The following is a 288358-nucleotide window of genomic DNA, read 5'->3' on the forward strand; positions in this document are numbered from 1 at the left end:
TCTCTGTTTTCTCTTCAGTGATCAGCTGTGACAAATTATGGATTGTCTGATAGAAAATTTAATTGTTAGTATTTCAGACAACTCTCTTTTTCCTTACCTCATACCCTTAGGCTCCTTCTAAAGGAATCAGTCTACTGTCAAGACAGGTATCTGGAATCACAGTGATCAGTGAATCAATTTTTGTGACAACTTTTGTATTTTAAAACAAGTATTTAAAGTAGCCTGGACTTTTCTCTCATTGTGAAGGAATTTCTTTCTGTTTGTGATTTCCTGCCATAAGAGATTTCATGCAGATAATGGTTTTCAAAGAATGTAATTGCTTGCACAATTTGAGACGATAACTTACTAGTTTTTGTTTCCTGTCCCAGCCAAGAACAATAACGAAAGCTTAACAGAAACCAAGCAAATTTTGGACTGCTTTATCCTTCTGCTGCTGCGAAACAAAAATGTTAGCATAGTATAACTTACATCGACTCAGTCAAAATAACGTTATTAGTCACTGACATGCTTTCTTTATCTTGCGCGTTACATGTTCTCAGAACACTTGAGATCACAGGGTGGAGCTTCATGTCGTGATGGGACTTCTAGGACAATGCTTCTGGTCAGACCAACACACAGAGCCATATGCCAGGTGTCAGGCTTCAAGACAGGCTTCTGGTTGACACTATATTTCTGTCAGTCCCAGACAATGGAATCAAATTTTTAACTGCATCGTCCACTTTATATAATATACTATTTTTTCATACAGGTTAACCCTAATGTGCTTTTGTATTCAAAGCCTGTGTTGCTCTCAGTCTGAGATATTGCTGTTCAGTGAATAGTTTCACACATCTATTCCTGGAAAATCAAAGAGAATTATGAAAAGGAATTGCTCACGGATTTCAGTTCTGCATTAGGGTTTCATGTGAGTTGTTTGTCAATCCTTCAATGCTTCATTAATATTCAAGAACATTTATACAATAAATTATGGCCTCTAAACATTTTTTATATTAAATGTTAATATAATCAAACATCTACACTTTCCCCCCTGGTACTACCCTGCAAATATACTGTTATACTTAGTGGAGTGTTTTATTATGATGATAGTAATTTCCTAAAGGTATGCTGGCATTATTAATATGCCTTTTTATTCCAGACATATAAAGAAGATCTTAGTTGGTTAATAATAAGGAATTAATATTAAACTCACCAAGACTCAATTTTTATTTTCAAAGCTGTCTTAGTCTAGGGAATAACAAATTATTCAAGTAGAAAAACAGAAGTGATGTTAATAGCAGCAACTATAAGACAAATTGAAGGAACAAATTAACAGACAAAATAGCAGAGAGAATCACATATTCTTGTAAGCTTTGTTTTGTTATGGTTATGTACTTTGTATCAGCAATCCTGAGTAGCAGAGGCTGGTGAAATGTACACATTAACAGTAGGGTTTCACACTTACCCATCTTTCTGGTACAAATTCTCTTAGAAATACAAACAGCAAAGAGATTTATACACAATTTTAGCTTTTGAAGCAGTCTTTTTATGTTCTTGTTATAGGAAAAAGGTCTTATGGGTGTGAGAACTACATATCAGCCAGTGCTTGACTTCCAGTGGGTTTACAGTTTGGTAATATGGAGCGTCTATGATGTTTTCTTCTCAGTGGAAAGCATGTAAGATGTGAGGAAGGAAATCTTTCCTTCTCCATTTTTGTTTCTGGTTTTGAGTAGTTTATTTCCTTCCCAAATTACTTCCTCCTCTTTCTCACAAAAACATTTTCTATAAATATCCTTTCCCACTAGACATGTGGCAGAGAATCTGATGTCATTAGCTCATCAGCTTTTTCTTTCTGCTGGACTTCACAGTCTCCTGTCCCCAGGTCATTTCACTGCTGTCTCTACACACTCACTAAAGAGAGAAGCTGTGAGGGAAAACGGGGATTTTCCACTCCCTGCATAGTCCTGAAGGAGGCAGAACACCACATGGAACTGCAATACCAGCCAGAAGGGGATCCTGTTTGAGCCCCAAAATTTTGTACCCAAGGAGAGAAGGCACCAAGAAACTTGAGTCATTTGTTGCAGGGCAAAGCCACCTCAGCAGGGGAAATAGCTGCCTTTGGCTGGCTTTCCAGAGGGTACAGCAGAAACAGGGAAGATGTCAACCAGGAGTTTGTCCAAGTCCTAACAGATTTATTGATGGGTGTGAAAGTTCAGAATTATGAGACAATCCCAGTGGACCCGGACTAATTGTAGCCTGGGTTTATACCAATTACCATACCTGCAACAGAGGCAGGCATGATGTGCATCCTGCATACTGGGAGCTAACAGCTGCCTGCATTCATATTAGGGTTCTTCCCAAGATGATTATCCCATCCATCTGTTCAAAAAGACAGTAATATGTTATACTCATTATAGGTGAAAAATTTGCTGGTAAGCATAATACAGTGCATGAATCACTGAATATAAAACAAGTTTGCAAACAACGTTTCAAAAAAATTTCTACATTGTAACATTGTATTCCAAACCCACAACTTCATCTTTGAGATCATCCATGTTTCTCAAAGAAAATGGTAGGGTTGGAATCTTTTCCATTTGTGTTGACTCTGTTACACTGAGGGAATTCAATGGCCCACATTTAAATGATCTGTATGGAGTGAAGCTTTCAGAAGTGTTACTTCTGCTCACTGCCCTGCCTATGGCATTGTATTCGGTTTGTGTGCCAGGGTTTTGGTAGCTGGGGAGGGCTACTCAGAAGGGGTAGCTTCTTTGAGAAGTTGCCACAAACTTCCCCTATGTCCTACAGAGCCTATGCCAGGATAGACCTGCCACTGGCGAAGGCTGAGCACACCAGTGATGGTGGAAGCACCTCTGGGATAATATACCTAAAAAGGGAGAAAAACTCCTGTGCTGGAACAGCTGGAGAGACAAGTGAGAATATGTGAGAGAAACAGCCCCGCAGACACCCAGGTCAGTGCAGAAGGAGGGGAGGAGGTGTTCCAGGCACTGGAGCAGAGAATCCCCTGCAGCCTGTGGTGCTGACCATGGTGAGGCAGCTGTGCCCCTGCAGCTCGTGGAGGTCTGTGGAGGGCCAGTGACCAACCTGCAGCCAATTGAGGACCCCACATTAGAGCAAGTGGGTGCCCGAGGGAGGGTGTGAGCCCATGAGAAGCCCATACTGGAGCTGGCTCCTAGTAGGACCTGTGGACCTCTGGAGAAGGGACCCCACACTGGAGCTGGTTTGCTGACCTGATTTGTGACTCTATGGGGGACCCACACTGGAGCAGCCTGTTCCTGAAGGACTGTACCCTGGGGAATGGATTCTATGCTGGAGCTGGTTTTGAGGAACTGCAGCCCATGGGAAGAAAGCACATTGGAGAAGTTTGTGGATGACTGTCTCCTGCCAGGGACTCGTTCCAGAGCTGTGGAGGAGTGTGAGGAGTCCTAGCCCTGAGGAGAAAGGAGCAGCAGAGGCAATACGTGATGAATGACCTCAGCCCCATTCCCTGTCCCCTTGTGCCAATGATAAAAGGAGGCAAAGAAATGAGGAGCAAAGTGAAGCCTGGGAAGAAGGAGGGAAGGTGCTTTTAATTTGGTTTTATTTTTATTATTTTATTTCTAACAAAATTATTCCCTCCAGTCAAGTCCATTTTGCCTGCAATCGTAACTTGTGAGTGATTTCTCCCTGTTCTTATCTTGACCAATGAGCCTTTGGTTGTTATTTTTCCTCCCCTGCCCAGCTGAGGAGAGAAGCGATAGTGTGACTTTGATGGACACCTGATGTCCAGGCAGTGCCATCTGCAGATCATAGTCTCTGTGGCTGGCACTCTCTGATGGTGGCTACGGCCTCCTGAGGGACCAGTGAAGATGTAACTTCTGAATCAGGAGGTGCAGAGAGCATTTTGTAGCAGAAGGGATTTTGTGTCATCATGGTCAGAAAAAAGGAGCATAGTACAAACTGGCTTGCACTGCACACAAAAAAACATTGCAGCCACTGCTGCAGATTAGAGACTCTATTAATTTTACAATGTGCTAATCCAAAATATGTTAATCCAAACTGTAATTCTGAGCCTGCTGAGACAAGAACTGAATTCCAATTCCATAGCTAGACAAGTGAAGTTGGGAACTGTAGGAAAAGTTTATGATCACAAACTACACATTCAAATTCAAATTAATGCTGCCTACTTTGTAGTTTAGTGTCCTGATTCCCTCAATATTACAGAATCTCTCTGGGATAGGAATCTTCAGCAACAGCGTCTTGGTGACCTCTATCCTGTTGTGCAAGACAGAAAGCTGATTCCTCTTGAGTCTTTTGTAGATTTCTAATGTTTGTGGTAACCAAAAGTCATGCTAACCCCTTTCCCAAGGACTCTTGGAAGCTGTCTCGGAGGCGAGCTGCATGCCTTCCAGGGCCATCAGAGGCAGGGCAGCATTCCTCTGCTCCCAGCCCTCACCCATCTGTCCCCCATCAGCTGGAGGATACTAAAATAAATCGGGAGTGGGCTGATGCACAAGCTGTATTACAGAAGGTATGTCCTCCCCAGAAAATGTGTAAACAAATATTTGAAAGATCTAAAAATATGAACAAAGATGTCTCTGTGGCAAACAATGTACCTTCAAAAGTCTGCGGCACATGTTTTACATACAGTTGTTAGGTAGTGAAGTTAAATTGCTACATAAAATTTGTTTTAAATAGCCAAAGCTATAGAATCTTCAGCCTGAATGTAGCATCCTTAATAATAAGTTTTTAGTTTAACATCTTGCTCAGTTTTGGTGTGGCCTCATCTGTGTAATATATTAGATATATGAAAAATAAATAGGATTGCAAAGCATCTACTTACTCCCACATAATGTTCTCCTTCAGTCTGGCCTTTGCTACTGAAAAAAAAAAAAATCAGGCTTACATCTGTAATATTGTTCAAAAAGTTGGAAGTGCTGCTGAAGATGACTGTATCTGCCCTGAGTTCTGTCTAGAGCTGAGCACTTGAAAACTTCCTGCTTCAGCACCAGCAGTTCTCCTCTCTCACTGTACTTGGTCAGTAAAAAGTCAGTGAGAAGCACAGTGTCAGGGCAGTGCTATAACGTTTTCATTTGGCTGGTCTCTAATAACAATGTTTCTCCCAATTCAAGCTTGCTAACTCATATCCTGTCTCTCTTGCTCTGTCCAAGACCTTCTGATGTTTATGACTCTTTTCCCTTGCGCTGAACCTCTGCCCAGTTATGTGTCATGAACAGCCTCTGCTCCCTTACAGTTATATTTCCTCCCCCTGGCCAGAGATCGGCATATAAGGAATGAAGTCACTCCCAGCCATTACTGGTCTCTGTGGCACACAGCTCTTCATGTTTCTCTAGCCCAAATTCTTATTTTACACTAGTGCTCTCTGCCTTTGCTCTCCAAGTTAGTCCTTTATCTGCAATTAATATGGCCCTACAATATTTAATTACCTACTTTGTAAAGAGATCTTTAGCAAGCTTTTTAAAGGGGTTGTAAGGCAAAAGGCCTCCAAAAGACCAGGCAAAAAAGGAGCACAGTTGCTCAGCTATATTTTTTCAAAAGCAGTCTGATTTATCAAAGATGAATGCCTTTCTGTGACTTTCTGTGAATTATCTCCATTTAAAATCTAACTTTCTGGGGGCTTCTTGAGTTTTGCTCTAACCGGTACTTTGTCCTCTTTGTTCTCATATGACCTTCCTTAGCAACAAAGAACTGAGATTTTAATGATGTTTTAGGGTTTTGTTTGCATGGTCACAACCATGTCAATGCATAAATACTACTTTTTTCTGTTAAAATTTGATATGTTTCATTTTTTGAGGTTTCCTTTAGCAACTGGAAAGCAATTGCATGCAAACGCTTATATAATATAACCTCAGTCATTCCAGCCACCAGTTTTCCCAATTAAAAGGATCTCCACCCCTCATGAACAATAGTGTTTGATTTCAGGGCTTCCTCTCATCTTTCTCAGCATGGACAATTCTGGATCAGTTCTCCTCTGCTGTTCCCATTGCTCTACTGCATCTCCTTTTCTCAGCTCTTTGTACCTTCTTTGCAGAGAACCCGTGAGGAGGGACAGGAGAATGTGTTCTCACAGCACTGCTGCCTCTCTAAATTTTTATTAATGCTTTGCACTCCTACAACATCCCATTTACTCAGCATAGCCCACACCACCACCAAAGGGCATGGGAAAACCAGACACTTGATCTCTTGCCTTCAGAAAACCAAATAGAGTTTTCATTTGTTACTTTTTAAAAAGAGGTCAGATTGATAATTACAACAACAGCTTAGTTTCTCTTTCTCTTCTCTAAAGTATGTTCCATGAGTTATTTATCTCCCTGTGAGACAAACTTCATTCATGGAAAAATTCCCGTTTCTGTGGTTGACCATTACACCTTCTATTTCCAGTTGCCAATTCTTGACCTTTTGATCTATATCACAATTATAATATTTCTTTTTTATTACTGTTTAGACCTCCTGTCTTGGTGTATCATTTTTCTCAATATTGATTTTTCCTCTTCTGAGAAATGAATGCACCCCCGAGGGAATACATTTTTATAATGCACTTTTATATCTATATGTATGTATTTTTTTAATAAGATTAATCCCTCTGTAAAGTACTGGTTTATAACCAGGCAGAACATAGGATAGTTTTGACTGCTTAAATCACCCAGGCGAAAGTCACAGAGAACCAATTACTACTCAATTTTTGGTTCTGCCTGACTGCTCATGAGGGATGCTAAAAGAAACTAAACCTTCTTTTATTTCTTCACATTGGTTATAATTGCTGTTGTGGTGGATAATCAATCTCTGCAGGCCTGCCCCTCTTCTTCCCCTCTGTAACTGACGGGAGAAGCAAGTGAGATCAGGGAATTCCTGGAGCTCTTACATGGACGTACAGGCCCGTGCTGGGACACATCTTCCTTGGTTTTACTTGACAGATTACCTTTTCAGAACTATAATAACATACTGTCTCACATCAGCCTCACAAATTTGCCTAACAAGTCACAATAAAATACAAAGCAATTCCCCCATAATCAAGTGTCACCGTGGCTGCCACAGATGAAGATTTTATCTTAGCTGTTTTGTGTTTGACAATGTTTAACCATGTTTATTATATCATAGATGTGGATAATTACTGTGTTCCTCTCCTATGGAGAATCATAGGTCTTGATTGCTTTGTGATACAACAAAGTTTAAGTCTTCCTTACCTCGACTCCATGGGCTACTAACAGCTAGAGACACTGATCTGAGTGGAGGTGGAGCAGTCAGGACTGTCACTATGACCCTAACAAATCACTGGGAATTTATTTTATGCTTACAATAGATAGTACAGATTGTTTTGTTTATAAATTGACATTTGCTGAAAGTGTCATAACCTAACTGCTTGAATATGTAACATATATTCTTATTGTCTCAATAAGGGTATTTGTGTTTGAGCACAACATGCCAGAGTTTTGCGATCTGTTAGAATTAGTGAGTCGAAGATTGCTGAAGTTACTATGAATTTAAGGTTCCTTAAAGGAAAATTGCTGAACCAGAATTAGTGAGTCGAAGATTGCTGAAGTTACTATGAATTTAAGGTTCCTTAAAGGAAAATTGCTGAACCCTAGAGTCCCAAAATTAAATCACCCTGACTCAGAAATTGTAATTTAAAAATGATCTGTTAATTACTAAATGAATGGACAGAGCCTTCCTTCTAAGGAAAGGCCTTAGCTCTGGCAAAGTACTCCTGATTCACCTGCTGGGCCTAATAAAAAATAGTAACCTAACAAATAATTCAATATGATTCATTGTAGCTGAATACTTGTACTGGAAAAAAAAAAATTAGATGTTGCGGTCATGGTGATAGAAAGTAGATTCAAATAGATTATGCCAGCTAGGATTAGAAGTACTCAAGTGTTTGGGATTATCTCCCCCTCTAGTGGCTGTTTTATGCAAAAATATGAAAACTGGGATTATCTAGATATACTTTATTTTTTGAAGGGTTCATAGAAACTTCTAGGTCAGATAAAACTGACCAAAGTGTACTGTTTATTTTTACTGTGCTCGATTTGAGTGAAAGGGTGCTAGTACAAACCAGATTTATTTTTTTTTTTAAACCTTGACAGTGATTTGGATATCATGGAATCACAGAATTGATTAGATTGAAAAATAGTGCTGAGCTCAATGAATCCAACCTTTGAATTAAATGCATCACAGGCTAACCCATAAATATATGAAATTTTGGGTTTGGATGTGTACAATAATGTATTTCTTTTGTCTCGCTGTGATCTTATACTTTTTCTATTTGGTGCTGCTCAAAATTTGTCCTCAATGCTTTATAATTTCATGGTAGGTGTTGCGGGTTTTGTTCATGCTGAGTGAACAATTATTACTGCTGGTGGTATTGCTAAGGGGAAGCTGAATGCATTTCAATACTGCCAAGTGAGGCAGTATTGTTACTGTACTTTTTGTTATCATGTCAGAAGTCTTATCTGCTCTCCAACATCAGTTCTTAAAAATATTTAAAACTAAACTGGTCCTAAAACATTATCACTGACCCTGCAGTTATAATAAAGAACTACACAAAACCCTCCACTTAGTAATCAGTGGCAGTAAGAAAAACAAAGAACACACTACAAATTTTCAGGAAGGAAATAGAGAGCAAAACGGAACATGTAATTACACCACTGTATAAATTGTTTGCCCACATCTTTAATATCCTGTGCAGTTACAGTTCTTCCATCTCAAAAACAATATGTAAGAGCTGGGAAAAGGAAGAGTAGGGCAACAGGGTGACCAAAGGACTAGAATGGCTTCCATAAGGAGGATGGCTGAATTGGCTGGAGAAGAAGTGTTCCTGCAGGACAAGATACATCAGAAGACTACAAAAATAAGAGTGGCATGGAGAAAATGGATAGAGATAGAATGTTCACAGTGTTTTTCTAATGCAAATAGGGAATGATAGAATGGGAACCAGGTTCAAAGCAAATAGTTGAAAGATAGTCTTCATGCAACAGGCAGAGAACCTGTGGATCTCTTTGCTGAACAATGCAGTGGATTCAACAACTTTGTACGGGGTTAGTGGGAGGCTAGAGGAGGATCTGAAAGGGCTTCCACTGTGATTTCCCAAGCAGACAAAACCTGGCCTTGGCCTATCCCTGTCCCCAGAGAGGTGCCCAGTGCCACGACTGGGGCTGCCTCAGGGCTCCTTGGCTGCCAGGCTCCTGGCTGAAGCAGCAGGATAGGGTTTGGCTGCCAGGAACTGCTATCACCCACCCACCCACCCACAGGGCCCCTGGTGCCCTGGCTGGTGTGTCATGGTGGCACCATGACAATAGGCTCTAAAAATTGCCTAAACTAAAGATGATCAGAGCCTGGGAAAATGTTATGCAAAAATATCATGTAGCTTGCTCTTTTCTCTCCCAAGGTGTCTTGTGATCACTTTTGGAACCAGAATATCAAACTCTGGAAATATTCCCAAAAGCATTCTCCTAAATTTATTTAGACACACAAATAAGAGCATGACATATGAATAATCCCTTCATTCCACGCTGAATTAGTCAAGCAACAACTGGAATGTTGTTTTTGCTGTAACTTAAGTTGCAAACAGAAAACACTTCTATGCTTAAACCAACATATAGAAATTACCTGTAAAAATGTACTTTAACCTTCAGTTACAGAAACTTGCATTTGTGACTGTTTCAGTGAGATGTCTTTCTATTTTTAACTATCAATTTTTTTTTTTACAATCTGAAATTCAAAAGAAGCTTGTGTACAAATCACTTTGGACAACTGTTCTGTCATTCTGACATTAGTGGAGCTGAGGAAGATGCTGGGGGACAGTAGGTAACTGCCCAGCAGGTCCACCTGAAGGAGCTGACTAACTTGGGAGTTGTCAGAAGTGAAGTGGCTGATAAAATGAGCTGAGAGGAGCTGATGGAGTGACAGGCAGGCTTGGGTGAGTGACTGAGGTGAGTAGTGTCAAATTAGTGTCACATAAATAACTGATGTGATTGAAGTCTAAAGTGACACAAGAAAATTGAGGGACCAAGGTGACTTTTGTGACTCAGGTGTGATGCAAACTGAGGCTTTCTATGTTTGGACATACCTATATAACCCTCTATACACACCAAATATAAGCACAGATTGCATTGCTGAGAAAGGGTTACCTCATGGCATGACTATCAGTTCTGAAAATCTAAAAATTTTGTGTCTTTGTCATGTTTCAGCATGGATTTAAGAAGGGGAAGTCGTGCTTAACCAGCTTGACAGGTTGGACGTAAACTGAAACACATGAAATTCCACTAAAGCATATGGAAAATAGAATTATCTTGAGGGTGTTTAAGTAGTGGAAAATTTGAAAAAAATTATGTTGGAACCATTAGTAGAAAACTTCCTTTTCTGCTCTGTGACTTCTAAGGTCACTGAAAGAGTTTTATGTCCAGTTTTACATGACAAATTTTGGCAACAGTACTGACAAACTGGAAAATCATAAAAAACAGAACCTATGAATTCCAAGGCAATGATGGAATAAACAGCTTTTATCTGAAACAATGATCTTATTTCTAGGAGAGAAAAAATTGACCAAGAAAACATTTCCCACTGGGGGGCAGTGAGCAAGAGGCTGTGTGGGCTTTAGCTGTCTACCAGAGTTAATCCACAACAAACACATTAAAAGTATTATTATAAAAGTCACTTTTTCTGCCTAGTCTCTGAAGGATAGATGAGAAAAAAGTGTACTTTGAAGCAATAATTGATACTAGTAAAAAAAAAATCAAATGGGCAAATGAGAACTGGACCGTGCCTCTTGGGAAGTTTGTGTATGCTTTGCCTTCCAGAGAGTTTAAAGAATAGGTGGAAAATCCTGTTAGGGGATGATGAGGAATTCTTGGGCTGAGACATGGGGTTTCTGCGGGTTTTTTTGCAGTGCTGTCTATGTAGGTTTCCATAAAAGATGAGCAGGAGGCTCCCTCATCCAGAGTTCAAATTACATCAAAAGGACCCAAAGAGAAACACATTCCAAGGTGAAATACCTGCCTCAAGTCTGGGCATTGAGTTTTTTACGCTATTCTGCAAAGAATGTCAGGTTTTCTGCTCCTGAATAATCTGTGTTTTACTCTTAGTATTTAGTTTTCACATTCCCGAGGATGGGTTGCCATAGGTTGTGGGTGAACAAAAGCTGTTGATGCCTCAGTGTCAGGCTGTACATATTTAGTCCGTCCTTCATGTATATTTAATCTTAGACAGCTTTCAGTACTTTTGTGATGCATTGTAACCATTGCCTGTAGCGCAATTACCACCCTGATATTTGTATCCATCTTTTGTCAGAAGTTAGGGACGAAGAGATTTTCTTGGGAGCGGGTGCATTTATGAACACCTTTGGAATTTGATTTATGCATGAATGATCAGCATGTCTAACAGAGTGTCAGCAAGCTCTTTATTTTCACTGCTACCTTCTGGGAGCAAGGAGTGCAGGAAACCTGATAACCAGGACTTTCTCTGGTCATTTAAGAGGGCAACCCTCATTGCGTTATCCAATTAGTAGAAAGATGTGCACCTGTAGCATCCAGCTATATTAAATTTCATTGCTCTTTTGTCAAGCAGTTAAAATAGCGGCGTTGGACCCTTTTAACTTTCCTGCCTCCCTCAGACATACCAGGCACGAGGGCTGCACAAACGCGAACATTTGGGGGATCCTGAGAACGAGATGTTAAAGGTGGGATCATCTCACAGTGTCTGAAGTATTAATGCTGTACCTGGTACAAGTTTTCCGCTTTTAGGGCGGTGACAAGGTGTGACACCCTGGGCAGTCGGAGGGTGTTTTCGCCGGGGGCTCCCTGAGGCGGCGGGCGGGCGGGCGGCTGGGAGCGGGCAGTTCCGCGTCGCTGCAGCCTCTGGCGTCGGTCCCGCTGTGCGCGGAACCTCCCAGCCACCGGCAGCCCGTTTCCATGGGAAGCGGGACTGACCTCGGGCTGGGAGGGGAAGTTCAAAAAGCGCCCACCGGCCGGCGGGGGGCGGCGGCGGGAGCCCCTCGCCATGATAACTGCGGCGGGCGATGGAGGCGGCGGCGGGGCAGCCTCAGGGCCCGGCCGTCGCCGCTGCCGCCCGCCCGGGGGCCCGGGCACAGCCCCCCGAGCCGGCGGAGCGCGGCGCGGACTCGCTGCAGGTGCGGGCGCGGCGGGGCCGCCCGGGGCTGCGGGAACTGCGCGCAGGGAGGGAGGGAGGGAGCGAGGGAGGGAGCGCGCCGGGAGCCCCGGGACAGGCGGTCCGCGGGGTGCGGAAAGTCCCGCGTTCGCAGCCTGCGTGGGAAAGGGAGCTGTGGAGCGGCTGCGCCGGTACCTTTTGTTCCCAAGGTGTGCGAGGAGAAGGCGCCCCGCGAGGGTGCGGACCCGCCGTGCGCTTCTCCCTCTGCTCTGCTGAGGGGTGCGCTCAGAACCGGAGATAACCAGGCGTAGTTTGGCTCCTCCTCGCAGGCATTTCTATCTGTGATGAAATTAAAACTTTTACTGCTCGTAAACAAACTACGGATTGCTGTATTTTGAAGAGGGCAGGTGTTTCTAATGGCCATTATTCGTCTTGTGACAAGACTTCACATATAAAAACAGTGAGGCAGTGTGTTTTGGCGAGTACCAGCGTCATAGAGTGTTCTTAAGTCCTCCGGTAAAGAAGAGGAATAGTGCAAATTCCCGCTTCATGCATCACGCTGGAAGTCTGCTCCTTTCAGCTCCACTCTGATAGTTACTTTATTACTAGCTTTGTTGAGTAGAAACACTCATCAACATTATTTGAAGGATTAACACAGTTAATAAAATTGTTTCTTGTAAACTATTTGTTTTCCCTTTGTTTTGGCTGAGTCCTCGATGTATCTAAAAGCAGAGAAATTTCCAGTATCGTCATTCACTGTTGCCGGGAGCTAACTTGATTGCCTTTTCCTGGAGGGGGTGTGTGGCTCATAGATGCTAGGGATAGTTGGATTCCATACAGATTTCTATAATGCTAAAGCAATACAAGTGCCCCTCATTCTTAAATTTTGCAATAGTTACCAGGACATGTTTAGATGCATTTGGACTGCTATTTCTGTACAATTGCATACTTTAAAAGTAGTTGTGCTTATCTCTTACAAGAATAACTTGTTTACCAGGAAGGCTGTCCTGCCAAAACTTAAAACTTTCAAGTAAAGAGAGTCAGTTCAATGCTGTGTTAATATAATCTAGAGTAAATTAAACTTTCATAAAAATATATTATTTGGTTTACAAAAGGTTAATTAAAATGTAATTAATTAGGTATTTGATATGTGAAGCTAGGGTTAAAAATGAAGCCACTCTTTTTTATTAACATTCATTTAAATTTTAATCATAGTATTATTCAATTGAGAATTTGACTCCTACTTTTTCCTTTAGTTTTTGTGGATATGAGAAGAGGTATATAGAACTTTTAAAAAAATGTACAGTTTGATTACATGTATCATTTTACACCTTCATGTGCTAGAAACTTGTGCAGCTTGGGAATGGAATCTATATTAGTAAGAAATCTGTGCCTTGTTTTTTTTTTTTCTCTTTTATAGAATGTGGCTTGGTAATGTATCTTTTCAATAACCAAAAGTGCCCAAATGTTGTCCTACATTTTAGCTAGCAGCCTATGTTTTGCAGGGAATGGAGGAAGACAGAGATAAAAGAGAACTTGTTCTACACTTGAGCAATTCACAGTTCAACCACTAAGGACAAAAAAGTAGCTCTGTTACTTTTGTGTAGTATAACTTGCCTTAATAGGACTTTTTAATAATCAGACCATTAGAATTGTAAACCTTTTAAATTCTGCCTTGAGTCTTGGGATGTTCAGGTGCAGTAGCCCATGTGGAAAAGCAGATCCCCTTTCCACTGCCTCCCCAGTGGATATATATTGGATTTTTAAAATAATAATGGGAAGTATGTAACAAACACCTCTCAGGTATTGGCAATTTCCCAGGGAAACAAAATTAGGACACTAATAATTGCTCAATACCAGAACTGCAAACAGGGAAAAACATTTGATTTGTCAGTGAAAATATGTGAAAGAGTTTAAGACTGTGACAGCTGTTTGGCAATAACTTTACTGAAAGAAATAAAATGCTTTCCTTGCCAATAAAAGATACAATTTCAGCCTAATTCTATATGCCATGATTTTGGTATTGCCCTGATGGAAAACAATTCTTCAATTTTATTAGTGTTTCTTTTCTGAAACAATATATAGAAGAGGCCCTGTGTTCAACTTCTGCCAAAGGCAGTTTGTTATAGGTTGTTGAATTCGTGTACACACACTGCAGCAGTTATAACCCTGCAAGTCATTGCTAAGAAAAATCTTGCACTCAGCAACATACATCAAAATGAACAGGAGCTGGAAGCTACATGATGAGTATTTTTCTGAGGATGCATGCAAAGTTGCAAGGAGAGGTGGTTAAGGTGTGGGAACTGGAAAGAAAAAGTGGATGAAAAGAAGGAACTGCTTCTTCAATGTCCAGTGAAGAGATAAATGTTCTGACTTTTGAGCCTGTAATTTTTAAAGCAATGATTGGCCATATTTAATCAGATTTAAAATTGCTTGCTGCTGGCAGAAACCACTGAATATTGATTCTGAACGTCACAGCATGTAGCAATGCTGCATGAAACAGGCTGTTACTGTACTGTAAGGTGGCTGAAGTAAGCTTAGCAAAGGCTGATGGTTAACCTGCTGGAAGATGGAAAAAACTGTCTTTTGTTTTCATCACCAGTAGGATACTACCAGAAATTAAAGAATATGCAGCAATGGAGAGAGGAATTGATGTAGTAGCATGAGAACTAGGTGTAGAGTTAATGAATTCTCTAGCAAGCCTTTCTAACCAAAAGAAAACAGAAGCCAAATGATGCTGGTTTGTTTGGAATACAGGGATGAATGAGCAATAAATAGATATGGATTCCAATTCGCCAAATATATTTGGATAAAATGTGACATCATATGTTCAAAAGGGAAAGAAGGATTTTTTTTAGGCACAATTAGGCTGTGACTGGTTAAAAGAATGTCATGGGTCTTAACTGATTTCAGTTTTCAGTAGCCAAATAATATTTCAAACTGCTTGACAGACACAAGGAACATTTCCAAGGAACTGTGATTGGTAATGAAGGGGTATTTCACTGTTAACATTAATATTCAGAAGATCTACAAATAAGGAAGACCTCTGTCACTTAACCTAGATCAGATAATGTGTTGTACTCCAAGCACATCAAGAATGATGACACTTCATGACAAATAAGAATCGTGTGCCAGAGAAGCAGAGAGAGGTTTAATAGCCAGCAGCCACAGGGCATTGTGTCCAACCCCCTCCACTCTGAATGTGCAGCGAGAGATGGTAAGCTGGGGACACAGCAATAGCACAGCTCTGGTTGCTCAGCAACAAATGCAGCTTTTTACTGTGAGTGTGTGTTAAGCAGGCACTAGCAGTCGTTCTTTTTCCAGAAAGGTTTGATTTAGCACCAAGGAGCCAATTCCTCTCTGACATGGTTGGAAGGCATAGGCAGCTCATGTATAGCCCAGAAAGCCCAAGATAACTGTATAACTTTGCATTATTGCCACTTCAGTGGAATTGAATAGGTTTTGGCATTTGCTTCTGCAATGTGGAATTTTGCAATCTATACTTCCTGTATTGCTGAATGATGTAAAGGGAAATGCTTGGTCATTGGCAAATAATTGGTTTTGCTTTAGGCTTCTGAGTAGATATTTAAAATACCTCAAGTGCGTGTTGGGGTGGGGACCTGGGGTTGAATCACAGTGAAAGAGATAACAATGAACATCTTCTGCCTCTGTGCAGTGGAACTGCTAATGATGAAACACTGCAGCTGGTCCAGTTTAACTGCACAACAGAAGAGGACAGAACACCAACAGTTCAGTGAAATAACAACAGCATGCCTTCTGTGTTGCTGTGTTCCTGTGGTACCCAGCAGATTGCAGGGTGTTATGGTTTAACCCAGCTGGCAAATAAGGCTCATACAACAGTTCACTTACATCTCTCCTTGCACTGGGATGGGGGAAGAGTATTAGACTAAAAGTGAAGATGGGTTGAGATAAAAACAGTTTAATAAGGAAAATAAAGTCCTGCATGCAAGCAAAGAAGGTAGTACATTCAACACTTCCTATAGGCTCCATCACCTATAATGTCACTTGGGAAGGCAAACACCATTTCTCTGAATGTCCCCCCTTTCTCCTTCTCCCCCTGCTTTACAAACTGAGGATGATGCCACTTAGTCTGGAATACCCCTTAGGTCAGCTGTTATGGCTGGTCTCCCTCACAACTTCTGGTGCTCCCTGAGCCTTTTGTTGGTGGGGTAAGAAAGCCTTGGTACTGGCTAAACACTGCTCAGCAGTGACTAAAACATCCCTAAATTATCAGCATTACTTCCTGGACAAATCCAAAACATGGCCCTGTACCAGTTACTAGGGAGAAAATTACCTCATGCAAACCCAGCACACAGGGGAACTGGATTACAAGTGAACAAAAAGGCTGAGTGCAGAGAGTGGCACTTGACATTCCTTATATTGTCTAAGATTAAGGAAGGGCAGACTGAGTTACAGAAGACTTTTTGGACACTATTGCAGGACAAAAAACTTCAACCCTCTTAATTTACTATTTTGAGTACAGTTTGCCTTCAAGTATCTATTCTATTTGTACTCAAATCAGGTGTCTTTCCTGCTTGGCTGAAGGAACAGAAAGCATCCTCTGTGAGGGTGCTGGAAGCATTCAGAACTCCTAGAAAAGCTGAAGACACTGCTAAAGTATTATGACCAAAAAAAAAATAAATTTGTATGTTGTATGAAAAATAGTAGAAACTTCAGATTCTTGCAGCAATAAATCCTTCATGTTGCTGATTTTGGAGCTGTGTCTTGTAATCTGTGCACTAAATCATATTTTCCTGTTCCTGTTTGTGATTCTCATATTGTTGTTGTGACTAGCACCTATGAAAGTAATTGTTGCTACAGAAGGTTGAAGAATGGTCTAATTGCAAATTTTAGACTAACTTAAATGACTTCACTTCTGTTATCAGAATGAAGAAGAAGCTGGGACTTTTTGACTGAAATGTATGACTTAAGCCTTTGTATTTTAGATAATAGTTTACAAAAGAAAAAATACTAGTTTTTTCCACAGCACGGAACACACAGTGTTCCACAAACACTAACAATTTTAAGAAAAATCAGATTTTTACTATGGAAAAGAAGTGTTTTCTTTAGCAGATAATAGAGGGTGGAGTATTTAAGCTCCAACTGCTATGGGATTATGAGATCATAACTTGGATGTGTGATCAGGTGCCAGAAGTTTGAGTCAGTACTTTCTCCTGATTTACCATTTTATTCCTAAAATATATATATACCAAAAGCATTCTAAATGTCTAGCATGGAGAAAATAACATGCATTCTGCCTCTCATGAACTTCATTTGACATGTTTTAAGGTGCAAAAATGAAAAATGTGGAAATTGAGATTTCTCAAATCCATTTCTAATGATCTCTAAGAAGGAATTAAAACTTCCCTTCTTCCTGCTCTGAATTGTTTTCTCTTTTCAAAGTTTTTGACCTCTTCAGGAAGAATGCTTCTTGTATGTGGTGAACTGTTTATTAATATAAATCAGGTCAAGAAACACAGAACTCCTTTGTATGAAATAATTTCTTTTACTCTTGGTTTTCTATGAAATGTGTGTGCACATTTTTGAGGGAAATGTAAAATCCAGCAGAATGGTGGGGGAGAGAGTGAGAGTGCTCTCCACCAGTGTGGCCAGGTGATGTGTGCCTGCTGAGCACCCTCTTACACTGGTCTGTCTATGCCTCCAGTGCAGCACGTGGTAGTGATAAGGATTAGGAATGATACTAAGCCCTGTCTTTTCCTTGGGACTTGTCCAAACTCCCTATTATTGCTTCTTATTGGAGTATGCCAATCAAATGTAAATTTTGCTTACTGGTTTTTAGATCTCTCTGCACCCATGTTATCCAGTAATAGTTATCAAGCATCTCTAGGACCATTTTCTACTCTGTTGTGCATTATGTTTGTTTTTTTCTAATGTAAACTAAAATCTTCAAAGACAAAAAGCAAAGAAAGGAGGAAGTAAGAAAGAGTGATCCTTTTGCCAGAGGGAATGACTTCCTATAAACATGGCAACAGCACTTTAGGAGTTTGCAGGTGCAGGCCATAGGGAATAACAACACAAGAATATTAGCACCAGAACAGCAAACAGAAAAAGAACCTACCCACAGAGGCTCTGGAAAACAGCTTGGGTGCAAGACTACAGAACTGTAAGCCTCTGGTGTTATTGAGGTGAAAGCACCATGCCATAAGATGTTTTCAGATTTGTTGGAATTTAAAAGATGAAGTTCAAATCTACTGAAATACATGAGGGGACTGTAACAGTCTCAACAAAACAGCGAGCTTAACTTTCACCTGTGTTGGGGTTATTTTATATCCCTCCCAGATGATAGGAGCAGGCCTCTGGACAGTTGTTTAACTGTAGGGAAGAGGGAATTCCTGCTAAAAGCTGAGAAGCAGACTTTTCAAGAGTGTTGGTTTAGCCACATGCAGACAATGCAGTAACTTTCAGGAAAAGCTTTTGAAATCTTACTTTGATTTCTCAGGAGCACTGTTACAACAGTATTCAATTAAAAATAACCTTAAATCTTAAGAAAAATGTGAATAAAGGGGTTTGGATATTACTTTCCCCCTGTCCCAGCTTGCTATATTGCAGCCATGGGATCATGGCTGGAGAAAAAGGCACTGGAAGTACTAAGTGAAAGAAAAGTCTCAATACAATGGTCTGTTAGGGGAGAGCCTCCAGAGGTCCATTAAAGGTAGTAATCTAAATCTTAGGTTAATCAATAAATAAAAGAAGTCTCTAGATGCTTAGAGCATAGAAGTGCCCTGTTAGAAGATGACTTGTTTCAGAAAGAATGAAAGACTAAAAAGAGAGGGAAAAAAAATTATGGTATGAAAGCCAACACTACTACATTGGCTGTTTGGCAAACAGTATGTTTTTCATGACATAGCTGCTACTATTAAAAATTGACAAGTGGGTTTTTTTTGTTATTAGTCAAAGAATTTGGTATCATGAATTAAATGTACTTGGTTGCTGCAGCTCTGTTTAATTAAATTTTTATCAAACTTAAATTTTAAGGAAATGAGTAGGTAAAAGTTGCATTAAATAGAATCTGGTTTGGTGGTAAATAAGCCAAATAGACTGAAAAATGAGTAAGGCATTCTTAAAGACTACTTGGAAGTAAATATTAATTTAAAATGTCATAACCTTACAAAATAAAAACACTTCCCCCATCACTTTCTACATTTTGAAATCTAGGTGTGGAAGAATTTTATTTCCTTTAGTTGTGCCTGTATTAGTAAATTAGAGGAGGGGGAGAAAACAAACAAGACATTTTACTTTCAGTGTTTTCAAACTGAAGACTTCTTATATGAGCTAGAAACACAGCTGGACAAATATCTCTTCCTGAGTTACTGTGGAAGAAGTGCCATGCAACTTGTATTTTTATCTAATGCATCTAGCTCCTTTCAAAGATGGTCTGGTAGGCACACCTCAAACTAAGACTGGTAGGAATGGTGCAAAGGACAGCTGGAGGTCTAAATAACTCTAAGTGACTGGAAAAAAACCCCAGCAAGCTCAGCATAGCTACTGAACTGTTTTAATGAATATACTGTGCATAACAGGGTGATACAGTACAATGGAAATACCTTTTTATTAAAATCTGTAATGGCATAGATATATAGTGCACAAGTTACTTACATCCTGTTTGCTATATGGTCAAACTTTTATGATTGGACTGTATCTTAAAGTTTTTTTCACCCTAAATGATTCTATCACTTACTCAGTATGAGTACATCATGTCCCAGCTGCAGAGGTGGCTTCTGTCTCAGGAGCATAGGAAGTGCTTTTCTTGTGACCTGTAGGTCAGAGGAGTTACTCCTGTGAGCTCAGTGCACCTGTGAATGGAGATTTAAAAAGCTGTAGAGCAGTTTAGTTCAGCTGTGTCTGAACAACTCTAAAAAACTGTAAATGATTGTGGTGAAAAAGCCTAAATTCAGCACAGCAATAGAACCCTTCAAATGTTAATATTACTAAAAGGGAAAAAAAGATTTTTTTTATGTGTTTAGTTGCTTCTGTGTGGATCCAGGTGCTCTTTTGGTGCTGGCAACTATGGTTAGGATAGTTTTAGGATATTGAACAACTCACAGGGCCTGAATCAAAGGACTCGTCTGATATCTAACCAGAAAAAAATGTGAACTTTTAACTGACAAATTTTTTTTGGTTGTTCCATGGAAAACAAATTATCCAAATGGAAATTTTGTTATTAGTGCTAAGCTACACAGAAACATCTCTGGTACAACCAAGCTTTTAGTTTATTGATTTACTTGTGAGGTGTGTATAGCAGAAAAAAAAATCAGGCATGTGTCTTTAAGGCCTGCGCTACTGAATCCCCTTCCAACTAAAGTAAATAAAGGGCAGTGGAACAGAAAATACAAACAATTATAAACATCACTACCTTCACTTAAAAGGATAACAAAACAGCTTGTAGAAAGTAGTTGATATATGTAAAAGTATTTACCACCTTAAAAAGTGATAAATGACATAAATAATGAGTTTGCCCAGCCTCCCATGCTGATATAGAAAAAGTACAAATAATTTTTTGATCTTTACAGTGATAAAAGAAGTTGCATTATACACAAATTTCTGTTTCATCCTCTAATATGCCTAAAATGGAAATGTTAAAAACTTGTCTCCAGTAATCTTTTGTATTTTTTAGACTGTGCATTTGTCTTAGGCTTAATGAAAAAGGGAAATTTTAACCAGTAGTGATCATGACCCCTTAAATTAGGATGACTACTAATTTCTGTATGTTAGCCAGCTACTCACAAAAGTAGAAATAGGCTTCATGGTAGTAATAATCAATTCAGAGACTATAATTTTGATGTGAATTTTGGTTTAGATTTGTTATTTTCCCATTTGCTTACACTGAATTTTCATTTGCCATTCTAACACATCCTGGTTGCTCAGTCTTGGAAGTTCCTGTAATTCACTGTGCTCCTCCTTATTACTTTGAATAACATACTTTTGTCTGCAGATGTCACTCTTGTAGCTTTTCCTTTTTTCGCCTGACTGCGCAGATATCTGGAGCACTGCACTTACACCTTAAAACTGTCGCTGTAAGGTCCAACTATTAATTTTTTTCCTATCCTCTCTCCATTCCAACGTTTAATCAAGTCTCTATCTTTGAAGGTCATTTCCTTTATGCCTTTCCTAAAAGCACTTGACAATTGATCTTTTTGAAAGCTTTATTTGCAAATCCATATAATTTAGCTCAATCTTCTTCACACCAATGCTTATTAACTTCTTTAGTGAACCTCAGCAGTTCATGATGAGTGTTCCTCTCTTTCACAAAAATCTTTTTGGGTTTTCCTTTGGAAATTAAATAATTTGAGCTGCCTCTTAATTATATGCTTTAATATAATGCCTGTTACTTTACTTACCAAGGCTTCCTCATCAGGTGTTTCTCATTCAACTAGCCCTGACGGTGTGCATTTATTTTAATAGCCAGAGCCCAGTCCTCTGATAGTGCTACAGAAAACATGTCACATTAAGAAGTTTTACTCCTTTGTCTTTGAGTTCCTTCACAATTTTTGGGCATCTAGCCATCTGAGGCATTACTTTCCATTCATTTAGAAAAAAAGTTTTTTTGTCTTTTTTAGCTTATAAAATCATAATCTGGCCCTAAAATATTGCCTCCTTAATGGGAGGTTTCTGTGAAGAAAATATTGAATTCTGCAGCAAAAATATATAAAAATTTAGTACTCTTCTATTGCTTTTTTATAGAATCATAGAATGGTTTGGATTAGAAGGGATCTTAAAGAATATCTAGTTCCAACAGACTAAGCTGCTCAAAGCCCCCTTGAGCCTGGCCTTGAACACCTTCAAGGATGGGGCACACACAGCCTCTCTGGGCAATCTGTTCTGTTGTCTCACCATTCTCACAGTAAAAATTTTCTTCGTAATATCTAATATAAACCTACCCTCTTTCAGTTTGAACTTATTTCCCCGTGCTCTTATAAAAAGGCCCTCTTTGTCTTTCTTGTGAACTCCCTTCAGGTGCTGCTGGAAGGCCACAATTAAGTCACCCCAAAGAATTTTCTCTTTCAGGCTGACCAAACCCAAATTTCTCAGCCTTTCACCTTAGGACAGGTGCTCCCTCCCTCTAATAATCTTGTTGGCTCTTCTCTGGACTCACTCCAACAGGTCCATGTCTTTCCTGGGCTGGTTGCAGCACTGCAGGTAGGATCTCACCAGAGAAGAGTAGGGAGGCAGAATTCCCTCCCACCCCTGCTGCCCATACTGCTTTGGATGCAGCCTGGGACACATTTGGCTTTCTGGGCTGCAAGAGCACATTGCTGGGTCATGTCCAGCCTCTCATCCACTAGCGCTCCCAAGTCTTGCAATGCCATGGTTTTTGAAGACATTGTGGGAAGTTTCCTATTATCGTGGTGCACCATGGCAGGGACCTCATTATCACCACTTTGTATTTCTTATCAGCTGTTATTCAGTCTGCTTCATTTTGCCTTATTGCATCTTTGTCTAAGCTGTCAGGTTTTAATTTATCTGGATTTTTTCCATGTCTTTGTTGTTCCAGCTTTTTGGAGGATACCTGCTGGCTTTTGCTCTACTTTTTAGCTATGCTGACTGGCTTATGCTTTTTCTCAAGTTTGTCCATGGTAGGAGCTGTGCAATTGCACTCTGTTTTCAGTATGGTGTTCTCGAATAGTTTGCATGAATGTTGTCTGCAAAGAATTAATTATTTTGACTGGTTATTTCTATCTTCTTACTTTTAGTGGTTCCCCAGTTTGAAGATGCATTGTCTTTTCTAAAGCTTTTGTTAGTGCTGTTGTGATGACCTACCCTTAAGGGGAAGGAAGCACCTGATATTTGTAAATGCTCTTTGGTCAACAGGAACAAAAAAAAATGTACGAGTGTCTGCAAACAATTAGAAACTTTTATTACTAAATTACACACTTGGATGCAAATTGGTGTGTAAGTCTCTGACCTACTATATTAACACCCAACAGGGGTTTGGATGAAAGAGTGTGGCGGAAAGAATGGAAAAATTTAAAGAGGGAGAGATTAATTAAAGAAAAAAATTAGAAAGTAGAGGAAAAGCAAGAGAGAGAGTGAGAGATGAATTAAATAAAGAAAGTAACAGAGAAGAAGAGAGAAAATGATCATCACTTCTGGTTCCAGCATCAACCCAACAGATAAGAATTGATTTAGCTGTGTCAGTCCACCAGTGAGACACCCAGGGTCCTGGGGGCCACTGCCCAGGCTTGGGAAAGTACTTTTTTTATGGACAAATTTCTCTCTTTCTATGTAAGTTAGTTGTCATGTGCAGGCCTTTCTGGAAAGGCATTGGAGGGCTTTGGGGATGTCTTCTTGGTGTCTCAATCCCGTGTTACAGTTCATGCCCACTTCCTGACACTCATTCCTGCAGTTGTGCTGTACTGTGTCGCGGTTTCTTCCCAGGGAAAAGTGCTGCTCTATCTCCAGCCTGGCCTTCCTTCTCCAGCAAAGTCTTGTTCTTTCTCATGATGTGTTAGCACCACTCAGGTTGTTGTGTGGCCTGGGAGGAGTGTGGGGATGCATCACCACAAGACATCTTGTCACCAGTCAGGTTCTCTGGGCCTCTAGAGCTGTGAGGTTGTTAAATTTAGTGTTTTATTTGAACTCTAATATTTTGAACCTGATGTTGGGCCTTTTTAGGCACTGAGGCCTCGTGTTTTTGAATTATGAACCTTCTATTATTGATGTCTCAAAAAATTAGTATCAGCATCACAATCTGAAATGGTATTTCCCAGGTGTATATGAATACAGCTGAAGTTACTTACTGATTCTGTTCCCTGCCATGGACTTCTCCCTTGTTCCTGTCAGCATGTCACAGGCAATACTTCCAGGCTAATTAGGCAGACAGCAATATCATATGCTGTGTCTATCTTGTTTGTGACTGAAACTTTATGCTGTTGGGCTCTGGTTGACTCTCTAACTTGTTTGAACAATGAACTCTTTTAAACCAGTGTGTATTTTTCCACATTTCCTATGTATCAAATACCTTGATGTATGGCACAAGGTACCAATGGATACCCTCCTTATGCTATTTTGGTAGTTTCTAGTGCTATTGTTACAGCCATTTCTTAGTTTGAAGACAGTATCCCAGATGCCCCAGCTTAGTTCCTAGGACTTTTCCTGCTTAGGCAAAAGCAGTTATACACTTGTTCTAGTTTTCTGTTTTCTCCCACCTTGTTCAAAAGGACAATCTTTTCCTGTCTGACCTTTTGCTATGATTTGCAGTGTGACAGGTAGAACCTTCTGCTTTATCACATCATTAGCTCCCTGTATTTCACACAAGTGGATATGTATTTTGGGAACAAATGATCTTTAGGGCCTGATAACATTTCTTCAGGCTGGGTTTAAAACTTCCCCTCTAATATTTAAGAGTAAAAGCCCCAAAGTTTATCTGAATTGTTTCTTCCAAAACCATTTCTTTAATGTCAGGAGTGTTCTCATCTTCCAGTGAATCTGGGCCTTGTTTTTTTCCTGGTCTTCAGTTGCATGCTGAGAATTCATCATTCTCTTTAGTCTGCACTTCTAGGGATATTGTAATATCTGAGTGGTGCTAGGGATGCTTGAAGATCCTGAGGTAGGGTATTTTTGTCTTTGATCGTTGTGCTGGCTAAGTTGATGGGTACAATGTCCACATAATTTGAAATAGGAAAGAGTGTGTGTAGGTTTGAGGTGTGAGCTTTCACAGTTCCTTAAAAAATTGAAATATGTATCACTTCCATTGTTACCTGAATGGCAGTTTTCTGTCCTTGCAATAATGTCTCTTCATTTGGTAAGACCCACACATCCTGTTTGTCCTGGTAAACAGAAGGCTAATTATTTATCTGTCAACTATATAAATGTTTTATCTTTAAATTTAATTTTTTTATTGGTGGATCAAATAGGCAGGCATAGCCTGGAGAACAAATGTTTTGCCTAAAGCAGAAGAAGGAATTACACTAGGACTTCCTACATGGTAGGCTAGTTCTTTAAACAGTACTGTCTTTCACATAAACTCCTTGTTGAATAGCAATGTAACTTGGTTAAAGTCGTAGTCATATCTGTTACCTCATCAAGCAAGTAAGAAGTATAGTTTTCAGCTATGATAGGTTTTCTTTTTCTCTTTTTTTTTCTTTTTTTTAATATCTTTGAGCTGAAGAGATTAGGTGGCTGACAAATTGTACACTTGTTAGATATTTTAAGACAAAAAGCATTTTTTGGATGGACAAGCAATCCATGTGCCTACTAGTGCAGGAAATCACTAAATAGGTTGAAGTTTATTTTTTCTTAGCAAAGCAGGTAAGAATACTTGCCTTCAAGGTATTAAAGCCTCAGTGTTATTTGACTTTGAAAGCAGCTCAAGGTAATGTCTTCCTTTAGTTCTGGTTATTTGCATTGTAGCTGTATCAAGAGAATGCAGCAGAGTCGAATATCCTTTAGGTTCCTCCAGTTACATTCAGTGTAGATTTTCATCTGTGATTTGCCAGTGGTCATCTCTGTAAAGAATAGTTCAATTGCCAAATTTTATATAGACTATTTTATGAAAAAAACCATGAAAGTCATTTACAATTTCAGCTTTTAACCACTAGATGGTAGCTAACTGCTATCTACTACTCCTAATTTCCCATAGTAAAAGAACCCTAGTTGCCAAAACTGTGCAATGTAACACCAACAAAAAACCCCATAGAATCATAGAATATACTGAGTTGGAAGGGACCTATCAGGATAATCGAATCCAGCTCCTGGCCCTACTCAGAACACAGAACACCTCAGGAGTCACACCATTTGCCTGAGAGCCTTGTCCAAGTGCTTCTTGAACTCTGTCAGGCTGGTGCTGCGACCTGGGGAGCCTGTTGCAGTGTTTAGTCACCCTCTGGGTGAAAAACCTTTTCCTGATATTTAACCTAATCTTCTTCTTACTCAGCTTCAGGCAATTCCCTTGGGTCCTGTCACTTGCTACCACAGAGGAGAGAGCAATATCTGCCACTCCTCTTCCCATCACACTCTGGGGATGGAGCCTGCAGAACCCCACTAGTGAGTGATCTCCAGCCTGATGTTACCCCATGTATGAATTTTGGTACTGAAACACGAACAAAGTATTTTGACATTGTGAAATGAACTTTCATAATTCCTAAAATAGTATGACTTTTTGTTTTTCATTATTTTAGTTTGAAAAATGTTTCTCTGGCACAGTTGTTTGTGTGCTTCATAGTTTTTTACTCATCTGCACAGCAGTAATTTACCACAAATCTGACTTAATGCTTTGCTGGGTGCGGAGCAGAGCCAAGGCTAGCCAGAGACATATGACAGACTAAAATTATTCTTAGAATTCTCAGTCATAATACAAAATCCTCATTAATGTATAAATTAATTTATTAAAAATAATCCAATTTCACCATGGATCTTGCACTCCTGAAGCATCTGGAGAGGAAATGTGTTCTTCAAATTAGAGATCTGATGGTGTATCACCAATAAAATAAAGGTAAAAGGTTGGTTTAACCAACTTTTTTAAAAAGTTGGTTAAAATCTGCAAGAAGACTTTTTTTCCCCCAAATTATAAAAATGTTTCTATAAGTCAAATCTGGTACTGGGATAGAACAAGGAGCTCTGCCTCAGCAAGAACTGTTCTGGTCAAAAATCTGAAAAAGCCAACCTAGATTATTTGATCTGTTTACATAGCCAGTATACGCTATCCAATCTAATGCTCTAGTGGATATAAAGCAAATTCCTTAAGCAGTATTTTTATAGCAGTTTAAGCCAAAATCAGCTAAACTATATTTAAGGCTGAACATTATTATTTTGGTGGCTTATAAGCCAAAGAAGAGGTAGAGGTTATAAGAGTCTGGCATGTAATTGTTGACCAAAAGGTTTCTTCTCAGCCATCTGGGTTGGTTGCATTAATTAAACTGGCTCTGCTGGAAGTCTGATTTTTGACCTGAGGACAGCAGTGACCTGATGATGGCAGTTAAGCACTGTCTCAACCACTTCATTATTTTCCGTTTTCTTTTTTATAACTTAATGAGATGGAAGATCACAGGAAGTTAAATTCCATAAACATCAATTATCTTTGAATGACTCTAACCAATATCAGTGTATAATCTAGTACTGTGAATGCAGGCTGGGCTAAGGGTTCTGAGGATATATTACAGCTGCAACGAGAATTCCTGTGTAAGGTAATGATTTGTGATTATTTGATATCAACACAAATATGGATTCCTTTCATGGGTTAGATTAATCCTTGTCATGATTGACAGCCATTTTAATTCTAAAAATGTTACGTTCCAAGTTGCTTAAATGACTGAGATTTCTGGGGTTCGAAGACTGTTTCTTTTTGCAAATGATAAATGAGCTGACAGAGATGCTCACTTAGGCTTGGCATTTACAAACAAGAAAACTGGTTGAAGATGGGCAAGTTGAGAGAAGATTTAACTTCAGGGATCATGAGATTGTGGAATTTAAAACGCTAAAAGAACCTTAGACTTTAGAACATCAGATTTTTGACTTCTTGAGGGAATCTTCTTGGCAGAAACCCATTAAGGACTTTTCTAGAAGGAAACAAGGCTGAAGAAAGCTTTGTGACCTGCAAGTATAACATCATTGGAACACACAAGACAGGCCATTCAATGTGCAGAAGGAACAGGAGACCTTGTAGGAGGCCAGAATGGATGAACACAGAGGGAATGAATGTAAACATGCAAGCTGCCTTAGAAGCTTGGGATGAAATAGCATCAGGGCCACCCAAGAAGGACATAGACACAATGAGTTCACAGAGATAGAGTTAAGAAGCTCTCCTGGAGTTCAGACTTGTGAGGAGGTCAAAGAGAAATGACAATATCATTTTTAAGTACACTGACAGCACAAGAAAATGTAGGCCCACTGCTCAGGGGAACAAGAGATTAAGGAGCAAAGAACAAGGGAAGGCTGAAGTTTTCAGTGACTTTTAAAATGAGTTTTAATGAGCTGGCTTTGCCCTCTGGCTCTTTTAGACGTTGAAGACTCCTTGCATAGTGAACAAAAATGAGGGATTATCCATGGTAGGCAAAGGAAGTGTTATAGAGCACTTAAGTCAATTGCTTCCATAGAAGTCCATGGGGGCAGATAATATACACCTGAAGGTCGTGAGAGAGGAAACCAATGTCATTTTGAGGCCCATCTCCCTTAGAAAGGCCATGATGATCTGGGGAGGTTCCTGATAACTAGAAAAAGACAAATGCTACACCTGTCACAGAATCAATTGTATTGGAAAAGACCTTTGAGATCATTAAGTCCAACCTGTGACTGAAGACCACTGTGTCAACTAGATTATGGCACTGAGTGCCCACTTAAACACCTCCAGGGACAGTGACTCCATCACCTCCCTGGCCAGCCCTGCCCAATGTCTAGGCACCCTTTCTGTGAAGAAACTCTTCCTAATATCCAACCTAACCCCCCCCACAGTGCAGTTTAAGACTATGTCCTCTTATCTGTAGAAGAGGAGAAAAAGGAGGATCCTGGGAATGACACACCAATCAGCAGCTCCTGGTAAGATTGTGGGGCAAACAGTTTTGGAAGCCATTTCATGGCACATGAAGCACCAAGAAGCTGATTGTGAGCAGCCATCATGGATTTACAAGTGTCACATTCTTCATGATCATCCTGATTGCCCTCTGTGGTGAGATGGATGATGTGTAGAAAAACGGGAAGCAGCAGTGGTGGGTACTAAAAGAGCTCTGCTCGTTTAGCCACAGGAAGAAAAGGCTAAGGGGTGATCTTATTGCAGCCTGTAATTGTCTAATGAGAGGGTAGAGACAACAGAGCTGAAGCTTTGATTAATGCTTCGTTAAGGTTTGCGGTAATAAGAGCCAACATACACAAACTGGAACGTGGCAGATTTCAGCTAGATGGGAACAGTCTTTATGCTTGGTGGTCAAGTTATGTTGGGCACAGTTATATAGCCCCAGAGGGTGCAGAATTTCCACCCTTGGAGATATTAAATCTGCAAACATCTCTGAACAACCCACTCTAATTGGACCTGCTCTGAGCAAAATACTGGTCTAGATAACTTTTGGAAATTTAAAAAAATTCTTATAACTTTGTGATTCTGTAAGTGATTTGCTATGACTTTATAGCATTTTAGGAAAAAGATCCATGATTTTTAGCTGGTTTTTCAAGGGATTAAGTAAGTAAGGGTTTTTTTTCTCCTTATTTTTTTTAAAAGATCTTTTATTGCTGCATGGTGAAGTTGAGCCTGTTGGGCTGACCTTTTACTTTAGAAATCACATACAGCATGCAAATAAGTATAGAATCAGAGAATGGTTTTGGTTGGAAGGAACCTCAAAGATCTACTGGTTCCAACCCCTCTGCCATGGGCAGGGACACCTTCCACTAGACCAGATTGTTCAGAGACCCATCCAGCCAGCCTTGAACACATCCAGGATTGGGGCATCCACAGCTTCCCTGGGCAACCTGTGCCAGTTCCTCACCACCCTCACAGTGAAGAGCCTGCTGTCCTGCAGTTTAAGGCCATTCCCTCTAGTCCTATCACTACTATGCCGTTGTGAAAAGTCCCTCCAGCCTTCTTTCAGGTCCCCCTTTAGGAAATGATAGGTGTTGGAAGGTGTCCCCAGTGCCTGCTCTTGTCCAGGCAGAACAGCTCTGGCCCTCTCAGCCTGTCTTCACAAGAGAGCTGCTCCAGTCCTGTGATCAACTTCGTGGCTCTCCTCTGGACGCCTTCCAACAGAATGTAAATAATTAATTCCTCAGTGGTTTAAATATGTCCATAGGAATTTACTTTATATGTAATATTTAATAGCATGTTTAATTTGAAACAATAACTCCGTAAAGGGTTCAGAGAAATCTATGGATGTTTACTTTTACCCTAAATGCAATTTTTTAGTCTTTCTCTTTCAAACATGTATGCACAACTGAATTTGACTACAGTAGGTGGGGAAAATGTAGATAATGCAGGGAAAATGGTTTGTACTCATGTGATTTTTGTCAATGCTAAGGTTGTCAAGTGCTTTTACACATTACTCACATTGATATGAGTGGAAGCAGAAATATTTAGGGACATTTTAAGCCAGAAATAGCTGTAAAATATCTGTTTTCTTGTTACTAATACTGGATAATTAGGTTGTTTTTCTTGGCATTTTCAAGAGGACATTGGATTATGTTCAGTCACTGAAGTGGAAAAAAATTAAAGCTCTTTTAGGAAGAAAAAAACCTAACATTTGCTGAAGAAAAATTTCTGTATTAAGCAACCATTGTACGACTGAAAAATAAGTGTAACTGAACGTACTTGTATAGAAGCATGAATAGAAAACTCAGTAATTTACAAGTCTGTAGGTAAAAGACATTTGAAAGTTGCTTGACTGTTGCTGTATATTTAAACAGTCACCTGTGACAAGGAAACAAAGATGCCTGTTGACACAAGGATTTCTTCAGAAGGCTAAACACAAATCAGAGAAGCAGTTATAAAATCGACTTCTGCAAATACTTATGGTGCCCTTGAGTATGATGAATTGTATCCAGCCGTGTTTGTATGTAAACAGTATCACCTTAACAACACTGTGGTTGGTAGCAGTAACTTTCAAGGCCTAATCTATAGGCAGTAAATTCTGGTGGCTAGAGACCTCTTGTTTCTGTGGTAGTGCAATTTAATTTTCTAGCAATTTGTATGCACACTAGAACTGAATTTTAAATACAGAGATAAGGTTAATAGGTGCTGGGTTTTTTATGTCCTTACTATATTTTCCAGAGTTATTTTAGCATTCCTAGTGAAAGGAAAGAAACAAGTGCAAACAAAAGGTTGGGGGGAGTACAAAATTATGAATGTAGAAGCTTTCCCCATGGATTAGGGATTGCTCCTGAAAACCAGTGCTTGATGCTTATATTGAATAGTACAATGTTTAGAGCCGGAAGAAAGCAACTTTGGAAACGAAGCATTGGCAGAGTGATAAAGGTAAGGAAAACTGAATTTTGAACTAGGTTTAGACTAATAAATACACAATTTATTAGTCTAAACCTAAATAAAGGTGTGTATTGAGGGGAGAGAGCATGGAAAAAAGTGTTTTAAAATAGGCGTAAGTGGATGATGTTAGTTGCACAATTTGTTTTGAAAGGCAAATTTGCACTGGGAGGTGTTTATGCATTTGGCTAGTGGTGCTTGTATCTTGCCCAGATTGTTGCAATGGTCTGGTAATGGTATAATTTCACAAATGCTAAATTAGTACTCTAAAGGGTTTGATGTTAGACATGGCAACAAAACATGGGTTGACTCTGCCATGAAGGAAAATAGAAATGTAACTTCACTTTCCCCATACTTCTAAGATGGGAATAGAATTTTGAAGGCAATACTTAGCATTGAGAAACCACAACAGACTATAGAAGTCATTAAGATACTTAGACTAATTTTAAAAGCTGGTTATTTAAGCAAACTGTTCCTGAGTTAATGCAATGTGGTAACACATATGCAGAGCTCTGATTTTTGAGATTTAAGAGTTAGATAAAGAAGGGAACTACCCTAATTCTTTGGGGTTTGTATTTTCTTGGAAAGAAGAAATAAAGACATTGAAACTTGAAAATTGAAAACTCAGGGTGCTTTAAAATATGTGAAATGGTGTGCAGTTTACTTTTGAAGGGAAATTCATGAGCAAGGCTTATGTAATATAAAAAAAATCTTAGCAAGTTAAAGGAGAGACAAAGGAATTCCACACTGCTTAAATAAATTTTTGATAAGTCAGTAAATTAACAATAAAACATTGTTACTTTTTGATTCTTTCACAATTGAATTTCCCTGTAAAATCTCGCTCATCCATAAGACTTTGATTTCAGCATGTCTAAATTCAGTGATGCACAGTATTCTGACAAGAAAATGCATTATTTGCTGGATAAAGAGTGTTCAGAACAAGTTTTATTTTGCGTGCATTTGACTTGCATACTAAACAACATTCTTGCTAACTCTATTCAGGGTGTCTGCATCAGCAGCTACAGTCTGTAATGGAGAAGCTGGCAATAGTCAATAGCTGGTTTCTAAGCCTCGTGTTTCAAAAAATGCACCCCTTGAATCTCTGACTTGTGCTCTTTTAGTACCTGCTGCTTAAATATATATACTTTTTAGCAGCTAGCAAACTTTTTGAAAATTTTAATTTAATCTCAAATTATTTCTTCAGATTGATGGTGAGATGTTTATGGGTTTAGGTATATGAAAGATCAATTTAGGAATCTCTCCCTTTTCTTGCTTCAGGAAAAGATGTCTATTGAAATTAGTTTCCTGTGCGAAATTTTTAGTATTTAGGTATTAGGAATTTTAAGGTTTTATGTAACATAAATCAAGCTACATGTTGTTACTGGACTAATCATCAGAAAAGGACTTTTCAGTTGATGAGTTTAGCTTTGGACCTTGATTTGTTATGGGACTGTGTCATATAACCATTCTTACCTTCGTAACCAAAAGTGGTAAAAGGAACCCAAAACTAAACTTGGCCGTGTTACCTGTGTTGTTCTTTACATGAAAAACTGAGCTGAAGCTGTACCATAAAAAACTTGGACAATCTTTCCAGATATCTAAGTGAGACAGTGTTTATCTCTTGTAAATACTGCATCCTCCTACATTATGGGACACTAGGAAGAGGTGTTGATGTATGACCCTGATCAGAGTTGCTGCTGATACTTTTCAGGATTTGCATGTTGGTATTACTGCATGTAACAGCAATTTCTCTTTTATCTACATAAATGATCCTCTGTGAGTTTCAGCTTCCTTCCATCTTCAAATCTTAGTCTTTCAGTGTTCTATGAAATTCTGAATTACATAGAGCTGCCTATTCTTGGGTAATATTTTTTTGGTATAGGTTCTGTTTAGGCCTCTGTACTACTGTAGTGAATACTGCAGGATATAAAATTACAAAAACATGTAGGCCATGACCACAATGCTGATTTGAAGTGAGATGTGAGGGTAGCTAAAGGGGAAAGGGAAGAATGAGAGGTAGAAATCTCAGCATTTTCTTCTAACAATTATCTGAGATTCTTAATCCTACGTAAAGAATACCTTAAAAATTCATTATTTTAGTAGTATGCAAATGGAAGCTCACAAGATAGACTGGGAGACAGTTTCCAGCATAGCCTCTTAGTGTTTTTAAATACATAAAAATAAATAAATTAGTGACTTGCTATTGAAAGTACTGAAGTTAGGTTTCCTCTACTTTTCTGTGTACAACCTAATCCTAAAAGTGAGGCAGAAAATTAGTCTCTTCTAATGACTGCAACAACAAATGTGCAAGTTTGTGATAAAGCAACATTTCATTTGGGAAGGAGGTTTGTAGAAATGGTAACTCATCAAAATAAAGAAGCATGACAGCTTGAATTGTATTGAGTGTTCTTGCATTGCATTGTAGCAACTCTCAGGGAAAAATGCGTGGAACTTGCATTAGTAATAGAGTTATCCAACATATCAAAACAAATGCCTTCCAGTGGTGACATGTGATAAATACAAGTCAAAGTCTTAATCTCCATAAAACTATAGCTTTACCATTTAGTTAATAGTTTCCTTTTTCTCTAGGTATGGTTCATTAAGTAATTTAAGTTAATTGCACTTATTAAATTTTGTGATATCTTAATGAACATTCTTGTTATTGGAATTAGACATCAAATATTGCCCAGTGCTGTATGAACAGCTATGCACAACAGCTTATATATTTCTTATAGGGCTTGAGACACAGCCATTTAAAAAGTTTTTAAAACTGGAAACAAACATTGGGGCATGATTGCTCAATTTGAGAAGAAGGTGCTCATGATTTCAGCCTACACAAACAGCAACTTGTAGAAGAAATGGAGGTTTTGAACATGTCAAGAGCATCTGTATAGGTGGAGGTGGTGACTTAAAAACCAGTGTAACGTAGTCCTCTATAGTAATATATCTGGAGCTCTGTATTGGAAGCACAAGCAGAGTACAAAAGTAGTCTCTCTGTAGTTTAGGTAAAACAAAAGGCTTCTTCTGTATTAAATAGAAAATAATTGATAGAGTATTGGATTGTATTACTATTTTTTAAAAGACGCCCTATCAGTTGTGTTCAAGTTACTGTAACAAAAGTTTTGAATATTCTGTTATTATAATCTAGTGTGAATGAAGCTGATTCAGACAAAATGGTTGCTTTTTGCATGTCTAATGAGGAGGAAAATTTCTGCTGATGTTTAAAAACCTGCAGGAAAAGCCAATCCTGTGATGACACTTCACTTTCAGGAAACTGAATACTATGTTAGGGTATGGGAGGGGTAAAATAGTACAAAGCACAAGTATGAATTAATCTGCTACTGTGTTCTTCAGACATATCTGTGTAAAGAATAGGATTTGTATGTTTGTCTTTTATATGGAAAAATATTTCAAATGCATTCAGCATTTATGAAGGCATAGTAGTTACAAGTTTACCAGGTATTTGAAAATTCCTTCAGAAAGTAGGAAAGATATTTACATAAGGGTATAAAGTATATTATGCAAGTCCTTTTGGCTCTGCAAAAGCTTGTGGATAAATCACTCATGCATACTTTATAAAGTTACTAGTTTTCTCCTAATCACCAGGGAAATAAGGATTGAATTTACCACCAATGAAACATCATTCTAAATTTCTTTGGAAAATGAAATTATATTGAATCTTGTAACCCGCAAGTACAATAATACCAGTAACTATTCCAGAAGGCTATTTTGTCTATAATGTAATGAGGTGTGTTACATACGGGATTTCAATTTAATTAGAAGAGTAGGCTTACTGCTTGAAGAATGGTATAATAGCTATAGTTAAGCACATTTGTAAACACTTGTGTACCTTGAGGCTTGTGGTTTGTTTTGCTTCTCATTATATTAAAGAGATAATGTATAAAACCCTAGCTTCCTCCAGCAGCATCTGTCTTTATTAGAGAGTGCTTACAATATCTTCCACGAATAACAAAGATCAGTCAGAATCCTGTCTTGACTTGATGGTCCTATGTGACTAGACTGAAAAGCTGAGACGAAGGACTTAGGGTGTTGAAGGTAACTTGCAGAATCATGGGGCTGTACATATAAAATATTTTTTTTTCCAACAAAGCCTTTCAACAAATAAGCTTTCTGTACAACATTATTTATGATAGAAATATTGTGATAAATCTGAAAATGGAACAACCAGCAACAAACTGTAAAATTGTAACAAAGGCTGCTTCTAAAATTTTCACTTGAGCGCCATAGAAACATAAATCACAAATGTGGATTGAATGTAATAGCCGTTACTTTAAAAAATAAATTTTAAAGCTTTCTTTATTTTTGTCTTCAAATAAGATAGTGAATTTTTCATTATCCACTTTGTATTTAATAACAGCAAAAGCTCAAGGATGAGAGGGAGGCTAAACGTGCTTGTCTGGACAGCAGACATGATTACTTACTGGATATTGTTGCCTCTTGCGTCAATCTGGACAAAGCAGAAGTAGAAGATGCTATTCTTGATGGAAACCAGGTAACCTGATGAATTTGAAAGTGAAGCTCGTAATATACTTTGGAACTAATATTACCATTAAATTCTTGGTGAGATAGTTTTCAGACTTCACACCTGAGATCAGTTAAGTCTTCTGCTTGAAAAAATATTTTTCAGCATTTTAAATTAATTTGAACAAAAGTGTCCTTAATTCCAGGACCTATTGTAATGATATTGATTTTTAAATTGGTTAGAATTTCTCCTTTCCAGTGGTGATAGTTAATATGCTAAAACCTCTGACTGTATTTCATAGTGAAACCACAGTGTGAAGTCTCCCAGTCCTTGAGTACACAGTAGAAAGAGGTTCAAGAGCCCTTTCCACAGCAGGTTATGTGTTGTTGTTTCCGTAAGGCTGCCAGCAGCATTTGTGAGACTGTATTGCGGTCTAGTTTAGCAAATTAAAATAAGTAGAAGGTATTTGACAAAATACAATGGCATATGTGATCTAACTGTGACTGCATGACGGCTAATACAAATTCATATATTGAGACATTAAAAAATATCACTTAAAAAAAAGCACTAGGTAGATGGAAGTAGATATTTTACTTCCTGACACTAAAGTAAACATGACCATGGTTTGGGTTTTTATGGTTTGTTTTCTCTTGTATTTTTTTTTCCATCTGCATGCCTTCAATCTATGCATTCCCATTTCAGGGCTAATACTGTTGAGAAATTGAAGAAAGTCCAGTAAGAAAAAGAGGGGACACAGGGCACATGAAGTATGAGATGAGGGAGAAGAAGAGGTTCAATCACAGCGAAGTAGTAGCCTGCAGCTGCTTGAAGAGTGGTTGCAAAGATGACAGAGCTGAACTATTCTCAGTGGGTGCAGATAATAACTCCAAAGATAAAGCCACATCTTGTAAAATGGCCACCAAGAGACCCTTCTTCACCAGGAGGGTAATGTGGCATGGGAATAGGTTATTTAGTTGTGGAATTTCTGTCCTTGTGGTTTTTGAGACTCAGCCAAGGCAAAAGCTCTAGATGATTGGAGCTGTTGTTGGTGACACAGGAAGCTGGCCTCAAGACCTCCCAGAGGTCCCTTCTAGCATTTCTATAAGTTCATGAGATAGCAAATGAGCAGTGCAGAACGTCATGCACATTAAAAAGCAGAATTTGTGTCAGCCTTTGTGCATTCTATCTCTAAATGGATTTCCTGGCAAACTATAGTGCCTGAGAATAGCTGTCAGTTGAGGAAAATATTGGCAGTTTCTAGACTTGGAAAGAGAGAAGTGTAATAGTTGTTTTGACCTCATCTTGGAGGGCTCAGCCAAGACTTTCTGGAATAGCAGTTCATTATCTTGGTGCAACTGAGGCTTGTTATTAATGGAAGAGGGATAATTGTGGCTTTCTTCCAGCTTCTGGTGATCTTTTAGCCTTTTTTCTGCACTAGAAAGCACAAATGGTACCACCTCATGTTGCTGAAGATGAACTTGAATGAGACTTTTCTCCTAAAGATAGCTATGTAGTTAGGGGCTACATAGAAGAGTAACTCCGATCTAGAAAAATAGTGGATGAGGCCAGACTTTCACGTGCTGAGACATGCATATTAGCATAAAGCAACTCAGTTTCTTCCTCAGCTTGTATGGCCTATACATGAGATTTGTGGACTGCATTACCAATACCTGCTTCAGTGATGCTTGATGGCAGCCTTGAATTGATGAAGAACTGAGAAATTGTCCTGATGCTTGTAAATAAGTAAATAAGCAAAGTCTTCCTGTGTTGCTGTGATATGAATCAAATCAATGACATATAATGATCTCAACATGATTTCCAACAGATAGAGCGCATGAACAGGTTCCTGGCCCCTGGAGGTCTGCGTCATCTGATGTTCTACTGTCAAGACGTGGAAGTAATGGATACAGGTAAAGCAACTTATATTCTCCTGCAATGTGTTACACTTGTGCTGAGCAAATGTGCAAGGAAAACGAAAAGAGTCAAGTTCTTATAAACTGGGACTTAAGGCAAGACAGGTTTGGTCATAACAAGGCATTGATCCCTGTTCATGAAATGACGATTGATGAAATTATTGAAGCTTATTAGTGCACTTCTGCATGTTGCTACTATGAAGCAGCAAAGTACTTCTTAGTGAGCTCAGCAGCTCTTGCCTGTGGGAATTTGTTTTTGATAATTAAAAGGTAACTTTCGCACAAGGTGAGCAGTGACAGATGCCATTCCTCTCCCCTTCAATCATGACACCTGCTGGCCCTAGAAGCCATCCACATTTCTTGGCATGTGACCATCCATCTAGGTGGTCCTGTTACATGACAAATGCCTTCATGAGAACCACATTATGGGTAGAAGGGTGTTACCCCAGAATTCCCTTCTGCACATACCCCTTTAATGAGTGCCCCCATATTCCACATTTCTGGGGGAAGCCTTCTTCTCCCTCACCGTGAAGGTAGCTCAGGATCCCTGTGATAAGGACATCTGCCTTTTGCCCATGGCCTCTCTCCCAGAGGCTCTAATGCTGCTGCTATTGGGACTAGCCAGGTGCTCTGTGACCTCTCAGAGCCTGTTACTGGCTGGTGGGAGCTCACACCACTTGGTTACCCTGGATGAGGAGCCCTGTAAACATCTATGCTTAGCTGTATAAATGTGTTTATACATAGGTAAACATGTACCTAGATGAATGTACAAAGATGGATTTATATTTCATGCATTCTCAGTATATATGTATGTATCCATTTTCTTCAGTATATCTGTATACATCTAAAAGGGATAAAAGACTATTTAATATGATATAAGCAACTTTAATAAAAAAAAATCAGTGCGCATAGAAACACAGTTAAATGAAAACACAAATACAACCACTAATTTAGAAATCTGATGAGCAAGTTTTAACATGCCTGAGATGAAGTGGTGAAAGTATGACAAAGAGAGTGTGAGACAAGGGTCAAAGACTAGGAATCTAATGAGTGTTGCCCATGCCCACCAACAAACCAATCAGATCACACTACAGTATGGTATGATTTTGGTAACCTTTTGGGGTTTGGTGCTAAATATAGGCAATATGGAAAGCAGTAGAAAAAACACATAAGCAAAACCCAAATGAATTCATAGCAAGGCATGCATTGGGTGAATAAGCAAAAGTACCTAGAACATCATGCAGAGGTGGAAAAAAAGTTAAAAAAAAAGGTAGTGATGGAGAAGACAGTGGGGATTAAGTGAGTGGGCTGGAGACTGACTGCCCACAGCTGTAAGTGCAGTCACTTGTAATACTGTCAGACAATAAAATTTCTGCTGTATGTTTTCCCTTTGTAGGTGGAGCAGAGTTTGTGAAAGAATTATCTGTGTTGATTGTTTAGGGCTGTGGTTCACAGGCTGTCAAAGCAAAAATCTCAGTTGTGGTGGTAGCTACTAACTGGTAAAGCTAAGTAAATTTTTGTGGCATTACATGCATTCTCTTGGCAAGGGCACTTACTATGGCAACCTCACACACAAGCTGGTTTTCTGATCCTGATGTGGATCAACCAAAATTTGTAGTATGGCAGAAGATGATCCCATGAAGGGAATGTACAAGGAATTTTGTGTTTCTGCAGAGCAGGAGACTGTATCTCTGAGTTCAGAAAGATCTACTTTAGAGTCCTTAAGTGTCATTTAAAAGTTTGATTTCTTGCAGTGTTTTGAAGATCACTATTCATGTGAATTTTAAAAACTTCTAGCACCCTTTTCAGTAAGAGTACATATTTTCTAAAGAGAATGCAGGTTATACTACCTACTTCACCTCCACAGATTGTGGGAAAACTCTGATTGCATTTGCTGGTCTTGCTTCTGTAATTACTTGTGGCACTTTCACCCTGGCTGGATGCCAGGCACCCATGAAAGCTGCTCACTCACCTTCCCCTGCTACAGTTGGACAGTGGAGAGAGAATTTATCTAAGGTTTCATGAATTAAGATAAGGACTGGGAGAAAACACTTCAAGGGCAAAACAGGCTTGACTTAAAGGTACAAAGTGAATTTATTACCAACTAAATGAGAGCAGGATAATGAGAAGTAAAATAAGGCCTTAGAACCACCTTCTCTTCCCCCAACCCCTCCCTCCTTCCCACCAACAAGGCAGGGAGACAGTGGCGTGAGGGTTTTGGTCAGTTATCACCCATGGTTTTCTTTCACATCTCAGGGAGAGGAGTCCTTCCCCTGTGAGACTGTGGGGTCGCTCCCATAGGAGACAGTTCTCTGTGAACTTCTCCATTGTGGTTCCAATCTCATGAGCAGCAGTCCTCCCAAAACTGCTGTGTTGTGGGTCACTCTTCCACATGGTGCAGTCCTCCAAGGACAGGCTGCTCCAGCCTGCAAGCAAGGCACCCCTCTCTCCTCCGTGTTTCCTGCTGGATCACAGCCTCCTCCAGGCATCCACCCACTCCAGCATGGGCTCCTTCCCATGTTCTTACCTCCTCCTTTTCTCTGTCTGGATATAAAACTGTGCCCCAAACTTTGTTTTGATTTTCCTCTCAAATACGTTATCACAGAGGCATTACCACCATCTCTAATTGGCCCAGCCCTGGCCAGCAGCATGTCCATCAGGGATTGGCTCTGCCGGACATGGTGGATGCCTCCAGCAACTTCTAACAGAAGCACATCTCTGGCCCCTTCACTAACAAGAACCATGAAAAACTGAAACATTACTGCAGTGTAAAGATAGCACAAGTTTATTAGCAGGCAATACATCAAATTAATAACATTTACAGAGTCAGGTCTTTTGCTGGTGACAGAGCCTTGCTGTAATTCTCAGGTATATGAAAAGGAGACTTCTTCTGAGCTGCAGTGAAAAAAGGGAGAAAGAAAGATTATGCAAGCAGAAGGATGGGGAAGGAACTTATGGTGGCCACCTGATCCAAAATAGGGATCCCTTGTGCAGATGGTCATGTACCTGAAAGAAATAAATATGCAGAGGAGTCTATCACTTTTTGGATGTTATCCTTTACCTGCTGGTATTAACAACTTACTTTTTCGTCTTCTTATTGTAGTGGTACCTCACTGAGAGGTGTATGCATGCAATTTTACTCTGAGCTAATACTGAAAAGCTAGTAACAAGGTAGCGTGAGGTATTGTGACCAAAAACATATAAGAAATATTTTACCCCCAAAGACACTGCATCTTCTTAGTGACCCTTTACAAGTGTTGCCAGCAGCCTGAACATGGGAGCAGTATATTCATGTTGGGGGAAGAAGAAAGGACAAGGAAGTCCCTTGTAGCTCCCTTATTGGTTTTTGTTTGTTTGCTTTCACCCTAAAGAATCTGCTATGGCTTCTTTCTCCTTGTTTTCAGAAGCACCCTATTTCTTTTTTTTTTTCTTTATGTTTACATATTTTTAGGGAAGGACAGTTGATAATAGGTCCTCTAAGGTAAAATACATCACTACATTTTCGATTAGTGATTTTGATTTTCGATTTTTTATTTTTCTTTTTCAAGCAAGAGAGCATTATCTCCAACTGATAGAGCCTATAAAAGGACCTTGAGCCTGAACCATTATTTAGAAGGATTAGAAAAAACAAATAAATGAATAGAAATGAAAGGCTTTTGATGCAAGGATGGCAAAACTAGATGAAATATTTCTTACTGTGCCATGAAGACTCTGAATGCTGCATACTTTCTGTGGATACTTCCATGAGATGCCTCCAGGAGACTGGGACTCAGTGAGGCACAAATAATGACTGAACTGTTTGTGTAGAAAACTTTTCTTTGAATTAAGGATCAATGGGTCTTAATTGTTTTTTTGTTTGAATCTCTAGAGTACTTTGGCCTTCCAGGAATAGGAATGGATTCTCATTTGACCAAGAAGACGAAACTGAAAGTATTTGTGACAGAGGGAAAAGAAGTTGCTTTAACTGGTGTATGCATTTTCTTCATTAGATCTAGTTTTTCTAAACCAGTCACAACTGAGAATATCTATCAAGTAAGTTAGTGACTGCTCATCTCTGTACATAATCTTGTTTAAAATTTTTTTTTACTATGAGGTATTTGCTCTCAGCATATAATTTGACAGCTCTTGACATGAAGGAATGAGTAAAAGGACCCACATGGGTTAAATGAAACAGGACAAAAGGAGAGGGGAATGGAAATAAAGATATTATTTTGTGGCAGCAACTTGATTTATATCATTGACATGAAAAAAGGATACTGTGGAAGAAAATTTAGGACAATCCATAATGACAGAGTAATTAATCAATACCTAAATACTAAGGTGTTAAATTTCAAAAAAATTCTAGCAAATTAATTTGAAATACAAAAATTATTTTACTTTTGAGAGTGTATATGTAAATTGTATGTAACTAAGTTTTTACTGGTGAAAGACCCCTTGTGTTGTGTCTCTTTTACAGGAAGTAAATTTTAATATGATGGATATAGGTCGAGATGGCTTATTAAAAAGTGTTGAGCACTTGATATCAGAAATATTCATTCCAGCCTTACAGAATATGGACCGTGGCTGGGTTGAACCTCAGCAAGTTCCCAGTATTAAGCAGGACTTCCTTCGTGCCCTTGAAGCATTTGTTAGTGTCCTGTCAGGAACTCAGCAAAGTCTGTTGGAAAAGGTAGTATGTTCATGTGGGAAATAGAAAGTGAGCTAGCTGAAGAAAATCTCTAGCTCTGGACGTTTTGAATTAACTGCTGTTGTAGATTACTCATAAAATTGCTTCTGTTAAATTGGAGAATAACCCAACACTTCTGTTTATTGTCATCAGTAACACATTATACTTCGATCTGTGTTTTTAATAGTTCTGTAGGTGCTGCTGTTCTTGTTTATTCTGGGGCCAGTTCTTTAGAGCTATTAACTTCTTGAATTCCCACTGGCTGTGGGAATGAAACTTGATTTTCCAACTCTTGAATGTTCACTGAGTATTGTATGACAAACTGTTGTTGGTTTCTACTCAGCTTTTGGGAAGGAAAGGGCATGAGAGCACAGCTGCCTGATTGGTGAATTCTTCAAATTCTGCATTCTAGAATTTTCCACTTCTGGCTCAAGCCAGTTTAATTTAGACTGAGCTGGGAATAAGAAGTGAGATACCCCAAGTAGGCCAATGAGTCAGTCTTTAAAGTTCCTAGGTTATTTGTCATGAATATTCAGCATTTAATTTTTTTTTTTAAACTTATATTTTAGGTCAGCCTGAAGAAATGTGAAACATATGACCTGAAAACTCTAAGAGGACCTTCAGATTACTTGATGGTTGCTAATAGCATAGAGGCTCTTGAAAAAATAGAAGTCTGCATGAGAGAATGGACCAAACAAATTGAACAGGTGATACATGGGACAAAGGTGAAATATAACATCTACGTCTTGGCAGATGAGTTTAATCCTGTTGGTGTTATAGCTGCCTTTCTATAAATTTGGATGAGTTCAGTCTCTTTATTTTAAAGTACTCTTGGTATATTTTTTGTGCTTTTACTTTTTCAATGGAAATATTACTGAGAGCTTTTTCCATTTGCTTGTTGATATGGGATACACAGTTTGGGAAGCTTAGTCCCCTGTCTTTGATAATTACCTGTTATTAAACTACAAAACAGTTAGTAGTTCCCAGTGGTTTTAATGAAAACAAAAAGAACACAGTAATTGAGTGAACACTGTTCTCAGTGGTCACATTTGTACTTTGAAACATGCTTTGCAGGTTATTTGCAGAAAATGTAATTGTCTGTAACAGTGCTCTTGGAACAGAAGGAACAGAATCTCTTTAACTTGGAAATAAAAGGACCAAGGAAAATCAAGTTTCATATATGAGGTGGAGGCTAAGTTAGGTAATTTATCAGGGAAGGTTAATACCATTCGATAAAAGAGGAGTCAATTCATGCTACCTCTGCAGATAAAAAATATGAGCATGACTCACATTACTGTATGATAAAAGGTTCTTGCAGAAAATGACCAGTTGAGAAAAGAAGCAGATGACCTTGGACCACGAGCAGAGCTTGATTATTGGAAAAAGAAATTGTCAAAATTCCACTACCTTATGGAGCAGCTGAAGAGCCCGGATGTGAAGGCTGTGCTTGGAGTACTCACTGCTGCTAAATCCAAACTGCTGAAGGTTTTTATTTTAAATTATGACAGATATAAGTACTAGAAATGCTCTTTATACCCTAGCTCATTTTGCTAATGCTGGTGGGGGAAACATCGAAACATCTCTGGCTTTTGTTTTCCTTCTCTATTCCTTAGCTTGAGTAGATAAAATTTAAATCTAGTTCAATTTATTGAAAAAGACTAGGAATCCCCTCAGTCTAAAGGCTGATAATGTACTTCATCCACATGGCTCAACAAAAATAAATAATTAAAAATATTTGAAAACTTGATTATTAAATCAGAATATTGAATTAAAGAACTGGATATTTAATGACAAAAAAATGAATCGCTCAATTTTTTAAGCCTCCTTTTTATGTTTTTACAGTGCCTGTCAAAATTGTTTGTAGAATCACAACTTCTTACATTGACATAACAAATTTAAAGTCCCATCTCCAACAGAAAATAAGTAAATAAAACAAAAAAATCTTGTCTCATCAAAATGATATATAGAACAAATACATAATTATATATCCATAACTCATCTATTTTACAGCAGCTTGACTGCACACTACCACTGTCTATTTAGCTGAAGGGTCTAAACCAACTGTCTGATCACAGTCAAGTTACTGAAACAAGACAAGGACCCCATCTTGGGTGAACAAGTATAATTCTGAAGTAAAAGATCTGTGCTTTCAAATGTGTTTAGAAGCTAATGACAAACCAAAATGATCTCAAAACATTTTTTTTTAAATGCATACTTTTATTTGTTTTTTCAACTTTCTGTTTTTAGAAGTGGCGAGCATTGGATATTCGCATCACAGACGCAGCAAATGAAGCTAAAGATAATGTGAAGTATCTGTATTCTCTGGAAAAATATTATGACCCATTATACAATAGTGATCCTGTAAGCAGTACTTTTAAATTCTCAACATAAATGTATTGAGACAAGCAACATAAATATATTCTGTAGGATGGGTTTGAAAATGAAACAAAACATTTTACATATGCAACTCTAGTTTGAGATTTTGTGCAGTTGTGGTAAAAGTGGATTAAAGGGAATTTCTGGCTACAAAGTAAAGTACTTGTTATTTTCACACCATAGAATCTGTAAAGCTTTAGTTCTGATGAACAGACTGGATTCTGTGCTATGGGAGAAAGTGAATTCCGTAAGATTAAAAAAAAAAAAAGTAAACGTAATGCTTTATTAAAGGAAAAGTTTGATCTTTTGTCTTTGTGTTGGTGGCCAAGTAATGGTTAGACTAACATTTATAGGGCAATTTTTAGCTTCTTGGCTTGGGAAAAGATAAATTGGATTATGTAAATATTAAGACAAAATTATAATCAGCTTCTCATGCTATAGTATGAGAATGCATAGGATGATGCAAGCATAACATGCAATAAACAAAACCAGACTAAAGTACAGGACTGGAGGAGTCCTCCTGTCCCATTATCGGCTAAAATAGGTGGCAAATAATTGCTTTTGTTAAAACTGGTTTTGAAACTGACTGTATGTGTCTTGCTAGTCAAAGAAACACCACTGTTAGCCATGAAGACTCAAAACTTTGACCCGTCCTAGCTTCCTCTCTCTCCTTTGAAACTTCTTCCAAAACCAAATTGTTTCCAAAGAGTGCTCTGGGAAACCATGTTTGTTTCCGTTTACTGAGTGATATTAGAACAGTGTGTTCTTTCAGTGTTTGCAATCTGCTATTTGAGTTTCTCTCTTGAAAGGTTATTGGGTTATGATAGCCATAAAAACAGAATAAAAGCTTGGTGAAGGGATTATCTTTACATGCAAGCTTACATCAGGTTTAGCAACTGAGCATATAAACTTTTTTTTTCTTTGTGAAAAAAATGGTTCTTTTGAAGAGGCCTTTACTTCTACCAAATTTCACTGGCTGATGTGAATTTTTCCAGCCAAGACTCCAGTGAAAATTTTTCCCCAAAATTAAATTGTAAAGCTTGGGGAATGAGGACAGGCAGCTCTGTAGGAGAAGCCCAGGTAGACAGGGACAGAACCATTCCAAAGATCATGTTCATAATTCTCCTGCATTCAGTAATGAGGGGTTGTGATAATGTGGGGTAAGAGAGGTACAGAGCAGAGTTCAAACTGTGTGTTTCTTTCCAGGTGTCCATGCTGGATGCTATTCCAGGACTCATAAATGCAATTAAAATGATTCAGAGTATCTCTCATTATTACAACACTTCTGTAAAGATCTCCTCACTGTTTGTGAAGGTTGGTGCTCAGCAGAAAAAGAAATATCCCCAGATTGTTTTCTGTGTTGTTACTTGAGTGCAAGAGAAAACACAATGGAACCAAGCAACTGGGGAGGCAGCACTTCAGTCACTTTAATGCTGCTTTTTGAACATATAAAAAATTGGAAATAGTGATAAACTACTTCAAATTTAGGACTTATTTACTGCCTGTAATTTGGAGTTATAAGAACATCTTCAGACTTAAATCTCACCTCTGATGTACACAGAGGAACCTTTTGTTACAAGTTTTGGGGTTTTTTGTTACAAGAATGGGTTTTTTTCTAGAACCAAATATGTTAAGTTCATATTGCCCTTAAACATCCACATGTTTGCATAAAGAAAGAAATGGATTGAAAGGACAACCTATTCTTTACCATTTATACTCTCACGGACGCTTGATTTTACCTTTGCTTTCAGACGAGACAAAGTCTTATGACTTTGTAGCCTTCAATGCTATTTCAAGGTCGGTACAAGATGTGTAGGTTTAGGAGAAGCATAATTAACCAACAACATTTTTGTTATGTCACATTCTGGAGGCTGGGTGTTGCAAGGAAGACAGTCTATCGATGTGGCTGGTATTTGGTATTGCTGTTTGTCAGGCTTTAGGTCAGTGGAGTCAGAGGAATGGGATGAGACTGAGAGAATGGCAAGACCTGCATTGTCTTGGAATGCTGTTTTTTTTAATAAACAAAGTTAAAACTACTTTTAGGTGACCAATCAGATGATCACAGCGTGTAAATCTTACATAGCAAACAATGGCACAGCCACCATCTGGAATCAGCCACAGGAGACAGTTGTGGAAAAGCTACAAGCAGCTATTAGACTTAAACAGGTAGGTGGGAAGAACATATTGAAAACAGATTATAGGATGATATTTAGGACAGCAGGAATAGGAAAATTTTACGTGAGAAAGCACTGTTATAGTGAAGAAAAAGGAGTTAACTGAAAAATATCCACTGGAACTGGAATGTTTATGCTAGAGCTAACAAGGAATTTAGTCTGTTGTCTGTTGATCTTCTGGAAACAGAATTTTGATGCTTAGTCTATTTTAACTATGCCTATAAGAGAATTGCTTGGATTTTCATGCCTGTGTTTCTCTATATAGTGTCTTCTCACTTGATGTGGAGAGTTATGAAATAGAAATTAAAACAAGGAGAGTTACTGAACTGAATATATTCCAAAGACGTGTGGACAAGCTATACATTTAGAAAGGGCAATTTAGTGAACTGAGAAGAATCCAGCTCTTCAGTTGACCTAGACTTGTTAGAAAGATAGCCTTTGGGTTTTTTTTTTTATTTTTTATTTTTTTAATACATTTCTGTGATAATTTTCAAATTTTATTTTTCTTTGTTCTTTTTTTCCCCTTAAAGCATAGTATTATAGGATAATTCAGCTTGGAAGGGTCCTCAGCAGGTATCTAGTTCAACCTTCTGCTCAAAGCCAAAGAAGGGGCAGTATGAGATCAAACTTGGTTTCCCAATCCTCTATCCAGTTGTCTTGAAGTTCTCCAAGCATGGAGAGATGGCACAGCCTTTTTGGGCATCCTCTTTCACTGTTTGACTGTCCTTGGGATGAAAGATTCTCTCCTTATATCCAGTCAGAACCTCATCCATTTCAATTTATGCCCTTTGCTTCTTGGCTTTCTGTCCAGGTGTTACTGTAAAGAAAAGCCTGGCTCTTTCTTTTGTAATTTCTCTGTGCATATTGGGAGCTTCATATAGGCTTTCTGCACTAATTGTTTTTCATTCCTAATATGTACTTGCAAGACTAGAGCTTTATCCTGAAGCAAAAAATCTTGCCTAGTTCTAGCATAAATTAGTGTAAATTTGCATGACCTCTTACCATCAGCAATGAGCACTAAACTTGTCTTTTTCTATCAAATTGTCCGGTTGCTGCATGAAAATATGTAGAAAAATTAGGAATTCATGTGAGTCTTATTAGTTCCAGAAACATTCAGAATTTCAACAGATTGAAACTCGTTTGAATCATGAACAACATAGCAAAATCTAGACCCTTTGTATTGATATCTCCAAGTGGGGTTAGGAAAACCTGGACCTTTTGTACTGATATCTCTGAGTGAGGTTATTCATACATAAATGTGATAAAAAGAATGAACATTTTATTAGAAAGAGAGGCACTATTGAAAGAAACCATTTTAAGCAAATCTTTTGACTATGTACTTTGGGAAGAATTCAGCAAGTTTGGAGTAAGGTTTGTCAGGTTTGAATTCAGAATGAAAAGCAGACGCTGCTATGGAGCAGCATTAGAGCTTCAGGAAGTTATTAGTTCTTGAAAGTGATTTTTGAACCTTGATTACTCAGTAAAACTGCTCAGCATGCAAACATTTTCAATCTCTGGAAACTGGGTTGTCATCTTGGTTATTCAGTAAACACATCAAACCCTGCTATGAAATGGAGGGAACAGAATTTCATGGTAGCTAAGGATATGTACAAATACATATATGTGCAGTTTGGTCATTTGATGAAGTGTGTAATCCTGTAATGGCATTGATGGGTTAGTTTTCAGAGGCAAATTCTGTTACTCTCTTTATAGTATTCATGATTGTTTGTTGATGAAACTTCTACTTGCAGTCAGGTTAGCATAATACCCATCTGTGTAAATTTTGTTCCAGCTAAAGCCGGTGCCTTTTGTTATATGATTGACATTCTTTAAAATTGTTTGTTTTAAGGAGTATCAAAATTGCTTCCACAAGATAAAAGAGAATTTGGAACAAAATCCAGCTGAAAGACAATTTGATTTTAGTGAGATGTATATATTTGGAAAATTTGAAGCCTTTCATCGTCGTCTGGTAAAGATAATAGATGTTTTCAATACTATGAGAACCTACTCAGTTCTACATGAATCTAAAATAGAGGGATTGGAAGGAATGATCACCAAATATCAGGTACACATTGGATTTTATATATTGGGTCAGCCTAACTTGAACCTTTAGAAGAAAATTATGAAAATTAGGGAACAGTTTATTGAGAGAAAAATAATTTAATTATGGTAAATAATTAAATTATGCTAAAATTACTGGGTAATAGCAATGTAAATATGTGATTACTGGGGAAATGAGCAGACAAGATGAAAGAAAAGGTGCCAGTGGACATCTGAAAGGAGTATGCTAAAATCAAAGCTGATTTAAAAAAGCAACAAAGGGGGGTGACTTTGTAACAAGAGTAATGGGAGCATGGTTTTGTGCTATGATCACGAGAAAAAGTGAGAAGTGCTACATTTTCATCTCTTCAAATGTTGAGCTAGCTGTGGGTGGCCCTTTTCTTCATTTGTACTACTTGTACTACTATGCAGTTTTTCTTTTTTTTTTTTTTTTTTAAGAGAAATGTGACTTGAGCAACGAGGAGATCTTTGAAGAATATAAATATATTGTCATGCTCTTTTCCTTCCTTCTTTCTCAGATGGCTTTCTTTTCTACCAAATGGAGTCTTTCCTGCTTTTACTGAGCCTGAGTTACCTTACTTTCTTGTGTAACTTTATTAGTGCAGTATCATAATTATGGTGCCTGTAAATATTAAAATATATCAGAAGGTTTCAATGTGTGGACTTTGTAGACAGATTTTTGGGATCACATATGAGTCAGTGGCTGTGCAGGCAAATATGTCATTCTAGTTTGCTTTACTCTGTCCTTTGCCTTTTTGTTATGGTCAGGAATCAATCAGTTTACTTTAGTGAATTAACTGTAATGTAAAATGTGTCCCTTCTGTGGTCCTTCCTGGTTTGTTTTACTCCCTCTGTATTGTGGGGTTTTGATTCCTTGAATACATCATTCACAGTAGCCAGTCTTCTGCTTTGTTCTGTTCTATAGTCTTCTGAGAGTTAGCCAGAGCACAGCTGTAAGAATAGCTTAGTCCAAGACTTTCCATGTGGGCAGGACAGGTGTGGACTGCTCTAAATTTTGTTTCCAAGACCTGCTCTCCAAAGCTGTACCACCAGGCTTCTCAACAACCCAGATTGCTGAGAATTTTCAGATCATGCCAATGAAGGTAGTCTTTTGGTAGGCTGGAACACAGGAATCCAATTTGTTTGGGGCATTTGTGTCTGAAAAGCTGCCACCAGTGACCATCAGCCCAGGCTGTGGTGCAAACTTTATATAGATACACCTCATTATCCATTGCATTACCCAAGTCCTTAAACAAGAACTTTGTGTGAGACCCAGCTGCTGCAAAGTCAATTGTGTTTCAGGATGAAGAATGCTTAGGTAAAAAATGCTATGTGGAAGGTTCTGCATAGGTTGTATAAAGGGCAGAAAAGTGATCACACTTTTTTTTAAAGTGACCAAATTGAGTATTGAAGTATTTGGCATGGACCATACCTATAGTTAGTATGAGACTTACTATATGTCTTAAAAATCTTTTACAATAGGAGTTAACTATTTTGCTGCTCTTTATGCTTAATCCCTTAGTGCCTGTCTAGGATTTGCTTGTTGTTCAAGGAAAAGATGGAATTTTTTTTTCACAGCAATGCAATGAAACTGAATTTCAGTTGACTTACCATAAAATGATGAAAGTCAGCTGAGCTGGAAATATGCTGAGTTTCATAATTATACTGTGGTAAACTACTAGGATGTTGAACAGTAGTTTATCATTAGAAATCCTTTGTCTGTGTGTATACCTCAAGGGAGATGCTGATTAAGATATACTTACATGTATGTAGACAGCCGCTGTGTAACAGAAGCCCGGAACACTAGGTTGTGGGCTGGTGATGTGCTGCATCCCACTGTGTTTTTTGAGTAGTCTATTTATATATGGAATCAGTTGTTTAAAGGACATGGAAAATAATGATGTGAAAATATTTTCCTCTGTTGAACTTTAGGTTTTTAATAGAAATGTACTTCTGCATGACAGAATGTTTAATGAGTAAAAAATGTCTTTGGTGAAAAGCAAGTCTGAATTTTCTGTCAGTTCTAATTGACTTAAAGCAGAAATAAATAATACAAATGAAATTTGAATGGACATTACATCAACTTGATTCCTGCAAATATTTCTTTTAAAGGGTTTGCTTATATTGCTCAGTAAATACTGGGAACTATTAGCAAAGGTAAAATGTGAATGTGCACAGCCTGTTGTGCTAAACGTTTGGTGTGGTAAGTCTTTTTCATAAGTCTTTTTTGGTAATAGTTTTTTTATCGGTGAAATTCTTTAGAGCATTGTTGACAACATGAAGAATAAGCATTACGATTTCTTGGATCAGCGGAAGACTGATTTTGACCAAGACTATGAAGAGTTTTGCAGAGACATAAATGATCTTCATGTAGGTTTTATGATACAATTATACAAAATAATTTAATTTATTGAGGAATACTTCTTATCCTCTCTGATTTACAAAATATGCAAATGTCAAAGTTTGTATTCTGAAATTGAAAAGTTATTCCAATATAGTTCCACTTTGAAACTTCCATTTGCTATCTTTCAGACTAGTTTAATGGTATGGGCCATTGAGGGCCTCCAACAAAAGGATTTTCATTACTGTATGCTGCCAAGAATAACAAAAAAGGGTGATTTCATTGAGTGAATAGGAGTGTAGTACAAATAAGTCAGATAATTGACTTTCCAGTAGTTCTGAAATCACAAGCTGGGGTAAGGAAAGGGCATCTGCAGAAGAAAAAATAAATAAATGCTTGTCTTCCTTTGGCTGCCAGAGAGGTAAGCAAGCATTCTTTGAGGCCTCTCAACATGGTGAAACATTGGAGGGTAGAGCTTTTGCTGGTTGCAGAGCTACATAGAAGACTTGGAAAGTTTGCTATGTTTTGTTTAATTATTGTGGGAAGAAAGAAAGGGAAAAATAGTACTTATTGAGATTAGTTTCACGTAAAAAAAAAATCTTCTAATATATTGCATGTTAAACCCTGTCAAATAATACTTGGTGTATTTGATGTGTGTTTTAGGGACTTATCTGATGTAGAATTATTTACTCTTCTTCAGGATCAATTAAGGAGATTCATGGACATCACCTTTGAAAGTATTCTGAACACTGAAAGGGCACTGAGTATGTTGCAGAAATTTGAAAGGTAATATGTCCTATTTAGATTGCTAAAACTCTGCCAGGCAATGGAAATAATACATTGAGGATGGTGGAAAGGGCAGGGGGGAGGGAGGGAGAGCAGAGCAGGAGGCATTTTCTTAAGTACAAACAAAACCAACTCAACCTCTTTACTCTCAGCTGTTCAGCCCTGTTAAGAGTTGTCGTAGCAGCTTGAATGAATAAAAGCCATATTTTTTGTATAAGAAACCACAAAATATAAGTGGACTTTGAATTTCATCTTTCAAAATCAGCTTAAGTACAGGAAAACTTTGTCTGTTAGCATATTTGCCTTAGCTTTGTGCTTGAACAGTGGCATTAATTTGTTTCCACAATGCAGTTAGAAGAGAGCAAAATGCTTTTATTAAGAAAGTGAAATTTGTCTTTATAAATTAACATTGTTACAAAACGGCCTCACTCTTTATTCTGTCAGTTTTTGTATTATAATCTGTTTGATAGAACAGACAGCTAGTGTGAATTGGTTACAGTTTGCTGCACATAATTTCAGCCCAGTGTTTGAAAACAGTGACAAAACAGAAAATGTGTAGGCTTACTTGGAAACTTTTATCATCTGGTCTAAATCTTTGTTGCTTGGAATCAGGTTGTGACAGCATTTGTTCAAGCTGAAATCTCTGCTGCCAAAGTAGTTATTTTCTAAAGCATGCAAGGAAATCTGGAACAACTGTTTTCCAACAATGCATTAGAAGGATTCCAGAAGCGTTGAAGGACTTTTAAAATTTTTTTTCTAAGCAGATTGCAAATCCCGAATCTTGGCATTGATGAAAAGTATCAGAAAATATTTCAAAACTATGGCCATGACATAGAAACCATTTGTAAGATCTACACTAGGCACAAGAAGGACCCTCCACTGGCTCGTAATCTGCCTCCAATAGCTGGCAAGATCTTGTGGGCGCGTCACCTATTCCGTAGGATCAAGGAGCCCATGGAGAATTTCCAGAGACATCCAGCAGTTCTACAAACACCAGATGGCAAGAGCGTAATCCGCAATTACAATAAAGTAGCAAAAGTTCTTATGAAATTTGAGGTGATCTACCACAGGGAATGGCTTCAGCAGGTAAGCCAGCTGATTTTGTTGAAGATATTCCCTAAAGAAAAAAAATTAAAACTTATGTTATCACTGGTTAGTAGCAATAGTCAGGTATGCTTAACCTGACTTATGATGACTCTTGAGTGAGGGATAGAATAAGAAAAGTTATTTTACAAGAAAGTTTTCCTGTTAAAAAATAGGGCCTGTAGTACCTGCAGCTGATTTTAGGAACAACTGAAAGACCTTCATTATAAATAAGAAGTTAGAAAGAAAACATATAATGAATATCCAGTGGTAGGCTTCGCTGCCCCTCTGTCTCTGCTACATTCTTCTGAGGAGTTTTCTCAGCTGGTTGGCCAAAAGTAAAAGCAGACACAGAGGTTTCCTCTGCTCTGGACAAAATGAATTTTGAGTCATAATCCATGGGTACACTCTGGAAACATACATGTAAAAAGCATCCAGTCTGAACAGATAATAGCCTACTCAGTGCACAGATGGGCTTTGAGCCACTTGTTGGTTAATCCCAATAGGCAGCTAAGCGCCACACAAATGCTCATTCACTTTCCCCCCATGCACCCCCAGTGAGATGGGGAAGAGGAAAGGAAAAGCAAAAGCAAGAAAACTTGTGGGTCAAGATAAGTTGTTTAGTTAGTGAAGGAGTAATGGAGAAAGAAGGGGATAAAAAAGAGCTGCAGAGGCAATTTCTCACGATCTCCCATGGGTCAAACAATGTCTAACCAACTCCACAACAGAGGATGGCTCACCCTTCAGCCCCTGCCTTTCCCTTTTTATTGCTGAGCATGATGTTATATGGCAAGGAATATCCCTCTGCTTATTTTGTAACATCCTTTTGTTATTTCATGACATCTGCCTGGTTTTGTCCCCTCACAGCCTCTTTTGAACCCTTCACCCCCACTCCCAACCCCCAATCTATTCACTGTGTGGACAGAGTGGGAACAAGAGAAGGCCTTGATGCTGTGCAAGCACTACTCAACTAAAACATCAGTGTGTTATCAGCTTTGTTTTGATAACAAATCTGATGACACCACATAAGCTGCTATGAAGGAAATTAAATGCCGGCAGAGAAAATTAACCCAATCAGAACTAGTAAAAAGTAATTTCATTTCCTACTGATAATTTTGGGACACATGTGCGTGGGGGAAGGGGCAAGTGGAGCCTTGTCCTGGAGACGCAGTGCACTGTCCCACACCCCACCACTAGAGCCTGTATCCCAGCCCTGCAGTGGCTGCCAATCCCTGGCACACCAGAGGCACTGATCCACACCCACCTCTGGAGCCCCTAATCCAGCTCCTGAGTGGCCAAATGACTGGAAGGCCCACCCAGGAAAAGGGCCTAGGAAGGCCAAGGGATATTTAAAGCTGAATATGAAGCTATCTGATGTCTTGACTCTACCTTCTCTTGGAATTTCTATCTGAACACTGCTGGAGCCCAGGAATTGATGGCTATATGTGTGCTGTTCTATATATTTTCTGTCTTTCTTTAGCTTTGTTCTTCTAATTCCCTCTTGGAATTTTTGCAGTGGGCTTAGAGTTTGTGAAGTTAGATGAGCCAAGTAATGCTTTGAGAAGTGTTTTATGTTGACTGAGTATGGTACTAAAACTTTTGCCAAATTTCTATGATTTTCCAAAGTTGCCAGTAAAGTCTTTTTTGCTATTTTGATCTCTTGAGAATATCTGGTTAGTGTTTCTCCCATGATGTAACTCTGGGTACATGAACAACCATGAGGCCTTTTTACGTGTCTTGTTGAAGGAGTTGTTTGGGGCCTTACAGGCAGAACACTTTGTAGCCTGAATATTCTTCAGAGAGCATGGTTTACCTTAAATTCTAAATCTCATTTGACTCATTTTACCCTCTTGTGTTTTGTACACAGAACCTCTGACTACCTTTATATTATCAGATGGCTTCTGCAGGGGCTACTTTAAAGCCTTGAAATCTCTGCAAGTTTCTACTATTGTTTTGGCATATTTTAACCTTAGTTTCTTTGTTGCCTTGTCAAAAAGCATCTTATAGAAAAATTGGCCTCAGCCTGGCAAAGCTGAAAAAGAAGGATCAGAATCTCCAGATTGTGTTTTGAAGGCAGTGTGACATCTGTCAATGCATTTGCTTGTTGTTTTTGGAACTCAGACCCAGCTTTTGTACACTGGAAATTTCTGGTGCTGATGAACATGAGTCTTCTCAAAGGTAGTCTTAGACCAGATCTGGGACCAGAGGGACCAGCTGCCTTTTCTCCAGTCTGAATATATAAGGTTTTCCTGATCCTTCCTTTTTCACACTTGCATTTGACATGTGGTGTGAAGCGTCACGGATTTGTGACATAGAGTTACCAGATTTGATTGTCTGATACTGTAGGTGGGAAATTTTTGTGACAATATGGTATAGTAAGCCAGGAGAAACGATTGCAATATTAGAGTACATAAAATATGCCCTACTCAGACTTAGTGCTGAATATATATTAATGATGATTAATCTGAAGTTGAGTGCAAGTTGGGAATCAAGGAACCTGAACAGTAGTACCTCAATTGTTGTTTTGTTATACATTATGGTTCAGGAACATCATATCCAAAATTTTCACCGTTAACTTGCATATAGTTGGTCCTGCTTCCAGGCAGTAATGAAAACTGCTATTGTACTTAGGAATCTCTTAAACTTTAAGGCTGATTCTGCTAGCATAGGCAGTTCATATGTTTTCCTGTGCTCTTCACAGAGAGCTGGTGCATATCCCTCATATTTTATGGAATGAATTGTAATGCTTCAAGAAACCCTCTGCATTTGTTTAGTGTTTCTATCTTGGACTCAGTTTCTTTTTTGATTCCAGTACTGAGCTGGATACCTGCATCATTCAGAGTTTATTGATGATAGTTTTCACTGCTTAGTCTCGTCTATAAAGACTAAGGAGAATGTATGATTCTTGTGGGGCTGCATCTTTGGCTAGATGATCTAGTGATCAGATTTTCTGACTTGTACTGTGCCTTGATGGAGCAGTCAAGTACATTTGCCTTTCATCTTTTGTAAAATAACTATTACATTCCAGGCATCTCCCCTGAAGTGGCGCCTTCCTTTATGAGATCCGAATAATCTGAGTTCTGATTCTGATCTGTACTAATCTGAACTGATCTGTACTGAACTGTTGTTACCTGTTTTCTCCTATAGCAGTCAAATCACACTTGGCAGCCATATAAACTTCCTGAGCCCACTACAACTTTATGCTCATTAGGTGGGAACAAAGAGAGGTGGATTTAAAAACAAAATTTCAAGTTTGAAACATGCACACATGAATTGAAAATACATGAAAAGTATATTCACTTTAACATACATGAACTAGTCTACCACGTATGGCAAAAAAATGTGACTGCTGCTCCGTAGTCTCTTCTCTGGAGGCAAGAAGAGTGCACACGGGTGTGGATGTGAGTGTCACAGAACACAAGGTGGAGCTCCTGCTCTACTCGAACAAACAGAAAACGCGAGAGAGACAAGAGTCCTGTGGGGAATACAAATGGAACACAAATAGGGCTGTAGCTCCTACTAGTTTTTATTCTTCTGTACAATGTAAATGTTAAGCTTAGTGTCACTTTCTGAGATTTCTGAACATTTTTGCCCCTTTTTTCCTACTTGTTACTGGATGGTTAACATCTTTTTAATCCAGGTTGGTTATTTTTTAAATAGCAAAATATTTAATTTTTTTTTTTTGCTATAGCACATGATGCTCAACTTGGACATATTAAAATAATAAATTACTTGGAATTAAAAAAGTTACTACCATTATTTGGCAGTGTAAGATTTGTGCCTTCAATGTACCCCTTATTTCCATTGCCATTTTCTGTTACCTTAACAATGAAAACTGCATGAAAAGAAAACATAAACGGGAGAGGAAGACTTGAGAATGAGAATTATGAGTATGAAGTTCAAAAATGAGTGCAGTAACATTTGCTATTGAACTTTACATGAAAAAAAGCTTCTCTTTAAAGCTGTTGAGGTTTTTTTTTTGGTTTGGTTTTTTTTTTTTTTTCTGGAGACTGATGGTAGTGGATAGAGCATGACATCTTCATTGACAAAAATTGATTAGATTATTTCTTGAAAAATGCTGTGCAAAATGTCTTGATAGCGCATGATATTCCTGAAGCAAGCAGTATACTCCACTATATTTTAGACATTGAAAGGTGGTGCAAATTTTCTGTGTTTCAAGAAAAAAGAAAAAAGTTCACTCAGAAAGATATCAATGGGGTCTGAAACTATGGCATAGAAATAAGCTCCATCTCAATGTAATGTGATACATGAAATTTGAGGAGTGAATGAAGAACAATAAAGTTATGTCAAACAAGGACAACTGGAAAATAAGAATAGCGGCAAATTTTTTAATGTTTTGTGAAAATTTGCCTTCCCAAGGCAGGATTGCTTTTTGGTGTCAGCCAAATTTTCAGTGTGTGGTGGTCTAGGGAATGCTGTCCTTTGTAATCAAAAGAGAACAAACGGTCTTCTAATATTTAAATAAGGCAGTTAAACCAATTGTGTGATTATGCTTTGCTTTTAAGAATTAAAAAAATAAAACCTATAATAAGCATTAATTTTAGTATTTTAAAAGATTTGCCCAGATGTTGGATATAATTGACAGTGCCATTAAGATCGGGATATCTACTAGCTATTGGAAAAAAAAGTCAAAGAAGAAATGGGGATAAGTTTATTCAAAAGACATGTGAAGAGGTTATCCAAGAATACTTTAGTTCATTAAGGAGGTTATGTGCAGCCTTATTGCAGAATATGCAATGAGTTCTAAGGAGATGAGAGTTAAGATTTAAGAGGGTTGAAGTTAAGGTTTAAGAGGGTGGAAGCAAGAAAATCTATGGCTCTGATTTGATCTTGGACTGTGGAATGCAGCTTATAAAATCCAGTACTCAACAGAAGAGTGTCTGTTAAATAAACAGAAGCTTGATTATTAAGCATTTGAGTCCATACACATTGTGTTAATAAATTTTGGTTTTGGATTCACATACCATATCAATCTCTGTCAGCAGTACTTGATTTTAGTATCCACAAAAGTGATATTTATGTGCAAACCAATGTATTTTGTTGTAGTGGCTTGTCTGATCAGGAATGATGACTTTATTTCCTGCAGATTGAATTAACTAAAAGAGGACTTCAAGCAACTCTCTTGGTAAAAGCTCCAGAAACAGGAGAATTATTTGTGAATTTTGACCCTCAAATATTAACTTTAATCAGAGAAACAGACTGCATGGCTCACATGTGCCTTGAAATTCCACCATTTGCAAGTGCTATTCAACAGCAGAGAGACTGGTACAAGAAGATTGTCCACAATTTGCATGTGGGTTTGCATTAGTTATTTTATATATGTGTACTGTACACTAAGATGCCTGGGCTCAATACATATGGAAGAGGATAAATGAAGATCAATGGTTATGCACTAAGAAAACATTTGCAAATCTATTTTCTTATTTGTATGACTGTCTTAAGACACTTAAAACTTTTTTTGGCTTTATATTTTCTGTGACATTACTTTGCAGATGCATGGGTTTGAGGAAGCTCTACAGGGGCAGAGATGAGAGTGGTGAGGAAAGGAGGCTTACAAAATGCCTTGTGCCATTGCTTGCTTTCTAAATGATGAACAATTTATTTCTCATTCAATAATGAAGTCAACAATGGGCAGCATTTGTTTTGAGAGGATACCTGAGAGGGAGGAACAAGTAGTCTGCTTTTAAAAAGTGTAAAGCATGCAGCAAGTAGCAGCTTTTTTTATTTTTTCTGGCAGTGGTGTTTTACACAGATATCTGTGGAACAGTTTAAAAAGAGAAGGTGAAACTTCTCTTTCTCTTGTCTTTTAAATCCTTCAGAGCATTTTATCTGCCTATGAAGAGACAAGATTCTCAGTGACTCAAGATGGGAATTCAAAAATAGATGTCCAGAAACCTATGGCTTTATAGGTTCATAGTAGTCAAATGACTTTATAGTAGTCAAAGGACTTCTTTGAAATGAAAAAAAAAACCCAGAAGTCATCAAGTCCTTATGACTTTGAGTTGTACTGTTATTGCCAAACATGTGAAACTAGATCAGTGGGTTAAAGAGGCATTAGAAAGAAAATAGTATAATATAGTCTGCTAAGGCGTATCTTATTAGAATTGCTGGAAAGTTCACCTAGATGGGCTTCCTTGGGCTTTTTTGTCTTCTGTAACGCTCATTTACCAACTGAAATTTGCAAGATTTTTCTGTTATGTGGTTTAAACGCAGTAGGCAACCAAGTGTCACACAGTTGCTTCCTTACTCCCCTCCTTGGGATGGGAGAGAGAATCTGAAGGTTAAAATATAAAACATGTGAGTTGACATAAAGACAGTTTAATAGGGAAGGCAATAGGTGCATGCACAAGGGAAAAAAGTAAGGAATTAATCTGGTAAAACTAGGCAGTATCACAGCTACTTAGGAAGACAAACACCATAGCTCTGAGTGTCCGCCTCCCTCCTTCTTCTCCCAACTTTCATTTTTAAGCATGATGTCACAGGTATGGGATCCTATTAATCAGTTGGGGTCCTGGCTAGGTTCCTTCTCAGCATCTTGTGTATCCCCAGTCACCAGCAGAGTAGTGTGAGAAGCAGAAAAGGACTAAATCCTAAATCCTAAACGAGCACAGTTTAGCAATTCTCAGAATATCAGTGTGTTAGTAACACAGTTGTGGTCACAAATCTAAAACATGGCATCATGTGAGCCATTGAGAAAGAAATTAACTTTATCACAGCACCAGGGCAATCAAAGATTGATTTCTTTGTGAAGTAGTGCTTCACACAGAGCAACAAATATATATAGAGATATAAAGGGCAACAAATAGTGAACTTCTGCCAAAAATAATGAAAACCTTTCCCAAGCAATTAATTATGACTTAAGAATTTCAGTAATGTGCATGCAGATGAATTTTCTTAGTTTAAGTAATAAATGTGTGTACATGAAGAGGTTCAAATCCGTGTATATTAACTAATATTTTCATTATTTATTTCAGGTGATGTTGGCAGAATACAAAAGAATTAAACTGAAAATACAACACCCTTTTGAACAACTGATGGCTCCTCGATTAGTAAATGTAGATGATGCTATCCAGCCAGGTCTAATGTTACTGAACTGGACATCCTTGAATATTGAGAAATACATTAATACAGTTTTTTCTAAGCTAGGTAGGTTACTTGCCTCCTTCCATTAACTTCTGGTTATTTGTTCTATATATATGCAAGTTATAATATAAAATTACAGTTCTTTTCATGATTTACACTTAATTGATTTATATATAAAAGATATCAGAATTTTCACCTGTCCTGTATTTCATGAAACATTTGCTTTATTACACCACCTTCTTTTTGTGTTTTATGTTCATCAAATTTTTACTAATGTATATGTTAGGCAGTTGGGATTACACCAGACATAAAGTACGGTGGAAAAGGCCCAGTGTATTCTGAATTTAAAGAATGATGGCTACTTTTTAAAGGAGCTCCTAGGTTTCAGACTTTTCCTAGTCCTGCTTTTTTGTTTCTATAATGTACAAAACAACTTCTCAAGGAGTAAAACCATGACTCAGTTGGCACTATCATTGCTCAACAGCGTTTCATATTAATTTTTTTTAAACATCAATCTCTTTAAAATTAATGCACGCACATCTTGGACAACAGCTTTAGAAAACAGATGAGCTTGTAGTGTTTTCAAAAGCTTATCACAAGGTTGCACTGACATGTGGTTTTTTTCTGAAGATACCAAATTCCTTTTTCTTCAGCTTAATTAATACAGCAAACAGATTTTGTTTCTTGAAATTGCATAAGTAGTTATAGTGGAAATTTTCTTCAGTTGAAATGGTAGACTAAAGTGCACTTTGGATGCTAGCCTGACATTATGCTTAATTTAATTTTGAATAATAAAAGTAATTTGAGTCTGAATCAGGCACCTTGCTGCTATTTCAGCTTCAGCATTGAGAGCAGATTGCTATTAAACTTTGAAAATTCTAGTGATTGTTTTCTGTTAACTCTAACTTTTGTTTGAAGCACAGGGATTTTATTTGCTGAAAGTTACTGTTTGTAGTAGATTCTCTAAGTTGTAACTTGTTCAAGCTATAGGAGAAGATGAAACATTGTTAGCACTCAATTAAATGTTAATGTCTTAGTGTTTGAAATACATGTCCTTTAAGTTAATCTTATATATATTTATAATAGATACTGTATTTTAAATAAAAAGCTATTCAATATATATTTGTACAATATTATAGTGATCTTTTGGCATATAGATAGCATATGCTAGGTAAATATCTGTTATGCAAGAAGTTAATTATGATTCTTGTGGTGAAGCTTGCCATAAAAGTTTAGATGTTTGGAGTAAATTAGTTAAAGTGCAGAATTCATATACAGTTGAATATGATAGTTTGCTGAGGTAAAATGACACTCTGGGTTGTTTGGTAACACTGGTTTGTTGAGGTAAAATAGCACTGAGGGATCTGCAAAGGCTATTAATTCAAACTTTTAAGCTTGTCCTGAATCTTCTGTTTTCTTCAAAAGCTGGGCTGGAGTTACTGCTTGATCGGGTGAATGACTTGGTTGAATTTCGTATTGATGCTGTCCTTCAAGAAATGAATAGAGTGCCACTCTGTATGTTGCCAGAAGATGAACCGCAGAGCTGTGAGGAATTTCTTCAAAAGACTAAGGTTAGTAGATAAAAGTTTCATGAGGAAGAGATTGATGACTTTGAGTTTAGATATTTTTCTTTTTTATGAGATAAAAATTCTGAATGCAGAATTAATGAAGCCTGCATGGGATACGATGGAAATCCCCACTTGCTTGGCTGGGATCTTAAAAAGGAACAAAAGTACCAAATGCAAACAGATCTGAGCTGAGACGTTCTTTTCTATTCATTATTAATGTCAAGCCAGATAGTGTAGGATATTTCTTTTATGCTTTCATATCACTCAAAATTTTTACCTCTATGATAGTGTATATATATTTTTTTTTGGTCATTATTCATGTTCAAATAAGAGAATTCTCCAGCAATTGCCTGAGGAGAGTATCTCAAACTCTTCTGAGTTGGTATTGGGATGTGGAAAATATACACAGGAGTACCTGAGTGAAGGTGTTTTGGGAGAACACCCTTCCTTCACCCCATCAGAATACTCTTATGTTGAGGGCGATTAACTATAAACATGTAAATTATTGGTTAGAAAGCTGATTAAGGTCATAATTATGTCAGAATAATTTAGTGAGGCAATAGTAAGGTATTGCATTTAAGTTGTAATGTCTAATGTGTTTTCTCATGAAATAAAATTTGGTTTGATGGAGACTGTAGAAAATCAAGTAGATAATCCCCATTCATTTTCTCTTGTAGGAATAACTATTAAAAATGAAAGTTTTGATTATCTTAGTTTTTTAAACTCTTTTGGCCATTGTAACAACTCACCTTGTTGTTAAATACAGAGTATAATTTAAAATCATATTATATGAAATGAGTAGTAGTTTGTGAGCCTCCCAATCCATAGCTGTTTTTCTTGATCCTGCTGCTACCTTCCTGATTGGGCAGGTACGAAAAGGGATATTCACCAAGGTAAAAATGTGTGAGAGTGAGCACAAAATCTTCTCTGCACGCTATAGTAACTAGAAAATTTGAACTGCTACATAGCAATTACACACACAGCAGTTACAATGGCCAATTGAGTTGAGTCAGCAGAGTAAGTGGTGTAAGAACCCCAGTTATGGGTACAATAAAAATAATAACAGTTTGTAAGCTTATTGTAATTTTTAATTAGAGGGGACTAGAAATAACTTCTGTCACCTAACAGGTGTCTTAAAGTTTCTAAAGAAATTGCTGCAACAAAAATAATTACCCAGTGGAAAAATCCCAGTGTATTTTATTTCGTGTTGCTGTGATGTTACAAGTCACATCTGCCTTTTCTCTCAACTCAACCATTAGGAAGGCCAAAGATTTTCTTAAAATTTCGAAATGGCTGAATATTTCCAATTATTGATTTTTAATTAAAAAAAGGTAGTCATGTTTGTTTAAGCTGAGTGAAGTATAAGATACCAAAGAAGTAAAAAATTAAAAGGCCTTTATAGATAAAAATTATGATTAGCTGAAGCATACTTGATTGATTTTATTATAAGTATTGGACAAAAAAAATGAACAGTACTGTAATATATTTTTGAATTTTATTCAGTCTCATTCTTTGATTTCTTCTCTCTCCAGCTAATAATTTTAGTGTTTAATATTAAATACACTTTGTGTAGCTTTTATCTTCTTTTTATCTGTAAATGGGAAATATGGTCGGCTAATACTCATTATGGCACAGCCACTTAATGTAAACTGGCAATGATTAAAAGAAGTGTTGAATCTCCCATGTCTATGTTGGAAAGTTAAGAAAATTAAGAAGCCTTGCTTTTGGGAGCCTTTTAGTGAAACTAGGCATTATAAACATTGATTAATGTTATCAACTAACGAATCATGTGATTTGAGGAAGAAGCCAAAACAATGCTGAAAGACATCTATGATGCCTCATTGATCTGTTGTTGATCTGTTGTGGATCTTGTGTTTTGGAACAAACCAATTTAAAATTAATGTTGTATATAGATCTGGTTTTTCACAAATCTTAGGCCTTGACATTGTGTTAATAAAGGCTGTTAATAAAGGCTGAAATTGACATGGGAATTGTGATAATAAGAGCATATTGTTTTGGTTTGATAACAGGAGCTCTGTATAAAAGGTTCTCAGACTTTACACTTAAAAAGCTCACTGGTGGAAGCTGCTGTTAATGATCTGATAAACATATTACTTGACACTGAGGAACAGGTCAGTAAAGAAGATGACAAGTTAATTGTACCCAGTGGTGAAAAAAGGGACAAAAATACAGGTAAGATGATTGTATTGTATTCCTTGGTGTTTGTTTCTTTCTCATGCTGATGATTTGTGTTGGGGGACAATGTAGCTTAGGTGACTGAAGTACTGAATAGCATCTAATATCTAAAGACTTTTCTTTAAATTTGCCTGGATAATGAATAATCTAACAATCATTTATCATCTACAGAATAGGTCAGTATTATTTATCTAACTTGGACGTTGAAAGGTTCATGCCATAGAACTACTTAGCAGCCTTGGTTAATTGCTGGACTTCCTAGAGAAAGAGAATAAGAAATAATATTTAAATTTTGATGATAATCATACCAGTTTGTACTGAATAAGAAGGCAGATAGGAATAGGCCTGTTACACTAAGTGTAGATTACAAATGAGTAATTCTGCCCTTTCTTAAAATTATTTCAGACACCTGTGGAGGAATTGCATTATGGTATTTTCAAGTCCCTTCCGTATATTTAACTAACTACATTTATGATGTTTTAGAAGCCGAAGAAGAAAGAAGATCAAAAAGCTTGGCTTCCTCACAAAATTCCAGTGAGATGTGGGCTGGCCTGTCTCCTACAGCAAAGAGGAAGAGAATGGATTTAGAAAAGTTAGAGGAAGAAGCCAATGAACTGCTTTCTTACTTCAATGATCGTAACATTGATGCCCTTTTGAAAGTCACTCGACACACTCTGGAGACCATCCGCAAGCGCATTCATGCATCTTCCACCATCAACTTCTTAGGTGGCTGCATTGTAGTACATTGTTAAAGTAGAATGTAACTGTAATACACCATAACTGTATAAATAAGACTCACAAGTGTAAAAGAAGGGAAAACGAAGGAATTTTGATTAAGCTGTCTTTTTAAGTTACAATTGATAACATTGTGGATTTCCCAAGTTTTTTTTTCTTATGATAGTAAGAAAGTGTCATTACAATGCTGTTTCTCTTACGACTCACCGTACTGTTCTGGAGCTAGACTTTATAGATAAGTTTCTACATGACCTTGATAACTTGATCAGTTATAATTTAAAAGTTATCAATTATTAACTTGACAAAATAGGACCTTGATAACTTGACAAGATCTGTTTGACCTTGCCTTTTACATAGAACTGTATAAAAAAACAACAGAGGTGTCTTTTTCTCTTACTAATTGCCTTCAGATATTCCCATACATGGTGATGGAACACTTTTGAAGTGTTTTTTTGTCTCATGCCTTTAAGAAACTAAAATAAGGGCAGTTGTCTTTGGTCTCTATAGTTTATAAGGCATACTATACTATGACACTCTAAGGAGGTTCTGTGCTCAATTTAATATGCTTACTGGGAGTACCAGCCAGATAACAAAATTGTGTACTAAACAGAGTTTAGCTTCACAGAGCAAGCTGAAGAGGAGCTTCATGGAGAAAAATAGCTTTGCACTTACTTTTCACTTGTGCTGCTGTAGAGTTTAGCAGTGCATCTTGTAAATTATTCAGGAATTCTTTTTCTCTTCAGAAATTGCACTCAATGCTCTACATCAAGAGATATATTTATTGGATTATATCAAAACAATGCCTAGTTTGATGCCTTGAAAAAAATATGAACAGCCTTTTTGTTTTGTTTTTGTCTTCTGTTTTTGTCTTTTATTTAGAAAATCACAGTATGTCTAAGAAGAAGAAAGGTGCTTATCCCATCATTAGGACTAATATTAACCTATCTATCCCTAATATCATCATGACACCCTCTTTGGATGAGGTACAGCAGACACTTAATAAAGCTGTAGATAGCATTGTGAAAGTAATGAAAGGAGTTCAACTTTGGAGTAAGGAGAGAATATCCAAGGTTGGTGTCTTTAAGAGCCTTACTTAGAACTAATGGTGCAAAACTGCTGCAAATAAAAAATAAACGTTATTCTCTCTTCAGGAGAAAGTGTTAGAGAGAAAAGTTATTCTGTTGCGGTGTGGGAGCAGAGACAGCGATTCTGATGATGCAATGAAAGAAACTGGAAAGAAAAACATCCATGGTAATGATTAGCTCTGACATCACTAAATTTAAATGTTAGGTAAATGTGATTTATACAGAATGTATTGGAAGATATTAATTACAAAATACATCAAAAACAGTACACTTGATAGATTTTAAACAACATCATAGGTTTAAAATTGCCTCGAAGAAATCTCTTTCTCGTTAGAAAGCAGGTTTGCCACTTGTCCTTCTGTGGATTTGAGTAAGGGGATTTTTCTGGGCTTCTTGAAGAGTTTTAATGCTTTGGGTTATAGCATATATATTAGCTACAATTATAGTCATTTTGCTACAGAATAATCATTCGTGACTTGCCAGTGTGGCTTGTAATTTGGCAAGTTCAAATGGCATCTTAGAACTTGTGCTGACCCTTTAAGAAGGGTAAGTTGAACTTTCACAATACCTGATATTGAATAATTTTGAATAAAAATGTCTATGTAAATTGCAATATTGGTGTAGACAGGATTGTGTAAAAGATTGATCAGACTAGAATTTCTAAAAGGATTTTCATTATTCTGTTTTGTGACTAGACATTAAGTTATTGAAGTCATTAGTTCAAGAAAATTTAAGATGGTATCTTTGACTGGGTTTTTCTTCTCTGAAATGGTTTAAAATGGAGCCAAGTTAATTGTTCTACATTGTACCTGAGATACTTAAAACACACATTTGAGTCCTTTTAGGTTAGCTCTCTCTTATGCACCTAAAAAGAAGGACAGTAATACTTGAACTGGTTAAGAAGTTGAATTAGTCTTTCAAAACTAAGAATTTTGCTTGCAGGAAATGAAATAAAAAATTATGATATAGTCAAATTTGTGGATATTTGCTAACTGATGGACTTTTTTTTCATTTATTCCTTTTTGGGGACCGGTTATGGTCATCTTCTCAGAGTTAATGTTAATTTGTATTTCAAATTGTCAATTGTGGGGTATTTCAGAAAATAAAAATGCTTAGTGCTGATATATAAGTAAGCAAATGCTGATATATAAATGAATCACTTAGGTGAAGCATACAGAATAAACCTTGAGGGAGAAGAGAGAAGATTCTGTTTGAAAGATTGGTGTGGAACTTGTTCCAAATTTGACAGGGTACCTAGATGGAGCAATTTTACTAAAATGGAGATGTTTATGAATTTGTGTTGGCCTCCTTGACTTCTAGTTGCTTTTAAGAATGCCCAACTTTAAAATGCATGCTTGTTGAAAAAATATGTCATTTGGTTTTGTCTGTTGGAATTTATTTCTCCTAACCAGTCCTAATTATGTCTGCCCTAAGCCTGCTTCTGTGTTTGAATCTTCTTTTATAGATGGTGTGTCAGATGCAGCATCACTCAGTTCATCTGATACAGTGCAAAGCCAGAACTACTTCAAGTATGTTTCAGAGAACAAAGAAATTGTTAAGTTAGTATCTTTACTCAGCAGTGCCATCAATTCTACAAAAGGGGTAAGACAATTGAGATGTTAATTTAATATCACTGTTTGAGGGATATTAATGTATTACTTTTATTATCCTTGGGTAATAAGGCTAGGCATTTAAAGCTGTGATTAAATGTAATAATGAAAAAGTTTAGGATGGTGGATAGAAAACATGTGGCTGAAAATTTGCAAATATGCTTTAAAAGTGTAGCATGGATTAAGTGTGCTCTGTTCCAAGATGTGAGGTTTTTAATAGTGCATAAATTAAAAAATCATAAAAAACTCTTAAGTGTAGTTGTGTTGTGTGTAGCTAATGAAGCCAGCATGATTTCTGCTGCATTATGAAGAGGTTATGAAGGTTTTTAGAAGATAATTTGCTGTCAGATTGGCGTTTGTAAAGTGCTGCATAGGGTTTGCTAGTGTAGGTTAGGATGTATCTTAAAGCATATGCATAACTTCTTGTCCCTGTTCTTATTCTATGCACTCTTTAGTAAATTGTATTTCTTTAGGGAGCTCTGCATCAGTTTCTTCTGGGGCTGGTCCAATCTTGTAAGAGTCTTACCGTGTGAAAATCTTTGACTCAAGACCTTGTAAATTCAGTGGTACTAAAACATAACCACCAAGCTGGTGCTGAGTAGTTGATAATGGTGGATAGTTATCATGGTATTTTGATATTAGGTAATTTTTAGTATTGTAAATGTTTATCATTTAGCCAGCTTTAAATGCCTGCATGTACTTTATTTATCATAATTCATGATGTGGATTATCTCTCATAGCACTCATCTCTCATTCACTTTTTTAGTTAGATACAGTGATGATTTAACTCTAACTTTCTCACATTTTTCTGAACTCCTGAGAACCAAAAGAATAATTCTTTTTCACACTCGTTAAATGATATTCAAATCAAAGAGACCTGAATTCAGTGTAGAAATTAATGTTAAAATAAATTGACCCATAGCTTCATTATTTCAGAATGAATTTTTCTTGTTCTGTTGGGCCCTGGAGCTCAGGTTTCAGTTTCTAGCCCAAGAAATGGCAGAGAAGGAGAACTGTGGTGTTATCCTAGTTTTAAACTTTACTTCCCACTGATTCAAATGATTTTATTGACTGAAGATTCACTTAATTGGCAAATGTTTAAACTAATCTGACAAATTGGATGTGATGAACGTGGGGTTTCTGGCACACTGTGTGATCAGTCATAGAACTTGCTTTTGCATAAATTTACCAGCAACCTTTAGTTTATTGAGATGACTCAACCTCCTCCACTATGGAGTTTGTAGTGTACTCTAATGAGCAGCTGCTGAGAAATTATATGCATGCTGTATACCTGATGCTGAGAATCTTTCTTTGAACTTGCAAATATCTTTCAGGAAGTTCTTACAGCTTTGGAAAGTTTTAGTTGTTACCACCATATATGGCAGAGGGACAAGGAGGAAACCATTGATAAATTAATGGTGGGAAACCCATTACTCTGTGAGTTTGAATCTGAAATTCTGCACTTCCAAGACCTGGACCTGAAAATCGATTCTGAGCCTGAGTACATCTGCGTGGGAGCTATTGCACTGTACACTGGTAGAGTTCAGCTTCTCTCCTGAGACTTGTACTTTCTGACTCCAGCAGGAAGGGAGATGTGACAGTTTTGGATGGATGAACTAGATTAAAATGGAAAGGAGAAAGGGAGAGAGAAGGGCTGTTAGCTGTTTTGGCTGTAAATGCTGCAAACAAAACACTAATATAAGAGTATCTGTGAGGCTCAGCTGGAGTTTATCACCTCTCCTGGATATGTCTGCTCATTTATAGGGTGGATAGTAGATGTTTGCCCATCCTCCTGTCAATGATTCCCAGGGGTGCATATTTCATAGGAGTAAGATGATAAGTTTGTTACTTTTCTCCTTGCTCAGCTCCATGCAGTGAGACTGCTGAATCCCCTTCTATCTAACAATTTCACCAATGCTATGATCAAACTTTGTTTCTTCAGCTTTCATAGTTAGACTCCTAATTTCCTCTCCACATTATTTTTTAAAGATTAATTTTTGAAAAGATTTTAGGCTTAGATGAGAATATTAACCAATTCATTAGTGATATATGGGACAGAAGTTTGTATAATGGTAAATGAGCAAGATGACAAGTATGGAGCCCAGCCTCATTTTTCCAGTAGGTAAATCCTGAAAAAAAATCTATGATATCTAATATCTATTAATTATTCAATGTTTTTAGATGATCTTTCCAGTAGTAAAGATGATAAATGCTGAGAAGAATAGGAGGAAAGCAATCATGAATTGCAAGCAATTTTATAAACCAATTCAAGGTGTCCATGTGATTTCATCATCTCTGTATGTGAAGGATTAGACTGAAAAACCAGAACTGGCACTGAAGAGAACACATGTAATTAAAAAGATAGAAAGTGTGTCTTAACAAATATCTACAATATCTAATATTTATTAATTGTTCAATATTTTTAGCTGATCTGAAGCTAGCACTGAGATCAGAAACCAAAGCCTGGATGATTTTGCTGGGGTGTCATTGCAATAAGAAGTACAGAACACAGATGGAAGCAATTTTGACTTTTATAGAGGAAACTGGCAAGAAGTTAAATCGCAGCATCACGGACCTGGATGACATCAGAATAGCCATGTCAGCTTTAAAAGAGATCAGAGAACTACAGATCTCTATTGACTCTCAAATTGGCCCCATTGAGGTAGCTACTGAAAATGTTGCATGTGTGGGTACTGTTTCAAGAGAGCAGTTATTTTCTAGATTAAAGGTTAACAGTGAACTTTGAAAATGTATGATTTAATATGCATTGAATGTTGAGTGCCAGGCTTGCTGCGTTCCTGTAAACCTTTTTGTGTGAAATTCTGATTTGGGCAAATGTAAACTTGCTGAGGTGAGATGTGGTTTAGTGAACAGTGTAGAAATTGAATGATGTAGGTCAGAGGAAGATGAGAATACAGGTACTTAATGCAAGAAGTCTTTTCATACTTTGTGGAATAAATTTGTGTATGAAAAGGAATGAGATTCCTAATTTTTTTTTTTAAGCTAAGCCTTAAGAGGAGTAAAAAGCTAATATTAAGCAGACTACACGAGATTGATTGGTTTTATCAGCTGTGTAAGCTAAAATAAACAAGAGCAGCTGAATTCCTAAAAAAAAAGTTAATGTGATAGAATGCATTTACTGAACATCTGACAAATGACAGGCTTAAAAACAGATGGCAACTGTTTCTCTGCATTTCTGACTAGAGTATTTATTTAAGAATGCTGTAATATGGCAAAATGCACTTTTGATTTTTCAGTAGAATTCTTTTTCCTAAGACATGTTCATGATTCCTGATTGCCCATAATTTCATTATAAGCCTCCAATTCTGCAAGCAGGTGCCTTGAGTCCCGAGACACAAGAAGTGATGCTTCAGTTTTGAAAAGGAGGTTGGCATATTTTCCACACAGTGTTGTAGTAGACAGATAGTTATGTTTCCATTTTTGCAATTTGGCTACAATTTGATCAAACTGGAAAGCATGAATGGAAATAATTCCAATTCATGCAAAAAATTTCAAATGAAACTGCCACAGGTTTATTGCTACCCTACCCTGTGCTAATTTATAGAAAGTGAATGTGATTTGTGTTGTAGTGAAAATTCACTAAGGGTTTTCAATATATAGACTGTTCATATGTTGGTGGTGCAAGCTGAAATCAATGCTCTGTGAAAAAAATGCAGATGTTTCTTCCAGTTTGGTATTAGTTTGCCCGATTTTGATAATGGCTATGCAAGAAGAACAGAATTTATTTTTCCAACAAATCATTCTCTGTTCTTAAAAATTTTAAGTGTCAGCATTTCAAATATATGTTTTCCATGTATGTTTACCAAGTTAACTGAAGTTACCATTTTATGTATCTTGATCCAAATTTCTGGCAGGAATCCTATGCTATGTTGAGCAAATATGATCTACTTGTTGCCAAGGAAGAGACAGAGAAGGTGGACACGTTGCACTACACTTGGGAAAAACTGCTAATCCGTGCAAATGAAGTGCAGGATGAGCTCATTGCTTTGCAGCCAAACTACAGAGGAGAGCTTATTAGTGCTGTGAAGATTTTTACTGAAGATTGTGCTCAGTTCTACTCAGATTATGATAAGGCAAGTGTTTCTATTTTATTGTATTAGAGAAATTCTTAAGGAGCCATGGGAGCATGGAAAGGTTTTTGGATTTGACTAATTAATGGGATGGGCCTCTACTGTTAAATAGGTTTATTCTTGTTAAGATGGTGTCTGGGTTTCATTTCAGGGCAGCTTTGGTTATTGTTATGTATATGACTGATAATAAGTAATGCTGGTAATCAGTTCCTAAAAATTAAGATTTGAGGTATTTAAGGTTTTTGAAAAGCATCTAGTTATCATGAACAAATGTGAAGACTAGGATTAATGGTAAATTATGTTACCATCAGAAAACTCTTCTTTCTTTCTGATATATGTACAAGTGACTTTTAAGCTCTCACATTCTTTTTCATTAGAATGAATGAAGGTGAACTTATCTTGCATCATCTTTTAAGTAATGCTGACTTTTACTCCAAAAATGAGATATAATTTCCTAGCTTTTGCAGTGTAATGAAAAATTTCTGCATTAGAAATACAATTAGTTGCCTTATTTGAATTTTTTTAATCTGTTTTAAAAAAGTATTTGTTCTAGTAGGTTAACTGTCATCCCTTGGTTCAGTTAATATCTGATCTGGGGAGGGGATCTGGAGGCTGCAAAAGTGTTTGAGGTTAGCATTTACAAAGTGCTGATTAGAAATAAATTTTGTTTATTCTCACCCTCTAAATGGATGTCCTTTTTTTTTTTTCCTTTTAGAATGGGCCAATGGTGGTTGGTTTAACACCTCAGGAAGCCAATGACAGGCTTACTATATTCCAGGTGCTGTTAATTTTAAGACATAACTTAATACTTACTACAAGTGAGCTAACACATAAAGGCTCTGAAAAGGAATCTCAGTAGTTGAATGAACCTTCATTGATAGATAAGGTTACTGATTTGGCAAAGTCTGTTTTGTCTTAGTGAAAGCTATGTTGGAATTTTTCTATGCATTTGCAAGGAATATTGTTAAAATCTAAATTTAAGAGTTAACAGAAAGGCTGCATAGATAATGAGTAATGATTGCTAGATACAATATTCTGATGAGAGCTTTCCCACAAGTTTAGTGTATTTGGCTGTAGGCTATTCTTGTGTTCATTACTGTGTTTATTTTATTTTTTTTTTGTGGTTGAAGTCTGTCTTCGTGTCATTATTAATATTCTGCATTATTCTATTCCTGCAATAACAACTTTTAATGCTTCTGCTTTTCCGATACTGCTATTCATTTGACTTCCTACTATGTTTCCTGATTTATATTGCAATTGACAATTAAATTATGTTTTTCTTTGCTGTTTTAATGGTAGTAATTCTTCCTTCAACAGCAAATCAATAAGATTTGCACAGAATACTTGGAGAGGTAGAATTTGCTGTATCCACCTTTTTATTTCTTTGTGTGTCATGCTTCACCTCTTTCAAGTGCAGTCTTAGCATTTATTGTTCTGTCACTGTGCCACATGAAGTAAATGGTTTTCCTGTCAGCTTCTAAAGATGTGCCTCCAAGCTAGCTAAAAGTTACTTTTCTCAAGAAAATTGTTGACAAAACTATTGACAGTGTAAGTTGTTACTATCTCTCTATATCTTTCTATTATTTTCTAGATTTTAGTCTAATTCAGCTCTAATTAATCATCATTTTGGATCTTGAATATTTAGTAATTTTTAATAACTTTTAAATTTATTTATTATTATTTAGTTATTTTATTTAACTTTTTTTTTTTCTTTCTTAGAATCGATGTGATAATCTCTTCCGGAAATATATTACTTGTACAGGTGGAGAAGATCTTTTTGGTTTGCCAGTTACTCAGTGTCCTCAACTGCTTGAAATAAAGAAGCAACTGAATCTGTTGCAGAAACTCTATAATCTATATAACAGTGTCATTGACACAATCAGTGGCTACTATGATATTCTTTGGTCAGAATTAGACATTGAAAAAATTAACAGTGAACTTATGGAATTTCAGAAAAGGTGAGAAACTGCTGCTGTGTTAAAGTTGCCTCAAGTACTTCTTGAATATGATTATAATTGGTTAGCACCAATAATTATATATGAGCATGTATTTATTTAGTGAGGCATGAAAAATGTGAATTTAAATTGAAAAATATATCCATTACCAATGTCATAAAATCAAGGAAAATTTAGATTCTAAATGTTGAACATTATTATTCCTTAGACAGATTCTTGGCTACCTTTTTTAATAAGCTTGGAATATACATTAAAATTGTTATTTATTTTGTCCATGAAGGAAAGTTTCACCTTTTTGTTGTAGTATTGTTGTTCATGAGAGATAGATGTATGCTAGGTGTCAAAGGCAAGTTAGTGAATTGCTGAATAGTTTTTTCTACAAAATGGGTTATATTGCATGCATGGTGAACTTTTCATCAAACCAGGAATCAAAAAATTTAAGGAATTAAACCCTGGGGAACAGGGTTTTACTAGAGCTCAGAGCAGTGCATATCATCAGTCTCACCAAAAGATGAAATCAAGATGTAGAACATTTCAACTGGTTTTGAAGATCCCTTGCGCAGAGTTACTAAAATTATGCAGCTACACTCCTTAATGGGAGGCTGTAGCTGCCTACCTAGCTATCAGTTATTGAAATAGACTGGAAACAGATTTTCTCACATGGAGAAGTACATACAAGAACTCCAAATTAAAGGTAACCTGAATTTGGAAGGTATGTGTTCTGCTGTTAAAACCATATGCTGTGGCTTTAAAGACAGAGTATTTCAAACTTTTTGAAAAGGCTTGCTTTATCTCCATGTAGGTGCCGTAAACTCCCTCGTGCTGTAAAGGAATGGCAGCCTTTTCTTGACCTAAAGAAGACCATAGAGGACTTCAGTGAGTGTTGCCCATTGCTTGAGCACATGTCAAGTAAAGCAATGATGCCTCGGCACTGGAAACAGATTATGGATCTCACTGAACGCAGATTTGATGTGGAGAGTGAAACATTCAAACTGAGGAATATAATGGAAGCTCCACTATTAAGATATAAAGAGGAAATAGAGGTATTGTGAAGGAAGAAGTATAGAAGCATGAAACCAACAATCTGCTTGTATAGTATTAGGAGTATCATTAGCAAGAAGGAAATCAAAACATTTCTGTAGAAAGAAGGGAGACATGGACTATCACTTCAGGGTTTTGTATAAAATTATGACACAAATATATCGTGGTGTCAACTTCTTTTTTTAAAATCATGCCTCGGTCTTTAAAATCATTTGTGAGGTTACCTTGCTTTGTGACATTAAACTTACAAATAGCAATCACTATGTTATTATTTTATTCCTCCCCAGAGTTGATTAAACTGTGATGTTGTATACAGAATACTATGGTGTTTGTATGTCTGTAGACCTTTCCACTAAATAGTTGCTAATGAGCCTAATGTTACCTAGTGTTAAAGGAAATAAGAGCTGGATTCATATACTGGGGACTTGAAGGATTCATATCTTGTTTTGACATCCTGTTTATTTAAAAGGATATCTGCATCTGTGCTGTGAAGGAGAGAGACATTGAACAGAAGTTAAAACAAGTGATAGCTGAATGGGATAACAAGATGTTTAACTTTGCAAACTTTAAAACTCGTGGGGAGCTTCTTTTAAGAGGCAACAGCACATCAGAAACAATTGCTACCCTGGAGGACAGCTTGATGATCCTTGGTTCTCTCATGAGTAACAGGTAACAGGAAAGGGAGGGAGGGAATGAGGGGAGAGATAAAAATATTAGCAAAAGGCTTTGTTTTAGTGAACAAATCTATCACAGAAAAGAAGGTAAATGAACATCTAGACAAAACCTAAGAGCTTGCTTGTCCTTGAACTGTTCATGGGCTAGTTCTTATTGTATCTAGTTTATCCCTCCAATAAGTTCTTTTGAAGACATGTAACTGCAGCTCAGATTTCCTGAATAAACAGCTGAAAAGTTTTCATTGATGCAAGAAAGTGGGGACATAAGAGAGAACACTGTCTGGCTATGGCAGGCATGCTACAGATGTGACAGGCACGGCTACTCTGCCCCTGTGATAGGTCATTGACTCATGCCAAAGATGCTGAAAATCCCAATTGAAGTGGTTTGTCTGATTTCACATGTCAAAAGACACAGATAAATAAGGAACACAGAACCTGATCATCAGGCAGATGCTCAAAAGCAGGAGAGTCCAGGAACTCTGTTTACAGTTTTCAGGATGTTGAGTAGTCCCTTTACCTTAGAGTGAAATTGAAGTCTTGCTCCGACCCCACTTTTATTGGATCAGAGTTGTGCTATGCACCTTGTGTACGCAGCAGCAAGTTGGAGCCGATTGGATTTAGAGCTGCCAACTAGCTGAATTAAATTTTAATACTTTCGATTGACAAATTTTAAGCATAAAAACTAGTCCTCATCCTATGACTTGTATGCTGCTTTTCAAGAGTGTTCTTTTTTCTTGAAATAAATAAATGCCTCTTTTTTTTTTTTTTTTTTTTTGAATTGTAGATTCAATGCACCATTCAAGACACAGATTCAGAAATGGGTGCACTATCTTTCCAACACAACGGATATAATTGAGAACTGGCTGACTGTGCAGAACTTGTGGATTTATTTAGAAGCTGTTTTTGTTGGTGGTGATATAGCAAGGCAGCTTCCAAAGGTTTCTAGACATGCCTTTTTTCAGTTTTCTTGTCAACATTTTAAGAATAAAACTGTACTGTGATGTCATTGATGCACTAACATAAATTTATGTTCTTTTAGTATTTAACAAAAGTGGTCATGCTAGGAAATTAGGTATGCAGTGCCAGTGGAAGACATGCTGTGAGAAAGAATAAGAAAATAATGTGATCTGTTTGATCTTTTGATTTCTAGATTGTGAAGCTGTTAACACATATTTAAACATTGTGCCTAGTAGTAGCCTTGTGTAGTAGTACCTACCACTAGCGTAGTAGAACCTAGGAATCCTTATCTTAAACTTTCCTACATGGCTTTTCAAATTAAAAATAAACTTTAGTTTTAGAAAAAAAGATCTTCAGCTTTAAAGCTCCAGTTCAAGCATAATGAGTTTTCTGTCTTTTTCTCTAGAAATGTAAGAGAGAGTACATAGCAGGCTTGACAGCCAAGTGTAAAATAAGCTCTATTGTGTAAGCAGAAAGCATTGTGTCTAAGCTGAAATATTTCTAGAAGACGTGATTACTAGAGAGAAGATTGCTGTTGAGATTACTGGGTGCTGGTGCTGGAAGCAGGTGCCTTTTCCCTCTTCTCTCTTCCTTCCTCCATTTGTTCCATTCCACATTCACTGTCATGTTTCAACAGGAAGCAAAGCGTTTCTCTAACATTGATAAATCCTGGGTAAGGATCATGACCCGAGCTCATGAAACACCCAATGTTGTTCAGTGCTGTGTTGGAGATGAAATAATGGGACAGTTATTGCCACATTTACTGGAACAGCTTGAAATCTGTCAGAAATCGCTCACAGGGTAAGATTACTATGAGACCATGTTCTTGGCCAGGTGGTTGTGCCTTGTGTAACTGGGGAAAGACCAATTGCTCAAGTACTGTCCCATGAACTTTGAAAAGATCATGTTCTTATTCTACTATCAATGCAGTTGAACTGAGCAAACAAGTTAGCAGGATAATACAACACCTCCAAAGAAACCAACTCATGGATAAGTATTTGATTTGTGGCTAAGGTGTCACTCACAGTCTATCTCTGTTGAAACCAAAGCTGGTTTCAGCCTAGTTTCAATCCAGAAGGCACTCTAGATTTGTGTGTCCCGTTCACAATTTTCACTGATCTGGAAGACATTCAGCTTGAGAAATATAAATAGCGAGTAAGAGTTAATGTAAAAATATTTTATTTCACTTTCGTTTCTTTTCCTTTTGCTGGTGTTTGGATTATAGCAAATGAAAGTTTTCCATGAAATGATTTCTGATATTAAGAGAGTAGCTTTAAAGCAGATGCTTAACGTGAATGTATGATGGATAAAAATTGTCATTGCTACAGCTAAAAATTGTGTAATAAATTGTGAGAAATACCACTTTTAAAGAGGAGAGGATGTATAAATTAACCCATATCACTTACCATCTACCGCCTCCTGGCTTCTCTACCAATTTTTTAAAAATACAGGTACCTGGAGAAAAAGCGCCTGCTATTTCCACGATTCTTCTTTGTGTCAGATCCTGCTCTCTTAGAAATTCTCGGCCAGGCATCCAACTCTCACAATATACAGGCACATCTGCTGAATGTGTTTGACAACATTAAAACTGTCAGGTTCCATGAAAGGGTATGTACTGCCCACACCTCAGTGTTACATTCCTTCCCATTAACAATGTGGGATACTTGCTAATTTAGAGAGCTACTTGGTTGCATAAGGCATTCTGCTGTTTTACTTTATTCACTAACTATTTGGTGCCGAGTAGGCTTTCTTCATTTAAGATTTGTTTAATATCCTCATTTATGGGGTAGTAAAACTTCATGTAGAATAGCAAAACAAAAATTTACACCAGTGCTTAAATTTCAGAAAAAATCCACCCATGTACTGAACTTTTTTCTGTGGCTTCCTCTCAAATAAGCTTTTGAGTCTTTACGAACTTATTTGTATCTTTACATTGTGTGTATTTGTATTTTTCCATTCATATTTTGATTGTAAGAACAAGTGTATATACTGTCTCTCCTGTTTCTGACCTGCCCTTACTATACCTTCACACAGTGTTTGAAGAACACTTTTCTTAAACCTTTCACAAGAGCAGATAGCAACATTTTCTCCTTATGTATGCATTTTCTTAGAAACTAATTACCTCCCAATGCTTTTGAAATTCCTTTGATTGTCCATGTTCCTTAACTTTTCTGTTTTCATTATTTTTGATTCTAAGACTGTAAATTTTGTTAGGCTTTTAAGGCTGTTAGGCTTCCCCCACCAATAATGGGGGAAGGCTTTCTTTATTGTGTCTGGGTAGTGGATGTTGTTACAGAAGCACAAAATGGGTCATGTTGGAAGGGACCACAGTGGATAGTCTGGTCCAGCCTCCCTCCTCCAGCAGGGTCATCCTAGAGCACATGGCACAGGATTACCATTGAAACTTTAGTGAGATTGAGGAATTGTCAATATATTAGGTTTTGTCTCCTTGTTCATAACAGTGTTTTGTTTAAAGCCTTTCTGCATAGCAAAGTAATGATTTAATAGTCTTTGCATTTCATTGAACAAGTTGATATAATTTATTAGTTACTTAAATCAGTGTAATGTTGTGATTCCAGGGAAAAAAATGAATTATTGTAAAGATAAATAATTATTGTAAAGATAAATAATGTATCTATAACAACAAGATCCAAACACAAGATACTAATATAATATCTAAACACAAGATATTTTTTCTTTTATTAGATATATGATCGTATATTGTCAATTAGTTCACGAGAGGGTGAGACTGTAGAGCTGACCAGACCTGTAATGGCTGAGGGTAATGTGGAAGTTTGGCTCAGCTCTCTATTGAAGGAATCCCAGCTATCACTGCATCAAGTTATTCGCCAGGCAGCTATGGACATCCAGGAAACAAGTTTTGAGATTACTGAATTTCTTTCTACTTATCCAGCCCAGGTAATATTATTGTTAAATGAATGAAGAATTATTCCCAGATACGTATCAGCTTTTTTCCTTGTATTTGCATCCAAAGTTGCAGTCAGTGTTAAATACAAAACTAGCATTTAATTTTATATGACTCATCTCAGTCTTTTAAGTTTTGGTTTCACATAGCTGAGCCCAAAAGAAGATAACTTACCCTTAAGCTCCTGTATAAAAAGGAAGCTGAATGCAATAAGTTAACATAATGAAGTTGACACTATTTCTTTACAAGCTTAATACTTGACTACTGGAGGAAAAACAGTAAAATGGTATGTTTGTTCATATATTCAGGATAATGTAATGTATTGCTAAAGATTTGAAACTGATGGTAGTGTTGAAGGAAAATTAATTTTTAGTAGAAGCTTCACTTGTGACCAGGAATGTTGGAGATGGAATAAAGACTTTATGAATTACTATAAAAATATTTCACATTGAAGCAGTAATTATTCACTGGCTAGTTATTATTTATATAAAGTATATTTGTTACATTTTTTATATATACTGTAAATTATACAATAATTGTATAAGCAATGCACTGTAGGCAGTATCCACAAGACTGAAGCACAGGCTCAACTATGTGTTTATGAATGCAGCTGGACACACAAAACAAGACCCCTGTATGAATGCATGGAAAGCAATTTTATAAATAAAGTGGAAGAAAAATTTATTTAGTTTTTTGTGTCTGTGAATGTACATTTTAGGTGAAAGAGAAAAGATTATGAGGCATATACTTTTGTGTTTCCTAAGGTTGGGCTATTGGGGATCCAAATGATTTGGACAAGAGACTCAGAAGAAGCTTTGACTCTTGCCAAGCAGGATAAAAAAGTTATGCGTAAGACAAATCAGTTTTTCCTGGATCTTCTGAACATGTTGATAGATATGACAACAAAAGACCTTAGTCCATTTGAGCGAGTTAAATATGAGACATTAATCACTGTTCATGTGCATCAGAGGGACATTTTTGATGGTCTTGTAAGTATTAAAAAATTAACAATGAATTAAGAGGGGGTTTTCCACATAATACAATGTTAAATGATAAGAAAATATTATGATACCTATGAACTCCTGCCTCATAAGATAAACATTTAATTTCATGACTCTGATGATTATATGTCCTGGAATATTATAAAAGTGTTGATGCTGCTTCAATAAAGTCTTAATTTGCTTTTAAGTAATTCAGTGGGTTTTCCTCTCCCCAGGCAGTAGCAGAATTTTCTCATGTTTCATGTTGGTCCAATAAAGTTAATAGTGCCTCTGTAGCATGATCAGTTAGGGACTTCTTTTTCCTCATACATTTTGTTGCAAGTAATTTTCCTTTTTCTGGACTGCATATTGAATTTCTACACATAAATAAAATGAATATAGAGTTATAGCATAGGAAAAAAGTTTGAAGCTAGTATTCTCTCTGTTCTAGTTTCAATAGCATGCCTAATTATTACTTAGGCATTTTTTTATTCACTTTACACCTTCTCATACTGACACAGGATGCTAAAATAAGGAAAATGAAAGCATTTAGTTTGATCAAACTTAAAGCTAGCATACCCTTTTACCTATGGGAAGTCCTAGACCTGACTCTGAAATTAAGCTGTCCAAGAAAAGAATTATTGAGTTTTGGCCCATTATTAATAGGCAGGCGTTTATCTTTTAATTGTAGAACCATTTGTTTCTAGTATAATCATTTTAGGTAAAGTGTAATTTTTAGATACAAACTAAATGATTTTTTTTAAATCCTGTTTTAATATTCAGTAGAGCAACTGTGACTTATTCTCAGTTCTGTTGAATTCCTTAGATAGTATCAGCACCATGACACTGCCATGAAATATCATTTTTCCCAAAATGCATGTGGTTTCATACAATTCTCATAGCAGTTTATAAAATCAAATATCACATTATGTACTTGTGACTCATGTAAAAGTAAAGTGGTAGAGAGGACTAAAAGGAATGTAAAGACTAAGGTCTAAAAAGACTAAAAGACTAAGGTTAAACTGAAATATCTCTTGTTTGAGGCTTATGGACTGTTAATTTGTATTTAGACATCTGACACACTTGTCTGAAGTCTGAGGTTCCTCTGCCTAATGCGATTGAACAATAATACATTACAATTTTTTGGGGTAAAAATCCAGATAGATTCTTCACTCCCCACTATATTTCACTATATTTGCAGTGTTGCCTTTGAATCTACTACTTAGATGGCAGAATATAAATGTGAAAGTAAATGTTAACCATGAATGCCACAGCCTTGTCTTCTCTCTCTTATTAGTGCTGCATGCATATCAGGAGCCCTATGGACTTTGAGTGGCTGAAACAATGTAGATTTTATTTTAATGAAGACTCTGATAAGATGGTGATTAAGATCACTGATGTGAGCTTCACATACCAGAATGAATTCTTGGGCTGTACTGACAGGCTTGTCATAACACCTCTTACAGACAGGTGAAAAAGACTAATTTTATTCCTTTATTCTTTGCTGCCAAAGCTCGGCTTTTACAAGACCAATTTTGTCATTCCTATTGGATGCACATTGATCTCTGCAGAGTTTATCCTTCACAGACTTGTCAAAGCCAGTACTTTCATATGGAATGCTTCAATATTTTTGTTTCTGTGCCCTCTAATGTGAATAATGTCTGACTTATTTTCTCACACATACTTCCCCTGGTCCCCATATACATAATGTAAGTGACCTTCGTTCTTATGTACATGAAGCCAATATACCTGAGGATCTGATATATCCAACAGATAAAATATGTAGAGATACAGGACACAAGCAGCTGGTTACAGACAAGCTGATGAAAAGAGCTAAGAAAGAACAGACAGGAAAAGTAATTTTTATTCAGCTGCAGTAGTTTGGAGATCTTTGATCAAAAAGAATGTTGAAAGAATTCCAATCCTATTTACAGAGAGATCTACCTGTCTAACTCAAATAGCACAAAAAATGCTTTATAACCTATCATTGGCAAAATAAAGGCATTATTTGGTTGGTTTTTTTTTTTTTTTTTGACTATTCCATACAAAAATGCCAGAGCTAGTCTTGATGTATAATTATTAGCTGGTGTTTTGCTGCATTATGCATAGATGTTTCATTTATGAAAATGGGATGCACTGTGTGATCAAATTTCAAAGATGGACAAGAAAGGAAAGGTTAGATGTCTTTCATTATTGTACACCACAGTATAATGTGTTTCAAAGCTACTCCAGATAAAATAACTCAGTATCCAAGCTATTAAAACTAAGATTAGGCAGCATCTCTTTATCTCCTTTCTTCCCTTCTTGTGATCTTTCAGGTTGCTTATAATTGAGGATTTTCTGTTCTTTCACTTTATATATGATGAAATGAACCTTAATATTCCCTGCATCAGAGACCGAGTGAAGGGGTTTTGTCCTTACTGATCTAAATTGTAATTAGTGGAATATAATTTCAGCACTTCCCTTTTCTCCTTAAATCAGACCTTGTGTAAGTTCCTCTAGCACTCAACAGAAATCCGTCCACTGCAGCCTGATTGATTGTTGCCTTTTAGATGTTACATCACTTTGGCTCAAGCTTTGGGCATGAACATGGGTGGAGCACCTGTGGGACCTGCAGGAACTGGAAAAACTGAAACCGTGAAAGATATGGGACGGTGTCTCGGAAAATATGTAGTGGTCTTCAACTGTTCAGACCAGATGGATTTCCGAGGACTTGGGAGGATCTTCAAAGGTAAGATGTGGACCAAAGGTAAGCTGTTGGCCAAACAGTCAATTGTTTTCTGGGGTGCACAAAGTGCAGTATAACTAACTGGGCAGAGAAAGTAGTTGTTCCACTGTACTCAGCTTTGGAGTGGCCTCATCTCAAGTCCTCTGCAGTTCTGGAGTCAACAATATAACAACATATAAAAATACTGGAATGTATCCAAATGACAGCAAAAAAGATGTGAAAGAACTAGAGGACATGACTTAGGAGGAACAGCTGAATATACTATGTTTGTTTTGCTTTGAGAGACTGAGGGGTACCCTCATTGCTGTTTATAACTTCCTCATGAGGGGGAGTGGAGGTGGAGGTGTTGATCTCTCTGGTGTCTGATGATAGGATATGGGGGAATGGCTTGAAGCTGCACAGGGTGAAATTCAAGCTAGGTATTCACTGTGAGAGTGTGGTCAAGCACTGGAACAAAGCAGTCATTGGGGTCTCAAGCCTGTTAGTGTCCAAATAGTGCTTGGACACTATCTTATGTATATGGTTTAACTTTTAGATACACCTTTGTGGAGTCAGCAGTTGCACTTGTTGATCCTCATGAGTCCTCTAAAAATCAGTCATTTATATTCTGAGATATTTTAGGAACTATGTGAAAGTTTCGAAGGATAAGAGAACATCTCCATGAAACAAGGTTGACACATAAATGACAGATGGTTTCAACCTTTTAATAAATGCAAGTAATTAATATATTTTTATTTATATAAAATACAATTACAACACTGTCTTCAGGAAATAGAAATGTCTGAAAACATTTTATGAACAGTTTATGAAAGGATAGATAAAGTCACTTAAAATGACCTAAAGTCACATGGAGAACTGCTGCTGTGAAGAGAAAATGCTATGAAATTTATTGCTGAACTGGTGAGACGTGCTGAATTTTGATTTCAGTGTTTTGTCTCATTCAAATATTGAAGTTTCTATCAGTAGAAGGAAATGCATGGGTAGTTCTAGATATGCTAAAAACAACTGGCAGAGCACACTGAAGTTAAATGCAGATAACATTTTTTAGGCATCTGAAATTTATACGTGTTAGTCATGGCAGATGTCAAATTAGAGATCAAATGGAAGTTCTGGACTATTGTATTGTTGCAAGTGACTGTATCTATGGTTTTGTTTTGTTTTCCCCAAAAATTCCAAGGAAAAATACAATTCCGGCATAGACTGACCTCCAGCTTTTGCAACTGTATTGTACATTTTAATATGTGCAATAAGCTATTGACAACCTGTCACATTTTGATAGAATTACTGGGGGAATTTTTCACACAGTATTCTAGAAAATCTTAAGGACTTTGTGAATTTTTATTTTCTTACTGGAAAAGAAATTAAAATTCTTCTCTTTGTTCCTTTCCTAACCCTAACCCACCCCCCCCACCCCCCCCCCCCCCCCCCCCCGAGATAGAGTAACCTAATTTCTAATTTTTGGCTTGTGAATTGCACCAAAAAGGGGTTAAAAACGTAATGGTTGTATGCTTAGTTGCTTTTCTCTTTGCAGGTCTTGCTCAATCTGGCTCCTGGGGTTGCTTTGATGAATTCAATCGTATCGATTTACCAGTGCTATCAGTAGCTGCACAGCAAATAGCAATCGTGTTGACATGTAAGAAGAAACGTAAAAAAAGGTTTATTTTTACTGATGGAGACAATGTAGAAATGAACCCAGAATTTGGCATCTTTCTTACTATGGTAAGTATTCAGTAAGCTTCTACTATACCAGTGATGATTGTACAATAATTGAGTCGAACTTGGTATGTGAAGTTTACTTGCTAACTCTTACATCATTCAGTTCTTAGAACTAACTGACTGATAGTTTGAGAACATTGAGCATTGCTGCAAACACAGTTTAGGGTCTTGTTTCAATAACATCAAGCACATGCAACTACAAAATGCAGGCAGCACCATAAATACAAGTTATCTCAATTTCAGATTGCTTCTACAAGCCAAATTCTGGCTCCCAGAGTATGCTTTTTGCTACAATTACAAAAAAAATGCCATAAAGATAGAGGTAGGAGTAGCCAGTAAAATAAGACCTGTAAGATGAACTCAGATTTGTAATGCTTAGGTGGAACCTTTTTCATATCTCATGGGTATAAAAGAGGCAAAAATTCTGTAGAGGTGGTAAGTCTGTGAGGTGATTAATTTTGATATTTGACTCAAATACAATGAATTATTTTTACTACCAAGATGGCATATTGCTTTGCTGATTCCTCTGTTTTTGCAAGGTACACTCAACTTCAACACCTGTTTTTCTTCTCCAGAATCCAGGGTATGCTGGACGGCAAGAACTTCCTGAAAACTTGAAGATCAATTTCCGTTCAGTGGCCATGATGGTTCCTGATCGGCAGATCATAATTCGTGTTAAATTGGCCAGCTGTGGTTTCATTGATAATGTTGTGTTGGCAAGGAAATTCTTTACACTGTACAAGCTGTGTGAAGAGCAGCTGTCAAAGCAGGTGATTATATTCATATGATGCAACCTGATTATTTTAGGGAAAAACTATCTATGAAGTCACAAAATATATGTGTGAAGAATAAGGACAGGTTCATGCCCACTAAGTAAGCCAAAAGACACTTGCGGTTTAGTAATGCAGTCCTCTGCTGTCCTGGAAGATTAACTCCTCCTGCAGGTTGTCAGTGCAAGGATGGGGCTTTCATGCAGAGCACTGTTTATTATTAAGATTTAACTTCAGTGAATAGTGATGGCTGAGACAACTAAAAGCTTTATTGTAGCCTTTGTTGGTCTTACAGAGTGGCTTGAGAGGCATTTGGTTTGTGCTGCCTGTGCTTGTACAGATATTTCTCTGTTTCCAAGGGCCACAGAGAATTCAAAATAATACTGATGAAGTATTTCTCAATAGTTCTTGGGTACCCTATCTTGATTCAATGACTTATGATGACCTTTTTTTCTGTCACACGTTAGATTTTAATAGATGGTAGCAGATTTGAAAGTGAAGTTGCCCATAGTCATACAGCCTAAGAATAGTTGATGGGTGTTTGGAAGAATTAGAAACACATATACCACTTCTCCTACATATTCATCTATGTCTTAAATAATAAATAAGAACTGTTTCTTCCCTATTGACTCCGGGAAAATCTTCTCAAACTTCACATATCTTCTAGGTGCATTATGATTTTGGCTTGCGGAATATATTGTCTGTGCTGCGTACGCTGGGAGCAGCAAAAAGAGCAAATCCCACAGATACTGAATCTACCATCGTCATGCGTGTTTTGAGAGATATGAACCTGTCTAAACTGGTAAGTTCTGAGGACCTGATAAATAATTTAAACTGCACTTTGGAGCTACGTGATCTCTAGAAGATTGTATGTGACCTTTACACTGAAGCTAGCTTGGAAATGTTTCATTCTCTGAGTGGAACATTTTAGCTGGGGGAGAGATAAATTTCTCATAGTACCCTGTGTGGGACTGAGCTTTCTGTTGTTTGACTTTCTTCCTGGGTTTAACCTTGAATTGTTCAGAAATTTTTTACATATTTTCCCTGCTACTGTTGGAAGTAAGTAACAAAGTAGATGTCTGTGCAGTAACTTCTTTAGAAACCTTGTGCTTAAGTATTTAGTCACTCTTTTGAAAGAATCTGTTATTCATAGTAATGAGTACCATTTCACCTGTCTAAATAGCTAACAACCCTCTTCTGTTTCTGTATGTATAATCTTTTTTTTTACACCAAATAAAATAGACAATTTTCTAAATGTTTTTGCTAAAATCTACTATAAGTCTGCATGTTAGTGATTTATTTTGACAAACAGAAGCATCACATGATCTCTCTCTGCTGTGTCCTTCTAATGTTTAGCACCTAGAAGATTATATAGATTGTTCCTTATGTTCTCAAGCAGTTCTTTAGGTCTTCAGGACTTAGGGATTGTTCTTTCTAAAGTTGATAAAATAAATAGAACTGGTTTTAATCTGTGTGGATTTTCATTTTCCCTGATTTTCACTAGATTGATGAAGACGAACCCTTATTTCTGAGTTTAATTGAAGATCTGTTTCCGGATATCCAGCTTGATAAAGCAGGCTATCCTGAACTTGAAGCAGCCATTGACAAGCAGGTGATGTTTCTCATGATTTGTGGTGCTCTGGTATAACTGTCATGAAGTCACATAAATTCTTGTTGTGGAGTCTATCCAGCTGGCAATATTGTATTTCACTATTTAAGTTTTTCCATAAATCTTTACCACTGGCACAGTATTATTAAGATTATTCTTCAGGTCACTGAATTGGGATTATAGTGTCCTGTGGTTTTCTGGAGTCATGGTTACTGGGGTCCAATTTGAAAAATGCATGTATATGAGCTTACCATATGTGACCCAGGATTTATTATTTAGCTAAAGTCCTGACAATTAGAATAATAATTTGAGGAAAGATTTACTTAAAATTACATCTCTTTTATTTAATTTCCCATTAGGTGTTTGTAATACTTCAGTAGGGCAAACTTAAGACTATAATATGTATCAATATTATAGATATATTATAGGTATATCTAATGGATAGATTATAATGTACATAGAGGCTGGTTTACCTTATTTTTCTGAATATGTATTTGAATATCAAATATATCTCCTTTTTCCAACAGTTTTTTTTAAATATACACAAATCCTTTACAAAGAGTATAGTAATCTCTTGATGATATATCTATATCTATATATTTATCTATCTATATCTAAAGGCATCAAAATATATTTTGCACTCTAAAATAATAGTAATTTGGTTTTCTGTCACTGTCTCTTAGGTGGAGGAATCTGGCCTTGTTTGTCATCCTCCTTGGAAACTGAAAGTTATCCAGCTTTTTGAAACCCAGAGAGTAAGGCATGGATTGATGACACTAGGACCTAGTGGTGCAGGAAAAACTACCTGCATCCACACCTTAATGAAAGCATTGACAGGTAATGTTAGTGCTTATATTGTAAACTGTTACTGAACTATTACACTGTAAAATTTAAGTCCCATTGTTTCTTCTCAGAAAGTCTCAATTATTTCACTGTGAGAATACATTACTGGAAGAAAGAGTTTGTATGTTGAGATACTAATTATTCTAGTAGCTTAAAAATATTTGACATTCAAAACCATATGCTTCCTGTCCTTTTGTCCCTATTATCATACTTTTATCAGAAGTTCTTATTCTAGATGGATTAAGAAAGAGGAACACAGTCTAGGCAGGCAGCTCAGACAAGTGATTAAAAGCACCTCCTGGGTTTTGCTGAGGTAATGCTGAAACCTTTATTAGGAAGTATTTATGAAGTATTTATGACTTAGAATTAGAAGTATTAGAAGTATTTATGACTTTTTGAACACAATGCATAAGACAGGATCTTTGCAATATAAAATAACTGGTTTATAACCATAAATTCCTGGTTTAGACAGTGAAAAAATCTTCAAGGGTGTTAATTTTGTGTCCTGGCTGTAGGCTTGAGGACTGTGTGTGTTTTTTTTTTTTTGTCATCTGTATTTCTAAACAGAAATATTAGTTGAAGAATGTCGGCTTGATCTTATTAAAATAAAAGGTCATAGCCTGGGGAGAAAAACATCTCTTTTGAGGTAACCTTGTGTTACCCCATTTCACAAGTTGCTTATATGATTTTCCAGAAGTGAATAATTTCTGCAAAAACAGTTCAGCAAGTCTCATAAATGCAGTAATGTTCTGTGCTTAAGAAACACTGTAAACTCCACACTGCAGTGGAAATGACTGTTCCATTTAGGAAAAAAAAAAGCATAAAGAACAAAGTTGCATTGCACAGTTTTCCTGTCTTTTTTTCTTGCACTGAGATGTGAGTTACTACCAAGATAAAGTCACCTCACTACTTTTTTCAAAGCTGATCTTCTCACACAACCTCATGAAACGTTGAACTGATCTGTCAGGCTTCTATCTTTCATGTTAGTGAAATCTGATTATTATGAAGTTATTTTAAAATAAGTAATTTTTTCAGCTCTTTCTTTCAACATCTTACTACTGGCTCCTGTTTATGTTTTAATATTGGGATTTTCAAAGATGTCCAGCATTGTAGTTTTTAAGCTGTTGATAACAAGATAAAAAATAAAGGTTAAATGGTTATGGTATGGCTAGTTAGAATTTGTCTGTCTAAGAGAATTCCTAAGAATATGCCAATACTGTATATTTTACCTGTTCTAAGATGTAGGCAAGTGCACAGAAGGGCAAAATAATCAATCATCTGTCTGGCATTTATTCATTGGGTTTTAAAAATGTGCATCCAAACCAAGTGTTTTAAAGATCTTTTGTTTGATAAGCCTTCAAAATATTAAACTAAACCTCGAATAAATTTCATCTTGCTGCTTTTCTGTTCCCAAAGAAGCTATAAAATGTGAACTGAATTTTCAAAAGTTTTAGAACTTTGTTTTACTGTTTTTGATGTCTCCAATTAATGAATTTTGTATAGCAAGAGAAGTTTTTCAAGTAAATCCACATGTTCTTATAATCATGAATGCATGGTAAAGCATATATCTAGGTGTAATGAATCTGAGTTTATCAAAGGTCTCTTACTGCTGATAAGAAATGTAAAAACTGACTGGTGGCCTGCCTTCATAGATTGTGGACAGCCTCATCGTGAAATGAGAATGAATCCTAAAGCTATAACTGCTCCACAAATGTTTGGACGCCTTGATGTGGCAACAAATGATTGGACAGATGGAATATTTTCAGCCCTCTGGAGAAAAACTTTAAGAGCAAAGAAAGGTATTGTGGTGGGTTGACTTTGTCTGGACTCCAGGTGCCCACCAAGTTGCACTACAACTCCTTTGCCCAGCTGGATAGGGGAGAGAAAATAAATGGAAAACAACTCACAGATTGAGATAAGGCAGTTTACTAAAGTAAAAGCAAAAATTTGCTTGAGCACAAGCAAAGAGAAAAAAAAAAGGTTTGTTTTCTATTTTGCATCAGCAAGCGGTGTTCAGGCACTTCCCAGGAAGCCGAGCTTCAGCACACATAGAGATTGCTCTGGAAAGCAAACACTGTAAACAGCAGGTGGCCCACCCTCCTCCTTTCCTTAGTTTTTATATCTGAGCAGATGTCGTATGGTATGGAATATCCCTTTGGATATCTTGGGTCAGCTGGCCTGGTTGTGTCCCCTCCCAGGATCTTGCTCACCCCCAGCCCTTTGATGTGGGGAATATTGAGAAACAGAGCTGATGCTGTGCCAGTGCTGCTCAGCAGTACCCAAAACTGTAATGTGTTGTCAACACCTTTCCAGTCACCAACGCAGAGCACAGCACTGTTTAGGGCTGCTATGGGGAAAGGAACTCCAGCTAAGCCAGACCCAATACAGGTATAATGAAAAAGGCTTCCATTTAAAATAAAACAATAAAAAACCTCAGAAAAGAAAAAAACTTCAGGAAAACTTTATAAAGCACAGTAATAATTTTTTTTCTTACATGGAAGCATTGGAAAATTTTGGAAGAACTTCTGTCCTTTTACAGTCTCTATTCTAAATGCTTTGTGTTCAAAGAGTGTAGTGTAACAAATAGTACTTCACTGCATTTACTGAATTCTTTCTTTTGTGTATTAGGCCCTCAGATGGACGGAAAGTGGAAGGTAAAAGTCAATTGCCCCAGTAGTGGTGTCCTTTAAAAATTTTGATGCTGTCAGGATTTCTACCTGTTCTCTAGCTGCCATATTAAAAGGAACCAGTTATGTCATGACAGCTAGCCCTTCACATATCCTAGTGCATCTCAAATGGCACTAGATAATTCTATTTAGGCAGCCAATTTCTGCCTAAAATTATGCTGACATGTATTCTTAGACTGCTATTTTAACTAAATGAGTGTCCTTGAGAGTTTGACGCTAGATTGTTTCTTCCTTTTTCTTGACTGAAAATTAGTATGTGATCTTATCATTATGCCTTAGAAGAGAAAAATAAAAGAAAATCTTAACATGTATTATTATTGCACTATTTGATATAAAAAATACTTAGTCTTCAGAAATACAGATACTTTTAAAATAGAAAATACTTTTCAATTTAATTTTGGTAGGCTTGTTTCAAATCTAAAAATGTAACACCCTTGAGAATGTAACATGGCATTAACTATTGATTTTTTTATCTTTTCCTTCAAAATGAAATATATATTAGCACACTCATATGACTTCCTCAGATTTACTCTGTAAGAGTTTTGTAATATCTCTTTATGAGTCAGACTCCAGACTGTCTCATGTTAGAGATGCCCAAACTGGAGCTATAAAAACCCTCATATAAAAAAGTTTATCATCTGTTTCATATCTCCTTGGTTCAATGCTAGCAAAGCTCCAAGCCACCTAGGCCTTCATAATAAACACTGACTCTGAAGGCAGAAGGATCTTCTCTGGGTAAAGAGCTGTCTAGCAATGCACGGTGGGGCTGTCTGCTCCCTAAGAGGAGAGCAGCCAGGAGCCAAGGTGGGATCTATTTCCAGCCAGGATCTGTTGCTCTATACCCAGGTGAGGCAAGGAAAGCAGACCCAGACCCTCCCAGGAAACAGAAGCAGGCTTTAAAATACCTTTCTATTAGAAAATGGAAAGCAACGGAAAAGCTTAAAAGGAAGCTGGATCAAGTTTAGGAACAGAACAAATGACAAGAATCTTACCCTAATGGACCTCTTTTACTCATGGCAGTGTGCATGCTATTTGAAAGAGTGATTTTTCAAGTCTTCCTTTCATTTAATTTCTCTACATTTATAAAATTCATTGAAAACAAATGAATGGTATTTAAATATATCTGTAGTCATTATCTTCTTTATGTCATTTCATGTAACTTGAAATAAACCTAATTTATTACTGTCTTGAAGACTGGATCCATAAAACACTTTCAGAGTATTAAACACTGGTGACTTATGCTGATGGCGCTTTATATACTGAAGAATGGGTAATTATTATGAATAGGTGACAAAATTAAGTACCCAACCAAAACTGAGTGATGGAAATGGTAGTGGTATTAAACGCTGAGATTGTAGCTGTGTGCATGCATTCAGAATTAGTTAAAAATTTGTTTGCAGAAGTAAGAAACTGGTCCTTGAAAGAAACTAGTACTTCATCCATAGGTCTTTTTATCTATTATTTTGCATTATAGGTGACCACATCTGGATAGTTCTTGATGGTCCAGTTGATGCTATTTGGATTGAGAACCTTAATTCTGTCCTGGATGACAACAGAACTCTAACACTAGCAAATGGCGATCGGATACCTATGGCGCCAAACTGCAAAATAGTCTTTGAGCCTCATAACATTGATAATGCTTCTCCAGCAACAGTTTCAAGAAATGGGATGGTGTTCATGAGCTCATCAGTTCTCACCTGGAGTCCTATCCTTGAGGTAGAACAGCTAAGTGTCTGTATATGCATTGGAAGTTTTACTGGGTACTTCTTCAACACTTCACTCTTATTACTGTAGAACCTATTTTTGTGCCTTTTGCTATAAAATCCCTTTTCCTCTGCATAAACTTCTAGGTCAGTACTTAAAATAGCAATGTTTCTGGTAGTTTGTACAAGAATGAATAATTTTTTTAAGGAACATAGTTAACATATTATACTTTTAAGAGTGTGGTAATTCTACTTTGGGACAAATTTGTAATTAGAAGTATTTTATACAGTTGAAGGACAACTCAGTTTTTAAAACACTAACTACCTGGTAGCACATAGTACATCTTCAGACCAAGGAGGAGAAAAGAGCAAAGTTGATTCAGGGAACTTGAAATCCTGAAGAAAATAGAAATTCTCTTGATATTTCTTAAAATTTATTGCAATTGGGATTTGGAACCAGAAATAAAGTCAATGCAGCAACAAAACATGTAATTTTTAAATTGATGTTGTTACTTGGTTGTCTGTTAACATTCTTAAAAGCAAAGTATCTGAAGAACCAGGCAGTAGTTACTGTCTCTCTGGCATGGAATGAATAATTCAGAAAAACAGAACATGTTTCAGCTGTGTTTTAGAGTCAAAACCCAGCATATGACATATTGAAATATATCAAAGTGATTTATAAAGTCTTTTTTTTTATTTTATATGTTATCTTTCATCTTCTAAAACCCAGTAAAAATAAATCCTAATCTTGACACAACGCTTGTAACAATATAGTGAATGACAAAGTCTGAGACTTGAGCATACTATTTTTTTTTCACGTAGCAAAAATCTTGGTAAAGATGAAACATGAGAATTCCTAAGAATCTACCTAGTATTCCATAGTAATATACTTAAACAAAGCTTTCAGCATTTAATTCCAGTTTTCTTTTATGTTAAGTAAACAATTGAGACAATAGTTTAAAAAAAGTTGGTTTCTCATTTTCTTCCTTTCAGCCCTATATTGCCTTAAAAAATTTATCAGTGAAGTACACTACTCAGGATTAACACTTTAAAAAGAAATTAAAATAAATATTAATTTTTTTTCTCTGCATTTCATTTTGTTTAGGTTTGTTTGTTTTGTTTTGTTTCTCTTGTTGAGAATGCTTGGTTAACATTATTTTGCTTTGATAAACGTGGCTGGTCTTCTGAATATCAAAAATGAAAACTTTCTCCTGCATGGCTAAAATACTAATTGCTGTGATCATACAGATAATTACTTAATTACTTTCCCCTTAAACCCAAGTAATATTTGGTATATTTCACTGTAATCCCAAATTAAATTAAAAAGCCCTTTATATGGGCTTAAAACTTTAATTCTAAGATAGGAATTATTTTCTGTTTATGAAATTGGAACACCATCCAGGAGTTTGTAGCGTATTTGTTTCCCTGTTTTTCAGACTCGAAAGGACAAAAATTTATAGGTTACTATAAGCTAACAGACTAAACATTACTGTCTTCTGTTCTAGTATGTATCTCATGAAGAAGTTTTTAAAAATATTCCTTAAGACTAATGTCTCACAGTCTCATTCAGTCATTTCATTTTCTAAATCAAATAGGATACCAGCGGAAAATGCAACTAATCCTCACCTAGTTAGTGTTGCTTAACTAGTCCTATGAAAATACAGCTGGCCTCACATTAACTTTCAGATGTCAGCCTTTTGTAGTGATTACTTGATGTTATTCTCATACTTCTTATTTCTTTAAACGTAAAGGTTCTCATGCTTGCAAGTTTTATATAGCTTGCTTGTCCCTAAATCCCTGATTTATCTGGCAACAGGAAAATTGGCTTGTGGCACTGCCTAGAACCAGTGTCCTTAGCAAATTAGAGGTTTCAGCCCACACAGAACTCAAAAGAGATAGAATTCTGTAGCCCAAGCCCTGAGTGCCAAGCAGTGCCTGCTGCCTTTCTTTGGGCCTGGAGGCAGTGGAGCTCCTCTGGAAGAAAGTGAAGCCAGGGGATGTGTTTTGGTGAGCAGAAGTTACCAAGATGAGGAAGGCTGTACACTTGTGATTTCTGGCAACAGACACAAGGTTTCTTTTCCACCTGTGGATCTGAGATGGCAGGTCAGGTATAATGCCCTGAAAATAGGTGTGGAGCAGCAAGACCCACTAGGGAAGGCACCAGAATCCTGTTAGGCCTTAACCATTAGGAGGAAAGGAACGGGATTGTCGTCAGATATTCCTTCCTGTCTTGGAAACACTTGTGTCCTGTTGACTTGTTACAAACGTGGGGGTTTGCTGCCTGTGAAGAACTAAGAGTTGCTGCAGAGGGCTGATACTATATTTTTCTAGTAGTGTCTGAAGCTTTTCCCATTTAGAATGATACTAAATCCCATGGAATTTTCTGTTCAGTCACAGGTCTCTGCAACACTTGAGAATTGTCACTAATTCATTTGATGAGTTCCTTTGCCAAGTCCAAAATATTTGTTAGTCTTGTTATGAAGAAAGTGTTTAACAAGTTTCCTAAAAAATTGACTGGTAAAACTTCGGTTTTACCAATGCAAATACATGCAGTCAACACAAGTGCCTTATGTATGTTACTGCCAAGTTTTACTTTTTAAAAAAATTTTTAAACTAATATGGATACTCAGGAAAGTGCAGTTGTAAATTAGACATCTAGGACAGTGACTCCCCTGAGATTCCACTTGTGTTGTTCCTTTCTGTGCTTACAGCATTGTATAGGGCCTACTGATGTTAGGTTCTCACAGTTCTGCCTCCTTGCGCTGCTTAGTTTGCAGACAACCACTTATTGGATGTTAAAATTGTGCTAAAGATTCAGCTGCAGAGAAAAGCATTTTATTTTGCATTGTCACTCATGATTTACCTCCTCACTTCGAAGTGAGATGCAGGCTAAATTTAGCTGTGTTGAAGAGTTGTGTGAATCTAGTTTTCCTTAATCCATACATTATGGTTTTAGTATATTTTTGTGATATAAACAAGCTAAAGAAAATAAACTTTAAAAAAAAATTGGATTATATAAACAAAATGTTTGGAGTTTTTGGGTACCTTTCACAGCTGTTGTGATTAAAAAATGTTTGGAAGTAATGATTTTTATGCTGTTGAACAGTTTTTTTCTTTTCAGTTCTCTTCATCTTTAACATCCAGTAGGAATGATGCATACTTGGGTAAAATTTGACCTTCTGTTAATTAAACCCTACCCGATGGACAGGGAAGCTTAACTCCCTCTCGCTGGCTCCCTCTTCTCTCATTCTGCCCCCAAGAAATCAACATTCCATGCTTCCTGAACCTTTTGAATTACTGTACTTGGATTCACTGAGACTTGCATTGGGAACTAAATTTATGCTTTGCAACAGGGATTTTTGAAAAAATGTGCCTTCCAAGAGGCGGAAATTCTACGTCAGCTGTATTCTTCATCGTTCCCAGACTTGTACTGCTTCAGCATTCAGTCTCTGCATTGCAAGACTGAGATGTTGGAAGCCTTTGTGATTATGCAGAGCATTAATATGCTGCAGGGCCTTATCCCACCTAAGGTAGGTAGTGTGAATGTTTTTACATATACCTAATGTATTGTGGATAATTTCAAGTAACAAAGTTTTATAGAGAGGGATTCTTTGATGACTTGGAATGTCAAAGAAGATGCAGGTTAGTAAAGAATGCTTTCTGTTTCTTCAGAAAGTAATAGCTGGGATGTGACCTCTTTCACAATCTCCCATTTGGATTTGATGTTAAGCACTGGTGTATGTTAAGCACATGGAGCAAGCATTAGCAGTTTTCCTTTTTATTTTTGGGTGATTTGTTATCGGTTTATATTGATTCTGTCTGATCATTGAGGACATCTCTAAATTTAAATGTGACCGAAGACTTCTAACCTCATGTTACTAATGATTATCAAGTAGAGTTTTCAGGCTGTTGAAAATTAAAACCTAACTCAATCCTTCAGGAGCAAGGTGGGGAACTGACTCCAAAATACTTGGAAAGGCTGTACGTCTTCTCTCTCATGTGGAGTGTAGGAGCATTGCTAGAGCTGGAGGACAGATGCAAGATGGAATACTGGCTTCGAAAACATGCAACAGTAAAGCTTGATCTCCCCTGTATCCCAGAAGGCAGTGAAGACACAATGTTTGATTATTATGTGGCATCTGATGGTTAGTAACTCAGCAGGGTGACATGGGGTAAAATTAAAAACTTATTTTATAATTGTGCTTTTTTTTAGAGAAGTAATGCAGAAATATTTTATAGCTTACCTTCTTTTGTGTCCCTTAGCAAGTTTTATTTTATGGCTATACTTCACTGGTGGTGTTGTGTTTAGGTTTTTCCCTGTTTCCAATGAAAAGTCAGAATGTGGATATATTGGTATAAAAGCTGCATGGACTTTGTGGTGATGAATTGTCAAGTGACCATATAATCCTTCTCGTTGTCAAAATTTTGTAGGAAAGAGGAGTAAGCCTCTTAGATACAACTTGAGGGATTCTATGTTTATATGGTTCTATAAATTTTAGTCTGAATACTCAGAAAGGAATTGCTGTACGTGAGACAGAAGAATAGACAGATCAGTGAACTGAATGGAAAATAAAGGAAGTGATGATGCCTAGTATTTCTAAAAGATTAACTTAATTACTTTCTTATTAGGTACATGGATGCACTGGAATACACATGTGGAAGAGTATGTATATCCCAGTAGTGGTACCCCAGAGTATGATTCAATTCTTGTGCCTAATGTTGACAATGTGAGAATGGATTTCCTTATTGAAACCATAGCAAAACAGGGCAAGGTACTTTTTCTATACTTCATATCAAAGCACTGCCAACAGAACACATGACAAAAGTTTTGGATTAGCAATGAAATATTATGTTATTGAAAAGGAAGAACTTAATATTTTTTTTTTAGATATAGAATGGTGTTTCCAGAAACTACTTTCATGCAAATATGATTGAACTCTTGAATAGTCACTGTTTCCAAACTTTGTCGTTCCCTCGCCCCTTCGTTCTATTGTGGAAATAACTAATTACAGCTGAGATCAGTCAGAATGGAACCAATATTTTCATGTACTGATGGAAGAGGAAGAAGAACATAGGTCATAGCTCATACCTGACTCTGCTGATTGAACTCTGCCAGCATGGGGCAGTTACAGAATTTATATAGCTTTAGGCTATTCTTCACCAAAACTGTGTCACATAAGCAATTGAAATGTTACAGATACTGAGTCTCTAGATGATGAAACCCTTTTTCAAATAATTAACTCCTTTCCTTGTTAGTGTGATTGTGCTGGATGACATGACCATTAACTGCAAATATTTTTAACTTGTCAGGCCTGCAAAAATCTATGAGACATTAACTATTTTACTTCTACATGTCTCCAGTGTAGAGTTCACTTTACATAACTTTTCTAGTTTCTTTTCTGTTTAAAAGCTAAATGGGACTTTTGAACCTTTGCCAAGATGCACAGCTCTGTGTTTCATCTTATTTCGATATTGTCTTTGTCTAGGCTGTCCTACTAATTGGTGAGCAAGGAACTGCAAAGACTGTTATAATCAAAGGTTTTATGTCAAAATATAACCCTGAAAAGCACATAACTAAGAGCTTGAATTTTTCATCTGCAACAACCCCATTAATTTTTCAGGTATAGTAGTGATTAATCTTCTCATACAAGATAGTTGGATTCAGAGAATATTCTGATAATTTGCCAGGAGGATGCTTCTGAAAGGGATTCTGAACAAGAAAAAAGCACTTGTTCAAATAGTCCAAGTGTTCTAACACATGATTTAAGACTTCTGTAAAAAAATCGTTCCTTTCAACTTTTTCAGTAGCTATTGAACTGTTCTTGGACTTCTACAATAACATGCCTATTATTGTCTTCATCTTATTATGCTTTTGTGTCAAATATATCCATTCTCACTAACTGGGAAGAGCTGTTAGATTTCACTAAACACCATGGGTAAAATAAGTGCTACCCACAACAATCTGTCATTAAAAGTGTGCTGTCTGCAATTTAAGTTTCAGTCATTACAATTACTCATTAAAAAAGCAACACATGCAGTGCAGCTGCTCTACATTCAATTATGAATGCTTAAATCCTGAACTGTACTACCTATCCAAATTTCTACCAATATAATTTGAATTATTTCAAGTGTCTTACTCCTGGAAATATATTTGGGGAATATTTTTAATGTAATTTGGCCTTTTTCCAGGCCAAAGCACTGTTTGGACTGGAAGTGCTGCCTATAAGCTTGATGAATCACTTATCATCTGCCTATATAGCATAGTAGAAACTACTAACATTTTATATAACATACAAACATGTAATTTTGGTCTTAATTTCCTTAGGATTTTTTCTTCTATTTGTTGGGCTATAAACAAAAGGTAACATATTTTTATAAAATAAATAAGATTTAATTGGTGATAGGTGAGATTGTGATCATCAGGACATCTGAAATAGATGTGCAAGACTAAGTGAATTCTCTGTAAACAATCTAGATCAAAACATTCTGTTATGACCCGTGCTTTAAAATTACTCAAGCTTCTCATAATCTTGGTCTACCTGATGCCACTTGTGCCAGATTGGAGCCTAGGCATAGTGTAAGAATGCAGATATTTAGGTTTATACTGAAGAATAATTAGGTATGGTTAAGTGAACTTTCACTTAAGATAGAGTAAATAAAAACTGGAACTTAAGAGGAACAGCGAAATGGAAAGGTGATGAGAAGAACAGTAGAGGCAAGTCTACCATTAGGCAAAACTATCTCATCAAGTGTATTTATATATGTGAGTTTAATTATTGATGTATGCTTTTATGAAGTACATTGATACCTGCTGGAAAGGTGTTCCTGATACGTGCTGGAAAGGTGTTCCTGATACTTGCTGAAAAGGTGTTCCAGAATTACATCTTCATTTTAACTTTATTGCTAGCAATCATCAATTTTGCTGATAAATGAATAAAATGAAAGAAAAGTTTAAAACCTATTCGGATTTATGAAAGTGTTAGGCATGGTTTTCTACTGTAGACAGCAGTCTAGTGCTGTATACCTTGAGATTTCAGACATTCTGGTTGAACTAGTGCAATTACCTCCAGCAAATGCCTTGTCTGAACCTCACTTAGTAAAATTCTATGTAACAGGAGCACCAAGATGTTTAAGTGATTGAATCATGTATGAAATGAAATGCTCTTTGTGACTGTGCTAATTGCTTTTTAACAGCGTTCGATAGAAAGCTATGTGGATAAGCGCATGGGCACAACTTATGGTCCAGCTGCAGGCAGAAAGATGACAGTCTTCATTGATGATGTGAACATGCCCATAATCAATGAATGGGGAGATCAGGTTAGTTTGTGAAAGAAGAAAAAAGGAGACAAAAGGTTTTCTTTGTTTTTATGCTACACTGTAAAATTGGCTTCTCAGTCATTCAGAATAGGGTAAATTTGATATGTAGCACTTTAAAGAGTCTTTTTAAAGAACCCATCTATAATAATTTGTCAGGAATTAATTGAAAAATAAATATGCTGACAGCAAGAAGCAGTTTGAGTGCTCCTTAGAACATGCCTGTATAATTTTAATAATGTTTTTTAACAGCACTCATTTTATAATTAAAAACAAGAAGTCTTTGGTACACAAATTTTGATAGCAAAACTGACATTGTGGGCAATAATTAAAATACTGTTAAACCTGAGAGTTAATAAGTTTCTTCTCTGCTTCAGACAAAATGGAACTAATCTTTATGTGTATTGACAAAGTTGTTCTGAAGTACATTGCTTTGGAAATGAATGTTAAAATTTCTAGAGGAGTACTGCTATAGGATGTACTCTCTGTGGGTTTTTTTCAGCTTGTCAAACAGAAATGTAGGGTATCCCTTTATGGCTAAAGAAAAGGATCTTGCATGCCTTTGAATGGAAGTAATTTTACTATTTCAGCTTGAAAACCATACTCGAGATTGTTACATATGAAACTTAATACAAATATTTTGTGTCATTTGCAACATGCAAAGATGCATTAGTTTGGGCTTGGTTAAAAAAACCTGGAAATTTCATTCTAAAAGGCAGAAGTATTTCTAACAGCAACGTAAATCATGCAGCATTCAAGTGAGTGTAAATTGTATGAATGATTAGTTCTAAATGAGGGTACCTCTCTACTCCTATGATTTTTATCCTTAGATTTTACCAAATGGGCTTATTCCTTGCAGTGCAGTTTTATCCTGAAGCAAATAAGCAGAAGGTTAGGGGACAAGATAGTGTTATACTCTTTGTTAGATATTTCAAACATTTAAGTATGTTCTGTATTTCATTCAGTTGTATGTATAATATTGTCTGATATAAAATCTGGTTACTTTACAGGTCACTAATGAGATAGTTAGGCAATTGATGGAACAGAAAGGACTGTATAACCTGGAAAAACCTGGTGAATTTACCAACATTGTGGACATTCAGTTTTTGGCTGCCATGATCCACCCTGGGGGAGGTCGCAATGATATTCCACAGAGGCTGAAGAGACAATTTTCAGTGTTCAACTGTACTCTGCCTTCCAATTCTTCCATTGACAAAATTTTTGGTAAAGGGAAATTAGCTTTTTACCCATCTCATTTTTTAAAATAGTAGTTGATTTTTCCTGATCATTCTATTTGTACAAATTATTCTTAAAATTGAGGCTTAAATCCCCTGGGATTTGTTTACCAGCATATTTTTCTTCAGTAATCACTCCCCACCTGCAATGTCATCAATCTGTAAATTTTTCAGGTCTAGTCATATCTCTGAAACTCTTGGTATGCTCAGATTTAATAAGAATGACATGGAGCTGTTGTTTTAGTGACAATGCTGGACAGTTGCTCAGGTGCCACTACTGCTAAGAATAACTGACTAAAGACAAGTCTTTCACAAAGAATTGGATCATACTGATTTCAGCAGAAGATTAGTTATTCAAGGCCAGTGGAAGCTATTTGACGAGAAAAAGAACCTTTTAATGTGCTGTTAATTAAAAGCTAAATAACCATTAAGCTGGTGGCAGAATGGTGTTAAGAATGGCTGAATCAAAATTTGAATATACACTGGAAGGCCATTTTAACAAATTTGAAAAGGTTTTTGGGATTGGAAAAAAGAAAAGAAACAGGCAATCATTGCTCTTGGTGTTGTGCTAACATGTCTTTGATTTGTCAATCTTTCTTTCCAAAGGTGTAATTGGAGAAGGACACTACTGTAGTGAGCGGGGATTTTCAGATGATGTGAAGAAAACAGTAGCCAAATTGGTTCCATTGACACGCAGACTGTGGCAGATTACCAAGATAAAAATGTTGCCCACTCCAGCCAAGTTTCATTATGTCTTCAACCTTCGAGACCTCTCGAGGATTTGGCAAGGAATGCTGAACACTACATCGGAAGTGATCAATGAACCACAGGTAAGCAGAGCACATCAGTGACCTTGTTATAATTAGTGTAGGAAAGGGGATGAGAGTCTATCTTGGCATTTGAATTTACTTTAAAATAATGCAACCTTAGTGGGTTTTTTGAGGCAAAGGTGTTTTAGTCAGCTTTTATAGTACCAACTGAAATGACAGCTTTGTTTCAAAATGATGACAACAGCCACTTCTTTTGTCACAACAGTTTACTCCTATCTTGTTTTTGTTTTTCCCATTACTGACAAATGCTAGTTTATTTGAAAATAGTGAGAAAATAAGTGAGAAGGAATAAACTTTTTTTAACCCAATGAAAAGGCTCATATATTGATTAAAAAATTGAATAGTTCCTTCTCTCCATTACTGTCTTGGGACTTTCAGTCACTGCCTAATTTCTGTCTGAAACAAATGGTTTCTGGCTTATGGTTTAAAAGGAAGAAGTAGTAACAAGTATTAGTAATATTTTTTTCCATAATCCATCTTTCCTCCAGTAAAATATCATTTCTCTCCTAATTATTTTAAGGAAAAGTTGTTGTATTGCACTACAGACACGGAGTCTTACAAAAAGTCATTTAGAGTTTTAAGCTGTGAAACATGTAGTGCTGGAAAAGCAGTGTTTATGGGAAACATGGAAAATTTGTTAAATACTTGGGCTATATAATAGTTTCATGTACAATGTGCATCTCTGTTGAATAAGCTTCTGAATTCTACTGCATCTAAAATTTAAACTTCAGAATGGATTTTAATTTCTGCAGCAAAAACATGCAGCACTTAGATTATATATATATATGTATAGAGACAATTAATGTATTTTTAAGTGTAAAAACAATTGGTCAAAATACTATTATATAAATTTACGTATTAGTTCTGAGACTTGATGTAGTATTCATCAATTGTACAAAGTGCTGTAGGCTGAACAAAAGGTCTTCAGGGAGTACCTGGAATTTTTTCCACTATTGTATGGTAATAGCATAGGAATAAAAACAGTGCTGCTGGTGTTAATAGGGTTATCCTTCTTCATCCTGTGACCAAATGGAGGGACTTTAAAGGTATATTGAATTTGGAGAAGGGATAATATAAACACTTAAACATTTTTCTTTGCTGTTGTTCTCTAACTACTTTGGCTGTAGCATTGGGACTGCTATCTGTGTTTGGCATGAAATTATTCATGCCATGATGCTTATATTTTCACCCATCTTCTACTTAATTACCAGTTAGAAAAGGGGTTTGTCAATACATAAACATGTTAACAGGTATGGATATGGTTTTAGGGCTGAGGAAATAAAATCTTCATACACCTCACTTTGGAACACTAGACTAAAGCTTCTTCCATTGTTAACTGAATATAATCTTAAATTGCTATTGGGCAGAATAAGAAGCTCAAGGTATCTCTTCTGCAAAAACCCCAAATGCTATTTCTTTTCTAATGTTAAAGTTATTTTTAAATTAAGAAATAAAGGCAAAGCTTTAAAGTTGGTATTGGTTTTTTTTTTTGCAAGCCAAATGAGTTGCTCAGTGCAGGAGAGACATAGAGCTCCTGGAGTATGTCTGGTAGAGAGCTACAAAGACAGTTAAGGGACTGGAGCACCTCTTTTAAGAGGAGAGACTGAGGGAGCTTGCCCTGTTCAGCCTCAAAATGAGAAGACTGAGGGGAGACCTTGTGGGATTCACATTCGCTGAACAGAGAAAGACAATTTTCTCTCAGTTTTTTTCCTGGAAAAGCAGAGAAAAGAAGGATCAAACCAATTCTTATCTCATTTGCTGCTCCTGTGTTTGTGCAAAAGTCAAATGCATTATGGAAGATTTTTTTAACTGAAGGGATTTGGTAATTGGATTCTGGTGTGAGTGTTTTGTTTTCTTGACCAATCTCTGCAAGCTGTGTCCTGATGGTCGGTCAGGAGACAGTCAAGAGATTTTGTTGAGTTCTTGTTCAGTTTCAGCTTAGCTGTAGTGTAATATAGTATAGAATAATATGGTATAATAAAGTAATTAGTTAGCCTTCTTCCCAGACATTGGCGTCGCCTTGCTAATCCCAAAAGACTTCATCAATGTCTGTCAGTATGTGAAGGGAGAGTTTCAGGAGAACAGAGCCAGGCTTTGCTCAGTGGTGCCAAGCAATGGGGTAACAGGTAGAAACTAATTCACAGGAAGTTCCTCCTGAACATGAGGAAGAACTTCTTTACTGGGGGGGGGGGGGGGGGTGGGGGGGGGGGTGATGGAGCCCTGGAACAGGTTGCCCAGAGAGGTTGTGGAGTCTCCTTTGCTAGAGATATTCAAGAACCATCTGGATGCAATTCTGCCACGTGCTCTAGGATGACCCTGCTTGAGCAGGGAGGATGACCCACTGTGGTTCCTTGCAAAATATCCCATTCTTCTTCTGTGATTCTGTGAAATGCCTCCCCTTTTTTTTTTTTTTTCTTTTTATGTAGGTGCTGATAAAACTGTGGAAGCATGAATGCAAGTGTGTTATTGCTGATCGTTTCACAACCTCAGAAGATGTTAATTGGTTTCACACAGCTGTGGCAAAACTCATTGAAGAGGAATTTGAAGATACAAAAGCTTTGCTGAATCACGGAACAGATGCATTCTTTGTTGACTTCTTAAGGGATGCACCTGCAAGAACTGGTAAAGGTTGACTTTAATAATCATGGAAATGACAAGAATAGGCAAAGGGATATGATAATCATAGATACTAAGAAAAATACGTTGTAAAAACTCATACTCCATTTATGCATCAAAAGTATCTGTTTTGCCCAGTGGCTTTGAAGGTAGTCTATGTTACCAGCTGTGGCAAATTTTTATCTTAATGGGATTTCTAAGTCTGTATTGATATCCAGTTGTCTGTATAGGAGAGCCTTTCTTTAATTTAAATTGGTGTGGCAGAAAGACAGAACTGCCAAATAGTGAGCATGAGTCTTTTTTTTCTAAAATGATGAAGGAAATTTGTTATGAATGACCTCAAATGGTGGGGTTGCAGTAGTAGATAAAGGATTGCAATGTAGGTAATATGCCCTAGGAATCTGATTAAAAAAAATACTGTCTCCGGGCTAATCCAATGCTCTTTAGGAAATAACTGTTAAATGTAACAAATTACTATTAATTCAAATTTTCCTAAATGCTAGCTAACCCTCTTTAAAAACCCATATGACTTATGGCAATAAGTCATTACTTTTATGTCTTTCAAACAAAACCCTGGTGTCACTGATCTCACTAAATGACCTGGGAATATTTATCAATTGTTGCAAAAGACCAGAAAACACTTGTTTGTGTTTAGGTCATTAGATGATTCAGTTATCTATGTTGGTATCACTGCAATGATGGAGAGTGGAGCAATGAGACTGGTATGAATGGCCAATGCTCTTTGAACCTTTCCGTGAACAACTGAAGTAGATAGAAGGCAGTGACAAAAAGAGAATAAAGGATAGGACATAGTTCATTGGAAGGAATAAAATAGAAGTAAAAGTAAACTGGTGTAAGAAAGGAAATAATTACAGCCTTAAATAACTTGCTAGATTACATCAGTGTAGAGAAGACTGAAATGTAAGTCAGGATGCATACTGGAGGGTGAGGAGTGATCTTTAATGCGGAAATTTAAGTCCACACTAGAAACCATCATATTGAACTGAAAAATAAATTAATTTCTCAACATTTGATAAATGATATATGTATTTCTCAAAATTATTTGCCTTTTGGGTGACAGATTAAATATATCTGTCCTGTAATGAGCCTTTTAGCATGGAACTTCATCTAAATACAAAGCAGGAGACTCATATACAAAGGCTATATTTTGTCCTCAATAGATTTCAGGACCTAACCTAAATCCTGAGCCTTGAGAACCCCCCTTTCTGTTTTTGGCTCTAAATGAAAAGAGTAACAAGCTTAATTTTGTTTTATTTGTCCCTATAATGGTATTTAGTATCTCGCATTATGGTGGAAGTGTAAGAAGAAGACCTTGATTTCTAAGTTCTTAAATATATTAAAAATGGCATCTGACATTGACTTCAAATAACCCTATGCTCAGATTAGTAACATGTTTACTGGTACTACGTAATATTTTTGTCTCTGTATTGTAAAAGCACAATATGTTTGTCCCTGAGAGAAATACATGATGACTTAGATCTTAGTCAACTTTTAGACCTTAGCTTCAAAGGAATTGTTGGTGGTGCTAGTGATCTCAAGACCCTCCACCTATTCAAAGGTGTTTTTATCAGTTGGTTTTGTCATTGTTATTGAGTACTTGTGATTATGAATCTTGAGTCTGAGCAAGACTTTAAAATAATACATTTTGCTGGCTGCCTCTCTAAATAATGGAAAAGTCTGCCCTTTCTTAGGTTTTGTACTTGATTATAATGTCCTTGGACATTAATAATAAAACTGTAGGAACAGAATTAAGATAATATAATTATTTTAAATTTTTCAAAGCTGTAAAAGTATCGCTGCAGTTTAAGTCCTTAATGTATTTCTTATTAGTTTCTTATCAGCTGCTAATTTGTTTAAATGTCTTATTTAACTTGTAAGAAATTGATTTCCACATGGAATACTCCTTTAGTTTAACTAGTGCTTTTACAGGTTAATATAAGAAGTCAATTGATTTAATTAGATTTTAATCTAGAGGAGTATTCATATACAGAAGCAATACAGAGCTAAAAATTCTGAAATTAAGGTGACTTCAAGCAAACAAAAAATGCAGTTTAAAGGACAGCTGAAAGAGAATTAATAATTTGTGTATTTTGAGAGAGTAGGTTCTGTGGTAAAATGTAATTTTCTTAAAATATGTTTTTAAACGTGTATTTTTGGGTTTTAGTTTTGTTATTTTTTTCTGTTGTTGTTTTTTCCTTTGAAGCTTCATGAGCATTAGAAATGTGCAGTTGAAAGGAAATGGAGAAAAAATTTGAAATTAGAAAAAAGTTACAGACAGCATTGTAAATACAGTAGAGTTTGGTTGGCGGTTGGAGTTTTTTTCCCCATCTTTTTGTCCCTTACCTTCACACTGGCTTCTAGTGCTTTACTAAGCCTTAGGGAAATACTTATTTTACTGGGATGATTTATTTAATTGATTTTAATTATACCAATTAGAGATAACATTCTGAATTATATATTTCTTCAGCAAGTTAGAAAAGGCTTAGCAAAACTGATTGATTTAGGATAACTGGAAAAATACATCCTGTAGCATATATAGATCACAAAATCCTGAAACTGATTAAGCTAAATGTATGTAAATAAGAGCAAAATGTCTTGTACTACTAGTGCACTAGTATTATTTTTGAGGAAATCCAAACCACAAACCAAAACCCCCCTGATGTCTGCCTGCCAGCACTGTTTCAATGAGATTTGTCAGGTATTCATTAGTGAAATATGGTCTGGTTGAGAAGTGAGATGGATTGAAAATTGCTGAATGGTCAAGCCCAGACAGTGGTGATTAGTGGCTCAAAGTCTAAGCGGAGACCAGTAACTAATGATGTATCCCAGGGGTCAACACAGGCTCCAGTCATCCTTAACATTGTCATTAGTGGTCTGGGTGATGGGGCAGAGTGCACCCTCAAGCCAGTTTCCAGATGACACAAAGCTAGGAGGAGTGGTTGATATGCCAGGGGTTGTGCTGGCTTCCAGATTACATAACTGGAACTTCATAAAGTTCAACAAAGGGAAGTGAAAAGTCCTGGACCTGGGGAGAAAAGGTCCCACACCAGCATACACTGGTGGTCACCCATCTGCAAGTTAGCTTTGCAGAAATAGACCTGGAGGTGCTGGTTGACACCAGCCTGAACATGAGCCAGCAGTGTACCCTGGGAGGAAGAAAAAACTAGTGACATCCTGAGCTGCATTAGAAGAAATGTAACCAGCAGGCCAAGGGAGGTTGTTCTTTCCCTTTTTCAGCACTAGTAAGGCCACACCTGGAGTGCTGTGTCTGAGTCTGGGGTTCCCCAATACAAGAAAGACATAGATATACTGGATAAAATCTATCAAAGAACTTGAACATCTGTGATCACTTTTTTTTTTTTTTTTTTTTTTTACCCCACTGTGACAGTCTGGTGCAGGTTGTTCAGAGATATTGTGGAGTCTGGCTTTGGAAGTATTCATAAGCCACCAGAGCATGGTCTTGGGGAACCAGCTCTAGGTGGCCCATCTTGAGCAAGGGGTTGGACCAGATGACAGAGATCCCTGACAATCTCAACTTTTCTGTAATTTTATTTGCTGTATGAATTCTTATGAATGAAAGCATGTCACCTTTCAGCATAATTAAGGTTATGAATGGAAAAATGAGGCAGCAGCACTGTTACCTCCTTTCTTTGACAGTTGACTTGTGCCTTTTATATCACCTAAGGAAACAAATGTCTGCTAATTCACAGTGAATATATTTTTTTGTTGAGGCAGTTATTAATTTCAAGAGTACGTTTTTTCTAGTGCAATTATTTAATCAATTTAGACTGTTTTTCTTTTACAGAAAAGATTATCTGCAATTTATAACTGCAGTATTTATTTACCTTCATTTTCTGGTGCTTCTTTTTTTCCAAGCACCTAAACAAGTATCATTTTTCATCATTCAAGTTTTTAGATAAAGACCGCTCTTTAGGTTTTTTTCCTCATTTTGTCTTAAAAAATTACGTTGATGAAATTACCATTTCTTGCAGGCAGGGTGTACTCAGCACTCTCATATGTACATCTAATATATAATATTATGTGTAATAAACCTGTTTCTGGGTGGTGAAACTTCTAGTTATCTTCACTTACTTATCCTCTCATTGAACCTTCGTCAATTATTTAAATTGCTAAGGTTTTATTACTTGCTTTTTGTTCTAGATGAAAAACCAGAGGAAGTTAATTTAGATATTCCCAAAATCTATGAACCAATCTCCTCATTTCATCAGTTACGTGGTCGTTTAAATAAGTTTTTGCAAGCATACAATGAGAATGTTCGTGGTACTGGAATGGACATGGTTTTCTTTGAGGATGCTATGGTTCATTTAGTAAAGGTACAGTCTTGCTGGATTGCCATTTGTTGTTGTTCGCTTGCCCACATCTCCTTTGAGTAGAGGTATGCATGAATCAAGGTAAATTCCTTCTAAAACTGCAGCAACTAATTTATTGCTATCAAATATTTGATCTGTCCCACTGTGACTAGGTATTAAAACCTATTAAAAACTTTTTAGAAAATGCACCAGATGGAGGTGTTCTTTTATACCTATCTTTTATGTTTGGTGAGATCATGGTGCTAGCTATTCTAATTCTATTTGAACCTTCCTCCTTAATTCTTCTGGGAGCCCTTCCTGTCTTTGGAATGAGTCAAATGAAATTCAGGTTAAGACATAATTGGTTGCTTCTGAAGGAGTATGCACAGCAGAGTAGGAATTAATGTAGTCCAAAATTCTTTTGTAGATCCACAGTATGCTCACTGCTTTTAAAGTTCTTTTGAATATGGATTGGAGCTGACCATAACTTTTCAGCACAGCACAGCTTGATATGATTGTTCATACAGAATAGGCCTCATACAGAGGAGAGCCTTTTTTTTTTTTTAACACTAGAACCCCTATTGTCTAAGTTGAATACCGAGGTTTTTGGTATTTTTAAAATTATTAAGAACTGTATATGTAATTGCATCATTGCATCATCCCCCCAAATACAACAATTTAAATTTAATTATATTTGACAAGCACATTGCATCTGTGGTTTTCAAAATTTTTGGGTGAATTCTTGTTATTTCACAAAATTAGTCTCCTTCTTTCTAAGGTTCACTGCAAAATTAATGACATTCTGCTATGGATTTCTTTAGGACAATTGTAATTAATAGTCACAATTACCAATTAGTTTCTTATTTATTTCTAGGAAAAAATGATATAAGTTTAGGATGTAATATTTTTTTTTCACTGAACATCCACCTGTCATCAGAAATATCTTTGGGTAGCTAGATGGTAAATACCTGAAATATTTTATTAGTATTTGCTTGGATAAAATGATAATTTTATGTTTTATGCAAAATGTTTTGCTTGGATAAAAAGTGTTTCTATGATTCTAAATTCTTGAAAACAGGAACAACTGTGTAGACCTGAGACAGCTTCTAAGAGAAAGTGAGATAGACACAGTTGAGGTAATGCCTAATCTGAGCTGACATAATATGACTTGAATGAGTTAAAGCTGAGGGATGTCCTAAATAGAGAGCAAAGTTTCCAATTAACAGCTTGTGTGCCTCTGCCTGGAACAGATCTAATAGCCATTATTGAAGTGATCAGTGATATTGCAAGGGTGTTGTGCAAATTAAATTTTCTTTCTCTGGTTAAATAATGAAGCTTAGAGTAAGCCTTCATATGTGATTTTATCTTTCTTATGAAACATTAACCTATGTAAAATAACAAATACATTATATTCAATATGTAAAATAAATAGGTTTAAAATTAGAGGAAATTGGCGTGACTGTCTTTAATAGCTTAGAGGTAACTCAGAGGAAGGCTAAGTAAATAAGTGTCCCATGTTGTTTACTGACATGATGGAATTCTGGAGTCATCAAAGAACTGTTCAAGATAATAAAGAGAACAGAAGCCAATCCCGTGCATCATTGCTTGTACGGAGGAGACCAGCTGCTAACCAGCTGGCTGGTGTTATTGTGTCTTTGAGAGGGAATTGGCTCTGTGCTGCACTGGATATTAATGCAGGCTCTTCTGGGAAAGAAGAGGGTCTGTCCACTTGCAACTGATGGGCTGCCATGTTTCATGGCATTGTTTTTTGGCTGTGGGAAGTAGGACAAATGCTGTATGCAGTTCACAGTTACTGCTGAAATTTTTTTTGCTCTGAATTCTAAAGGGTCTGTTTTTCACATTGCACAGTCTTGAATTGAGGGGAAATGTGGACCAGTAGGAAGCTACTGCCTTTTGATTTAAAAGATAAATAATGAAGTGGGAAAGAAATGTTGATCTAATTGGGAGATGTTTCACTGTGATCAAATATTCATACTTGATACACTGTGCATTTTTACAGTCAAGTAAAGAAGTGTAACAAGTTTCATTATAAAGGCAGTATTATTACCTGCTGCAGAGAACACTGAAGTCTCTTTGTCCTGAATTTAACATGCCTGGGACATCCTGTCCTTCAGGTCGCAATGAGAGGACGTGGTGAGATGAGTCTTACCGAAGTTATCCAGAGGTCGTGGTATTGGGGAAATTATTTCCTTCCCAATTTTGATAATCCCTCATGCTGTGATAGCACGTCCCTAAGAAATCATAGCTGAGATTTACTTGCACTTTGTGGGAGATGTAATTCTACTGATAACTGAACATACATAGTGATGGGATCAAATGGTTGCTATACTATTTGCCAGGTCAACAGTAAATACTGCGAAGTGCAGATGTCCACAGAATATGTTAATAGTAAAATAGAATCCTTTGATTAAACCTTAAAATTTTCATTTGTTTTTAATTTCTAATATAACTTTATTAATACGGTAACTCAGAATTTTTGGATCTGTGACTTTTACACGTTGTAGCAATAAATGACTGGTATATTGCACAGATTTCCCGTGTAATTCGCACTCCTCGTGGAAATGCTCTCTTAGTTGGAGTTGGTGGCTCAGGAAAGCAGAGCTTGACAAGACTGGCATCCTTCATAGCTGGCTACGACACATTCCAGATAATGTTGACAAGGTGAACATTACCTGAAATTTAACTAAATAAGTACTTGGTGTTTAAAGTATTCCTATAGATAAAACAGTGTCACATTCTCTGCTTAACGTAATCTGATCACTGTCACATAGAGTGGAAGGATGTGACAATCCTTAAACTTACTAGATCTGCTTGATTTTCTACAATAATTGTGAATTTTTACTATCTTTGGAGTAGGAAATTATTTTGTTTTCTTCACAGAAAGAGAAAAAATATTGGCAGTGTCAAGTTATCTTTGCATCTTTACACAGTACATTAAATGGTACTGAAAATATTTTTAGGTGGTTATCTCTCCAAAAGGCCTTTATGAATTAATCTAGGAATATTTGAAATGCTGTCTTCTGAGGAGGTTGAATCTTCATCCATGCCCTCTAATTTCATAGATCTTATGTTTATATCAGTATTTTGACAACCTTTTCTGAGTAAATTTTTTGCCTTATTTTGTGTTGTTCAACCCAGTGTGGTTTCTTTGGAAATAACTCACAAAAGATAAAAAAAAAATTATTTATCCTTCTCTGAATGCCTCAGAATGAATACCATCCCAGCTGTCTGGAGGACAGGTCAATTTTGGTACTCAAATGTTGTTGTAGAGAAGTGAAATTACTTTAATTCTTTTGCAGGTGTGTTGGCTGCAGAAGAAATTGTAGTTTCACGTGTGGGAATGTCCCTTGGTGTGGGTCTCATCAGAGGATGTATCTGAAATAAGCACCTTTCTGCCTTAAGTTCCAAGACATTGTTTCTAACTGAAATTTGCTTGGGTTTTTTTTACCCTTTTGGTCAGAAAAGTTTTTTAAAAGAGATGAGTATTTGTTCAACTAACATTGTTTTTGTTTTTTTTTTTTTTGTAGATCATACAACACGTTAAACTTGATGGAAGATCTGAAACTCTTATACAGAACAGCAGGACTGCAAGGCAAAGGCACCTGCTTTCTTTTTACAGACAACGAGATCAAAGATGAGTCTTTCTTGGAATACTTGAACAATGTTTTGTCATCAGGAGAGGTAAGATGATCAATTTCCTGCTTTTAAAAATCATAATTCTGAGGTAAAATAACAGTTTATTTTAATATTTTGTTGTAAGTCAGAGAGTACACCAAAACTAGAACTCAAGTGCTTTTTGTCATTTGACTATTATTAAAAATGAATGCAGTCTACAAAATCTGCAGAATCCTAGGTTAGACTGAGCAAAGCTATCTCAAGGGACATGAGAACAGCTTTAAAAAAATAAAATTTAGACTTGAGAAATATTACTGATGTTTTAAAAAGTTGTCTGTTAAATTAACTGTTAGTGTACAGTTAGTTTTTGTATGGTAAATTCATGTCCAGAATGGATGGATTTCATTGATTTTATTTACAATGTATTATTTTAGGGTTATGTTTCAGAGTAATTGCTACTAGTTATTGGAATATAAAGAGAAGGAATGAAAGCTATTGGAGGGTGGGGTTTAAAATTTATAGCAAATTAGATTTCAGTCTATTTAATGGAATCACTTCATTAAAACTTCTTGTTTAAAGGAGTTGGGGGGTACTAGTAACTTCAGAGTCTGAGATGCATGTCCCTTCCTACAATGCTGTGTATTAAAAGAACCTTGTGCAATATCCTCTATTTTGGATCATCTCAAAAAGCATGAAAAATCTTCCTTCTTCCCAAAGGTGTCAAACTTATTTGCACGTGATGAGATAGATGAGATCATTAGTGACCTCATTCCCTCCTTCAAAAAGGAATATCCACGAAGACCTCAAACCAGTGAAGCTCTGTATGACTATTTCATGGCCAGAGTCCGTCAGAACCTTCATGTAGTTCTTTGCTTTTCACCAGTAGGTGAAAAATTCCGAAATAGGGCCCTGAAGTTCCCTGCTCTCATTTCTGGATGCACTATAGATTGGTTCAGCCGATGGCCGAAGGATGCTCTGGTGGCAGGTACATGTAGGTTTTATCTTTGCAGATAGATAATTTTCTGATCAGTGGTCATGTGGCTGTTTTAATTGTGTTGAATTTTGCCAGAAGAAACTTACTTGATTCTAAAATTTGATGTAGATATTTTCTTGTTTAAAGCCCATTTTATTAAGCTGTTGAGTTATTTCTAACAGAGGAATGGTTTTGAATACAGTTTAAAGAAAAATTCCCTGTGAAGAAGTCTTAAAAGTAGTTTAAAGAAAAATTCCCTGTGAAGAAGTCTTAAAAGTATTTGTCAAGAAGGCAAAGAAGCTATTAAAGAAAGAGATTATTTGTGAATGTGTCTGTGATAGGGCATACAGAGGAAGGCTGTGATTACCCAGTTCCTGGTAGGTAGCAGCTAGGTTCAGAGTGAAAAAGCAGTTGCACTTTGGAGATGAAGAATGACAGATCCATGGCTATACTTTTTACTGACAAATGTGGAATAATATTCAGAATCTGATGGTGAAGAGTAAAGAAGAATGGGTTTTCAGAGGCTGGGTGAAAGCCAAGATATTACATGCTGACTTGTTTTATAGTGACTTGTTTATAAGCTGAGATGTTTTTATAAATATTTGCTTACATTTAGGCTTTCTTTCTTTCCTAAGTGTCTGAACACTTCCTGTCCTCATTTGATATGGACTGCACTGCTGATACAAAGAGGGAAATTGTGCAGTGTATGGGCTCATTCCAGGATGGAGTGGCAGAAAAGTGTTCTGATTACTTTCAAAGATACAGACGTTCTACACATGTGACTCCCAAATCCTACCTGACCTTTATTCAGGGGTATAAAAACACATACAAAGAAAAACATGCTGAAGTGCAAATATTATCAAACAGGTAAACTACTCAGGTTACTTCTGTTTTTCTGTAGTTTTCTTCCCTAGGCGGGTATATTCTGGTATGTTTCACTCCAATGCATGGCTTGTCTCTTCACACAGCAATAAAAAGGTATTTTTAATTCCTAGAATTATGTGAAGGTGTAACTTATTCAAATACTGTAGTTACTCTTGTCATATAAGATAAAGACTATATGTATTCAGGGGTGAGGGAAGAAGAGTAGTGGTGCATGAAAAATAGAGGTAGAGGGAATATGAGGTGAATAGAAATTATACCCATGTGTTTTCAAAGAGTGAAAGAGGACATCTACATTTAATTTCATAATAGATTGATAATAGCATTTCATTTGCCAGTTGGCAACTTTTCTTTCCTTGCTGAACACTTGTAACTTCCTGTTATGAACATGTAAGGAATATACTAAGTAGTTTTGTGAACACAGACCTTCACTTAGACTCCCGAGCTTTTTGCTTGTACGTTATTAAGGTGGTTTTGATTTACTTATTCCTATTTTCAGATGCTTTATTAAACTAATGACATCTATTTGCAGATATGTCTTCATGTCAGGAGCACCCAACTATAATGTAAAATTAGCAATTAGTGTATCAGTTGGTATCGCCCTTAAGAAAAACTGCCTTCTCAGTTTTGAAAGATTGTTAATAAGAGCTGGAAACCTTAAAGAAAGGCTTAAACTTGTTTATTTGGCTTTGAAATATTCTTTGTCTTCAAAGTCAAATTGAGTTTAAACCCTGTAGTTATGTTAGGGGTGAAGGCTTATAAAACAGAAGGGTTTTGCCCTGTTTTCTACCTTCAGATTTACCAACTGAGTTAATGAAGTCCAATTTCTTCCACTTAAACTTAGTTGCACTGTCTGAATTTGTTGGGGGTTACACCGTGTCTGTTCTCCTGCATTTGTTCAACTGTCCAAGTACTGCATAGCCTTTGCAATAGCAGTCTCTGTAGAAAAAGTCCCAAGTGGAGAATTTTTGATAGAAAAAAAAGTGCTGTTGAAGGGACATTTTAATGTTGAATCAGAGAAGTCTTATCTAAATCCTATTACTCTTTGGTTTCTTTTGTTCTTTTGTTTGGTCTTGGTTTGTTTTCAGTTTTCTCTTCAAATAAGAAATATTGATTGGTTATTTTCAGAATTTTGGTGATCAGAAAATGCTTTCTGCTGTACAGAACTCAGTTCTTTGATTATTGGCTCAAAAGGGACAGTGACATTTATAGAACCAACATGTAGGATTTTTATGTAATTATAAAGGCATACTGTTTGATCAGAAATGGGTAAAATTTCAAGCCACAAACTTTATTAATGTACTTTATTGTCCACTTTATTGATTCTGACGATATCAGAAAGGTAAAAGTTCTTGTCCAAGTTTTTTTTTGGTGTAAAACATCATTTGCAATTGTTCATTCTGATTGATGTGATTTATTCTATAGATGGAAAGTAGAGTGTAAATTACAAAGTGAATGAGATTTTTTTATTTTGCTTTTAAACTTCAGAATAAATACTGGTCTGGAAAAATTGAAAGAGGCCTCCGAGTCAGTGGCTGCTCTAAGCAGAGAACTGGAGGTAAAAGAAAAGGAACTTCAAATTGCCAATGAAAAAGCTGACATGGTATGTACAGCCTTCAAAGTGTATTGCTGTTTGATTATTTTCTCCTTTTATTCCTTCTATTTTGAAAAGATTAATCAATTAAAATGAAGTTAAGTTTTGGAAAGAAAGGATCTTGGAGAAAATTATGGTATTTGAGTTTTCTGGAATTGGAAAGAAATGATTTTACAAAAAACATTTTTTTTAACCATGACATGTGGGTTTTCTCACATTCTAGGTATTGAAAGAAGTTACTGTAAAAGCACAGGCTGCTGAGAATGTGAAGGGTGATGTTCAGAAAGTGAAAGACAAAGCCCAAACTATTGTAGACAGTATCACAGTTGACAAAGCCATTGCTGAAGAGAAGTTGGAGGCTGCCAAGCCTGCTTTGGAAGAGGCAGAGGCAGCCTTACAGGTTGGTACTTGGACCATGTATAGCATTGCCCCTAAGAAGGTGGATGTCTTTGAAACACAAAACTGCAGGTGCATTGCATAACTCTTCACTTGACAGAAAATAAATATATGTATTTTGAAGCTTTTTAGGTTCCGTTTTGTTTCTCTTTTTTCACATGAGTACCAACCCCAAAATAGTCAGTTTTCAGAGAAGGGCAAGTTTTGACTTTCTTTGAAACTGTAATTGAATATATTTATTATTGTCTGCTCAGCTCATTTTAGAGGTGGATGTGCCTCAAGACGTTTTGCTGTGAACAGTACTAGCAGAATCTGAAATATACGTGTTAGATGCTAGCAGGGAGCTCACATCTCAAGAAACAGAAAAGTATGAAGAAAAAACCTGAAGGATAGACAAACCTCAAAGGGTTTTATGTAGATTTGCTGGAAATTGCACCTTTCCATTTGAGAGGCTGCCAGCAGTTGCGATGGTAAAAGACTGATTTGAGGGAATGGCATGATTAGCTTTGAAATCTAGTGTAAAAGAACTTCTATGGATGTTCTGAATGTAAGACTTCACTTTGAGTGAAAGATGCTTAACAGCCTCTGACTGCCATGATGCTTAAAGGACAGAGTGCAAAAGTCTAAATGAAGGTTGATGACCTGACAACTGGGAAGAGTGAAATATGGGAGAAGGTTTGTATTATAAGAGCCTGATATAAAGCCACAGGAAAAAGGTTAAAGAGCTAGCAACAACAAAACAGCAAAACTGGTAGTGGGCAAGCATCCTGATAAGTGAAAAAATAAGCAGTGTTAATTAGTCAGCATCTGCAGTATAAAGAGGGCACCAGTATTTTGTGTCTGGACCTGTATCTTATTAAAAGTTACTTTCTGCTTTTGACTTAAATGGCTGAACCAAAACAATACTGCTCTTCTTGAAACGTAGGGTGCTAATAAATAAAAATCTGATTTCAAGAAAAAAGCAGCACTGGCATTATTGTAAAACTTCTCAATGGGAAAAAGTATTTGGACTTAATCTTGAATTTCTTGAATTTTCTATAATAAATTGCTTTGCCTGTGTCTGAAGGGGAAAGGCAAACTATCATAAAAAGAGACCTAGCAGAATGTGCCCATGTATTCTCAGCATTAATTATTTAATTAATTAATTCCCTCCTTTGAGCAAGAATCTTCTCTGTGTGGGTCTGCATCTTTCAAAAATTAATCTCATAATCACTACAGATTTACAAATTTGAGCTAGGGATTCCTATAGTAGAATTCTGCTTGCAGAGCAGATAAATGCCTATTAAAATATTTGATAAATAGAAAGGCCATTACCCAGGTGAAAAAAAAAAAGTGATTAGCTATCTTACTCAATTTTTAACATATTTTAAGAATGATAAATGCTATATTAAGAGAAAGAAAAACATCTTATAAACATTTCTAAACATGTAGAGAGATTAGTTTTTTAAAGTTTGAGTAAGAATTGTCAGAGGTTATTAAAACTTTGTTGCACTTTGCCCTCTTATAAAAATAGCATATTAAATGCATAACTATAGACAAGTAAATAAATAAAATTTAAATGTAACAATTTTCCACAACTTTTATGTTAGCAAACAAAGGCTGAGCCGAGTTTCCTAAGAGTCACTAAGAAACACTGGTTAAAGTTCTCACACAGATATCTGGAAAATCTCTGGTGAATTATTTGGTGCACACTGAACTCAACAAGCAGCAACATAATGAAGGGAAACAAAGGCCTGGCAGAGGGAAGGCGACCTGGGTACTCTGCAGGGCTTTGAAGTCCCTTTATTGAAGTACAGACACAAGTAATTAAAATCTGCCTTCATGAATTCCCAGCGAGAAGTGTGCTAGGCTAGCAGCAAGATGTCATGGCACTCACAGTAATCTGTTGCTTACTGTTTGGGCTGTCATGTACTGGGACTGATTAAACTGCCTGTAAATAAGCAAAGCTTCTGCTCAGAGTTGTGTGTGTTGTAGGAGCGGATATGCCCATCCGCTGTTCTCATTGTTCAGTGGTTTTGTTGCTTTGTATGGGGTGCAGTAAACACTGCTGCTCAAATAAATTCTTCTCTAAGGAGACATCTTCAGCAGACTTTTCTGATAAGTCTTTTCCGATTCATGATGTAGAGTTATGAGTTACAGTGTTAGATTTACACCCTAGGCTTATTTAGCCTTACTTATTAGGGCCTAGGTTTTCATACCTTATTATAATATATTTTACTTGCAAGCCTGGTTCCATGCCAGGAATATTCCTGGTAAGATGTATCAGAAGGTACAAACATATACATATACCAAGCCTTCTCACTGGTTTCCTTAATTCACCTTCATTTGCTGGATGTCAACAAAAAGCATTTCCTTTCTAGACACAGTTTCTGGTCAATACATTTGCGTTTAAAAAACAAGTAAAATTTCAAGATATTTCTGGTTTGCTCTTTTTTATTGTCAAAAAAGTTCATGGTAGTTTTGAGTTTTAAGGTGCTGCTGTGGAGCTGCTGTGCTGAGGTTTCCTAGGAGTTGATAGAATGACAGGAGTTAGTAGTGAAAATCTGATGGGGGGGGGGGGGGGGTCTTTGTAGCTTCATGCTTTTTAGAGGTAAAAAAGCATTTTCTCCCATTGGTTAATACTGTTGGTGAGCTTATGCTCCATGTTTTAGTAACTAAACAGTAGCAGTAATTGCTTTGCTGTTTGTTTTGAATTCCTAGACAATAAAACCTGCAGACATTGCCACCGTGCGCACTCTGGGCCGGCCGCCTCACCTCATCATGCGTATCATGGACTGCGTGCTGCTGCTCTTCCAGCGTAAAGTCAACCATGTGAAAATCGATCAGGAAAAGTGCTGTACTGTCCCATCGTGGCAAGAATCACTGAAGCTGATGACAACAGGGAACTTCTTACAGAGCCTACAGGTGCTTGTGCAACCCTTTTCTTTTTTTTTTTTTCTTCTCATAATGTAAGAAAATAAGGGACAATATTTTTTCTGGTGTTCATAGGAGAACAAATGTACAAGGGAAATCACACAATAGATCTGAAATTTTAAGGGCTTAAGAATAAATATGTCAGAATGAAATAAACCTTAATCCTTCTTGCAAAGTCATGTTATAAATCAACTATAATTTTTCCTAAGTAAGGCAATGAAATTGTTTTAGGTGATAAATGACTCAAAGCTTGAAGCATTTGGTTTGGATAGCCATTACTTATCTGTTTCATTAAAGCTAATAACAAACATCTTTTTTTCTGGTATTTAATTTTTCATTAATTTTCAACATTTTAGCTTGTGCGCTGCTTTGGAAAAGCACAGATGGTTATTAAGATGAACACAACCAGGACTTTTCAAAATTTGGGATTTTTTTTGGTTCACAGGATTTGTCTAGGGAAATGGAAAGACTAACTAACTGGTAAACAAATCCCTTTTCATAACTAAAACTAATAATATTATGATTTATCTAGTTGGAATAAATGGTATGCTTCCCTGCTCCACTGATTTCTGCATTTTGAGTTTACTTAATTTGTCACTAGTCTAGTAGGAGCCTTGACCAGCTTTTTATGGTTGGTAGTGGCATGGATGTTATTTATGTAGTATTCACATTGCATCTACTTGTAAAGGTTTTTAATTATCTAAAGGACTTCAACATTTCATTTTGCTTGTGCTTAATTAAACCTACTTATGCTTCAGGGAACAGCTCTTTTTCAAGTTTGTCTGGGATTGTGTTTCATTATACATTGTAAATAAATTTGAGGGAGAAAATTGAGAGCTTTTCAGGAGGAAAAAGGAAAAATATGCTCTTTCAAGAACAGAGTAAAAATAAATTTTTTAAAAATTGAATACATTCCAGTAATTAGACAAGGTCATTCAGGGTGAGATAGATGGCTTGACCTTTGAAAGGACTGTCTTGCAGAATGTATGTTTTTCAACTAGAATTTATCTCTTCATTTACTTTTTGAAGATTGTTAAAGCTTATTCTGTATTAAGCAAAATGAAATTTTTAGCAGGACGAGTGGTATTTTGAAACAGTGATTAGCTGTGTAACAGGAATAGTGAGTGTAAGATAGCAAAGATCATAAATGAAAGCAAACTTTTTCCATTCTGTAAGTATATCTAACAGTGAAATGCCTTTGTAAAGGTCTCAAAGATGCATGTGACAAATGATTTCATATAAGTTGTTTGTAAGTAACACTTGTGATCTTTCTAGTTTTCTATGTGTTCTGAAATTCATGTATATATAATTTCCACTTACCGCGTATGTTTTGTATCTTGCACTTTGAAAAATATTTTTTCAGCAATTTCAGAAAGACACAATTAATGAAGAAGTGGTAGAACTTTTGAGCCCTTATTTTGAAATGGTGGACTACAACATTGAGACAGCTAAAAGAGTATGTGGAAATGTTGCTGGCCTTTGCTCATGGACTAAAGCTATGGCAGTATTTTTTTCCATCAACAAAGAAGTATTACCTTTGAAGGTACGTCTGTTTGTCAGTCAAAGACATCCTCTGCTCCTTCTCATCCTCACCTGTTTGCACTTGAGGATTTAATCTGTGGGAAACTTCATCTGCCTTATTTTAACTGGTGGTTCCCTCTCTCAAAATCTATTACCTTGAACGCTGTAATTCTGCAATAAAATATATTTCAAATGTACTTCCGCTTGTACTTCTGCTTGTACATTTGAGTTGTCAAAATTATGAAAGAGATGGTGTGATTTTATGCCTCTGGACCCCTACTGTATGGGATTAAAGCATCTGTCATCTAGTTAAATACACTACTGCAATTGCTTTACATTAATTTTGAATTAAGTAGAAAAAAGCCTTGATATTTTGTTCTTTTAATGTTCCTGATCTCAGTTCATAAGAAGATTGTACAGATGATCTTCCTCAGTGTTATGTAGAGAAAAAAACCAGGCCTAAGTGGTTAGAATGAAAGTCAGGAAGAACATGGTCAAGCATGTTTAACATAGAATAGCTTGTATTGTAACAGGAATGACTGAGAAGGGAGCAAGATTTGTATTTCAGCCTAGCATATTGGTTGGACAAATCAAGTAGATTTCTAGAGGCATCATTCTCTTCTGCAAGCCATGCCAGACTAACTTTTGTGTCACATGAAGAATGACTGACATTCCCAGAAGTATTTTTAATTATTTTTTTCTTATTGACACTAAGCCAACTGTTCAAATACAGCTATCTGAAATAAGAATTTAGTTTGTTGTAAAATTCAAATAAAAGGTTTAGCTGAGTTATGAAATCTCTACTGAAGAGTTTGATTTGGAAATGTAATACAGGAAAACTTTCTGAAATATATTATAGCAAATACTTTGAAATTCTGTGTATGAACACACTTCTATGTTTTTATTCTCTGAAGGCTAATTTAGCAATTCAGGAGAAACGCCTAACCAGTGCTATGCTGGATCTGCAGAAAGCTCAAGAAGAACTGGGAGCCAAGCAAGAAGAATTAGATATTGTGCAGGCAGAGTATGAAAATGCAATGAGAAAAAAACAGGTAAACTTTTTTCACAGAAAAGAAGTTTCTGCTCTTGCTTTAAGGAACACTTAATGTGCTCTTTCAATTTCACTATTATTCCTTGTTGATGGACAGCAGATAAGAGATGGATAGTATTTGAATACTGCTTCTTTGCTTTCTACCTCTCTCCTTTGCCTCTGATCCTCTCCCCTCTTCCCTCCCACTCCTTCAAAAACTATTTTATTTGTATTCTTTATTCAGTGCCTACTACTGTAACTTCAAGTTCCGTGTATGCTATATATGTATAGTGTATTTGAAATTTTGTGTAGAATTCCCCAGAATGAATAAGTATCAAGAATTTTACATACTATTTAACAACTGCACCAAAATAAAAGTTAAGAACAGAAATATTAAAAAGAAATATTGAATCATGTGTCTGGGAGATGTTGATAGTTTGTCCTGATATATCTTTTCCAGCTCACTTTCCCTCTTCTGCATGGTGATAGGGATGTTTAAGAATACATTTCTAACCTGTTGTTTGTCTACTGGTTTAATGAGGCGTAGAGATTTTTTCTGGCCTATCAGATATATGACTGTAAACAATTTCTCTTGGTACATGGATTTCTCTAGACTTTGCTGGAAGATGCTGAGCGTTGCCGACATAAAATGCAAACTGCTTCAAGTCTTATAAGTGGTTTAGCAGGTGAAAAAGAGAGGTGGACAGAACAGAGTAAAGAATTTGCCATGCAAACCAAGAGGTTGGTTGGTAAGTTTTTATCCAAACCTTTGAATTTGGAAGCAAGTTTTTTGAATTATGAGTAGTGAAACTAAAAACATTTGAAATGTCAAACTTTTCCTTTGTGTCTTAGATCCCTGTCTCAAAAACTAAGGTAATTGTTTAAATTTCCTTGCTAAAGCCCTGTTAGGTGAAAAATAAATATAAGGTTCAAGTTCATATTTAAAAAGAAAAGTTAATGGATGCTGTGAATGTGGTGACACTAAAATTTTAACTTGAGTGATATTTGTAGGTAACAGTCCAAAGAGAGTGATGTGTTAGCAAGCGCCAATAAAAACGTGTATAACCGAGAATATATATTGAGGTGAGGAGACTGATACTCAGGCACTGACATTTATATGTAGAAATCAATATTTTTAACTGCAGTTGCTAATGTTCATGAGAATTTGCCTCTTAGAAGGTCATTACTATTTTTTAAATTTGCACTTGTAAACTAAAGTACTTTGTAATAAATAATTGGTTCATTAGTTAGATCAATAAATGAAATTTATCTCGTCATTTAATGTGGACTGAACTTTCTTCTCTGCTTTTTGCCTTGAAAGGCTGCAAAAAGCAGCCTTGTTGTATGGGTTGTATTATAGTAACTAAGTTGTATTTTATTTGCTGCTGTAATATATACATGTGTATTAACTTAATAAACATCCAGGATACCTTCCCCACAGAATCATCTTATTTCTTTTATAGATAACTTGAAAGTGTCCAAAAAATACTAGGGCTCAGTATAAAAATAGGATATCTTCTCCAGTTTAAATTTTGGTTTCTTACTTCAGAGGTAGAAAACCCTCTCAAATTATGGTGTCATGAAATTTAAGGGGAAAATTTTGAAACTGAACAGGTTAAAAGTTGTCAAACTTAATACCTCTTAATACTTAATAATGATGTCTCTGACAGTTTTTATTACCAGTACTCATCACTATAATTGATTTACAGTAATTCGATTGAATTCGTACTTATAAGCAGTTCCAACCCCCCCAACACACATACCCCCAATTGTTTAAGCTGTTCTTATGAATGCACAAGGAAATGATGGAACTAAAAGTTCATGACTAAGTCCTCTCTGCCATGTCCTGCTTGTGCAAGATCTGGTGTTTGGAATAGCATTACATGTGTGTTGAGTTGCCCTTAACAAGCTGCCAGATGCTGATCTCTTAATTCCTACAATTGCTTAGCAAGAACAAAGTAAATGTGGCCTCTACTGATATGTACCATTGGCATGCTATGCAGTGAGCCTTGGAAAAAAGATTGATTTGCCTTCTTTATGGGTCAAAGTGTGTTCTTCAGTTACCAGCCAAAACATGCAGCAACTAGTGAAGGAAACAGCTTGTTCATTAATAGAATTGGCAAAGTTGTAATGCTTTGTTTTGTTTTGATTTTTTTTCCCCTCCTTTTTCTCTTTGAGGTGATGTACTCTTGGCTACAGCTTTTCTGTCCTATTCTGGTCCTTTTAACCAAGAGTTCCGCAGTCTGCTGTTAAATGACTGGCAAAAGGAAATGAAAATCCGAAAAATTCCTTTCTGTAACAACTTGAACCTCATAGAAATGTTGACTGATGCTCCAACTATCAATGAATGGAACCTGCAAGGATTGCCAAATGACGACTTATCCATACAGAATGGAATCATTGTCACTAAAGCATCTCGTTATCCTTTATTAATTGATCCGCAAACACAGGGTAAAATTTGGATTAAAAATAAGGAAGGAAGAAATGACCTTCAGGTAATAGAAATGCTTGTGCTTTCATAATCCCTAAAGACTCTTAGCTTACAAGCATTACAATTCATTGATTCACCTAATGCTTAGGAAATGACATCTATACAAAAAGTCTGGTTTGAATGTAAAGAGTATCTCAGATATATTTTAGTGGATTTGAGATTTGACTAGAGGTGGAAGTTTTTCCTTTAGCGCCAGTGGCTCCATTTGTTTAATGAATTTATTTTAATGGAACATAATCTTTGGAAAATAGGCTGGATGGGCAATGTCTGGTAATAAACATGTTTTCAGAAAAATATAAACGTTAGGAAAAAAACTCCAACTAGTTGATTAATAGAATTTCATGTAAATGTTTGGAAATGAAAAATCACCGCAAGATAATTTTTCATCTTTTAATCAGAAATTATTGTTAATTGTTGTTATCTTAGTATGGATGTCAGCTGCTAAGTGCTCTGCAAATATACAGGGAAACTGCAAATATACAGCTACAATGTACAGTCTGAGGCAAGATACACAAATTCAGGTCAAACAAGAAAATATGAGGAATTCCTGCAATTATGATTACACCAATAAGCCAGCTTAAAAAAAAAAATCCCTGGAATCCATAAAAGTAGTTTGAGGCGTGAGAATAGAGTGGCTCTGTGAATATAACTACCACTTTAATAGTGATTGTTATCTAGGTGTGGAAACCTTTAATGGTTGCTTAGTTATGATAAAAATGGTTATTAGTTTGCTCACAGCTTTATTAAAGCCTAAGCTAAATGAGCTTTTTGAACATGTTGAAAATCCCAGTTATACTGGGGACTGTTTAAAGCAAAGACTTATTAAGGTCCTGTTCCTGTTTTACTCTAATTTTCAAGAGTGAAAAAAACCCACAGAAAAATACTTGGAATTGACCCTGCTGCAGTTTGACTTGGAGATGTTATCCAAGATAAAATTGAAGGTGCTGAAAGGTTCCTGTGATATTTTTCCTGTGAAATTCTTGAGTACTTGCACTCATAGGATATCAGCATTGGAAGTGCTCAGCACTGCTTTGCTTCTACCTTTGCAGCTGAAAAATAGAACTTTGCATTCCATGAGATATGGCAATAGGTTATGCTGATGTTACCTTTCCTTGAACTCACAATCTTTGCATTAATACTAGTCTACTCACAGTTTTATTGCTTTTGGCAGTACTTTAAAGAAAATGAAATAATTTATAACTATAAAACTAAGAAAAAGATTGGTAAAAGGGCATAAGGTATTGCATCTATGTTTTCAGATCACTTCTTTGAATCACAAGTATTTTAGAAACCACTTAGAAGACAGCCTTTCTTTGGGAAGACCTCTTTTAGTAGAAGATGTTGGAGAAGAGCTGGACCCAGCACTTGATAACATTTTGGAAAGAAACATCATTAAAACAGGTTCAGCCAACAAGGTAAAAAAAAAACAAGTGAGCAAACATATGGAAATTTCCCTTTTCTCTCTTCCCCTCTCCACAGTTTCTCCTTAGCAAAAAATAACTCCTAATAAATATAGGACTATAAAAATTAAACTAATTTAAACTTGATTAATGCTAATGAAAGAAAAAATAAGGTAGGGTTTAAGTTCACAAATGGTTAATATATGTAATGTATAGAGTTCCTTATTCCTTTGCTTATGACAATTTTTAGAAGTTGAAATAATTTTTTAATGGGCCATGAAAGGTGGTACTTGAATTTTCTCAACAATTTTTTGCATCAGACGTGTGATTTAAAACTGAATTTTTATGCCTTTAAGCAGAAAAATGTAACCTTTTTTCCTATATGCAGTATCTGAAAAGGTGTGTATTAGCTCTTAAAATTTCAATACTTTTTTTAAACATTTTTCTTAAGGTCAAAGTTGGTGATAAGGAAGTGGATGTTATGAATGGCTTCAGACTTTACATTACTACAAAACTGTCAAATCCATGTTACTCTCCTGAAATTAGTGCTCAAACTTCCATCATTGACTTTACTGTAACCATGAAAGGTCTTGAAAATCAACTCTTAGGCAGAGTCATTCTCACAGAGAAGCAGGTAAAAGAATTGATTGTATCTCTTTTCCTGTCTGTAGTTCTTATATTACCTGTAGAATGTTTTACTTTAATTTATTACTCTGTATTCCCATATTGCAAGGTAACTTTCTGGCTCTCTCTATTGTGATTATTCTTAATATAACCTATTTGTAATGGTTTGAAAAGTGGCACAGAAGCAATTGACTCATTCATGTGGAAGTTTCTCTGTCTCTTTATTGTTGCAACTCTACTTTCTTAACCTTATTTTTCCTGCCTCAATGAGTTATAACCTCATGAGAATGGCCTTTGAAAAGCAAAAGGGCCTGAAATCAAAACTGATGTTCTTCTGTCTACAAACCCTGGAGCTCATGGCAACATAACCTAATGCAAAGAATTCAGACTTAGTTACTTCCTCGCTCCAAGGGGAAATGGGCTACCTACTGACATACCTTTTGACATTGCAGATATATTAGTTGAGGAAGACCAGGTTCAAGATGCCAGTCCCAATCAACATGCCACCTGCAGTTTTGGAGGGAGGCTGATTGGTGCCTTTTTAACTATGGAACAGCTAGTCCCTGTAGCTATAAGGTCAGGCAATGTTCATGTCGTAAGAAACACTATGCAGCTATGTCTGTGTATTTATTGGTATATTTACTAAGATTTTGGCAATAGTTCCAGTTTACCTTCACTAGAGAGGAATGACAGGAATATCTTTGTTTCCTTACTGTGGCATCTGTTGAGGTTCTTCCGTCCTTCCAACACCTCTCTCTGCCCTGCCAGTGTAAGATTTTTCTTGTTAGTAGACTCAGTCTTGTTCACATTGAGTAGTTGCATTTCATTCCCAAACAGTGCATGGATCTCGTGAGAGAAATCACACTCAATCTGTTAAGGTCTGTCTTTTGTCAGACAGCTTCATTGCACCATCAGCTTCTCTTCAACCACTGACAGCTTGTCAACCCACTATGTAATGAAATTATCACTGTCTATCTAAAACACGCTGTGATGTGTATATTCACAAAGCCTTATGCCAAACTTCACTTCTTGGGCCTTGAAATACAGTGCGTTCCTCCAGGAGACAGTCAGTTTATCAAATTCCTCCAGTCATTGCTGTTGCTGTGTGCTTGCCTGGAGGACACAGAAAAGGGAGGAGTTTGACTTTTCTCAGAAGCCAAGAAGTAGATGGAGAAGTAACACTCATATTGGAACATGAAGAATTCTGATTAGATGTTAGGGAAAAAATAATTACACCGAGAGTGGTCAAACCCAGGATTTAGTGGAATTTCTGTTCTTGGAAGGGTTCGAACTTCACCTGGACATTGCCGTGAGCAACTGAGCTGTTTAGGTCTGAGCAGGGGTTGAACTAGTTAATTTCTGTAGGTGCCTTCCAAATCAAAATTATTCTACTATTCAATGGCCTCCTTGCCACTAAGTGGGAATGTCTAATAGATGGACACACAGTGCTTTCTCTACCAGCTTCTCAAGAGTGTTATACTTTGTGCTGTTTTGTTTGAAACCACCTGGGAATATTTCCTCTAGATAAATGACAAGTGGACCACTTGACAGGCAGGGGAACTTCTACAGAATATACTCACCATGCTGCAGTTTTCTTGGCCTCTGTTTATACACCTTGCGGTTCAAGGTTTCCTGAGGAGTCAGTTTGAATACATCACACCATCCAAACACTTTCCTGTGATGTCTAATGATGCATATTTGGGGGTTTCCCACATAAGTGTCTGGATTCTTATGACCTTTTGTAGCCTTTGGTAGGAGAGTGGTGGAATTATTTTACTGTGAGACAGTTTGCCAAATGATTTAAGCAATATGGCTGCTTGGTGATAGCCAGTGTTACAATGTATGTGCAGAATTTCTGCCCCAGAAAGAGAAGAGATTATTTATTTGAAATCAGAGTTCTTCAAAGTATTTATGCACATTTCTATCCTTCTTCCCATTCTACCATCTCTTATATGGTTCTGGTCTTAGAATGAATGAGCTTTAGACCTCCAGCAAGAAAAAGGAATGTTTACAGCATGGTATTTAAAGTTTCTGCAAAGTCTGACTCTCTGTTGTCTGCTATGCCCATTAAAATAATCTTTGTCACATATATCTCACAGAATTAATTGTTTACTGATAGGAACACTGGTACTGATTTCTTATTTTCCACCATAATGTTAAACCAATTGCAAGATACAAGTGAAGCATAAGGTCAAGAGCAGCTGGCATATCTGTATAAATTTGATTCTACTATATTTCTTGGAATAATAGGATTTGAGAGATTTGGTATATGTCTGAAGGTAGTATAACTTATGATATTTTAATGATATTGTTATTTTGATTGATTGGCTGTTATGTAATTTGACAAAAAACTTGTTTATTTAGTGTCATAGGTAAGTCACATTAGTAGTGGAGTTATAATATGCAATAATTCTTTATGGCCTTTTGAATTTTTGCCTTCATATATCAAGATTTTTGCTGGAAAAAGGCTCAAGTTTTGTAAGGAATAGTTGATGCAAATTCCTTTATTTGTGAATCATTTTGTGACAGGATGATATAAGCTATGTAGCAGCTTTCATATTTTATGAATATTAACAAGAAATAGCATTCTTTGGTACAGTTGGTAAAATGTCATCTGCTTGTGAAAGGAACTCCATCAAACTGGGTTTGAAATAGCCTCTGGTGCAAGTTCCTTGAATTTATGTATATGGTAACTTGGCTTATTTTTTCTGCATCCTTGGTGCTCTGACTGGAAATTTTTGAAGACATGAAGAAAGCTTTCAACTGTTTACACTTTCTGATCTACAAAAAGCATTGTAAGAGCTTAATAGATGGATTTTTTTTTCATTAAGGTTTTCATCTAGGTTTACTTCACTCTCGAAAGGTAACTCTGTTTCCAGCTTATTTCTCAGGCTCTTCTTGTGAGGAGAATTGCTTTCTGGTTTTTTGAAGCATTGAATTCTAAAGTATCTTTAAATTTTGAACTGAGCTCAGCAAAACATGAAGTTTAATTTGGCACAGTATGTTAATTATTATATTTAATTGGATGATAACTTTCTTTCAATGCTATCCTTTAAAAAAGTTTCTGCTTCATCAACCTTGCAAAAAAAAAAAAAAAGCTTCATGTAGCTGTTACCTGTTTTTCTTCAGTTCCATGGAGCAACAGTTGGTTGAAATGCAGATAACTGTAGTTTTCTTGTCTACTTTCATCAGCTTTTGTCAGAATCTTTTTAATGTTATGTTGTAGTTGCATTATTCTGAAATGATTGTCCCACTAAATATTTTCTACCTGATGATGATGATGTTTCAATATACCAAGAAAAAACTCTAAATCTGATAATAATAAGAGGATTCTTCTTAATTTCCTTTTTAAGGAAAAAGGCCATTCTTTAAAACAAATAAGTGCTTGAATTAGGAATGTAGGAGGAGAATGTAGGTTGAGAAGATCAGAAGTTTAGAATGTGGAAAAAAAAAATCAAAAATCGTAATAGTTTTTCAGAGCTATATAAATGAAGGCTACTTAAATGGGGGAGTAAAACCTTTCCGTAAGCCTTGATAAGGGCTCAGGTCGATTATGTCTCTAGTGCTATATGAGGGGTCATGTATTTCTTAGTGTTGTCCCTATTTCTTTGGAATATTAGCAGCCAGTAAGCTACATGGAAATAGACTTGGCAATGACGGAGCGAACACGGAACTTCCAAATTCGGAGAGACATTGTTAAAATTATTCACCAGACCTTTGTAAACTTTGTGCAGTATTTATCTAGACAGCAAATATTTCTACCAACTGGCTCACTGACTGTTCATTTATAAGATCCATATTAACCTTATCTCACAAAAAACACTTAAACCATTTTCTCTCTTTTTTTTCTTTTTACATCACTGTGCTGAAACATTTAGTTATATTTCAGTAAAGGATTTTTATCTCTGAGGCACTAATTTATATTAAATTTTTAAAGGTTAATTTTAAGAATGAACTGAAAGGACTGTTATAGCTGAAAAATATTTTTCTAGAGATTTCAAATAGCTGGCTTTTTTTAATGTAAAACTCTTGATTAACAGTTATCCATCCTCTATATTTGGGCACTGGAAATGAATCTAGGCACATAAACCACCCAGATAGTATTACTAAATGTATAAAATAAATAATTCTAGTGAAGTAACTCAAGTTCTACATACTTTCTTAATCAATGAAGCATTTTAGTGAGAGGCTGAAATAATCCCTGTTTGACGGAGGAGTACTGGCACTTCCTGAAATATCTGATGCTTGATTTGATGACTAAGCATGGCTATTGGGACTAAGTTTTCAATATGGCAATTGTAAAGCAAGGCATAAATGAGGATAAGATTACATGGAAGGGATAAAATCATATGTCTGGAACAGTGTTTGCATTTGTCTTTTCTGAAACAGAAGATAAACAATTGTGAACTTGTTATTCTTTTAGGGCATGATACAAGCATCTTCCATGATATTTGTAGAAATGATTTGTTAATGCCTACTTATGTAGCAGGTTCAGATTCTGGCAATATATCTTGTGTTAGAAATACCACTGGAATTCTTTCTCCAAAATAATTCAGTTAGTCTTGACCTACACTGTTTTAGTAGGATCAGTATTTGTTAAGCTAAATTTTTTTAATTATTTTTTTGATTGCTCTTCTGTTTCTCAAATATAACCATGTAATCCAATAGGAATTAGAGAAAGAAAGAACTGATCTTATTGAAGATGTGACTATGAACAAAAGGAGGATTAAAGACCTAGAAGATAACCTTTTATTTCGACTTACAAGCACAAAGAGTTCTCTGGCAGATGATGAGACTCTACTGATTGTATTGAGTAACACTAAGAAGACTGCTGAAGAAGTAACACAGAAACTGCAAACTTCTGCTGAAACTGAAGTACAGATCAATTCAGCCCGTGAAGAGTACAGACCTGGTGAGTGAAAGTAGTCATAGAAGACAAATAGCTAAACCGTATATTTAAAACATCAATACTTAGAGTAAGAGAAATTTTAGGATGAGATCAGGAAGACCAAAATTGGTGGGAGAGATGTGTGTTTTCCTGTAAGTAAAATGTATCTAGGAGATGTCATATTGAGCTATAATGGAGAAAATAGTCAATGTTATGCCTCATGTGGAATTTACAAAATTGATTGAATTGTTCTCTTTGTAGACTTCCCATTGCTCTATAAACAAGCATATCAGTCATTAGGGTGTTTAGCTAAGTGTATGTTTGAGTTCAACACGTTGACATTCTTTTACAGAGCTTATATAACATTACGTACTCTCTATATCTGTTCTGATGAATGCTTCACCATTTATCCTTTGGTTATTATAGTCAACAAATTTCATGAGTCTTTTAACTGACAGGTAATAATGTGAAAAAAAACAGGGGAAAAAAAGTAGCTCTCTGTAACTGCCTGTATTCTATGAAATGTGTAAGATAGTACAGTTAGTATACCAGAAACATTGTTAGTGTACCAGAAACAAAGATTTTGTAAAGCATTTGCATAAAAACTGAATGACTGCTGAAAAGAAGTTAAATCAGTGCTGGGTAAGTTAAATCAATATAGCTCATTTGACTTATATATGAGTCTTTTAAAAGTCTGTAAAAAGAAATTTATTTGGATACTTAAATAGTATTTTAAACAGCCATAATTTTTATGTGTTCTGCTAATCTCAATATTGCAGATCTTCAGATATGCTTGTATTTGAAAACTGGACTTTACATAGTTTGCATTAATTACAGAAAAGATTTTTTTTCCCCCGATGTATACATGAGGATAAAATGAATGATTTTATTATTTTTCTGGCAGTAAAGAATAGAGAAACTCAAGGATCTTCAGTTATCAATAGTGTAAAAATCAGTGTACATATTTTGGAGAGTTAAAGTTTTCTGCTCTGCATTTCTACTTTGAACAAACTTTTCTTTCCCGCTCTTCAGTTGCAACTCGAGGTAGCATCTTGTACTTCCTTATCACTGAGATGAGCATGGTCAATGTCATGTATCAGACATCGCTTCGACAGTTTTTGGGGCTTTTTGACCGCTCCCTAGCCAGGTAATTTAGCTAAGAATAAGTATAATTTGTATTTACCCAGTCCTGGAGGTGCCTGTAGTACAGTAAAGATTTATTGTAAGCTAATATCCGAAAGAAGACTCTTGCTTCTTACAATCTTGACTAGAAATTGTCAGCTTAAATACCCATAAAACTTTGTCAGCTAGCAAGGCAAAGACCCTTCTAATGTACTTACAGTCCTTCCAAGTTTGCCATTAGATAATTAAAAACCATTATACTGCATTGATTTTCAGTTAGGCAAAAAGACTTGATGAGAAAGGATTATTTTTTATTGTGGCTGTTCCTTCAATCTGAAAGTTTTTGCCAGCTTGCCATCTGATATTCTGTTTATGATCTATTATTTGTCGTGTTTTGAAAATACTGAACTATAGCCTTTTTCCTTTTGCATAGTATTCCCTTTTATAAAGCCTAAGAAAATCAACTTTCAACTGCAGACCTTTCTTCTAACAGGTCTACCAAGAGCCCTATAACTAGCAAGAGGGTTACCAATATTATTGAACATATGACATATGAAGTATTCAAATATACTGCCCGAGGGCTCTATGAGGAGCACAAATTTCTTTTCACATTACTGCTTACTTTGAAGATTGATATACAAAGAAACAGAGTGAAGCATGAAGAATTTCTGACACTTATTAAAGGTGGGAACTATGAATAAATTATAAGGAGAGAACATTATTATTATAGAAAATTTATGTATTTGTATCTCCTAGCCAGCATACTCCTTCCTTTTGCACATGAGAAACCAGCCAATTTTAAGAATACGTGTTTATCATTCTGATCTGGTGGCAGACAACACTGTATGACAGTTCTAATTTATAGCAGCACACTGAATATTGAATATCTCTGTAATCATGAGAATTTGAAAGGAATATTGTTGTCTGCTGCTCAAATACCATCAGGTATGTGTTTAACTTAGAAAAACCATTATTGTCCTAAACATGTTAGAGTAACTGCAGCAAATAGGATCAGAAAATGATGCTAATATTTTAAAAGAACATCAGAGTCTCAGCTGCATGTGACAAGGTCATGGCTTTGGTCTTAACTGCATACGAGCGCTGAGTTCACTTGAAAGTTTGGATCAGTTTTGTATTACCTTTTCAAGAGACTTAATTTTCCAAGCAGCATTTATTTATGGATTATATTGGTGAATTTTTCCATGTTGAATCTTCAGAATATTTTTTTCCAAAAAGCCTTTATTTCCAGGCACATTGCGCAAAAACCTAGTGAAGCCTCAAAATATAAATTGGTAATACTTCTGTTTAAGGTACATAATATTAACAAAATAATATAAACTAATCAAATTGCAAACTCAGCTTAATCAAATATGGTATGGTTTTGCAAGGTAGAAAACTCCTGTAACATCATGATTTAAAAACTGGATTATTGTTTTTGTTTTTTCCCCCTATTATTTAGTTTATTTTTCTTTGTCTCTCCAACAGTACTAGTAACTAAATTCAATTTCTTGCAGGTGGTGCTTCCCTAGACCTTAAAGCTTGTCCTCCTAAGCCAGCTAAATGGATTCTGGATATGACTTGGTTGAACTTGGTGGAGCTCAGTAAGCTTGAAGAGTTTTCAGATATTCTTGATCATGTAAGAGCTTTTGAAAGTTGATCTCTTGTTTAACAAGTAATTGTCTGGTAGCAATCAAGCCATATGGTGGAAACTGGTTTATTTTATGGGAGAGATAGAAAAGTGACAGCAGATAGCCACAGTTATGGCCCTGACTGCTTAGCGACCTATGTTGATATCAACCACCTCCAGGAAAATAAGGAGAATATATAGTGTTCACACTTTATAAAATTCTAATATTTTTTGATTTGGATTCAACTTGCCATTACCCAATTAATACATTACAACTTTTTTTTTAGTTCTGGTTATTACATTATCTTGCATCCCTGTTGTGCTTTCTTACACTATGTTTTATGATGCTTCTTCCGGTATTTCTCTGGTTACATGGAGTAAACGTTAGGAAGAAGGTACATTCATGTGAAGAGCAATTATGTACTTGCTGTTCTCAAAGCTATGTCTGTGCCTAGCTATCCATATTCTGACATAGCTATGCTATTATATCAAACTATAACATACTGATTAGTAGCTCCTGTTTTCAGAATATGAATACTCCAGGGTGCTGCATTCTGCAATAGCATACTTATAGTCCGAAATTTTATCCTATCATTTTCAATAGCCTTATCAAATCTGTGGAAGAATGTCTCTAAACAAATTCCTGGGTGTGGATTTCATGTCTCTGACTCTTATTAAAAGTTTGCAACCTAGTGGCACTGCAAATAGGACTTGTCTGTTTAGTGATATTTGCTTCTTTGATGGTATAATTGCAGATTTCCAGAGAAGAGAAACAGTGGAAAGTCTGGTTTGATAGTAAGAATCCCGAAGAAGAATTGGTTCCTAGTGGCTATGGTCAATCTCTGGACTCCTTCAGACATCTTCTTCTTATCAGATCTTGGTGTCCCGACAGGACCATAGCTCAGGTATATTTATATAGCCTACATGCTCTAGATATTACTAGAGTAATAGTTTTCAGATTGCAAGTTCTTGCTATTTTATGTAATACTAAACACGTTTTTGTAATGGAACTTTATGTTGTATTTTCTGAAATTATCTTCGGACCATTTATGTATTTGTTACAAGGGCAGGGATAAAAAAATTATTCCAATATATTGAACAAGTATTATCCACTGTGGTGGATATGACTGTGGTGATTTCTACTGGAATCATATGTGTTTATCCAGATCTGCTTTATTAGTTCAGAAGACACTTTTGACTGTCCTTGCTTACTCCCTAGAATTTTAGAAGTGTCCCCATGTTAGACTGAAGTCAAATATTTTAATGTACTTGACCAGCTGAGGGAAAATTGAAAATTATTTAATTGAGAAACTATTTCTTGCATGGAAGAATTTGAACCACTTTAGAAAAATCTTTATTAAAGTCTGCTCAAAGATCTCAATTTAAATACATCTATTAAAAATTACAGAACTGAAGTTTAATAAATAGACCTTTTTTAAAGAAAAATAATCTTCTAGGAGCCTATTTTTAACTTTTATGTTCTTTTCCAGTACAAAAGAACAAAAAATCATAAAATTACTGACAATTCAGAGCAATTAATGATGATTTAATGAAATTGGAATGCATCACTTGATGTGTGGTATTAATTATATTGATGCATATATTTAGACATCCTGATTGGATTCAGAGTGCAGTCAGTAGGTTAAGCAGTACTGTCTAAAGAATATCTCGATGATGTCTGCTATGTGTCTGAACCAGATCACACAAGATTAGTTCCTCCCTGCTGTTAATAGGGTGAAGTAAACTTTTGTCTTTTGATAGTTTTATGAAAACTGATAGTTATCAATGCTTAATGCTGAATGTCTTTTGTCTCTGAGAGGTAACCCAGAGGTATTAAGGGGAAGATTTATCTAAGACAAGTGCTGTGTGGGGTGAAAGAGTACAAGAAAGATTATCTCAGACTGCTTGAAACAACCTTTTCTATTTCTTTGTGAAAAAGAACAATAATCTAGAATTTTTAAAGATAAATAAAGAAGGGATAAGAGATGGTTTTCACTTGTTCCTTTGGATCGTCTACTTAGTGATAGTTATTTTAATCATTACTACTGTTAATTCATTGCTTATTTAACTGTGGAGGTAAGAAAGGCCTAAGAGCTTGGAAGCCCATCTTTAGTCCTTTTCTCCTTTTTTTTTAGATTTTGATGCTAAGAGTTACACTATCTGATGGAGATATCCTTAAATCATTAAAAATTTTCTGAAGTTTTAAGAGAAGTTATTACTTTTATTATACTCTAATTATAGTTATTATAAAAATGTATACAGATATATGTAATATAATAATTATTAAAAAATTAACTGGTATAAGGCTATAAGAAATAACACCTTCAAAGACAGTATGATGTGTTGACATGTAAAAATCAACTTGTTGTGTATTTGTATTTTTGATATAAATTTTTAGCAGCCTTTGGTATTCAGTTGACTTTTTGGTAGTATTTACACTGGGAAGAAAATAGTATAAAATGATTAGGTGGCAAGTTAAATTTACCCTTTCTAATATAGGCAAGAAAATATATCACTGACACTATGGGGGAGAAATACTCAGAGGGAGTCATCTTGGATTTGGAGAAAACATGGGAAGAGTCAGATCCACGTACTCCCCTCATATGCTTTCTTTCCATGGGCTCTGATCCTACGGACTCAATTATTGCTTTGGGAAAAAGACTGAAGACAGAAACGTGTTGTGTTTCCATGGGCCAGGGGCAAGGCATCCATGCTCGTAAACTTCTACAGCAAACAATGGCTTATGTAAGTAACAAAAATCTGAACGTTTTTCTCTTTGTATTAAACACCTAGAAATAAAATTCCTGCCATGAGATAATGTTGTTTGGTGGGTAGTTAATGCTGATGCAAACCCCTATATTTATTTATATAAGAGTCCTAAGCAAGAGAAGTATGTTTTCACACTCCTTCAATTTGCCATAACAAGCTTCTTGATACTGTGCAGATGCTTTTCATTGAAAATTGAGTGTTTTCATATAAAATGGAGTTTTTGTAGTTGATTGCAGACTGATGAACACAGCTGAATTGAATTTTTGGTTTTTTTTGGTAATATCACCAGTAAATATTCTTCTGTAGGCATTTCAGGTTATATTTTCAGTTTTTTATTTTTAGTAATATGGATGTATTTTGTTAACTGAAGAAAATGAATTCCAAATATGCTATTGATAGTTACATAAACTTGAGAAAAACAAGGTATTATAGCAAGTTATTTCATATTGCTGTAGTCTGAATTTGGACTTGTGAGGGTCAGTCTGGTAGCACAGGCATTTTGCAGGAAGAGGAATTAAAGAACAAAACTATCTATATGAGAAAGGTGAGATGTTCCAATTTGGCATGCTTGCCCATCAGGTGATAACTACTGCTATGCCTGCTGATGTGAAAATACTGATTTTACTCTCCTGTGCTATGAGCTTCTTTTTATAAGCTGTTTTAGTTCTGCTTCAGATTCTTGTTTGATAATTTCTCATAAGGAAATAATTGACTGATAAATGAGAAGAAACCCATTCAAGAACAGGGGAAAGGAACATCTTTTGTTTAGTTAAGAGAAATGCAGTTACATTCCCTCACTGTCTCACAAGCCCTCTTAGTGAAGAGGTATATGAGATGCCTGTATGAGAAATATGGTAATTCATATTAGAAAGTTTGTCATCTATTGATTGATAGCAATAGATTAGTTATGTATGCTTATTTGGTTATTTTCCAAGCCTGGGACCCTTGTGAGGAACAAAGTTTAGCAGGTTACTCTATCAAGCTACTCCTCAACTCCCGTATGTAAGTCAAAATTTATCAGTTTCTATCAGCACAGTAGTCATGACAAGGTATGTTTTAAATGTATTGAAATGGAAAAGGTAGAGACTATTTGAAAAGACCAGATGAGACAAGTAGGAACCACTTGTTCAGGTGAAAAAAGCCAAATAAGCTAACACCATCTTCAGAAGAAACAGCCCACAGCTTAGCTCCCCTCAAGGAGTGATTTCAGTTTTCGAACAACATTGATAACTTTTAAAATTCTGTTGTTTGAAACTAGGGAGGTTGGGCACTTCTGCAAAACTGCCACCTTGGACTTGACTTTCTGGATGAGTTAATGGACACTGTAATAGAGACAGAGACTGTTCACGAAAGCTTTAGACTGTGGATGACAACTGACATTCACAAAAAGTTCCCCATCACCCTTCTTCAAATGTCGATTAAGTTTACCAATGAACCACCACAAGGGCTCAGAGCTGGACTAAAGAGAACATACAGTGGTGAGTGCTAGAATGGTAATGATTTAAAATTAAAGTTAGGACTGTGATGCTATGTTGTAGTCATGTTAAACTGGTAGTAAGTGTAAGCTAGTATGAGGAACTGTTCACAATGATGCCAGGCCACATCTTAGCTTTTGTTTTGAAAATTAAGAAGATGATTTGCTGATGTTCTGTTGTCAGAACAAATTGGATAGCAAAACAGGGAATGCCTTTTCTCACATGTTGGCTTCTAGTATCTCAGTTGAAAGCATTTGAATTTTTAATATTCTGTCTTTTGGCAGAAAAATGACATGGTTGGCTGTCAAGTGCTCTTTACACTACATAAAATAAAGGACAAAGATTCTGTACAGAAAGCAACTTGATGTGAATTCAGTTATTAGTAAATTGTGGGGTTTTTTCCCCCCGAAGTTTCCTCTTTTAATTTGAGCAATTTAATAAGATGCTATAAACTGTCTCCAGCACAGAACACTTTGTGGGACAATAATTTACCCTTGGGAGAGGCAGAGAGCCAAGTGAATATCTCTAGAGTGATATTTTAGCAGTGGTTTGAAGTAATTTTGAAAAAGACAATTACAGTGATTCTCATAAAGCCCATTTGCAATCAATAGGTGTCAGCCAGGATTTATTAGATGCCTGTAAAATGGTGCAATGGAAACCACTGTTGTATGCTGTAGCCTTCCTGCACTCCACCGTTCAGGAAAGACGCAAGTTTGGGTCTCTGGGCTGGAATATTCCCTATGAGTTTAATCAGGCTGATTTCAATGCTACGGTGCAGTTCGTTCAAAACCACTTGAATCGCATGGATACCAAGAAGGTAATTAATGATTTTTTGGGAAAGGTGGATTAAGATGATGGATCTTTCTAGTAGTGGAATGTATGTAAATGCTTCCTAATAACTGGAACTACAAGTGATTTTAACTTATTGTTTTTTTCTACAATTATTCAATATTTCAAGTATACCTGTCTCTACAGCAGCAGAATTAGACTTCTAATTCAGTGCATGTTTAATTTCTGTATTAACCTCTACATTAAAAAAAAAAAAAGCCCTTCCATCCATCTCAGAAATATAAACCTTAGCAGTATAGACCTTCTTTTCAGTTCTAATTAAGTCAATTAGTTAAAAAAGGATATTTCAAATATTCTTTTGTTTAAATGTATTTCGAGTAAAAATAAGCTTTGGCCCCCTCACCTATCTTTGCAGCATGAAGAAATCAAAAGTTGTTTTAAATAATTATACAAGAATGTCTCCTATGTTTCTCACTTTCATATGGTCAGTTGTCATACAGAGAGGTCTATGGCAGAGCAATTTGCAGTTGACATTTAAGTGAAAGGAGAATTCAAATGTATCTGTAACCTTCTTGCTATCTTCAAGATGCTCTTGAATTTGTTGGTGACTTCTATTTTGAGAAATCCTTGCCGGTGTCCTGGGAATGAAGGACTATAATGAAAAAAGAGTAATAGGAAAGTAACTTTCTTTCAAATGAGACAGACACAGGACATCAGCTGTTTTTACTAAGGCAGGTCTAAGTAAATAAGAAGGACATTAGCTGCAGTCAGTGCTTTCTGCTTGGTTTTAGGGGATCTCTTGGAGTACTGTTTGGTACATGATAGGTGAGATCCAGTATGGTGGTCGTGTGACAGATGACTTTGACAAAAGACTCATGAACACCTTTGTTAAGATTTGGTTCAGTGAAAACACCTTCAGTCAGGAATTCAGCTTCTACAAAGGATACAGCATACCCAAATGTACTATGGTGGATCAATACCTTCAGTACATACAGGTTGGTAAATGAAAGCTAATCACTTGTTTCTCATAAGTTCCTGATTCCCTATAATTTTTCTCTTTTTCCTGAGTATCTGTATTTTGTCTTTCATTCACAGATTTTTAAACTGATTTCTAGCAGTTTGTACATCTATTTAGTGACAGCTAATTGTTGTTATCAATGTTGTAATATTCATGACAGTAATATATATTTTTTTTTCCATGTGTTTTGCTTGTGGGACATACCTAAAGGCACAAAGTTATTAAAGAGGGTAAAGAATGGAGTCCAGATATTGGGTACAACCTCTGAAATAAAAGGTCTAGATATATGAGAATATTTTTTTTTATTAAAATAGTGTGTAGTTGTTAAAAACCAATGTGTTTGGTGTGATTTGGACTGTGGCATGACAAATAGACCACAGCAAGTTATTTGGCTTCAGACTATTTGAAAAAATCTAGCCTGTTACTTAACAGTAATCAAGGGTTTTTTTTATGGGGATTTTTTTTGGGAGGGATTTTTTTTTTAATTATTTGATTCTAAATCTCCAGTTGTATTCTTTTTATATTTTACTGTGTAGAGCCTTCCTGCTTATGACACACCAGAGGTGTTTGGTTTGCACACCAATGCGGATATCACCTACCAAAGTAAAGTTTCCAGAGATGTATTGGACACCATCCTCAGTATTCAGCCTAAAGATAGCTCTGGTGGAGGAGGTGAAACTCGAGAGGCAGTCGTAGCCAGACTGGCAGATGATATGCTAGAAAAACTTCCTGCTGATTATGTACCATATGAAGTGAGTTAATGAAATTCTGGCAAAAACATTTGCTCCATCATGCCTTTTATGGATTAAAAACCCAAACAAACCCAAAACCCCAAAAACTTTTCTAAAAGCATGTTTGAATTAACTCATACAGGCAATACTTTGTATTTTAAAGAAGTGTGGCCAAGCTATTAATGTTTATAATGAAGTCATTAAATGTGTGCTGAAGTGCTTTTGTAAGAACTTTTTCAGAGATATTAAACCTGTTGATGCTTAAGTTGTCATTTGCACTATGGGGGATGTAGGATCATCAGCTTTTAACTGAGATTGTTGACACTATAAAATTTCTAGTTATGTCCATGCAGCTGTTTATTTGTTAATTTAACACTTTTCATTAAAAATGTATCAGTGAGTTAGAATACAAGACTGCCTGGTATTGTGATAGTTTCAAGGCATTGCTGCTATTTTGAAGCAAAGTAGCTGGGGCAAGTACTCTTGATTGGTTTGTTAAAAAAAAGCCTTGGAACTGCTTGTTGGAACTAAAGCTGAATTCTTTGAACTAAGGTAAACAGCCTACAAGCTCTTTAAGTGGGATTAGCTCAGAGTCTAAATATGACTTGGACTGAAAACATAGCCAGTCTCACCATCACAGATTTCTCTTGGAACAAATCCTGTGTTTCTCTCTTGCAGATAATTCAAGGGAGGTGCCAAATTGACCATTTAAGCTTATAAATAAATTATGTTATGTCTCAAAGATCATATTGGGGCCTAACATGGACATAAATCCAATTTTGTTTTTTTGCTTCTATTGAAGGATCTTTGGTTTTTTACCAACAGGTAAAAGAAAAACTGAAGAACATGGGACCTTTTCAACCTATGCACATATTTTTGCGACAAGAGATTGAACAAATGCAGAGAGTTATTTCTTTAGTGAGAAGCACTCTGACTGATCTAAAACTTGCCATTGATGGGACAATAGTTATGAGTGAAAATCTGAGGGATGCTTTAGACTGCATGTATGATGGAAGAATTCCTGCTAGCTGGAAAAAGGTAGGTGTACATCCCTTGTTCTTGAAAGAAATAAAAAAGCTATTTCTGAAGACTAGATTAAACTGCTAGACTTGGAGTAAACATTTTTTTTCAAACTGTGTTTCAGAAGTGTTAAACAGATCTTTGCAAATGCTGGAATAGCTTTTGTGCTAAAATAAACATACTCAAAACAAGCCTTCCTTCATTTATGAAAATTGAAATGAATGTGAAGGATGCAGATATGTGCCATTTTAACAACCCGTTACATATCGGCAGTATGAAAACCCAGAAAGGAGAGAAATTAAAAACATGATGATGGATTTTAAAAATTAGCACCCACATTAGTGACAAAGATGGTGTTATTTACTGGATGTATATAATTATTGGACATCCTTTGCTGGGTTGAGTAGAGTCCATCTTGGACTCTACTCAAGAGTCCATCTTGGCCAAAATCAGTGCACTTTGGGTAATACCCACATAATTACAGAATAGTAGATGCTGGAAAGGACCTATGGAGACAGTGTAGTTTAATCACACTTCCTAAAGCAGGGTCAGTTATATCAGGTTTCTGAGGAGTCTCCAGAATCAGAGAGGTGCAACCCCTTTTACTGTTTGATCACCTTCAAAGTAAGAACCAACCAATCAACCAACCACCAGCTGAACAAACAAAAAACTCCTTAAGTTAAAATAGAATTTCTGACATTTCATGTTGTTCCCATTGCCTTCTCTCCAATTGCTGAAAAGGATCAGGCTCCATCTTCTTCTGTCCTTCACACAAGATGTAAACATATTTAAGCCTCCTTTAACCTTTCTCTTCTTTGAGCTAAAGAATCCCAGCTCTCAGCCTCTCCCCATTGAAATTGTTTTCAGGGTTAATTAGCCCTGTTAACAGAAACTGATGGAAAGAAAAATGGGCTTTTTTTTGGAAAGAAAAAAGGGTTTTTTTTTGTTGTTTGCTTGTTTTGTTTCTACTGACAAAATGTTTTCATGGTAGAAAACCTAGATGTAAACAGATGCTTCACAACACAGCTATATCTCCACATAGTCTAAGTTCGGTTTTCCTTAGGTTTTATTCAGAAGAATAAAAATGCAGAACAGTCTTTCAGAAATCACGTTGTCTTGATATATGGACCTTATATATATATATATATATATATATATATATATAAAGACATGTATACAATTTTTCTTTTTAGCTTATACAGCTGTCTAACCTGGCAAAAATGTCATAAAATGGACAATTCCACAGAGAGCATTAAACATGTAAATGGAATAGTAGACATGAATTTAAACAGAGAAAGAAATTCCTTCAGGTTTCAGTGGGATGCAAACTTTAAACATCAGATTAAAGTTAAGATATTATAGATGATCTTCAAATATGCTTTGCTAATATTATATTGTTTATTAAAATGGGAGGATGTAGGTTTTATCGACAGCAGTATGATATTTTAAAACATGTTTACTGTGTTTAGACATCTTGGCCTTCCAGTACACTTGGTTTCTGGTTTACTGAGCTTCTAGAAAGAAACCACCAGTTTTACAAGTGGATTTTTGAAAGTCGACCAAACTGTTTCTGGATGACAGGGTTTTTTAATCCTCAAGGATTTTTAACTGCAGTGAGACAGGTAAGATGTGTTTGAAGTCTTACTCTGCTTATTTTTTCACATTCTTTAAAAAATAAAATGTATTGTCTGATGAAGGATGAGTTTATACACACAGGAAGATATGTGACTGTCTAACATTTCCTGAGTGAACTGCTATTCCTTCACACATACTTTTTGAGTATAACAACCACTAATGTGTTAAATTATGCATCATGTGTTGACCAAGGCCTAAATAAGTAGAGGCTACCTCACAACTTTATTAAGGTAGACTAGAAAAATATTTAGTCTCATGTTTCCATTGAGATATCTCTGAGAATGGCCATTAAGCCCATGAATTTGCCTTTCCCCCCCCTCTTTTGTTCCATATTCAGTACTTACCTGACTGGAGACTGGGCTGAAAAGCTATTCAGAATTAGTCTTACATTTCACTGATGCTATTCAGTAGCTGATTAAGTCTTTCTTCAGGAAGTGGGAAAGACTTTCCTTTATTAATGCATAGAAGTATGATATTTGATGTGTTTGCTAATGTAAGTATGTTGATTTGGTGATTGTCTTGGCTGCTCAGCAACTTTTTTACTTTAAAAGGAAGCAGTAAATGTCTGTGTTGGTCAGCATAAAGGGACATACTGGAGACAGTAAGCATCTGTAATGTGTAAAATTAAAAAAAGAATACTCTGGTGAAAATAAAATGGGACCTCAGGGAAAAAAGAGCCCAGACTTTTGGAGAAGAGAATGAAGATTTGTGGTGTAGGAAAATATCCCCTATTACTCTGAGGTCTAGGTAGTGTAATCTCAAATTTCAAGCATATAGCCTTGGAATTATGTAACCAAATATTTCTTTTGGGTGAATAGTCCTAAAATAGGATTACCTTTTGCATCCAAGATTGTGGAAAAGATTTACTAGCAGGATCAAAACCAGTTGGAAACTACAGAATTTTATGGTTCACAGTAAAAAGGAAGTGTGAATGTGTAACAACCTGATATCCCAAGTAAACACCAAAGTGAGTTTCTGGGCTTTGCTGTGTGGTTAAACAAATAGAAATGAGAAAGAGGAAGAGCCAGAATGATCACTGAGATATGAACCTTGAGTTCTTTTAGATCATCCATGTAACTACAGTACGGGGCAAACATTCATTCAAATTACTTCAAAGAAAGATTTTTAATCCATTGGAAGACCAGGATAAAACTTGCATTTGCCACAACTTATTTGCATGGCTTAGTAAAGAACTTAATAAACAACTGGACAACTGCTCGTTGAGTGTTGTCCAGTGCATTAAGTAACAGGTTTTTTTGCAGTCTGTTTACATAGCTTTACAGCTGAGTGAGTTCTTACTTATTGTCATGGTTTGACGCTGGCCCAATGCCAGTGCCCCCATGAAAACCCATTCTCCCCTGGTGTCTGCTGTGAGATGTGATCAGAGACAGAGCAAAGCAGGCCTCCACTTGTAAACAAAGGAAAAAAAACTTTATTATCATATAACTACAGTAAAATTAACACACAGAGCAGAATGGAAACCTCTCAAACATTTTCTCCTCCCCCCACTCAATTTCCACAGAATAACACAAAACCTTAGATCTTAATCCAGTCCATCACCCTTCAAATAATCCACTCAGTCCATCTCCACCCTTCCGACAATCACCTCTCATTTCATCAAGGAGAGAAGAGCCCCTCTTGTGCTACCACAGGTTTCCTCTGGAAAACACGGCTGAATCCAGCTGTGTTTCCCCGTCACTCAGCAACTACACGTCGTGACTTCTTCCTTCCATGTTCAGTGCTCTCACCACTGCACATGGACCAGAGCTGCTTTTAGGGTTTCCCCTTTCAAGGATGCTTCGCCCAGTTCCAGGAGGAAACGACAGTCTCTCACCATTTTCGGGACACTAGTCCCCCCCAATATTTCACCCCCTGGGGCCGAGGGGTCTCACCATCACTTCATCACCTGTCGTCTCCGCTCACATCACTCCTTTGGCACCAAGCCATCCGCCTCCCCCTAAAATGCAGTCTCTGTATTATAGGAAAGGTTCTGTCCATGGCTATACAAGAAAAGTCCAGCCAAAAGCCACTCCATCATCTCCTCCACCTAGGATTTTCTCAACTTCTCTCAGTCGTTCTTCACTTGCACAGCTCTCATCACACTTCCATATTTCCTCTCATCCGTCTCTCTCCTCCTTCGACTCCCGGAGGATCAGCATTTGCCAGGTTTCCACTGTCCCACAGAAGGGTTAAAATCACAGTCTCTGCTCATCTCGAACTCCCACACCGGGCACCGCCGGTTGCTGCCCCTCCCCTTCTCTTCCTCGGCCAGGCCGGTGCTTATCAAGTTCAAGATAGCACTGGCACCTCTCTCCTTCTCTCTCTCTCCTGAGGAAGGGGGGGCTGCCCGCTGTCTCTCTGAGCTCTTCCACCCTTCCATCTCTGTGGGGAACTCACTCTTGTCCAAACCATCGCCTCCCTTCCTCTGCCCAAGGCTCCGGCCCACCTCCCTCGGCCGCATGGCTTTCCCCTCCCCCGCCCAGCCCGCAGCCGGGCAGGGGAGGTCTGACCTTCTCCACCGACCGGAACCAAGAGAAAGTTCCCCTGGGAGCTCCTCGCTTTTAACCCCTGTGTTCTCAGAGGCGTATCCATATCCTCAATGGTCAAACCAGGTGCCAATATCCACATCTGGGCACCTATTGGTTTGACCACCACCACCTCCCAAAAACTCATTTCCTCTCAAACCACGACACTTATTAAGAATACAGTTACTGTAGAGCAGAGGTGCAGAAAAAGGAAGCTAATCCCAAAAAATGTGTTTCACTTACCACATGCAGGTAATGTTTTCTCATCTCATCAAATATGTGAAATTTTTGTGTTCACAAGAGCTGGCTACCATTGGCATTCAGTGGTTGTGTTACTTGGTATGGTCTTTAGACACTTTGTATAATAGAAAGCAACTAAATTAAATATAGTGGAAAAAGTACTGAAAACTTTCTTGTAGTGCCATGCCATCATTCCCTTAGAGAAAAGTCAGACTTCTGTGAACATGGATATCATAAAGGATTGGTGGGGTTTTTTTGTACTGAAAAGGATATTTTATGACCATAAAAATTTATTTCTAATAACTGCTGGGAAAAAGGGTTCTGAGCTCATGTGAAAATTTAACCACTTAACTTTTGTCTTCTTTGGGCAGGAAATAACGAGAGCTAACAAAGGGTGGGCTCTTGACAGTGTAGTGCTGTGCAATGAAGTCACTAAATGGATGAAGGATGATATCACAAGCCCTCCTTCAGAAGGTGTCTACGTGTATGGGCTGTATTTAGAAGGAGCTGGTTGGGACAGAAGAAACATGAGACTGACAGAATCTAAGCCCAAGGTGCTCTTCGAGCTGATGCCAGTTATAAGAATATATGCAGAGAATAACAGTAAGTAAAAATATTGTAAAGGATGTTATTTCCATTGAATTCAATGTAACATTTTATTTAACTGCATTGAAATCTTTTGGGCTTGCAGGGATTTCATGAGGTTGTTGCTAATCATTGTATACATAGCAAATCTCTTTCAATGGGGAAGACTTCCTAGACTTCTACTGAAAATGTGTTTCAGACTTGCTTCATAATTGATAGTAGGCACTTTTCCTAATATTTAGATAGGTCTCTACATGTGGTCTTAATGGTGTTAAGGACTTTATAACAGGTAAGCTGTACATATTGGCAATATATGTCCCAGACTTAAAATGCCACTTTTCTTATACATAATCTCTGTGCCTAAATCTAAATAATCTCTTTCACTCATGCCAAAAATGAATGTAATTTATATATATATATATATATATATATATGTATGTATGTGTGCATATACAACATATAACAACATGGATTATATACACACACACATTCATACATATACAGGTGTATATTGTGTTTATAGATAATATGTTTTTATATACATATACATACACATATATATGATGTGTATATTTATAAAAACTTTTTTTTTCCTGGACAAGTCTGATTTTGAGCTTATGGAAGCAAGCAAGATGTGGAGTGAGGTTGTGGGAGGTGTTTTGTCTTTGAGGCAGTAAAGGAATGAAGGAATGGGAAAGAAACTTATGGGGCTTAAGGACGGTGCTGTGAAAATGTGTAATTTGTCTTAATATGATGGGTTCTTGCATATACAATAGGACATGCTGTTGAATAGGGATGTAAAAAAGAACAGAATAATCCACTGCAGAACATAAAGTTGGAAAACTTTGTTGAAAAGCATTCCACTTCTAAAAGCAAATCTTGCTAACGTGCTATTTTGCATAGCTAATGTTGTATAAAAGGCATGATCAGCAGCCAAGATACTAAATAATGAATACTGAAGTACTGAGCATGACTAGACTACTGTTCTAATTCTGTAGTGAAGTAGTTGATGACTTGTACTCTCAAATACTAAATGTATTTCAAACCAAGTTTGAAGGTTACCAGGTCAAAAGTAGGGAAATTTTATTTTGGCCTAATACATTGATAAGAAGTAATGTTCAGTGGGCAAATTGAACCAATAAGAACACTAATTACTCTAGAGTGTCCATTTACATATATTGGTTTGCATCAGTTCCTAGGTGCTCATGTTAAACCTAAAGAAATTTCAAACCATGTATGTTCTTCAGCTGGCAATGGCAAATAGAGAGCAAAGTACTATTGAACTTGGATTCAGTTTTCCATTTGCCTTATGATCATTCCCCTAGGGCTCCATTTTTTCAACTTAGTTTAATTGCTCTTTACCTCTTTTCTGTCTTTTCAGCTGCAAAAGATCCACGTCTGTATTCATGTCCGGTCTACAAAAAGAGCAGTCGAACAGATCTTAATTACATTGCTACTATGGATCTTAAAACCCGTCAGCCTCCAGAGCACTGGGTGCTCCGTGGAGTAGCACTTTTGTGTGATGTCAAGTAATGCTAAAAAAAAAGAAAAAAAAAGGTTTCCAGGAGTTATTTTCTGACTTTAAATGCAAATATTATTGCATAGTTAGATACATGGTGGAACACTTATAAAAATATTATTTCTGAATCATAGACTCCATTATGGTGTTTTTTATAAAATTATTCTCAATAAACCTATAAAATAGGCTTATAAATGCTACATCTTATAGTGACATTAACTTTGGCGTCTTTGAAAATCATGACAAATATTTAATGTTCTACTTATGTGTGCATAAGCACTCCTCCTGTCTGCTTAACTTTACCTTGAATAAAGAGTAATTGATTTGAACATTGTTACTTTTTGGTAGTAAATATTCTCGTATCAGAACTTACCTTCAAAAAGCTAAATGCAAAGCTGGTGGTTTTTTGTTTTTTGGTTTTTTTTTGGTTTTTTTTTTTTTTTTTTGCTTGTGTGTATCTATGAAAACGAAGCCCTATTGCTCATTCATATTAGTTAAAATTCCTCAAGATTATGTTCCAAGAGTTATTTCCTAGTTGATAATTTACTTGCTGTCTAAATAAAGAAGGTAAGGCTGTAAAAATATCATGTTTTTTCACTACTTGGACAACAAATTCATTGTGTTGCAAAGGAAGACAAGCATTTGACAGCTGCCAAAATTCCTTACTATCTGGCTCAGGACTTATAAATATATAATGGATCAGAAGAAATACATAAGAATGAATGAATATTTTTTGTGTGCTACAATACCAGAGTTGAGTCTCTTGTCATCAGTGTTATTAGTAGATGGGGTTTTCCCCTTTCCCTTCCCCTTCCCTTCTTTCTTTTTTTTTTAAAGTCTCCCTTTTTTTTTTTTTTGCTTATGTGCTGCAGCTTTTTGAGTATCTCACACAGAAAACCTTTCATGGAGTAATTAATCTTAAAAGAGAAATATTAGCAGCTCCATTTAATTGGACACAAGCACACTTATTTAATCATCAGAAAACCAGTACATTTTTGTTGCTGAGTTCAGGAGGTCATGTATCTTAGTGGTCCACTAACCACTCCCAAAGTTTGCTTGTTCAGAAGAGGAAGCAGAATCAGTATTCCTGGTGCATATGTCATTCATAAAGGCTACAATGGAGAAATTGTTTTCAATTTTATGTCAAATCAATACAGGAGACTTCAGCATTCACTTCCACAGTCAAATCACTTATAAAACTTAGGTGGAACATTGATTCTGTCAAACAAATTCTGATTGTAGAGGTCATTCCCTGTTGGAATTAGTATTTTTTTTCTTTTAAATAATTCACAATGATACGAATGAAATATGTGAAAATCTTTTATAGGAAACACTTTTAATTTAGATATGGCAATAAATAAAGTTAGAAGGGTTGAAGTGTTCTTTATTGAACCTTGAAGCACCATGTTCCAATTTCCAGGAGATTTCTAGATACTCATTGGAGTTCTAAGTTGCCATGGACTCGTGTCTTTCACCAAGACCTTCCTCTCTGAAGAAGATGAACATAGTTCATCCTTGTGCAAGTCATTCATACTGAGAATTTACAAGCCACGTGTGCTCCAAATACCACTTTTCAAATGGGCATTTTTTGGTACTATCATTGCTGTAGATACAATGGATACATCAAACCCAATAGTAATTCAGTGAGGAGACTGTGCACATTTTTTTCAGAGTGTGGTTTTCTATGGGAATACTAAGGCAAAGAATAGTTCCCACACTGGTGCCCTAGTTATTCCAAAGGCTGTTAGGCTGGTGAAACAATTGATATTGGCCATCACTGTTATTTCTCTTTTAGCTTTGTTTTTGTAACAGTTTTGGCATAGTCTCTTTAGGTGTCTGCAAAACCACCATCAGGGATGGAAAAATGAGGCAGGGGTAAGTTCAATGAGCTCTTGAAATGTAGTATTGTGTCAAGGGCAGAGTGCATACCCTGCTCTCCCAGAGGTTTTGCTGTCTGGGCTGGGACAGCACTTGGTGCAGCTCAAAATGCACCTGCCTCATTTACTATAAGCTTGCCTTCATCTGTGCAGCACTGTCTGGTTATCATCAGCTCTTCAGGCCCTGCCTTGCTGACCCATCTTTCTGGCTTGACCTCAGATCTGCCCTGTTATCATAGCCTCATCTGGCAGTCATTGACACATTAGCTGGCCCTGGTTGCTCTCGTTTTTTATTCAGGTGTCATGGGACTGTGTCCTTGTTAGAGAGAGCTTTGCCCTGCCCACCCTGCTGTGGCTCTTGGCTTCCAGCTCCTCTGTCCAGTCCAAGAAGCCTGCCTTTGCTGTTCCATGACATATGCCTTAAAACAGGGTGAAAAATTAACTGTTTCTTGTTCATCTTCATAGGATAAATGGGTAATGAAATCCTTCAGTGGAAAGGAATATCAATAAAATAACAAAACTTTGTGTGTTGTAGAAGTGGATGTCTAGAACTCTTTGACTCTGCTATTGGTACTGAATAGATTAGTCAAGAAATACCATTCACAGACTTTAATTATGCTGCTATTAAGCATGCAGCAGTATAAATTCAAGGATCTGGAGGAGTTCAGGATCACAGAAGGTAATTCTCTTTATGAATTTCTCATATTAGCCATGATAAATACATGTATTTTTGAGAATATTTAAAAACAAACATTTTGCAATTTTCTCTTGGATTATTAGTAAAATAATGTTCTGAACCAGGTACAGATAGAATTTCATCATAGTGCTTTGAAATCCCTAATAAATTTTAGAGTATTTAAAATAAGCAACCTAATATTTCAAATATGTACTGTGCTGTGTAGGGTATAGTACTACTATTTGAGCTTCTCTTCAGAAAAGGTTTTTTCTTCAAGCTCTATGCCTACACTCCTTCCTCTTAACTCCTAGATCACTTTTCTCACAGTTGTTGATTTGTAGCATTTTTGAGATTCTAAGGAAAAATTAAAATTCAAGTTTCAAACACAGTAGGCAATGCAATTCCAAACTACAGTAAGTGTGGTTTTACCACTGAAAAGGATTTTTTAAAATCAGAAGTACATTGCTGTGGTATATGCACAAATATTAGATTAATAAGAAACTGCTTTTTATTCTGAAATATCCTTCATTAAATTCTTTTCATAATTAAATCGATATTGGAGAAAATTCAGTTTTTTATTATGTGGGTTTCTTTTTTTCATTCCTTGCTTGGACAGTTATCCTATTTTAATTACCCAGAGCTGGATGCACTAAGTGGTTTCCTAATGAATTTTGAAATAAAACTTGACTATATTACCATGTTTCAATTTTTAGCTTTCACATTCATATTAAACAGACATTTTAGGTGTATACAAATACCTAAAGGCTTTTGAAACATAAAGAACACTTAGAAAAACAATGCTGCAGGTGTTCTTCATGCGTTTGTGGATTCCAAGGTGTACCATTTACTGGAGCTTCTGGCATTTAATTTGCAGTATGCAGCTTTTCCAAGGTCTATACTACTCTATAGCTTTTGTTCTTATAATATAATTAAAATATCCAGTGTAAGTGATCATATATTATAAGTCTGTATCTTAATATAGGAAAATGTAATTAAAATCTGAGCTTTTAAAACTAAAAAGTAAATATGTTACCAATCTCACTTTGCCCTTGAAGTCTACACATAAAATTAGAAATTTCTTGGTATTTACTTGCACATTCAACCTTTTAAACAAATATCCAAAACAAAGAGCTATTGAATCAACACTGGCAAATCTGGCAGAAGAAAAAGAGGTAAAAAAAGCATAGTTAAAATATTCTTTAGATAGAGATGTTATTTAAAATGGATACTGAGCTTCAGGTTTTTAGTAGAGTTATTATTTGCATTGCAATCACTTGGAGAATTGAAGAAGTTATTTTAGCTTTTTCTGTCAGAGGGTATGAGCTATCCTATTTTGGTAAGAAAAACAACAGATGTTTGCTGATGTAAAACCATGTTTTTTTTCTCCAAAGGTGTTATCTTAGAACAAGAAAATCAAGTCACAGAAAAAGAAGAGTTAGGAAACTCTGTGAACCGTCTGTGAAAAGAGGTTAACATGATGGAACAGAAGGCAGAGTAACTTGTTAAGACACTGTTTTTACATGAGTTGCCTGCAAATAACAGTTTTCAGTTTCCCTGTTAAACTGCCACAAGAATGGCAGCCAATATATATAGCTCCTCCTGCAATGTGTCTCCCCCACCACCTTCCATTTCTTGAGTACAAAAGGTGTAATTTTTGCAGAAAAATGTAACCTGGAATCTCTTCTTAACTGACCTATTTAACTTACTATATTAAATATCACATTATGCTTTCCTCTTTTTAAGCTGATTTTTTTTCCTCTTTCTCTGCATGAAATACAATTCCAGCAAAATAATAGTAGCTTAGTTTGAGAAGGGCACTGGAAGTGGTTCATCTTATCTTTCAGTATATTTTCTAATCTCAATAATATATACTTCAAAAGGAAATGCTAACTGATTATGAAGCTCATAAGCATTGTAGAAGATTGTGACAAGAGCTTGTGCAGACTTAGAAATGCTTTGTGAAGTAAGATGTGCCCAATAAAAGTCCCTTCTGCAGGACATCATTTTCACAAATCAATTCCTTTGTGTTAGCTTTCAGTACTTAAAATGGGCTTATAAGAAAGATGGGGAAAAACGTTAGTAGGGCTTGTTGTGGTAAGACAATGGATAATGGTTTTAAAGTAGGAGAGAGTAGACTTAGACTAGATACAAGGAAGAAATTTTTTATAATAAAAGTGGTGAAACACTAAAGCAGGTTGCCCAGGTAGGTGGTAGATGCCTCATCCCTGTGAACATTCAAGGCCAGATTGGATGGGGCTCTAGGCAACTTCATCTAGTTTAAGACTGCAGAGAGGTTGGACTAAATGACCTTTAAAGGTCCTTTCCAACCCAAGCCATTCTATGATTTTATTACTTGCATAGATCAGTGTTGTTTCATTTAAAATACATTGTGTAAAATGTGCAGATGAGACAAAATAATAATCATAGCAGCCGAAGCTCAAATGACTGTGCCTTCCAAGACAAAATGTTTACTTCATTTTATGCATGAAATAAGTTGCTTTGCATTTTCCTTGACACTGCATTGTGGTGTAGTAAAGCTCAAAAATGCTTGTAGTATGATTTCCCTTTTGCATTTTGGTCTCCAACTTCAACATAGTAATCCTTACTTCTCAAATAAAGCTGTTCTTTGTTCTTTCAAAGTAAGTTGTTTCAGGTCAGTTGCGTTTGACAAACAATGAGTTTGTTTCTTGGATAAAAGGAGAAACCAATTAATAAATGCATGATCTATGCAAAACAGAAGACATTTCAGAATGGGAGGTGGTATGTCAGAATGTAATCAAGGGAATCAAATCCTTATGAAGAGACATGCTGATTGCTGATCTTTGGATCACAACGATTTGATCAATTTGCATTAGTGTTAGACTGTGCCATGTCAGCAAAATAAAAGTTCTACTTGAGCCCAACATACTAAGTGAGAAATTTAATACTGAGTTGGGCTTTGTTTTTAGGCAGATTTCAGTGACTCTCTTCTTGTTTTATCCTTTTAAAAATTAAAGAGGCTATAATAATGCTACTGGAGCTAGCTGTATTCACTGAATGAGCAGTAGTTTCTGGTCTTCATTTTACTAAATTGGTAAGATGGGAAGCCAGGCTCTGTATATATCCAACCCATGTGTTTGGTGAATGAAATTTTTATAGAGAGATCTCAGAATATTACTTCATGAATAGGAAATTCTTTGCACTGTGTCGAATGAATCCTTGACTTTGAAAATAAGGAAAAAACCTGGGGCAAAAGAGAAGTGGGAGGACCATGTGTGAAAACTGGGATGAATCAGAATAACTTCAATATTTTACTGAATAGTCCACTTATTTAAATATTTTAAAGGAAAATGCTCTGTCAGTTTATTACTTGTAAGGCATGTTGTGGTATCACAGAATTTTTTAGGTTGGCAGGGAGCTCTGGAGGTCATCTTGTCCAATCCCTGCTCAAGTAGGATCTCCTAGAGTGGGCTGCCTAGGATTGTGTCCAGGTAGGTTTTTGATTTCTCAGAGGGTGGAAACTCCACAGCTGCTCTGGACAACCTCTGCCAGTGCTCAGTCACCCTCATAGTGAAAATAAGTGTTTCCGGGTCTTCATGCAGTACCACCTGTGTTTCAGTTTGTGCTCTTTGCTTCTTGTTCTGTCACTGGGTCCCACTGAAAAGAGCTTGGCTCTGTGCTATTTACATCATTCCTTCATGTATTTACATATTTTAATAAGATTCCCCTTGAGCATGCTCTTCTTCTACTCTCTTAGGCTTACCTTCTGGGAGAGACACTCCAGTCTCTTTATTATACTAGTGACCTTTAACTGGAGTCTACCCAGTATCACTGTTGATATTATGGCAGATTTCTTTTACAAAAGCTGGCATATGTCTGATTCTTAACAATGCACATGCTATAGGAGCAGGTATTATAAGTACAATAGGACAACTGGTTTTCCTAGTCCCAGTTTCGTACTGTTGCTTTTACCAAAAGCATTTATTCAAGTGAATTTTAAAAAAGTGTATTTTTTATATATAAAGTGTCTATAAAGAGGTGGTGTGCCTGCCTCTTTAGTCTGGTTAATGTGCTGTTGGTTGGCTGCATTGTAATGAAGACTGGTAATTGTTTTAATTACTTCCTTTGATATAAAATTAAATTTGATATAAAATTTGTTTGTAATGCCACCTGGGTATTGAACTACAAGACAGTTGCTGAGACTTGCAATATGTTATGCAGGTGTGGGAAATTAGACGTTTATAATGTATATTGTGTTTTTCTCACACTAGATAGGAAAATTTCAGGAGTACACTGTGGTTCCAATTACTGTACCAAAGCTTTGAGAATTCTGTTAACATTCCAAATTGTCCTAACAGCTTGATTGTGTGTTAGTTTCACATTGCCTATGACTGTACTGAAAGCAGCAGTACTTGACAGTTTGTGTTGAGGAATTGGACCTGTCTGGAATTTGGATGTTGTCAGCAAATGAAGTCACATCAGGATCTTTCCTTTTTCTTGTGTCAGTGCATTGGATAGATGGAAATCAGGTATGTTCCAAGGATTATATTGTTGGTATTTGTAAAAGGCTCTGACAGTTAAAAGCATCAACACACTACAAATGCCTTTAATTTTAGCAGCTCAAGGCTTTGTTGCAGCTACTGTATCCTGTACCTGAGGGAATCACAAGCCAAGCTATGGCAGTGAGACAGACAATAAAAACCACCTTCCTGTTTTTTCTCAAGAAGAAATTGTTTCTTGCATTAAGTGGAGATAAGAGAGATCTGAGGAGGGATCAAGACAATTGAAATGAGAACAAAGAAGTTTCTGCCATTTATCTAAACAAGGTTAAGGCTAAGGAATGAAAGCTTTAGAAGGAAAAGCAGTTGTGCTCCTGAACTTGTTGGTTAAAATGATCTTGTCTGATTTGTTTTTCTTCCCACTTTTTTTTTTTTCTAGTGGGAATATATTAGTTCCTTGATTATTATTTTAACTCCATAATTATTGTTCTAAATTATAAATGTAGAAGTAATAATTTTGGATATATTAATTACAATTACTACAGGTCTAGTAAAATACATAGTGAATGATTAACTTTTTTATTAACTAATAACAATAATTAGCATCTCAGGCCAAATCAAATCAAAATAAAAGAAGTTGAAAAATACTAAATGAGTGTAGGGTGAAAGCATGCTTTTAGCAACAAAAATTTTCTTTTTACAAGATGAAAATTTTAATTTACTTTTTGATGACAGAGAATTTATTTGAACTTTAGCAGCAGAAAAAAACACTGAAGAATTTTAAAGTAATTTTTTTAAGTTGTGTAATACTTTGAGTCTGAAATTTCTCATAGTGTTAAAATATATCAAGTAGCAGTCTCTGACCTATATATGAAAAAGTTCAGTTTATCACACTTACATGTAGTTATATAATAAAATGTCTCTTACACTTGTAGACAGTTAATTGCAGTTATCAGAAAGCTGTTTAAAGACTGAGGTTTTGATTAAGGTCTGTGTCTAAATGCTTAATTACACTACTCCTAATAAATTTGCAAGGCAAAAATACATAAACCCCTGATGTTTCATCTGAACAATTTTATCTTCCCCTGATAATTTGTAATCTTACATGCATAAAATAAAAATTATAGACATATAACTATTTTGGTCATAATCAGCTTTTAGTCTCAAGTGATTCAGCACCTAGAATGTGAGAGTTAAAATGATAATATCAGAGCATTCTCAAGTGAGATATCCTCTGGTCTATCTGGAAATATTAATTTTGATTATTATGCTGTGGAGAAAGAAAAAAAAAGTGACTGAACTTCCCATTTAAATGCAGGATTAAATTCTGACTGACTGAAGTGTGTAAGCTGAGAAAACAGGTTGAAGAGGAAGGAAAGTTGCAGTGACTTTGGTACCAAAGTGAAGAGCTTGAGCAGCGTCTGAGAGAAGCCCAGTCACTGTCATTAACATCATTGTAAAAAAAACACACTCAAGCAGACACTAAATAATTTCCTTCACAAACAGAATTCTATATTCTCTGTTGTTTTGAGGTCATTTTCAGCTTATGCAATCTTTAGTATCTTGGTTGTGTTTATGATGCAAAGAACTATACAGTGTTTGTTTTAATGGCTTCTTTTATATTGCTGAAGTGTAGTTACCCTAAATTTGTTACACTGCAAGCTTGGAAAAGCATAAATCTCTCTGTTTAGGTGTTTTTAAGCATCCAAGCACTTGTGCATTTTGTAAGATTTTAGATAGATAAACCATTTCAGAAAGACAGATAGGAAAATCTTTTAGGGAAACCTAAAAATTCCTGACCAGCAGCTCTCAAGAGACCAACTTAATGACAGTTGGTGGCAGTATATGTTCTTACATTTTTTTATGCAGGAGTAATGACTGTGACCTCTTGGAGCCATTTTTCAGGGAAGTAAAATGTGATCTTATTCATCTTTGTTATCAGAGGCCATCACTTACATTAATTTTTTTCAATTTCTTTTGAAAAGAGGAAGTTTGATTTTTATTTTTAAATTGCTTTTGTGTCCATTTTAAGTTGCAAAATTCCTTGCCGTAAAAAAATGCTATCTCATCTAACTGATGCCTCTTTCCCAGGCAATATTAAGCCACTTTAGTGAAGCTGAGAATCTCATGTGAAATTGCCACTCTCCCGAACAAATCCAAGGATAAAATGACATGTTTATACTATTGTAATGGTAGGAATTTACTGCAATTAATTCTAAGACAATAATAAGGAGTTGCTTGTAGTGTATGTTTCATATTAAAACCAAACAACAAAGCAGTCATTACCTTGAAGTTACAGACACTGAGCTATCCCAGTAAATTATGTGAAACACAGAATGCAAAAGATGAAAGTCACAACTTTTATTCACAAATAATAGTCACGAATTTTATTCACCCTTGTTAATGGTGTTCATTCTGTTAGGGGAAGACTTCACTTACCGCTTCTTTTTTTTATGCTTCTTTTCCCTTTCTCCTCTTTACCATCTTTCTACATTTTCCTCTGATTAGTATTACAGTGTTCTCTGAGTTGATATATGATTCAGAAGTCTGCTGAATCACAGACATGGCCATATAAAACATTTTACTGCTAGTGGAATGAAAAGAGCAGCTGCTCTGATACCACCTCTCTTTTTCTGAAGCTGTTGTCACCGAGGCTCACTAGGTGTCAGCAGAGTAGTCCAGAAAAAGAAGCCTTTTTCCCTTGAGAATTAATAAAGGAAGTTGCAGGTAACAGCTAAAAGTTCGTGCATGTAGCAGATATCTTAAAGCATATTAGGTGGTTGTTTTAGTTCAAGTTAACCTAATCTAGAAAACCAGTGTTATTGTGCTTCCCATGCCATCAGCTCTGTTTTTATTTCATTGTCAAGCTGCTCTTCATATGTACAAAGTATCGTTGTGTGTCTAGGGAATAGTGACTACGTGCTGCATTTCAGGCAGTAAAAAAGAGAGAGACTGTAAGCTAGAAAAATGATCGCTCAGTGAACTTTTCAAAATGCCCAATCTGCTCAGACATGAGGTCTGCAGGCTCTCATGAATATATTTCTCTTTCATTTCCTGTGTGTTATTCAGTTCTGTTGTTTATTCTGAAGGCATGCAGAAATTCTGCCTTTTAAAATTATTATTTTTATTCTTTATTCTACTAATTGATAAACATTTATGTATTTTCTCCAGCTTTCAGCTAGGTCTGACACAGAAGATAGCATCTGCCTTCACACTCAAGGGAGTTATGCTTGCCAGCCATTCAGATGTCATCTCCCACTGGCATGCTTCACTCTGGCTAATGCTGGGCTCAACAGTGGGTGTTTATTTTATTGTTTGACAAACCCTAGCTGATAGATCAGCTTCTCAGAATCTTGCTTTCCTTTTCTACTGCCTTTTAAACATTTTGTCTTACTCTTACAGGGGTTTGCAAAGACTTACCTTGCCTCTCAAACAGTGGGGAACCAAACAGCTCAGAAAAGCCCTTTTATAATAAAAAATTAACTCTACCTGGAACTTCTGTAACACTAGCCATAGCTTGCTCCTGGAGAACAAGCAGCTTCTACTAATGATATGCAATAAAATGTAACGGATACAATCTACACATAGGGTGCATTATTTTATACTTTTCAATATATACACATTTATACAGTTATGAAATATAAGTTTCTAAAATACTTGGTGTATGATGCTCCCTTGCATAGCTTTTTTTCTTTATTTTTCACAGTGGATGCTTGGTATCCACCTAGAAGCAATTGCTAAGTGACTTAGGCAACTGTCTGTGGAAAGTGAAGCTCATGTTTGTATTTATTTATGGATCTGATCCAGCCTCTAAGCAGGAAAGCATAGGTATTGGCTTATTGAGGAGGCTGAAAAGTTCATCCTCTGTGTCTGATGAAATTTGTTGAGTTAGAGACAAGTGATGCTACAAGGCAAGAAATCATGACCTCTGAGGCTCAAGGAAGACTATCAATAAAAGAGCTGGCCAAATCTAAGGCTATGCAGTATTAAATGTGTGAAACTGCTAGGTAATATTTAGCTACTGCAAATTTTCATGAGGATGCATCCTCTAAAGAAGTAAAACACTGAACATAATTATTTTTACCTTTATATATTTCTTGCAATTTATGGCTTTAAAGATAGTGCTCAACAAGACCACTGCAGCATTTAACTTCTTTGGGGGAAGAGCCCTGTGGATCTTAGCTATGGATCACATAGACTTTTATTAGTGGACTAAGGTACTTAGGACAGAGAACAAGTGTCTTTTGCCTTTGCCACATCTGCAACATTTGTCCAGAGACTAAAGAAACCCAAGACCTCAAAATTACTTCAATGGTAATTCAGTAAAGAAGCAGTGTAGTTTTCTGTTTACATAAGTTTATAATGATTTAAATGTTTTTTCATTTTTTTAAACTTGAGAAAAAAGCTTATTATTTCTTAAAACAAAAATAATATCTGTGCAAAAAATAACTGACATAGTATAAAATTAGTGAATGCTTATCTTTCAGAGTGTGAAAAATGGTGTGAGCATCACTTTCAACAGTACAAGAGAGGGATCTTCTCTATCTTAAACTATAAATGAATAAATGCATGTGAAAGAACTGTCACAATTCTTATAAAATTATGTGCATAACAATACAGGAATAATAGTAGCAATAATACTAACAACAACAACAACAGCAATATTAATATAATCTTCTACCTGTATGTTTTTCAAGAATCTTATTCAAATATCCTGAAAGCTACCATAACTGACTGCATCCTTACTTGCTTATTCAGAAGCTTGTGCTAAGAAGAGGTATATTTTCAGGTTATGCTAGCTTTTGATAAAGTTAATTCTTTTCTCTGATTGGGCATCAGTGTATGGCCACTCCCTGCTTTAAACTTATTGAGTAAGCTCCAGTAGCTTCATGTAGCATGTTACATTCTGAGTGGATCCTGCACAGTATGTAAATCAATACAATAAATACTATCAGGATCCCTCAAATTATTCTCTATGAGATTTTAATGAATTATACTAGGGATAAACATCACTAACAGTCTTGTTTGTAAAGGTGTCAAGCACTGTATATAGCGCAGTGTTTCTTGTGGTCTATAGTAGGGTTTGGCTGTATTAGTTAGATTTCAAATCATGTTAACACTAGTTATTTTATAACAAAGGGGTTATTTTAAATCCAGCATTGATGATGCAAGCACCTGAATAATAGCAGTGACAGAGCAATTGTTTTATCTTTCTGTAGTTAGCTTTGGAACACCAAATGTTCATATGGAACACCATATGAAATACTTTCTAACATTGTAAGAAATGTTCTAGGGCTTATTGTAGAAGTCTGAAATCAATTTTGCTGGCAAATGAAAAAAAAAAATCCAACAGATTGCAGGTGTATCATGATAGTTATGTGATGCCTATTTGGCTGGTGATGTATAGAAACACTGTGGTGCCAGACTTAATGTTATTAATTATAGAGAAGGTGCAGGAGGTCCCAAGCAAGAGAACAGCTGTCACTGAGATCAGGCATACCAAGCCAGGGAAGTTTCTGGAGACCAACAGGTTCAGTTCATCGCCACATGCATTGTATTCACATCCACTGTATGAAGCAGTATTATCCGTGTAGTTTCAGGAATATGATGAGCAGAGGGATATCCTAAAGAAAATGTGTTCTGTTTCTTTCTTTCTTTCTTTTTTTTTTTTTTTTTTTTTTTTTTGGTGACAAGCTTTCCCTCATCTTTCAGAGATTTTGTGCTTCCATAGGTACCCTGTAATGGTTTCATGAATGTAGCTTTCTAGCATGTAGGCTTTGAAAAAAGAAGGAAAAAATCTCGCAGCAGATAAACTGACTGCAATAAAGTCATAAAGTTTTGACTTGTGTTAAATAACCTTGATTTCTTTAACTGGTTCAACTGTAGATTTGTATGCAAAATATGTCTTAAATGCTGCATGTTCTGGCTTCCTGAGCTCTTCAAATTGATTTTGCTGCTATAGCTAGTCATAATGGAGAACTTCAATAGTAGAATAAAATCTCAGGATTTGAGTTCCAAGTATACCTCTGCTCATAAAAGCATTTATTGAGGTGATTTAAGAGCATGGCTCATGCTTCTGCTCCTATTTTTTTGCAATTTTTGTAAGAGTTCTGAATAAAAAAGAGTGAAAAAGTTTTGTAAAAATAAGTTAGATAATTAGGACAGAAGTGTCTTAACATTGCAGATTGCTTCTTTGGCATAATAAAAGTTATTGACATAATTTTTATAGATACTCTCCTGAGCCAAAAATGAAAACAGAACAAAAGTCAGAAAATCATGCATACCTTTGAATACAGCAGAACTTTCTGGAGAGAAAAAAATCAAAACTTGTTTGCACTGAAGATACTGGCTAGAAAGGTTTAATTTTAAAGCTATTGTTTTTTAAAAACCTTGAGTATGTTGTTTTTTGCATATTATGGAGGTTATTTGCATTTTGCTTTGTATCCTGAGTTGGAAGAAATCCACAATTGTCATTGAAGTCCAATCCTGGCCCTACACAGAACATCTCAAGAGCCGCACCATGCCCTGAGAGCATTGTCCAAACACTTCTTAAACTCTGTCCTGCTTGGTGGTGTGAACATTTCCTCGGGGAGCCTGCTCCAGTGCCCAACCCCTCTCTGGGTGAAGAGGCTTTTCCTAAAATCCAGCCTAAATCTCTCCTGACACAACTTCAGGCCATTCCCTCAGGTCCTGTCGCCAGTCACCACAGAGAAGAGATCAGTGCTTGCCCCTCCTCTCCTTCTGACTGAGGTCTTCCCACAGTCTCCTCTTCTCCAGGCTGAACTGATCAAGTCACCTCAGTTGCCCCTCATACAGCTTCCCCTCAATGCCCTTCACCATCTTTGTTGCCCTTCTTTGGTTGCTCTCTAAGATCTTAAAGTCTTTTTTTTTTATATTGTGGCACCCAAAATTGCCCCCAGCACTCGAGGTGAGGCCGCCCAAGAGCAGAGCAGGACAATCCCCTCCTTTGCCCAGCTGGTGATGCTGTGCGTGACGCCCCCCAGGGCAGGGTTGGCCCTCCTGGCTGCCAGGGCACTGCTGGCTCATGTTCAACTTGCCACTGGCCAGGACCCCTAGGTCTCTTTCTGCAGTGCTGCTCTCCAACATCTCATTCCCCAGTCCATACACACATCCAGGGTTGCCTTGTTTCAGGCACAGAATCCAGCACTTTCCCTTGTTGCCCTTCATCAGATGCTGATTGCCCATCTCTAATTTGTTCAGCTCTCTCTGTAGGGCTTCTCTGCCTTTGAGGAAGTCAATAACTGCTCTGAGCTTAGTATCATTGGCAAACTTAATATTCCTTTGAGAATGAAATCTAGGTTTTAAACCAAAATATCAGAGTTCCATGTTTCTATCATTTTCCTTTCCTTAGTGACAAGAGCATGAAAGAGTGTGACAAAAAATATAGTAACAGAAACAGAGAAATTCTGAATGGCTTTATGACTGCTGTGTAAAAAGAAAAAGGACAACCCCCTTGATATAACCTCTCTTGAATGTGTTCTTATGGGTACATACTGAAATGTTTATAAAAATGAAAGTACTTAATTTTATATGCTTGAAAAAGGATAATTTTTACAGTGAAACTGTATGGAAGCATGCATCTTGTATTTTCTGGGGATACATAAAAACAAGTCCAACCTCTGTCTTGGGTAGTCTCTAATCAAGCAATATGTACTGGAATAAATAAAAAAATATATGGTTTTCAAATCAGTCTACTACAGCTTAGCTTCAGCTTATCTTTGAGAGGCATGTATTGCTGCTGTACTGACAGATAGGAAATTTTATAGACACTGGCATTTTAACTATAGAAAACTTGCAAGACAGAATTATTCTTTTACTATTTTTTTATGAAAATTAAAAGCAGAGTTAAGAAATGTAATGAAGTTGGCGCAGTACTTAAAATGGTTATATCTGGAAAGGACACGAGCTAGGAGCTTTATGGTTTAAGCCATAATGTGCTGAATATTATATGCTGAAAACTACAATTAACAGCAGGAAATTTGTATTTTATTAAAAGAAGATGTATGGGTTACTTAAGAAGCACTGCATAAGATGATAGCACATTGTAAGGGAGTACAGAAATTGAATACAGCACACCACACAAGACAGGAGGAATGTTTGAAGAGAAAGTGATTATTTGAGTGTATGCAAGCTACGCAACAAGTATTAAGCTTGATAGAAGATCTTGGAACTACATTGACTGAGAAAGCAATATAGTAACAAAACACATTTCTTTCCAGCTGGTTCCACTTATAAGGGCAACATAAGTCATTGTTGATAGTGAAATTTATTTGATACTTCATGCAGATTACAACTTTTGCAATTGGGGATATCTTGGCCAAATTTTTACTGTTGAGATATAATTGTGATTTACAAATGTTGTGCAGGGTTGTCAGGGCTATTATTAGCACTTGCAGATAATTTAGTCTTCAGGTTTCCTCTGACTTTTCCATTATGCTGACTGGAGACTCTTTATCCACAATATAAAGAGTTTCTTGTGACACCTTGGGGATTGGGGAGTAAAGCTAAGATTAGCATATGGAAGAGGTTGGGGACATGGTGAAAAGCAGGTGATAGTAGAGGAAGAAGGAAGAAATATGAGCTAATTGGGGAACATGAAAGTTTAAGACTTAAAAACAGGAAAGATAACTAATAGATGAAGCAGGGGGAGAAATGAGGTAAAAAATCAGCACAGGAGCCTAGAAACAAGAGTAGCCTTTTGCAACTCTAGGGTGCTTTTGCAAGGCATGACTTTGCTCCAGTGAGTCCTGTATCTTGCTATGAATTTATTGGAAGAAGAGTGGAAGTGAAACACAGCAGTTATAAGTGTATTCCCCCATATGTTGGCATTACTGTGGAATTCCCTGAAGATAATTTCTGGGCAATTAATTACCCTGAAGTATTTGCTGCTGTTCTGTAGTCTCAATTGGGAGCCAGTAATGAGCTCTGTGCCTCTTTGTTTCTTTCAGACAACCTATCCCTGGCCAGTTTCCCAATCTGTTATCAGTGTTAAGCTTTGTAGTGTTAAGCTTTCTAAAAAATTAAATAGTTTTAAACATTTGTATACAAACAATGTATTTTTTTTCAGTCAGAACTGAACTATTCCCTTTTTATTTTTTTTCTAGAATCTCTTTTGCTGAAGTGATAAAACCAATGGCAGTGAAATGACCAAATGCTGGCATTTAAAATGTTTCTGTAGATTTCCTTTTGTTCCTGTTGTTTCTATGGAGTAGTCACTGTTGCTATGTATTTTTTCTCTTTGTGTTTGCCAGAACATGACTAGCTGGGTCAACATGCTCATGGTTTAGTGGGGAGTAACATAATTGCTGCTTGATTAGACGAGGTATTTTAGAAACAGATTTCTGAGACAGAAAAATCCCTATAATATTTAAATTTCCCTAGCAATGACATAATCATGAGTAATTAGCTAAACAAGCCATGGTTAATTGTGATCAGGTAACAGCCTTTATATTGGCAAAAAAAGGCCAATAAAAATGAATGGAAGTAAATCTAAACAATATTTGATATGGTGGTATCCTGAACCTTGCTGCTAAGTGTGCACTTATGCATATCAATCTACAGTCTCTAGTGCAATGGAGCAGTGATCCTTTAATTATTTTAATCGATATTATGCAGTCAGACAGGTTAAGTAGCTACCGGCCATAGCTCACTAAACTTGATGAAAAGAACTGCCTTTCAGTCTGTGTTCTCATAGGTGCACTCGGATGGATGCACTTTCACCTAAAAGGCATGCAGATGGGAAGTGTTACAGAAGGCAAGCTTTTGGGAAGTGTTTTGAGTAATGAAAATTTTAACAGTTAATGGGCTGTTTTTCAAAGATGTGAGGGAAATCAAAATGAAGAATGCACCACCAGCAAAAATTAGCCTGGTATATCTTCTTGTCCCAATTTCTGTGTTATATTTGGCTACTGAATTTTGGCCACATATGTTGTCTTTTATTTTTCTTAGGAATGTTGAATGTAATTTATAAACTAACAAAACAGCAAAATTGTGCTTCGTGTTTTTTTTATTTACAGTCTGCAGAATTTCCTAGTCAATCAGCTCCTACAGCCTTGCAGTTTAGAATGTGCTTCAACATGAAACTGGATTTTGTCATCTCAAATATCTTGTTAATGGAGAAAATGCTTCCAGAAAATTCTTAATGCAACCAAGACAGAATGTAGTATAGAGATGAAGCAGCTCGGAGTGAGAGGAGTTGATTTGCACCACCAAGTGCCATTGTGGCTGAATTCTGACCCCTGCACAGGCACAGCTTCAGCTCAATGAAACCTCACGGATGCCAAGAATTTCCAGCCAGCATAAAAAATTCACACTTCCAGCATTCATTTTAGTGAAGGCTTCTGGATATAAAGATTTGCTTCTGAATTACTAGAGATCCCCTTCTCTGAAGAGAAGACATAAAAAATTAGTACCTCAGTGCAGGTAATAGAGCTTTGAAAGCATGTCTGAGAAGAGTGTTTGTAGCCCAGATTGTTTTAGTTATACAGCAGGACCAAAACTCAGCTGTTTGCACAAAGTCAAAGTTTTACAATAGAAATGACTGTGCATGACCAGCTAGGAATAACAGGGCTGAGGAATATCAGCAAAGGAGTTGAAACAAATGCTCACTGCCAGCCTTGCCAGTGTGCCATCCTGTGCCAAATGTATAATGAACTTCTGGCAATACAGTGGCCACATAGTACCAAGATCATGGGCATCTGAGGTTCCTTATTAAACTGTGAATACTCCATATCCACTGTTTATTATATGCCATTTGCTTTAGGCTTAGAAGCTCATTAAAAAGCTACAATGTGACCTTTAGAATTTTGAGAGGTATAATTTGCTACATAGCTTCAATATTTTGATAGTTTTTCTCAAATGAGTTCTATGCTTGGAAGAAACTGTAATATGGACAAGCTTGTTATGATGAATGTTAAAAAATGTGTTGCCAAAAGCAGGTTTAGGAATGTGCTGTAGTTTTTCAGACCCAGTTAACACAGTGTTCCTAGCTCCCATAAACCAAGTGATGGCAGATAATTGTTTAGAAAGTTATAAAAATCTGTGATGACACAGTTTAACTGAAATTCTTTTTGAAGTGAGACCCTCACCATATATTATAACAGGAATAATTGGACACACTGGGAAAAGAAATATATACACTAACCGTGAAGGCACCTCAGCATTAATCAGAAAAACTGAAAACACTGTCTAGGCTCAATCATTCTTTGATGAAGTGGGCTTCAGAAAATACTTGAAAAGAATAGAAATTCACAAGCCCTGAAAGGAATTCTGAACTGACAATACAAAAGCTACAGTTAGGCCAGCAAAAGCCTCCTACTGTTACTTGTAATGCTACCTTTTGGAAACAGCAGTGTCCTTGTAAGAGTGAAAATGGCAGATTGATGTATCATTATTCAGAATGATGGTAATTAAAATGGAGACTCACAAGCTGTCCTTGATGACAAAAAGATTATTTGCTTTACACAATGTCTCTGCTCATTGTTAGGATAGCCAGCCTTCATAAGCCTGGTTCATGATACTGTCTTTGGTAGAGTTTACTTCAATAATACATTTTGCTGGCAATATCACTGTTACTGATTTTGCCCTGAATATGGGTTTTTTGCTCTATTTTCCCCCAAAATGTCACTAGGCGTCATAATGTTTGACTTCACTTGCTACATGTTATTTCATACTTACTGTGTCCTTGTCTGCTGATGGGATACTACTCCTGCTTCTCTTCTGTGATGTATGGATAATTCATGTCCACCTAATGCAAACAGATTTCTGAGATCACCTTTCACCTACACTGGTAGAAAGTCTTGTCTTCATTAAAATTTCTCTTTTGAATGGAAAATAGAAGGAGAAATTGGGGAAAAAACGGGGCATGGAGTGATTGTTAGAAGCAGTTTTTAAAGGAAAAAATTAAAACAAAATTTTACTTTCACAGACATTTAATCTTTTTGGTGATGTATCCTTACATTATGAATATCATCAAAGATATCACTGATGATATTTCATGGTAAGCTGATGAATGATAAAAAGCTGCTGGACAAAGAAAGATTAAAATTAGGTAATGAGTTGATTCATTTGGATCAGTGAAATTTTGGCCTTTGAGCTGAGAGACAGAAAAGAAAAGGGCCTGCTGTGAGTTGAAGATTCAGTACGGTCATACTATCAGTGCAACTCCATCTTTAACCTTAAGAAACATGAAGAACTCCTAAAATGTTGGCAGGGACAATGTTTGGTAGCAAATATTTCTCAAAATAAATATCACTTGAGTCTGCCCTTACCTAGGTTTTACAGAGCTAAAATTATAGTAGCTGAAGATTAAGCCAGAACAAATTTAAACCTAGAAAATACTTAAATAATCATATAGTATTGCTCTCTGCTCAGGGTCAGAACAAGATAAATAAATATTCTTGTGAAGATCTTTGTAATGGAAAAAAGTTGAAGGCATAATTTGACAAGAAAACTATGGCAGAAGTAGGGTTATGGCTAAGAAATGACAGCAAGGAGGGAAGCTGTGCAATTAACTCAGTTTTTGGGTAAACGTGTGACTAGTACATCCTCTGATCTGAGCTAGGATGCATATATTCCTAATGACTAGAAAGAGACCTGAGTGCCAAGGCTGCAAGCAAATGAAGTTTAAATTTCAACTGATCCTGCAAGTTTATGGATGTTCTCTTTTTTAACCTGTCTCACTGAAATAGAAAGCAAGAGAGACAGGGCAAAAGGTACATAATGTGAATCTGCTTCTGAAACTACACAGTCTCAGGTAACATAGAATTTTTGTTTATTTATATTAGGAAGACTTAACAGACAGAAGCTGTGCCTGAGGAATCAGAAGCGCATTGTCTGATGTTCCTGAAAACTTTTCTTTATGAAGCCCTTGTGCAATCTGAAGGCAAGAAGTATGCAGTTAGTCTTAAAGACAATAAAGACATTGTATGCACATTATATTCTTTATGCCTGAAAATGTCACAAGGAATGAAGTGTGTGGGGAAAGCTAATGTTCTAATGCTGCACCTTAGCATTATGTAGTGAAACTACCAGTGTACAACATTCCTCCCTACCTCTCTTCAATTCTTTTAGGACATTTGAAAAGTACAGCTGGTGGATTTTTCCCCATCAACAAGCCTATTTTTGGAAATGCAACAGTGTGAAAAAAAGTATTAATTCTTTCTTAAGGCACACCAGATGATTTTTAGTATAATTTTTTTTTCCAATTCAGAGTACTTAAGGAATATTAACATATCTGTTCCATTGCAGGCGATGTAGACTTGTTTAGCAAGGACTAGGGATAATATGGCAATTTTTGACTTTCTGAAACTTCAGCAATGAACGTGAAAGAAAATATCTGTTGGTTCCCTATCCACTTATCCTAGCTGTAATATTACTTTGCAGCTAAGAAATACATCCCTCCCCAGCATTCTTCCCATCCCTAGCCATCTGGAAGATGGAGAAAGCATGATGGTTGCACTGATAGCCAGAGGGGCTATAGGTTTATAGTGTTGATGTTCCACGCAAAGGCTTTCAACAATCACTGTTCTATTTCCTTCCAGAGAGGGAGTAATGTTTTTTTTCTGTTTTATTTTGCTAAGAATTTATGGAGCCATTTGAAACTTCTGGAGACAAATATGTTCTTCTCTTAGAAGATGTCTCACTGTCTTGAATATGGCATCAGGAATTGAAATGTTGGGAAACTTCCAGCAATATCAACAGAGATCAAATATATCTGGATCTATGTTCCTTGGAATCCCAGTCAGCATTTATGACATGGAAATGTAATTGCCTCTGGTTACCCTAATGAGTCACTGGTAGACACAAATGTTAATTACGTTACCATGACATAAGATAACAGCTTTGACAGGTAGTAGACTACTTTTCCTTATTTTCTGAAGAGGCTGGTGAAAATATTATGGAGTTCTCCTGAACTGTGCTTACATCATGTAAAGCCATAACAACTATATTTTTCATCAGTCTGTAGGTTTGTTTTCAACAGTTTGGAAATTCACTCATTCTTTAGATATTTCTGTATTGATGGAAAACAATACAATGAATATTTATAGACAATATATGTGATGAACAAGGGTGAGGTAGGAAACAAAATAAGCCAGCTTCTATTCTACTTGAAAGTGTTTTATCTAACAAATCCAAGAGAGAAACAAGTATAGATTAAAAATTCATGTAAACTTACTGGCTAACTCAAAAATAATAGAGACTCTTTTTTTATATTGATAATGAAAATAATGCTTACTGATACAGTTTTCATAAATACCTTAAAACATGAGTTGTAGGATTGAGATTTCTTTTGCCAGGTTTCTTTCCAGCTTGTTTTGTTCTAAAAGATAAAGAATCTGGCCATGGGAAGTCATGCAGGGCAATCAGTAAATCTCAGGTAAATTTTTGTTGTTTTTCAGGTAGCACCTGACTGTATAAAGCAAAATACAGATATGACTGTAAGTTTAAAACAAAGCTTGCTTTGACAAAATCTGTACACAAGGATTTACTTTATGGAGAACTGCAATATTTAATCTTTCTATACACTATAGCCTTTGCTAAAAGATACACTCCTTTATGGTAAGATTTTGGTGGTTTGTGACTTACTGAGGGTTACATTTAGATGATGACATCTTCATATTTGCTGCTGGGTTGGGTTTTCCAGGATTATGTGGGAAGTGCAGAAGTCTTAGTAATGTGTATATAGTGATGAGTACCTTCACTTTCTAGGCGCTGGGCTGTCAGAAACTTGTATGTGGATGTTTTGCGCTTAGTCTGGGAAAATGCAGTGTCCAAAATGGCTGTGTCTAGTCTGACATGAACAGTGAACCAGCACTGAGCATTGTCAGGGGGAAGGGGGTTGAGGATCAGGTCCCAGTGTCTGGTGAAGTTCTCCTTCTGTGTGAGGGCTGCAGGCAGTGTTATCTTGTAGTATTTGTAAATACTACTTTGTATATACAAATACTATATTTGTATATACTTTGTATATACAAATACTACTACTACTTTGTAGTAGTATTTGTAAATTTGTACTCTTAAAAAGTCAACTGGTGCCCAAATTCACTTTGAATTGGGATATGCTGGTTAGTTATCAGACTAAAAACTTTGCGTATGGCCTGCAGTGAAGTCTGACACTGGAGTGAAGAAAATTTATTGTGTCACTTGTCATTCAATCTATTTAAATTTCTAGAGCTTCCATTCGTCCTTCAGTGGACTATGTATTTAACAGCTTCAAGAAATTCCTTTGTTGATCACCAGACATTAAACATGTCTTCCATCTTCTGAGGAGCTTTCTGGAAAAAGGGTGTTGTACATCTTTTGTGTTCAATCTACGCAGCAGCAAGAGAATGCAATACTCTGTCACCCCATTTTCTCAGACTTCTTGGCAGTGTGTTGTTGACTTCTAAGCCTTAATCCTCTGCTGGCAGATGCACAGAACCCGTGCCAAAAGAACATAAAATGACAATCAGGTTGTGGCATAATGTGTGAGGACAAGAGCCTGGAAATAACACTCTTTCAGCCTTAGCTGTTGCTGTTCCTCTCTCCCATAAGTTTCTTATAATGTTATGTCTCGTGCATGCATAAATATTTGGCCACAGGAAAAGAGTCATTATTTTAGGAAGTAGATGTTACTTCCCTAGGTCTGTGCTAGAATCTGTAAAAAGCATGTTACGTATTAAAAGCTTCTCTCTGCACCACAAATGTCTTCTTGGTCACTGTCTTTATCCTTCCAAAGCCTGTGTGAAGTAATAAAGCATTAATATGAAATATGGGAAGACAAAGGAACACTGAAGATGGCACACCTATGTCTCAGGTGTGTCATCTGATAGGTTTTCACGTATCAGTAAAAGCATGATTAGGATGGTGTATGACCCAAGACCTGATTCACCATGCAATATAGACTACAGAGCAAAGTCATGGTGGCTACAGTTTTACCAGGTAAAGTGGTATACTACTGCTTATTTAAAAAAAAAGCTGTTTGTACTTGTCTGTCTTTATATATATATTTGTATTACAAATATATACAATTTTCTTTATTGTTTGAGCTCTTTCAACCAGCATGAAAGGTAGAGAGGAGGCACCCTATTAATATGCATTGACACATTAATTATAGCAATGGTAGTAGAGGGGAAAAGATTTGGATACAAACCCTAAATGTTCTTTGCTGCATATCGCGAGATTTGCTACAGGAAAAAACATTCCAAATTCTAATCAAGCTGAATGATCTGCATTGAATGACAAAATGCCCACTGTGAGGGGTCAAGGGGAAACATAGGCAGTCTGACAGATTTCAGATCAGATGTATTTGAGGCTCTGGAAGGGAAAGTAGTGAGAGAAATGACAAGATTCATCCCAGTTATTGAGAAGTTAGTAACAGCCCTGTTTCATCAAATAGCCTAGCAGAAGTATTTCATACTATGGGTGAAAACTGAGGAAGACATAGAAGTTTTTAAAGCAATTTGGAGTACTACGCAAGTAAAGAACCTGCAGAGACTGTGAAGTAAAAGATTTCAGTGTTTAGGGCTGTTTCTTACCCAAATAATTAACCTTTCAGTGAGTGACTGTTGAGAGCATAGAAGAAAGGAGCAAATAAAGCAGACTTTAAGAAATATTATCTGAAGTTTAAGAACCTTTGACTTTTTTAAACTAAATTAGAATATGCAGTTGTAGTCATTCAGAAGAAATTATACTCAAGAGGATACACCAGAATGTAAAGCTCGAAGTTAGAATAGTTTGTGTACTACTTCAATAATATGACTTTTTTCCTTTATTTAAAAAATGTACTTACTTATCTGGAGAAAAATGTCCTATCATATAGTTAACACAGATACGATGCTTCATAAATCCATTCAAGCAATGTTTTCTGTGGAAGGGAATTAATTATTATGCTTTTCTTTAGAAAATATTTCCATTATCAAAAAAAAAATGCTAAACATAGCTGTGCTTTGAAAAGATATATTTTAACAATAGTAGAGAAGATTAAAATGTGATGAATATGAAAGTAATTTGACAAAAAGTTCTCTAAACTGATAAATTTCAGGCTGATGCTGATTCTTTTTCATTTCCACTTGTCCTTGAAAAACATGAAGTTGCTGTATTAATTCATCACTGAGTGTTTTCAGATTGATTAGGTAATAACAACTTTGGATCCTACTGGTGCATTGTTCAGACTATCTGTAAATAAGTAATTCATCTCACTTGAGGGCTTCTCTTTCTGATTTAGTAAACAAATACTGGCTGAAACAGTACAGTGTTTCAAAGCACAAGGTTTCAATCAGAACTGTGATGCTGATAATATCTAGAAAGGGTTTAATTGGAGTATGTTGTGATGATTGCATATTGCACAAAAAAAGCAATTCCTTATAGAGTCATAATAAGCAGGATGGTTTAGTTCACCCAGTCAAAGGTTCCACAGCTGTACGCTTGGGGAAAGAAGGTAGGAGGTTGAGCATTGGCTTGTTTCTCCAATAAGACTGGATTCAAAAGCTTCTCCAGTATAGGCAGTGATTCCTGTCTCTATATCTTGCTGTTATCAACCACATGATAGAAACACTTCACAGGGTTCCCTATCTTGACAGTAATCTTTTGGCCATATCTTTTGGACATTTATTGCAAAACAGAAACAAAACCGATAAAAAATAACAAAAATTATACTTTAAAAATTATAGAGATACTAACAATACCTGCAGAATGAGATATTTGTGTCTGAAATAATGATTATAGTTTAGAAATATACAGGCCTGACAGGATAGCAGAGACCTTAAGAAGGGAGGCAACCAAGTTCAGTGGTGATAAGACATGGGGCATAGCTTGGAACTGCTTATGGCTACAACCAAGTCATCAGCGGTCAGCTAAAACAATGCAGACTTATGGTGGGACAAAACATCTCTGAGGGGTGACACAGAGAACAAAGAAACGGAACTTAAAAAAATGTAAAATGTATTTATTGTGACTGTAACATGGAATTGCAGATCAGTAAAGGAAAAGATGTGAAAAAGGTCTTAAGCACATAGAAGAGACTCTAAATGGATCCTAGGTAAGGAAGAAGTAATATTTGGTTAAGAGATCAAAATTATCTTACCGCCTGTAAAGTATACCAGATGTTGACATCTTGCCATACAGTCCCCATCCTCCACGAGACTGAAGTGTCCTAGTTTAGAACCCACAGAAACAGTGGAAAGGTGAGCATAACACTAGGAAGAGTGGAAACTGTAAGGTCTGTGTGTGAAACAGTCTCAAATAAGTGATTTCTGAAGTTATAAGAGTGTGCTATTGTATTTCATTGCATGGAACACTGATTACATACAAGTCTGGTTTGGTATGGCAAACTGCTGGAAGGAAAAACCAGCATGAAGGAAGCAAGCAACGCTATTCCTCAAGAAGGCTTCGGCTTGAGCAGGATTCTACATATAGTGGTAAAAATTCCTTTTGATCTAAATTTTGGAGCTATTATCTTTTCTACTGTAAATTTTTCAGTGCTGTAACTGACTGCTCTTCCACCTTTGAATGTCTCTGCTAAAATTCACTTTCATTGTTCTTGAGGGCTGGAACCCTTTTTCAGCACTGTTAAATGCTCTTAAGGGAGAAAAAATATCTTGAAGCACTTGTAAAAGCAGTAGTTTCTAGCTGCTTCTTACTACCCAACACTGGAAAGACTTTGGTATCTGAACAGTAATAGCAGCCTTTTTGTGAGGCTTTGCAAATTTCCAGGGTTTACACTAGTGTTGTTATTAAACATAAGGAAGAATGGAATAATAATTTTTTAAATTTTATTTTTAAAAATGCTTGTATGTTTCAGATTTCAGACACAATATTATTTTCTTCACTTAACCTGTTCAGCCAGTGAGATCCAGGAAGAGTCAAATTTCAGCACCAAACAAAAGGCAAGGTGAAAAATCATAGTCACTGTAGTGTTAGCACATACTGGTGCTAATTCTGTTGAGTCCCATCTGGAAGAGTAAATTATGGTGTATTCCACTAAATAAAATTTCTAGTGATTTGGGCTGGGGTACAGTCAATTTTCATCAGAGTGTCTGATGTCGGTCTGTGTTTTGGATTTGTGCTAAATACAGTGATTGTAATAGAGAAGTTTTTGTTATTGCTGAGCAGGGCTTGCAGGGCCCCAAGGCCTTTTGTGCTTTCCATACTGCCCTCCTGGTGGGGAGGCTGGAGGTGCATGGGAGGAGACACAGCCGGGACAGATGATTAAAACTGACCAAAGGGATATTCCAGACCATATGATATCATTTTAGAGGGATGTCACTAGTTTTCCCAAGTCACCATTAAATCTGATGGACCTCTACTGTCCTGGAAATGGCTGAATACCAGTCTGGTTCATGGGGATTAGGGAATTAATTCCTTGTTTTGCTTTATTAATGTGCATGGGTTTTGCTTTTCCCATTAATCTGTCTTTATCTCAACTCCTGGTTTTTCTTTCTTTTACTCTTTCAATTCTCTTCCTGACCCTGCTGGTGGGGGAGTGGGCCAGTGGTGGCTGCCTGGGGCTTGGCTGCTGCCTGAGGTTAGACCATGACAATGTTTCACTGATGAAATGGAACCATCTCTACACTTGTACATACATGAAGTCACTGTAGCACTGAGTAAGTCAAATTAGGTGAATTGATTCCAAAAATCATATGGGATAATTAGAAAATTTTATGACTCATAAAAGAGCAGCAAGGGGAAAGCAAGGATCATCTCCTTTGGAGAGCATGGGGAGCATTTTAATTAAAACAATAAACTTTGTGGTATAGATTGGAGATAGCACTTTAACATACTAATACCTAAGTGTGAAGGCTGCACAATAATTTAAAGGTGACAGTTTCGATTTAGTATAACTCTTTGCACAAAGAGATAGTGAAGAGAGTAATCAATTATCTACTGCTGGGGGTTACCAAACAAGGCTGAAGTGACAGCAAAAGGCAATGAATGCACAGTGGAATAGGCAAGTTTGCAAATTTAAAGGCTTAGATGCAAGAGCAACAAACTAAGTGAGTAATGGTGCATGCAGTAACGAAAATCAGATGCTGCTGACATAATGCCTCTTACTGTTTGCGCCACTGAACATTGATACTGATGCTGAGCGCTTGTAATGATGGCCTCAATTGCCACAAGGAGGAAGGGAAGGTTTGCTATAATTACATTGCTCTTTATAACAGGTGTATTACATACTTTTTATAATGCGTGCATAAGTTATCATGAACATCACTAATTATTAAATCAGGAGTGAGATAGGGGTTTAAAAAAGCTGGTGATTATTGCTGTGATTGAGTATCAAATGCAGTGGTTGACTAGGTGTCATGTACGTGAGAGGCTAAGCAAGTGGTTGTATGAAAAAATTGGAAATAGTTCCAACAAATTCCTTTTTTTAGTACAGGGTGAGGAAAAACATGCAATCTTTCTTGTAGACTAATCACAGGAAAACCTTTATTTAAACCACAGCAAAAAATAAAAAGGCTTAATATTGCTTAGGTTTCTCTGATGCAGAAGAAAGCAAGTGAAGGGTGAGTGAAAGACTGAAAAATTGTGTGCACTTTAAATCAAGGCATAGTGTGAGGAAATAGTCCTTGCAAGTTGACTTTACTCTTCAGTGGCCTAATGCTCTTCCTCACATATTGGTGCTTTGATTTCATCAGAACTGGCCTATATTTACTTGTATTTTGCAAGATTTGATCTTTTGGCTTTTCAACATCAGTATATTATGAAGAAACCAACATGACTGGGGTAAAAACAGATGGTTTATATTTATTTCTAAGACAGACATTGTTGCATGATAGCGGTTCTGAAGAAGAGAAGCAAGTGTATATTGCAAGCTTGCTGCATCAAGAAGGAGAATTTATATGTGCTACATATGTATATACATATGGTTTATATGTGTTTGAGTGTCACCAGTGACTCCTGTTGTTACCCCAGAAGAAGGGCAGGGGACTGAATTTCTGATGGTTTATGCTGTGTAGATTTAGAGAACAAGTATGGAAGTTCCTGTGGTTCTGAGAGCAGTACCATTTCTTCAGATGGACAGAGACACAGTCAGCTAAGTTTGGGAAGAGGAACCAACAGTGAAGAATGAGCATCTTCATTCAGTAGTAATAAAACACACTAAAAAGGAAAAGCTTGCTATGTCTTGAAGAAATTGCTTACACGGCTTTAACAGGCACAGTATTGTCTGCTGAGTCATGTGGAGCTCCATTTCAAGATTCATTAACCTCTGAGCTTACATATATCTAGTTCAACAAGCTAATCTAAGTAGGTGAAATCCCTTTATAAGCATTAAGCTCCTGATTTAACATTTCCACTCATAGCACAGGTGCACGCTCACACATCCAGAACACCCAGGCTGCTTTAAATAGCCTATCTTTCAATCAGAAGTTAAAAAAAAATCTGCCTCTGTCATTTGACTGTATTGTAGAAGCTAAAAAAGAGTACTTCTGTCATATTAAGTGTGTTACACTTTTGAATGTGTTGGAGTTATCCTCTTGTATTGCTTCCACACACTGTTGCAGAAGTAAAGTAGCTTTAGCTGAGGCTTAAGCAAGATGCTTTCATTCTCTCAGAGTATATGTTTAGCTAGACCTTTTAAAAATGACATCTTTTTAAAATGACATACTGACTCTTTGCACTTCTAAGGTAACTCTAAAAATGAAGCATATGTATTTTAAAATGAAACCCAAATATTAAACAGAAAAGAAATGGGCAGTAATAAGTATTTTAAAATTATGTAACTAGCAATAAATAGGTAAGGAAAAAGGTCTATGCTTTGAAGCATTTCTTGCAGTTGTATTAGCTCTTAAGTCTTACTGTCTTTTCTGAAAATGTTTTTATTCATGTGCAGATATGGAAGTCTTAGAACACGTGTCCAACACAAAGAGTATGTTGACTGGATAAATGTTATATTAGAGAGCTAAATCTAGTGAAGAAGTTCCAATTTTATGTTATCTAAATGACCATTGCTTACACTAAAGTAGGTAGTTTCTGAGGATGAAGAACTTGCTTGAATTTTTTACCACCACTGACGATGGCAATAATGAGGCAAATGTTTAAAATGGCAAACAAAGCAAGAGTATAAACTGAAGCCAGGCAGATATACATGGATAATAACTATATCCTAAATTTCTGAGGGCAGAGTTCAAGAAGTTTAATTTATGGCGTGTTAACAGCAAGAAACTTGACTATTGCTTGGCCTCAAACAGAAGCTGCCATTCACAGTGTCCAAGTATAGGGTTCTGCGCTGAGATACCATGAACTGGCACTGTGATCCACATATCCAGCTTTTTCATTACAGAGTATCTTGAATCTGTCTTGAAATCATGCTTATTGGTAGAACATTTAGAGCATTTTCAGTGGCTCTGTTGAGCAAAAAAAGTAACTTGCTACTTTACAATTCTTTTTCATTCAACTTTGACAAAGTTTCTCTTTCTGGGAAACTGGAAGAGCATAAATGAATTATCAACATTTAAAATGTCCCAGTGGGTTTATAATCCTGGCTTCCAGACCCTGTTATGACCCACCCTGGTGAGTCCCTGGCATTCCTCATCCTAGGGAGCCACAGACCTTGCAGTGACTTGGCACTGGGAAGCATAGGGTAAGACTTTTGCTAGCGCAGATGTACCCTTGATTAGGAACTCCAAGCTGCTCACTAGGAGTGCAGGTTCTGCATTAAGACATCATCTGTTCAGTAGCTTTAAGGGGTTGCTCAGTATCTTTAGCAGGGTCAAGCCCTTTGATTTTGAGTTTTGACTTTTTTCCCCAACATGTGTAATTCAGTAAGGCGGGCTCCAATCCTCTGTTGAGACTGACCTGCATTTAATCTGAGGATGAGAAATCTCAAAGTGTGCTTTTGATCAAGTAACAATAACTAAGGACACCACCGTAATCACATGCAGATGTTGGCTAATCACAGACTCAGGGTAATGAATCATACTTAACTTGTGCATAGTGTTGTGGGCTGGTTTTGTGTACATGTGTTTTAGACTTCACATTACCTTGTACCAGGAATTTACACCTTTTATTAGCATAATTGGATTTTGACACTTTTTAAAAGAAAATGCCTGCAGATTATGAGTAACAAGGATGAGGAAGACTGAATCCATACTATATTCCTCTGAGACTCAGTATCGAGAGAGATTTTGCTGAATGTGAGAGTGAAGAAAAGTAATTTCACACAGTAATGCTGGCACCAAGCCCAGTTTCTTTATGGAGGTAAGATAAATGAAAATCAAGGTAGAGATATATTTATTTGATCATATAGGGTTTTTTCCATTTCCCCCCCTCTATATCAGCTTCTAAATAAAGTTATTAAAGATAATTCCAGCCCCTTTACTAAACCAGATTTTATTTGAAGGAGAAGTGGTCTGTGCTCCTGGGAGCAATTTGCTATTCTAAAATGGCTTCCTCTGAAGTGTTTATTGAAATGGTGAAATTATTCCCCATATTCTCTCCATTTGGAATGGAAAGCTACTCTAATACAGTGAATGATCCAAGGAAATGAGGAGTGCAGAGCAAAAGAGTTTTTGATGAAAGCGTGGGAGAGACAGGCTCAGGAAGCAGACAGTAAAATCATTTGAGGAAATAGGAACATGAAGTGAAAATGTGTGAAAGAGATGGTGATGACCACATTTTTCATTGGCAGAATAATGATGACAATCTGAAAGTTATTTCGGCAAGTGGCATGCCATGCTTTAGATACTTTTAGGTTGACCTTTTTGTGGATCAACTTCTTGGAAAGGTATCAGGCTCCTCCGCTTCTTGCAAAGCATAATGGTAGGGGAGTGAAACTTAGATTCCGCTGGGTGAGTTCAGCAGAATTTGTAAACAACATATTATTAATGGAACATTTTGAGATATCTCACATTTTCAGATATCTTCTTTATTAAGGAAAATACTCAAACCTAGGTTAGATTCCATCAATTTTCAGTCTTCCGGCTTTGATGTTGGGACTATGACTAGGTGAGCAAGGTCTGGAACTGCTGATGTGTAGGATAACAGTGGAGGTTGTACCCTAAGACGACCTCTACTCAATAACTTTTCTCTCCACAGTATTTGTCCTCTGGTAAGTGTTAATTTCCTGCTTATAGAGTACCTCACATAAGAAAGAACTGTAGGGTCAGGAATAATTATAATCTTGGGGATTTCTTTTTATTGCCTTTCTTCAAGACTTAACTGGGAGCAACAAAGGATAGGTACAGATTTTGGAGGTGTCTATTAATAAACATTGTTTTGCACTCCTACTCAGCATCCCAGGAAAGCTGGAACATTGTGAGACACTAGTGAGATAATCTCCCTCATCTCCACCTCCAAAAGGAAAATCAAATACGTTGATTGATGTGTACTTTTTCCCTTTTTCTTTTTTTTCCCTTCCCGAGACATTTAGCAGGAAGATAAAGATTTTAGTGAATATTTTGTTTACAAAGTATATCTAAAATTCATATCTATGACTCATCTGCAAGGCAAGCACTCAAATTTTGTCTGTCATGCCCCATGTCCTCTGACTGGCCCTATGTTTTATCCCCGGTATCACGTGTACCAAGAAAGAGCTGGTCACTCGTGCCCATCTTACTTCTGCTCTTTAAGCTCTGTTTGTCACCATCTGGCTGCGGCCAAGCCCAGCTACCTGCTTGGACAGCCTTCACAGCCCTACTCTTCAGTCATCCAGTTTTTGTAACACTTGCTGTAATGTACAAAATCAAAATAATATGCCTGTAGCAAAGGCATATTATCTGAAAGAAGCCCCAGTTCCTCCAAATTATGTCTCTTAAACAGGCTGCTTTTCAGTTTGATTTTTGTCTTTCATGTCTGCAGCATATATTGTAAATTAGGACAAACATCAATCCTAGGCTTTTTTGGACGTATTTAATTGGCTCAGATGGTCATGTAGCTTTACAATTACAAAGGTTAGTGACAATTTCCTTTTAATTTAAAGTTTTAGAACTGAAATTTCCCCAATCTCTGTAAACAAAGCTCTAATTACCCGTTTCAGATCTGCTCGTTAGTCTTATTCCTTTCCCTTTCAAGAGATTATGAACATCTTGATTGATTTTCTTCTCTGTGATTCTGTATGGGACTTCTTTTACTCTCCTAGGCCTCTGTTAACAGGCTTATAAATGACATTTTTGAATGTTTTCAGGAAAACAAATAAGGTTATTTCCAGCTTTTAAGAAGACTATTGATGTGGCAATGAATGTTTTTAAGATATGATCACCATTTTTAGATTAGGATCTTATCCTGTTGGTGGAAAATATTTAAGAAGAATAACAAAAATATGGGGATAGGCAAGGGCTTGCTTTTAGAAGTAGATTGATGAACATGAAAGATTGTTTAGAAATAAGACTGGAAAAAAATGACTGGCTTTTGTCCTTATGGAAATAAAACAAATTCTTTGTGATTTTACAGCAGAAGAATTGCTTATCAATTCATTTTTCTACCTGAATTAAAACCTGAGTATTGCTACCTTAACTGATTTTTTGAGTAGGAAATATTGCTGAGATGTTAGGGTTATATTAGCTTTATGTTTTGCATAATGCAAAGTGTAGTGCAAGTAACATGTAAGACAACTTTTAAATATGCTGCTGTTGGCATGATGCTAGTGATATTCAAGAGATAATAGGTCTGCTTTTTTCATGTTGCAGTTCATGGAATTTCTATATCTGTTTAAGGTTACTGCTTTCTTGATTATTTCATTGATTTAACATTATCTGGACAATAAATTGCGTTAGAAATTACTTCAAGTGTAGGAAACCAAGCATTGTTAAACTTGAATGGGAAAGATGTTTCTATAAAAATGCAAAATTCCTCTTTTTTTAGAATAAAAAAAAGCAGCAGCTTTTGAGATGTACAAGAATCGTAAAGAAAAGAATATTGAAAACTTTGTTGATCATAGTAAGGGAAAGAATAGTAAAGGAAAGATTGTGGAAAACTTTGTTGATCATGGGAAACAAGCCAGGAGTCATAATAAAAGTAGTCATTAAAGACCCCAATACTTTGGATTTAGACAGTTTTTAATGACATTTGTACTGCATCAATTGTTTTTATGTGTGACTGCAGCATCAGTAACATGCAGTTGTATATTTTGCCTAAAATACAAATGGTTAATAAGGTTATTGAGCAAAATCAGGAAAATTTAAGTAACCCCAAGTGTGTTTATGTGTCTGTGTGTCAAGCCTCAGTGAAAGTTGGCTGAAGACAGCTTTGTCCTCGTGCCCTCTCTTTCAGTCAGTATTTTGTTGTTCACTGTCACAGTGACAAATGAAAACATTTCATGGCAGCAACTGTCAAAAGCCCTCCTGTGAGCCCTGCATTTTCTTTCTCTTTCTCAGTCAAGAGCTGCCATGAAATATGACTTCATATCAGTAAGCTACAACTTCATGATCAAATAGGCTAGCTGTTAGTCACTGGCTGGTGGCCATTTAGGTGGTGAATAATAGGCTTTGCTTACCCATTTTTCACTGAAACAGGAAATAAGTCTCTCTTTATAGGGTACCTCATATTACAAACATCGCATATTTATCTATGACATAAGAGCCTATTCAAACAGTGCAGTGTCAAACTTGCCATAAATGAATGTGCTGGGCTGATACATTAAAAAGTGCTTGGCTGTATCCTGCTGGCAATGAAGGTTCCAGCAACTTTGTCTTTTCTGGCATCCATGTTACTTAGAAAAGCAATGTATGCCCATTTATTGCTATATATGTTACTCTTAATAATTAGCAGCTACCATCCAGGTGTTTTCCCTTTATTTCTTTCACCTGATCCTCCATCTTTTCTTTCCTGGCTTCATTTAATGTAAAATAAGTAACTGCATTTCTGGTCATAAATAAACAATGCTGTTGGGTTGAAAGTATAAATTTGAAGTGGGACATAAAATTCTTCAGGGAATGAAAAGATGTGTGCCCAGCATTAGTGAGAGCATTTGTACTTAAAAGAAATCACTGATGAAACTTACTGGGAAGTAAATTAGTAGGTTGGCCAGGACAGCAAATAGGAAAATAGTGTATAAATAACATAAAGAAAAAGAAAAGACATCTAGAAATTGTGCAACTCATTTTTTTATAATATCACTTTTCTCTCCTAATGAAAACCCAGTGAAAATCCACGTATGTTGTATTTTCTTGATGGTCACAAAAGTGAGTCAGTTATTCTAATGAATGAAGAGTGATTTGGTATCAGCTGGTGTTGTTAGGTCATTATTGATCATCCACTCTCAAGGCTTAGAAGTTTTGAGGCAGAATTTGTCCCTCTGTCAGATTTGTCCCTTTGCGCTCCCTTGCAAGTTCCTCTTTCTAGTCATGTAAAGGTTGAATATTCAGCAGAAGGTGACAGAAATGGTCAAGGAACTGGAGCATTTCTTTTAAGAAGACTGGGAAGGTTTTGCCTGTTCAAACACAAGAAAAGATGAGTAAGAGTCATGTAAGTATTTGAAGGGATGATGCCAAGGGGATGCAGCCTGGCTCTTCTCAGTGGTGCTGAACAAGAAGAAAAGAGACAGTGAGCAGAAAGTGATTCACAGGAAGTTCCACCTGAACATGAGGAAGAACTTCTTTACTGTGCAGGTGACCATGCACTGAGGCAGATTGCCCAGAGGGGTTGTGGAGTCTCTCTCACCAGGGAAATTAAAGAAGTGTCTGGACACAATCCTGTGCCATGTGCTCTGGGATGACCCTGCTTACGCAGAGAGGTTGGACCACTTGACTCACTGTGGTCCCTTCCAATCTGACCCATTCTGTGATTCTGTGATTCCGTGACTATGACAGCAATGTCTTTTTAGTTTTAGAAATAAAATTATAAAAGGGAGAGTGGATGTTTTGATGATAATGCAAAATAAATCTACTAGTAGTTCTCTGCCTTTCAAATTATTGTTTGGATTTTTAAATTTACTTGTAGATTTATTTGCTTTATGTCATACTTGCCACAAGCTGATTTCTGGAAGACAGACCCAACACAATATCGAGTCTGACTTTGTTTCAGTTTTGACTCAAGTCTTGGGAGCTTCAAATCACTATTTACAGGGCTTTGATATTTCCTTTCAGGAGCAGCATTGGGAGCAGCATTTGTACTTATCCCACAAAGAGGTCAACATTTTTTTCATATCCCAATCTGCCTTAATACTGAAAAGGGAATATTCTAGCGGAATTATCAAACCAAAATTTTAAAGCTGGATAATTTTACTCTTTTTCAAAACTTCTTCTCTTATAGCCTGTGTATAAACTTAACATTATCTCCTTTGTTCATACCTTCTATTAACCCCAAATGAAAAGTTGTTCATGAATCTCATACAGTATGGCAAGCTAGTTTTAGCCATTTTGGGGTAAATTCAAAATCTGCAGGTTTCATACTCTAATCCCTGTGAAAAATAAACACAATATGAATTACCTTTACCCCTGGTCATGCCATAATTTGAACCAGTATAATTTCTACAAACCTTTGCCATTCAGAATATACTGATCATCTGATATTGTGCTAAAGCTATTTCTAATTAACAGTAGAGACTCCAAATTGATCAGCAAAGCCAGAATGGTAGCAGGCAAGACCGCATCAGCTGGAGCTCTGCTGTACATCCTCAGCCTCTGTGATGGGGGTGGTTACTTCAAGCCTGACTAAATCATCAGACCTTGGCTGTCAAGAGCCTCAGTGCCTTCATGGACACTCACCACAAGCTCTAGAGACAAAAAGCCTTGTGTATGTACGCAAATTTGTAAAGACTGTGCTTAGTCATGTTGCCAGGTTGAGTCCAGATAAGTGAAAAAAGGTCTGTGGTGGATAAATCATGGTGATACTGCAGCGTACAAAACCATTCAGTGTTCATTCGGGCTAGGAATGGGATTTGTGGAATGAAAAATAAAATGCTCACCTTGGTGTTAGAGTAAAGTCAGAAAAGCTTGAAACAGGCTCTGGAGATGTGTGAACTGCTTCTAAATCCTCTTCTTTCCCCATGTGTCAAAGAGGTAGACTTTAGAATGACTCATAGCACTTGTTTTCCTTCTCAGTTGTCCAAGGAGAAGTATCTTTGCTTCACTGAAAAAAAAAACAAAACCTTGATACATTTTGTTCACATTTAAAGCGAGGAATGGGCACAAAGAATAGAAAAAAGAAGGAGGGACACAAATCAATCTTCACAATTGATAGTCAAAATTATACATTCCTTAACACTCTGGCATTTCTTTGCTTCAAGCTGTAGTCCAATTTGTGTGTCTCAAACACTGCATGTTTGAATTCATATACATGACTGTGCATATACACTTTGAAGCACACAACAAAGTTTCATGTCGTACTGTTGTCTGGACTGATGCGGCGCAGAACTTTGACAAACAGCTTTCACTTACCAGAAATCTTGGCAAGAAGGGAAAAGTCTGACATCTGTCTTATATATGAAGTTTCTCAGATGTTTTGAATACTGAGTCTGGTGCCTCTTGTGGTCATGTCCTTAACCACATCATTATTTCATGGATTAATTGCAAGCTACTCATTACAAGTGCAACTGAAACCTTCTTGAGTAAGTGAGTATGAGGCATATTCTTAAGGAGTTACACCATTACCCCACAGTTAAGTTTGTTATGCTTTTAACCTTCCTTGCTGATGTGCCTTATGAAGCATTGGATTTGAATTTTTTATTATTGCTTCTCTTTAGGCCCTATTATCACTGAAGATAGAATGTATGATATGAATAAGAAAGGAAGTAACTCATTTGCATGGTATGGGTGTATGTATTACTCAGTGATGCAGATTTAGAAATTTCTGTTCTTATTGGTTTTTGCATAAGATATTGAGAATAGCATATTGTGCCGTGAAGTGCGTTAAGCAAATTTTGGTCTTCAGGGTAAATACATATGAAGGAGTTTCTCATATTCCCTGTGCAACATAAGGATATGCATTAATTATGAAGCCATTGTAAATCTTTTTAGCATATGCTATTTGCAGCATGGCCAAGTCTTTATTCATAATAATGTATTTTTATTAGCTTGGACAAATAAATGACAACCTCCTACCTCAAAAATCTTGACAATTGAAATTCGTTCCTTTGCTTTTTGGTCAAATCCCCAACCTTTAGTTTCAAGGATTGAAATGCCAATCTCTGAAAGCAAATAATTTTAAAAATGCCTTTACCAGACATTCAAATTTTTGTAGAGATGGAGATGAAAGGTATTATTTATCTCTGTGGGTAGTCAACTTTTATGCTATAAACAAGATGCAGAAATAGTATGCTAATCTTGTGAGCTGCACTTTAGAAATGCAGTTTTACCTGGTGAGGAATTTTCAAAGTTTAGCTTAAAAATATTGCAATAGAATATCTTACCTAATCTCCAGGGGCATACTTTTCATAGTAATTTTTTAATCATTGCAGTATTTAACCAAGACAATTATGAACTACAAAAGAATACTTCTAAGGTTACTAAAAGCAGAAGCAAACTCCAAATGCTATTCTGCTGTTTCTGAAATACAGAATGTACTGTTGCATAAAGAAAGAAGGATAAGGCTACATTTGGCAGAAAGGCTGTTATGTATATGCACTGAAGAGTACACTCTATTTTGAGATATGATGAGCATCTTCAGGTGCTACTGTTGTAAAACTCTGTATAACTATCAGCTTTTTATAATTACAAAAACTTATTTTAAGTTTTGATTCTCAGTCAGTCCTGCCACAGCTGAAAAAGAGCTATACAGACTCTATCACTTAGGCAATGAGTTTTGCTAGCTGCAACTTCAGTCAGCCAACTTCAAAAATTTGAACTCCAACAACAAATTCTCATCTTCCCCTTCCTTTGATGGAAAGGAGATGGTCAACAAAATGAACTAAAGTAGCCACATTCTCAAAGTAGTTTCCACACTATTAAAGATATATGGGGTTAAGGGCACAGTTAGTTAGACTTAAACTAATAAAATGAGTGGGTAGGTAAATAAAATGCTGAAAACAGTTTTATTATCCATGGTAACAGCAAAATGCAGCTTCTGAGGCTATAGTGCTGGAAGAAGAACAAAACAGAGAAAAGAGAAAAACTGAACAGTCAGGGTGAAGGTAGTGGTAGAGTAGTAACCACTTGAAATTTTTATTAGTCTTGTCAGCTTGAATCATGGAATTATAATTGTATAGTTCTAAAGTGTTAATTTAAAAAAGAATACAAAGGTCTTTTTGTTTGAACTTTGCAAAGATTTGTAGGAATGACAGTGTAATTAAAAAAATCACAGTGAGTTTTCGTCTATCACTGTTTCAAAATATATAGTGGCAGAACATATTTTTTGACAAATATACAGGATCTTTGTCTAAGAGTCATTCAAATTCTCAAGTCTGATGATGTCATCACACAGTATACTATATTGGGGAAAGGATCATAAGAATCAAGAAGTATTTTGTCTTCTCACTCTTTTTTATTTTTCTCAAATACAACTAAAATGTCTTCAGAAATGTTTTAATGACTGTAAGTAGTATTAATGTTCCCACAGAATGGGACAACTGTTAGGTTTCACTAAAGATTTTTAGCACAAGCAAAGTGCTGAGATTGAAGAGGAGGCTGCGACTCAGGAGGCCCTGGTAAGTTATGTCTCCCCTCTAATCTATTTTCTTGTCCGTGGCCTCTTCACAGCAGGCACAACTTTCCCAAGGATTTTTCCTGGGGAAGGCAGTGAGAAGGTCAGAGAAGAGAAAACAATTCTCATCTCTACTTGCTGCTCCTATTGTTTGGCACATGTGAAATGTGTTATGGAGATTGTTTACTGAGAGATATTTGTTAATTGGACACCGGTGAAGGTTGTTTGGATTGATTGGCCAGTTGGGTCAAAGCTGTGTGATGACTGTCTCCAGGCAGTCATGGGTTTTTCTGTAGTACCTTTTTTGTATAGTATCTCTTTAACATGGTATAGTACTAGTGTACTATAATATAGCTTAATAAAGCATTTGTTCAGCCTTCTGAAATCCCCGAGCTGAAGCATATTATTCCCTATGTTGGGGTCACCCTCCATTGATACTTGTCCCATTATTTTACAGTTGGTTTAAATCACAACGGAAATCCCATTTTCCCTCTTCCCCACCACCTTCAGATTCATGGATCTTCCTTCTGTGCTCAATTCCCCATAACTTTTCACAGAGGTTTAGCACTTTCTGTTTCTTATGGAAGATTTGTATGTGTTATTTTGGCTTCAGCAGTGCACTGTTGAGAGGGCCAGGTAACCAAAAATTTATCTGATACAGACATAAATTTTGGAGTGTGTGTTGTTAAAGTTCCTCAGGATGAGCAAGTTTGCCAAAACTGCAAGCAACTGAAGACTGACACCTGTCTTTATAATACCATATTTCAGTTGTGACCAAAACATTATAAGATTCTGCACCGTATTTCATCTGTAGTCTATGTAAAAATATTGTTAACTATATAGCTCAAACTCTCCAACTGACATTTCTAAGTTATTCTCAAATGTTTTCTTAAATGCTTTATTGTACCTGAGAAGTAGGCCTCTATTTTTGTGGATGTGGGAGGGAGACTTTCCACAGATTAATCGGTGTTTATCACCAAAGAGGAGATCACTGACTATACATCGTGAGATCAAAGACCAAACACGTGTTTAGGGCATTTCTGTCATACTGAAGACGGTGGATATTGCTACTGGTTTTGGTTTCACTGTCTGCAGCACATTTTTTCTTCACCTGTGACACAGTAAATGATCAAGTACCTACTTATAAATTATTAAATTGATGACCTACAATGAGATAAACCTAACAGCATGTTTATTAGGAAAGGTCACCCAGTCTGTAAGGAGGAGCTGACTGAAAATAATAACTTCCTTAGCTGTAGCCATTTTGACCTTTTAATTTTTCTCTCCATAATTATACTTGCAAACATAAATTTTAGACAAAGAACATTCAGGTGCTAATCCCTCTCATGATGAAGCCAATATTCTTAGGAAATATGACACTGATAGTTTTCCACACCTGATCTCATTCTCACAGCGCAGGATTTAGGATGTTGAAAGAGTAGCCTGAGGCTTCCGAGAGGAGAAGCTACTGTCTTTTTCTAACAAATATCATCATGTTAATCTTAAGATTGTTTTGTAATACTGTGTCCACCAATAACACATCACTTAGAATTTTTTTCTGGACATGTCTGTGAGGCAGGGAGAGACCAGGTGCCTTTGAAAGAGTTGCTTCCTGAATGTCTTCATTCTTTACCCAATGATCAAACACTGTGTTAGAGTGGGAGGTGTTTTCCACAGTGAACTGGCAACCTAGAGTTCTGTTAGAAAGACTGAAGGACACGTTCACATTTTCATGCATAAATACTTTTGGTTCTGGTCCTACATCTGTGTTTCCAGTCAGTTTTATCTTGGTTTTGTTTATTGTTACATTACCGCTGACTGAAAAAAATAATGTTGCTTCCCCATTTTATAAATGTAACAGCCCATAAGCTTTTTCCTTTTAATTACTGTAATTGTGTTTTAAATAATTCTGTGATGATTGCTTTGTGTCTGATATGTGATGTATTTTGAAAAAAGTTAAAAGATGGTTTGATAAAATGAATTGCAATGGCTAATAGTAGTTTGAAATTAAAAATTATAAGAAATTGTGACAAATGCTTATAGTAATATCTTCTTATAATTTAAACATTTATGGCTGATGCCTCTGTTATTAGTACTGAAATGCAATCCAGGTGAATTTATTATATTTTTCTTGAGCATCCAGTATTGCAAGTTAATATCATTTCATAGAAAAAGATTACAGACGTTACCGCTGCTGAAACTAGTTTGATTTTAAAACTTTTTCAATTTGTAGTCATTCTTTTTTGGAACCATTCTTTGAAGAAGTCATTCTCTTTTCTTCTTTTAAGAATTTTTTCTCCCTCATATACTAACCTCACTTTGAAACAGAATCTGTACGGGAAACTTATTTTTCTGGCTCTGAAATGGCTTTCTCCAGCATGGAAGAAAGCTGAATTACTTCTACCTCGATTGTATTCCTAACAGTATTTGATCTCAGATGATTCTTTAAGCACTTTGTAAGTGAGATTCCTAGGGATGTTGTCCTCAAATACATTTCAAACTGTGGGGTGTGTAGGGGAAATACGTACTTGTTTTGCAAAAGAAAAAAAAAGATGAAGAAGACTTTTTACAAGCATTGACAGTGAAAGGGATTTATTAGTGATCATTACAGACTGAGCCTGCTGAGATAAAAAGTGTGGAAAACCTTTATTATCTGCTAATTATCTCACTTGGTTTTACATTGTAGAAATGTTGTTTTACTTTTACATTGCATAAGATCACATTCTAGGCATTCAGTTGCAAGATGTCCAGGCACTGTGTACATCCACACAGAGCTCTTTAACTTCCAACAGAAAACAGGGTTTTATTAAAATTCTCTTCAATATACAGAAAGAGCAGAGAAAGGAAAAAAGAAACTAATTTGCCTGGTCAAAAAGAAGGCAAGATTCCCTGAATCAAGAGTTTTATGGTTCTCCACAATTACTTAATAACAGCATTTTATGATTGTTTGAAAATAAGAGGAGGCTTTACTGAATAATGAATCTGACTTTGAGTTGCTCTTAAATAGAATTATATGAAAAAATAATAGATTACTATCTATTTTCACTATTTCAAAGTTCAATAAATGCACAGTCCAGTTGTAGTGTGCGCAAAAAAAGTATTTTCTATAGGCTTAAAAAACTGATAATATAAATTCAGAAAAATTAAAAATGCTTCTAATCTCTAAGTATGTCTATATAATGCAATGTACAAAACCCATCATCAATTCTACTTAAGATGCATGTGGTTGCAACTATTTTTTACACCTTTGGTGGAACAAAACCTGTGGGTAAGTACCTAGTTGCAGTGAAGAACAATAGGATGTTTTTGTATAACCCCGTGTTTTAATTTGCTTATTTAATCATTTGTTTCTGTGTGACATCAAAGAGTTAATGAATTGTCAGTTTATAATTAGAAAATGGAAATTATCAGTTTAATAAACTACTTTTAACTAAGAATTTATTTTAGAAACTTCCTTTTCAATGATGTGGGTACTTCACTGATGACCATTTGGCCTTCAAGACCTGGAAGCTGGGCTTTATTCCTGTAGTGCTGACTCGGGGCTTTATGACAAAACTAGAATAGCCTATAGCTGGCAAGCTCCATAAATTTAATCCAAAATATTAATAGAGAGTTTTTAAGGATAAAAATTCCTTGTCTCTGCTGCAGGTCACACTCTGCCTCTTCAGTGAGGTAGCAATGGGGGTCACATTCAGTGAATAGAGGTTTTTCTACTGCTCCTTCTCTGACACCTTTTTCCCATGTGCTGGTGTGAGTTCTTCATAGGTTGCAGAGCCCATAGGTCTGTGCAGCAGAAAGGAGAGAAGAGGGCATACACATTGTGTGTGGGTGTGTGTCCATGGTGGTCACCTGTGAGCATCAGGCTAGACTAGCTGATATGTAGGCAACCTAGTGTTGATTGGGCACTCCTAACAATTTATGGATGTTTTCATGCCTCTTTTGAACTGTTTTGTGGGTCCCTCATGTAACACAGGTAATAGGGTCTCAGCCAGTTGTTTCAACATGGCACATGCAAGTTACAGTAAGGAAGGTATATTTGTAACAGCTTCTACATGGTTTAAACACAATTTTTAGATGTGAAATTTTTTTAAATCAAAGTTCATCACACAGGTATATCCTGTAAAATACTTGTGCTTTTCTGAGATGTTTATTTCTTTTTAAAAGGGAAGTTTAACACATGGATTATTCTCTCACAAAACTCATTAAACTTTTCCATGGACATTTACTCATCTCTGCCCTGATCAGATTTCTGATTCAAATGTTAAATGTTAAACTTCTTGCATTTTCATTTCATTAATTTAGAAATGCACTAAACTAATTTAAGTGTCTGTGATACATCTGTCAAAAGTTTAAGCAATCTAATCACTAGCTGATGAGAAAAGTTGTTCTCTTAAGTGAGAAAAATAAAGAAATCATTTTCCTCTTTTAAGGTTCTGATAAACAGCAAGGGTGTCATGATTTACCCTTAGCCAGCAACTAAGTACCATACAGGTATTGGCTCACTCCCCTGCCCCCTGGCGAGTTGTATATGTAGTGGAATCAAATCAGAACAAGGTAAGACCCATGGGTAGAGAAAAAAACAGTTTAATAATTGCAATAAAATAAATACTACTACTAACAACAGCAACAGCAGAAATGTAATTACAATGAAAAGGGAGATAACAAAAAGAGGAAGTAATAAAACCCCCCAAAAGATGAATGATGCACAAAACCACTGTTCACCACCCACTGATTGATGCCTAGCCTGTCCCTAAGTAGTGATTTCTCCCTCTTGGCCAACATTCCAGTTTATATACTGGGAATGATCTATGGTGTGGAATATCGCTTGACCACTTTACGTCAGCTGTCTTGGCCATGTTCCCTCCTGGTATCTTGTGCACCTGCTCCCTGGCAGAGCATGGAAAACTGAAATTCCTTGACTTAGGGTGAGAACCGCTCAGCAACAACTGAAACATCAGTGTGTTATCAACACTATTCTCATATCAAATCCAAATCACATCACTGTACCAGCCACTCAGAAGAAAATTAACTCTCTCCCAGCTGAAACCAGGGCACAGGGAAGGAAGTTACTGGTTTAGAGTGAATTTTTGTGTGTAGTTCTTGGTGAAATAAAATTATGGACATAACCAATGTATTACTGAACTGTAAAACTAGTTGTACTTAACTGTACAATTGGATGCAGAGCCCTAAAAATGAACATTGGGCAAAAGAGTCTGTATCCTTTGTTAATAACACAGACATTTTTCATTGAGTGCTTTTTGCACTCTTTTTCCTAAGGTTGCTGAATACTCTAGTGGCTAAAAGAGAGTTTTACTGTGGAGCAGAAACGTGGTGGCTGAGTAATACCTAGGAGTTATAGCATTATTCTCTAATTATTAGTAGTCATGTAAAGTCAGCAGAAGTGAACTCTGCTGATGGTGTGCCTTAATTCTTGTTGCCTCTGAGAAATTATATTGTAATGATCATTACTGGGTAGAAAAAAACTATCTGAGTGACTATAATGGGTAGTCCTACAGCTACAAACTCTTGATCATTTACGTGCTTGGAAAGAGAATGACAACTGGATTTTATCCTTTATGCTTTGTAGCTGTTTCAGTCTTTCAAATGACAAATAATTTTGGTTTTGGGTGTGGTTGTTTTGTTGTTGTTGTTGGATTTTTTTTTGTTTTTTTTTTTTTGCACATGAGCTTTTGGGATAATTATACTCTTAATATACACTTGTGACTGTTGAAAATAGAAGGCAAATTAAATGCAATTTCTACTGAAGAAAAGCAAATAATAAGAAATTATATATTAGTCAAAAGGACAGTAGAAATGAAAAATAATTTTTTTTTCTTGCGGAATGATATAACTGAATGCACCTTCTGAACAAGTTTGTATAAATCAGAGTGAGATTAGAAATCTCTTTTAATTGATGATCTGTGCATCTGGAATCCACTCCTGGAGGCTAAATGTGCTGAAAAAATCATTGAAATATCAATATTTACTGTTAGTTTCTCCTCCCTGACTTTGTAGACAGTTACAGTGTATTGGATAAGTTGTATAGAGGATTTTCCTGCCTATTTTAAACTTTTTTTGCAGTGTAATATTTACAAATTTTGCTTTAAAGACTGAAATTTTTATTGGCTTTTCTATGGCACTAACTCTAATAGATACCAGTGCTTCATAAATATCAACAAACTTAAATTTGATGCACTACATTTTGTGAGGTGGCATCTAATTTTTACCCTTCCTAATTTACTAGGACATTAAATTAAAATTATTGGAGTTTCTTGGAATAGTCAGGTGAAGGGTCTGGAACCTGGTTTGGAAAAGTGACACTTCACACTGAAAATACTTTCCAAATACCCTTCTGCAGACTATGCTCTCTAACAAGCACCCAGATCAGCTGCCAGACATCTGTGGAAAACCTAATTAAAGGCTTGATAGCAAAATTCAGAACAGCCAAATCCTGACTGCACCGTTTATTGTAAAAAATTTGTTTATTCCTCACATGTACCTCTCTGTCAGGATGACTGCACTATTCCCCACAGCTGAGGAAATAGGGCTTTTGTTAAGAAACAAGTTCTGTCACCATCACGCTCATGTCACATGGGTGAATCCTTTGGCTAAATCAAGTCACTTTTCTAGGAAATCACAGAGGTTATCCTCTTTGCTGAAACAATAATATTCCTTATTCACTTTACATTTATTTTTCCCACCTGTCTCTTGCCATTTCTGCAGGAAAACCTCTCTGATCTATTTTTAACTTGCTTTTGGATCCCAGTAAATTCTATTCCCTTTTTCTCCCTCTTCATTTTTTGATTCATTTTGTTGTCTGTCTACCTTGTTGCAGGATCCTTTTTTGCCATATCCTCTCTTTGTGAATTAAGTGAATCCATTTTTTGAAGTGTAATGAACACATTTGGAATAAGAGTTTTTGCACAGGGAGCTGATCAAAGACAAAATTCCCTGTCTCTGAAGGACAATCTTTTTTAAAGTCCTTGACCAATTACCAATTTTCAGGTTTTTATGTCTGCATGTAAAACCTGGCTGTAGTTATTTAATGCCAGCTTCACTTCTGGCATGCTTGAAAGCAACATTATGGTGAACTGCAATATGTTAACTTTTGCAATACTAAAACTTTTCTTAATAGGTTCTACCAGTTGGTGCATAGGGAAGAAAAAACATGAAAATAAACCTCAACAAACAATTGAGTATGGAATTCTCCGCAGAGAGGCATATTCAGCTGCTCTGATACACAAATTGGAAAATTCTATAATGGTATGAGGAGAGGAGGTAAGTGAATACTCTGAACATGAACTTGTGGTTTGTAATTTTGCCTTGTTCTTTTGATCAGAAAAGATAGGTGGCAAAGAGTAACACTATGTAGTGGGGAATAAATGAGAAAGGAGCAGTTTATAAGATTTGCCAGAGGTTACCTGGCTTAACAGACAGCAGATTTCCCGTAGTCTCTGATAGACATAAAACTTGTACAGCAGCATTTTTCCCACCCCACAGCCCCCCTTGCTCCCCCAAACCACAACCAAATGACCAGCTAAAAACTCTATTAGATTACTGTAGTTCCCCAGAGGTTACTTCTCAGGCAACTTACTCAGTAAACCTACTAATGAGCGGGTTAAAAATCTCTATTTCTTAAGAGAAATTGAATAGATCCATCTGTATTTAGCTTGAAAACAGCGAAATGACTCCAGAGATATCATACTCTCCAGGGCAGCTCCTGTATGTATCATGTAGTTACAGAAAAACTGGGAAGGTGTCAGATAAGGACTATTCTTGCTTCAATTCTCTGATTTCTGATTTTTGGACAGCCCCCTTTCATTTTTACCTTGGTTTGTTCTTCATTTAAGACTGTGACTCATAAGAGTAGCATTAATTAACCTTGACTTAGATACCTGGACATTATTAATGCAAAGTGTATGACTTAACTGTCAAGACTATAATGGAGCTGTGTAGTTCTAGGCTGTATTTCATAGAATCAGAGAACTGCTATGGTTGGAATGGACTTCTGGGGATCACCTTGCCCAACCCCCCTGCCAAGGCAAGGCCACCTAGGGCGGGTAACACAGGAGCATGTGCAGGTGAGTTTTGAATGTCTCCAGAGAGGGAGACTCCATGACCTCCCTGGGCAGCCTCTTCCAGTGTTTTGCCACCCTCAATGTAAAGAAGGTCTTCCTCATGCTGGGATGGAACTTGTATTTTAATTTATGGACATTGTTCCTTATCATGTACCTGGGCATCACCAAAAAGAGTCTGAAAACATTCTCTTGGCACCAGCTTTTGAGATATTCATACATATTAATGGGATATTCTCTCAGTCTTCTCTTCTTCAGACTAAACTGGCCCAGCTCCCTGAGTCTATCCTCACAGGAGATATGCTCCAGATCCCAACTCATCTTTGTGGCCTCTGCTGGACTGCTCCCTCTCCACTAAGTCCTTGTCTTTCTTGTGTTGAGGAGCCCAGAACTGGACACAGCACTCCTGATGTAGCCTCACCAGGGCTGAGGAGAGGGTCAGGATCACCTTCCTCCACCTGCTGGCCACACACTTCCTAGGATATCATTGGCCACAAGGGCACTGCCAGTTCATAGTCAGCTTGTCATCTTCCAGTATCTCCAGGTCCTTCTCCACAGAGCTGCTCTCCAGTAGGTCAGACATCAGCCTGTGCTGGTACTTGGGGTCATTCCTCCCCAGGTACAGGACCCTGCACTCTCCCGTTGAACTTCATTAGTTTTCTGTGGGTCCAGTTCTCCAGACTATTCTGTCTGTCTCCATCCTATTTCTGTCTCTCTCGTTTGTTCAAGGATAGTATCAAAGAGCAGCCTCCCTGGGTACTAACACAGCTTACATTTCCGAGATTTTCCTCTTTCTTTCAAACAGCTCCATGCTTTAGATTCGCAGAAATTTATAACTTAAGGGAACAATACTTCTAGGTTAATTCAGTCAGCCTTGACAATCCTCCAGAAAAATTGTACATTACCCTAGATAGGAACAGCTGTGATATGGCAGAAACATCAAATGTCACAAGTATTCCAGGTGCTCAATGAAACACTTGTATTTTTATTTTCTCTCCACCCTCCCACATTTTTTTGGGAGAACTGGTTCCCTTTGAATTTTTTTTTTATAAGCACTGAAATTTAGTACATGTAGGTAAAGCATGGTGGTGTAAAAGCAAATTATTTAACATACCTGAGAGGAGAAATGAAATTCTATCAAATGACACTGACAGGATCTTGCGCTTTTTGTTTGGATTTTTTTTCTTGTCCAAAACTGGAAGAAAACATTTATGCCTCTTGGCCATAAAAATGATGAGGGCAAGGTTGTATTTGCCTTCCAGAGAAGCCAGGAAGTTAACTTTCATACTTAAAAAGTGCTTGAACTGGCTGTATTAATATCTGAGTTAACTGATAACACAAACAGGAAAGAAAATTATCAAATCACAATTCATTGGTCTTCTAGGACAGACGGAGAACAAAAATGATGCCAGGTGCTGGAACTAACTCTGCTCCTGATTCTGGGACTCACTAAATTAACAGAGTTGAAAAGACTTTGGAGTGCAGTGCCCAAAAATACTTTCTTATGGTAATTTTAAGACAAGGGTGGAAAAAGAATTAACACAGGTGCCTATTTATGCCTTTAAGTGTAGAAGCAGAGACAGAAAAAACCTCAGAATCCAGCCTCTTAGGCTCAGGATGTAATGTCTACTTTCAAACAAATTCTTTCTCCAAATTATTACAAGAGAAACTGGGGTGATTTAGGTATAGGAATTTGCAGCTCTTTGAAATGTGGCAAAAGCAATCTTGTTCAAAAGAGAAGACACCCACTGAAATGCCAGCAGCATGCAGAAGTAGAATTATATTAATCCTTAAAGTTCTGATTAACATCTCTGCAGCCCTCTGCTTGTACAAATGGTAACTTAGTGCAGTGGAGAATAAAATGTCTTTAGTCCTTGAACTAAAATATAGCAATTTCTCCATGTAACCAGTGCTTTTAAAAGAAGACATATTTGGCTTTACATTGCTGTTATAAGCACTCAAACCATGGCAAGGTAGTAACAATAATTTTTCAAAACATTGGAATTTTTCATATATTCTCATCTGATTATATGCTAAAATCATGCATTAGATGAAGCAGATCAATTCAGTGAAATAGGCTCACCTTGACATCTACTCTTACTTTTTTTTTTGGACTGGGTATCTACAGTGGTATTTTACAATGTAATATATGAATCACTAGAACAGTGCGTATTATGACAAAAAAGGGATGCATATTTTTGTGATATTTCTCACCACAGTACTTCAGCCCTTCTTTAGAACTTTTCAGAATCTTGGTTGAGGAAATATATCAGAGATTGCTACAGCTCATGGCATTCTTATTAGTCAATTATAGTTTCTTTGACCAATTAACATAGATATTAGTATGACTTTCCTTTTGTCTTTATTCTATTCTGTATATGAAGTGAAAAAATCCCTTATAATTTTATAAAGTGAATATTTTTTTCTGGTTATGGATATCTTCCATGAACCTTTTTCTGCATGCAAGATAAATTTGCCTAGGTCAAAAACCTTGTTGTGTATGAACATTATGTGCTCAATGAAGGGGCTGAGCTGTCAGCCAGATGTGTATTTTGTTTGGTTCCAGATTCAGTGCTATAATGGAGAACTAAATAAATCCCATAGGCTTAAATGACAAAGGTGTATTAGTGAGATGCTAAACTACTGACCTAAGTGAGCCTGTAATCAGACATCACAGAGTGCAGTAACTGGGGAATTATGGAAGACAATGTTGATTAGAGTGAAATGATGTTAGACATAGAGATTAAAGCTAATCAAAAACATTTTAGAATCTCAGAGATTGTGTGATAAGCTGAAATGCAGTTTCTAAGACATGCATATTCATGCCTCTGAGTTCCTGATATTCTGTGACAAGGCCTCCCAGACCTGCATTTCCGCCACTACTCATTTAAAATTCATAGCTCAGACCCACCTACTGAGAGAGCCAGCCCTACAATTCCATCCAATCAACTGTTGCAAAATCTCAGATTGTCAACCCTATCATATCCCCATAGTTTTTCCTTCTTCTCCCTTGATACATCAGAGAGTGCATAGCTGGATGCTTCAGGCTCTTGCTATCGTACATGTTTTCCACCTTTCATATTTCTATTTATACAGCCTGTCAGTTTTTTTCACCATTTCAGTAAAGTGCAGTCCCTGTTGATAGCTTTGGGACCCTCTAGCACACACCCAAATGCTGGGCTTTTTTGGGCTGATATCTGCCTCTGGATGTTGAAACCAACCTTGAACTAATCTGCTTTGCATTCTATAAGGCTGTTTTATTCAGGCTGTTGGTAGTTCGAATTTCTAGTGCAATCTATTTTGGGAATATGTGACAGGCTTGATGTAATTTAAAGCTTAGAGATAAGTCTCCTACTCATTGAGAGTTCTGTCTGAACTTGAATGTTCATGTTTACACTTCAAAACTATTAAAATATTGGGGGAGATCATCCTCTAGCATGACTAACTGCTGATTGGAGCTTTGAGCTGGTTCCCCTGTCCTCTTTCCTTCATGTATATTTTTACTTGTTGCAATGGTTGCCCGTGTTGCAGAGGAACTATGTTTATAGATATGATGCCCTCTTGTTGTTGCATGCTGAGTCTAAGAAACAGCTGCCCCACTAATTGTAATTTCTCTTTTCCTCCTACTGACTTCTCCTGATCATAAAAAAAAAATATTTCTTGGAGGTAGGCCAGTAGTGAAGCTGACAGTCCCAGAAGCCTCTTAGCAATACTCCTTCAATGAATTTCCAGGCGCAGTGACCGCAATGCAGTAGAGCAGATTCTTTAGACAAGGTCAGACTGGTATTCAGCAGAATGCAAATAGAAATTGTAACTCAGCACAGACATATCTCACTCTGTCACATGTGTTGCCTGCTGACAAATTAATAACTCTTTCAGGACTTAAATGCAGATGTTTTTCAAGGCTGTTCACTACTTTGGTGGCAACTGTAATGTTCTTGGATGTACCTACTGTATACATTTCTTTTTCATTATGAGGTGAATCACTGAGCCGGGAACAATTACTTCCTAACTCCTCATACCCCACTGAGTGTTACAGTGGGTTGGTGCTAGTTCACAGTGCTGTCTGCACGCTGTCCATATATGAATGGTTTTTATATCAGTGGTTTGAAAGGGAACTCATGAGCTGCTGCATGATGTGGGCAAAAGCTGTGTTTTCTTTCTACCTGTCTTACAAAGATGAGGTCACCATACTGGCGCTTGGGCCATAAGAGTGATTCTACAGTGCTCCATCCTGCCATCAGTTACCACTTCTGTCAGTTTTAGGAAGTCTTGCTGGTGTTACTTTTGTCTGTCTCTGCTTCTGTTCTATGAATTACAGTACCACAATACCCCCATACAGGGGGTCATTTACGTTTTTCAGGAGGTGGCATGTGAACCCCTGGAATGTATTGGGTGCTGAAATGGAAACACTCTTAAAATTCTTATGATATTTCCTGTGAAAAAAGCTTCTTCAAGCATATCTGGATGAGGGCTTACAGTTGGAAAAGAGGAAGATTTCCCAGTAGTGCTTGTCCCTCACTTTATCTGTAGCAATGATCTGCCTTCAGGGGCAAACCCAGAGAAGAAAGTGCAAAATGTGTGTGTAGAGGGGCTTGATCAAGATCTGTCGAGTGCAGGCATGTGCTCTGCGGCATCCACACATTAATCTCCAAATATGTGTTGCAGCAGAAAGGGTTTTACAGTAAAATCTTGTAGTAGGGGGCCAGGGACTTGTCCAGGACAAAGATTAGAAAGGAGACCCTTCCCCAAGGTAGTTGCAGACACAGTTCTTTCTCTGGTAGTGGTGGATGGATAGCTACTCAAGAAGAATAGGGAAGCTAAGGAATACGAAAAGGCCTGAACATGTCTGAAAAAACCTTGCTTTGGTGTTTGGCCCAGTGCTAGATTTCATTTTCCTCAATGTGAAGAGTCTTTCAAGGCTTGCAGAGCAAGATGTGAGTAGTTCCTTCATGGTGTTGTCTACTACATAATTTACCCAGATAGGAAACAGGGTCCTCTGACTGAGCACACTCTGACCTACGAGAGCTTGTTGCAGTGCTCAGGGACAGGGCCAGGCACACTTGGTGCTCCAGAGAAGGAAGAATGAGGAAAGAAAATGTTGAGAAGACAAAGGATGTATGAAAATAAGAGAAAGCAGCAAAAGAAAGAAGAAGCCCCTAAAGAGAGGAAAGATCTGAAATGGTAAAAATTACAACTAGCCAGTACCATGACAAAAAATGAAATGAAACAGCAGAAAGAGGCACATGAGGCTTGGGCTTGGAAGCATGCCTCTGAGTCTCACAATTCTAGAGTTCTGCTAGTCTCCTTTTATACTAGATAAGGATGGGAAGGTTTCTGCCTGGTACGACGGGGTAAGTGAATTCAGGCAGGATTGGAAAGCAAGGGATTGCTCCAGTCCGCTCTCTCACCCTATCTGGGGAAATCTTGGAATGAAATTTCTTATTTTCCATATGACACCTTTATTTACAATAGATTTTTTAAAATTTATATTTCACCTATGTTCCAAGGAGTGATGTAGCATGTGTCAAGTAAGGAAATTCTGAAATCAATCAGGTCCAATAAAAAACGGTAAGGGGAAATACATATCTGTTAAACATGTTCTCCAAGAGATGAGACACAAACGTACGCCTGTGTCATAAATTTCACATGTTGCAAATGTGCATAGAATTGCATTGTTTCCAAATGATCTGAACTGATATTTATACTGTTGCAGTAGTAATGTTTTAATGTACTGTTGCATTATATTCCCAGAGAAAGTAGAAGCATATTTCAACAAACAATAATGTATAGTAAATGGATAGACTTGTATAGGATAGACATGACCTGCATTGTTCATCATCAAGTCAAAAATCATGCAGCTGTATATTGAGAATATTGATTAATTTGTTTTTATGACTACAGGAGTAATTCTGAATGACTGAGAAGTCTACATGTACATGAGATCTCTATACAAGCATTTCTCTGGAGATAGCACAGAATCATAGATTATTTTGCTTTGGAAGGTACCCACAAAGATCCTCTAGTCCAACCCCCCTGCAAAGAGCAGGGACATCTTCAACTGGATCAGATTGTTCAGAGCCCCATTCAACCTGACCTTAAATCTTTCCAGGGATAGGACATACATCGGTTCTCTGGGCAACATTTTCCAGTACCTCACCACCCTCAACATAAACCATTTCTTATTTATATCTAGTCTGAAATGACACCAATATTCTTGTGAGAATTTGACATTTTCAAGAAATGAAAAGTGATTGTAAAAATTATTAACTGTAAGTTCAATAGGCCAGAATGCACTTCAGTTTTTTCAGCTATGAAAGTAAAAAAAAACCAACCAACCAACCAACCAACCAAAATTTCTAAAATGTGCTTCTAGATTTTGAGAATAATATTTGCCTGCAAATCACATTTGGAGTACATTTCATGTTCAAGATGAGTAATATTGAAAAATGGGGAGGTCAATTCTTAGTAAAAGAATACAAAAGTCAGAATGCTGCTCAGTTCTCAGGTCAAAAGCTTTAGTAATCTAATTGAAATAAGCTTAATGGCACTGGTGCATTTTTCTTGAATTAGAATGTAGCAGTAAGCAAGGAAAAATAATTTTCTGTGTCCCCAGGATATTCGGTTCAGTTTGAAAATGACATTAATAAAATGAAAGCCTTCATAAATACCATTTGCATAAAAAGGCAGAGTATTATATTTTCTTTAAATGTACACTATTAAGTGCATTTTTCAGGGAATAAGCCTTATCTTGCTTTTACTGCTTTAGACTAGCATAGTTACTTAGGCCTATCAGTAATAAGTTTTGATAACGAACCTTACTGTTGTCTTCTAAATTCTGAAGATCTGTCAAATCCTTTTTTTTTTTTTTTTTTTTTTTTAAGAAACTAGGTCTTTATCAGTTAACAGAGAATAGCAACGACATTAATGTTTTTTGGGTAGATTTCTACCACTCCTGCAAGTTATATAGATTGAAAAGAAGTAACCTGATTTATTCTACTCAAGCAATCCAGTGTGAAATAATATCTTTTTATAAAAAGCTTTTCCTCAGTCTCATGAAGAATGGTAGGAGGAAGGTATAAATTAACGACTAAATAACTAAATAAATACATAAAAAAACCTCTCGATTGCTACTCTTGCAGTCATTGTAAAAAGCTGCTGTATTAAGAAACAGGGAGCTTGACAGTGTTGATTAACTCTGTGAGTGCACCTAAACACTGTATAATATTTACACTACAAAATCACATTAGCAGTTCACTTTCCATAAATTTAACTTTGCTTTCCAGATAACTAATTATACATATTATTTTGACATCCTCATAAGAAAGGAAATGTAATATATATTATGCTTCAAAAACTTTACTATTGAGTAATTTTGTGTCAAAACTAAAATGCACAACCATTCTTCTGAAAGTAAATTAGATGTGCTGTAACAAGTGCAGAACAAAAATTCAGATAGGTCAATAATTGTGGTCCTATTGTCAGAGATTTTGTGAATTTTCTGCCTAGAAAATATATTGAAATTATAGACTCAGTGGGAGGGAAAGGTAGTGGATCCTGCTCTTTGCTTGAATACCAAAACAGATGCTGTGCAAACTTTAAATTAAAATGTATCTCACATGTTTTGGGGGTGGGATGTTTAAATGTGAGTGAAAGGAGAGAAAATAGTAGTGTATAGTCTAGCATAGTAAAGAATGGGACAGATTTTAATTTCTAAATTGTTTTTGCACTTCACTATGCTTAACTAATATGATGGCAATCAGAAAGGTGTATTTTTTCTGGAATTTGATCACAGTTACTGTAAAGTAAATAGTATATGGTCACATTTAAGGCTGCTCTCTGTAGGGTAAATGAAGCCCTTCCCTCACAACACAACAGGTCAGACAGCATTCCTCACAGACTATGTTACGTGCTGCTTTTCTTCATCTTGCCATCTCTTCCAATGAGGTGAGAGGTTTTCAGCATGGGTAGTTAGCCTAAATTGTCCTTACTGTATACTTGAAATTTGTATAGCAATTCACATTAAACTTGTTTCCTTTTCTTAATAACTGAAAACAGATCTTTGAAGGGGACTCTCTGCTATGAATAATGTACGCTAGAAAAAGACATTTGTTGACTATTTAATTTCTATCTTTTTAAAATTTATCCAACACTTGCAAAAGAATAAAAGCCTTCAACACATTTGATTTGATTCTTGCTTCCTCTTCTTGTGTTCTAGCCATCATGTTTAAAATTGAACTTCTATTAGAGAATTTTAGAATGTCTAATAGAAATCATGGTTTTAAATTCATTAAATATCTTTTGACTTCATATTCCACTATATCATTCAGTTTTGGGGAGTAAAGAAGACAAGCAACTTTGTAGCTTGGTTGGCACTATGACAATAAAATCTTAATTTATGTGGGACAGTATTGGTCAGGATATACATGATAAGTCAGAACCATATTGGAAATGTATTTGAAACAAGACATGGTATTATTATGTGGTATATTTTTTTGTCTCTTTTCACTTATCAGTTGGTTTTGATGACCTGCTAAGTGATTGTGTTAAAAATTCTTATTTTTTCAAGCATTAATATTTATTTTGGTTTTAAAATACTATTATGTGAAGTGGTGTATTTGCAGAAATCTTTTTTGTAAGGTATAATTTAACCAAAAAACTTATTTAAAAAAGGGTAGAAAGACTTGCAAAAATTTATCACATAAGAATCTTGGCCCTATATTTGTCTGAGTTCACATACATTTTTCACTGTTTAGTACTTGTACCTGACAATAACTGCTGGCTTTATTTGCTTCTACCAATTATTTCAAATATTCAGCACTTTCTCTTTGCTTGGAGCTAAAGAAGACTAGATAAGGCTCTTCCTGGCCAGGAAAAATCTCCTCTCAGGGGACATATGTCAATTGTCCTTGGATTAGATGATGTGTTCCATGCTCAGTTAGACTGTGATAGAAGTAAGACTGTAAATGAAATACTATTGCTTACTCCTGGTTATACCCTATTAGCATTCCAATACTTCTGGTCTGGTTCTGACTTTGAATAATAATGTTCTGATCTTATTGAACCTGTATCTTGTGAGAAAAACAAAAGCACTTTTTTCTCTTAACAGAGAGGCATATTTTTCAAAATTGAGAGTAGGTAATGTAAGTTCTTTTTTCTTTATTCAGGCCATGAGATGTCATTCTCAAAACCTATACTATCTGTGAGAATTTGATGTTCAAAACCAATTAAAATTTATGACTCTGTGGTGTGATTCACTATGCAGTCTTTCTTTCACTCCTGTGTGGTAAATGAAAAAGTTTTTTCACATTTTCCATAGAAAATGCAAATTCTCACCGTTGAATCTGACATTGTTGGATTTGTCTCTGGTTTTTTTGGTATTCTGGATCTGCTAGCACTCAAAATCTTGTGGTCCTGTGCTGTCTTCACAAGGCAGAACCTTCAGTTTCCCAATAAGTATCTTTCAATGAGTAGTAATGACCTTTATTCTGGAGCTAGCGCCTCCATAGATCTTTTCTTGTGTCATGGGCCTAGGTGATTGACTCAAATGCATGTTCAGTTTGACAGTTTTGTCTTTCCATTTGTGAACTCATCTGTTTGATCTTGAAATCAATGAAGGACAGTAGCACTTAATGACTATAAGATTCTTAAAGATGATTGTTTTTAAATTTTGTTTTTCCATGTAACAGGCACATATGCATTGTCTCTGGGATGTTTAGCATTCTTTAGCTGGAGAGCCAGCTGGAATGAGTTTCAAGGAAAGCATCACCACCCACTACTAGGTTGTTTCTGTCTGGTTTTGCTTAGTTGAGGGTTTATATTATCTTCAATACTATATGGTAAATATCTACCTCAATTGCTGGTACCAATCAATTTAGGACTTGATATCCTGATTTCTACCTTGAAGACAACCTTAGTTTTCCCCTATGTCTTCCTCATCTACATTGGAAAGAGTCCCAACATCTTGACATCTACTCCTGAGTCTTTATTCTGGAGTATTAATGACTGGGAGAAAAAACAGGTCTATTTAGCAGGTGGGATATGTTATTAGCGAGTAAGTGAAGCAGCCTGCTGTCCAATCTGATCTATATTCCTCTGAAGTGATTTTTCTCAAAAGTTTGCTTTTCTGGGATTCCTTCACCTCATTCCAGACAACAAAAGTTGATTTATGGTACTTAAAATTTTTATTTTCATTTAGAACTGGAGTTGATGTGCTTTATGGACTCATAAAATAAGCAAGGCCAGGACAATTACTGCAAGTAATGGCAGTTATAAATTGACTTATTTGGGACTACTGCAATAGTGAATTACATTTATATCGCTGTTTTACAGTTAGGAGACAATGATAGACTTAACTATTTCCAAGCATATGTAGTGAGGCAGAAGGTGAGTACATACAAGACTTTATGATACTCATTAAAAATTATGAGATTTTGCACATTATATTTGTGACTTCAGCAATTCTCTTTACATTAAACTTGATTGCTGCATTTCTTGTTGCACAATATAAAGTCCAGGAAGCCACTGTAAGGGTATTATTTTTTTTGTTTAGTTTTGTTTTTGATGTGGGCAACAGGTAAAAATGTACCTATACATTTTCTTTTAAAAGGTTGGATTAAATGAAAGTGGTGGAAAAAAAATTCCTCATCAGAATTTTCCAAAATACCAAGTCTAAAAAATTGCATTTGATTTCAGCCCCAAATTTGCATACCGAAATGCCAGAAAAAGGATTACATATTTTGAGCATCATTCAATTCTAGACAATATTTTTTGTAATTATATGCTTCAGTTTATAATTTTCCTCTGCAAAGAGTTTTTGCATTATTATTTTGTAAGATTTTGAAACTATCTGAGGGTGATAAAATGTAGAATCTCATCCCCTTGGCACTAGGGACTTAAATATATATTTTTCTGAAATACGATTGTACATTCCAGTTGGTTTTCTAAAAAAACTGAGAAAATTTGTTGCTTAAGCTTCTTTGTGCATATGTGGATATGAACATATTAGTACATAGAAGATAATGTTAATAAATGTATCTCTTTGTGCTGTACATAAAGTAGTAATAATAAACCAAAAATTACTGTTTGTGTCAGACTCAAATAATAATGAATCTGAACACCCAAATAAAATATACTGAATATCACTTACTAGTCACCCATTTGAAGGTTTGAGTTTCCATGACAACTTTTCTGTGGTTTTATTTTGATGCTAATGAAATAAGTATGATGCCCTCAAGTGAGAGACCATGCAAGTGAGAGGTGGTAGAAGACTCAGCTGCACTGCAATGTGAATATATTGAACATTGCTAGTACTTCAAAATATTTCTCTATGCATGTTTCTAATCTTTTTTAGGAAAATATAGTATCTTCTTGAGTGGTTTTTACTACTACATTGAAGCAATCCCTCTTCAATTATGTGTAAATATTTGACTACACATTTCTATTGAATTTAAAATTAGACAACAAATAAAAGCTGATGCTTATCCGCTTATCCTTTAAAATATTATAGATGCTTTTCTTAACACCACAAATATGTAAACTATTTAATATTTAAAAGATTTAATTTTATATATTATGGGAAAACCATATAGCATTTAGATAAATTTTTAAAAATATTTTTGATAATTTGACTTTTACTACCTGCTGAGGGAAGAGAGCAGAAATAAAATAACACAAATTTATTTTCTTAGGTGTATGAAGTGGAATACACTCCATGCAGATTTTAAATAGAAGTATCTGAGAAGGTGTGTGTGTTCAGTTAACAAAGGTTTATGAATAAAAAGGAGTAAGCTTTATTTCAAGATCAAAATATCTTGGAAGTCTAATCTACCATTATGAAATATAATGCACTACTTAAAAGTTAAGCACTCTCAATACAGTGCCATGAATTAGAAAAGCTGATTACATCAGTCTGTGGCACGTATTCTGAGATGACAGGTTATCACTTATTTCACAATAAAGCCGATTGATTTTGGGAATATTCTATTGTAAACTTACTCTTGTCCATGTTGTAATGAGTCCCTAGGGATGCCGTGTCTTGAGTGGCAAGTTACTCCTTGGAAAGCTGTTTTCCAAGGTCTTTGAGGGAGAAGTAGCAGCTGTCTAGCAGCTCATTTGCCATTGTACCAGGTGCAGGTGCCAAGGTTTCGGTTGCACTGGAAGCCTGCAGGAGCAGTGCATTGTTTCCCTCTGTTGAACTTCAAGGGGTTCTTTCCTCCAACCTGTTGAGGTCCCCTGAATGGCTACAAAACCGTTGGATATGTTGGCAACTTCTCCCTGTTCTGTGTCATCTGCAAAGTGCTGCTGGCTCACTCATGAGGAGGTGAAACTGTGCTGGCCCCGTTAAGGACTCCTGGGGCACAGAACTAGTGACTGGCCCCCAGCTGGATTTTGTGCCACTGATCATCACCTTCTGGGCTGGGCAGTTCAGCCAGTTTCCAACCCATCTCACCATTCACTAACGTAATTAGTATTTCATAATTTTTTCAGTGAGCACCTTATAAGAGAGAGTGCTGCATGCCTTGCTGAAGCCAGGATAAATAATAGAAACTGCTCTTTCCTCAGTAAGCAGGCCAGGCCAGCACTTGTTACACTGAAGAAGACTATGAAATATCCCCTTCATTTTTATTATTAATCTGTTGTTTCTGCTGGTGCAACTTCCTTTAGTTTCTTTCTTCACTCTTTTTTTATTTTTTTTTTGGAGGAGGTAGGAAGCCTTTGCTGAAATGGTAGGTTTTACTTTCCTGAAGCTAATGGAAATCAATGAAATGATGTAAACACCACCATATAGAGTCGTAAATACTGTGTAGCAGAAGCATGAATTAATAGTTTAATGGAAATAAGTGAATGATACTGTCCTGATAAAGGAAGGGATGGAGACAGAGATGCTTTGAAATCAAGTTTTGTAGCTATTTTGGTGCAATGTAGAGGTTGCAAGACAGTTGCTTTATTTACTCTGTTTTCCAGCTTAGGGCTTCTTTAAAGTAAAGTAAAATCACTAAAATTGTAAATGGGTGAATAGCAAAAGAAGAGATAATATTGGTCTCTTCAGACTAAGACTTATCTAAACTTTAACAAGGAAATTGTTCAGAAAGACATGAAAAAATAATATCCTAATCAATCTAATGATCCAGTTATAAATTTAAAATTTAAAAAAAGTTTGGCAAGTAAATGTTGCATGTTGTATAAAAATAGAAATATTTCATCATAGCTGAAATATCTGTTATGAAAATCAGCTTTTCTGTCTCAAAATTGTTTGCTTCTATCAGAACAAAACGGACAGGAAGTGAATGCAATCAATCTTCGTCCTTCATTGTGTGTGAAAAATAACAAACACAGGGGATAATGAGTCACTTTTTTAATATCATCAATATACTGGATTTTGTGATTGTTATGTGTCTGATAGAAATATAGAAAAGCAAACAATTATCAATTCCTGTATTTTCTGTGATGAACCATAAAGCTTTTTATTTTGAAAGGCCTTATAATAATAGATGCAAGTTAAAATTACTTTGAGTATTATTTCCTTCAAAATGGTGATGAGTCACTTGAAATAATCAAGTATTAAAAAATGTATAGGTATGTATTGTCCTATTAAGATGACTTCAGGCTGGATCAGTTTAGAATGAGATTAAATGGAATCATCTGCTTCAACAGTGAAACGACCTTGCTATCAATAAGCTACTTATATGCCATTTTGCAACTAATCTTAAGGTGTAACCAACTTTTGCTTACTATGAACTTGGGCTGCCAAAATTGTTTTCCAACTTCTTTTTGTTGCAGTGTATTTAGAATTTAGTAAAGATATTTGAAAACAAATTCTTCAGATTTAAATTTGTCTATTAGTCACCTTCCCAAATGCTGATGTGTTCTGCATTACTTGCAGCTCCCTCAAAAGTGTTCATTCACTGTTATCAGCATAACAACTGGAGTTCCCGCAACTGATCACAATTATATTGTGAAGCTCTTTAAATGATATAATTTAATAATCCACCTAATAATGATATAAATGATATAAATGATATAAATGATATAAATGATATAAATGATATAAATGATATAAATTAATAATGCACCTAATAATCCTTCCTTAATTTTTTTTTAAAATAGAGAACACAGAAAAACCATGTGGCATATATAAAATTCATACATTATAGTAAAATATGGTAATCTGAGTACAATTAAATTTTAGGGTTATCCTTCAGCATTCAGACATAACTGTTATAAAATCAAAGGGTCTCACAGGTGGCTCTGAAACTTCAAATTGTCATTTGAATATCACATTTTTCAGCTTTGGCCTTAAAAGGATCACTGGACTCATTCCAATAGAGATAACAGGTTGTGATGAGACTGAAAGTAAAATTTGTTTATGATTTTGGGAATAATTTGCTCTCTTGGGAGAAAAAGAGGCTATATTAATAAACTAGGATTTCATAGAAAAGGAAGTAGATTTTATGAAGTATTGGGATAGTAGAAGGAATGGAACTGAGCAGTATAAAAAGTAAAGTTTGAGCTCTTATGGTGCACATTACCCAGTGTGGAAGCTCATCAATTTTTAATAAGATAAATGAATTGAACTATAACGGTAATAATAAATCCTATGGTGGTGTTTGATTAGTTTGTGGTGGTGATTCTTTGATTTGCTCACCTGGAATGACAGGGGACTGAGACAGAGGTGCTTAGAGTGTTAGCTGTTTTTTCAAAAATGAGAGATTAGTTGGTGATTTTGATGATAGTCTTTCTACTGTGTCCTAACACTTTAAATTGGTCGCCTTAGGAGAACTGAGCTTTTTAAAAATCCAGATAAAATGATTGAGTGGGGTCTTTAATTTAATTTTTTTTTTTTCCATTTAGATGGTTTTGGAGTCACAAAGTAATTGCAGTGGAGAACTGAGTGATCAATTGACCCTGTGAAAGTGAAAACCACATATAAGGAGGATTCTTGTTCTTTCATGCAATAAAAAAACCAAAAAATGGAATACTAAAAGCTCTTACCTAGTAAGATGTGAAAGACCCGTCAGCTACACCGATGTTTATGGCAGAATTTTTCTACTGTGTTTAAAAAGCTGCAGCATTTGGACACTTTACTATCTGATACCCAGAAACATTTTTCAGTGTTTCATATACTTTAGAGTTGTTAGTGTGTGTATATGTATATAAATAGAAATTTTTTTGCAAAATCCCAAAGAACTAACTTCTAATCTTGACTGTCCCTTGTCTTCTTTAATGAAGAAGATATTACAATAAAGAAGATATTACATAATTTTTGGCCTCTTCTGATAGTGTAAAAATTCTGAATTTTTTCTTACATGCGGTCTTTTCCGTATAATGAATAGAGCTGAACAGAATTCTTCAGCTGGAAACTTACTAATAGTTAGCAGTATGGAAGATTATTCACGAACTTAAGATTTTATACTCTTCCTCTGTACATTTTTTTCATTGAAGGAAAAGTATAGTACTCTGTGTAGGTTTCAGACAAAAAGGGAAAACCATCTTTAAACTGTCATTTATGAAAGTGTTATGTTTAAAAATTAGAAAGTTCAGTGTTAAAAAAGTTCCTTTCCTTTTCAAAAGTTCCTGTTATATGAGCTTTAAGAATTCGGTTGTTTTAGTTACTCGGAAAAAAAAAAGTCTTGTCAAAATGAAGAAAAGTAGAAATGAAAATAAAGACCCTACATGTACAATAAAAAAGTTCTAATTATTGAGTAATAAAAATGTTCTGTGCTGGTCTACCTCATGACTGCAGTCTCTAAAGAGGAGTAGGCATGTGGATTTTGGTAGTTTAAGCAGTAATGTTTCTTCATGATGGCATAGTATAGGAACAGAGAATTAAACCACTCAGATTCTTATGTGATTCACACTTGTCATGAAATTGAAAGCCTAGGAAATCCTTAACCTGTGATTAGAAAGTATTTTTTTCCAAATGAATGCGCAAGATCTTTGTAAACATTGTTATCATCACAATTTAATTTTTAATGGTATTTTATCATTCTGATTTTCCAGTGTAATTTGGAGTCACTGCTAAAGGTAAGAAATGTAAATTTAAATGTCTAACACTTGTCAGACTAGTAATTGATAAAAGATGTTTTATTCTTGACTGATCTCTACTTTAGTCAGATGGTAGAATGCACATCATTTCATGGGTTTCTCTTCTTCAGAAGGAACTGCAGCATGCAGCTCTTTGGTTGAGACTTTTTACAAAGTCTTTTAACAAACGATGAAACTTTCCTGTTCCCCCTCTAGTCTTTCACTTGGCCTTTATTTACTTCCTTGTCTTTAGAAAGAACACAAATATTTCAAAGGTCTTTTCCAAATCTGGACCAATTATTTTTCCTCAAAACTTTTTTATCACATCTTACTTGAGTTTTATTTGTCATTCTTCATCCCTCTGCTCTTCTTACACCTCTTTATTTTCTTTCTCTGCTGGTTTGTTCACAGGAATATTTTGTATCATCGCTATGACTGGAATGCCAAAGATAAGCTCAGTGAAACTATGCATTTAAATACTTAGAAATGGTGATTAGAAAAATGAATTAATGAATTCTTAAGAAGAAGATTGAATTTCTTAAAAAAATTCCACCCCAAATGATCACATTTTGACAAGTAGAACTTTCCTCTTAAATGAGTATAAACCTGGAAGCTAAAGATTATGCAGTGATATATTTTATTACATTTTAGAAGGTAAAATGTACAAATTCTTCTGAAATACAATATTTTCCTGATTCCCTAAACTCCCAGCATCTATTTTGCAAAGCTTTTATTTTAGAGCTAGGAATTTTTTCATTAAAAATTTTCTCATGATTTCTCTCCTTTGCTAGCCAAGAAAACCCCTGAAATTCTTAAAATTATTCAGGAAAAATATTATCAAAACTAAGGAACCTTCATAAGGCCTTTAGTGTCTAATGTTACAAAATCTCCTTCTGACAGTATGCTGCTGTTCTGCTGCTGTTTCTACTGTTATGTGTGTTTTGACCTTGTTGGCCTTGCCATATAGTCACTTGAACTCATATTGCTTATCCCCAAAGATTTAGGGATTTTAACTCTGCTAAAGGTTTGATGTATGATTGTTCTCTTCCACATCTACTCACAGCATAGTGAATCTCAGCATTCTATAATGAGAAAAATATATCCTTTATTTCAATAATTTTGTTATCCTGTAGAAAAGACAGGCATCAGTTTTGTATCAATGTAGTTTTCCTGCACTGCAGTCCTTTGTTCTATTCTTTTTCACTTTGCTTCAAATTTTGGTTCTGAAAGCTGTCATTCCAAAGTTATCACTCCAGATTTTGCCCAATCCTATAACTTAACAGGACATTTACTTCTCTTCGGCCAGGATTATATCTTGCCAGGAACAAGGCAATCTCCCTCATTACTGCAGTTTTGAGTCATTTTACCAATAACTTAGCTATTCTGGTTATGTGCCATATGTAGTCTCACTTATGGAGTACTGCAAAAAATGAAGATGCTTCAGGTGAAATCAGGTGAAATGCTTCACTGTGAAATCAGAGTAAAATTTCTGGAATGGTCTATGGAGCTGCATAAGTGAGCAAGTTTTGTCTTCATAATCAGGAAACTTAGTAAAGCTGTACTTAAACACCTGCCTTCTAATTGTTGCTTATTATCTTCACTGCTGTAGGATAAATGGAAACCTTACCAGGTAGAACACCTAGTTAAGGATGAAATAGATTTTCATGGAGAAGAATATGAATGCAATCATATGACACAACTTGATCTGGGACTGACAGGTAAGTAGTTTGAAAAAATTTCCTTCCATACAGCTGTATGTGTGAAACTTGGTTTTAAAAGAGAGTTTTAGGTTGAAAAGAATCATTTGAGCTTATAATTAATGCTAGCAGTAAATGGTTCTGGTTCTAAGATGAGTGATGGAGTTAGCATGAGTAAGTGCCTGTGTTAGCAAATGCTCTACTTTCTTGTAACTGAGCTATGAGTCATTAGAATTATGGTGTGCTATAAAACTTAATTATCATTAAAGTATTCTCTCAGGTGATATACATTTTAACAATCCAGTATTAATAGTCACATCTCACAAGTCCATTACACATTTCATGGTTTAATTATCTCTTCTCAGTGTTCAGAACCTGTCTGGATTTGTCCATTCTTTGGCAATGAGCGGCAAATTTGTCCAAGTTTTAGTAAGTTTCTGCATGAAGTAATTTTGCATCCTGTTAATATCTGTCTAAATTTGGATGTCTGGGCAAACAGATAGTAGAGAATAGCCAACATGGACTTATGAAGGCTAAATCATGCTTGACGTAATTACTTTCTGCATTGAAATGAGGAAGCTGAAAGAGTGGTGCATGCAATATACCTTAATTTCAGTTAAATTTCTTACGCCATCTGCCACAGTATTTTCACTTGGAAGCTCATGAAGTATGTTCTGGAAATAAGGATAATTAAGTGGACTGAACATTGGCTGGATCCTTATATATAAAATATGACAATGGTTGATTGAACACCTATTTGGTTCCTGGTTAGAAGCAGAGCGCTCTTGGCGTCAATACTGAAGCCCAGGTAATTGAATACCTTTATCACTGGCCTGTGTCATGACACACACTGCCCTTTTATCAGATCTGTTGATGACAGCAAATGGGGTGAAATGACTGACATACAAAACTCTAAAACTTCCATTGAGAGAGAACTTGGGAAACTTGAGGCTTGGAAAAACAGAAACGATCATTTCAGCTTGAAAGAAAGGCAAAAGCCTTACCTGCAGTAGAATAATCCATGCATTAGAGGCTGATGACTGACTGTTGGAGAAACAGGACTGTTGGAAACAAACTGGACAGTCTTGTTGGTGTCCAGCTGAATATGAGTCATCAGGGTATTCTCATCCTAAAAAGACAAACCATGCAATCCAGCTCCTTAGGGTCAGTGTGGCTAGTGCTTTTGAAGGAAGTTACTCTCTGCTTGACACTGATGAAGGCACACAGGGACTGCTGTGTCCATATGTGTCTCCCTGCTTGAAGCGCAGTGTTGAGTAACTGGAGAGGGTCCATTGGAGGACTTGTAATTTGGGGTACAAATGTCCCATGAGGAGAGGTTGAGGAAAGTGGGCTTGTTTATTGTACTGAAGAGGAGCCTACAAGGGTGGCCTATAGCTACTTGAAAGTGTGACAAAGGTGGTGGACATAAACTCTCGACTTCAGAGGCAAACAATAATGGAGAGACAATACTCTCAGGCTGCACCTTGGGAGGTTCATGTTGAACATCATGAGAAAACATTTACATAGTAGACTAGTGCTGCAGTGGAACAGGTAGTAGTATCTTGATTCTAGAACTTTTCAAGACTTTGATAGATAAAACACCAGTTGACTTAAATTGTTGATGGACTAACCGAGCAGGAGAATGGACTAAAGGTGCCTTTGAAAACGATACTTTTATGATTACAGGAATTTTATTCCCATTAGTTCTAATAGACCCAATGACAAAAAATGTTTTACAATTTATGATCGGCAGTAATTCTGCCTATAGTATTGCTAGGCAAAGCCATCTCTGTTAATATGCTGTTGATTCAACAAATGAGGAAGTCTGGAAATGTTGCTCATAGTTATGATTTGAGGCTTCCTACCTCAGTTATATTTGTAAAGACTTTTTCAAAACCAGGGTTGTTATTAGTAGAACATAGTTCTTCAGATGAAATCAGTGGAATCCCTTCCCTTTTTACCTTTTTTCCCTCCTTCTACCTCTGTCAGTTTTAGATCACATTAAATCTGAAACACCTACTAATGCCATAATTTCGGCAGAAGCTCCTCAATGTATCATGAAAAAAAAAAAGTAAAAAGTAATTAAAAGTTAAAAGGTTGTATGTTTATTTTTAACTAAAACTTTGATGCAGAGAATTAAATATTAGAAACTGAGATAAAATACAAAATCATTCCACATAAATAGAGATGATTTGACCCTACATGTCTATTGAAAAAAAAAAGAGAAAAAAAAGAGAGAACAAAATATCCTGCAGACTGTTTTAGGGAAGTTTCAATGCATGAGGGAAAAAGGTGGAGAGCTGGGTGATGATGTTAGATCCCAGGAGAATGTAAAAATTCTTACATTGACCTCTACTGCTGCTGCTCAATGTACAGAACATACTTTGCCTGTCTCTACAACAATAGAGTTTACTGAGATAAGACTATAGCTGGACTACAGTAGTTTCTTAGGACATTTCTTCAGAGTAGAATGAGGCCTTTGCTTGTCCAAATAGACAGCTGCTATATTTCATTGCCACTATGCTATTTTCCCTCTATCAAAGTTTTCCAATGAACCTCCTTGTGGTCAGTCAGCAGAAGAATGGAGTGACACCTTTTGAACTTGATATTCACTTTCTTACTCTAATATGCAGAGCATGTGAAAATAAGTACTATTTGTTCCAGGATAGCTTGGAAAGACTATGTGCTGAAAAAACAACTGCTTTACTATTTGTATCAACCATAACACCTATGACTATAAGTGAGCTGCGGTATTGGTCAGTTCAGGCTACTTCCATCAATACAATATTAAAATGTATGGCAAGCAGTCAATGTAATATTAATGACAATCAATCATAAACAGGTTTCAGATTGCATTTGAAAAGTCTTTCTGAGCTGTAATCACTGCTTTTGTGTGTTCAGCCACTGTAGGATATAGAAGAGATCTTTGGAGGGCCTTTACGTATCTTTTTGCATGTGGAAAGTAACATGAGATACAGGTTGCAACTATTGTATGTTCGCTGTACAACAGTGATTGGTAATTACTTTCCACTGCAAAATATAGTTATAAAATGTGTTATGATTTTCCCATGAATATCATATTTACTTTATTGTAATTTTTGGTTTTCTGCAAGCCCCAGTGGATTCTACAATTCAGGTAATGATTCCTATGACATAATTTTCAGCTTCAGAAACCTTATTTTTGCATTCACAGAGACAGTTCATTCATATCTTATCCTCATTTCAAAATGGGTATGGGCAGAATGCAGGAAAAAATGCATTAAATAGTGATGGCCAAATTTCCCAATTTAACTGTAATTTCCAAAAATAATTCCAATTTTCTTCAGAACCATTATTTCCACATTAAATCCATTCTCATCACGAAACAGAAATAACTAGAATTAGCTACTTTGGTGGAAATAAAATATTCTTTTTGTTCTAGTGATATTTTGTACACTGCTGTTTAGCGGTGGAGGTGGTGAGAGGTAGGGAATAGGGATCGTACATTTCTTCAAAATTTCAGTAATCCAAATGCTTTTATTTCTTCTGAATACCTTTGTTTTTTTTTTCCCTGTTGTTCTTCGTGATGTTAATTCCATTAAGTTATGCAGTATCCAAGGTAGTTATTCATATGAGAAAAATGGGTGAAAATACAGATTTGCAATAGGAATAGTTATTACATGAATACTGTGGTTTATTTTACTTCTTTCTGATTAGCTTAAATCTGTTGAAACCTTCAAAAGATTATGGGCTGAGCTTTCTTCAACATAGGAGGAAATGAAACCTACAAAGAGAATTTTTGAATTTAGTATATTACTCCTGTGTTCTGATTGACTTTGGCTACGACTTTTGCAAATTTGTGTGCTATAAAGCAGAGAAAGGATGTGGTTTTTCCTTCAAGCACTTTAATTCCCATTGAGGCAGGCAGCTTGGTAGACCTTAAAGGCTGGGCCGTGTGAGTTTAAAATGTTGCTTAGAACATGTCCTATTAAAGATGCTGAATGACAACTGTCCCAGTACTGTCTTATATGGTCATCACTATTGCCATAGGTGACATGACTGGACATGACATACCGCACTGACTACAGTGTCATGTGGTACAAAGGAAACGAAAGTGCGGCTAGGACAAAAATTTTCTGTCATCCTGAAACTAATAGTCAGCTAAGACTGAATTTTCCAAAGAATTTGAGTTTTTAAAGACATTGTGCTACTTCACACTTAAAATCCCAGAATTTTAAGCATTAATTCCAGAACAGGGGTGTTTTTATTTCAAGATCATTCTCTTTCTTTAGGTGGCATACCTCACTTTAAAAGAGTATTTCAGTTTTTCTTGACTTTGGATCCATTGGTTGTGCAATGGAATTCTCTCAACCTGTGTCATTAGATTTCTGCCTCATCTCATAAAGTGCTTATATCTGAGCAGTAAAAATGAGTATGATCTGGTTTCATGGCTAGGAGATCATGTAGGGAAGTAGGAGATTTGGAAATCCAGTTACTTATTGATTAGACACTCACAGAAAATTGAATGATATCAATAGGTAAGATGAGATGAAGAGTTTCCTGAGAGGGAGAAAATGAAGATTCTAATAATTTTTGGCAGCGGGAGAAACCAGTGTGAATCATGTGTGTGTTTTATTGACCCTGTGCTGTTAAGATTTTATGCGAATCAACCTTTCACTACATTTTTTTTTTAATGTTTAAAACTCTAAAAAGCCAAAAAAATCCCTCAAAAAAAAAAACCAACCAAAAAACCCCCAAAGCCCCCCAAAAACAACCCCAAAACAAACCAAAAAACCCCAACCAAACGAAAAAACAACCATTCAAAATCAGTAGACCTTTTCTTTAGTTCCAACCTATTTTCTAGAGACCTGAAGCAAAATTAAAATAAATCTAGATCCATCAGGAAAGTTAAGGATGTACTTGCTATACGGAGAGTTCTGCTTAATTCTGAAGTCTGAGCTTTTTGAATCTAAATCTAGCTTTCTGTAAAACTGATATTTGTTACTATGTGTGAAACTGGTCAGAGTCCATTCTGCCTCTTTCCTACAAATTCTTATTATGTGTAAAAATTAACCATGCTTGTGCCAAGATAAACTCCTAACTTGTGCAGATATACAAAATCTGTATCAAGCAAATATTTTCTGCATACCATGCATGGCATGTATCTTCTTTTGCCATGTATGCAGAGCAGAGGAAAACAGCAAAGAAAGATCCCTGTCCCATGGAGGGTTGGCTAGTGTTTGTTCTGCTTAATAACTTGGAGCTGTTTTCAGAAAGCATTCTGTCAAAGGGTTGTCAAACAACTCTTCTCAGAAGAGCAATTATCCAGATGTAGTGCTGCAGATCTTCTCTAGGCATCTTCAGGCTTGTTTCCAGTCTAATAATTTGACATCAATATATCCTACTCTGTCATTTAGTGTAATACTGCCACTAAACTAGCTACCAACCTGAGGAAACAAATAAATGGTAAGTTACCCACACATACTATGTACTTAAAAGCTTTGTGGAAAAGTGGAAAGCACATAAGAAATCAACCACTAGGAAATATTGTTGTAAAACATAAAGTATTTATAGAACTATAAAATAGCTCTTAATGCTATGAAAATGCTGTCAGGAAAAATTAAATTTAAATAAACATTACTGGCATTCATACAGAGGTAAAGATAAGTCTTTAATATCTACGATGACAAAATCTTCGATTCATAGTTTAAGACAGAGAGACTATGAATAAGACAAATGAATAAATGTTTGAACTGCTTTGTTGTGTAGAGTACTCATGTATTCATTTCCTCATTCCTCCAATTCATTTGAATATTCAGATTTTGAGTTTGCTTACTATATTAGTGACACTAAGAAATCAAATTAGTACAAAAAAACCTCATTGCAACTCTTTTGCTGGAAAGAATTAATAGGCAAACACTTGTAAAAGTGACATGGGAGAGAAGGTCTTGTTTATTTGTCATGAATTAAACTGGTTGAAGTGTCAGAGTTTATGGTCCCACTCATCTTTTTGCTAAATGACAGCCTTTTCTTCCTACAGAGGTTTGTTAACATGGTAAATTATTTAGCTCTGGGGTATATGTATATACATAATATACCTATTTATAAAATATTTATGGAAGACACAATTTTATTTCTGTACCAGACTTTTGTACAATGTTATCATTGAAATAATTCTGAGTGAAATAGAGGTTAATGAGCAAAACATTTTGGTGTACTAGAATGAAATACAGGTCTTAATATCTTTAACAGCAAAAAATATTTTCACCGGCTGATATAGAAATTTGGATATCTGTGCAAATAAATCCCCTAGTTTATTTGGAAGATAGTCTGTGCTTCTGAAAGTTCTTCACACTGCTTTTTCTCTAGTCTAGGAGGTGGAAATTGAAGTACGCATGTTTATATTAGAATCAGTAAATGGGCAGGTTTATTGTTTACCAAAGGAAAATAAGGAAAATGTGCTTTTTGTGACTTTTAATTTTGAGAAGAAAGACCACTTGGGTATCAAAAGGGGACTAGATACCATTTTCTTAAGTAAACTGCAAAGAATTTTAGATACAACAAGGTTCTTTGACTTACTCCATTAACTTCTTGCTTTCGGTTTCTCATTATCTTTGTGTTGGTTCTTTTAAGTTATTTTTCATTACTGAAGCATGTTTTAGAACATAAGCATGCAGGAATTCACAGTTTTTGTTGTGAAAGTAGCAAAATAAAGTTGTATTTTAAATTTTTTCCCCTGTTTTTGTTTCAATGCATATTTTTTTTTTCCCTTCTAGTTTTATTGCCTCTCTCTTTGGGGAGGATGACTATTGGACTGCCTCAAACTAGGTGACTGAGAGGAATTTAAGGTTCCAGATGTTATTTTATGTTTTGCTTCTGCCGGTGTAGGTGGTATTCTTGTCCCTTTAGAAATGATCTCTACAACTATGGAAGCTATGGTACAGATGGAGCTTTATTAAAATGGTAAGAGAAAGACATACTCTTGGCTTTCTAATATAGTTCCTGCCTTTTTTTCAGGGTTGTGTGCAGCTGGATTGAAGCTTGTAGTCCCTTTCCTCCCATATCAGATGGCAGTTACAGCCCATTGTTCCATGAAAAATGTCTTCTGTTTATTTCAATGAAAAAACACTCTGTTTCATTATCTTTGGATTTTGCATTTTTTTTATAAGGATGCACTGAAATCTGCATGCACAGTGAAGAACCACAAAATAAATCAGTTGGTCATCTAATTCCCTTCCCTAGAGATGGGATGCTACTGAGCCCCTAAAATCATTCAACTAGACAGTGATACATGTTGCATGTTGTCATTTGCAGTATTTGAAGCAAAAATAATGACAGAGAAAAAGGATTCACCTCTACCGACCCTTCTGTAATTGTACAGCGCAGTTCTTTCTACCTTGATTAATAACCTTGACAGCAACAATTTGGCTAGATAGTAAAATCTAGTTATAATGGAACAATTTTTAAATTTACCATCTGCGTTCCTAAAAAAAGATGACATCTCAGGCTTTATAAGATGGAGTATGTGGGTTCTTTTGAAATATTCTATTACTTATATTCAACATCTAAAATGTGTACTCAAAACTGGTTTGTCTCTATAAGACTTGGGAAATGCTGATCAACAGAGCAGGTGAATTAACATGGTTCTCCTCTGTGGTGGCAGAATAAGAATATGTGCAAAACAATAAGAATATTAGATTTCATACAAAGTAGGAAATGTAAAGTTGAATGCATTGTCAGAGGCTGTATTTTTGTGAATGATGTGATGAGGTTTACTAGCTCAGAAATGCTTGCCCTGATTATCGATCTTCACTGAACCATAAGCAATCTCATTTTGAACTAGAAGACCCCAAAAATTTCTAGAAGTTGATAGTTACCAGACATGCCTCCATGCCTTTTTATGAAGCTATAAAGCAAAACTTCATCCAGCATGATGACCCTTCCAAAATGAAAAGCCTTAAGAAGCTTTCCATGCGGAGCTCAAAGATAAAAATTTTAAAAGGTAGGCACAGGAGAAAACTCTAGAGACACTATGGGTGAGTCTGAGTGCCCAGAATGATGTTGTAGGCTTCCTTTTATATACTCATCAACTTTGATAGAAATTTCCAGAACTAATCTAGTCCTTTCTCAAAGACTAGGCATGCTGCTAATTCATAGATCTTATACCACTAGATTGGAAAAATGAAGAAAAAGTTGCCAACTCAGTTACTATAGCATCTTTGGAATCACTTTTTGTGTAAAGTGGAAAGAAATGGTTAGGCTCTTCTACACTAAAGTACTATGGAGGGAAAGTTACAGCAACTGAACAAGCAAGTCTATGTAAAGTATTTAAACCTCTGCTAGTGCTGTGTAGCCTTCCTTACCCAGGCTAACACCATCTGTCCTTTCTTCTCTCCTTGCTTCCTCAATCTGCTCTCTCAAAACACCTTGCAACTACCTGCGCTCAGCCATCTCAAGCAAGTTACCATCTTCTCCTTTTACAGAAGTTTAAACCCAATTCAGAGCACAGCAGCTAGAGCAAAGATAACAGGCAGCTTTCCTCCTGCTGCCATACTACAACCTTCTAACATCAGATAAACAGTGTTACAGTACACTAAAACAAAGCAAATGTTTGTATAACTCATATTATCACATCAGCAAAATTAAAAGTGTCTATCAAGGTATGCATAGGTAGCAAAAATATGTTTATGATGTGTGACGACAACATACACCAAATCCTAGGGGTGTATGTAAAAATATCTAGGTATCTAAATGAACCTGATAGAAGAAAATTGGACTATGATGGCAAGTGAAGGTAGAGGGGAAGCCATCTAATAAAGCGGTACAAAAATATCCAGCCACAAAAAAGCCTATTAGAAGAGTCACATAGCAGCCTGAGTTGCACTTTTCCAACATGAATAAATAAGCAGATATTTTCCCTCTTTTATGCATGTATGTTTTGAAAAATTGCATGCAGTAATATGAATGTTCTAGATTTGGTATTTTTGGTGACTAAGAAGTCAGATACTGTCCCTTTGCGAATTTAAGAACTTAATGATTTAATTAGACGTCTGTAACACTAAAATTCTTTGTGGACATCTCTTTGGTGGACTTCACTGGCTTCACCTTCAGTCTCCCTGAATATGAAGAATTGGAGTGATTTGCCAAAGTTGAGGGCTTCATGTTATCCCATATCTCAGACCTTGAAACTTGAGCAAAATGTATATTGAAGCAACTAAATATGCACTTCAAAAGAAGAAATTCACCTATTCATTTTCTGCAACAATAGTACCTGTTATGACAGCTTAGATAGGATTTGACAAGTATGGTGTATGTATGAGATAGTTATTCTTCTTCTTGCCCAGAGACAACAACAGTCGACTGATACCTCCTGCCATGTCCGTTGATTTTATTTTGGTTGTTTGTTACCAATTTTTTTTAATGTGCTAATTCTAACCTCAGGTTGAGGTTTTTGTCCCCATGTTGGTAGAGAGTGAGGATAGATGATTAAAACGGTGATTAAAAAGCAGCAATGAAAACCAAAACTGTAGTTAAACTCTGCTCTCTAAATAATGAGAAGACTTTCTCAGCTTGTAGTAAAAAATGTTATTAGCAGTTCAATGAAATGGGTTGAAGAAATTCTAAAGCAGGCAGATTGCTGTCAGCAAAACATTAGAAACCACCCCTAAATTTAAATGCGAAGGCTGCAAAACAGCATTTCTTGTTTGGTATGTTCCATGCTCAGCATGATGTGAACAGATCTTTGCATTAGATGGATCTTTGCACTTGGTATAACTAAAGGAAATTGCGTTTAAGCAGGAAAGTGGATAGCAGTTTTTTGCAGAACCAAGTAAGACAAATTTGCTGGAAAAACAAACAATTGTAGGAATGACTACACTGAGGTGTTGAATCTTTCGATATTGCCTGCATAAGGCTACTAAATATCGGAAAAGTACTTAAAAAGTATGCATTTGTCACTAATAATTCAACCTTTGCTAACCCTAATGTCCCAATTTTCAGAGGACACATGCAAAGCTTGACTTTATTTGTTTCTAAAATCCAGGAACTTGTTTGAGTTATGGATTAGGGTTTGCATGCATCAGGTTAACCCTGACCTGTGGCACAACTAACAAGGTAACAAAATGAGGAGTTTCAGGTTGCTGCAGAATAAAAAGGTAGACTCATGTTTGTGCATATGACCCACCTTCACCTGTGACATCGTTAACGAGATGGTGACATGAAAATGTCAGAATACTGTAGACAACAAAAGGTGGTGGGTTGGGGGCAGTTATCTAAGCAGAATTAATGTCCAGGACAGAAATTCATAGGGTAATATTTATATTCAGCTCATTCAATTCATATCTTAAATGGCAGATTCTGCTAGAAAATCAACCAAACTGGTGCCACTGGGAAAGGAGAAATGGGTGTCTTCTGTATTTGGAAAGGGATGGAGGTGATACAGTGAAATTATTTGAAAACTGAGATGAAAAGTACTGTAGGTTGAAAGTCCCATATCTGATAAATGTATTCTGAAGCAGAACAATACATCTGTTTTTTGTCCAACCACACTCGTGTGAGACTTCCAAGGTTGGAGGGGCCTGGGATCATTTCCCCAGTGCTGGCAAGGGAACACCTAGAGAGTATTTCTTGCCATCATAACACTTATTCATTTTATAATACCTTGTAGTTCTCCCAAACTTCAGCTTAGACTTCAATGCTCCCCAGGCAATATGTGTGCCCATCTGTCTAATGCGCCAAGAATCTTACATGTTCCCTTACTGGTACTCCTCTTGCTCTCTTGCTCTTTCCTGCTGGTAAAAAAAATATTTTCTCTTAGCTCAATTAATATAATCAAATTAGGCTCTGAGTACTTCTTTGCAATGTATACATTGATACATATATATATATATATATATGATAAAATATTACATTACATTACATTAATATAGAAATAAATGTAATATAATAAGTTTATACAATATACATATCTAATAATATATAAATATAATATAAAACATATGTATTCATATATTCAGTGTTAGATGTTTGTTCCTGGTTTTATTTGAGACTTTCAAAGGTTTGTGCATTGAAGAGCAATATTTAAAAATCTTTTTGCTCTTACAAGAGTACCTCTTTTTATGTGTCTTGAGACATGTGTCCTGATTCAGACATAATATTTGAACTGTTCTTATACTCAGTCCAAGCTGGTTGAACTTCAGCAAGTATGTGCTGTGCAGTTGCATGGTCACAATTACGGCCACCAATATATTCTATATATAAAATTATATTCACTAATAATAATAACAACAGCAATAATGTAATGAAAAAAGATATAACAAAAATAGAGAGTAATAAAACTCCAGAGACATACTTGATGCACAGCATCACTGCTCAGCATCTACTGACCAGCCTTTCCCTGAGCAGTGATTGAGCCTTCCCAGTTTATGTACTGGGCATGATGTTCTATGGTGTGGAACATTCCTTTGGCCAGTTCAGCGGTCCTGGCCATGTTCCATCCTAGCTTCTTGAGCACGTCTTTGTTGGCAGAGCACGGGAAGTAGAAACATCCTTGACGTAGGCTAAGCACTGCTCAGCACCAACTGAAACATCTGTTTGTTATCAACATCATGATCATACTACATCCAAAACACAGCACTGTACCAGTTGCTAGGAAAAAAATTAACTTTATCCCAGCTGAAATGAGGACAGTGAACTATTTTCTTCTTTTTAAATTGCTTAATATGTTAAGACAACATAACAGTCATCCTGTTGCTTAAGGGGATTCCTATTAAAAATATTTTTCTTTCCTCCTTTCAAGTTTGCCCACACTTTTGGGCAGTATAGTTGAGAACTGGGATTTAAAAAGATGGGAAATAAAAGACAGAGGTGTTAAATTTTTACTGTTGATTGAATTTGTGTTTTCATTGCTCATGAAGTGTTATGTCAGTGGCAGGCAGATAAGAGGACTCATTGTGAGAGGCCACAACATTTTTTGGGTCAGGCTTGCCTAAGTTTTGGATTTAGCTGCTTTTCCTCTCACATTGATATGAGTTACACTGCTCTATGAAACAACTTCTGGAGGTTCACATCTCAAGAATGTACAGCAAAGTTTGGTGCATAATTTGAAACACGAATTCTCAGAATATTTATTCTGCTGTAAAAAAAATACATTTTTATTTGTTTCTATTAGCACTGATGTGTAGTCTGTATAATGGGAAGCTAGATTTCTCGTTGTAAGTCCTTAATTTGTATTTATGGCCACAGAAAGAAAAACTACTTGATAAGCACCTTCAGGGAGATAAACTTCGGGCTTTGTGTGCAAGGCTCCACTTGCTGCATGGAAAGAGCTCAATATTCAGTTTCAATGCATGTCATCAAGTAGAGTGGTAAGCGGTAATTTACCCAGTACCGATGGTTAAAGTTTGAATGCATTTCTTAATTTGAAAAGTCTGAAATTTTGAGTTAGTCTGAGCATGAAAGTAGGTGAAAACTTGAGGGTATGCTATTACTTGAGTAAAATTCAAAGTAATGTTAAGTCATGCTATAAATCTATGAGGATTTTTGGGGTGTGGGGTGGGTGGTCATCTTTTCATTTTTGTAGAGCGCATTGAGGGCTGTGTATGTTAGAAAACTTGCTGCTGAAATTTCATAGGTGCTATCAAAAATATTTTTTAGCCTCAGTTTTCAAAAACTCTTAGTAAAATGCTATAAATTGGGCTAAAAGAAGTCAAAGAAATTAAAAAGCAAACTTTTATGGTTTTTAGGGATACTACTCTTCACAAGACAGTTTCTTTGGATAATTCTGGTTGTATATTCAAAAACTTACTGCACATTTCTCAACATTAGAAATCTACAACAAAAAGGTGTTCAGAGAGTAGCAGTACACATTTAGTAGAGAAAGGAGTAATACTGAAATAATTTTTACATTCATCTTGCCTCATGAAAGAAAATTAAATGATCTTGGAAGCAACCAACCAACCCACAACCCCTTCAAAAATTTTTTTGTTTGTAAAAGTCATTATGATAATTATTATATCAAATCCAATAATTATGATATTATGACAACAAATCCAATAACTTCAGCTGATCTAATGAAGGATTGTCTGAGTGACTCAATCATGTCAAATACAAGTCTTGAAAATTCACTTCTCAGACACACTAGTCACAGCCTAGCTGAGGTAGTTTCCCTGTAGATGTTGGGCTGAACAAAATAACCCTGCTGGTGTGACAGCATCCATAAAAAGTCATTTGCATATAGCAAAACACTAAGTATTTGCAGAGAAAACATTAGGGAATAAAAACATCCTGTTGCAGTAATTCCCTCCATCTAAGCTGGCTGAGTTGTAGCTTTGTTCATGTTGAGAGTAAAATAAAATTTTACAGGAAATGAATTTGTTTTTGCACCTATTCTTGGAAATAGCCAACAGAAGTGCCTGCTCTTTCCTGATCACCATCTAATGTGCAATATTTCCTCTTTTCTCTGGCTTATATATTGCTTTAACAGAAAGAGTTGCTTACAATCTCCTTAACAAAATAGTCCATTAACCCATGTTAGCACAAAGCAGTAGAGCATCTGCACTGATTTCCTCACAGGTGTTGCTCCTGTCAAGGTAAGTAGGGAAAAGGCTGGATGCCTAATCAGGATATGAATACTGGTGTCCTCAGATATTCTGAGTGGTCCAAGACAATGAACAACAGAAGACTAATTTTCATCACTGCACAAAATTAGCTATGTAATGTCTATTGTTTTCTAATTTCTCACTCATCACTCTAGAAATGTAATCCCAGGTGTCTCATTCCTATGCAAGCAGATGTGGAAGCTCATAATCAGAATTGCATCCTGAAGGAATGAGTTCTCAGATCTTTTGGTTGCCAAGGAAACTACATTCTCAGTCTGTGTATATTTACAATAGCTTCCTTTCCAAAGCTGTCTAAATTTCATGTTGTGGGACTTGGGACCAGACCATGATAGAGCAATAGTAATATATGTCTACTAAATGTTATCACTGATTTTTTAAATAATATTTACAAAAACAGGATGTACTGTCTGTTTCCAAGTATGTGTGATTTTAGGACATATGTGACAAATCTAGGAAATATTTAATATATATTTTGATCCTTCTGGCTACTTGTCTGTGCTCCACTTATCAATCAGTCTCCATTAGAGTACAGTTAGGTACGGCCTGCATATCTAAAGAGGTACTTCTCAACAAAAAGCTCTTCCAGCAAAAACTGTGGTTTTTCTCCTCCAAACATAGTCTGTTTTTCCTGATTAATTTGTGGCACAAAAGCAGGATGGGGGCTATTGAATTATGCTACATTAATGGGGACTATTTAGATCTAGGGAACTGTCTTTTATGAGAGAATTCAACAATTTCTTTATAATAAGAAAAGGTGGCATTCCTAAATTCATGTACTCTGACTAGCATTTAGTGTTTCTTTAATGTACTCATCCCGATGTCCTGTTTTTTCCTTTGGGATCACAAAGTTAGATTTCAGAGAGTGAGAAAGTCCAATTCCCAGACAAAAGTATCAGACACATTTTTTTAAATTAGTCAGCAAATTAATTTTCAAAATCTTATCTCTAAAATGCATATGGATGGTGACATAGTATTAAATTTGTGCTTGTTCTCTGTGGAGGCAGCTTGTGTGACCCACTGCCTTTCTTCTGTACCACTTTTGAATCAATACAGTTCTCCAGATTCAATACAGCAAAAGCACCTGTCCTGTGCTGGTACATGGTGTGCATGCAGCCTATTTCTAGATAATTTTCTTCACAGCAGCAGCAATCATATTCACATTATTTCCTCCTGAGCTATGAAATACAGAAACATTTGCTTTTTCATCTTCTGGGAAGGCCTATCATCACTAATGTGTATTATTTTTTAGGTTTGATAATTTAAAAAAAAAAAACCTCAGGCATTTTATCTATAAAGGCAGCTTGTAGGGAGCTATCTGGAAGATTCTGTTGTGCAGAGGCTCAAAATGACCAATAAAATCCAGACAGTGTAGAAGATCCATCAGATTTTGTCTCCAAATTATTTGTCAACAGAATGTACTATCAATAATAACATAAATGAAATAAATAGCTTAAGGAAAAGACTATAATTTTTAAAAGTCACCCAGGAACATTAATTCTCTTTAAATGTGAATCAAAACTGATGTAGGGTTTAAAACCAACAGGCACCAGCAGGAAGGAAAATAGTCATGATGTGAATTAGTGACAAGAGCTAAGACTTGGAGCACCTCAGTTTGAATAATGTTCATGTAACTCAGTAAGAGAAGCTATTACTAAACTGAAGGTAATTCCTATATAATGCTGCTGGCTGGGCTACAGGATGTACCCAGGAGCTGCATCAAAGCCGGATAGCATAGTTCTGAGGGGGGCTAATCAGCCCAAGCTCTGGCAGTGCCCCCAGCCTATGCCTTAGCAAGCCTTTAGTGATATTCAGCTTTAGTGATTCTCAGCTCATGAGTGATTTCAGCTCTTAAGCTTGCTAGGCTTGGCTGGGGCATGCAGCAGGCATTCGGAAGATCAGGAAAGAGAGGAGAGCGCTGTGTGAGGTTCCAAGACGATGTCTTTATTGGTCTTCTTCGTAGCTCTTCCACGGAGTGTCTCGAAGGGTCTCAGGGACAGCGGCTCCAACGAGCCGGGCAGAAACAGGGGTTTATATAGGGCAAGGGAGGATTGAGAATTGTCCAATGGTAAGGGTTAAAGGAAAGTGACCTATAGCCTTACAGAGAGATAAGCAATGGTCCGAAAGAGGGAGAGAGGGGCTCCTATTGTTCAGTCATCCTGACTTAGCATTCTGCCTCTGAACGCCAAGGCAGGTTTGCAGGGCCCACGCCTGCTACACCTATAGGCATTGCAAAAATGTAACATGTATTCCATGTTTGTAAAATTAATATAAAAAATGATGTAATATATATTAAAAGACTGAAAACTGAACGGTTTTAACACCCTGGATACTAAATGGAGTTCAAGTTATTTTAGCCTCTTGTATAAAATTCTGAGGATACTGAAAAGACCTTAATCAGTGACAAAATAGGTGAAATTGCTAATAGCTGGTTCTTCCATTAGTAAAGTAAACCCAAAATGGTACAAAAGTATTATCAAATGAGATTCAAAGCAGTCCAGAGCCTGGATGGAAAGTTAGTATGTAGAGTTGTATATGATGTTTGTAATGTTTTATGTTTCCTTCTGTTTGATGGGAAAAGAAAAAAGAAGCAAAATTTAACTATTCTTCAAGAACTTGTTGAGGTGGGCAGTTTGTGTTGGATGAGCTGGCATAACTGTGATGTTGTTCTGTTAGCACAGAGGAAGATCTTGTGTGAGTGAATCAGTAGACCTGCATCCAGAAATGAATGAAGTATAAACTTACCAAGTGATCTGCGTCTGCCATTTGTTCATTTGAATTTGGAATTTGGAACCCAGTAGCCAGTAAACTGATTTATTTGAAAAACCCCCCCATAATTAGATGAATAATTATTGTGAGATTAATGGCTAGATCATAACAAAGCTGATTCTTTCTCATATTTTTTTAACTGACAGATCTTATAAATAATTAGCTCAAGGAATTCTTTGGTACAGTGGCCTCAGAATTTGCAATGTGCCCAAGTCACTGACACTGGAGGACTATTAAACAAGTGCACATTACTACAATGTTGTGCTAATGTTTTTAAGACATTTGAGAAACTGACATAGTTTGTGGAGGAGTTCTGTAGTGTGAGAAGTACCTTAATACATATTTAAAGCTTTATGTTATGTGACTATTGACTTGAATGGGTGAAGAGGCTCACACAGGAGCTGACAACAGCAGCTGGGATGCCATGCAGAAGCTGCTGACAAACAGAGTGAGATCTGCACCATTAGACTGTGCTGGCTATGAAGAATCCTGCAGTGAATCGCAGATGAATGAAACATTATTGCATATTTTAGCTCATATTTTAAGGGAATTAACAAGGTGATTTGAGAGAGGAAAAACATAGGTTTGTTGATATCAAAATTATAAACCTGGTCTTGTGGCTTGTGCTGATGAAGGGACAGGGTATTTATACTTTTGTAATCTAAGTGAATAGTGGAAAATAAAATCTTCATGCACCAAATGGTTGATACTGAGCAATATTCAGTACTTTGACTGTTGAGTAGTGGAGTCCACGTCACTCCCTACTTTTGTGCCCTCTGTTGCAGTCTGTGTGTCCAGATAAGAGACTTAATTTTCTGAAATTTCAACTTGACTAACTCCCTGAATATCTGGCCTGTTTGAAGTAAAAAACTAAAGTCCAATTTTACTTTATATTTATCAATCTTTTAAAAACTTATTTTCAGAATTTCATTTTCACTTCTCAATAGTGTCTCCCTACAACACCCTCAAAACCAAAAAGTGTAATACACCAATTAATTTGCTGCCCTTTATTCCTTTATTGAAAGTGATCTTTCCAAATCAATTGTGTTGCTTTTCCTCCATCCCTTTTCTCAATTTCAAAGTGGTCATAATACAGTTATTTGGGATAAGTAAAGCTCCTTACTAAATGATACATTTTTTTCAAGTCCCATCCTGTAAAGAACATGATGCATTAGCAGCTTAAAATCTGTCAAAACTTTCTTCAATTTGTAGGTATGTATTCGCCATTCTGTTTTCAATCACCATGTAAGTTTTCTAGAACTGCTTCATGTATTCTTCACAGGACATGAGTGATGAGAGCTTGAAAGAAGAAAGAGGGGAAATGCCTTTGGGAATACTGATTTAGTAAAAAAATAAATAAAATGGAAGATATCAAGTTCACAGCACTTGAGTGCACCTAGTTCCTAGCCAAAATACACACTTTTATTTGGAGAGGAATTGCACAGACCAGCTGTTGGTTTGTCTCAACACCTCTTCTACTTAAATTAAATATATTCTTTATATGCACCCTGCTGCTGGCAACATAGATACCAGTGACTCTACCATACTCAATAATGAATCTCCTTGGGCTTCTTCTTTAGTGTCTTTGACTGAGGCTAGGGTGATATTTTTGTTGTCTGGGGATTTTTTAAAAGTAAGTAGTTATTATTTTAGAGTGGACTACCTCCTTGCAGTAAGAAACTTACTGTACAATGGTCTATGCCATTGAGGCCTCTTGAAACAGAACTTCCTATGGCTTCTATTATTTGGCAAATAAGTCTTATATATTTCAGATTAGTCAACTAATTAGTCTTTTTATCAAATCACATTTTCATAGAAGCAAGATGAGTTTGTTACCAGAGTGAGATGTTCCCCCATTAATTCAATGCTCCCCCACCTGAAACTCAACAGGATTTTGAGTCTTATTAATTCTTAATTCCTGGGTATGAACTTTGAAAGGAAAATATTTTTTCTAGAGACAATGAGAGTGCAAAGGACGATGAAAAAAGTTTGTCATAAACTTAAGTGGAACATTAGAAACAATGTGTTTCTAATATTGTGTTCTGTCCCTTAGCTATAGTGTAGTGCTGCCTTTGTGGGTTTTTTTAACCATTCAGTAACTGCAAGACCATTTGCCTTTCAAATTAATGACAAATAAGCTTCTGCACACTTTCAGCAGGGCAAGTGTGCCCCAATGTTAAATCATGGCTTAAAGGCTAAAAACATTAACTCTCACACCAATCTTTCCCTTCAGAACTGCAGTTGGCAATAAGTGTAAGATTATTGAGAAACTGGTCATGTTTCTGAGAACTCCAGCTTCTGGTCTGTTATTTTCTGCTGCTTCAATAGCAGATGTTGCAGTGTTTGGCATTATTAGCAGAGTTAGTCCTAGATGTCTTGGTTTTGATTTGATCATAAGAATAAAGGGGCTATCAAGTAGGGCTTTATATCAAAATATTGCTTTAAGTAAATAAGATGCAAAAGAATGACTCTATCTGCTCTCTGATTACAAAGGTTTTAAACTTCTTCAAAAGCATGAAAAGTTATTAGTTGTTCTTAGCACTGCAGAATATTCTTCTGTGGAAAGGCTACAGATATATATGGGTATTATAAAACTGATTTCAGTGGGATGTCGAACGATGTTTTACTCTTGAGTCAGACAGGAAAATGTTGATAGTGAAAATGCCCTTTGCAATGCAAGTACTCTTTATATTAATACTTCATTCTTTATGGAAGCTGCATTGCAAGGTCATGGATTGAAAAAAGGAAAATAGAGTAAGACATTGCCTTGTTGCAGTATCAATGAATTGTGATCATAGAGCAAATGTGCATTTTTTAGTAATTTTTTTTCTGTCTTGAATTGCTGCATTTGAGTGAAAAGTAACTATGGAGATACTGAAATAGAAAGTGTTTGTAGTAGTGCAACTCAAAGATGCGTGGAGAGCTCCAAAATTTTACTGGTTCAGAGTGATTCTAAAGCCAAACCTAAAATTATTATGGGAGTGTTTCTGCTTGAGGTGATTTCTTCTGTAAAGTTTTATTTTGTTTTATTTTATTTTCTTTTTTTTTTCCCATTCAATTCTATTTCTTCTGGCATATTGTCAAGAATAAGGAGAATATGTCCAGCTTAGATAACAATACTCCCAGTCACCTTACGGACAAAGAAATCAGCTCTAATAGACTTGGCAGAATGAAATTGGAACCAAGAGGTCACTCCCTGAAATTCTTCTAGATTTAGATGGTCTAAGTAACCTGATAGTTTCAGTGCTTCATACTACATTCAATACAGGAAAAAACCCCTGTATTAAAATAATTATCATTGTTTCTATAAGATAGAACTGTGTTTTATCAAATCTCAAAATTCTAAGAAAATTAAATTAGTGGTTTTTATGTTCAGAATGCTGAATAAAGTTTGTGTTTTTACCTTTTGTGTAGGGTAGCTTTTACACAGAAAGACATCCAGTGCAAATAGGCTTTTTTCCCCATGTGTTTATTTATTCCCTTAACCTTCTGGATTAATTAGGTGGATAGGTATTAAGTATCTCAGAAGTGGCAGAACTGGAACTGCCATCATAAAATGATGTTGGTAGTGCATTTGTTTTCTATTATAGTCTGTGGGGATAAAATGGAAAAATTACACTTCTATTTTGGGGTTTTTCTCTTCCAATGTACATTTTAAAGGCCAACATCAGCATTGCCTGGGAGCAGTGGGATTTTGACATAGATCTGGAGTGGGTAGTTTTGGAAGTCAGTTTGAATTCAGCTAAATAATAAAAATCCTTAATATGTTTGGGGTCATTAAAGTCATGGAAGGTAAGGTGCTAGGAACAACAGTCTTTGTAGCTGCTGACATAGGCACATTTACATTGAGGACTAATTACTCCTAATTTTGTCTGCATAATTCCAATTTCTTCTATGAATAATAAGAAGTACTATATGCAAAATGCATATAGTCCTGGCATGCTAGGTCCAAGCTGTTATATTTTCAAATACATTGAACTTCTGTAGTCAGAAGAAACCATTAAAAATGTCCTATCTCAAGGTCATCCCTGTTCCATCATCGTATTCTCAGGTCAGATTAGCAGCTTGTGAACTTGGATTAACTGATTTGAGTTGAGATAACCTGATTTGATCTGACTGCATTTGTACTCTCACCATGTATTAGATTTTAACAGATGAAAAAGGATTTTATAAGATGACTTTGCAATGCTGAAATAGCTGGAAGATAAGTTTTAGTTATTAAATTTGGAAAACTAACAAGCAAACAAACCAACTATGTAAGTGTGAACCTTTCCCTCAGTATCCTCTCTTTTCTTTGGAAAACAATGTAGGACATTGGAGTCACATTTAAGATTTGAAAATGTAGTTTAGGAAAGAAAAAATGGAGTCTGGTCTCAGTGGAAATGCGAACTATAAGCATGGATCACATGTGCTGTTGCAGAGCAACTGGATTTTCAGCCTGAATGCTTGAGAGTTGTCTGTTTATAGTAGCATAACAAGCTGCCAGTTGTCCTTCTGTTATTTTTTTTCTTTAAAATCATCCATGCATTTCTTTCTTTCTCTTTGCCTCTATTTTTTTTTGTTTCTTTTTTTTTTTCCTTTCTGCCATGTAGCCTAATATCACATCTTCTTCACCCTTCCCTGTCTTACAGTATTTTCTGTCAGCAAACAATGACATTGTAAATCTTGGGTAGATATTTCTACCAGAAATACTTCCTGGTCTAGAAATTAGTATCATGCCATGAATAAATAGAAGAGTTTCCTAAGTTGATCTTCATTCACTACTGAGACAAACTGTAGAAACAGACCCCTTTCAGGATGACTATGTCTGATGTGCCATGCTCTTTCTTCTCTAGTTGTGCATCATAACATGTATTCTCTGCAAATTGATTTCCCAATGCAAACGGGGTTTTGTTTGGGGCAATGTAAATGAGCATAATCCTCTATGTACAGTAACAAAAAAAGATGACTCCTCTATAGGACTGAAGTATTTTTCCAAGGATGAGGAGAGTGAGTACTTGCTAACTGTAGCTATCACCCGGCTTGATGGATCAGAATTTGAGTGAGAATAGTGTTTAATGAGTAAAAGAATTTCTTGTGGTTTAGCTCTTTTCCTTTACTACTGAAGATTTATAAAATAGCACTATTAATAAAGTAAATGAAGATAGAATATTGTATTTCTTCCTCTGCTTTGTTCTATAGGCTTTTTGATACTGTTTTTCTGTTACAGAATATTGGTAAAGATTTTCTTCTGGTTGGCTGCATAGAAAGGGTATAAGTCCACCACTTATTTGTTTTTTTAACAAAAATGTGTGATAGTTCCTGCCAAATACACTTTCAACATTTTCCTGACTGTTAGAAATCATTGTGTTTTCATGAGCATCTATGTAAAATTTTGGTTCTCTTAGCACAAAACCACACCTTGGTCTCTTGTAGAGACCATTTTTCCTATAAGTTTACATGCTGTATTAAAAAACTGCAAAGACAACATATTTTGACATTGTTTTATTATTGCTACAATACTTATGAAAATTAATTTTAATTTTAACAACTTATAATAATAATGTAATGAAATAATTTAATTTCCCATAAAATAGATCCTTCTCTAAGCAGTCATTAACTGTGCTCTTGTTCCCCATGTATTTCCTCTGATTAATATTTATGAATCATTTTATACAGAGTGGTGTTCAACATCAAGATCCAGGAAGGGAGGGTAAAAACAGAAGGAGAGAAGGGAATAACTACAATAAAGGCTTTTTGGAATTTTTTGTTTCGTCAAAACAGTGAGGGAACATATGACAAATTTAATGGCCTGGCACTGTAGGAAAAACCACTGAAAACCTTACATAAGAAAAACACTTTCTGATTCTGAGGAAATGTTTTGATGGGAACATATTGATTTTTTTCTCTTCTCTTGGGAGATAGTGGGCAGCCTGCTTGTTTGTCAGTTTTCATGCCATGCTGCTCCCTTGTGCTGTCAGGGGAGCAGGAAGGTCCTGCCAACGCTCTCTTTTTCTGTTTGAACCTAACTACACAGTGATCCAGTTCCTGACTCCTATGCAGCTTTCTCTTCAGCCTGCTCAGTTTCCCAAAGAAATGCCTCTTTAATGAGTTGCAGAGTCCTGAGCAGCTATGTCCCTCATTCAGTCACCCCATAAATCACTTGCTTTCCATTATATCTAGTCTCACTATGAAACCAGCAGTTAGCCGAGTTTCATTTCGTCAATGTGTTTGTATAAGTATTTCTAGAGTTTTATGACATGAAAAATGTATGTATTGAGACTCATAAACTCAGAGGTGATTAATGTCTTCTTTTCTCACCAGATTGTCCAGAAGGAATATATCCGCCCCATAAGTGCCCTGACAAGCAAACTCATATAGAGGCCAGTTACTGAGTCAGTCAGCACTTCAAAAATCTTTCTGCATGTCACCAGCATTTTGTCAGGTAGTGTTACACTAGCAGGGGACTCATGAGTTGATACCCTGATCACATTGACCAAGGGTGCTCTGGTTTAAAAGAAACGTGGAAGGATATACTCACATTAGGTTAATTTCCAGGAAAGATTCTTTAAGTTAGATATTGCAGCCTGGGAAGCAGTTCCAGAGGGATGTGTGCTTTCTGATGAATGAGACTTCAGAGCTGAGAAACACAGAATGCCTCTCTGCTAAATGAAGCACAGAAAAAACTTTGGAAGTGAACCCCAAAGTGGCTAATGATGTGTGCTCTTCCTTGACTATTTCATGTCCCATTTTTCAAATTAAGGAAATTATTTTTTTTTAAATTTTATCTTTTAGAGAATAAAACACCTTTGTGATTTTATTTTGCATCTTCTCAAATACGACAGCAATTTCTAGAAAATTGTAAAATAACACAGAATTCATCTCCTGGGAAAATGATGAGAAGCACAGTCCTGCTCTTGGTGCAGTGAAGATATCTTGTGCTTTCAATGTGTAGCTGCAAGGAGATCCTGACTGTGTCCTCTCCTGCACTTCCCAGGGTACCTGAAGAGAGCAGGTAGCTGAGAAAGCCTCCTTGGTCTTTCTTTTCCAGATTGGTCTAAACCAGCTCTGTGTCTCCCCATGGGTTCTGTACACCACCTGCCCACGTAGCTGGGCATTCAATGCAGCTTGGTAATGCCCTTGCTGCCATGGGGAACCCCAGCAGGGACCTCGGCAAAGACCCTGGCTGGCGCTGTGCTGGGGTGTGGGGGTTAAGGCGTTCCTTTCCACGGGGCTGCTGGGCTGGTCCTGAGCCCTTTATCCTCCCTGATGCTCCACAGCCTGCTCACTGGCTCCTGCAGTTCCATACCAAGGATTTTGCCCTGTTGAGCAGGAGCTGCTGGCCTGGCTCTCTCTTCCATTGACCCTCTTTTGTTCTTCATTTGCTGGGCCTCCCTGCCTCTTCTTCATCCAATTTTTTCCACATGAAGGGTGAGCTGTTGCCAAACAGAGGCAATTGTCTCTAATCAGGCTCTTTTAGATGTTCCACAAAGAGGTTTTAATGTTTACAGTAAAATTTACTAATGTGATACATTTTGCATGACATGGATTTTTTTATTTAGCAGAGGCATACAGCACACCATAATATAGCAATCACAATAAATAATTTAATGATGATAATAATGTGACTCCTATTCTTAGTCTCTGTGACCTGATGCTGGATGTCTCCAGTCACTGGCAAGGAGTACGTGGTTGAAGTCAGCACAAATTCAGCTTTTTTCAAAGACTGTTTTGTTAGTTGTCCAGTTTTATGTTTTATGCTGGGTTGAGCCATATACACACTTTTCCCTGCACACACCAGGTTGGTTACACACTAGAAGGATGTTGCTCTCAACTCATTATCTCAGGAAAGGCAATTTATAGAAACTGGTGACTCATTGGAACAGTCAAATACCCAAAACAAAGGTGACCCTCCAGTTCCCCTTTGTTTTGTTCACTCTGCTTTATAATTGGTGATCATTCTTGACATTCTTCATATTGCACATAAAAAAGATTTTGAGCCTATCACTCAGCAAAAGCATAACTGCTAGGAAGCATGGGGAGTATTTTAGTCTTTTGCCTGTGTTTAACTTCCACCCAGATCCACCCACAAAAAAAAATTCTTTTAGTTTGCTATAGATTTGGCAGATCTTTAATAAATAGCGGTGCAGAATACATTCTTCCTTTCTCTTTCTAAGAACCGAACCTTCTTTATGTGCCTTGGATTTTTTTTCCCATTTCATTTTTGGATTATGTGTGCAATATTCAATGTGTACTTTCTACTGCTCCAGCAGTTATAGTCAGTAAATTAGTGAGGACGTCATGAATTATAGATGACTGTAACATCCAAGAATCTTAGATGAATAACAGTATTGGATAAAATTCAAGTCAGAAATGTGTTCTAACATATGAACTTAAGTCTTGCATCTGCCAAGAATGTGAAATACAATCCAAATACCAACTGAAATAATGTTAAGAAATCAGTCTACAATAAAGTTTGTAAAAAGGAAGGTGCACTAACTAGAGGGGAGATGTTTTGCAGCTGCTATTTTGTTCATTACTTTTGAAAGTGGTGGCAGTGCAGTTTAAATGACTGTAATTAGTATAGTTACATAATTTTTATTCCTGTGTTTCTCAGCCTGACATGAGACTGTTCACTGCCGTAGAAGTATATAGTACCCATGGCTCCAGTGTAAGGCCTATTCTCACACATATTCTCACAAACTAATAGCTCTTTTGAGATATGTATTACAGAGCTCACTGAATTCAGGATTGTTTGTGTTTGTTTTAGTCAAATCCTAGCCATGAAAAATTAGTAATTAGATGTAGGTTACTACTGTGAATTTTAGCTGCACATTTTGTGCAGGATTAAAAAAGTGTGCAAGTTGTGATGGGATGTTGATTGTGTGGGAGCATGAGAAAGGGGAAGTGTTTGAATGAAACTGTGGCTCAAATAATGAGACATAATAGGTGTGACCGATTATTGGTGATTGTGGAGTAAAATTGCAAACAATAATATACTAACAGGAAAACAAAATCAGATTTCTAAGTGATTTCTTTCCCACTGGATATTTATAGGAAAAACTATAATCAAAGCTGAAAATGTTATATGTTCCTTTTATTTATTAGTCTCCACAAATTTAGCTTTGATGTTGAAAGAAGCAGAACAGAATAAAAAAATTAAAACCAAAGATATTTATAGGGAAATTAGAAAAATCTCAAAACAATATGTATTATACAATCAGACGTAGGACACTTACTAAGGAACCAGGTAGACTGAAATGAATGAATGAATAAATGAATGAATGAATGAATGAATGAATGAAAGCCTTTTTGGATTCTGTAACTGCTGGTCTGATCCCATATTTAATACTTTCATGAATTTTTAATGTTTTCTGTGGGAGGACTTGCCTTAAGGCTGGTTCACTCACCAAAGTGGCAACATGGTGAGCAAAATGACCTCTTGCCCACAGCTGGTTGCAGGAACAATAGCACTTTGAAATTATGCTTCTGGGGAAGTTATAATGGTTTTTCAGAGCATTTGCAGAAGCATCTTGTATTCAGCTTCTTGGCCTGACCATCCTCAGGTGGAATCATCCACTTTATTTTAAACTGGCCTGCTGGAAGCCCACACATGTGTCATTCACTCAGTTTTTGTTCTACTACCCAGTTTATCTGGGAGGTCCTTGCAGAAGGCTAACCTGGGTAAATTTTTACTATGTTACAGCCTGTGTTTGTATAGCTGAGAAATTACTCACACCTCTCAGCTGCACCAGCTGTTAGCTGGCTGTAAAAGCTTAAAAGTGTCTTGCTGCATTGCAATCTTAACCTGTGCAAATCCATGACTACAGTTGCCAACAGAATGCTGTGCAATAATGGCAGCACAAAAAGCTTGTTCCAAAATGTCCTCTTGACTGTAGCCTTTCTTCCAACACAGAGCTGCCTTCTATGCTTCTCCCATTCTTGGGCATATTCAAAGTTGGTCAAATGTTGTATCTCAACTATCCTATGTGAATATTTTTGCAACTTCCTGCTGTATCAACAATTTCCTGGTGGAGGTCTGAAACTCTTGGTGCATATTCATTGTCATTCTCATAAAATAACTGGCACACCCTAGATGAAACTACGTATGTCTGCTTGGTGCTTGAAGCATAACCCTGTGCTAAACACTCTGGCTGCATACACATTTGAGTATTATCAGTAATTTTTAACATTGTTTTTGGGAGATACGCAAATTACCTTGGTGGAAGATTGAGTAACAAGGGAATCTGAGTACATGTGCATTTGTTGAAGTCTCTGAAGTCACAATAGTTTGATATGGCATTTTGCCAAATCACATCTCAGAAGTTTCTTTCTTTTTTATATTTAAAACATTGTGGTAGATAAAACATTGAAACAAGTATGATAAAAGCTTTCAGTTGGCTGATTACTTAGATGTTGGGTGTAATATTTATTTTGAATGTTCATTTTTAAACTGTGGTACTGTTTCTGTTTTTTATAGGGAATAAATAAAAAAATTTCCTACAAATTTTCAAGCGTGTCTTCAACAGCATTAGTGAAATCTATACTGGAAAGCAAGGTCTCTCTCCTTTTTATAAACATGCATTTTATTTTTGGGGAGGAAAACTACTACAGATGTACAAGGAAAAGGACTACCTAAAAAATTTGAAAAGAGTAAGTACAGAGATTAATTTTTAATTCTTAATTACATGCAAATTCAAACAATTGTTTTTGAAAATTTCAGCTGTATATGTCAACTCAAGTATTATTCCCATGCAGAATGACCATTTATAATGTTGTTATTTTATTGGCAAAATAACTGTGAACAAAAGGTGGTGGCTGGTTTGTTTGGAAAAAGGGGTTTTTTACGTGTATTTATAACACAGATCTCAATACAAAATTAGACCCTGACATTAGTGTCTTTCATAGATTTACTTTTTTCTTTCTCTTTCTCCCTCCCCCCACTACCCCCCCCAAACTGGGAAATTTTATGATCCTGAAATTATTATTAAGATACTATTGTATTTTTTTAATATTTTCTGAAGGTCTGTACAATGCTGTGTTAAGTGATTACACAGGATTTTACTTAAACATAAGTTTTATATGTAATTCTAACCACGGTTATTCTTTTTTTGTTGAGATGTTAAATATTGAAACCCTAATTTATTGCACTTAATCTCATTTTTATAACAATAATTTTTAAAAATGTTCATCATGAAATAAAACTGTGTAAAATGAATAGTTAATTTACTTTTGCAGTTTCATTTTGAAAAACTATTTTCAAGCCAGAATCCCTGTTTGCTCTAGATAGATATAGCAGTAATTTATTCCAGGATGTGTTAATAAAAATAAATGTAAAAGACCTTCTCAGAATGTCTTTTCAACCTTGGAATAAGTTAAATAATGTCCCTTAGCTGATCATAAACCATAAAGTTGTATAGATTTGGTGATATATGTTCTGTCAATGAGTCAGACTCCTCAGCAATGAAATAATTATCTCAATCAATAAAGTAAATTAGGAATTAGAGTGTAAGAGGAAGATGCTGGGTAGGACAGTGAATTAGTTGTTGGTATTTCACTTGTTTGATCTTGTTTTATAAAAAACCTCAAAATACTAAAACCAAAAATGTCAAGATTAGCTTCTGTTGAACAAATTTTATTTCTAGTCTTAAATAAATAGTCATGGTCAGTCAAATCAGAAAGGTTGCACTCAGAAGGCCTCCTGAAGTTTAATGGGACTTAATTTTCTGATTCTGAAATGCTGCAGTCATCACTGAGAGCCTTTGCAAGTTCCTCCCAAACTTAAAGTGCTGCGGTGCGTCAGGTATGTCAGAGGCAAGGAGCCTGTGCTGGACGGGTCATATGGATTGGTGTGGGGATTTTTGCGGCTCAATATCTGATCATTAGAATTAAGGAGCCTAGAAAAGGAAAAAAAACATCTTTTGAGTAATTTGCACCCACTATAACAGCACATGAAGAGCGAAGACCTGCATCTCAGTCTACAACAAGCTGGTCCACCAGTTGCTAGGTTTATATAATTGTATTTAAAGGTGGTGACTGTGTGGAAAAAGCTGTGCAGTTTAGTGGCAAAAAGATACAATTTTTTGACCATTTACTAAACAAATTAGACACAAACACATGGGAAGTATGAAAGGCACAGTATCACCTTACTAGAGGGATTAAAAATGCTCAGTTGGCTCCTCCTACAGCCAGCCGAAGAGAGCAAGAGGTATGAAATCCCCCAGGATGATATAAGGACAGAAATACTCTCCTTAGAGAACTGTTTAAACTGACAGCTTAGAGACAAATAGGATTTGCTAGGGAATGCAAGGGAAAAAAACAATTTTCAATGGATCAGTCATAAATTTGGGGATTTTATGGAAGGGGATTTTGGTGTGCGTAGTGTATTATGGGAGGCTTGGAGGAAAGAGCATAGGGTTGGAAAACGAGGGATCCAGGTGGGTTGGCATGAACAGGCATGGGAAAAGAGAGGGGCAAGGGCAAAATAGGTCTGGTCATGTTTGAACAGCTTGTTGCTTGGTAAACTTATGTGACAGCTCTTGTGCTTGAACTGTTTGTTCTGTGTTCTCATTTAATCCTAATTCTGAGTTTTGTAACTTTCTCAAGGGGAGTAGTGAAGGGGGAAGAGCTCATCTCTGCTTTCTGGTGACAAGCATCAGGACACAAACAAATAAAACCAAGTTGTGTCAAGGAAAGTTCAGACTGGACATTAAGAAAAGGCTCTTCACTGAAAGGGTGGTTGGTCACTGGAACAGACTTGCCAGGGAAGTGGTCATGGCACCATAGTTGCCAGAATTCAGTGAGTGTCTGGATGATCTTGGTCATATTGGTTATTGTAAGGTGGTCCTGCAAGGAGAAGGGAGTTGTACCAATGATTTGTATGTGTCTCTTCCAACTTGAGCTATTCTATGAATTTATGAATCTAATTAATAAATAATTCAAATTAATTTAGGAAAATAACAAAGATTACCATGCAAGTTAATCTTAAACTATTATAATGAGGAAGGATTTCAAAACTGGCTCTGATGACTTATTGTGAAAATGTTTTCATCATGACCTACCCTTATAAATTTAGAAATCTTCAGGCTGAGGCTCCCACTCTATCCTGTGGAGAAAGCAACACTTTGAGAGTGATCCATTCCATGCTAAAATTAATCTCCATCTTGAGGTGTGTTTCTCTCTAGCAGACAGTGGAATCTGGATGACTGATGTTAGGAAATTATTCTCACTCAACTCTCAACTAAAAGTAGGTAAAATGAATCCCATCTAAAGGACAACTTGAAGCTATTATAATTTAGGACAGGACAGGAAATGTTAACATTTCAATGGAAAGCAGGCTGGCTGTTCACATCATAGGGAAAAAAATCTTAACAGGACATTGACATTAAGTGACGAATTTCAAAGGCAGAGCGTATTTATTTTATCGTTTTAGATCAGTTCACAACTGTGCAGCTGAAACTAATCTTTTGATTGTCAATGCTTTCTGTGCCTTGGAGCACTTTATGTGCTTTACTGGGGGACAGGATTTCTTTCTCATGGGGCTGAACCAGAAGATGCAGTCCAATTAGGACTACAGGCCAGACTAGAGTTAGTCTAGATTAAGCCCCCTTAATGCATATATGTGGGTTTCCAGTCCTCAGCTTCTGCTACTTTGTTTTATTAAGCATCACTTGGTTTACTTTATAAATGTAGTGCAATACAGATGCTTTAATGTTAAATAATGTCTTTTCAATTCACCCTGAAGGCAGGGGATCATCACAAGTTGCAGAGATACAAAAACATCCGTGTGGCCGCCTTCACCTTTTGTATAGCAGACTTATATTAATAGCAAAAGTGACAAGACACTGTAAAAGTACAAAAGGAAAATCTATCAAAATGTTTACTTCAGCTGTCTCATACATTACTCATGCTAAGAAACAAGATATAGAAATCCTTCCATCTGCTCTTCCCTCTTTTTTCCACTAACATAAATTTTTCTATATGGCAAGAAAGCTTCCGATATTTTGCTCAAAACAGTTTTTAAAGACTTAAAATTTTCACTCTACAACACTATACTTAGGAAGTTAATTTACTTCTCACACTGTTAGAAATGGTTCAATTGACAAATTTATACTCCATACTCAATATTTAATGCCAGTTTATAATATATTCCTCAGTCAACATTCGGAAGTTTTGGAAAAAGTATTAGCTATTCATATTTTTTGCATACAATTGAAAGGATTAGATGAAATGAAACATATACACGTTTAAAGTGACTGTAAAACCCCCATATATTTAGAAACAGAGGGTGTTTTTCTACATATTTGCCCAAGTATTTGAGCATTGATTTTCTACATGTTAATATATGCCTCAGGATGACTCCTGGTGCACACACCCAGCTCAATCTCTCTCTGACTTCTGCTCCTAACCACATTTCAGAAGGTTTTTCAAACTGCAAGTTGATTTCCTGTAAGGAATGACTTTTTAAAGCAGGTGTTTTGGGTAAATAAAGATTTTTTTCACTGCCAGTGGTATGCAAGATGAAGATGCTTGGCTGCAATATGCATTTCCAAATTTTAGCTACATTGTCATAGAATGGCTCTGGTTCTTCTATAGAATATATTTAATCATGACTCCATTCATCTCTATATTCTGCCTTTCTTCTCATGTGTCTTATATTCTGTTAGAGGTAACTATGCCCACAGGTGTCTGGATTGGGGAATTCCTCGTGTATCAACGAGGCTGTTGCAGCTCTGTCCCTCCAGGCTGTAGTGAGGCAAACGCCTCCTCCCCTGCCTAAACTGTGCCTATGACTGGGCACACAGACTGAAACAGACAGAGAACAGTGCTTTTATCCGCACCCTCATAAACATGGGAATCACAAATGCATGCATCCATGTTAGATGAGTTTGTTAAAAGAACTTTTCAATTCCATCTGAGCAAGACTGGAGTTTGCCAGCTGCAACCTGCACACACATACACATCATGACTCTCAGGTAGCGGGTGTTGCACACAGCCAAACCAGTGGCTGGTAGTGTCCAGGAGCTGTTCTCCCCTAGACCCTCAAATCCCTCAGAGCCATGATGTGACTTTTGAAAGCACTTTGATGGTACTCAAAACTCTCACTGTACTTCTCTGCTGTCCAACTGGATGTTAGCTAGTGTTCACACAGACCCACAGAGGAAAGAGAGTACAGGGTCACTGTATGAGGACTCTGTCATCCTCCTTTTGCTAGGCTGAGCAAGCCAAGAGACCTCAGACACTTCTCATAAATTTTGTCCTTGTGACCACTTTGTCTCTGCTGCCCTGGTCACACGCTAATGCTTTGATGTCCTTCTTATATTGGTGCAGCTATCCTTCATGGGTTTGGGAGTGGGTTTAAGGTACAGCTGCAATTCCTTGCATCATAAACAGACCTTGCTGAACGGTGAAGATGCTCCCTAGTCTTCCATCCCCTCCCTAACCCCAGAACTACTGTTGCTGTGGGGTTCCTTGCATGTTGCTGAAATCAGTCTCTTCAAAAAAATGCATTGTAGTACATTAATTTTCTTCCATAGCAGCTTTGTCTGGTTTGGAATATGCTTGCTTAGTGAGGGAATTTGAGTGTTTCCCACATATGCTCCTACATTATATCTTTTTCATACTAAGTACTTATCTAAAACCAATATCTAACTCCATTAAATACAACCTGCAGTTAAAAGATGGATTATCTCTAAGGTAGAACCTTTTTTCTGTTATTTCAATGATACACCACCTGTCCTCTTTTGTTATCTGCAGCTCTTAAATGCGAAACTGCTACTAATGTCCACAACAAAAGGAATGCTATGACTTTGCAAAATGCAGAGAAGTGCTGTGGGAGTGACTATTAAATGCCTTGAGTGATAGGAGAAAAGTCACATATTTACTATTTGTTGACGTAGTCAGGCAGGGAACTATTATGGAATTGCAATGTTCCAATTGTATGGGTGACTGTATAGGGGGAGAAAGGCTGTGCAGAAAAATAGCTAGGAAACCTAAAACATCTTTAGAATCCATTAATTACAGATCACATAACTTGAATGGATATCCCAGAAGAAGTGGTACACTCAGCACACATGATAGAAGTTATTAGAATATTTTAAAACAGAGTTTAGTTAGTGATTACAGCTTTAATAAGGTTTTACATTATAAATAATCTGCACATTATATCTTTGAATATTTCATCTATCTCCTTCTTTTAAAAAAAGAAAAAGTCATGTATATTAACCATTTTGACCTTTTTATTTTCCTCGTGTTGAAATGTTTCTGAGAATTCCTCACTTCAGAAGCCTAATAGTGATGCTGGTTACATTCCTACCAGAGACACAACACACAGAACATGCAGGATACAAGTACCTTTGAGCTATATGCAATCTCAACAAAATGACTAGATTTTTCATCTGTGATCAAAATGACCTAATTAAACATGTTAGCAGTCACAGGGGCTTTGAATGGCTAGTAAAACAGCTTTATGCTCATTTCCAGTAATTTAGTTGGAATAATTATTTGTCTGATCAGTAGAATGGACCCATGGAGGGGAAGTAAATGTCAAGTGTTCTACTTTTTCCATATATTTCCACGGTCAAAGTATGCTGCATTTTTAAAAACATCTTAGGCTCTATTGCAGTAAGCAGGCAGATGGCAGCTGGTCCATGTTAACTTGAGAGGGGAGCAGCAGAGGTCAGATTTCAATGACTAAAATCTTCCTTTCTGAGTAAGAAGAAAAAAAGGGAGGGAGGAAGGAAGTGGCGGAAGGAAGTAGCGGAAGGAAGGAAGGAAGGACCAACTAACTATTATTTTAAAACAGGCTTTTGCAGGGATGCTAATGCTTGTTTTGCTGGCAAATGGAAAATTAAAAAAAAAAAAGAGAAGGTGCTTGTACTATGGGGCAAATAAAAAAAAGGGAAGATGCTTGTACTATGGGAACCATGACATGGAAATTAACTTTGGCATTGTTCCTACCAGATTTTCTAAAGAATTTTATATCAGAATGGAGAAGATAGATTTTTTTGATTGCAGTTTCAAACAAAAGTTTAGAAAAAATGTTCACATAGAAGTTCACTAAGGGCACATTCATAAAAGTCATCATTTTATGTCAGGGAAAGAGAAACAGTTATGTACTTCTTTTTGTTCTCTCACTATTGATATTTTCTCTTGAGCAATAGGAGATATCTCTTTTTCTTTCCTGAATGACTTCTGAGTTTCTACTACATATTGGTTGCACCTTGCTTTTACAGACATGATTGTCTTTCCTGGGGAGCTTAGTCATAGTTGATGAACCTGAACTGGGGGAATCTATGGAGTTGTACAGGTCAGTTACAATTACTGCTGAAATTTGTACGGGACAAGCTCTTTCTAATGCAGAGTATATGACCTGTTGATTTACTAATGGTGCCTAATCTATCATTCATAGTACTTGTTGTACTCTGTGTCATCCATTAATGATGCAGAGGCTTTTTATAGTAGTCAGAACAAAGTTAACACCGGGCTTATTTACATATATATGTGTGTGTGAGTGCCTGTGTTTCTGAAAAAACTCTTTCCCAGTCTTAGGTTTTTCCTTGCTTTGTTGATAGTTCTGCTATAAACAGAGTATTTACACTATGCTTGGTAATTGTTGCAATCATTTCAGTACTGAGATGCACAAATGTGTTTTTTTCTAAGTGAAGGAGTGGGACACATAATCAGTTTGGGTTTTATTTAATTTTTTTCCAATGTTGTATTTAAGTAACAAACTTGTCTTGTTACATAGTACAGTACAGCAGTAACCTGGAATTTTCTTTATGCCTGATATGAGGTTGCTATTAAAAGTAATAATAATAATAAAAACCCTTTTTTCCCCCCAGACTTCTTTGTAATCTTTGTACCAGCCAATATTTTCTTGCCTTGGCTTGCTGGTGTTCCCAGTGTGAACATCCACAAATGGAACCAGGCATCCCACTGCCACTCAGTTTGATAGGAGAACAAAATGATCAACTCATGACAGCAGTCATCCCTGGAAAAATGAAGCAAGCAGACATGGCTCCTTGGCTGGTACAACCTTGCAATTTCATCTCTTGTCAAGAGCTTACTGCACTGTGTCAGCTTTAGATTTGGACCTTAATAAGGTACAGAAACAGACACTCTCTCTACAGCTGCTGTCATTTAATTACTGAAATGGCAGCGAATGTCCTGAATTTCATGTCCTTACTGAGGGGATTGCATGTTAAGAAAGCTACTGAAGTTTCATAAAATGAAAAGCCTTGGTTTTCTCAGTTGCCCACAAGTGTAATTCATGTAGACTTTTTCATCTTTCTTTCTAAATGTGTAAAGGTCACTGAAATTAACCATTTTGATGTGAAATGCTGCTTTTTAATCTATCAACATCTGGGGAAGGCTGAATGCCACTTTTCATATTTCACAAGGCACAACATAGCTGTCATATCTTATGCAGGAACACTCCTTTCCTTACTTTTTACAAAAAAGATCAGACTATCTTAGAAGGAGTTTATTTGTTTTCATTTTGCTTTGTGTGTGTGTGTGTTTTTAATATGATATAATTGGACTTGCTATTGAATCTCTTTCATGAAGAGATTCAGGAACTCATTGTCCTTGAAAAATGATGCCCTATATACGCCATGCATATGTATTGCTTTGGCTTTAGTGACTCTGGATGGGAAACTGTGAATAAAAAACTTGCTGTTACATGAATGATTCATCCACTTGAAATGTGGGAGCCTTCTTTCACAAGGCAGGAAGGAGTCAAGGCAAGATGGCAGGCAAAAAAGCTAGAGACAATACTCTGATCTTCTTAATTCGGAGGGATAAGCGTGCACCTTCTCTATGATGTGTTGATGAGACAGCGGATGGCAGTTAGGAGAACCAGATGACAATGATGTAGACAGTTTTTGAAGAACTTTGCAGAAGAAGAGCTGCACTATTTTCATGCACTAACCATGCACCTGGAAGTTACAGCAAGAGGCATTTGCTGACTCCAGAAAACTCAATGCTTGTGTTTGTGGATGCTCCTTTTAGGATGTTAAAAGGTAACTTTTAAAATGTATACTAATGGGATTTAGTTATCTATTAAAATACTACTGTAATTTTTACAAAAGGGTGTTTTTTAGAGGATAGGTGAAGATTTTCAGTCTCTTGGATGCAGTTGGTGACTTTGTGTATGTGAATTTAAGGAAGATGCTTTTGCATGAGTAGGTAGAAGTCTGTTGTTTTTGTGTGAAAGCTTTAAGCCTGCAAATGGTATGAAAGGACTGTCTAATATACAAGTAGTAAAAGCATACTTTTCCATTTTGAGATATTAATTTCCCAATAATTTAATAGAAACACCATAAAAGTACAGTGCATATGGATAATCATATATTGCTGCGTATCCAGAAAGGCTCACTTGAAAAGACTCTTTTTTTTCTCAGAAATGTACCTAGTTTCTATCAATTCTAGTAACCTGCAGAACTCAAAAGCTTTGTGCATGTATCTGACTGGAAATTACTTCATTTGGTATATTTCATGTCAAAAAAGATTTTACCAGGAAGATGTTTCTGTTAACTTCTTCCATCTTTGAAGTAAATTCACATACATCTGCTTGTTAAATGAATCTCCTTATACACTGTTTGCTCTTTTGTCACCTTTTACCAAATGTGCAAAAAGAGGAGAGGAGAGGAGAGGAGAGGAGAGGAGAGAAGAGAAGAGAAGAGAAGAGAAGAGAAGAGAAGAGAAGAGAAGAGAAGAGAAGAGAAGAGAAGAGAAGAGAAGAGAAGAGAAGAGAAGAGAAGAGAAGGATAGACAACTGATTTGTAAATGCAGTTGCAAATCATCCTGGGTTTCCTTCACATGTACATACATGCAGAAACTTGCATATAATGAAAACATATTTCTAAAAATGCATAGTAATTCTCAATTTTTGTTCCTCTACTGACGAGCAATGATTTATTATTCTCCCAGACCTGCTTTTAACTCCTTTTTTTTCCACTTGACTAACAGCCTTGCAGTAATATAAATATTGCAACACTGCTTCATAACTTCCAAGCTTTTGAATGAACAGATTTTGACAAGAGCTCTTTGATTTCTGAGGACTAAATGGTAGACTGGTAATCTTAAATCAGATTTTATTCTAGTGGTTCCCAAGGAAGTTTGTACATGAAAATCTTTATCTATCTGCTTAGAGTAAATAAAAAAACTAGGTGAAGTGTCCTAATATTCCAAAGTAGTGGAATACCAAAGGTGACACTTTAATATCAGGAGATTGTGTAGATGCCCTTTGCACATATTTTGACATGAGTAGAGGCTTGGGGTTTTTTGTTTGTTTCCTTCTGTCTTGCGCCATGCTATTGTAAAATTTCTAGTGGCAGTTTAGGAGGTAACTAAATGTTTAATCTTGGTCTTCAAACTAAGGACTTCTTTTTTTACTGTTGTAAAAACCATTGGCACATAAAGATACAGCTTATGACATGGAGACAGGCATGTTCCTTCCATTGGCAGAAGAAAGGTATATTTTCACAGGAAAATGTTTCTCAGTAATACTGCTGTATTCTTTAATGACTCAGACATGAACCATAGTCAATGAGGTTATAATGTTTGTATCTCTGTATATTGTGAAAACACTGACATTTGAAAGTAATTTCTTGTAGGAAAATATAAGGGACTATGTATTGCAAAGTAGTTTCCCTGAAGTGTGAGGAATAGTAAGTATAATTTCACATACGAGATTTAGTTCTTTGCTTACATGGATTATTCTATCCAAGACAGACATAGTTAAAGTAATTTCTCTTCTTTCCTTTCCCATGTCCTCCTGTTTTTCTATGCACTACACCAGAGACAATATCCTTTCAATATTTTTTGTTTTCCTATCTTTAACCTTTGTTTACCAGTTCTCAGCTTCATTTCTCTGAAATAAACTGATTGGAAGAAAAAACAAACCATAACAGAGCCCTCTGTCAAGAGAATGGTGAAACAGATATGATGGAGCAGCCATCACCAGTTTTGTGGAGAGATAGACAGATGATAGTTTAACACAGATTTGCTGTAACCACAGTCCAGGCAACCATGCCCTTGGGCAGGATTATCCATTCAGTTTAAAGTGGCTGGAAGGTAGCTTTCCAGAGATACTTCAGCAGCATTACTCTTGCTGTGAGGCCCTTTGCTCCCCAGTGGCATCATCTGCTTCCTAAATGTCAGCGCAGTGTTTGACTGCTGCCTGTGCTTTGATTCTGTACAGTATTACTCTATAAAAGCTAAAGGTTACTGTTCTGCTGGTGGAAAGTGTGGGAATGATTTGCAAGAGCAAAGCTGAAATCATAAAAGAAAGGAACTCAATAGATCAGGGCATGCCCTAAGACATGCTGGTATAAAATTAATCAAAAAAGCCATTCCAGCCCCTGCTCCCTCTCTCCACCAACTTAAATGTTGGGAAAAATAGAGGAAACAATACAGAAGACATTTCTGTAGGAGACAGATGGCATCTTAATAGTTTTCAAGATACAATTAAACATTCTTATGGCAGGATATCACTTTCTGCAACTCTTCCAAGTCTTAAAGTTAAATTACTGAATATTAGGTTTCTGTAGATAAAGATTTTGGGATGTGTGTGAGTGTTTGCTTGTTAGAATGAATCCTTTAGGTTATTGCACAGGAAATGCAAGTCCTTTATATCTGGTCAACTAGCTATGGAACTGAACAGCAAACTTTTGAGTAAAAATTTGCTGAGGCACTGAAAACAGTTTTAACAGTTATTTTAGTGCATGCATGTTTGATTATGGAACAAGCAACCATATGGAATAATAGCTGTAGGGGTCTGCAAGAGGAATGGTGTGATACATGTCTGAAGTTTTCTTTTAAGTTTTTTAGCTCATTTAAGCTGTAATTCCTTGAGGAGTTGATAACTAGAGCAGGGACGTCTGGTACAGAGCTGAGGCAAAGCTGCTGGAGGCCTCAAGGAAGAACAGTTGTTCCTTGTGAAAGGTAGTCAAGTATCAATATTGAATATTCAAATTTCAATATTGGATGAATAAAAAGAAGTTGGCTTCCTTGCCTCTGGTCATCTGTGTCAGTAGCAGTTAAGATATTATACTAACTTGTACTAATATATCCATAAATACTGCCTTAAGAGCATTACTAGAGAGCTATTTTTTAACCACCAAATTATTGAAAGAAAGATAAAATAAATCCTTTAACTACTTGAGTTTAATTGGCAGCTTCAAAGATGAGATATTTTCTGTATATACTCTTGCGATTAAATACGAAAAGAGATAAAATAGTGATATCCTTTGGACTGCTCCATTATCTTCCACTGATTTAATTTGTATGCAAATGTTTATAGCATACAAAAACTACTATATCACCTTTCATTCTGTAAATGTATAAATGGATGTGGACAGTCAGGCACTGGGATCACTAATACAAGAAATTGCGTATAAGCAAAAATTTTTTATTCCAAGATCTCTATCGTACTGAGGACTTAGGTGGCATTTTTTCAGGTAATGCATGCAGATTGTCTGTCCAACTGAGTTTCCTTCCACCAAGCGCCCCCACGTACTTTAATGAATATTTAATGAAGGAAATCATCCTGTGTCTGACAGGCTGTGTATGCTGTGGTAATCTATGCAAGGCAGTTCCATGTTTTTCTTGCTTTGCTCATTTACTATTCTGTCTCAGTGGCTGAATAGAAACCTCTTCTATCACTGCAGCTTAGATGTAGCCAGTCGCTTTGACAATCTGACTAATGCTCAGGTACAACAAACATGAAGATAAACATCTTCTGCAAGAGAATCTCCATCAGCAGCTATTGTGCAGGGATGTGGGCTAAGCAATAGCTGATTTCTCTGTTGCCCAGCACTCTGCACCAGAAGAATCATGCTTGTGACAGCCAATGTGCACCCTGTAACTTTTAATGCCATGCTAAAATCAGAGGCAAGAACATTTAGAATAACCAATATCTGATTTATTACAGTCTTTTAAGATGGTTTCACCCTTTCCCTTCCTTTTGAATTGTAGACTTTCTAGAAATATCTTTGCAGCAGAAACAGTACCAATACCAGTCTGACAGCTAAAGAAGAAATGTAATGTTTGATTTCTCCCAACATCTGACATTCTGTGCAAATGCCAGTGCGTCTGTTTGAGTTCACTTCAGAATGTACATTCTCTTTCCCCCTTCCCCCACAGAATATGCAGGATGATATTTAAGAAAGCATAGTTCTGATATTAAATGAATTATAGGTGATTAAGAGCAAACAGAATGTCAAGAAAAGGTTATGAGTTAAAATGTTCCTTATTGTAATTCCAAATCTTTTCAGTGAACTCATCCACCATACCCTAATAAAAACAGCTTACTGCATAAAATTTGGTTTCTGAAAATGTTTGTGTCAAATCTTTCCTGAAAACAATAAAAATATTTATTCTTGGGAGTTTTTTAGATAAATTACTAGCATTTTGCGCTAGATCTTGAACATCTGCATCAGTCAGAGCAATGTGTGTCAGTGCTTTGCTGAAGCAATGCTTCAGCTTCTGTCACCAGGCTGAAATTCTCTACTAGAGTCATTGAATATCTTGGATTGGAAGGGACTCACAAGGATTCTTGAATTCAACTTGTGGCCCTGCACAGGTCATCCTGAAGAGTCAAGCCATGTCCTTAAGAGCATAGTCCAAATTCTTCTTGAACTTTGTCAGGCTTGGTGCTGTGACCACTTCCCTGGTGAGCCTGTTCTAGTGCCCAACTGCCCTCTGGGAGAAGACTGTTTTCCTAATGCTCATCTTAAATTTCCCCTAACACAGCTTCATGCTGTTCACCCAGGTCCTGTCACTGGTCACCACAGAGAAGAGATCAGTGCCTGCCCCTCCTCATCACCTCATGAGGAAGTTGTAAATGTAATGAGGTCTCCCTTCAGCCCCCTTTTCTCCAGGCTGAACAGGCCGTGTGCCCTCAGATACTCCTCATGCAGCTTCCCCTCAAGGTCCTTGACCACCTTTGTTGCCCTCCTTTGGCTGCTCTCTAAGAGCTTAATGTAATTTTTATATTGTAGCACCCAAAACTGCCCCCAGCATTTGAGGTGAGGCCACCCCAGTGCAGAGCAGAGCAGGACAATCTCACTTGCTTAGATGGTGATGCTGTGCCCAGGACATGCATGGCCCTCCTGGCTGCCAGGGCACTGCTGACTCATGTTCAACCTGACCTTGACCACAATGCCCAGGTCCCTTGCTGTGGTGTTGCTCTGCAGCTTCCTCTTCTCCAGTCTGTCCATATGTCCAGGGTTGCCCTATTCCAGATACAGAATCTGGCACCTTGTTAAACTTCATACGGTTGGCGATTGCCCACCTCTCTAATTTGTTGAGGTCTATCTGCAGGGCTTCTCTGCCTGCAAGGGAGTCAACAGCTCTGCCCAAATTTGTATTGTTGGCAAACTTTGCATTGTGACCAATTATTGTGTTTACCTTCAAGTGTTTTTCAGTGATTCCCAGAATAATCTTCTCCTCAGTCTTACCAAGCACTGAAATGAGACTGATGCAGGCTTGTATTTTTCAGGGTCATCTTTCTTGCTTCTCTTGAAAACTGGGGCATTTGCTTCCAGTCAACAGGTACCTGTCTGTATTCCTAAGCCCATTGAAAAATCATGTGACAACCTGGAACAATCTTACAAAGTTACAAAGTTACAAAGTCAATATGTAGAATGCAACCATTATTTTCTGAAGAGATTGTTTCTCAGATTTTCTTTTTTCATTTTTTTTGGGTTTGGTTTTTTGTTTTGTTTTGTTTGGGGTTTTTTTTGTTGTTGTTGTTCGTGTTTTGTTTTTTTTTTTTTTTCTCTCTTAAGATCAGTTTTTCATAATTTAGCTCCCAGGATTGTCTTGCCATACAACCAACTTGATATCTATACAGTTATGAGGGAGATGGGGCGATCTCCTAGTGAGAGTGTGGGACAGTGAGGGGGCAGGACCACCACTTTACACAGCACCTGCCTGCTAGATTGGTTTAATCGTCCTGTGAGACAATACCTTCATGTAGAGCCTTTCCCCTGACCTTTTTTGATGACAATAACTTTCAGCATAAATTTCCTTTGATTAATCCACAAATTCTGCTTGTTTTTTTCTCAATGTTTTGCTATTGCTGTACTCATAAGTTGTTAATTTAATGCGGATCAATCAATGGAGTTGTCTGGGTTGATACATGAAGACGTTTCCTCAACAGTGAAATGTAAGAATTTACATCTCTTGAAGTTAATCAGAATACTAAGCAGAAGAGTAGCAGCATTTCTATTTCATTTTCTTCTCTAGCTAAATCAACATAGCTTGAATTTTGTTTTAAAATTAAAAAATATCCCTTTAGCAGTGGTACTGTATCTTGTCTGCCTAGCTTTTAGGAATCCAAACTGATGAGGCTAATATCCTGGCAGAAAAAAAACCAAACAAGTGAAACTGCAGAGTAATACTATGGAAAATTGAGAATTTTAATAAACCATACTTGGAGACTAAAAAGCAACCATTTCCTACTTATTGCCAGAAAAGAATAATAGATTTAAAGGTAGCACTAGAGAGGGAATGTAAGTACTTGATGATCCCACAATGAAGCCCGTCATAGAGGGGAATTTGAATGAGTACCTCAAGAGATGACATAGAAATAACAGGATGCACAGGCTTAGAGATTGTGATGAACTCCTCTGCCATGTTCATAGATGTAAATTCCCATGTATTATGCTGCTGACATTAGAGCACAGTGTATTATTCTGTTTGCTGCTTTATCAATAGTCCTTTTATAACATATTTGGAAGGGAAGTGCTTGAGTCACCATCCCTGGAGGTATTTAAAAGATGTGTAGATAAATTAGAGTCATAGTTATGTGCTATACTTTGCAATATTAGGTTTGTGGTTGGACTTGATATTAGAAGTTCCTTCCAACCTAAATAATTCTATGATCTGCGTCAACTTTGTTCTCTCTGCTCTCAGAGCAGTGAATCTCTTCTATATTTGTATAACTTTTGCCATGTGTTAAACTCTGAATTAAAAGGCAGAAATCCTTATACATCTAGGAAGTAACCAGTGTTTAAGGGGTTTAGCTATGGAACTGGATCCTCAGATTTTCACAGAGTCCTGTTGCTAAACATGATGATTCTAGGAACATCATAACAAGAAAAACTGTAGGCAGTTGTCCAGACCTTGATGTCTGCACAGATTATATGTGTGAACACATGCTGGTTTTATCCAATGGCTTCTTGGATAACCATCTCAGAAAAAAAAAACTTCCTAGAACCTCAATAGAGAGACATGAACATATTTTTTTTTTCTTTCTAAGATACAAAAAGACTTGCTAAAGCTTCACATAAAATGTTGGATTTTTGTTTTGTTGAAAAATCTCAGTGCTTATTCCTGCTTCCCTATTTTGCCAGATATCTAGCAAACAATAATTACTCAAGCAAAAATGCTATGTGCTAGTCCAAAGAAAACAGAAGCCATAAAAATCCCCCTCAAATATCAGCTTCTAATGAGCCAAAAAAACACAGAGATTTTTGTCTTTTGCTCCTTGTTCTTAAAATGATTGAAACGTGTGTTTGCTTACTTAAGTTTGTTTACTTTAAATTTTCTTTCAATAACCAAGGTAAAAGTAGCAAGTCCATGTTTTCTTTTACTTTGATCAAATGTTAGACCTAATTGCTTACTGCATTGATTGATATGACATTACAGTTTAAAAGGAAAATTAGAAATGTGGCTTTGCCTGGTGTCTTCTGGGAAATGGCCTGAAAAAATAAGCCTCATAATTTGTGTCAAATTATAATGATTTTTTTAAGAGCAACTTTTGTGAACCCCTGTGATTAAAGTAGGACTAGATAGAGGCAATGCTGCTAATAGAGACCAGCTGGGCTTGCTATAAATGTGGCTTTCTTCTTGTGGATTGGTTACAAACTTTGCCCTGTGGCTGGTTCTCCTCCAGTAAATGCCAATACTTCAGTTAAAAATGGAGTTTTCATCTTCTCTTTAGATACCAGCTGAAGCCCATATATTCTGATGAGAGAAGAAACTTGTTTTGTTGCTGTATATTGCATAAAACAGTTGGAGTTTTATGCAAAAGATAATGGTAAATTTTCCCAAGGGAAGAGAGGGAAGAATAGGTATGGGGAAGGAGAGTAAATGCTCCTTTATGGCCGTCTGGCATTGCACAGTTTGCTCAATGATGTAATTATTCTGTCCTGTACTGTTTTCCAATATTGCAGGTGCACGATGCCTCAGAATCCTGTGACACACATGCTGCAATATAACTTCATGTCCCCACTGCTTTGTTCAGCACTTGTTGGCTCTCAAACTTTTTATGGCAGCATATGGCTGTCTGATGTTAGCATTTCACTGTGGACAACATGATGAAGTTCCAACAGTCTGTTGCTCCCCTAAGCCTCGTGCCAGCTAAGTGATGGTGAACTTGTCTGGCAGATGTAGTGCTGCTTCAGAAGAGCTTGACATGAATGTCTGGAATGTGAACAAGGACCCTCTCGACCTTCCCATCCCCAATTACAATTACAGAGTCTTAGGTTTTGTTCCAACTCTACTCAGGTTCTGGCTTCTTTTGTTTTTAAAATATTATTTTTAAATACGTAGACTTAGATTGTTTTGCTGTCCCTTCATGACATCTCCAAAATTTTATCTTCTGTTAGTTCAGTTGGTGAGGAATAGGATCAAAAATGAAAGTTTGAAGTTGTGGTCCAATGTCTTAATAATAACTGGCCTTATAAGCTTTTAATTTCATTTTAGCTCTATATTATTACAATATTTTCTAGCTTTGGTGGAAAATGTTAAACTGTTCTTACATTATTTTCTCTTCTGCTTCCTCAGCTTCCAATATTTATAGTCTAAATATTTTGACAAATTTATAGTGTTTAAAATTGCTGGCAGATGCAGGCAAACATGAAATATTTTGAAGGTTTAATAACATACCATGCAACCTGCACAGCTACAGGGGGAAAATACTGCATTGTCTTGGAGCATCATTTTTGAACTTCATTATCTATTCTTGCCAAAAGGAACAGAAAGTTCAATGGAGGAATGGAGATACATCTCAGTGAAAATATTCATATAGGTTTTGCAAGAATGTATATATTTATGGAAACAGACTGGTACACACACATTGGTTATCTCATTTGAGCAAATGGTGATCTGGAGGAGGGTTATTACATACAGCCTGGATTAGGAAACTGGCCTGAAATATTCATTTTTTTCAGAGTTGCTGTCATACTTTAAAGCCAATAGTGTGATGTGTGTTTTGATAATATTAGAGTCAAGGGTAAATCACAGTTGCTTTCACATTGAGTTACAACTTTCAGCCATTCTTTAAAACTGTAGAAATTTTAAAACGAGGCTATTAGAAGTATTTTAATGCCTGCAAGAGGAAGGGTCAGCATTAGCCACTTAGATGAAATATTTAGGGGACAAGCCCCCTCACTCCTTGCCTGGAATTTTCTTGGGACTCAATCCTCCAGCATAATTGTCGGAAGTTGGGAAGAGTGTTATGTGATATTTTAGTCAGACAGGACTCAAAACTTTCACCTGTCAGTTAAGCCCACTATTTATCATGTAGTCATCAGGCTTCAAATGTTTGTTTAAATAAATTAATTTATGATCTTCTCAAAAGCTATGGGGTATTTTTGTATTGCCTCTTCCCCTGCAAGTTTGTTATGGTACCTGAGTGTTCTGATGGTTAGTAGTATGACATGTTCTATATTAAATTAATTCATGGCTGGTTTTGCTTGTTTGTTTGTTGTTTGATGGAGTAGCTTAATTTCTAGATGTATTTAGAGACAATATTTACATCCTATTTAATTTCATCATTGGTAGTGCTTACAAAGCTTACATGGCATTGAGGTTTCTACTGTGGTGCAAATTTAAACTCAGGGGAAAAAAATAGAATCTTTTCAGACTCTAAAGATTAAATTAATCAAATCCTTGATAGTTGTTTTCAGCTGTTTAACACTGAATTCATGAAAATCACCAACTGCCATATCAATGCTGGGGGAAATATAAGGCTGCAGTACAATGATGTTAAAATTTTAAAGCATAACAGCCTGAGTAGTGGATATGAAAAGGTCAAAGAGCTGCAAGCAGTATGAGTGAATAGATTATGAGTGGACCACTCTGGACAATTTATAATGTATACTGTAAATAAAAAGATAGTGGTAACTACTGCTGGTGAGGAGGTTCTTAGGTTGACAGAATCCCTACTCAAGGGACAACATTAATATTGATTCCAGTGGCAGAAGAAAAAGAATCAAAGTAAGTGTTTTGTCATCATCTTGCTATCTTCTAGTATGTATGATCTTAAGGGAGTGATTTCTACTGTAATAAAAATTATTGGGTTTTATGTTAATTACATGCTAATATTTACCATTAGTAGTGCTGGTCTGAGGAACAACTGAAAAACCATAGTTGTTGGTCTTTCTTTCTAGTGTCTTGAAATATTGAACAGAACATTTGAATCAACTGAAGCCTGCAGAGCTGTTATGTTTCTTGTTTCTGTTAGGCAAATAGTCACTGGAATGACTAAGAAATACTGTGTCCTGCCCAAACTACAGCACCTGTTTCTCAGCAGATAGTCTAGGATTTTTTAAGAAAGACTAGAGTAATAGAAGTGCTTTGTTGTCACTTCTGCCCCGTAGCAACAGCAGTTTATAAACGACAAAAATATTTTAAATGGGTGATTTACTATAGTTTTTAGACTATTGTCATAGTCTGTTTAGCTTGGAGAGACAACTGGGAAAATAACAGCACTGTGTTGCTCTTGACTGTACCTGTCAGGACAGTGAACACCCTTTTTCCATAACCTTCTGTTCTGACTGCCAATCTACAGAAAAAAATTGATGCGCCATCTGGCCTTGAGCTAACTACACGTCTGAGCAAGAGGTTTCCAAAGCTTTGTGTTCCCTTCACTTGTGCAATGCTTTTCAACTCAGGCTCTCCCCACTGGATCTATCTGAGCAGTGCTGCAGCTGTGGCTTTGTCTGGCCTTGTTCTTGCTGCCCCCTGGTTTCTTGGCTGGCCTTAGACTTGCCTCATCACCATGGGCTTCTCTGGGGATCACTGGCCTTCAGCTGAGCTTTGTCACCATCCTCAGGCTCACTCTGCTCAGCTTTTGTGGGTACCATGTGGTACCATTTTTCTCTGCCTATGCCAGTGAGGATACTGTCCTTTCAGGCTTGCTGTCACACTGATGCCAGGCTGCCTCTCTACTGAGCAACCCACTCCTGCTACTCCCTTCTGATAGCTGCCAAAATACTTTTTAGCATAAAGATTCCCGGCTTGTGATCATGTTGGAGTGATTTGAAAAACAAAGAATTTTTTTATAGCATAGATTTTTTTCAGTGTTTTACAGTTCCATGACAGAATTTTTATGATAAAATAAATCTCTTCCATCCCCTGATATTCAAGATCAAAGTATGTGGTGTTTGATCCTATTCCAGTTTTTGAATCAAGGTGTTTGATGGATACAGCACTGTTCTTTTTTTCTTAAATGTTCTGAAGAGTATTTCTGTAGTGAGGGAATGCACTCTAGAATATGAATGTGCTTCCAATTATCCTGATGGACTACAGTGCTCCACAGAATCATTAAGGTAATCATGCATGCTGATGACTGTGCCCTTGAAACGGACATAACAAAACATGCATCTGATTAGGAATAAATTAGCATAACCTGGAGATAGCCAGCACTCAATTTATATACTGGCCTTTGTGAAATACATTATATATGCATCCATAATTGTAGCTGAACCACAGAGGGTTAAAGCCACCTGCAGATTAGCCCATTTTTTCAACACCTTATCCAGCACTACCCTCTCAAAAAAGGCGTTGGCAAATGCAGACCCAATGCCCTTTTAGTTAATGCTCAGACAAAATTTGGACTCTGTGTTACCTGAAAATGAGTCCTCTGGGTGCCAATATTGCCTTTGGTGTTGATGGATACCTGCGGCTTCTGGCTTTGTTTGGATGCATGCTGTCTTGCTGTCTTATGTGTAATGCAGTAAGGTATGGTCTGTGACAATAACATTTTGGAGTGCTGCAGGATTCTCAGGACTGAAATATTGACAGTTACGGGGTATTTTTGTTGAGCTAGGAATGTATTGGGAGTGAAAGACATTAAAGTGCTGAAGCAACTTTTCTCATGCTGAGGTTGAAGTATTGCACTGAGTAGCATGAGACTGAAACCAACAGCTGGGAAACTGTAGACAGCAAAAGAGCACACAGTCATTTTGGTTAGTGGGCTCAGCTGAAGAAATAGAAAATGGGTAAGGTTATACTATGGAAATCAGAGTTTTCTGGGTATGGGATTAGGATAATCAATTTCAGGTTTAGTTGCTAAAAGCTCTCCTTTACCTGTTTGCAAATTGGATACAAGATTGGTTAGTCAAATTTCTTACATGAAAGATAGAGTGTTCTGAGTCAGGTTATTTCTGATTAATGAAATTCTACAGCAACAATCTCTACACTAAGTGGTGCAGAGACAGTAAAACACAAGACTGGTTACGGGCCTGGAGAGAGCCTCTGATGACAGTGATAATAGTACAGCCCTGTAACCCACTGCATCGTTCTGAGCCTGTTTTTATTAGACCTAATTTGTGGCTTTCTCTAGCATTCAACCTTATGACATCTTGATATTCCTACTTCCCTCTGTTTTGGTGTGTGTACTAGTTGCTTGCCCTTGCTTAAGGCAAACCTTCTGCTTTGTACTACCTCCATGTCTTGTTTCACATCCTTGTACAAAACACTGTTCTAGTGCAGAAGATACCTGTAGAAAAGAGTCCTATAGCAATGTAAGTCAGTGTGCCATATCAAATCACAGACTTTGAGTTCACAAAGGCCTAGGAAAACTTCATGGCATCTGACAACAAACCTGGAATGGCTATTTAAAGATTATGTGTCAAACCTGAGATGTCGCCAGAGTGAGAGATGTTACCAAAGCCTTCTAAGTGTTGTTAAGTATATTTTTCAGGTGACACTAAGAAGCTTATGGATATGTAGAATACAAGGGATATGTAGATACTTGGAATGTAAGAATATCTGGTTTATGGACATATACGATTAATAGATAGTCATAATAAAAAAAAAGACCACAGACAGAAGGAGTAATAAAGCACATCTAGATACACAAATACTAAGGCAAAGGAGATAAGGGAGCTCAAGCAGCATATCTCAGATGGGGGATTGAGATTGAGGAAACACAACTGAGGGAGCAGCTCAAAGTCTTGGAGATGAATATTTTGTGAATAAGTGAGGGAAGTTTATATCTGAGATATTTGAGAAGGCTTGTGGGATTATATGAAATTTATAGTGGGAGGTTATAGGGGCAACGTGGGAATGTGCAAAATTATTCTATGATGTTAGGAGTGGAGCAAAAGGCAGGGAAGGGGAGAGATTGAGGTGGGTTGGAGGAGGAACAAGCATGGGAAAATGGAAATAAGGAGGACAAAAGTGCACAGTCCCATTTTAATTTGCTTCCTGGTTGCCATGGGTGTTAGTCTGAGCTCTGTTCATGATCACTATAGTCTGTCCTATGTTCTTAAACTCTGTTCCTAACTCTCTTCTGTGTGATCTTGCTGTCTGTGTAGTGGCGCCTCATTAGCATACCTTAAGGTGGACTAGCTGACAAGGTGGAGAACACCAGAACCTTGAAAGACCCAAAGTTAGACCTGGTCAGGGACCAGGTCTGTGACCAAATTTAAACAAGGCTGTGGGATCAGACTCTGACTGCTACCCTTTTCCCAAAATTCCATTTGTCTTTAACACACCAGAAGCTTCAAAGGGGAGAGGAAACTTCTAAAGCCCAGAAAGTACTTTAAAAAAATCTAGATATATGATCTGAGGTAGAAATGACTCCAAACATTCAGGGTTGATGGTAACACACAGGGGAGCTATGAAATGCCTTCAAAAACAAAGAAAACTCACAAATACTGCAGCTGTAACAGGCTGTTACAATATCATTAAGAGGTAAAACTTGTAATTTGCACCGGTCATTAGCAGTGGTTTTAAACATTGGCTGCCCTCACAAATGCTGGCATAGAAAAAATAAAATAAAATAAAATAAAATAGTAAAATAAATAAAATATAAACCACTTCCCTCCCCCCAGTAATTATCAAGAGAGAAAAAATAGATTTGAATTTATCTATCCACTCTGTTTGCCTTTTCTTCCTTACTGGAGGCACATTCAAGGAATTCAAAAGTTTTGTAAACCAGTTGAGGCGTCCTGGGGATAAACTAGCATTTAATAAGCCCCACAAACTTTTGTAATTATTATTTTCTTTCTAAAGAAAGGTAATTAGTCCATTTTCTTGTACTGTCAGTGATACAAGACAGTGGAGATTCCAGATTTTCTCATTTATACTGTCAAAACATGACTTGTGCCAATAGCTCCTGTCATTTTGTCTTTACTAGTAGATTCTCATGCCATGAACCATCAGCATACTCATGTTAATGACTAAGCCTCTTCTCCTGATCTCTCTTATATATTCAAGATTTCTGGGTGCAGTTTTTGTGCTGAGACCAATGTGTTTTCTTTCCACTCTTGAAGATGGGGAAGAAAAGCATATTCTAGATGAATTGGCTAGTGGAAATAGGGATAAAAAAAATTGCTTGAATTGTCAAGGACCACTGTGCCTCCTGACCCCTAAGTAAGTAAAGCTTTTTTGGTGCCTTGCTGTGTTGAGAATCAAAGTCCTTTTCCTTTCTGCAAATTGAAGTGCTGTAACTCTCTGTTGCTAAATGATCCATGTCAATTACATTTTGCTCAGTTCAATTGCAGGATACTGTAGCTCATATGGTTTTCAAAATTCAGCTTTTGTCTAGGCAAATAAGTCTGATTTACTTGCAGTCAATATTGTCAGTAAGTAACAGCTGTCAAGTGTAGCCTTGCTGTACTTGACAGAGTTTACTCCATTATTTCTCTTTCACGAAATATTCATGAAAGGAAAATAAAAGTTTGTGGAATAAAATTAATGTTACATATATGTCAAATTAATGTTATATATATGTCAACCATATATATATATATATATATATATATATATATATATATATGTTATAAATATGTCAACCTTTTCTAAAGGCTGAACAGTATTGTATTTCCATATGACAATAGTAAAAGAGAGGAGGAATGCCCAAGACCCATCAGAATTCACTCTCTCTCAACAAAGGTTGTTGTTCTTCGTGCTGTGATATGCATTATATCTGGAGTTAAAAGAGCTGAATACAGCTTTTTGCAGAATCTGACATTACTGTGGAGATTAAGGACTAGAAGAATCTCTGTGTAGTTTAGAATTGCATAAAAAGTTTGTATAAAACACACATTTTATGTATAAAATCTTAAGTCTTGAGAGGGACTGTAAACACACAAAATTTCAGACTTGAGAAAAGTTGGAGAATCTGTATTTAACTGCTTGTGGCAATGAAAACCATTGTGGAAAAAGAAGGAGCATGAAGCATCAAAATTTGAGAAGTAGGTTATTGTAGGTGAGGAACTGTCTTCACCAGTTTTTGCACTACAGCTCTGTGTATTTGATTGTCAAGATGATTAAGACAAGTGGCCTACCACAGTAAAGTATGGACATTTCAAATGGATGTGTCCTGAGAGTGCAGGCAGAACTGTGACATAGAGTAAGCTCAGGGGTATGTTTCAGAGAAAATGGGTGGTCTGTAAAGAGTAAAGAGTCATGTTACCTTACTTTTCCTCCCTGTTAATCTGGCCTTAATAACAACTATTTTAAAGAGCTGTTTATGAAAACCTGCCTTGTTATGCTCATTTGTAGTCCTGAAAGAAGGAAAAGAATGAAGAACTGAAGAAGTGACTTTCAGAATAGGAAGCATCACTCACAAATCATGGTCTGCCCAGCCTCTTCTCTCCTTGCCACTGTGTATCATTTCACAGTAATTTGAGACTACCATGATAATAGCTCAAGGATGGGCAGTCTTCACTAACTGCAAATCTTGTTATTATAATATTATAAGGCATGGACATTACATGGACAATCTTAAGAATTCATAATCAGTGGATGCTGGGCTTGGGGAGTGAACGAGCAAATCTGTGGGACTTGGTTGCTCTCTAACATTAAACAATGACAGAGGGTTAGTTAAAATAAACATATTTCCTTTCTTGGAATAAAATAATTTAGTATTAGTTTCATTAAAATGTAATTTCATGACAATCACGGCTTGAATATCATGTGGATCTTTTTAAGTCAAGATGATGAGTTTGGACAGTCAAAGGAGTACATGGATAACCAAGTAAATGTTCTCCTCAGAATTCCCTCAATTCCTGGAATCTGTTTATGCAAAGTACTTCACTTGTATAAGCCTGGGAAGAGTTGGAAATGTGGTGTAACTAAGTTTCAGAAGATGACTAGGTATCCAAGATGCATCTAACATGTAAAGTTTGTGTCAATATAATTTGAAAGGCTGGCTACAACATTACCGTACTAGAACTTGACTACAACTATTTCTGTTAAAGACTATTTCAAATTAATAATGATAAGTAGTAGCAGTTCCTCTATTTTGTTAGAGTCTACTTCATAGTTTTTCACTTAATGCAGAGCATCAAGTGCTGAAAAATTACAGCTGAAATCAGTAACTACATTTCTTTATATATTTGCTTCATTTTGCTTTCAGCTCACATCATGAAAGAGGGAAAAAATGCAGATTTTTTTTCCTCCAAGATTAGATTTCAAGCGGAAAATTCATGACTTGCTAAAAAGGCTTTGGTTAGATCACCATTTCTGTGGCTTCATGTCAACATTTGATCTATCAAATTTATTTGCACAAAGGATGATGAAAGTAAACTCTGAACTTGCAAAACCATGTTATTAGGAAGTGATTATATTAATTAGACCATCAGATGTCATGTTTTTCTGCTTCACTTATAATGGATAAATTAGATCAGCTTCGAAGATAATAGAAGACTCTATAATGTGAAAGAAGACTCCTGCTTTCTTTCTTTGCTAACCTTGAAGTACACATATCATGAAAAGCACAAGGTTTTAGAGAGAGAAAGGACCTTCATGTTATTCAAAGGGCCATGTGCTGTCCAGAAGACCAGGATTTATTCCTAATTTTTCTGTAGCTAATGGTCCTGTTTGGGTCAGATTTATGACATAAGTAAGATGCACCTTTACTGGCTGAATTGAATGCCTAAAATTGTAATCAAATATACAGCCAGTGAGAACAGAACATACAAAAAACAGAGAAAGAACAAAATATCAAGGCCTAGCTCTTCATCCTGGCAACCACCTAAGGGAAATAATTGTTCTGCAAACACTCGCCTAAAATATCTATGGTTTGATCCCCGTTTGTGATTTGTTTATGAGTTTTGCTTGTCTGTACTTTGGAGGCAGAAAATAAAAAAAATACCAAAGAATAATTCCTTAACAAATGTATGCATTACAGATATGGTAGGAGAAAAAAAAGAAACACCCAAACCTCACAAACCCCAAAATAAAGCCACTCCCCTTACATTTAATGCAATATTCAGTATGTATAGAGAAAGAGGATAATACTGCAAAAGAGCAGAACACCGCCTAATTATTTTCTCATGTGGGGGTTATTCTGAGTAAAAGCAATACATGATAATCTTACTACTGGATTGCAAGGGTTTTTTTAAAGTTATAACAAAAAGCCATTCTTATTAGGTAGGAGGCTTACTTTACCTCTGTAATTATAAATCTCAGGAAAGGGTTTAATATTCCTATTCCAGATTTTGAAATCATAACGCTTGCAAACTTGCTGATTGGTAGCAATCAACTCACGGCTGAAGAGATGTTTAGTCATGAATGTCTTGGGAATGTTCAAGATTATTGACAATAACCTGCAGCTGGTAATAAAGCCTTAATAAGGTTATATACATTTAAGTAGTGGATGCACTTGATTAGATTTCTTTTTCATATACAGCATAAATTTTTGCTGAAACTATAGGCCATGGCTAAGTATGCATAAAAATTTATTAGATCAAGACACCTGAAACACAGCTATTGCCCTGAGCGTAGCATACATCAAATGAATTAAATAACACATGCCACATAAACCAAATTGGCCTAAATACCTTTTCAGACTCTTTCTCCAGCTAGGTCTGGATAGCCTGGGAAAGTAAAGTATAGGGGGAAGGTGCTGATGCATACTAAAAGGGATAGGACTGGGTTACATGTATGCTTCAAGCAAAAATATATGCTACACATATCAAGAGATGGAGAGATGTCCTAATATGCAGTTAGAATAAGTGCTAGCTAACTCCCATGGCTTCAAGAGAAGGTATTAATGCATATTCTTGTTGGCTGATGTTGATATTTATCTCTTTTTTCATTCTCTTTTTTTCATTCATTTTAATTTCTGTTTATTTTCTATCCTCTTCTGGTCAGGCTCTGACAGTTGTATCAATTGATGCTCAACGTTGTGGTGAGTTGATGAAGAGGAGCTTGAAACTGCTCTTTCAGCAAATGCCCTGACTCTTTTGGAAAAATATTTGTGGAAAAGAAATCTTTGAGTAACAGAGAAAACAGAAAGTCTTAGCTGTTTCTTTTTTATATAATTCATCAATTGCCTCCCACAATTTATTTAAATTTCATATTTTTTTTCCCAGTTCGACATATTCCATGGTATTCTTTCTATTATTCCTTACTTCAATTAAATGTGGTTTTTTTTAAGTGAAGCGTTATCTTTGGCCTTAATTCTGTCCATGTTTTTATCACATATATTAATTCAATTTTCATGTTTTTATTTACAAGCTCAGTTCTATGAAGCAGTTTACAACACATGCATATTCCTCCATTCACCTATTGCAGAAATGTCTGTCTAGTTGGATTTACTTTTTTTCTTCATATATTGAATAGGAAAGGATTTCTGAATTCTTGCTTTTTCATGCTCACCATTTCAACGTTTGTAGCAGTACATACTCTTCTGTTTGTAGCTATTCAAACTTCTGTTTCAGACGTAGCTGTTAGCAGTGGGGTTATTTTTGGTATTAAAACATGCTATTTTCATTGGAAATTAGGAATGAAAATTTTTGCTTTGCACACATACCTACTTCTTCACATACCGCCCATTTCTTCAATTTATTGTTTTCTTTTATTTTAAAACTTGTTCAGTATTTTTCACTAAAAAATAGATCATAGGACTCAAAGTAAGAAAAAAAGTTGAATGAGATCTCAGCAGGTCATCTTTACCAATTCCCTGCTCAAACCAGGGCTAGCTTCACAGTAAGATCAATCATACAAGGTGTCATCCAGTTGAGCATTGAAAATCCTCCTGGGTAGAGGTCTCTCTCAGCAACCTATGTCAATGTGAAGAATTATATTCTGCTGGAATTCTATTGGTGCTCTTTTTTAAAATATTTTTGTTAAAACTAGTTGCTATTCTTAGTGGAGATTAGTGAATCACCATTATTTATGATCATTATTTTCTGCACTTCCAGGAACTTTCTTGTGTCTCAGAATCAGTAGAGACGTATGAAGCCTTTTGAGCAAATGCATGGTTCAAGGGCTTGCTAGGACAGTAATTGGAATTCATATTAATTTAATTGAGTTTTTCTTTAGAAAGTCCTTAGCAGTTTTATGTAAGTGAATTTAACATTTGTTAAATTTCTAATGTGGCATACACAAAGACTGTGCATTTATTAAGTTGGTTTTTTTGAACGTTAATGTGCAGATATCAATGTCAGTGAGAAGATAAAGATGTGATACGAATGAATGAATTCTGAATGATAGAGGGCTGTCATTTGCACATGAATCAAGACTGATCAAAGAGACTCCAAGTTTCCTTAGTCTTAAGGGAATCAAAAAGGGAAAATGCTGCATATCACCACCCACTCTCATGCTAAACAGTCTCCCAGCAGAGCTGGAATAGGAGAAAACATCAGTGTACAGCAGTATAAATGAGTTACTGAGGCAGAGTCCCCACTAAGGAAGGTTTAAGAATGGCTTTCCCTTGATTTTTAAAATTATTTCTCTTTTTATTTCTTATTACCAGCAAACCTGCTTTTCAAAGCCGAATTTTGCCAACTTTGCCTTTAAGTTTCTATTGGAAGACATAGATAATAAATTCAATTGTAGTTATTCATAAGAAAATTATTTTTTGAATGTTTGATATTTGATTTTTTATGTGCACATCTATTTTTTGCTTTTAAAATGTAAATAGCTTATTAGATAATGTAATATATCATTTCACAGATAACTCAGATAAACACAATTTACATGAGCTTGTGATTACTGCTGCAGTTGCTGTGATTAAAATGACATCTTTCTGCAACAGGACAAAGTAATTGGTGCAATTTTTGCTGTCTTAATGATGAACAAATGAGTCTACTCTTGAAGAGGTCATCACTCTTGTTGGGAGGTTATTGCACTTTTTGTTCTTTGCAGAAAAAGATTGTGTCTGAGCAAATGCTACCTCAGGCTACTTTTCAAAGCCAACACCAATGGGGCTCTGAGTCACAGAATTTTCTTTACTGTTGTTATAAACTCTCTAATGATGATGGCACAACAAGTTTTGAGCTAATGGGGCTTTAATTGCTAGCTCTATTTTGGGCTCAATTCTCCATTTGGAAATAGCTATCTCTGCCCCACTTACTGTTGGATTCTTCTCTGTGAAAATTTGCCTCCAGAAATCCACACTAATTTGAGGATCAGAATTGAGCTTTGTGTCTTCAGCACTGAAGCACACTGACTCCAGAAATGAAACTGAATACACCATTTCTTTCAGATATCTGCAATCCTGAAAATACTGTTAAAGGTGAAATCAGAACACTAAAGTAATTTTACAGGTAATATATCAGTTCTATTGGTCCATGAGATTTATTTCTTAAAAGAGGAAAAAATGAAGTTTAATATAAATGTATATATATGTGTGCTTATGAAACATAGTTATGGAGTGGTGGTTAATTAGCTTGCTTTTTTAAATTTATGAAAGAAATAAAGAAAAGCATTTGTAAATAAAATTCAACAGTATGAAGAGTTTTAACTCAAATTATTTGTATATGAATTTCAAAGTAGATTAGCTAAACAACTAATTCATGGATGGATGCTTTTAAGAAAAATTAAAGAGGTTCAAATTTTGTCCACACTGAGTGACATTGTATGTAAATAAAGCTAAATACTATTGTAACTCTTAGCGGTAGTTCAAACAAAACTTTAATGCAGTTTAAAGATTCAGTGGTACTTTTGTTTCCATGTGTCAGAAGTGTTTGAGTGTTTGGTTTCCTGTACTTAACTGAATTCACTGGAGCTATGGGATTAAATATTTGAAAATTGTTAAAAATCCAGCCTCAGAATGGAAGAATTTCTCATCACAATTTGCTTGTACTATGAGCATAAACTCTCAGGTACAGTATAAGGTTTTACAGATGTGTCTGTATGGTGCCATACTAGTAGATCTCGAAGAAAAGGAGTTGAGCTTTTGGATAGGTGGTCATGAATTGCATATAAATATGTTGATATTTGTGTTAGCCTGAGCCAAGAGTCATAGTTCTTCAACTTGAATTCAGTCATAGAATATTTATGCACATTGCATCTTTCTATGCCTTTAGAAATGGGCACCAAAAATTGCTCTGAAAGCACCAGAATGAAATTGAGTTCATTATTTCCTAGAACTGCTGTTAAGAAGGCAGTAAGACCTCCCTGTGGCATGGACCTGATAAGCCAGTAGAATTTTCTGGAGCTTTATGAATACCAACTGACTTAATAACTATACTCTCATCATCAGTTGTCAAAGGGGTGACAGCTCCCAGTAGACATCTTGGCTGTAATGAGCTCTTGGCTAAAATTTGATTTTTGAATTGGGAATATAACTGTGCAGCTTTCTGCTCTGCTGCTTGGACATCTTTTCATTTCATCTCTCATGCATTTCCCCCTCTAAAACCATTTGCTCACAAGCCAGCAAAGTCTTCTGTCTCAGTTCTTCTTTTCTCTGTTTTAGTTTAGATCCACACCTCTTTCAGCATTTGTGCTGTCAGTCAGAACAAGTTGTGCTGCTTTTGGTCATTCCTCTATGGTAACAAGGAGAAGCACAGAGTGATGACATCCAAATTAGTGCCGAGCAAGGGACTCTGCCACGGTACATCATTGGCAGGGGGCTACAGGTACTAAATACTAGTAGGTACATCTTTCTGCTGCTGTGACTATTTTGCTTCTGGTTTGAGGTTTCATAATTTGGACTTCTCCATACTGCAAGAAACTAAAGATTTAAGATTCATCTTATCTGCTGCTAAGCTTACGCTGACTTTTTCTAAATAACTACTTTATTAAATAAAGTATAATAATTTATTTTGCCCAGGAAAAAAGAGGGATTCTGTAGTATGCTACACTGGCCAAAGTACAGTTCTGCAGGGACTGTTTGCTCACATCTTGTTACCTACTTAAGGTCTGCCTTCAGGGAGGTCAAACATTCTGGGAAGAACCCAAAATTAATATTGGAAAATTAATAACTTTTCAGTTTTATTCAAAAGCTTTTAAATAATGGATAAACCAGCTTTTTTTTTTATACTAACTTAGATTCCTGATTTATGAAAGTGACAATAGCTGGAGTTAAATAATAAAATTCTGTTAAACTCTTCATAATATATGGGAAGGATATTATATACCTTCATGCATATCATCCTTTAAAAGGAAACAATTTTTACTTTTTGAAGTCTCTGCTTTCATTCAGGCAGAAGATAAAGGTGTTCCTTCATTTTCCATGACTTAATCATTCATTATATTTTTGGACTTACATGGCAATATTAAACACAGCCACTAATAGCTTATGAGGGTTATTGCTGTTTTCTAGATAAAATGGGTTAATTAATTCCCCAAGGGGACTAATGAGGCTGTGCTTTTGGTATAATCATGTTAATTTTCTGATTGTGAAGGTACAAACAAGTGAAAAAATATAATAGATCCTCTTAAAAAGCTGATTGATTCTGTAAAGTGCTATGTTTGTTAATTATATGGTCAATTTCATGCTGGCATTCTCTGTTCAGAAGACATAAACTAAAATTAGTTTACCTGCATGAATTCATATCAGCCTGAGTCCTATTCAAAAGAATCTGTTGACACTCCTTAATGACAAATGAATACTCTATTTTCATGGACAGTTTGAATCAATCCATTTTGTTTCCATGGACTATTAAATTATCTTTTTCTGACAGACTAATAGAAATAATAGCAGAAATCTAATAATTCACACTGACAGACCTAAAGAAATATATCCAGTTCAGTTTTACCTTCCAGTGTTGTCTTACAAAGTTAACTGAGATTTAGTGGTATTGTATCAAAGTTCTCTAACATTTTAGTTTCAATGTATCTATGATGATCAACTAAGTTAAATTTTTCTTCAGAAGAACTAAATCCTGTCTAACATCAGTCTTAGGCTTGGAATACATCTTCTAAGATTTTTTTCAGACTGGCTAGATCTTTAGGTACTTTGAGTGCTTTGATGAAGAACTTAAGTTAAAGCAGCCTCCAATATTTTAAGTGCTACCTGACTTGAGAAGCACACTACTACATTTTCAATTCTAATTTTGAGCAAGACCATAGTTTACATTTATTCACATAGTGTCCTGGTTTAGGGCAAATTTGGGACAATAAAAGTAGCTTTTACAGAATAAAGAAATAAAACATCTATGTTAAAATCAATGCTGTAGCACAACTCATTTCCTAAAGAGTCAGCTTGTACTAAATAACGCATAATAAACATTTAAATAAAATATATTCTGACCAAAATTCATGTTCTGTCCTATAGACAACAGATGTTTGCAAATTAATTTTGCTTCTAAGATATTCCTCAAAAGCAGGAGGATATTTTAGCATTTAAATTAAGATATAATTGCTCTCTATATAATTGCTCATGTTTTGTTACCTCTGTTGCTTCAGTTTCTTGCTTCTGGTGGAACTTTTTGAACTACAAGGATCAATTAAACTCTATTGAATTTGCTGGTCTGATTTAAATGAAAAAAAAGTGGAAATATCATAGTTTAAGGTGTACTCTAGTCTTTAGAAAGAAAGGGTTATTTTAATCTAGAAAACCATAATCTTGCTTAAAGCTAATATAAATTTAAATCTTGAAACCCCAAATAAAATATCAAGTTTTAAACCACAAGTTTTATAGTACAGTTTTTCTTCCCTATTCTTTAAAGAACAAAACATTTTTTGTTTTTCAAGTCTCCTTACTCTGACATAGCTCCTTGCAAAGTGCATCACTTAATATTATAAGGTTTTCCAATAGCTGGTATTTATATGCATTCTGCTGATATCATAAACACTCATGTTCTCACTCTAGATGCTCTTTGGTTGCAGAATTGAATACAGTTCAAAAGCTTACTGTGTTCTTTGTATTTTCTTGGAATGCAATTACCAAGACGAGACTTGGCTTCTTCTTTTCATTTGTTTAGCAAGACACCAGTTTCACTAAAATCTAGTAGGATTAACTAAAAATCTAGTCAATTTTTTTGGAATGAAAAGGAAGTAGTTGCACTATCTGAATTTTAAATAGAAATTCAGTGAAATCTCAGAGTAAATAGTGTGAAAGTATGATAAAATAGTACCCTACTGGTTTAGGGAGGTAGAAAATTAAATGGCTCCTAGGGGAATCTCAAGAGGCAGAACCATGCAAGAAGTATTCATCTATACTTACAAAAGCCCCAGTTAACAAAGTCAGAAGAAAATTGAAGAAAAAAAAGGCACTTCTTCTAACACAGTTGCTTGCACTTCTTCAAGGAAGGACTCTGAAAGAGGTGACTGGGCTCCCACTCAGGGTGGAGACAGAGCTTTACCTCTCTGACTGCAGTGCTTCGCACCCTCTGGAGGTGACATCTTAAAAGCTCAACCAGCTTTGTCTCATCAGGGTGAATACCAAACTGCACTATGAGGCTGAAGCCCTCCAAATCAATTTTTTTTTTCTATGTCTTTTTGTGATCTATGGCTGTCTCTTTCAGTTCAGTATGAAATTCGCATTTTTTAAGCTTTGTTTACCTAGTGTCTTCAAAGAAGAATATTTAACTTTCTTAATATGGGGATGATAGAATAGTCTACAAGTGTGCTCATATGCTTTTGATTCTTACCCATATAAACTAAGACATATAATATTATAAATTCTTCAAATTTAACCTACTTTAACCTACTGCTTTACTAATGTTTTAAATTTTGTACTATTCTTTCAAGTGAAAGATAAGAGTCTGAACTTCTGGTATCACTTGTGTTGCAAAGTCCTTTTGATTTCTTATTCTACTGTACTACTGTCCACTGCATCAATATTTCCCACAGCAATCAATTTTCATTTCCATATTTAGTCTTTTAAAATCTTCCAATTTGTGACTGGAATTTCTTTTTATGAATAGGTATCTTCTGTTGGAATATTTCATATTTTATGTATATTATGTGAATTAAATTGATTCCTGAGAAAATGTCTGAATTTCAAATATAATGCAAGTTTATTAGGCTTTGTTCCAACATTGTTATAGCTTAATACCCTTACAGCCAGTTAAATCTTCTGTTAATTTGAAATGACAGGTAATTCTCATATTGAACAACTTAACAGGACATGTGTAGTATAAGAAGACTCATGTAAGTTCTTGCTTATGGAAAATATTCAGCATGTGATAAGCTGTTTTTCTTAATGGTGCATATGTTTACCTGGTTATTCTCACAGTAAATTTTAGATTCTCTTGGAAATCCTGAAGCAAATATCTTTATGTCTGACAACAGCAAATTTTGTTGGATTACATTTGGAGATGTAAGATTGTGATTTCACAATACTATTCCATGTCATTTCTGCATTACTTCCCTGTTAGTTTCCTAATCAGTAATAGGTTTCATGTAAATGGATAGAGAAAGAGAAACCAGGAGGGATCTCAGTTTTAACCTGCATACTTTTTAACATGCCATTTAATAACAAGTTTTCATCCTAATGTTAACCTCTTGGAATATGGTTTTTATAGTTGCATCTCATGATAGAGAAGAAAATTTTAGCATAACCTCTTGAACTTTAATGGTGGATAAATAAATTCTGGAATAAAAAGAGAAATCAAATTGGAAATGTCAACACTCTGGGCTATGCCTTTAAGTTTGGTGTTTCCAGCAAACGTCTTCAATTCCTTAGCAAAGAGAAAAGCTGCATATTTATACCAGAAAGAAAATTAAAGCAGCAATGGTCTCCACCCTCAAAAAGCAATGTAATATTTTGTAAGAATTTAATTAGGCTTCTGGCAATTCTTCTTAAAGTGAAACAGAAGAGTTTTGAGATTTTTAAGATATCACAATGGGTTTGAACTTTCCAGCTGATTTTTCTATGTAAAATAATATTTAATTTCCTACATGGATCACTTTATACAACTTACCATTGGAATGCTGTGAAATAAACAATTCTTTATTGTTTGTATGGATCTTTAATTACTTGCTTCTTTCACTATAGCAATACACACTATCTGTTCCTGGAAAAACAGGAAGTCAGCAAATCCCAGAAAATCAGGAAACCTTGACGCAAAACCCAGACTTACATTATGTGACAATTAAAGGTCAATAATGTCCCAGTGTGGAATGACCCAGAGTGGTGACAAGAGTTACTCCAAGAACCAGGCAAAATAGCAATATTAGATTTGTATCCTTGTTTCATGAGCAAAGGAATTTATGCTTTCCTAAGTTTCTTTTGAAAATTGATTGTGTAAGTGTAAAGCTAGCAGTCTTGATGCTGAAATTTATCAACTAGGATTATGTGATTGTGTCACTACAAAGCTTCCTAAGTACAATTTGAATTTATGAGCTTTCATTAATCAAGTGGAAGAATGTTGAGACCTCATGTTCTATAAATCAATGGAAAATTTTCTATTAAATGCCATAGATTTAATTACAAATTGTATATTTTTAGTACCACTTCAGATTTTCTGATATTCACAAATATATGGAATGTCATCACTTCTGTTCTTCTTGAATCATTTGGGAAAAATAGTGATATTGGTTAATAAAGTGGAAAGATACTTTGTTCTCAGGGGGAAACCTTTTTTGGCTCACCAAAGATAATTGTAAGTCATGCTATCAGGATTTATTGACTTGAAGTCCACAAAAATTATTGTTATTAAAAGTTGACAGATTTAGTCTGAGAACTGTACCCAAACAGAAAGTTGTGGAATTACATTGTTCAGACCTGCTGAGGGCTATTCAATTGTGATGACACTGATTATTAGATCTGCCTGTTCCTTTTTCTATGGTAAAGTGCACACAGTAAATTATACTGCAGGAAATTTGTAATGTTTTTCAAAATACCCAAAGTACTGTTAAAATTATATATAATTTGCGGTGTGTATTGTGGAGTTATCTTCCAAGATTACTTGTTTCTATGGCAGAATGAGAGTGTCTTGCTCACTTTTACTCCTGAAATCCCAACTTTTAAATGTTTTATTTTTAGTATAAACTGCAGGCCTAAATAAATATTTTTTTTAGAAAAGGAGAATAGACACAGTAACTAGTGGCTGTATTTTGTTCATGAATGTTAAATTCAGTTGAAAGAAATATATTTTTATGAAAAAGACAAAAATACAAAAAATAAATCCATCAGAATCCATCAGTATGTTCTATTGTGCTACAACAATACTACATCAAATTGCTTTGCAGACAAATGCAAAATAGGTATATTTGAAAAATGCTTCAAAAATGGTTAACCTACAGAATTGCAAATGTAAGCACTGCAGTTATTATTAATGAAAAATATGTCACATTCCTAAGGTAATAATTTATCTAAACTCAGGGTTCATTAAAAAAAAAAAAGAGGATTGAGGATTTCGACTATTTTCTTTCAGTAATTTAGAGGGATAACAGTTATAACTACTACAGTGTTTCAAAACTACCAGAACATACAGACTTTTCTCAGTTGATTGTGGTCATGTAGAAAGAGAGCAAAAATGAAATTATTCTCAGAAAGGAAAAAAAAAAAGTTGTTGCTAAGAATTGATAAAAACCCCTGCAACACCCCACACGATTAAAAATAACAGAAGGGGTCTTACTAAAAGGTTTTTCACTTATACTGTGAAATTAGTCCTAGTTTTCCATATAGATCATCTGATCATAGTAGCAAATGAAGTAGTGTTTTGTGAGATTATTTGATGAGTAATTGATAGAATAGAATGTGCTTTGTCAGAGAAATGTTATCATCACCTCCAGTTAGAAAATGAAATTTTGGATTAAAATGGTGTGTCTGAGGCCTCCAATTACCACAGAAGAACCAATGAAATAGAAGAATTTAGTGCCTCGATGTCCAGATGAAGATCAGTCACAAGTGCTTTTCCTCAGAGGTTGTACTGGGGCCAGTACTGGGCCAATACATTAACCAGTACCTGTTAATGTCTTCATCAGTAACATAGACAATGGGAGCAAGCGTACCCTCAGCAAATTTGGAGGTGACATCAAGCTGAGTGGTTCAGCTGACACACCTGAGGGACTGGATGCCATCCAAAGAGATCTTGGCAATTTCTGGAATCAGCCTGTGTGCAATTCATGGGGTTCAAAAACCTTGAACCTTGAGCCTTTACTCACAGGAGAGGTGCCCCAGACTTCTGATCATCTTCATAGTCCTCCTCTGGACTCACTCCAACAGGTCCATGTCCTTCTCATGTAGGGGCACGCAGAGCTGGATGCAGCACTGCAGGTGGGGTCTCACCAGAGCAGAGGGACAGAATCCCTTCCCTCCCCTGCTGTCCACACTGCTTTGGATGCAGCCCAGGACAGGATTGGCTCTCTGGGCAACAAGGGCACACGGCTGGGTCATGTCCAACCTCTTACCCACTAGCAGCCCCAAGTGCTTCTCAGCAGGGCTGTTTTTGATTTGTTACGCCCCCAGCCCGTCTTGATACCAGGAGTTCTCCCAACCCAGGTAGCAACTTGTACTTCATCTGGTTAAACCTCATAAGATTCCCATGGATCCACTAATCAAGCTTGTTGAGATGTGGTTGGTAAAAAATAGGAAAAGGAGAACAAAACATACCCTGTTAAGGGAAATTATGTATCTCTGAGAAATACTTAAAATTAAAAATACACAGGTCCTTCTTGTGTTGCATATGTTGAGGCTTTGCCTGAAGCAAAGAAGAATCACTAATATATAAAATGAAAAATAACACCAGTATATTTAATCTTAAAAAAATCAAGATCACAGGTAATGCTCATGCTTCCCTTTGCTCATCTGTTACCTCTGTCATCAGGACAAATGAAATGAAGGTGGTAGTGGTCAAACCAATAGGTGCCCAAATGTGGATATTGGCACCTGGTTTATTGAGGATATGGATCCGCCTCTGAGAACACAGAAGTTAAAGGCGAGAGCTCCCAAATGGAGGAGTCAGACCTCCCCTGAGCTTCTGGGTGGGGGAGGGGAAAACACGCGGTGAAGGTGGGCCGGAGCCGTGGGCAGAGACGGGAGATGATGGAATGGAAGAACTCTAGTGGGCAGCCCCCCTTTCTTGCCAGTGCTATCTTGAAATTCGATAGCACTGGCCTGGCCGGGGAAGAGAAGAGGGGGGGCCCACTGCCCGGAGTTCGAGATAAGCAGAGACACCCTTCTGTGAGACGATTTGCAAATGTTGATCCTCCGGGAGCTGAGGGAGGAGAGAAACGGATAAGAAGGAATGCGCAAGTGTGATGCAGACAAGTGAAGAAGGACTGGGAGAAGTTGAGGAAATCCTAGGTGGAGGAGATGATGGAGTGGCTTTTGGCTGGACTTTTCTTGACCATGCTTTCCTGTAATGAGACTGCATAGGGGGAGGCTGCGCCAAAGGAGTGATGTGAGCGGAGACGACTGAGACCCCTCAGTGAAATATTGGGGGGGACTGTCCCGAAATGAGGTGAGAGACTGTCGTTCTCTTCTGGAACTCAAGGCCTCCTTTAAAAGCAGCTCTGGTCCATGTGCAGTGGTGAGAGCACTGAACATGGAAGGAAGAAGTCACGACGTGTATTGAAACCTGTGGTGGCACAAGGAGGGCTCCTTCTCTCCTTAATGAAATGAGAAGTGATTGTTAGAGATGGACTGAGTTGATTATCTGAAGGGTGATGGACTGGATTAAGATCTAAGGTTTTGTGATATTCTGTAAGAATTGAGTGGGGGGAGGAGAAATGTTTGAAAGGTTTCCATTCTGCTCTGTGTGTTAATTTTATTGTAATTGTGTGATAATAAAAAGTAGAGGCCTGCTTTGCTCTGTCTCTGATCACATCTCACAGCAGACACCAGGGAAGATGGGTTTTCATGGGGGCACTGGCATTAGGCCAGCGTATGACATCGAAAACCTGGCTCTGGCCATGTGTTTGCTCTCAGTGATCTGTTTATTACTCATTAACTTCATATATTGAAATCACTTAAGAAAGAACCACAAGCAATGGAAATTAAAAAAAAAGTTCTGATATATTTGCTATCATAAAACTGGTTATTGGACACTATCTTCAACAACTGATCTCATATCCATCCCCCTGGATTTACCCATGCTAGCACCCTTCAAACAAGTAAGCATGCTAAAAATCCTGAATTCCTGAAGCATACATTTCAAAAAGCACATAACCCAGAAAGAGTAGCAATTTTTATCTTTGTTTAGAAGGAGCTGGTTATAATATTTATTTGTTGTACTTCACATAAGGCTCATTATCAACATCAAATGCCTGTAAGAGCAATAGGAAGGAAACAGACAAGCATTTTTCATGACAACCTAGTATTTAACTTTATTTACCAAATGTTTATTGTATAGAAATCAGCAGAGTCCTGTTACAGTCTGTTGAACTACATGCCTTTCAACAGTTATAGTTTTGAGACCATAACTCATAACTCTGAATTAAATGTTTTTGTCTTTCTCTCTTAAATTTCAGTTTCTTTTCAATTAATATTTTCTACAAGGTGGAAAGTGTGCCACTCCATAATCAGTTTTCTTTTAAATCTTCACCTTCATTTTAATCTTGTATACCTTGCTAGAAACCTATTTATTCAATTGTATTAATGAAATAGCATCTTCAGGATTTCTCTTCCTCTAACTTTTAAATGTAGCAATAAAGCAAGTTTCTTACAGTGTGATTAGACATTTGTATGTTTACTACTTAGAATTAAACATTTGTATGTTTACTACTTAGAATTCTATTACACTCCCAAAATATGATGTACACATATTCTTCTTTTAGTAGTAATCTACTTTTCTGTTACTACAGTCCTTGTTGCAGTCACTCATATATTGTGCTTTTTTTTTTTTTTTGAGAATTGCCAATACAAAACCCAGAAAAATGTGTCAGCTAAAAATCTCTAAGAAATACATTAATTTGCCATAGTTGTCTTTATTTATGTTTTTCAGCAATTTGGTGAGCTATTTAACAGTAAAGCCTATGCACTTCTACATGCATGTCACAGTGGTCTGATTTAAAATTTTAACACAGCACTTTAAAATCAATTCTCTGCCATGCTCAGATTTTAAAGTTTTTTTAGAAGAGTGAATAAGGGCTCAATAGATGTAAGATGATGGTGAGTGTTTAGTAATCACCATCTCAGGAAGATGCTGGTGAGTCAAAATATGTTTTTATCACCTGCAGCTTGTTTATTCCAAATTATCTAGTTACACATACATTAAGGAGGGTTTTGTAAAGACCGGATGTTTTCCTCTGGATTTTTTTTCTGTCTGTATTTTCATGCATAACTGATAGTCAGCTGTGGCATTTATTAAAAGAAATTCTTATTCTTGTATTTTAAGAAGAATCCTTTCCATTCCTGGAGTTTTGTGCCTCTACCTACAGGCTTGGTGATTTTTCTTTTCCTCACATAGAACCTTTAAAATGTAGATTGAGTTATAAAATTAAAGTAGATTTTGTGGCTACGTAAAAAAGGGGGAAAAAAAACCCAAACAAAACCCAACACCTGCAGGATGTCTAATTTACTTATCCTTTTGCTGATGTCTATTTTCATTTCTGTGTCAAATGCAGAAAATACACATGATGTGTAACTAAACATTTTTTATTAATCTAGAGATGGCACTTGCAACTTTTTGACTCATCATGTAAGAATAATTGCAAGAAAAAAAGTTCTGTTAACTGAATTCAGAAGACATCTCAGAACTGAGTTAATCTGAAGTGAAAAACACAGAGTTAATATCACTTCAGTTTAATGCTGAGTACATCTCTGTCTCCCTACCTGTTTTGTTTACTTCTGTGCTACTCTAAGATTAGCGGATATAGGGAAGGGAAGGAAAGGAACAGAGGACCCACCTAAACACATTGGTCACATAGTAACAAATGCACTTGTGACTGATGAACATTAATTCTAGAAGGTAAAAGGAAACTTACCTAGCAGTGCGCCAGTGCAGCAGGTGGTAATCTTAGTACCCCTGGGTGATGTGTACATTTGGAATGGGAATAGCATTGTACTGCTGCCATATTGCACTCCTACTCAAAGAAAGTAGTAAGGATTTGTTCATGTGTGGCTTGAAGTGTTGTCCCATTCAGAATTGAATTCTCAGTCCTAAACACTGATTTCACGTACCTACTGTAATAAATAAAAATATTTGGGTTTTTTTGTTTGGTTTGTAACTTTCTTTGAGGTAGGAAATATTGATGTGGTTTAAACAAAAAAAGTAATCCACAGATAACTATTACGTGATATCTGAAAAAATCTTGGAAAATAATATGACCAAGTTGTCTATCTTGTGTCTAAAGACAGCAATGAGCCAGTAAAACCTAATCTTAAGAGAATTTAAAAAAAGCACAGTAACTGTATGTATACTTTTACCTGTGATTTTCAAGATTTGAACTCTTGTGTTTATATATGAGAAGTAATTGGTTCTTCTATACTTTAAATGCTATACCTTGCAACAATGAAGTAGATCTGAGCATGCTAGCAAATAAACGTAATTGATTTAGGAATTTTAAACCCAGAGAAAAAGCACTGCAAAAATGTTCCTCTATTCAGATGCTTCTTGTGAATGCAGTCAGGGAATAATACTAAGCTTTTGCACCATGCTTCATGTCCTTTTCATCAGCCATTTTCCAACCTTTGGAAAAAAAAAAACCAAACAAATTCCAAATATGGAACAGAAGTATCCCATTTACATCACAAGCTTCAACTAGTCCTGATTCATTGCTGGCAGGTGTTTTTAACAAGCAGGCCAAAATTGCAAACATTCCTCATTCTTATGGTATTATTTCCTTATAAATTTTGTTTTCGGTACAGTATTGCCCCAATATATAAATTTAGTATCTTATTTCCGATAGATTACAAGACTATGATCCCAAATGGAATTTAAATATGAATATTTGAAACAGAAAGTCTGATCAAGAGCATGTTTTTTTCAAAATATTCTACACGGGGATAAAAGGAATTCATTTTCCCAGACATATACAAAATGTCGGTATTGCAATCATTGGTGTTTGAACATTTATACTTTGTACTTCTTTATAAAGGGTAAATGTGAATAAATGAGTTGTAAAATGGGAGTAAATGAGCACATGAAAAATCACTTTTCTTAGCAACACAACCCTAAAGTAAAAGTCAGGCTCTTTAAAATTCTTCTTATTCAAATTATCTTAATGACTCAAAAATTAAAAACAATTATTAAACATTGCTTCATGTAGCATTTGAATCTTAAGTTTAATCAAGAGAAATATTGAACATTTTTGAAACTGATGCCTTGTGAAGGCTGACTTAGGACAGAGGCTAGGCGGAGCTAAAGAATAAAGTAGGTATTTATTAGAAGACCTCAATGGATCCACCTTGGGCAGCCCAAGAGCCCACCCAGTGCTATACCCAAAGTGAACCCAAAAGGGTCACAAACTGGATGACCGGTCAAAGGGTCTCACAATTTTATAGGTTCTGGTCCATTTGCATATTGAAGGTAGTTGGACAACTTTAGGTTATGAATTCCCCTCCTTCTTGTTTTTCTCTCTTCAGTCTGTTGTTGTTTATGCTCTTGGGCCTGAGATTTGGATCATTTGTCCTTGGTCCCCAGCTAGAGAAGGAATTGTCTTGTCTACCTACTCTGTGAGGAGAGCTTATTATCCCCTAACATGAAGCTCAGAATTACATAGTAAAGTAGCACAGAATCTGAAAAATATAAGAGCTAAAACCTGAGGCATCACTACCACTACAAAGATGGATGAGCATTTTCAAAGTAACTTAAATCTAAACACAGAAATTCTCTGATTAATCTTTTCATAAAACATGAGATTGTGCTTTCTGAAGTGGGGAGGTCATTTACAATGCATTATTTTCAACAGCCCTTTGAAATGACAGAGTGCTGAGTCATTTTATTTTGGTTATTTTGCAGGTGATTTTATAGGGCAAAAATATTGACCTTTAATTGATGTTAACACTTCCAATTATTGATAGAGGGTCTTAAATTGCTCACTAACAGTGTTTCTTTCTCAGCTCATACAGCTGAAGCTAGAAAATTGCCTGGTTTGCCAATTAGAGGTGTTAATACAACAAAAAGAGATTAACAGAGTGAAGACACAATAAATGTGATTATAGGTTTTGGATTACAGTGCCTGCAAATAAGGCTGTGAAATGCTCCCAAGTGTAGCCAAAATGGTTTGCCACTTTAAGGCTAAGTATACAAAAAATTGTCCTCCTATTGGGAAAGTGCTGTCTTTTTTTATGCACTGTTGCAGTCCAAGGAGAAACTTGAAACCCTGCCAGGAGCTGGCCTTTGCATCTTTTGCTAACCTTGTTAAAGCACCATTGTCATTAATCAAATTTGCAATGATAAACAGATCACCATTCTGAATGTCTTCCTGGACCTTAACAGTGTAAATATTGGACTGCTGTGTCATACTGACCCCATAAAAGGTTTCTTAGTTCTATGAGGTGACAGCAGGAAAACATTCCCTGAGAGGAAAACTAGCAAGTTGTGAACCTCAGTGTTCAGATGGGGTTAATTGACCCCAATTAACCCGAAGCCAGATACTTCAGGTGAGTTAGTGTTTCTCAATCTGTGACAGTCACTAAAGTGGCAGAAGGTACTTCCTAAAATGATTGGCGCATTTTGGCACAAATTAAAAATAAACAAAAAAGCCAATGCTGTGCTCTAGGGGACTAGGGACTTCAAAAATGGAAAGAAAATTAATGGAAAGGGAAACATAATTTTATTTTATTGTAAGTAAAAGCATTTTTAGACGTGTCACAGAGGATTGCCCGTGCCCCTGCCTCAATCCTTGAGAGGCATAGCAAGAGTTAGAACTAAAACCAAAAAAAGTTAATAAAATAAAAAAGAAACGCTCCGTAAGGCAATCCTTCCTTATATTTTAGCAACTGACTCAGCCTAATTCAAAGATTGCACCAACTCCAAATCTCAAAGTTGGGTGTGGTCAGGCCAGGACCCAGGAATGGAGGGAGGGAGTTGAGAGATGCTGCAGTGTCCAACATGGGTATTCATGATGGAGAGGTTAAGCTACTTAAAGAACCATCATCACAGGTATTGACAAAAAAAAAGCAGGTTTTAGTATGAATTTGCAAAAGTGCAACTTTGTGACAGAGCTAGATGCTGAGGTTTACTCTATTAATTACTACTTGGATGAATTACTTAGGAAAATCAGATTAGAATCAATTTAGAATGATTTACACAGACACAGGAGATGCAAAAAGGCAAGGGTACTGAGGATACAAACACAAATAAGTGGAGGGTGCAAAACGGTTTAGTAGCACTTAATCATTGAACAGTTTCCTATTTATAATGTGATTCAATGAGAATTGCTATAACAGTGACTTAATTTCAGATTCGTGATTACAAACCTCATACCATTATCAATTCACACACACACACACACACACACACATGCAGAGGAACAGAGATGTTCAAAAAACATGTAGATGTGGTGCTTAGGTTGCACATGTTGACACAAATGAGACTATTGATGTCTCCCACAGGAGGCATCTGCAAGTAGCAAAACCACAGTCCCAGAAGTGAGGAACTACACCTTGCCTGTGACGGAGAAGTGATTTACCGTCATTCTGCATGTGTCTGAGATTAGAAATTTTTGAAAATAATTATGGAAGCACACTTTGCAAATTTGTAGGTGTTTATTAACCCTTTGCAAGTCCCTATGACCATGTGGCTAAGTTGAGGTTGATCCTCATCCACTGTCTGTAGGTTAATTATGTACCATTAAGAAATCAATAAAACACTTCACTTCAAATTTTGTTTAAGCTGTAGGAACCAAACACTTTTCCCATAATTGGAATCTCTCATGTGTCTTCAGCAGTGGTCCAAAAGTCAGGTAACAGCTTAGTTTGCACAGTAGCAAGGGTGGATGTTCCTAGAAAATGACATGGTTTTGATGGAAGGTATTTTGATATCAATCTATGGAATTACTTATTGTCAGGCAGCTTTTCCTAAAATATGGGAAATAAGACACAAATAAGAATCTCCAAAGAATATTAATCCAATTTACAAAGCCAAACACTCAAAAATTACCATATGATAAAAAAGCATTAGATAATACATTCTAAATATTAATGATAATGACTTAAATAAGTAAAATAACTAAATTTTTTTTCTGTCATAATATGAAATGAAAATTCCCTCAAAATAATTGTTGCACACAACCAGAAGAACATTTATGAAAGTCTAGTCAGGTCAGTGCCTTGAATCTCTGCTTGAATGTGATCAGTCTTTGCAGTGAGCTAAATTAAGGCAAAGTCAATTAAAATCTTTTCCAAAATCATAGCTGAGAGAAAAAAAAATAAAAGAGAATCATTATGCCTCAGATTTTTTTCCAATAATGATTCCATTATATTTGCAGAATATCATCTAAGAAATCTATAGAGATTTGGTAGAACAGTGAAACATGTTGAAGATCCTTCACTTATAACAGTTTCTAGATAAACTGTTTCAAGGACAAAGGAATTTTGCATTCTTTTTTCTGATCTTTTTATAGAATCCTCAAACTCTGTTTCTGTTCACTCTTGATTTTTTTTTTTTTTTTTTTTTCTCATTGAACAAGAATGAAGGGAATAAGTATTTCCTCAACTGGTACATCTGAACCACACTCACTGGACTTCTTCAAACTTTAGCTGTCATGTCCAAAAGCATGCTCTCCAAAAACCCTGTTAGCTTTTTTAGCATGCTTTGAGATCTACTCACCTCTTAATTTACTTTGCTCATGAAGCCTCCAACATAACATTCCTCTTCAGGAGGCAATCTCTGAACCTGCTTCCAAATGAAAATAGTTTGAAACAGAGATGTATTTGCCTATGCTGTCTACAGAATTTAGCTATTTCTACTTTTTTTTTCTTTTTTTTTTTTTTTAACTTCTGTGGTTTATACAGGAATAAACACCTTACAGCTTCTTACACTTCTGTAATGAAAGTGTGACTTCCTCATCATCTCTTTTTACTCCTCACCTTGCAATATGCTGATGAACATGATCAATTGTATCCTCAACAGCAGAGCTCATGAAGATGTTCCCAAGAAATTATTCTTATTAAGTCCAAGAATCAGTTGTTTAACAATGAAAGTCTACAGAATATGGATATGTAGCATAGTTTACATAATAAACTAAATCACAGGTTTGAGAGCCCATAAAGTTTGTTCTAATTTCTTGGGAGTAATAAAAGGCAAAAGTGCAGTAATAAACTAAGCATATGATGATTAAGCAACTTTGGACTGAACAAGTTCTCTTTCTAATAACTTACATTATTCACATTTTGCTTTGTAGCATATTTATTTAATTTTTTATGACACTGCATACACTTACATGAAATCTAAGCTCAAGGACAAATATAATTACATAACTGACTGTTGTAATTATATAATCATTATTGCATGAAAAAATATTATACAACTCTAATAACTTTGATTCTATTTCTCTTTATTCAAGAACATTTAAGTAAACAGATTATGTGAGATACCCATGCAGACATCACTTATACCATAGAAATATTGTTCTCACAATTTGACAGCAAGAACAGAAAATTAATAAAATTTTGTCATGATTCTGATTAAAAATATTCATTTTACTTGCTGACAGGTATTTAATGTAATGGTAAAAAATAAGAAAATATTTCTAGTATTAATGTTTATTTTTCTCTACTTCATCTTTCTCCTATTCCATCTCAGATCACTACACATTGATACTTCCATTTTATAGTCAGGAAAAGAGCTGAAGAACCAAAATGCTATTATACCTCTGAAATAGCTAAAGTTCAGGTTTAAAGAATGAAATTTGGACAATAAAATTAGTGCCCCTCCTTTTTCAGGAAATAACAAATTGCATATGCATTGCATATGCATTGCATCTTCCTTTTACTTTGAAAGTATAGGCTTATTTTTATTAATTAACCAAAACATACATTCAGTGCTAATATAGAGATGTATTTCTGAAAGCAGGATCTGCTTCTCCTGTCTCTATCCCTACTATGAAAATCTGAAATTTGTAATATCATCTTTGAGCTCTCAAAGTTTTGTTCTAATCAGATATATGCATGAACTTGATCATCAATTGCTTATCACAAATCACAGAAAGCAACTATTTAAAACATAAACATACTGCAAACATGTCACTACAGATTCACACGGCAAGAACATGTTTCTGTAAAGATTCCTTAGGAAGATATTTGCCCTCTAAGTTCCTGTTAGTTGTATTAAATGTTTTTTTTTCCTCCAGCTCTATAAGAATCTTTCTTTCAATTCTATACTATGTAAGTGGAAAAATGGCTTAGCAGAGGTGTCTCTAAAACACATTATATTTACTCAAGAGCTTTGAGTCTTGAAAATAACTGGAGTCCTAAGAGACATCTTCTTTTGTCTGTATGAGCTCTTTCATGGATCTGTGGAGGCAGAAAACTGGTTCATAAAAAGATGAAGTGATGCGACAACAGCTCTAAAGGAAGCTTCATGGGGCATATAACTCAGATTCCTGCAAGTCTCATTTAGTGCAAGCACAGAGTAATAGGTTCAGCATATAGTCACAGGAAATGGAAAAATAATGCCTATAAAAATTTCCCAAAATGAAGGATCATTTACATTCCCTATAATTTTGAGTATTTACATTGTGAAGGACATTGCTATAAAACTTCTTTCCACGTCTATGAAGATAATTTTCTTTTCACAGTTTTTAACATACATCACATGATTTTTTTTCATCTACACTATATTGTTTCTACATGAATATCTCATTGTTGTCAGATAAGAAAATCTTAAAAACTGTTCTTTTAAGTAAAAGAAAAATAATATTTCATAATGCTAATGGGACAATTGAATAACTTTAACTGGTAAGGCCTTGAAAAGCTGTTATCTCCCATGATTTCAAGAACTCACCGAATCCTTTCATAACAAGATTTACTCTTTTTAATGGTACTTACATAATAATTTGGTATAACTATCTACATTCCTTTTGTGAGGTTCTATAAATGAAATATAGCATCTTTTATATTTGAAGTCAAAGAACAAACACACAAAAAATAATTTCCAGTCCTTTTAAATTCTGAAAGTAAAGATAAAATGCCACTAGACAAAATATTAAGCAATTGCCACAATTTATAATTGGAAAATTAAGATGAAGAGGAGAGAAATGAGGTAGTCTTTCCAAATACTGTGTTCTGGATTCTATTTTGTGATATTGATTCTCAATCACAAATATTCTCACCAAATATATTTTAAATGCCTCTTACTACTAAACTAATTGGCAAAAATATAATATTTTTTTAACCAGTAACAATTGAAAAATTAAGCATTGGTTTACATACCAAATGAACTATTATATGGCAAGCAAGATGGCACAATGGAAAATACTTTTTGCCATTGCAACACCTACTGATTTTCAAAAAAGCATTGCAACTGAAAAATGAAGGTCTACTTCTGAGTCATGTCCACTTTGAAAATAATTATTGATAATAGTTGAGCCATAGAATGATTTGGGTTGGAAGAGACCTTAAAAAGTATCTAATTGCACCCCTGCCATGTGCAGGGATACCTTCTGCTGGATCAGGTTACTCAGAGGCCCATCCAACCTGGCCTTGAATTCTTGAAGGGATGAGGCATCCACAACCTCTCTGGGCAAGCTGTTCCAGTGCCTTATCATCCTCATAGTGAAGAATTTACTCTGACTAGCTGATCTAAACCTATCTTCTTTGTGGGGCCTGACTTTCATTTTTTTTTTCTTCTTCTGAGAAATTTAAGTATGGATATGTAAATCCTTGGTAAATGATAAAATTGTACATAAGAAATACAGGACTAAAGGAGCAAATAGGGAGTGAGGTAGTTCAGAATAGGTCAGAAGGACAAGGGAATTAAAGATTGTTAGGCTCTTCACAGTGTGAAAGATGCTATTAAAAAGTACCAGGCAGTATAGTGATTTTCTATTCTTATTCTTAGCTATAATAGTGGGTTACAGCTAGGCCAAAACATTTTACACTCAAATTAAGTCAGATCCATTAAATGAAAGAAATTGACCTTGTAAATTTATGATAGTCAGAAGGCACTTATGACAGAAGGTTTGTGACACTTACTGCACAAATTAATATTCTGATCTTACAGAAGTCAAACTACAGAGCATCATAATCACAATAACCCCTAAATTTAAAATGAAAATTAGTCTATTCTCAAGAATTGAAAAGACCTAAAAGTTGTTTTCTGATACTAATTGAGGTAGTTATGAGAAATCAGTTTTCGCTGTTGCTTTCTAACTATACATAAAGGTGCAAGAAAAACCTTAGGATATGAGTTAAGATATGTGCACAAAGAGGGGACAATTTCTGTCAAACAGAATTTGTTAAGATTCGAATTCCAACTCCCCATGTTAGAAAAAAGCTTTAAAAAAGCACCTTGCTTGTCATTGTCAAAAAGAAAGTTGCTATTGTTCAAAACCAGACATTGAAGTATAATTATTTAATCCAAGTTATAACTTAAATCCAGCGACCTGTAGAGTGGATTAAAAGTCCCATGTATGTGTCCTAATTATCTGTTAGTATCCATTGAACATCAAGTTTCAATATGACTATAATGATATAGGTTAAATTTTTAAAAGTCATTAATAAATTAATTGCCTTCCTTCTTACCCTTTAAAGAATAAATATCAACTATTTAAAAGCAGCATGGAACAATGTATTGTTGGTTGGCATTGGAAGACACAGTATTGGTTTACAACTTTGCTTTTGAG

The 288358-nt window shown here is 36.3% G+C and overlaps 1 protein-coding gene across 8 annotated transcripts; it reads left to right on the forward strand.

The window, feature by feature from the left end:
* Positions 1-10944: 10944 nt before the first annotated feature.
* On the forward strand, positions 10945-147975 carry DNAH5 (dynein axonemal heavy chain 5). 8 transcript variants are annotated; one of them, XM_038128809.1, is made up of 79 exons: positions 10945-11668; positions 35412-35546; positions 37342-37426; positions 41298-41461; positions 41886-42098; positions 42665-42802; positions 43404-43580; positions 44343-44456; positions 45678-45785; positions 46515-46637; positions 48495-48710; positions 50969-51076; positions 51748-51833; positions 52598-52919; positions 58024-58230; positions 59912-60083; positions 61446-61591; positions 63619-63781; positions 64268-64510; positions 65399-65589; positions 65671-65770; positions 67070-67206; positions 68549-68750; positions 69641-69876; positions 71090-71308; positions 72021-72083; positions 73025-73263; positions 74063-74303; positions 74771-74970; positions 75760-75913; positions 76570-76733; positions 77384-77540; positions 78639-78851; positions 79623-79847; positions 81136-81308; positions 82391-82569; positions 84098-84285; positions 84858-85052; positions 85720-85854; positions 86557-86664; positions 87345-87498; positions 89157-89303; positions 91666-91907; positions 95248-95424; positions 95835-96039; positions 96524-96666; positions 97381-97515; positions 99089-99211; positions 100219-100432; positions 101050-101273; positions 103700-103895; positions 108072-108244; positions 110772-110902; positions 111769-111922; positions 112574-112841; positions 113465-113696; positions 115200-115314; positions 115529-115705; positions 118402-118605; positions 119978-120157; positions 121050-121187; positions 121779-121914; positions 123344-123660; positions 124916-125071; positions 125508-125690; positions 130349-130592; positions 131601-131715; positions 132184-132374; positions 133205-133326; positions 134073-134222; positions 135817-136062; positions 137345-137564; positions 138173-138378; positions 139142-139345; positions 139905-140120; positions 140925-141137; positions 142589-142741; positions 145891-146122; positions 147486-147637. In XM_038128809.1, exons 1-79 carry the CDS (start codon positions 11660-11662, stop codon positions 147635-147637), a joined length of 13836 nt encoding a protein of 4611 aa, XP_037984737.1. In that variant the 5' UTR covers positions 10945-11659. The 8 variants fall into 8 exon arrangements, with proteins under 8 accessions (XP_037984737.1, XP_037984733.1, XP_037984734.1 ...); XM_038128805.1 differs by lacking the exon at positions 10945-11668 and adding an exon at positions 11895-12118 and having other exon boundaries at positions 147486-147975; XM_038128806.1 differs by lacking the exon at positions 10945-11668 and adding an exon at positions 11895-12118 and having other exon boundaries at positions 64271-64510.
* The last annotated feature ends 140383 nt before the right edge of the window (positions 147976-288358 follow it).

The sequence above is a fragment of the Motacilla alba genome, chromosome 2 (assembly GCF_015832195.1).
Source record: "Motacilla alba alba isolate MOTALB_02 chromosome 2, Motacilla_alba_V1.0_pri, whole genome shotgun sequence".
Lineage (NCBI taxonomy): Eukaryota > Metazoa > Chordata > Aves > Passeriformes > Motacillidae > Motacilla > Motacilla alba.

Coding starts and splice junctions, on each gene's coding strand:
- DNAH5 (XM_038128805.1), top strand. CDS start 12,008: ATGGAGGCGGCGGCGGGGCAGCCTCAGGGCCCGGCCGTCGCCGCTGCC. Junction 64,511..65,398: donor TTCCACCATCAACTTCTTAG/GTGGCTGCATTG, acceptor TCTTTTATTTAG/AAAATCACAGTATGTCTAAG. Junction 133,327..134,072: donor TTTCAGATATTCTTGATCAT/GTAAGAGCTTTT, acceptor GTATAATTGCAG/ATTTCCAGAGAAGAGAAACA.